We start from the raw sequence: 288358 nt of genomic DNA on the forward strand, positions 1-288358 counted from the left end.
GAGCTCAACCAATATAGTACAAATACATATTTTAAGTGTATAGAAAATGTATACATGCTTCCAGGTTTAACAGTTTAGTTCAACATAGATAAAATATGACAAGGGTGACTGGTACGAGGAATATGACATCTCTATATCTATATGCCAATATGAATACTGTATGTGATGCAACACTATAAAAACCTCACGTACTCACACTCTCAGAGCACTCAATCTGACTGTCTCAATTATCACTCGTCACACTCAATCATTCAACACTGTACAGTGCATGCTGCGGCGTGCAGCCCGATCCATATACAGCCATAAGGCCTATTGCGGCACGCAACTTGATCCACATATAGACATAAGGCTTGTTGCGACGTGCAACCCGATCTATATATAGCCATAAGGATTGTTGCGGCGTGCAACCCGATTCACAAATCTCACTCAGCATGGCTCTCAGGCCTTACTTAGTCATCAATCTCTCCAGTCTCTCGGGCTCACCACACTCATGCTAAGCAGCCCAAATTAATGATACATGATGTGACAATAATGATACAGAGACTGAGATATGAAATGCAATGATAAATGCGACTGAATACGTGACTGCAAATTAAGCAAATAATCTCAACAACAAACGAATGACCACTGTGGGTCTCAACAGGATAAACATATAGCCTAACATGATGTCTAATATGAATCGGTAGCTCAACTACTCTAACACATAAAGATCACATGAATGGCTACAAGATCTGATGACTACACAGTACAACAGAATCAACCAGATCACAAATTTCTATGGTGCACGCCCACACGCCCGTCACCTAGATATGTGTCACCTCAACACCAATCACATAATACGTAATTCAGCGATCCGTACCCTCAGAACCAATTTTAGTAGTGTTACTTACATCAAACCGTGCAAATCTCTACTCCAACAAACTTTTGCCTCGCAAATCGGCCGCCGAACACTTCGAATCTAGCCACAAACAATTCGATACAATCAACACAAGCTATAGGAATGAATTCCATATGAAAATGCTAAGTTCTTAATCAAAAGTCAAAAAGTCAACTCAAAAAGTCAACCCTAAGCCCGCATCTCGAAATCCAACAAAAGTTATAAAATACGAACACCCATTCAACCACGAGTCCAACAATATCAAATTTACCAAATTACGATACCAAATCGTCACTCAAATCATCAAATTTAACTCTCCAATCCCTAGCCCAAAACTCTTAAAATTCCATCTTAAAAACACATAAACTAGGTGGGAAATTCAACGGGTAATCAATGTTATTGAATAAAAATTCAACGGGCAAAGTACAAAATGATTAAAATTCTGGGAACCCTTCAATTTATATTCTGCCCAGTGCTTTCGCACCTACGGAATCGTTTCTGCGATAAAAATCCCGCTTCTGCGGAAATTCACTTGAGTCCACAAGGTTCCCACCAGCTCTCCAAGATCCGCACATGCAGAAGCGCTTCTGCGACCATCAGTCCGCTTCTACGAAGATAACTTCATTTCCTCATTCAACGCATCTGCGGAGCCTTGCTCGCATTTGCGGGCTCGCAGATGCGGAAGACCACTTGCGACACACCCCAGGCCTGCCCCAGCTCCTCTTATGCACCACATTCGCCACACCTTCAGCGTCGCAACTGCGGCTAATCCCTTCGCAGGTGCGATCACACTAGAAGGCAAACAATCTCAACAATGCTTCAAGTCCAACTTTCGCTCTGTTACCCATCCAGAATCCACCTGAGGCCCCTGGGATCTCAAAACAACATACCAAAAAGTCCTAAAACACGATACGAACTTAGTCGAGGCCTCAAATCACACCAAACAATATCAAAAACATGAATCACACCCCAATTCAAGCTTAATGAAAACTAATGAATTTTAACTTCTACAATCGATGCCGAAACCTATCAAATGAACTCTGATTGACCCCAAATTTTGTACACAAGTCATAAATGACACAACGGACCTATTCTAACTCCCAGAATCAAATTCCAAGCTCGGTAACAACAAAGTCAACTCTCGGTCAAATCTGTCAACACTCCAACTTCTAATTTTTCCAACTTTTGCCATTTCAAACCAAAATGACCTACGGACCTCCAAATCACTAGCCGGACACACTCCTAAGTCCAAAATCACCTTAAAGAGCTATCAGAATCGTTAAAACTCCATTCCGGAGCCATTTATACATAAGTCAACATCTGGTCAACTCTTTTAACTTAGGTTTCCAACCTTGGGACACTTTGTCCCAATCCATCCCGAAACATCCCCGAAACTAAACTAATATTCCTGGCAAGTCACATAATAATAATTGAGCATAGAATAAGCAGTAAATGAGAGAATGGGGCTACAACACACAACACAACCGACCGGGTCGTTACAGAGGTACCGCCTCGTAGTCTCATTTCACAATCAAAATCATAATATTTCCTTATATCACTGCGGGAGCCTTATATTTAGTTTTGAAAATAATTTTTTCGCAAATAGCTACTCTCATTTTATCCCACATTTTCACATTGCGTGACTTCAAGTAGTTCCCCAACTAGCAACACATGTATCAAGCCCACATTATCTCACCACATGTGTATCAACCTATATTCTTATACCACTGCATGCGTATCAATATCACAACTCGCACCTTAAGTGCTCAAATGCCACAACTTGCCAAAAGAATCAACAATATCAATATTTTCACAACAAATAGCCCATGGCTCAACCACAATGTGTACAAGAGTCTCAACAATAGCAACTCAAAGTGAATAGCTCAACAAGAACAATATTTTAATAATTTACAACTTTGCCTCCATGTGATCACGACTTTTACAACTTCAACACCAAAAATCAACAATAAGATATTCCAAGAATAACAACTTCAAGTAAGGTAACTCAACAGTTAAATATTTAACAAAGCAATGAGGAAAAAATAACTTCAACTAAGCATGTAAGGGAAAATAACAAGTAAGAGATGGGACGAGCATTTAATAATGTTAAATAAATCATGTAAGGATAAATTAATGATGAAAGACATAACATGTTATGACAATACGATTAAAGGCATGAAAAGAAGCTAAATAGTCTAAACCAGTCAATTACTACATATAGCCCGTGTACCCACTCGTCACCTTTCATACACGGCTTTCACGTACCACAATTAACACAAAGCAACACCACTCCTAAGGGGTAAGTCCCCCGCATAAAGTTAGGCAAGATACTTACCTCAAACACGCTAACTCAATCCACTAGTAAGCCTTTTCCATGATTATCCAACTCTGAACGGCTCGAATCTAGCCAAGATAACTTTACACTATAAATACAATCCATAGGATACTAAGTTGCAATCTTTAAAGAAAATAAAAAAGTCAACCTCGGCCTCGCATCTCGGAACTCGACCAATCTTACAAAATCCGAACACCCATTATGTCACGTCCCAAAATTCCCTCTAGACGTGACAGGCACCCAGCTAACGCTACCCGCTAGACGAACCAACTTATACCATACACTTAGCATTTATTCAAAACTCAACCAAAATAAATACAAGTTCCTAATATTTCATTAATTAAATGTGCATGATTAATGATCTAAGTTCGATAAATATATATGAATAATAATAACCAAAATGAAAGAAAAATACTTTAGCCCAAATCCCACACTAGACGATGGGCCATCTAACTCTGGATCATTGATCGAATAATTCTTTTCGTTCCATCTCAGTTTTCTTTAAATGTAAGCAATTACTTTTCCTAGTTTTCCTGCCCACTTGTTGCGTGCATACTTAGCTTACCTTAGTGCCCACATATATTGGAATTCCATATAACTCATGTGATCTTGAATATCACTCCTGATTTTACTTCCCGTTCATTAGCCACGGTAGGTGCCACTTTCTTATGGAGTGCATACAATGTTGTTTGTGAGACTGTTGTTATAAGACCATTTCCTCCTTAGGTTACTGAGCTTAGGTTGAATCCTTCTTCCTTACTTCCTCAGCTAGTCTTTCATTGTAGTATTTAGGGAGGATCCTCTAACTCTTGTAAAGTTGTGAGCTTATTACATTGTACACTCTACGAACCTTTTGATGTCTTTCCTTGCCTATAATTATCCGTTGTTACTTACTTCCACGCCCTTGTGCTTGCAGGGTTGTTCTGAACTGATATTTTGACTGTCTTCCAGTGGCACTCTCTTTTATTCCCGTAATACTCACATGGTACCTTTAACTACCCCAACTCCTATCTGAATATTTCTCAAGTATTACAATGACATTACTGCGAGACTGAATTCCCCATGTCACTATGTTTATCTTGCATGATCTGTTGATTTGTCTATATCCTCTTGTCTAGCCATAACTAGGCTATTCCTGAATCAACTACTAACTACACATTGGCTCATTTTCATATCTGTATTTTCGCGTAATCCCTCTTGGGTTATTTCCTTTATCTTAACTTACCTCTTGCACTGGCTCCTTATTTATCAATAACATCTTGGGTAGGAACCCTTACTTCCTTTCCTTGACGTCGTTCTTGCATAATGTTCTGGAGTCATAGCATATCTATAAGATTAGGGTAAGTGCAAGCTCATTCCTTTTTCATTTTTTATCGCATTCTTCCTTTACCATTTCATAATTACTAGAACCATTTAATTCTGATTTCATACCACATCAGTCTATATTCCCCCCTTTAGGGGAGTACTAAGAGTTGGAGCTACGACGATTTACCTATAGATGTTTTACCTCTTCATCTTTGGAGTCTTTTCACATCATTGATGACCCTTACTCGCCTTGCGGTAATCCTTCTGTACCAAGGATAACAAAATTCCTTACTCGCGAGGGTGACACTTAGTATAACTGGAACGTACAGTCCCTTAAGCTTAACTTTGCTTGCTTTAGGGAAGCGTCTTCCTAAATAACCATTCTCTGAATTTCTCATGAATCTTCTTTTGTTGTCCATTCTATTATCGCCGGAATGAAATCTGAAATTCTCATGATGCCGACCATTATCAAATCACCCAGTCCCTAATTCATGTTTAGTTTATTTGTTCACCAGCCCATACTGATTTCTATTATTTTGGGGTCTAACTTTTCCTTCTCTTAGTCGTGCTGGAGTCACGAACTTATTTCCCGAAATGAGGATATGACTTTATGGCCTATATTCTTTTGTTGTCTCAAGTCCTGTCACCTCTCGTCTTTTCCTTCACTTGACTATAGACTCTATAATACTGTCATCTTTTTGATCTACCGTTGTCATCCATGCATCACATCTTACTAATAATGCTTCATTAACTCTCTTCTTATTTCCCTCTAGCATCTATGTCTATCACTTTATTCTGAAAACTTGAACAAGATATTCTTTTGCTTTTAACTCCCCTTGCTCTTCGAATTGCCTAACATTGTCTCTTTACTAGAGACGGGAGCCACACTAAAGTAATATTTATCCTTTCCAGGATTCTAGTGCTTATCTTTGTAGTACTGATAACAACACGATAGGGGTCCAAGAATTACTAAAGAAAATCAAGAAACATGCGGAAGATAAAAGAAAATAAAGAAACAAAAAAAATAACGGAAAATTAAAGATAGATTGAATTCAAGAAAGAGTTTCTTGAATTCAAGAAGTCTATTCTTGAAGTTGAATCCTAACAACAACAATTAGCTAACAAAGAACTAATCGCCTTTGGTAGAGAATTAAAAACAAGAGATAGATTGTGAAACCCGACCCTTTAGATTAACAAGAACAACAATAAGCCTAAACTTATCACCTTTCTTGAATACCTAGAAGTGATCTAAGATTTTGAAAGAGTTTAATCTTACCACCTTAAGTTGAGTCTTGAAGGTTGAAGAATAAATCCAAGAGTAGCCACACACAAGAGTGCAAGAAAAATCTCATAATTTTTATTGATATTGTCTATAGTAATCTAAAATATAAAAACAAAGATGACACCCCTTTATATAGAGAGGGGGTCACGAAATTCCTACCTAAAAATAAAGAAATAAAGTCCTAAACTACTTTGGACAACAAGTCCAAATACCTTAGGAAAAGAAAAAATACTAGGAAACAAAAACCAAGTCAATCTTGGAAAGTAACTCCAACAATCTTAGGAAAGGGAAAACATAACATTAACTACCTAGTAAAACAATAAATCTAGTACCAAAACATATGGAAATAAGTTAAAACCAATCTTGGATAGAATCTTAAAAGTCCCAAACCAATCATGGATAGGATCTTGAAAATCTTGAAGGCAACTTGCAAGCAACTTGTACCCAACTTCTATCACGCCCATTTAGCCTTTCTTGGTCAGCAAGTAAGTCCTTTTTATGTTATAAAAACGTGGTTTCATGTAGGACTTATTGGGTTGCAAGTTTGGACACATTTTTAGGTGCCAAATAGGTCCAATAGTGGCCTGATTTGGACCTTCTTCAGAGGATGTCTCTTGAGATCTAATCCACCTTTTCTTGGACATGAATTTGGACCATAAAATAATTATAATACTTAGACAACTCATATCCTTTATCCTTGAGCTCTCCATCCCAATTAACAACTTCTTTATTTGCACTTGAAGTCTAATGACCTTGTTTTGCAACTCTGTAGCTTGACATCTTGTTAAAGGCCCTCTTTGAGATTCCAAAGCTTCATTCTTATCCTTGAATAGATTTGAGCTTCCTAGGATGCTATCAAGTACTCACTATTTTAGAGTGAACCATCTAGGTGTCTCACACGGAGATCTATTAGCACATTTGCAATATCCTTCGGAAATGTCAACTAACACAAACAACATTCACCATTTTGTGTTACCCTAACCCCAGCTAGATCTTGATATCCTGCCTTCTCTTATACTACTTCTATTAGGATAGGGCATAAATGAGATGGGTGTGGCCAATTGTACATACCTCTGTTATTGTTGAAGGTAACTCAAAAGGCTTATATTCCTCTGTGATAATCTTCATTAGCTGGGTAGCTCGTACCCTTTTTCGTCTTGCTTCTTTTACTTTTTGAAACTTGTGTCTACCTTCCGATTCTCTTATTCCTTTTTACTGTAAGAGTGGATAGACATTCTTGCCTTAGGGATCCTTATCAAGAATTTTACACATCTTAGTACACACATGATCTGCTGAATACCTTATATTTATCCATCATAAGCATGACGTAAAAATTGAGTTCCTCTGACTCAACTCTTCCACAACTATATCTCTTACCCACCGTCTTTCTGGATGTAGGCATCATCGTATTATGTATAAGATAGAGTTTAGGAAATTGAGTTCTTACAACTGAGCTCTACCACACGAACTAGAGTAAGAAAAAGAGTGAAAGTCCTAAATGTCCTGTAGCCTCCTGCTTATAAGTGTGGTGCACAACACACCCTTACACAATACTCTACTAGACATGGCTCGTAGACTCCCTAGGACAGAACTGCTCTGATACAACTTGTCACGACCCAAACTGATGGGCCGCGAGGGGCACCCGGTACTTTACTCAACCGAGTACCAACGTAATGTATCTTCCTTATTATAGCATCATAGGTAAGTGGGCCACAAGGGGCGTCATGAGATAATTAGAGAAAACACGAGGGAACACCCGACATAGAATGACCCAACCTGATATAGAAACTCATATTTGTGACAACCAATAAGGCCAATATGATCCATTATATACTTAACATATAGGCCGACAAGGCCATACCAGTATCCATAAATTTGACATATGTCTACAAGCCTCTAAGAGTACATACTTATCATAAAGGTCGGGACAGAGCCCCGCTTTACCAAACAATACACATCTAAATCATACTGACCAAACAAGCAACTTCGGAGCAAATGGAGCATACCAACATCTTCGCCGAGCTGATAGCCTACTTGGAGGACTCTCGACCTGCCTATCGGGACCTGCGGGCATGAAATGTAGTGTCCCCAGGCAAAAGGAATGTCAGTACAAATAATGTACCGAGTATGTAAGGAATGAAAATCAGTAAATAATAGACAATAGACATGAGAGAGACATGGAGTAAAAGACTCGACATGTATATCTGAATATCTCTGTGAATCATTTAATATTATAATGTCACGCATATGCATATAAATGTCATAGCATGCATGGGTATATGCGTTCATAACATCATCAAGCCTCTGAGGGCATCCCATCATATCATTTCGGCCACTGTGGGCAACATCATCAACGTATACCAGCTGATCAGGTAGTGGTGCGTATATAACGCCGTAACCTTTTCCCATATCTGGTAAAAACCTCATATTTATCCATCATAAGTATGATGCAAAATCGAGTTCCTCTGACTCAAGTCTTCCACAGCCGCATTCAATCCCTTACCAACCGTCTTTCTAGATGTAGGCATCGCCGTATTATGAATAAGATAGAGTTTAGGAAATTGAGTTCCTATAACTGAGCTCTACCATACGATCTAGAGTAAGAAGAAAGAGTGACAGTCCTAAATTCCCTGTAGCCTCCTGCTTATAAGTATGGTGCACAATACACCCATAAACAAGACTCTACTAGACACGGCTTGTAGACTCCCTAGGACGGAACTGCTCTGATACCACTTTTGTCACGACCCAAACCGATGGACCGGGATGGGCACCCGGTACCTTACTCAACCGAGTACCAACATAACATATCTTTCGTATCATTCTAACATAGGTAAATGAACCGAAGTAAAGCATGGGGGAATACAAACTTATACATATGACATATGGGCCTATAAGACCAAAATAACCACTCATACACTGAACATAAGCCGACAAGGCCATACAATCTTTTACGTGCATGACATCTGTCTACAAGCCTCTAAGAATATATAATTGTCATAAAGATCGGGACAGAGCCCCGCCATACCAAACAATACGCATCAAAATCATACTGACCAAACAAGCAACTCCGGAGCAAATAGAGTCCACCAACATCTTCGGCTAAGCTAATCGCCTACTTGGAGGACTCTCGACCTGTCTATCAAGACCTGTGAGAATGAAACACAGCGTCCCCAGGAAAAAGGGACGTCAGTACTAATAATGTACCGAGTATGTAAGGAATAAAAATCAGTAAATAATAGACATGAGAGAAACATGGAGTAAAAGACTCAACACGTATATCTGAATAGCTCTGTGAATCATTTAAATTATAATGTCATGCATATGCGTATAAAATGTCATACCATGCATGGGTATATATGTTCATAACATCATCAAGCCTCTGAGGGCATCCCATCATATCATCTCGGCCACTGTGGGCAAATCATCAACGTATACCAGCTGATCAGGTGGTGGTGCGTATATAATGCTGTAACTTTTTTCTATATCCCATATACATATAATATACATATATATGCGTATATAACGCCATCTGGTCATGGGTCAATGTACATGTATAAATGAATGAAATGCATATGAAATACGTCAATAAAATCTCTCTGAACGTAATAGGACCATTATGCCTTTGATTAAAGTCATGAAATAAACTTTATCAATCTACGTATTTTCTGAGACCCATGAACAGATGATAGAATAATATGACACATGGGGAATAAAGAACATAAGCATCTCTAGTATTTCTATGAATAGAGTCATTTATGGAAATTGTGCGTTTGCTCATTTCGTTTGTGTCGTATAGATCATGCCAAAAGAAAGAAGGGATAGCCTTAACATACCTGGACCGATTCTCTTGACAATTCCTCTAACACACGTCTTTTGCGACGAGCACGTAACGGCGGATCGAATTAGGGAAAAATTCATATGATATTCTTGAGAAAGATTGTACCGTACTCCCTTATAATTGCAAAACCCACATTGCTATAATATTAAATGGTCTTCATATGAAAGGTTTGAAGCAACTGTTACAACCCCATTACCCTTGCTGAAGACTTCTTTCCTAATGTAGTAGATGAGAGCAATTTGTTTTGGGTGAATTAGAAAGGTTGTCTTTCTACTTTAAGGTGTGGGCCCCACTAGGATGACTAGAAAGACCACCAATCTTTCTTAATGTGCCACCTTATCATAATGACTTAAGAGTCATTAATTTGGGGTGGTTGGCTGCCACGTGTGGGGGGGGGGGAGGTTAGGCTTATCAAGAATTATGATTAATTAACTAATCTTCCACCATCCAAATAATTAAGAATTATCTAAAATTACTTATAATACTATTCACTTTTAACATATTTTATACACCTTACTATCATGGTCATGTGGTACCTTGTATAGCACTAGTCCAAAAATACCGGGTATTTTAGCTCGGGCCGTATTTTATCCCAACAGGTCAAACTTTGACAAAAATTCATATTCTTTGATTTGCTTACCCTCTCACCTTCACGAATTTACTCATCACTTGTTTGAAATAGAATAATCCTTATAATCTCAAAATAATCTCATTCCCGAGCTTATATCAATTTAATTATGGCGTACTTCCACGTACGAAAACATGGGGTGTAACATTATAAGTGTGGTCGGTAACACACTGATAAGTGGAACTCTACTGACACAGCTCCATGACACCTTAGGACTCCTAAACCATGCTCTGATACCAAGTTTGTCACGCTCTAAAATCGAAGAGCGCGGCCGGCGCTCAACCGAGTAAATCCAGTCGAGCAAGCCTAATTTACATTAACCTCTCATCATTACTCATGCATCATTTACCATAACATAATAAGATCTTGACTTTCATATTAAATACATTTGGCTCAATGGCCCATATTTTCTTTAACGTGATGGTTACACAGCTCTATAAATAGCTGTAAATACTGTGAACATAAATACATAACATAACTCAAATCTTTGATTACATGACCCACAATGTACATGGAGCTTCTATGACAATAGATACCTATATACATAAAACGAACTAGACTCAAACACCCACTAGAACTGTAGCGGGCTCACCATAAGCTGAGTAGTGAAGAAGATCTCTATCAAAGATCCATAGTTTGTCATGCCCCAAAAACGACATCATTACTCATGCATGATTTACCATAACATAATAAGATCTTGACTTTCATATTAAATACATTTGGCTCAATGGCCCATATTTTCTTTCTCGTGATGGTTACACAACTCTATAAATAACTGTAAATACCGTAAACATAAATACATGACAAAACTCAAATCTTTGATTACATGACCCACAGTGTACATGGAGCTTCTATGACAATGGATACCTATATACATAAAACGAACTAGACTCAAACACCCACTAGAACTGTAGCGGGCTCACCATAAGTTGAGTAGTGAAGAAGATCCCTATCAAACATCCATAGCATCCTGTAGAATTATACCTGCATTCATTAAAAGATGCAGCACCCCCAGCAAAAGGGACATAAGTACATGTGGAATAGTACTCGTATGTAAGGCAGTCAAAACAACATATGAAATACGGTGAATCAAACAAGAGGCATTTAGTACATCAAGAAACTACAAAACATCCCATAGGATCACATTTCAAGTCTTATTATATTTGCATCATTCTAAACTTCTTTTAGGATCAACTGAGCCATATAAACTGTACGTGGAATACATATTAAATGTAACTGTAACAACATGTACAAACAAGGCCAATGAAAGTGGCACCTTCCTCTCTTATTTTACACATATATATTTCATAGACCGTTCTTAGTATTCACATATCATTTTATTCACCTATGCGTCTCATAGACCATTCACAGTGTTCGCTTACACAATACAAATACACATATTCAAGGGCTTGGAAATACGACAAGAATATGATGAATCATAGCAACAACAAATGGGCTTAGATAGCCATTAACATCAAGTAAATTTATTTAGAGCTTCCATTAACATTTATAGATATTCAGTCGGGGATAATCTATAACCACCTTCACACAAAGCAGCCCTGCCGCCTTACCCAACATAAGCGGGTAGAGGTGTATCACGATACCACAATCTCTACACAAAGCGGCCATACCGCGTTACCCCAATATATGCGGGTGGAGGTGTATCACAATACCACAATCCCAACACAAAGCGGCTCTACCGCCTCACCCTAATATATGCGGGTGGAGGTGTATCACAATACCACAATCCCAACACAAAGCGGCCTTACCGCCTCACCCCAATATATGCGGGTGGAAGTGTATCACAATACCACAATCCCAACACAAAGAGGACCTACCGCCTCACCCCTAATATATGCGGGTGGAGGTGTATCACAATACCACAATACCAACACAAAGCGGCCCTACCGCCTCACCCCAATATATGCGGGTGGAAGTTTATCACAATACCACAATCCCAACACAAAGCGGCCCTACCACCTCACCCCAATATATGCGGGTGGAGGTGTATCGGGTGGAGGTGTTTCACAATACCACAATCCCAACACAAAGCGGCCCTACAGCCTCACCCTAATGTATGCGGGTGGAAGTGTATCACAATACCACAATCCCAACACAAAGCTGCCCTACCGCCTCACCCCAATATATGCGGGTGGAGGTGTATCACAATACAACAATCCCAACACAAAGCGGCCCTATAGCCTCACCCTAATGTATGTGGGTAAAAGTGTATCACAATACCACAATCCCAACACAAAGCAGCCCTACCACCTCACCCCAATATATGTGGGTGGAGGTGTATCACAATACCATAATTCCAACATAAAGCAGCCCTACCGCCTCACCCCAATGTATGCGGGTGGAGGTATATCACAATACCACAATCCCAACACAAAGCCACCCTACCGTCTCACCCTAATATATGCGTGTGGAGGTGTAATCCCAATCACAATACCATATATAAACTCAAAGCGACATAGTTTGTCATTACGGTTAAGGTCGTAATTACTCATATCATTGGAATACTTCATGTTCATGCTCATCATGGAGAAACACAACTCATTACATTAGCACATGTATGGTAAATCAATTAGTCGATTTCAATGGCACATGGGCCCAATTCCTTTTCTTAAGGTTCATCATCATTTAACAAAGGACATCTCCCTTCCATCTCATTATTCACTCCCTTGACCTCTTGAGGTCATTATCTAGCTTCATGACTTTTGGGGACTTAACAATCGAAGTCATTTACATACATTATTTCAGAAGCATACAACAATAGTTGAAACCATTGGGACATACAACACTTCATAATTCTCACTTAGGCAACGACCACATTTCATGTTCATACTATCACTTACATGTACTTGCCACGGGTGATCAAGAACATTTAGAGCATTTAGGAACATCATAGTCTTTACTCACAAGAACGTAGGGGCTTATAACACATTGGAAACAAAAGTACAAATACATTCATCTCATAACCTTTCACACCATATATCACTTCATTAGTACTTTCAACTACGTACAACATCATTATTTCATTAGCTCCCTTGTCTATGCATATTATTCTTCATTCATGGCACTATGTCCGCATATCATATTCTACACTTTCATTCTTTACTTTCAAGGATTATCATCATAAGCATCATCATATATAATACTCTTGAAATACCTTTCCCCAAAAAGGCAGATACACAATTTCAACTCATGAATACGTAAGAACTCAAAACATATTGGAAATACCCACCAAGCATAGCATTAGTTAGAACAACCACATTTGGACATGACTTGAGTAAATAAGCTTTTGGATAATTCTATTTTCGGAGTCAATTTGGAATAGTTGAATCAAGGCTCATTTCATAACATTTCACACATCATTTCACTTCGTTGGCGCTATTGGCCATAAGTATAACTTTCATTCTCGGCACAGTGTTCACACTTTATATCCCCCACTCACTACTTCACAATTTATATCCTCAACTCACTACTTCACACTTTATATCCCCAACTCACTACTTTCACTTTCAAGCATCTATATAGATTACCGACAACAAGGAATCCCTAATCATGACTTTTAGTACACCTATGAGCAATTAAGAGTCTTATGCACATTGAGACTTCTTACACAATTTGGCATAATAGCCTTCACTTGAAACACTACTTGGAGTCATAACATTTTTACACCCAACTCATGCTTTGAACACATTTTGAACATATACCTTTCAACACAAAGCGTATTCGGATTTGTTGATTTATAAAGAATAACTCGGGACTTACAAGAACATCATGGAATTCAATTCTAGGAAAGAAGTTTAGCCAACATACATGGAATTCACCCCTTAATAATACTACGACGTTCCACCATACTAAACAACTTCAATCTACAACAATGCAACACAATTGCACCAAAATTAGCAAGATTTCTATACTTTAAGTCATTTAGACTTTTTATCAAATACTAGATGTGCAAATTTGACTACAAGGTTCTTTTGCAATGTTTCCTTCACTCCTGAGCCCAATCTTTACTTATTTTAGCTCAACAATCTTCCCAAAAACCTTATTGGTACAAGCATGTATTATTAATACTCTTACATCCAAAAATCATACTCCCAATCACCCATCTTTTACCCCCAAACTCAAAATTGAAGACTAGGGGTTTGACTCTTACCTCTTGAGTGAAGATCTTGTGAGATTTCCTTGTTGGATTTCAGGTCTTGAACAAGATCTTGATGAACAAAACACTTCATCTACTTCCTCTCTCTAGAACACTCTCACTTCTCTCTAAAATATCAGGTTTTTGCTTAAGAAATGACTTAACCCCTCTCTCTACCCGGCCTTGGGGTTATTTAATGGGTTACTACATGCACGACCGCGCACCTGGGCAAGTGGCCGCGCATCTGGCCGCGCACTTGAGGCAGAAACTCTCAAATATGCGCGGCCGCGCATCTAGGCACGCATATGACGCAGGTCCAGTAAAATGGCCATAACTTTCTGTATACATATCCAAATGACATACGGTTTGATGCGTTGGAAATTAGACTCAAAGGGCTTTAATTTGATAGGTTATACACCATATAACTCTTCATATGTTGAGAGTTATACTCGTTTTCAATTACGTCTTGTGCGAACTCACTTGAAACTTTATCCCATCATATAATTTTCAACTTGACTTAGCCTTGGGGCTCTTCTTAGATAATAAACCATTCTTAATGCACCTCATACATATATTATCATGATCAATTGATATCATTCATATAATAGTCCTTGTCTACACATAAAATAAGACAATTAGCGCACATCAACTTTCTTAATAGCGCTTAAGTACTTTGAAATTTTCTGGTGTGTTACACCTGTCCCGACCTTTATGACGTTTATGTACTCTTAGAGGCTTGTAGACAGATGTTATGTATATGGAGTGTACGGCCTTGTCGGCCTATGTTTTGAGTTTACAAATGATCATGTTAGCCTTATAGCCCGTATGTCACATGTATAAGTTTCTATATTATGTTGGATCATCCTATGTCTTGTATTCCATTATGTTTTATTCTGGTTATGTAACACCCCGGAAAATTTTGAAGTATTTCAGTGTAAAGCCCCATAAATTTAGCAAGTAAATTCAAGGTTTCGTGGTGCCGAAGTAGGCTTACGTGTTTGAGGATGGTATAAAATCTTCGCGGCGAGCTTGCGAGCCGTGGTTTGGACTTTTTGGGTTGAACAATGTACCGAAAAGTAAAAGAAAAATTGTTGGTGAAAAAACGCATTTCTGCGGTCCATTATGCGACCGCAGAACCACTCTGCGGGCCGCATAATGGCCGCAGAAGTGAGTAGGATAAGGGCCAGTCTGGGGGCAATTATGCGGCCGACTATGCGACCGCATAACTTCTATGCGGTGCTTTATGCGATCGCATAACATTGACATATTTTTGATCATTTGGGTCTGTAATTATGTGACCGATATGCAGTCCACATATCTATTATGCGGTCGCATATGCAACCGCAGAACCTGTTCCGGAGCTCTATTTTTGGGTTCTTACAACCCGACCCTACTTCGTTAAATACACGCAAAGGGTAATTTTTGAGCAAAAGTTCTGATGTTTTAGAGAGAAGGGAGAGTGTTTTAGAGAGAGAGGAAACCCTAGGCTAATTATTCATCAAGTCTTGCTCAAATCTTGGAAGATTAACAAGGAAAACCCACAAGTTCTTCATCTAAGAGGTAAGGTTCCATACCCTAGTTTTCAATTTCGAATTTGGGTAGAAGATGGTTGATTAGGAGTATAATTCATTGGTATGAGATTATTATTTATACATGCATGTACCAATAAGAATTGTGGAAAGATTGTTGAGCTGACATAAGTAAGGATTGGGTTGTGGAGTGAAGGAAATCTTGTAGAAGAACCTTGTGGTTAAATTTGCACACCTAGTGTTTGATAAAATGCTCAAATGAGCTGAGACCATGAATATCTTCCTAATTATGGTTAAATTTTGTTATGTCTCAAAATAGATCTGGATTGCTAAGAATTCCAGATCATTCTAGAGTTAAGGAAGCTCGATTGAGGTATGTTGGCTAAACTTTCTCTCTTGGAATTGAATTCCATAATGTTTCCGTAAGTTTTAAAGTATGGGTTGCGTATTAAAAGATTATGGCTTTGAGTCATGTTTCAATGAAAGATAGTATGCCAAATTATGTGAGAAAATCTCAATATTCTTAAGACTCTTAATTGCTCATATGTGTTCCTAAAGTCTTGATTTAGAAATGTCTTATTGTTGATAATCTATAAAGATGGTTGAAAGTGAAATAAGTTAATTGGGGATATAGAGTGTGGCCAACGTGCCAAGAATTTAAGTTATGATTGTGTCTAGTAGTGCAAATGATTTGAGAAGATGTGATAAAGAATATGAAATGAGCCTCGACTCAATTGTTTAAAAATGACTTCGAAGATAGAATTACTTAAAAGCTTTTGTACTCAATTCATGCCCATTAGTGGTTGCTTTAACTAATGCTTTACTTTATAAATATATCTAGTGTGATTCGAGTTCTATATACTCATGTGTTGAACTGGTACATTGTCATTGCTAGGGAAGAGCATTGTAAGAATAAACGGTGTATTGATTGTTTATGATTTTCATGTGTGTTTCTATTATTGGATGGTATGCCTCATTCTTTGGGAAGAAACCATTTGTGTTTGAAGTTTCCATTTCAAATGGATTTGAAGTATATGATTTCTAAAATATCCTATATGTTGATACCTGATGGTGATCTTTGAAATTGAAAGAGGTGGAAGTGTGGAATATGAAATACGCCCATCGTGCCAGGAATAAAGAATCTTGTGAATGGCCTAATGAGCCAAGGAAATATTGTCGTTGTGAATGACTGGGAATACTAATGAGAATTTATACAATGTAAAAGATGTTGAGGTGAGTACAATTGTATTTATGATATTTCTGTTTGCAAATCAAATCAAAAATGTTTTTGGGAGCATCATTAACAAAATCGAGGAAGGGTGGATCATAAGGCCTACTCCTGAAACTACACATGCCGGTGTAGGGGTGGATTGTGATTATTCTCCTTAGTTTGGGATGAAATTGGAACCTTTGGGAAATTGTGATATTATTCCCCTTAATTTGGATGAAACTGAAACCTTTGTGGATTGGAAAAGTCAACCCGCATGGCATATGTGGGAAGGCGGCCTAGCTGATCGGGTGGAGATCAGACGCCATATTGCGCATATGGTGGTACTACTCTTGGTAACAACTTTCTTTCGCATCATATGTCAAACCACATTGTTCGTGGGGAGATGGACTAGCCGATCGGGTGTGATCGGACTCCGTGCTAACAAAGACGGTGGTATATCGGTGCTAATGATCTCCCAACCAAAATTGTATATGAAGTTCGTATTTTGAAAATTATTATGTTTTAACTGAACATTTGGATATTGTTGATTATGACTTGCTGTTTCTATGTGTTTCCTTTTCTTATATGGGCATTCTATTTTGAAAGAGGACTTTTAGCTATGCATACTAGTGCTATTCGACAGTACTAACGTCCCTTTTGCCAGGGGCGCTGCATCTTTAATGGATGCAGGTGGTTCTACAGCAGGCAACATTGATCAGTGATAGCAGTTCACTCTTTTCAGCTGATTTGGTGAGCCCCACTTAATTTTGGGGTCATGTATCTTTTGTTTCTCATGTACTATATTTTGAGGTATAGCCGGGGCCTTGTTACTGGCATTTCCATATTACTCTTCTATTGTATTTAGAGGCTCCGTAGACAGGTTGTGGGTTGTGGTTGATGTTGGGAACTGAACTAGATATGTTGGTATTTGGAAATCATATTTTTTATTAATTCTATAAACTCGTAATATTTTAGAAACTATGAAGGAAGCTGCTAATGGGAATGAAAAAGGAAGTTGTTAATAAAATCTTTTTCAGTGAATGATTAATGGAGTACATCTCCTCTTTATTCATGGATGAGTTTGGGTAGAAGGAAATCTAATAGGCTTGCTCGGTCGGGTTCAGCTTGAAGATCTATTATAATACTTGCACCTCTGGTGCATACACAATATGGTGAGAGCTTCATACTGACTTCTTATAAGGCTGGTACTTTTCTGACTGGCTTTATCGTAGAGCCATTATATGGCTACTGTACTATCTCTTTTGTACCTCTGATATTAAGAGTGATTCTGCAATGTCCTCAATCACAATTTCTATAATTTTCTGGGTCTAGTAATCAGACTCCTGACTTACTTTGTTAATGTAACTCTTTAGTTTCCTCTTCCTTCTGATCAGCCTTTATGTAGGCGCAAGCTATCTTCCGATCTGCGGCTCATGGTATTACTTTAGCCTTTCGTGGACGCTATGGAAAACCATGATATAATCTTCTAATTACTCAATTCTTTGTCTATGAACTGGACCCAATTCCTTCTTTTACAACAAAGTTCTTCGTTTGGTATTTTGTCGAACTTATGACTATTGCTATATTTCGTTTCATAGCCTTGGTTATCTATGCTTATGGCTTTACTACATCTAGGTAAGTTATACTATACCATAACACTTACTTCGGTTTATTACTACCTAGGTCTGCTACCCAACTCCAGGTTACTCTCTCGTTGTTTATCCTATATGTATAAATCTAAATCCTTTAGTTCTTCCTCATTACTGTTCATCTTAAGAATGACGGCCTAATCTCATCTCATACTTTGTAACTTTTATCCATCCATTGTTGATTTACCTTAATGTTAATCCATAATCTACCACTGATAACTTGAAACTTCTTACATAATACATTGTCACTAAGGCTCACGTCTCATCGGGGAACATTTGAAGTGATTTGCCTGATCCACCCAAGGACGATACTATACTTCAATAACTGTATTTCATAGCATCCCAATGTGATTTTATAGGGGTATTCTAATCCCGTGAAATTCATGAAATCCCTTTTCTTTAGATCATTACTCAATCAAATGCCTAAACGTCATCCTCTTATCTATCACAATTACACCCTTATTTTACTACCAGGGCAGAATTCCATATCTTCTAACTACTACTAGTCTTAGACTCCTTTGCATTCATTAAGGCTATACTGAGCTTTCTATAACTTACGAAAACTATCAACTCTCTTGTTTTGATGGGCTTAATCTCGAGGCCTTACCTATTCTCGTCACCTTCTCACTCACCTTTTCATATCCTTACTCTTATCTACCTAAAACCTTGTTGCTCTATCATACTTTAGCTTGCGACCTACACATATCTATTTGTACTACTCGCAATCTTCCTTTAAATTGCTAGCACCATAGATTTCCTTTCGTGCCTTCTCATGTCACGCCCCAAAACCGAGGAGCGCCGAACCCGACCGAGCAAGCCTGTTAAATTTCATTCTACCCAAACTCATCCACGAATGGAGATGATGCATATTTTCCTTAATTAGAAAAAATGTGTTCATGCCAACAATACCAATTTATTTCCAATAGTTTCATCCTTTTTAAAGTCTCAAATGGAAAATTAATACAACCACAACATAATATATTTTGTCTTTCCCAGCACCAATACACAACCCACACTATGTCTACGGAGCCTCTATAGATGAGGAAGAGTGCAATGATCATGCCGGCAACAAGGCCCCGGCTATACCTCAAACCGAATACACAAAGTACAAAAGATGCATGACCTCGTAATGAAGTGGGGCTCACCAAGTCAGCTGGGAAGAAGGTGCACCGCTATCACTGATCAGTATCTCCTGCTGTGGAACCACCTGCATCAATTGAAAGATGTAGCGCCCCCGGCAAAATGGACGTTAGTACCGTCAAATAGCACTAGTATGTATAACTAAACACCCTCTCAATAGAATGACAAATAATACAAACAAGATTATCATAATATCAATGAAAGCCTTAATCAACATCAAACCTCAATCTAGGATCAAGACAGTGTTCAAATTAATTTTCATATCTCACATTGGGAGATTTTTAGTATCGATATACCATTGTCCACAATACCATTACCACCGTATTCTCAGTACGGAGTCCGATCACGACCCGATCGGCTAGGCTATCTCATTAGAGACATCAACTATAATTACTCTCAATATCAATACCACCGTCTTTAACACGGAGTCCGATCACGACCCGATCGGCTAGGCTATCTCCTTAGAGAATCAACCATAATTAGTATCAATACCAATACCACTGTAAATTTAGCACGGAGTCCGATCACGACCCGATCGGCTAGGCTGTCTTATTTGAAGACATCAACCAAAATCCCAATTTCAATTACAATTTCCAACACAATCACCACCATGTGTGTGGTATGGTGTCCGATCATGACCCGATCAGCTAGGTTGTCTTATTCGAGACATCAACCTTTTTATATCAATCATCGCATTTCATACTTCTTTTATATCTTTTCATCTCATTAGCACTAGTGGCCAAAATTATATAAATCATTCTTGGCACGTTGGCTGTATTTAGTATTTCATGCTCACCTTTTCAATTTCAAATATCATCATCATCATCAACAACAAATAAAATTCAAATCAAGGTGTATAGTACACATGTGAAAATTTAGAGTCTAAGGCACATAGAGATATTCCCCAAAATTTGGCATAATAGCCTTCGTTTGAACTTGACTTGAAGTCAAAACATTATTAATGCACAACCCATATTTTAACACATCCTCAATTGATAACATAGCATGAATAAAGCGTTTGAGATACTTGTCGAGTATATATCTTTCAACCCAATCTTACTCGGAATAGCCAATTTTATAATGAACTACTCGGGACTTACATAATTCACATGAATATCATGGGATCCAATTCTAAGAGAAGAGTTTAGCCAACATACCTCAATTGAGCTTCCTTAAACTCTAAAATGTTTCAAAATTCTTAGCAACTTCAATCTATTTTAGAAATATAATAAATTAAATTAAAATTAGGAAGATGATCATGGTTCAAGCTCATTTGAGCATTTTATCAAACACTAAGTGTGCACAAGGTTTCAAGGTCCTTTTATGGAGGATTCTATCATCCCACAACCCAATCTTTACCATGCTTAGTTCAATAATCTTCCTATACCCCTTGATATCACATGCATGTAAAATAATCAACTCTCATGCCCAAAAATTATCTTGCTAATTATCCATTTTCAGATGATTTTGAAATTAGGGTTTAGGGTGTAGAATCTTACCTCTAGGATGAAGACCTAGCGCGCTTGCCTTCTTAATCTTCCAAAAATTGAGCAAGAATTGAAGAACACCTTCTCACTCTAGGGAACTCTCTCTCACTCTAAAATGTCAGATTATATCTCAAAAATGGCCCAAAACATGTATTTAACGAAATAGAGTCAGGTTTTAAAAACCCAAAAATGAAGCTCCGGAATAGGTTCTGCGGTCGCATATGCGACCGCATAATGGATATGCAGACCGCATATCGGTCGCATAATTGCTGACAAAAAATGATCAAAAATCTGTCTGTGTATGCGGTCACTATGCAGTCCTCAAAACTATTATGCGGTCGCATAATACACTGCATAACAGTTATGCGGTCGCATAGTCGACCGCATAGCTGCTTCCAGAATGACCTTCTCCTGCTCACTTTTGTGGCCATTATGCGGCCCGCAGAGTGATTACGCGGTCGCATAATGGACCGCATAAACGTGCTTTTCTGCCAAATTTTTTCCTTTATATTCCGGTGCATTGTTCAACCCAAAAAGTTCTAGCCACGGCGAGCAAGCTTGCCGCGAAGAATTTCTACAATCCTCAAACACGTAAGCCTAGTCCAGCACCATGAAACATTATTTTCTTTGCAAAATTTTCCGGGCTTTACACTTAAGTACTTCGAAATTTTTTGGGGTGTTACATCTCAGTTGTCTTTAAATGTAAGCAATGACTTTTCCTAGTCGTTCTTCTACTTGTTGCATGAATACTTGACTTATCTTAGTGCCCACACATATTGGAATTCCATGCAACCCATATGATCTTGAATATCACCTTTTGATTTTTTTTCTTCCCGTTTATTAGCCACTATAGGTGCCACTTTCTTATGGAGTGCATACAATCTTGTTGTGAGACTGTTGTTACAAGACAATTTCTTCTTTATGTCACTATGCTTAAGTTGAAAGCCTTTTCCTTATTTCCTCAGCTAGTCTTTCTTTGTATTACTTAAGGAGACCTTCTGGCTCTTGTAAAGTTGCGAATTTATTATATTGTATACCCGAAGGAATTGGCGATGTTCTTACTCGCCTATAAATATCCTTAGTTACATACCTCCGTTCCCTTATGCTCGTAGGGTTACGTCTGAACTCAAATTTTAATTGTCTCCTTAGTGGCACTCTCTCTAATATTCGTAACACTTATACGGTACCTTTAATTACCCCAACTCCTATCTGAAAATTTTTCAACGATTGCGATCTCGTATAAAAGAGACTGAATTCCCTATGATGGGGCACTATGTTTATCTTGCATGATCTGCTGATTTGTCAATGACCTCTTGTCTAGCCATAACTAGACTCTTCCTGAATCAATTGCTAACTACTCGTTGGTCCATTCTCATATCTATATTCCACGTAATCTCTCTTGGGTTATATCTTTTTTCTTAACTTACCTCTCGTACTGGCTCCTTATTAATCAATAACATATCGGGGGAACCCTTACTACCTCTCTCCGGTGTCGTGCTTGCATAATGTTCTGGAATCGTAGCATGTCTGTAGGATTTGAATAAGTGCCATCTCGCTCCTTTCGCCTTTTTACCGCATTCTTACTTTACTATTCCATAGTTACCTCTTCATCTTTGGCATTTTTTTTTCTTTTCACATCTTCACTGACATCTTACTTGCCTTGCGGTAACCCTTCTATTCCAGAGATAATTGAATTTCTTACGCACAAGGGTGACATTGTGTAACTGGTACACTTAGTCCCTTAAGCTTAAATTCTCACGATGTTGACTATTCTGCTCACCATGCTTGCTTTAGGGAAGCAGCATCTTCCTGAATAACCTTTAAAGGTTATTATTTTGTTGTCGATTCTATTATTGTCGGAATGCGATCTCTGAAATTCTCACGATGTCGACTATTATCAAATCCTTCGGTCCCTAATTCATGTTCAGTTTATCTTGTTCACTAGCCCATACTGATTTATATTACTCCGGGGGTCTAACTTTTCCTTTTAGTAATCACGTTGGAGTCACCAACTCATTTCTCGAAATAGGTATGGCTTTATAGCTTATACAGTTTTATTGTCTCAAGGCTTGTTACAGAGTATTTCCTTCACTTGACTATAAATTCTGTCATTCTATCATATTTTAATTTACCGTTATCATCCATTTATCACTTCTTACTCATAATGCTTCATTTACTCTCTTCTTATTCTCCGACTAATATTTCTGTCTATCACTTTATTCTGAAACTTCAACAAAACGTTCTTTCATATTTAGCTCCCCTTGCTTCATCTCATTGGCTCTTTGGGACGCCTAACATTCTCCCATTTTTTTAGTGCTGAAGTCATACTAAGGTAATTATTTATCCCTTCTAGAATCCCACTACCTATTTTCTAAAATTTCTGAATATTCTAATATTCATATTTGACTGTACTATTCTAGAGTTCACTATCTGGGTGACTCACAAGGAGATCTATTACCACATTTGCACTATCTTCGGAAATGTTAGCTAATGATAACAATTCATCCACCATTTTCGGTGACTCTAACCCCAGTTGAATCCTGATATCCCATTCTTCTCTTAAACTATATTTGTTAGCTCCCATAGAGCATAACTGAGATGGGTGTGGCCAATTGTATATAACTCTGTTATTGTTGAAAGTAACTCAGAATTCTTGTATTTATTTGTCTGAATTGTAAATACTTATAATCTTCACTAACTGGGTATCTCGTACCCTTATTCACCTTATTCTACCTTCTGATTCTCTTATTGCTTTTTACCATATGGGTGGATAGATATTCTTGCCTTAGGGCTCCTCATCAAGATGTTTACACATCTTAGTACACACATGATCTGTTGAAGACCTCACATTTACTCATCATAAATGATAACGACTAGGTCGAGAATCCAAACTAGAGTAAGAGTTTGAAAAGTAAATGCGGAAGCAATAACAATAAGGAATTGAACAACTATAACTAAGGGGTAGAAAATAAAGGATATAGGAAAATTCAAGGAAAGAATTCCAAGAAAACAAGTTCTATAGCCTTGACAAGATCAAAGCAACAACGTCTTGATTTATTAAAGAAATCAAACGTCTTTACTTAAAAGTAAATCAAAATAATAGATTTGGATCTTGACCGCTTTACGAGTAACTTGAGACAATAATTAATAACTAGTATTAATCGCCTTCTAAGAATACGACAAAGGAATCAAAGATATCACAATAGAGAAGTAATCTTACCACCTTGAACTATGAATTAGTAAAGGTTGAAAGATAAATCTCAAAGCACAAGTAACAAAGATTCAAAAGAACTCTCAAAGTATGATATACTTAATTAATAAAGAAGTCTCAATGAATGAGAAGAACTACTTATTTATAGGAGTACTAAGGCATAAAAAGTCATTACAATTAGGTAGGGTGGTTGCTAAGGAGTAACAAAAGTCATCAAATTAGGTAGGGGCTGCTAAGGGGTAACAAAGTCATAAAAATTAGGTAGGAAGGTTGCTAAGAAATAAGAAAAGTCACAAAATTAGGTAGGGGTGGCCAAATCCCTTTGGGGCAGATTTGGCCTTAAAACTACTAGTTTGGGCCATTGGTTTGGACTCAAATTGGGCTCCATTTCAAACACCCCCATTTGGAACTCTTTTAAGCTCATTTTGGGCTCTTCTGGGTGCCCTTTTGCTAGATTTCAAGGGCCGAGTTCGGGACCCAATCTTCCTCCTCTTGGACTTCAATTTGGGCTACCAAATAATTATAAAACTTGTATAATTTATCTCCTTTTGTCTTGAGCTCGTCCTCCACAATTAAAAGCTTCTTTATTTGCACTTGAAGTCTAATGGCCTTGTTTTGCAACTCTTTTGCTTGACATATTGTTAAAGGCCATTTTTGAGATTCCAAAGCTTCATCCTTGTCCTTGAATAGAGTTGAGCTTCCTAGGATGCTATCATTCCCCTCTTCTTGAAGAAAATTCATCCTCGAATTTCGACCTTGGAAGAAAAAGAAAATACGCACTAGTAAATGGCATCCATTAATCTGAAAAAATAGTAGGAATAAAACAAAATAGTGACCATGTGTCCATTTAATCCAATTAATCCTAATAGGTGTAAATACACCCTTATAAAGTATATGGATATCATCATCCCAACAAAATTTATGCCTACCTAGATCAATACAATAAAGACCTCTCTTAGATGCACCATGCAATGGAACTTGTAATTCGATCTTGTCGGTAAGGTAGTCCATAGGTATACATGACAAAGAAATTATAAAAGATTGACCACACATCCATTTAATATAAGTATCTCTACCACATGTATCAAAGAAGATACTTTCATGATATAGCCAACTATCTACAATTACAAATCTCATGGATTCCTCTACATGAAAGAGTATTTGATCACAAGTGTTACAACAATCATGCATATCATCTTTACTAGTAACAAATACTTTTACAAGCTCACAATGAACATGACTTGAAGAATGACTCCCCATCACACAACAAAAATCACATTCTAGCAATTTATCACATAAAAACTCATTAGCCACTTGAATAAGAGAAGAAGAAATATTTAACTCATTCACAAGCCTCTTCTCATAAATTTCATGCCTCTTTCCACCAAGTTGGAATACATAATCATCTATGTCATACACAATTTCAAAAGGAAGCAAATTACTCTTGCACTTTAACTTAGATATTACAGTTAATGACTTGATGTGCATCAAAATATCATCATCCACAAAAATTATAAAGTCACCAACATAAGAAATAAGAGTATAATTCATTACCTCCAAAAATACCTTAGGTGTTCTAGAAAGACCAAGAATGCAAATAAACCAATTATACATACCATATTTGGACTTATTTACCAATGGAACATCAACACCTTGTATTCTTTTATGCAATGGCTACAACTTAGCAATGCTTTTAGGCAACTCCATGTCATTACCCTGTAAATAAGAATTTCAATAACAAAGAATTTAACCAAGCTTTTATCTTCCACCATCCAACAAGAATAGATATCGCCAAATTCATGTTGGAATCCAATTGGATCTTTTGCCACCATCTCCTGCGCCTCACCACCCCTTTCAAAAGGTATTTCAACACGTGGCTACACAAAATCACAAGAACTAAAACAAGAAAGAGTTAATGGGTTAGGAAGTAAAAAAACTTTTTTCTTGCTTACATTCTCTATGGCTTTTATCATAATACTAACGTTTTCCTCACCCTTAGCCTCCTTTCTCTCACTAAAGAGTTTTTCTTTGCTTTCACTCAATCCCTCTTGCTTTTCTCTCTCTACCTCACAGACTTTGTTTATCTCATTACCTTCTCTCTTTTCTTTTTTTTCAATATCACTCTTTACCTCACTTGACATCCCATTCTTTTCACTCAAGACAACCTCTCCTTTTTCCTCTCTTGGAAACATGCACTCCCTTACTCCTCTCATACTTTTCTCTCTCATATTTTTCCATATTCCCTTTATTAATCTTTTAATCTTCACAAATTTGTGAGGGAGTCAAAGGCCTTAGAATGAGTTTCTTCCCATTAATCTCAAAAGAGTATCTATTTTTTTTCAATACTATATGAAGCACTTCTATAGACATTCCACGACCTTCCCAACAAGATATGAAAACTATTCATCAGAATGACATCACACCAAATTACATTCGCATAACTTCCAATAGAGAATGGCAAGAACCCTCTTTTATCTACCTTTACTCCTTTCAACATGTAGAGTTCAATATGTTCAACACAAGGCAAGTTTAATTTCTCAACCATATAAGTGCTAATTAAGTTATAGCCAAATGCTTTGTCAATTCTAAGGGCATAAATTGCAGACATCACTTTGGCTCTGTTTTGAAAAATAACTTTACCATTGTCTTCCTTCCATTCGATATACTGTAAGTTTGACTTTTCAAGTTGTTGAGTCATAGCTCTCCTCCTTCCACTGTAATTACCTATTTGAGACATCTTGACATAGATTAAGGGAAATATGTATCTCTCAAATTTGGCTTTTTCCCTATAATGTTCTCACCTCTCTTTGCCTTTTTTTTTCCTCTCGAAATAACCTTTGAACAAAATACTTTGTAGATTTATAGTTAAACCCAACTCGTATGAAGTTCTTAGTAGTAAAATTCAGATTTTTGTGGAACAAATGAAAGAAGAACCAAATCCTAGAAATATTAGGTTCAGTTGAAACAAGGCACGAATAAATAGGAAAGAATTATATATTTAGATTAGAAAGAGTAAGAAAAATTGAATTTTTGTCTTATCTTTGAAATCTAGGATCCCCTCTTCTTGTTTCCTTTGATAGTTTTTGAAGATAAATTAGATACAAAAGATAGTTCCTGGAGAGCAATCAATTTTTTTTTAAACTAATTTTTGTTTTCTTTTAAACAATTTTTTTTTTTGCTCTTAGTATTCAAGAAATCCCCAGAATTATCAAGAACTAAACCTTGATAGAGAACCTCTCTGATACCACTTGATAACGACTAGCTCGGGAATCCAAACTAGAGTAGGAGTTTGAAAAGTAAATGCGGAAGCAATAACAATAAAGAATTGAACAACTAGAACTAAGGGGCAGAAAATAAAGGATGTGGGAAAATTCAAGGAAATAATTCCAAGAACTTCCAAGAACGCAAGTTCTATAGCCTTGACAAGATCAAAGCAACAACGTCTTGATTTATTGAAGAAATCAAACGCCTTTACTTAAAAGCAAATCAAAACAATAGATTCGGATCTTGACCACTTTACGAGTAACTTGAGACAACAATTAATAACTAGTATTAATCGCCTTCTAAGAATACGACAAAGGAATCAAAGATATCACAATAGAGAAGTAATCTTACTACCTTGAACTATGAACTAGTAAAGGTTAAAAGATAAATCTCAAAGCACAAGTTTAATTGACTAGTATGCAAACTCCAAAGAGAAGGAAATCACTAATACAAACTAGATAAAGCTTAAGTGAAAACCTCCACGAACAATGCGGTGGCTCATATTAGCAACAGAATCAACCTGAACGAATTCTTCAGCCACTAGCCATATCGTCCGCAATTGTATCTGCATAGAGATGCAGGTAATGAGTGAGTTATACGTAAATATAACACAGTAAGATTCTCGACCCGCCAGTATGAGTATCTCTTGAACAAGTGTTAGAAAATACAAACACACTGTATAAGAACGATATAATAAATATGATAATTATACAATAACTCAAATATATATGTATCAACAAAGTTAATAAGAATTAACCAACAAGAACAAACATATCTCAACTCACTACACACTAAGGACTTGTTATGACTGCAATAAAAGAAATTAACCAACACCACTATAAGTCCACAGCAGCACCACAAGGCCACAAATATGTAACAGAGCATACACAATGCTCATTGAAGCATACACAATGCCCAAAATATATCAAGAAGCATACACAATGCTCCGTTGTGGCTCACAGTCGTATCAATTCTAATATCATGGCTCACAGCCGTATCAAATCTAATATCATGGCTCACAGCCATATCAAATCCAACATTATGGATCACAACCGTATCAAATCCAACATCATGGCTTGCAGCCGTATCAAACCATCAAACAACTTATAAATTACTTTTCGTATTTTTTTATAAAATAATATATTTGCGGCTAGTGAAAGACCACCGAATCTGCCAAGCGCACCCTTGTCCCAACACATGGACCAGACCGACAAAACGTATTTTCAAAATGGATTTTGGAAAAGCAATCATCAAAGCTTAAAGTCTCAGTTAACTCGCTAACAACAAGTCCTCCAACATTGCTGCATCCAGAACACTAACCAAGTAGCCTCCAATAGCTTCAATGTTAGTTGTGTAATTTCACCTTAATAGCCTGAACTATTGAACCATGGCCTTCACTGCAACAGTCACCGAACACCTCCAAGACCCTTAATGAATCTTCTTTCTTTTTGAATGAATGAAACCCCAATGTATTAAACTTTATGTGACCCATCATCTCTAAGTACATTATTACAAGAATAATATATCATCTAATTTAATATTCCATCAACCTTTTGGTAAGAAAATTGCAGCATATGCTGTTGTATAGGGTGAAATATGATATGACATGTGGTCATCTAAAGGAAAGACACGTGGAACCCAAGACGGAGATGGCCGAAGACCGAACGCAGCCATTCCACTTATCACCGGAAGGGATAACATTCATAAAGGTGTATTAAATACTCTGCGTTCGGTAGAATTTAATAAGGAATATTCTGCAACATTAAGAGCGACGGCCCGTTACAGAGAGTTTGGCATATATGTTCACCGTTACATCTTTATCAATGACCCTCATAATTGACATTAAATGTCACGCCCCAAACCTAGGGAGGCATGGCTGGCACCCAGTGCCGTACTGGCCCGAGAGAACCAATTTGTAACTCATGATCGCACGATGAAAACTAGAACACACGTAGGTTGAGTTGACTGTACTCATTCCTTCAATAACTATCATGGGCCAACATGGCCACAACTCATAATGTATCAATGAACCTACGTGGGCAAACATTGTATCAATGAACCATTGTCCTTAAAACATGAATACATATGGGCCGTTAGGGCCTCTTACATATTGTACATTATGAACCTCTGTGTGTGTCTACAAAGCCTCTAAGATTATTCCACATCAAAACATGGTGGGGACAGGTACACGACATACCCATAAGTCTATAGCAAAACTCTGACACGATAACTTAGAGACTCGGCTACACTCTGAAAGAAGTGGAGTATTACCGATCCTTCGCTGAATGCTAACCTCATCTACTATGAGGGCTCGTCAAACTTATTATCTATACCTACAGGCATGAATGCAGTGTGCACAACAAAAGGATGTCAGTTCTGAGACCCCATGAACAGAAGATATAATAATAAGACACATGGGGAATCAACAACATAGGCACTCCTAGTTCTTCCAAGAATAGAAGCATATGTGAAAGTTGTGCGTTTTCTCGTTTCGTTTGTATCGTATGGATCATGCCAAAAGGAAGAAGGGATAACCTTAACATACCTGGTCTTAACCCACTGGCTCAAGAGCTCAACTTGTATTCGTGTGTATGTATAGATATGTCACCTAGTACATATACCAAAGGGTCATCATTTGGCTTTACTAAGAACCCCATATGCTGCCACCTTGGGAGGTCCATTAGGCTTATCCACAATTTCATAATAAGCTTGTTAATTTTCCACTAAACCAATAATTCACATAATTAATTCTGGCACACAATTCACTTAAATACTAATATACTTCATATACCTTACTATCATGGTCATGTGATATAGCACTATTCCATAAATACGAGGTATTATAGCTAGGACCGTATTTCATTCCAAAATGTCAAACTTCGGCGATACTCAATTTCTTCGATTCGTTTACACCCTGACCTTGATAACACTCACTTATTACTTGATATAAATATCATAAGCACTTATAACCTCAAAATAGTCTTGTCCTTGATCTTATGTCAATTATCTTACGACAAATCTAATGTTCAAAAGTACGGGATGTCAACTCTTAGATATTTACAAAAAAATTTGCCAAAGTCTCCTGTGTAAACTAAACTAAAACCCAACCTCTATATGAAGTCTGGACTATTCACAACCTTCTGCACTTGAGTATCTCATATCTTCTTCACCTTTACCTTACTTACCTTTCAAACTTACATTGTATCTTCTATCATTTTCATAATCTCCCTTCTACATTGGTAGAAATTACATCCAGGCCTTAAAGCTCTACTGTGATACTTGCATCTCTGGTGCATACAAAATCAGACGGAAGCTTCATACTGACTTCTTATGACTCAACTCTATGGCACGATCTAAAAACAAAAGAAGGGTAATATTTCCTAAATGCCCTATAGCCTCTCAATTATAAATGGGGAGGCATGGCTGGCACCCGGTGTCGTACTGGCCCGAGCGAACCACTCTGTAACTCATGATCGCACAACCAAAACTAGAACATACATAGGTTGAGTTAACTGAACTCATTCCTTCAATAACTATCATGGGCCAACATGGCCACAACTCATAATGTATAATTGTAAGTGGGCAAACGCAGTATCAATGAACCATCGTTCTTAAAACATGAATACATATGGGCCATCAGGGCCTCTTACATACTGTACATAATGAACATGTGTGTGTGTGTGTGTGTGTGTGTGTGTGTGTGTGTCTACAAAGCCTCTAAGATTATTCGACATCAAAACATGGTCGGGACAGGGACTCGGCCTACCCATAAGTCTATAGTAAAACTCTGACACGATGACTTATAGACTCGACTGCACTCCAAATGAAGTGGAGTCTTACCGATCCTTCACTGAATGCTAACCTCATCTTCTATGAGGGCTCATCCAACTGATTATCTGTACCTGCAGGCATGAATGCAGCATCCACAACAAAAGGACGGCAGTACATATAATGTACCGAGTATGTAAGGCATGTAAATCAGTGTATAAAGAACATGAAAGAAACATGGAATAAAGGACTAAACCTGTAAGTTTGGATAGCTCTATAAATCATGAAATATTTATAACGTCATGCATATGTGTATAATTGTCATATAATGCATAGGTCTATGCGTACATGACATCATCAAGCCTCTGAGGGCATCCCATTATATCATCTCAGCCTCTGTGGGCAAAATCATTAACGTATACCAACTGATCAGGTGGTGGTGCGTATATAATGCCGTAACCATTTCTCATACCCCATATACATATAATATACACGTATATAACGCCATCTGGTCATGAGTGAATGCATATATATAAATGAATGCAATGCATAATGAAGTAAGACAATAGGATCTCTCGAAATGTCATAAGATCGGTATGCCTTCGGATAAACTTTCTGAGACCCATGAATAGAAGATATAATAATAAGACACATGGGGAATCAACAACATATGCACTCATAGTGCTTCTAAGTATAGAGGCATTTATGAAAGTTACGCGTTTGCTCATTTCATTTGTATTATATGGATCATGCCAAAAGAAAGAAGGGATAACCTTAACATACCTGGTATTAACCCACTGGCTCAAGAGCTCAACTTGTATCGGCTAAAGGAAACCGACGTGAGTGTAATCATTATGTTCTTCGCATTCGCCTTAGTCATAGGACTTAGTATCTTTTTGTTGAGAAGAAGTGTAATTTACCCTCTAGAAAAAGTTGCTGCCCATATTTTCCTAAAGAAAATCTTCTCCACTTTAAGAAGTTAAGAAAATGTATATAGTGTCTCTATGTATATATAACACTAATGTGCAGCACCTTCTATATATATATATATATATATATATATATAGGAAGCCAACAAAGTAGTAAAATCTATCTTAAAATGGGCCTTTAACCACTTACACATGTTATTAATAGAATACCCAATTGATTAGTCATCCAATCCCATTTACACGTGTACATATATAGTACACCTATCTCTTATTATCATTTACACTTGTGTATGTATAGATATTCCACCTAGTACATAAGCCAAAGAGTCACCATTTGGTTTAATTAAGAACCCCATTTGCTGCCACGTTTGGAGGTCCATTAGGCTTATCCACAATTTCCTAATAATATTGTTAATTTCCCACAAAACCAATAATTCACATAATTAATTCTAGCACAAAAATCACTTAAATACTAATATACTTCATATACCTTACTATCATGGTCATGTGATATAGCATTATTCCATAAATACGAGGTATTATAGCTTGTACCGGATTTTATTCCAAAATGCCAAACTTTGGCGATACTCAATTTCTTCGATTCATTTACCCCTGACCTTGATAACACTTACTTATCACTTGATATAAATATCATAAGTACTTAACCTCAAAAATAGTCTTGTCCCTGAACTTATGTCAATTATCTTATGACAAATCTAACATTCAAAGTACGGGATGTAACATTAAAGGAGGGAACTATCCTAGGACCTCCTTCCCTAGACACAACTATAAACAGTGAGCCCAATTATCATTGTAGAGGACACGAATTTTCTGGCTAAACTTACACTACATTCTATACAAAGCTTAATACAATCTTACTTTTTCGCTTTTTGATCTCATCATTGCTGTGCCCGGAAACCTTATTCCCGGAACTGTCATCTCTGTTGTTTCATCTACAATTTAAGGCTAAGTATTGTGTATTTCTTCAATTATTGCATTATTTCATGATCAAATTAGTTCACTTGTCTAGAAACCACGTATAAATTCAACTGTACTGTTTTACCGGTAAATAGTTTGGCGCCTACCATGGGGCCTAGATAGTCGTGCAATTAACTTGATCCTTGCCTTTTTTACTAATGTGATTTGATTATTTTGTCATAGAAAAAATCACAAAAAATAGCAAATAACACTGTTAACAACACGCACAACCCTGTAATTCGAGGGGATCAGCCTTATTTCGAGGATTCAATCAGTGACATCCACAATGAGGGGAATGATGCCACGCTGGTGCATGATAGGCAGTACCCTTTATAGGTTTGGGAGACAATTGCCAATGATGCTGATGAGGAGCATGTCGTGGATGCGGTGAGGATCCTGCAAGAGCAACAAAAAATCATTCTAGACCATCTCACGCGGCAGGATAAGGTGATGACGGAGCTGAAGCAGGCACTATCGGGGGCTTTGAATAATGCCAATAGACGAGATCCAATTCCTCCCGGTGTTCCCGCAAATCAAACAACGCAGAGAGTCGACAACAACACTCCCAGAGGTGAAGTTGGCTCCGACGGGGCTGGGGGGAGCGGATCCGATCTCAACAATGAGAACGACCCGTTCAAGAATGAACTTTTACTATTTATTAGGGAAGAAAACGCCCGCATGGACCAAATCCCGGGCACGCCACCAGTATTGAAAAGCCCGGACTCAAAGAAGTATACTCAATTGTCGTACAAGCCGAGTACGCCACCAGAACCAATCACAAAGCGATTCAAAATGCCTGAAGTGCCGAAGTATGATGGGACTTCAAACCCATAGGAGCATATTACCACATACACAACAACGGTAAAAGGAAATGATTTAGGTCCTTGCGAAATTGAATCTGTGTTGCTAAAGAAATTCTAGGAAACTCTCACGAGGGGAGCTCTAACGTGGTATTCATTATTACCCAAGTATTCTATAGATTTCTTTGAGATGCTCATGGATTCTTTCATCAAGGCTCATGCTGGGGCCAGAAAGTACAAGACGGAAGGCCGACGTATTCAGGATCGCACAGGGAGACTCCGAATTATTACGAGAGTTCGTTACATGATTCTAGAAATAAATAATGTTGCTCCCGGTTGTCCCGGATGAATGGGCAGCTGAAGCATTCACCAAAAGATTGAATCCGAGAAGCTCAGACGCTTCCTGGAAGCTGAAGGAGAGCCTTCTTGATTTTCAAGCAACAACTTGGGTAGATGTCCATAACCGATACGAGTCAAAGATAAGGATCGAAGATGACCAGGTCGGTTATACATCATCCGCCAAAGGACGGGAGAAGAGTAGAGAAAAATTGAAGGATGACTACGACGCAGACAGACAGACTTCGAGGGGCCAATTTTTGCCTTACGAGCGGACCGAAGGCCGTGGCAGAAGCTTCCGAGATGCAAACAAGTCCACCATTGACAGAGGGACCGATCGTGGTCAAAACAATAGATCACTTCAGGATAAAGAGACGTCGGGGTCTTGAGATCCTTCTTACCCCAAGTTATCATAATATAACTTCAACGTCAGTATAGTTGAGTTGGTGTCAGCCATCAGAAACATTAAAGAGGCACGATTCCCGAGGCCTATGAGGTTTGATTCCAACTAGAGGGATATCAACTTATGGTGTGAATACCATGGGACGAACGGCCACCGAACATGGGACTGCCGACAACTCCAGGAAGAGGTAGCAACACTATTGAAGAATGGTCACCTCAGAGAATTCTTGAGTGACCGAGCTAAGAAAAATTATGGTCGCAACAGAGACAACGCCGAACCTTCGAAAGCAAGAGAAGAACCCCTACGCCAAATGATCAATATGATCTTTGGAGGGAATGAGATTAACGGGGTCACCTTTTTGGCAGCAAAAAAGATGAAAGTATCAATAACTCATAGTAAAGGACTCCGGGAATATTAAACGGATTGCTGTTACCAGACAACGATGCACTGGCAATTTCTTTAAATGCGTTAGATTTTAAGATTAAACATGTTTTAGTGGATCCAGGAAGTTTGGCTAATATCATACAATGGAGAGTATTGGAGCAAGCTAAACTCACCGGAAGCAGTATTCCGGCAACAATGCTCCTCGCTGGATTCAACCTTGCAAGCGTGACGACCAGAGGAGAGATTTTGCTGCTCACGAACGCTGAAGGAGTAATGAAAACAACTCTCTTTGATGTAGTAGATGGTTACATGTGATACAATATCATCCTAGGAAGGCCATGGTTACACGAGATGAAAGTTGTACCCTCAACATATCACCAATTGCTGAAGTTTCCAACGCCCGTAGGAATCAAGCAGATAAGAGGTGATCAACCGGCAACAAGGGAGATGAGTGCAATTCTGGTTTCTAGTAGCAAAGGGAAGGAGCACACGGCATAGCAATTACAGGAACTGGTACCTACTCCCGAGCTAGAAGAATTTAGCCCGGGATCAGAGTCGTCAGAACATTATCAAGTGCCGAGATATTTCCAAATTCCATTAGAGACTGACGCAACGAAGTCCACGAAGGAGGAAATGGAGAAAGTTGCATTGTTCGAAGATTTCCTAGAAAGCAAATTCCATTAGGGGATAGGACTGCACCCGGAGCTCAGGTCTGGTTTTAGTGAATTGCTTAAATTTAATGCCGATTATTTTGCATGGTCGCACGAGGATATGATAGGTATCTCGACGGAAGTAGTCGTGCACAAGCTGAGTTTGGATCCCAATGTACCTCCGGTAATACAAAAGAAATGCATTATTGCCGAGGCCAAGAATAAATTCGTCAAATTAGAGGTAACCCGCTTGCTTAATATCGGTTCGATCCGAGAGGTAAGATATCCGGACTAGGTAGCTAATGTAGTAGTAGTTCCTAAGAAGAACAATAAATTTCGCATGTGTGTAGACTATAAAGATCTTAATAAGGCGTGTCCGAAAGACTCTTTCCCACTACCAAATATTGATCAAATGATTGATGCCATGGCCGGGCACGAGTTAATGAGTTTCCTCGATGCTTATTCAGGGTACAACCAAATCAAGATAAACCCGAAAGATCAGGAAAAGACTTCGTTTATAATGATTATTGGTACATATTGTTACAATGTGATGCCCTTTCGGGTTGAAAAACGCCGGAGCCACTTATCAACGGCTCGTAAATAAGATGTTTGAAAAGCAAATAGGAAAAACTATGGAAGTTTATATAGACAATATGCTCGTTAAGTCTTTGAATGCAGGTGACCACCTTAAGTATTTGCAAGAAATATTCGACATCCTGAGGAAGCATAACATGAAACTTAATCCCGAGAAGTGTGCGTTCAGGGTTAGTTTTGGTAAGTTTCTAGGATTTTTTGTCTCACAAAGGGGAATTGAGGTAAACCCCGACAAAATCAAGGCCATAGAGGATATCCCGGATCAATTGTCGAATGTAAAGGAAGTAAAAGGCTCACAGGAAGATTAGCAACTTTGAGCAAGTTCATTTCCCGGTCGTCGGAAAAATGTCATCGCTTCTTCACACTGCTCCAAAAGAAAAATAATATTGAATGGACACCAGAGTGCCAGTAGGCTTTGAGGGACCTGAAGAAGTACTTATCAAACCCTCCATTGCTCTCAAAACCAAGAGAAGGTGAAATATTGCTAGTCTACCTTGCGGTTTCAGAAGTTGCGGTAAGTGCGATTTTAGTCCGGGAGGACGAAGGTACGTATTTTCCCAATTATTACGTTAGCAAAATTTTAACGGGAGTAGAAACTCACTACCCACATTTGAAAAAAACTAGCCTTAGCTCTCGTAGTCGCCGCTCGGAAGCTAAGGGCCTACTTGCAATGCCACCCGATAGCTGTGGTGACTACTTTACCTTTGCGGAACATCCTTCATAAGCCCGAGCTCTCAGGCAGATTGGCCAACTGGGCCATCAAAATTAGTGAGTTCGACATAAAATATAAACCAAGGACTGCAATTAAGTCGCAAGTCTTGGCTTACTTCGTGGCCGATTTCAGTCCGGGACTACTGCCTCTGGCAACCAAGGAGGCAGTAATGGTGTCGGAATCGACATTGGGTGTTTGGACCTTATTTACGGACGGAACTTCCAACGTAAAAGGGTTCGGACTCAGAATAGTCTTAATCACGCCTTCGGGGAAAACCTTAAGGCAAGCCATCAGAACGATCCATTTAACTAACAATGAAGCAGAGTATGAAGCTTTGATTGCAGGGCTCGAATTGGATTGGGAACTTGATTCCAAGGTTATTGAAATCAAATGTGACTTGCAGCTGGTGGTAAATCAGGTCTACGAGATCTTTGATACCAAAGAAGAACGTATGCAACAATACGTGGTAAAGGTCCAGTCTCTTTTGGCACGATTCCAGGAATGGTCAATTACTCAAATCCCGAGGGAGGATAAAGCATAAGTGGATGCATTAGCAAACTTAGGATCATCGAAAAAAATAAAGAGATCGGAGTCCGGGACGGTAGTGCAACTGATGAACTCAGTCCTGGATACGGATGGTTACTATGAGGTAAATTCGACTAGTATGATCTGGGACTGGAGAAATGAAATAGTTGACTAACTTGAGCATGGGAAGTTACCCGAAGATCCCCTTTCATAACGGGAGTTACGCGCCAAAGCTGCATGTTATAGCTTCAAGAGAGGCCAATTGTATAGAAAATCCTTTCAAGGCCCGCTGGCCCGGTGCTTAGGAGCGTCAGAAGCTAATTATGTCATGAGAGAAGTCCACAAAGGGATATGCGACAATCACTCGGACGCAGATTCTTTGGTGCTGAAGTTGGTACGAGCATGATATTACTAGCCTCGCATGGAACAAGATGCCAAATACTTCGTACGAAAATGTGATAAGTGCCAACGCTATGCGCCACTAGTATACCAACCGGCATAACCCTTACATTCGGTTCTGTTCCCATGACTGTTCATGAAATGGGGAATGGACATCATCGGACCGCTGCCATCGGCTCCCGGAAAGGTAAGGTTTCTTTTAATTCTGACTGACTATTTTTCTAAATGGATGGAAGAAGGTCCTTATCAGAAGATCGGAGAACGCGAAGTGGTCGATTTCCTGTGGGAAAATATAATTTGCAGGTTCGAAACACCGAAAGAGATAGCATGCAACAATGGGCAACAATTTATCGATGCAAAAGTTATAAAGTTCCTCAAAGATTTGAAGATAAAGAGGATCACATCTTCTCCTTATCATCCGAGTGCAAACGGTCAACTGGAGTCAACAAACAAAGTGATTATGTCACGACCCAAACCGCAGGGCCGTGATGGGCACCCGGTGCCTTACTCAACCGGATACCAACGTAACATATCTTTCTTATCATACCATTATGGGTAAATGGGCCAGAAGGGGCATCATAAGATAACCAGTATAAAACAAAAGGGAATACTCGACATAGGAAGACCCAATATGTAATACAAACTTATACATATGACATACGGGCCTATAAGACCAAAATGGTCACTCGTACACTAAACATAGGCCGACAAGGCCATACAATCTTTCATATACATGACATCTGTCTACAAGCCTCTAAGAGTACATAAATGTCATAAAGACCGGGACAGGGCCCCGCCATACTAATAAATACATGTCCAAAGCATACTGACCAAATAAGTAACTCTGGAGCAAGTGGAGTGTACCAACACCTTCCGCTGAGCTGATAGCCTACTAGGAGCACTCTCAACCTGTCTATTGGGACCTGCGGGCATGAAATGCAGCGTCCCCAGGCAAAAAGGGATGTCAGTACAAATAAAGTACCGAGTATGTAGGGCATAAAAAGGAGTATATAATAGACATGAAAGAAACATGGAGTAAAAGACTCAACCTGTAAGTCTGAATAGCTCTGTGAATCATGATACATTTATAATGTCATGCATATGTGTATAAATGTCATACCATGCATAGGTATATGCGTACATAACATCATCAAGCCTCTGAGGGCATCCTATCATATCATCTCGGCCACTGTGGGCGAAATCATCAACGTATACCAGCTGATCAGGTGGTGATGCATATATAACGCCATAACCTTTTCCCATATCCCATATACATATAATATGTGCGTATATAACGGCATCTGGTCATGGGTCAATGTACATGTATAACTGAATGTAATGCAGAAGAAGTAGGTCTATAAGATCTCTCGAAATGACATAAGATCAATATGCCTTCGGATAAACTTTATAAACTACGTATTTTTCTGAGACCCATGAACAGAAGATATAATAATAAGGCACATGGGGAATCAAGAACATAGGCACCCCTAGTACTTTTATGAATAGAGTCATTTATGAAAGTTGTGCATTTGCTCGTTTTGTTTGTATCATATGAGTCATGCCAAAAGAAAGAAGAAAAAGCCTTAACATACCTCAAGTCGTCAATGCAACTCGACAAAAGATTACGAAAACTAGAGCGCCAACCCTATAACAAAGAAATACTTGTACAACTTAGATGGCGCTAGTATATCACGTATCTCAAACGATAACTCGATTCTAAAATAAAACGGGCAGCATTTCTCCTGATTTTACTGCTCCCTCAAGCCTAATATAGGCGAGACAAAAACACAATACAACCCACAACTCAAAAACAACCTACTACAATTCGGGACCTTTAATCCAACAAAAAACCCCCAATATACCATAACACACCCAATCAACAAGTTATCAATTACCTTGAAATTTCAACGACGAGTGACCAGCCCACTACCCTAACATGTGCCATTTCTCCACGCCCTTTTATCCTTCCAAACTCCATAAATCAGCAGCACAATAGGCGAACACGAGTGGACTACAAAATAGTCCACTAAGAGTGAAATAAATCGAATTAGGAAACGAATTTATCTACCTTCCTTGATATTTAAAAGCTTTAATACAGAAATTAGGTGTTTTCCTAACCATGAAACACCTTCCAAAACTCAAACTACAAAGAAAAAGAGAGCCGGTATAATGATACTTACGTTGTAGGGATTGTTCTATTGTTATCGCTTCTTGATTTCTTGAAAGGGATGTTGATCTTTCTTGGAATTTCTTGGACCAGTTCTTGGAGAGCTTGATAGTATTTTGGTAAGTATTCTCTGTATTGTGACGAGATATAAGGGGATACAACCACTTATAAGCCCAACACCTCAATTCTCCAAGCAGGTGGGTAAGCTGCCTGCTTGGCAGCTTGAGCGGTGCAACTTCAGACACTTGTATCTCTCTACTCTGATATCGTATTGACAAACGGTTTTCAGAGTTAGAAACTAGACACATGAGACTTTAATTCCATATAAATATCTCCCTGTATCTATCAATATATTGGGAGAAAACGGCCTCGCAACCTGTCCTATAAACCTGCCAGTTTCTCCGATGTGCGGCGACGTGACTTGGCGACCCTACTTTAAAAATCTATATTTCTCTACCCCGATGTCGTATGAACAAATGGTTTGGACCATAGCAAAATATGTTCCAAGACCTTCATTTTTTATGAGTTATGTCAAAAAATTATATCATAAAGCTTACAAATGTAATTTCTCAAAACGGCTCGTTACAAGGCAATTCTTAACTCTATTTTTTCGTAAGTTAAATTCAATTTTTTCCAAACTTTATATTTTATGTCCAAACATCATCATATAATGACTTTACACTCATTTAAATCATGATTAACAAGTCTCATTAATCCTAACTTACTTAACACTTCGATAAACCTTCCTTAGCCTTGTAGAAGGATTTCATCTTTTTTGAGCTTACATCAATTGACTTATGATGTAATTTCACATACTAAAACATGGGGTGTAACATCATTCCACCCTTTGGAACATTCGTCCTCGAATGTTGACTGATGCGCTTATCATTCTGATAACCTATAGCTCTTACAAGCACTTTATTACTCTCCTTGCCATCTAGGCAACTGTTCTGTGAATAAATCCAAAGGCCAGAGCATTCCCCCCTTTAGGCCTCTTTCTCACACTACGACTTATGATCGGAATTCTTCCAATCACGTAATTGTTGTTCAGGCTGTACCGAGCTTTCTATAACTTACAGAAACTATTAGCTCTTTTGTTTTGATGGGCTTACTCCCGATGCCTTACCTATTCTTATCGCCTTCTCACCCACGTTTTCTTATCCTTACTCCTATCTACCTAACACCTTGTCACTCTACCATACTTTAGCTTGTGACCTACACATATCGATTTATACTACTCGCAATCTTCCATTAACTTGCTAGCACCATAGATTTCCTTTCGTGCCATCTCAGTTGCCTTTAAACATAAGCAATTACTTTTCCTGGCCATTTTGGCACTTGCTGCATGAATGCTTGGCTTATCTTAGTGCCCCCGAATACTAGAATTTCTTGTAACTCATATGATCTCAAATATCAATTTTGGTTTTTACTTCCCATTAATTAGCCATGATAGGTGCCACTTTGTTTTTATGGAGTGCATACAATATTGTAGTGAGACTGTTATTACAAGATCATTTCCTCTTTATTACACTGTGCTTAGGTTGAAGACTTCTTCCTTATTTCCTCAGCTAGTATTTCGTTGTATTTCTTAGGGGAGATCCTCTGACTCTTGTAAAGTTGTGAGCTTATTACATCGTGTACCCGACGGAATTTTTGATGTTCTTACTCACCTATAATTATCCTTAGTTACTTACCTCCAAACCATTGTGCTTGTAGGGTAGCTTCTAAACTGAAATTTAAACTGTCTCCCTGGTGGCACTCTCTTTTATTTCTGTAACACTTATACGGTGCCTTTATCTACCCCAACTCCTATCTGAATATTTCTCAAGGATCATGATGTCATATCTAGGAGACTGAATTCACTATGCTGGAGTTCACTACATTTATCTTGCATGATATGCTGATTTGCCTGTATCCTCTTGTCTAGCCCTAACTAGGCTTTTCCTGAGTCAACTACTAACTACTCGTTGGTCCATTCTCATATGTATCTTCCACGTAATCTCTCTTGGGATATGTCCTTTGTCTTAACATACCTCTTGCACTGGCTCCTAATGTATCAAGTGTCCATTCGCACTTATTTATCAACAACATCCTGGTCGGGAATTCTTAGTGCCTCTCCCGGGCATCATGCTTGCATAATGTTCTGGCCTCGCGATATATCTGTAGGATCTGAATAAATGCAACCTCATCCCTTTTGCCTTTTTATCACATTCTTCCTTTACCATTCCATAGTAACCTGAACAACTTAACTCCGACTTAATACCACATCACACCATATTCCCCCCTTTAGGGGAGTACTAAGATTTAGTGCTACGACGATCTACCTATAGATATTTTACCTCTTCATCTTTGGCGTCTTTTCACATCATCAATGAACCTTAATCGCCTTACGGTAACCCTTCTTTATCGGGGATAACTGAATTCCTTATGCACAAGGGTGACACCTAGTGTAACTGGAACACTTAGTCGTTCAAGGTTAACTCTACACACAGTGCTTGCTTTAGGGAAGCGTCTTCCTGAATGAACTTTAAAGGCCATTGTCGCGTCCCGTTTTCTCGTGAAAGCGGATTTCGACATGTGACAACTCTTTTAAATAGAGGATAGGTATTAAAAAATAAGAGTCGCCACCTAACGGGTTTTAAGGTGCGTTAGGGCACATATTATGCAAATGACTCTATTTGACTAGTCAACGTCACCAAAGATCGGGTAAGGGCTCTAATTACCTCAAATAGAAGGTGTTAGGCACTCTTCGAGGTCCACAACTGTGGGTCCCAGCCAAACTTAAGATTATGCGGATTACAATTAGGCTAAGTGATCAAATAAACAAAAGTGAATGTTAAGGACAAAGAATTTCATTACAACATGAATAGTACAGATCTTAGTACGAATATAGGGATACTAAGTGAAAATAACAAATACATAAAGAAAGGAGGGGGGTCCTAAGTTTTTTAGCCTAAATGATCACCCTGTGCAACATAAATAATACTTCGCAACTCCCTTGAGATAGAGAGTTACTCATATTATTCAGCGGGCACAAACTATCATATCATGCTACCCGATTACTATGTTAAAGTTGTTTACTTGGAGCGCACTAATTCAATTCTAAGTCGTGCTCTATGCGTGAACTACCCGTCCCATTCCTATGGTCCAGGAGGTATTGGAGCTCTACTAGGGTGGTTCTAGACCTTACTTAGGTGGCTCAAAAATGTCAAAACTAGGCGACATACAAAACACATATTGGACTTCAAATATAGGCAGTTAAGGGCTCAAGTTAGCCTCCACACTTAAGCAACAAATGCACACGAAACAGGTTTTCATGTTAAGCCATTTTAGAATTAAGAAACTTAAGCCCTATATACATGATTTCTATGCGATCTTGGATTCAAACGCGCATATATGACATTACTCCTTCTAGTGGCTTAGACGAGGAAGCAGTAAACCATTTGCTGTTAACGCTGGTTTTAGATACCAGTTTTAGAGAGGTGACATTGTCCTACAGACATGGTATCTAATAGTGGCATAGTTAAGCAAATGAAAATAATTCTGGGAACCCAGCCTTGACAAGGGGATAAACAATATTAAGTGAATGACAGTATCATATAGGCACGATCTCTAACAATTGACAATCGAACCTTGATTTTATAACACTTTACCTCTATGAGCAGGTTATCTAGGCAGAGCAATAACATTAACAATAGCTAATTGATTAGTCAAGGTCCTATAGGCATGATTTCTAGGTGAAAATAGAACATAAGCTAGTGAAATCCTATAGGCAGGGTATCTAATGAATATGCTATAATCATAAAAATCGAAAGAAAGTTCACTCGCATTTATTTCCTGTATGCTATCTAGTAGCACATAGCAATAGGATAAATAGAGGGTTTCATAAAGGCATGATTTTTACCTGTAAAAGTTAACTTGCATATACAACAAGTCGGATAACAAGTAAATCACATGAATCCTATGGGCATGTTTTCTACCCTTACATGCAACTATCAGAGTATATCCGTTCCCCAGTTTTACTATCACCCCAATTGTTCATTACAAAGTTATTACAGACCCAATGATAAACGTAACTATAAAATATTATACAAGTAATGACAGTAGGCCACAACGGGACCAAAAGGAAATACCCAGCATTGCCTGGTCCTTCAACAACTCTCACATAGCATACCCAGATTCCCAACAGGGAACTATATTCATCAGCACAACCCAAAAGCCATAGGAGAACTCAAGCCAAACCAAACAGCAATAGATTGACCAATATTACCCAGACATTGAATCACTTAAACCAACCAGTTTACATATTCAGTAGACAGTAGGAAGAAAAAGCTGAGTGTCAGAGATAGCTCAAGTCTCAGTAGTAAAGAGAGTGGCTAAAAGACCCCAAATCCTAGCGTGTCAGAGTTCACAAGGGTCTCAAATGGACCCCGAGCAGTGCTCACACTAGGTAGGACAGTAGTATGAGTCTTGGTGGCCTTGGCTATCAGCTGGCCAAGAATGATAGGTTCAACATAGCACAGGTAACAAATTAGAGGGAGTGGATAGTGGTGAAGGGACAGAAGTAGAGGAAATACACTTATAGTTTAGAAAGCATACATAGCAAAGTTGAAAACAAAAAACAGTTAATCAAAAAGGTCAAGAAGATTTAGAAGTAGGTGCAACACTTAGTAAAAATAACACATTGGTAGAATGCACATTGGAAGTTGGAGGAGAATCAAGTTCCCTGAGATTACAAGATCAACCAGATTATCATACTAAGGTGCATATTATCAAACAAGTCTAAGTGGGGCACTAACTTAAAAGGTTTAAAGCTTAAAGGTCCAAATTACGCTAAGGATTCATCACAGTATCATAAGACAACCATGTTAACTTATATCATAGAGCAGAAAAGTATCAAACATGGTATGGAAACACAAACTAAGATAACCATTCTAAAGGTTTCAAATAGTTACTAAGGATATAGGATAAAGCAAAATAGAGACATGTTGTGAGACATATCAACATGGAAGCAGATCATAGTTGATAGAAAAGGTCTAAACATAGATTAGAACACATTACATGTGCAAGTCTGTAATTACAGAGATTCAGAACAGAGTGGGAAAGCAAGCTCATGTCAAATAGCAAACGTAGGCATTAAGGTATTGGACATAGTAGACTGATGCACTTAAGAGGATTCAAACTTTTCAAATTAGGCATAAACATGTCTCAGAACTGGCAGCATTAGGTAAAATTAAATATTAAAAAGGTTCAAAACAAATGCAAAACTAATCAAAGTTTCGCACAAAATAGCCCAAAAACCCATTAAGCCATGAATTTCAGAGGTAAGAATGTGCGAATCATAAACACATAAGAACGAAATTGCAAAGCCAAGTGACTTACCCGTTAAACGGACAATAAGAAAGAACAAATTCCACAATGTTTCTGAGTATCAACAAAGAACAAGAGCCCAGAATTTTAATGCGTCAAAGTTCCCAAAGGCTTCAAAGGAACCCCGGGCAGTGCTCGCACCAAAATAAGGTTGAAAAATCGAATCTCGGTGGCCTCGGCTTTCAGCCGGCCCAGAATCAAGGTATAGAACAAGAGAACGAGAGAACAATAAAGTGATAGCTCTAATTTTTAGTGAAAATCTAGCGATTAAGGTCCCCTATCAAGGGGAATGGGGAGGGGTTTATTAGTTGTAGAAATCCAGCAAACAAACAAGATAATACTATAAATTTAACATAAATAAGGTAATAATATCAAGCAGAATCAGTAAAAGTCAGATTAGGGGAAAATTAGGTAAACCCTAGTTGACAGAAATCGGAGATTGGCCAGAGATCTTGGCTAATCGAACTCGTATAGCCTCGCCATGATGCATATGGACGAGATATCGTCCAGATTTTGAAGGGTGAAGCTAATCTCCCTTGATTCGGAGGTTTACAATTGACAAAATAGAGCAAGTACTTATGTAACACCATGGAGAAACACCAAGTAACAAAGGAACACTGATATGGTAAGTAAATAATAGGGGAATCCCATTATCAGTGGGATTAGGAGAGGGAATTAAGGAGAGGCGGCTAGGGGTTCTTCAGAAGAGTGAAGGGGAGATTGAGCGTTTAGGGGCGGCGGGTTGGTAGAAATGGTCTAGGGTTTTGGGTAAGGGGTAATATAAAGGAACGGGTAGGTTAATAATGGGTCGTTGATCATTTAAGATCAACGACCAAGATCATACGGGGAAGCAGGGCGGGTTATTAAGCGGATCGCGATCGGGTTTGCTACAAGGGTCGCCTGGTTTGGGCTTGGGGTTTATTGGGCTAAGGTGTTGGGTCATTTTGGTCCAAAAAATTGGTTTAAATCTGGGCTACTATTTAAATATGCAATATTTAATACAAATAATTTATAACAAATGATTAATAAAAAAATAAAAATATTATTTATGTACTAAAATGATTATAAATAATAATTTAGTGTTATAAAAATATAAAAATGCTATTTTGACACAAATAACATAAATAAAAGCAATTATGGATGAGTATAGGCTATTACTGCAAAATTATACAAATAACTTACAAAATGCTAATGTAATTATATATAATGAAGTAAAAATATTTAAATCATGTATAATAGGTGCAAAATAATAATTTTAGGTAACTAGGTCATCACAAAATATTTGATGGAGTAATTAATAATTATTAAAGTAATTTAAGTACAGGAAAATCAATTTAAAAGCTCTAACAATTATGGAAAATTATAGAAAATTCTCGTATAGATTTGTAAGCTAAATAATGATGCAAAAAATGATATTTAGAAAGTATATATATTATTTGAAAAAATATGAGGGCAAAATTGGGTATCAACAACTGCCCCTCTTTACCCGGGAATGATGAAAGAGTTGTCGGGTAAAGAAAATGATGACCAATTTTGGCCGAATTGAGTGAGGAATGATGTGATTTAAAAAACTGGGGGGTGACCCTAGTTTCTGAGTTGCCTACATATCCCTGGTGGTACGGGAATCAGGCCGTGTGTAGTTCTGGATCCAACGGTGAACGAAACCGATGGAGTTGCTATAGGAATGGTCGTATGTTTCGGAAAGGGTTCTTTTGGGTAGGATAGTATCAGATGAATTTATGCGGAGTCATGAATGTGAATTTGAAATATTAGGGATGTATCACCGAGCAAATATCTGAACGGTCATAAAGTAGGCGAGTAATTGATGGTGGTCGGTTATGTTTGAAATAATTGCAGGATGAGAACATTGTGAACGGAAACCGGAGCGAAGATCGCTCCTGTTTGAAGAACGGTTACTTCCTGGGTTACCTACAAAACTTAAAACACGGCGCATGCGAATATATATGGGTTATTGCGACAATTTAAACGTGATGCAAATTTCCTTTGGACCATGAAGGTTGTCTTTGGACGGTGAGGATGACGTCCTCAGACCATGATGTCCTGGGCCATCAAGTGTATGACAAGGGATTCGCAGGCCATGAAATGATGTCCTCGAGCCATGAGGATGGTGCCTCTAGACTATGCCGCCTTTGAATAATGATGTGCAATTTTGAGAGATCCTCTGGCCATGGAATGATGTCTCCCGGTTATGATGAGGATGATGCCTTCGGACTATGAAGCCTTTGGACAAAATGGCGTTGTTTCAGTCTTTGAAATGCACAGATAGGAAGATGAGACAAGACAAGGCTTAGTCTTGTATAAGATGAGGGAAGTGCTTAGCCCTAGGTGAACAGAGGATAGTGCGAGGTTTTAGATAGCGTAGTGGAGATAGTATTTAATCTTATGCAAGGAAAATGCAATGCTTAGCCTTATGCCAAAAATGGGGGACCAATGCTTAGTCTCGTGCGGGAAAAGGCAATACTTATAGTTTAGAAAGCAGACATAGCAAAGTTGAGAACACAGAACAATTAATCAAAAAGGTCAAGAAGATTTAGAAGCAGGTGCAACACTTAGCAAAAATAACACATTGGCAGGAAGCACATTGGGAGTTGGAGGAGAATCAAGTTCCCAACCAGATTATCATACTAAGGTGCATATTATCAAACAAGTCTAAGTGGGGCACTAACTTAAAAGGTTTAAAGCTTAAAGGTCCAAATTATGCTAAGGATTCATCACAGTATCACAAGACAGTCATGTTAACTTATATCATAGAGAAGAAAAGTATTAAACATGGTATGGAAACATAAACTAAGATAACCATTCTAAAGGTTTCAAACAGATACTAAGGATATAGGATTTAACAAAACAGAGACATGCTGTGAGACACATCAACAGGGGAGCTGATCATAATTGATAGAAAAGGTCTTAACATATATTTGAACACATTACATGTGCAAGTCTGTCCTTACAGAGATTCAGAACAGAGTGGGAAAGCAAGCTCATGTCAAATAGCAAACATAGGCATTCAGGTATTCACATAGTCGACTAATGCACTTAAGAGGGTTCAAATTATTCAAATTAGGCATAAACATGTCTCAAAACTGGCAGCATTAGGTAAAATTAAATACTAAAGAGGTTCAAAACTAATGCAAAACTAATCAAAGTTGCGCACAAAAGTAGCCCAAAAACACATTAAGCCATGAATTTCAGAGGTAAGAATGTGCGAATCATAAACACATAAGAACGAAATTACAAAGCCAAGTGACTTACCCGTTTAACGGACAATAAGAAAGAACAAATTCCACAATGTTTCTGAGTATCAACAAAGAACAAGAGCCCAGAATTTCAATGCGTCAAAGTTCCCAAAGGCTTCAAAGGAACCCCGGGCAGTGCTCGCACCAAGAAAAGGTTGAAAAGTCAAATCCCGGTGGCCTCGGCTTTCAACCGGCCCAGAATCAAGGTATAGAAGAAGAGAATGAGAGAACAATAAAGTGATAGCTCTAATTTTTAGTGAAAATCTAGCGATTAAGGTCCCCCCCCCCAGGGGAATGGGGAAGGGTTTATATAGTTGTAGAAATCCGGCAAACAAACAAGGCAATACTATAAAATTAACATAAATAAGGAAATAACATCAAACAGAATCAGTAAAAGTCACATTAGGGAACAATTAGGTAAACCCTAATTGACAGAAATCAGAGATTGGCCGGAGATCTTGGCTAATCGAACCCGTATAGCCTCGCTATGATGCATGTGTAGTTTTTGGATCCAACGGTGAGCGAAACCGATGGAGTTGCTATAAGAATGGTCGTATGCTTCGGAAAGGGTTCTTTTGGTTATGATAGTATCGGATAAATTTATGCGGAGTCATGAATTTGAATTTGAAATGTTACGGATGTACACCGAGAAAATATCTGAACGGTCATAGAGTAAAAGGCAAGTAATTGATGGTGGCCGGTTATGTTTGAAACAATTGCAGGATGTGAACGTTGTGAATGGAAACCGGACTGAAGATTGCTCCTGTTTGAAGAACGGTTACTTCCTGGGTTACCTACAAAACTTAAAACACGGCGCATGCGAATATATATGGGTTATTGCGACAATTTAAACGTGATGCAAATTTCCTTTGGACCATGAAGGTTGTCTTTGGACGGTGAGGATGACGTCCTCAGACCATGATGTCCTGGGCCATCAAGTGTATGACAAGGGATTCGCAGGCCATGAAATGATGTCCTCGAGCCATGAGGATGGTGCCTCTAGACTATGCCGCCTTTGAATAATGATGTGCAATTTTGAGAGATCCTCTGGCCATGGAATGATGTCTCCCGGTTATGATGAGGATGATGCCTTCGGACTATGAAGCCTTTGGACAAAATGGCGTTGTTTCAGTCTTTGAAATGCACAGATAGGAAGATGAGACAAGACAAGGCTTAGTCTTGTATAAGATGAGGGAAGTGCTTAGCCCTAGGTTAACAGAGGATAGTGCGAGGTTTTAGATAGTGTAGTGGAGATAGTATTTAATCTTATGCAAGGAAAATGCAATGCTTAGCCTTATGCCAAAAATGGGGGACCAATGCTTAGTCTCGTGCGGGAAAAGGCAATACTTATAGTTTAGAAAGCAGACATAGAAAAGTTGAGAACACAGAACAGTTAATCAAAAAGGTCAAGAAGATTTAGAAGCAGCTGCAACACTTAGCAAAAATAACACATTGGCAGGAAGCACATTGGGAGTTGGAGGAGAATCAAGTTCCCAACTAGATTATCATACTAAGGTGCATATTATCAAACAATTCTATGTTGGGCACTAACTTAAAATGTTTAAAGCTTAAAGGTCCAAATTATGCTAAGGATTCATCACAGTATCATAAGACAGTCATGTTAACTTATATCATAGAGCAGAAAAGTATTAAACATGGTATGGAAACACAAACTAAGATAACCATTCTAAAGGTTTCAAACAGATACTAAGGATATAGGATTAAACAAAACAGAGACATGCTGTGAGACACATCAACAGGGGAGCTGATCATAGTTGATAAAAAAGGTCTTAACATATATTAGAACACATTACATGTGCAAGTCTGTCATTACAGAGATTCAGAACAGAGTGGGAAAGCAAGCTCATGTCAAATAGCAAACGTAGGCATTCAAGTATTCACATAGTAGACTAATGCACTTAAGAGGGTTAAAATTATTCAAATTAGGCATAAACATGTCTCAAAGCTGGCAGCATTAGGTAAAATTAAATACTAAAGAGGTTCAAAACTAATGCAAAACTAATCAAAGTTGCGCACAAAAGTAGCCCAAAAACACATTAACCCATGAATTTCAGAGGTAAGAATGTGCAAATCATAAACACATAAGAACGAAATTACAAAGCCAAGTGACTTACCCGTTAAACGGACAATAAGAAAGAACAAATTCCACAATGTTTCTAAGTATCAACAAAGAACAAGAGCCCAGAATTTCAATGCATCAAAGTTCCCAAAAGCTTCAAAGGAACCCCAGACAGTGCTCGCACCAAAAAAAGGTTGAAAAGTCGAATCGCGGTGGCCTCGGCTTTCAGCCGGCCCAGAATCAAGGTATAGAACAAGAGAACGAGAGAACAATAAAGTGATAGCTCCAATTTTTAGTGAAAATCTAGCGATTAAGGTCCCCCTTCAAGGGGAATGGGGAAGGGTTTATATAGTTGTAGAAATCCGCAAACAAACAAGGCAATACTATAAAATTAACATAAATAAGGAAATAACATTAAGCAGAATCAGTAAAAGTCACATTAGGGAAAAATTAAGTAAACCCTAATTGACAGTAATCGGAGATTGGCTAGAGATCTTGGCTAATCGAACCCGTATAGCCTCGCCATGATGCATGTGTAGGTTTTGGATCCAACGGTGAGCGAAACCGATGGAGTTGCTATAAGAATGGTCGTATACTTCGGAAAGGGTTCTTTTGGTTAGGATAGTATCCGATAAATTTATGCGGAGTCATGAATTTGAATTTGAAATGTTACGGATGTACACCGAGAAAATATCTGAACGCTCATTGAGTAAAAGGCGAGTAATTGATGGTGGCCGATTATGTTTGAAACAATTGCAGGATGTGAACGCTGTGAATGGAAACCGGACTGAAGATTGCTCCTGTTTGAAGAACGGTTACTTCCTGGGTTACCTATAAAACTTAAAACACGGCGCAAGCGAATATATATGGGTTATTGCGACAATTTAAACGTGATGCAAATTTCCTTTGGACCATGAAGGTTGTCTTTGGACGGTGAGGATGACGTCCTCAGACCATGATGTCCTGGGCCATCAAGTGTATGACAAGGGATTCGCAGGCCATGAAATGATGTCCTCGGGCCATGAGGATGGTGCCTCTAGACTATGATGCCTTTGAATAATGATGTGCAATTTTGAGAGATCCTCTGGCCATGGAATGATGTCTCCCGATTATGATGAGGATGATGCCTTCGGACTATGACGCCTTTGGACAAAATGACGTTGTTTCAGTCTTTGAAATGCGTAGATAGGAAGATGAGACAAGACAAGGCTTAGTCTTGTATAAGATGAGGGAAGTGCTTAGTCCTAGGTTAACAGAGGATAGTGCGAGGTTTTAGATAGCGTAGTGGAGATAGTATTTAATCTTATGCAAGGAAAATGCAATGCTTAGCCTTATGCCAAAAATGGGGGACCAATGCTTAGTCTCGTGCGGGAAAAGGCAATACTTATAGTTTAGAAAGAAGACATAGAAAAGTTGAGAACACAGAACAGTTAATCAAAAAGGTCAAGAAGATTTAGAAGCAGGTGCAACACTTAGCAAAAATAACACATTGGCAGGAAGCACATTGGGAGTTGGAGGAGAATCAAGTTCCCAACCAGATTATCATACTAAGCTGCATATTATCAAACAAGTCTAAGTGGGGCACTAACTTAAAAGGTTTAAAGCTTAAAGGTCCAAATTATGCTAAGGATTCATCACAGTATCATAAGACAGTCATGTTAACTTATATCATAGAGCAGAAAAGTATTAAACATGGTATGGAAACACAAACTAAGATAACCATTCTAAAGGTTTCAAACAGATACTAAGGATATAGGATTAAACAAAACAGAGACATGCTGTGAGACACATCAACAGGGGAGCTGATCATAGTTGATAAAAAAGGTCTTAACATATATTAGAACACATTACATGTGCAAGTCTGTCATTACAGAGATTCAGAACAGAGTGGGAAAGCAAGCTCATGTCAAATAGCAAACGTAGGCATTCATGTATTCACATAGTAGACTAATGCACTTAAGAGGATTCAAGTTATTCAAATTAGGCATAAACATGTCTCAAAACTGGCAACATTAGGTAAAATTAAATACTAAAGAGGTTCAAAACTAATGCAAAACTAATCAAAGTTGCGCACAAAAGTAGCCCAGAAACACATTAAGCCATGAATTTCAGAGGTAAGAATGTGCGAATCATAAACACATAAGAACGAAATTACAAAGCCAATTGACTTACCCGTTAAACGGACAATAAGAAAGAACAAATTCCACAATGTTTCTGAGTATCAACAAAGAACAAGAGCCCAGAATTTTAATGCGTCAAAGTTCCCAAAGGCTTCAAAGGAACCCCGGGCAGTGCTCGCACCAAGAAAAGGTTGAAAAGTCGAATCCCGGTGGCCTCGGCTTTCAGCCGGCCCAGAATCAAGGTATAGAAGAAGAGAACGAGAGAACAATAAAGTGATAGCTCCAATTTTTAGTGAAAATCTAGCGATTAAGGTCCCCCCTCAAGGGGAATGGGGAAGGGCTTATATAGTTGTAGAAATCCGGCAAACAAACAAGGCAATACTATAAAATTAACATAAATAAGGAAATAACATCAAGCAGAATCAGTAAAAGTCACATTAGGGAAAAATTAGGTAAACCCTAATTGACAGAAATCGGAGATTGGCCGGAGATCTTGGCTAATCGAACCCGTATAGCCTTGCCATGATGCATGTGTAGTTTTTGGATCCAACGGTGAGCGAAACCGATGGAGTTGCTATAAGAATGGTCGTATGCTTCGGAAAGGGTTCTTTTGGTTAGGATAGTATCGGATAAATTTATGCGGAGTCATGAATTTGAATTTGAAATGTTACGGATGTACACCGAGAAAATATCTGAACGGTCATAGACTAAAAGGCGAGTAATTGATGGTGGCCGGTTATGTTTGAAACAATTGCAGGATGTGAACGTTGTGAACGAAAACCGGACTGAAGATTGCTCCTTTTTGAAGAACGGTTACTTCCTGGGTTCCCTACAAAACTTAAAACACGGCGCATGCGAATATATATGGATTATTGCGACAATTTAAACGTGATGCAAATTTCCTTTGGACCATGAAGGTTGTCTTTGGACGGTGAGGATGACGTCCTCAGACCATGATGTCCTGGGCCATCAAGTGTATGACAAGGGATTCGCAGGCCATGAAATGATGTCCTCGGGCCATGAGGATGGTGCCTCTAGACTATGACGCCTTTGAATAATGATGTGCAATTTTGAGAGATCCTCTGGCCATGGAATGATGTCTCCCGGTTATGATAAGGATGATGCCTTCGGACTATAACGCCTTTGGACAAAATGGCATTGTTTCAGTCTTTGAAATGCACGGATAGGGAGATGAGTCAAGACAAGGCTTAGTCTTGTATAAGATGAGGGAAGTGCTTAGCCCTAGGTGAACAGAGGATAGTGTGAGGTTTTAGATAGCGTAGTGGAGATAGTATTTAATCTTATGCAAGGAAAATGCAATGCTTAGCCTTATGCCAAAAATGGGGGACCAATGCTTAGTCTCGTGCGGGAAAAGGCAATACTTATAGTTTAGAAAGCAGACATAGCAAAGTTGAGAACACAGAACAGTTAATCAAAAAGGTCAAGAAGATTTAGAAGAAGGTGCAACACTTAGCAAAAATAACACATTGGCAGGAAGCACATTGGGAGTTGGAGGAGAATCAAGTTCCCAACCAGATTATCATACTAAGGTGCATATTATCAAACAAGTCTAAGTGGGGCACTAACTTAAAAGGTTTAAAGCTTAAAGGTCCAAATTATGCTAAGGATTCATCACAGTATCATAAGACAGTCATGTTAACTTATATCATAGAGCAGAAAAGTATTAAACATGGTATGGAAACACAAACTAAGATAACCATTCTAAAGGTTTCAAACAGATACGAAGGATATAGGATTAAACTAAACAGAGACATGCTGTGAGACACATAAACAAGGGAGCGGATCATAGTTGATAGAAAAGGTCTTAACATATATTAGAACACATTACATGTGCAAGTCTGTCATTACAGTGATTCAGAACAGAGTGGGAAAGCAAGCTCATGTCAAATAGCAAACGTAGGCATTCAGGTATTCACATAGTAGACTAATGCACTTAAGAGGGTTCAAATTATTCAAATTAGGCATAAACATGTCTCAAAAATGGCAGCATTAGATAAAATTATATACTAAAGAGGTTCAAAACTAATGCAAAACTAATCAAAGTTGCGCACAAAAGTAGCCCAAAAACACATTAAGCCATGAATTTCAGAGGTAAGAATGTGCGAATCATAAACACATATGAACAAAATTGCACAGCCAAGTGACTTACCCGCTAAACGGACAATAAGAAAGAACAAATTCCACAATGTTTCTTAGTATCAACAAAGAACAAGAGCCCAAAATTTCAATGCGTTAAAGTTCCCAAAGGCTTCAAAGGAACCCCGGGCAGTGCACGCACCAAGAAAAGGTTGAAAAGTCAAATTCCGGTGGCCTCGGCTTTCAGCCGGCCCAGAATCAAGGTATAGAATAAGAGAACGAGAGAACAAGAAAGTGATAGCTCCAATTTTTAGTGAAAATCTAGCGATTAAGGTCCCCCCTCAAGGGGAATGGGGAGGGGTTTATATAGTTGTAGAAATCCGGCAAACAAACAAGGCAATACTATAAAATTAACATAAATAAGGAAATAACATCAAGCAGAATCAGTAAAAGTCACATTAGGGAAAAATTAGGTAAACCCTAGTTGACAGAAATCAGAGATTGGCCGGAGATCTTGGCTAATCGAACCCGTATAGCCTCGCCATGATGCATGTGTAGTTTTTGGATCCAACGGTGAGCGAAACCGATGGAGTTCCTATAGGAATGGTCGTATGCTTCGGAAAGGGTTCTTTTGGTTAGGATAGTATCAGATAAATTTATGCGGAGTCATGAATTTGAATTTGAAATTTTACGGATGTATCACCGAGAAAATATCTGAACGGTCATAGAGTAAAAGGCGAGTAATTGATGGTGGCCGGTTATGTTTGAAACAATTGCAGGATGTGAACGTTGTGAATGGAAACCGGACTGAATATTGCTCCTGTTTGAAGAACGGTTACTTCCTGGGTTACCTACAAAACTTAAAACACGGCGCATGCTAATATATATGGGTTATTGCGACAATTTAAATGTGATGCAAATTCCTTTGGACCATGAAGGTTGTCTTTGGATGGTGAGGATGACGTCCTCAAACCATGATGTCCTGGGCCATGAAGTGTATGACAAGGGATTCACAGGCCATGAAATGATGTCCTCGGGCCGTGAGGATGGTGCCTCTAGACTATGACGCCTTTGAATAATGATGTGCAATTTTGAGAGATCCTCAGGCCATGGAATGATGTCTCTCGGTTATGAGGATGATGCCTTCGGACTATAACGCCTTTGAACAAAATAGCGTTGTTTCAGTCTATGAAATGCACAGATAGGATGCTTGGGCATATGCGAAGATGAGATAAGACAAGGCTTAGTCTTGTATAAGATGAGGGAAGTGCTTAGCCCTAGGTGAACAGAGGATAGTGTGAGGTTTTAGATAGCGTAATGGAGATAGTATTTAATCTTATGCAAGGAAAAGGCAATGCTTAGCCTTATGCCAAAAAGGGGGGACCAATGCTTAGCCTTATGCAATTGGGGAGACAGTGCTTAGCCTTATGCGAGAAGAGGAGACAATGCTTAGTCTCATGCAGGAAAGGCAATGCTTAGCCTTATGCGATTATGGAGGCAATGCTTAGCCTCATGCGAGAAGAGGAGACAAAGCTTAGTCTCATGCAGGAAAGAGGAGACAATGCTTAGTCTCATCCAGGAAAGGCAGTGTTTAGCCTTATGAAATTAGGTAGACAATGCTTAGCCTTATGCAAGAAAGGCGGTGCTTAGCCTTATGCAAGAAGAGGAGACAATGCTTAGTCTCATGGAGACAGTGTTTAGTCTCATGCGATTAGGGGAGACAATGCTTAGTCTCATGGAATGAGGGATGCAATGTTTAGCATCACGCAAAAAGAGGAGACAACGCTTAGTCTCATGCAGGAAAGGCAGTGCTTAGCCTCATGCAAGAAGAAGAGACAATGCTTAGTCTCATGTGAAGAAAGGCAATGCTTAGCCTCATGCAATTGGGGATGCAATGCTTAGCCTCAAGCAAGAAGAAGAGACAATGCTCAGTCTCATGCGAAGAAAGGCAATGCTTAGCCTTATACAATTAGGGAGGCAATGCTTAGCCTCATGCAAGAAGAGGAGGTAGAGCTTAACCTTATGCAAAGGATGAGAAGGCGGTGAGAAAGTAAAGTATTTCTTAGCTGGAGGTGTCTGCGCTAGGTAATTTGTCACCATGAAGGTAGTGACTTGATGTATCTGCGGATAATATTATTTTATCGTGCATGCATCCAAAGACAAATTGTGAATTTTGTGGGGGGGAGGTTGGTTCGTGCTTTTGTCTTCTTGCTCGGCCTTTGCTCCTGTCTTGGGATCCCATTTAAGTTACCCTGGGCAATATCTGGCTGTCATAGAAACAAAATTTTCGAAAAATATGCAATGTATTTGATAAATATAGTTATTTGAAATGTAGTAGTATGCGACATCAAATAATTTAGATGAACCGGTGACTGTGACATATTTTAGAGATATTGAAACCTCCTTGACTTATAATTTTGAGGGCCCCCCTCAAAATTCTACCCTAGTTTAAATGCATACTTCTAACAATAAAGTTGGCTGAACTTGCGATCTTGCCCCAGTTTCTGATCGTGGGAAAAATGAAGATTTTATTAAGATGTGACCGAACCCGCAGGGCTGCGTACGTATCCCCTCTTAAACGAGAATCAGGTCAAGCGTAGTTTAGTTACATCATGTGAAGACAAGTAAACAATCCTAAACATATTATCTCTTGACTACATCCGAGTTGATAGGTTTTGGCCAAATCTCTCCGTCCATTTCTGCAAGTATGAGTGTTCCTCATGTTAGTACTCAATGAACCATGTAGGGACCTTGCAAGTTGGGTGAGAACTTCCCCTTGGCTTCGTCCTGATATGGGAAGATCCTCTTTAGCACTAATTGCCTCGGTGTGAATTGTCTTGGTCTAACCTTTTTGTTGAAAGCTCTTGCCATTCTATTCTGGTAGATTTGACTGTGACATATGACATTCATTCTTTTTCCATCAATGAGAGCCAGTTGTTCATATCTTCTTTGTACCCATTCTGCGTCGCTGAGCTCAGCTTCTTGTATGATTCTTAGAGAAGGGATTTCTACTTCGGTAGGGATAACGGCTTCCGTACCTTAGACCAACAGGTAAGGAGTAGCCCCAGTTGATGTGCGTACCGTGGTACGATACCCGAGCAAAGCAAAGGGCAGCTTCTCGTGCCATTGTTTGTAATTGTCTACCATTTTCCCTAGTATTTTCTTGATGTTTTTGTTGGCGGCTTCTACAGCTCCATTCATCTGCGGCCTGTATGCTGTGGAGTTCTTATTTTTGATCTTGAAAGTTTCACACATGGCCTTCATTAAATCACTGTTGAGATTGGCGGCGTTGTCGGTGATGATTGACTCTGGTACTCCAAACCGACAAACAATGCGATCCCGAACAATATCTGCGACGACCTTCTTAGTTACAGCTTTGTAAGATGCGGCCTCAACCCACTTTGTGAAATAATCTATGGCCACTAGAATGAATCTATGCCCATTTGAAGCAGCGGGTTTAATTGGACCTATGACATCCATGCCCCAAGCGGAGAAAGGCCAGGGTGCACTTGTTACATTGAGTTCATTGGGTGGCACTCGTATCATAACAGCATGTATCTGGCACTGGTGACACTTCTGGACATACTTGATGCAGTCTGTTTCCATAGTCATCCAGAAATATCCCGCTCTTAGTATTTTCTTGGCTAAGACAAAGCCATTCATGTGCGGTCCGCAGGTTCCGGCATGTATTTCCTCAAGCAATCTGGATGCTTCCTTGGCGTCGACACACCGTAATAATCCCAGGTCTGGAGTTCTTCTGTACAAAATTTCTCCGCTTTGAAATAAATGGTTGGCTAACCTTTGAAGTGTGTGCTTTTGAGTATGAGTTGCATGTTCTGGATACTCTCCCTTTGCCAAGTATTCTTTGATGTCGTGGAACCAAAGATTCCCGTCACTTACTTCTTCAACATGAGCACAATAAGCCGGTTGTTTATGAATTCCTATTGGGATAGGATCGATGAAGTTCTTGTCTAGGTGTTGTATCATGGAAGACAAAGTGGCCAATGCATCTGCGAACTCATTTTGAATCCTCAGAACATGTTTAAACTCTATCTTCGGGAACCTCTTGATCAGCTCTTGTACACAGTACAGATATGGTAATATTTTGGTGTTCTTGGTAGCCCATTCTCCTAAAACCTGATGCACCAAAAGATCGGAATCTCCAATCACCAACAACTCCTGAACATTCATGTCAATGGGCAATCTGCGTCCCAAGATGCAAGCCTCATATTCTGCCATATTATTGGTACATGAAAACCCAAGTTTTGCAGATACCGGATAGTGTTGGCCAGTTTCTGATACTAAGACAGCTCCGATACCCACTCCTTTGAAGTTTGCAGCTCCGTCGAAGAACATTCTCCAACCATCATATTCTTCGGTGATATCTTCTCCTACTAATGATACCTCTTCGTCGGGAAAATACGTTTTCAATGGTTCGTATTCTCCATCCACAGGATTGTTTGCCAAATGATCTGCCAATGCTTGCCCTTTTACCGCCTTCTATGTCACATAGATGATGTCGAATTCACTCAGCAATATTTGCCATTTTGCTAACTTTCCCATAGGCATGAGTTTCTGGAAGATGTATTTCAGTGGATCTATCTTTGATATGAGATATGTGGTGTATGAACAGAAATAATGCCTCCGGTTAAAGCGCGGCAGGTGCTCTCCAGCAAAGAGTACCGGGCTTCGTAAGGTGTGAATTTCTTGCTCAAATAATATATTGCCTGCTCCTTTCTTCCAGTTTCATCATGTTGTCCCAAAACGCAACCAAAAGCTCCATCCAGTACAGACAAATAAAGCAGCAGTGGTCTTCTTAGCTCTGGCGGGACCAGAATGGGTAGTTTGGATAAATACCCCTTGATTTTGTCAGAGGCTTTCTGACATTCTTCAGTCCACCTGGTTGCACATCTTTCTTCAGCATTTTGAAGATCGGCTCACAGATCACGGTTGACTGTGCTATGAAACGGCTGACGTAGTTGAGATGCCCTAAGAAGCTCATCACATCTTTCTTATTCTTTGGCTATGGCAAGTCTTGGATAGCTTTGATCTTTGACGGGTCCTATTCAATCCCTCGACGAGTGACGATGAATCCTGGCAATTTTTCAGCAGGGACTCCGAAGGCACACTTTGTAGGATTCAATTTCAGATTGTACCTTTGAAGCTGATCAAAGAATTTCCTCAAGTCTGCTATATGATCTGTGCTTCTTCTGGATTTGATGATGATTTCATCCACGTACACCTCTATTTCCTTGTGTATCATGTCGTGGAAAATGGTTGTCATGGCTCTCATGTAAGTGGCTCTAGCAATCTTCAAACCAAACGGCATTATTTTATAGTAGTATATTCCCCATGGTGTGATAAAGGCTGTCTTTTCGGCATTCTCTTCATCCATCCAGATCTGATGATACCTCGCGAAGCAATCCACAAAGGACTGGAGTTCATGCTTGGCACAGTTGTCAATCAGTATGTGTATATTAGGCAATGGGAAATCATCTTTGGGACTCGCCCTGTTTAAATCTCGGTAATCAACACACACACTGACTTTCTCATCTTTATTCGGACCCGGCACAATGTTGGCCAACCAAGTCGGATATTCAACCACTCTGAGAACCTTGGCTATGATTTGCTTGGTGACCTCCACTTTTATCTTCAAACTCATATCTGGCTTGAATTTTCTGAGCTTCTGTTTTACCGGTGGACACATGGGATTGGTAGGTAGCTTGTGAGCCACTATGGATGTGCTCAAACCAGTCATATCATCGTAAGACCATGTAAAGATATATGCATACTCTTTTAGGAATTGGACATACTCTTCCTTCTCTGATGGCGATAGGTGAATGCTTATACGTGTTTCCTTGACCATTTCAAATTCCCCTAAGTTAACTGTCTCAGTCTCGTCTAAATTAGACTTAGGCTTGTTTTACAAGTTTTTCACTTCTCTGACAATTTCCTCAAGTATTATATCATCTTCCAGATCTTCTGAATCAATATACTTATGTTGCGTTGTCTCATTACATGTCACAGTCGTAGGTTTATCGGGATAGGTAATAATAATGTTGTAGAGAGAAAATGTAAAGAATAATAATAAATACTAAAAATAACAATGTGTTAAATAAATCTTGAAAACGTCAAACAAGTACGGCTCGATAACTCGAGCAATTATTTCAAAACAAAATACGTTTAAAACAAAATACTGAAAATGTCTTAGATGCTCATAAAATTGCTTTAAAAATAATTGATGCTAATTGCCAGGCTACACAGGAACTTGACGGGCCCGGGATGGTGCAGCAGTCCAATTCTTGAGAACAACTCCTTTTTCAACAGTCTGAATAGTAAGGTCTTCCTCCTCCTTCTCCTCAACTATCGCACTGCAATCCATGTCTTCTTCATCCAGAAACAACTTCTTTATGCCAGCTAAGGCTTCATCTTCCTCAGACTCCCATATCATGCCAGCTTGATAAAATGTCTGGTCCAAATGTGGTACCGGTTGTTCCAACGGATAATAAGGACCGCGCCATGGTGGAGACCAATCCTAGCACTCTTGCCAAGTATATTCGTACCCAAGTCCGAAAGTTGTACCATGATGCTTCGGCTGTATCGGTTTGGTGATCCCTTGAGGTTCTTGCCGAGACCCTTGCCAGGTTCATACCCTGTCCATAGCAGTATGCTTTCTATCTTGTTGCTCCACCATTTGTCCTTTTCAATTGTGTTTTTCTCAATGCGATGGTATGTTTCTCCACGTAACTTCTTCTTATTCTCGATGACCGAAACAGTCTGATTGGTATAAATCGGATTACTTCTGTCTCCGTGCATGATCACCTCCTGGTGGTTCCATTCAAACTTTAGGGCCTGATGTAGAGTAGAGCCCACTGCCCCAGCGGCATATATCCAGGGTCGACCCAACAATAGATTGTAGGTAGCAGATATGTCCAGCACTTGAAACTCAACATCTAACCAGGTTGGGCCCATCTGTAGGCTAAGGTTGATTTCTCCAATTGTGGCTCTTTGAGATCCATCAAATGCCTTTACATTCATGCTTCATGCTTGTATCTCGTGCAGGCCTTTACCCAATCTCTTCAAAGTGGTCAGTGGACATATATTGAGACTCGAACCCCCATCTATCAGGCCCCTGGCAATGAATTTATCTTCAATATGCACTGTGATAGGTAGTGCCCTGTTGTGACTTAGTCCTTCTGATGGCACCTCGTCTTCATGAAAGGTGATTTTGTGGCGTTCCAGTACCTGCCTAACCATGTTGGCCATTTCCTCACTAGTGATGTTGGTAGGTACATAGGCTTCACTCATCACCTTCATCAGGGCATTCCTGTGTGTCTCAGAGTTTTGTAGCAGTGACAAGATAGATATCTGAGCGGGAGTTTTGTTCAAATTGTCAACCACGGAGTATTCTATTGCTTGCACTTTTCTCCAAAGGTCGTCAGGGCCAGTCTCAATGACAGGCGGCTTAGATGCAGCTTCTTTGCTTGTTCCTCCTAAGTGCTCGGGTGTATAAACCCTACTAGTTATAGTCATGCCTTATGCTGCACCTGTTTCTTCTATTTTTGCTTTTCCTTTCCTTCTTACTTCCGCAACATAATCCTTTGCTTGTATGACTTTATTGTCAATTAATGTCTGAATCTTGTCCTTCAGAGTGTGACACTCATCAATGGTAAGACCCTTCGTGCCTGAGTGATATGCACATGTCTTGTTTGGGTTAATCCACTGAGAAGAGTTTTCCATAGCAACAGCGGGAATGGAATAACGTAACCGGCAGCCTTCAGTCTCTCGTATAGCTGGTCTATGGGTTCAGCAATCAGAGTGTATTGTCTAGGTGGTCTGCGGTCAAAATTTGGTCTTGGTTTTTGGTAATTTTGGCTGGCTGGTGGTGGTGAGTGGTAATATGTGGGTTGGGTGTTATAAGTGTGGTAGGTGGCAACGGGTTGTTGGTATCTGGGGGTGAAGGCTGGTATATGGGTGGAGGTGTTTGGTATGTGAGGGGAGACTTCGGACCTTGGGCTACCATTACTGTACCCACTTCTTTCTTCTTGGAGCTACCTCCTGACTGCAAAGCTTTATTTGTGGCCTGGAGTGCTTCGAAATTTGTCACCATTCCGCTCTTGATCCCTTCTTCTATTCTTTCTCCCAGCTTGATGATGTCAGAGAATTTATAGTTTTCAATAACCATCATCCTTTCGTAGTATTGCGGGTCTTGAGCTCTGACGAAGAACTTATTCATCTATTATTCTTCAAGTGCCGGCCTTACTTTCGCAGCTTCATATCTCCACCAAGTAGCATGCTCGCGAAAGGTTTCAGTTGGTTTCTTCTTGATATTTTGAATGTAGAAAATGTCTGGTGCATTTTCTGTGTTGAACCTGAATCGATCCATGAAATCTGACACCCTGCTTACCAAATTAACCCACTTCTTTGGGTTCTGACTGTTGTACCAAGACAAAGCATCTCGAGTGGGGCACCTCATGACCAGCTTCATACGAATTTGTTCATCTTTGCCAACCCCTACAAGTTTGTCACAGTATGTTCTTAGATGCACTTTCGGATCACCAGTTTCGTCGAACATTTTGAACTTTGGAGGTTTGTAACCCTCCGGCAGTTCTACATCTGGTTGAATGCACAAGTCCTCATAATTCAAACCCTTAATGACCTTACCACCTTCGACACTCTGAACTCTGCCAGTGAGCTTCTTGAGTTCTTCTGCCATGTTCTTGATGAGTAGGTCCTTCTCAGTGGATTCTGGTATATATAGGGTTTGTTGTGGGGTATGGGGTAAAGTTTCCACATATATGGGACTGCTTTGGTGGACTCCGAAAATCTGGGCATAATGGTGGTCGTTGGTTGAGTTTTGGGGATCAGGAGTAGGTTGCGGTGCAATCATAGGAGTGTGGTAAGTGGTAGTTTGTAGGTATTGAGTTGGATGGTGATGGTGTTGTGGAGGAGTAGGTACCGACGGAGGGTTGTGGTTCTAAGGAGCTGTGGTGTATTGATGTGGTGCGGGAGGATTCGACGGTGGATTTTTGTTCTGCATTTTTTGGGGTGGTGCCGGGTTTTGGGCATTTGGATTTTGTTGGTTGATATCAGAGACGTTTAGGGTGAGGGAAAGATTTGCCAAGTTTTGGACCTGCTCAAGTTCTCCTTGTAGCTTCAGGATTTTCTATTTTAGGCATAAGACCAATTCGTTCTGTGCCGGAATACTTCGGCCATCTGAAGTTTCAACGTTTTTTGCATTGTCCTTCCTGATACCACTTAAATCGTCAATCTTTCCTTTCCCTTTGCTTCTGCCTTTAGGATCACTTGGTGGAGAAGGAGGTGGAGGACCTCTGGATCTAGTGTGCATGTACCAACTTTGGGGAATGGGAATAATCAAAAGAAAGAAAAACAAAAGGTAACCAAGTCAGTAAGGATATTGGAAGAACGCTCGCAATATTAAATAAGTTTTACAAAATCACGTATTGAATTGTGTCCTAATTTGGGGGACCTCATTGTGCCCGAGGTAGGCCTAAGCGACACACAGACTCGGAGAAAATTGATGCCAATATTGCCTCATTTCATTAATGTGAAAATGAGCCAAACTTTTACTAAATCGACAATAATAATGAAGTTACTAATGGCGTTTAGCCTTATTACAATTGAAATCTAAACTAAGTTAGAAAATAGTAAAGAACATCATTTGCTAAATCTATTTGGTCCCTGAGGGACCTTCTCCATGCTTGGCTCTCTTGACTCCGTCAATCAGGTTCCCCAGGTCGCGCATATCCAACAATAGGTAAGCCTTTGCTAGATGCCCTCCTTCATTGCCATCCGTGTTCTGACAATCTGAAAGCCTCTTCCTCATCTTTCCCTCAAACTCCATCAACCCTTGCTCCAAATATTCCAATCTCTTGGTGGACTTAGTGGCGATTTCCTTCCATTCATTAATTTCCTATATGTCTACTTTATGTTGTTTGAGATGTCTAGCTTCAGACTCAAAAACCCTTTTGCGAAGCCTTCTATACTTGACCTGTGCCTCAACAACATCATCAATGATCCTATTTTCCAAATTGACCCCTGGCTTGACGTCTCCCGCTATATCATCTACCAACCATGATGGATAAAAATACACATGACCGGCATGGTACCTGTCTGGCTCGATAGTCTCTCTTTCTACAATGGCTTTCTAGTTCCACATATGTTGCGCCTTGAACTTGAAAGGAATGATGTCCCCTTTGAAATCTGCCTTGTACTGGACCATGTTGGAAACCCGAGGTATGACCTGTTTTCTTCCTGCTTGTCTCATTACCCTTATAGGAGCATAATGATAAATGCCTCACAACCCTATAAATACCAAATGAGTAGTATCCCTTGACCTGATGATGAACTCGCTGCTGGGAAACCACTCAAACATCCAATGTACCTTCTCGTCTGTCAGATTGATGAAGAAACGTACCCAACTTACAGCACCTCCGGGTTATGCAAACATATCTGGGATGAATGTCATTTTCTTTGGGTGATGGTAAGCTATGTAGTCATTCAACGGTCGTCACAGAAGCTCTTGGCAGTATTCTCCCCTCTAAAAGTGTTACAATATCCAGACATGCAATAATAGATTACAACTTTCAAAATGTCCGAACCCCTGCTTGTACCGATCTAGTGCGTGGTACAGTTCAGCTAGGATCATAGGGATGATGGTGTAGGTTTGCCCCTTGATGCCTTCCATTAAAGTTCCTGCAACCATAGCTAAACGAGTGTGAATCCTTCCCCCTTCCATTGGAAATATCAACAAATCCAAGAAGCAAATGATGAATACATAAACTCGACGGTGCGTCCAACCAAACGAGGTAATGGAAAGTTCCTCATGATGAAGATCATATGACTTACTGTGCACGTAACGCTCATGCAGGAATTCAAATGGGATGTATGACTTCTTCAAGCAAAGCAACTCATCATGTTTCTTGAAACCTAGCATTTTTAGAAAACCGCGAGGGGTGCGATTCTCTGGCACTAATAACCCTGGACTATCCCATGGCAGCTTAGCGAAGCCTCCTATTTCTTCTAAGAGAGGAGTCATTTCTATGTCACCAAAGCGGAAGATGGCCCTTTTCTCATCCCAGAACATGGTAGCGACCTCAATCAATGCCCTATTTGGCCGGATGTCTAGCAAGGACGGCAAATTACCAAGGACCCTTCTCACATGATTCTTGTCGCAAGGCACAAAATTTTTCCACCAATCAAGTAGCAGAGGTGGGATGTTTTGGACCATACCGAACCTGGTGTAAGGCCCCGTAAAATTTTACAAAAGAAAATAATGTTTCATGGTGCCAGACTAGGCTTACGTGTTTGAGGATTGTAGAAGTGAGGCATAATGGCCGCATAAGTGAGGCAGGAGAGGGCCAGTTTGGATGCAATTCTGCGGTCGACTATGCGACCGCATAACTGTTCTGCGGTTCATTATGCGACCGCAGAACGGGTCTGCAGGCCGCATAGTGACCGCAGACATAGACAGATGTTTGCCGTATTGGACACCGATTATGCGACCGATATGTAGTCCGCATATCGATTATGCGATCGCGTATGCGATCGCATACCTTGTTCCGGAGCTCCATTTTTGGGTTTTTAAAACCCGACCCTACTTCATTAAATACACTCTTTGGGCTATTTTTGAGCTATAATCTAACATTTTAGAGTGAGAGAGAGTGCCCTAGAATGAGAAAGTGTTCTTCAAAAATTGTTCTTCAATTTTTGCCCAAGTTTTGGAAGATTAAGAAGGGAAACTCACTAGGTCTTCATCCTAGAGGTAAGATTCTACACCCTAACCTCAATTTCGAATTTTGTCTAGAAATGAGTAATTATCAAGATAATTTTTGGGCATGAGAGTTGTTTATTTTACATACATGTGTTATCAAAGGGTGTAGGAAGATTGTTGAGCTACAAATGGTAAATATTGGGTTGTGGGATGATGGAATCCTCCATAAAAGGACCTTGAAACCTTAATGCACACCTAGTGTTTGATAAAATGCTCAAATGAGCTAGACCATAATCATCTTCCTAATTTTGATTCAATTTGTTATATTTCTATAATAGATTAAAGTTGCTAAGAATTCCGGAACATTTAAGAGTTTAAGGAAGCTCAATTGAGATATGCTGGCTAAACTCTTCTCTTAGAATTGGATCACACGATATTCATGTGAATTATGTAAGTCCCGAGTGGTTCATTATAAAATTGGTTATTCCGAGTAAGATTGGGTTGAAAGATATATGTTCAACAAGTATTCCAAATGCTTTATTTATGTTATGTTATCAATTGAAGATGCGTTAAAAATATGGGTTGTGCAATAGAAATGTTCGACTTCAAGTGAAATTCAAACGAAGGCTATTATGCCAAATTTTGTGAAGAATCTCTATGTGCCTTAGACTCTTAATTGCTCACATGTGTACTTCATGCCTTGATTTGAATTGTTGTTGCTGTTGTTGATGATGTTGATGTTAGAAAGGGAATAGGTGAGCATGAAATACTAAATATGGCCAACGTGTCAAGAATGATCTTATAAATTATGGCCATTAGTGCCAATGAAATGAAAAGATGTGAAAGTAATATGAAATGCGATGATTGATATAAAAAGGTTGATGTCTCGAATAAGAAAGCCTAGCTGGTCGGGTCGTGATCGGACACCATACCGCACACATGGTGGTCATTGTGCTGGAAATTGTAATTGAAATGGTAATTATGGTTGACGTCCTTAATGGATAGCCTAGACGATCGGGTCGTGATCGGACTCCGTGTTAAAGACGGTGGTATCGATATTGATAGTAATTGTGGTTGACGTCTCTAATGAGATAGCCTAGCCGATCGGGTCGTGATCGGACTCCGTGCTGAGAGTACGGTGGTATTGATATTCTGAATAATGGTATTGTGAATAATGGTATATCAATAATAAAAATCTTCCAATGTGAGATATGAAAATTAATTTGAACACTGTCTTGATCCTAAATTGAGGTTTGATGTTGATTAAGGCTTTCATTTATATTATAATATTCTTGTTTATATTATTTGTTCTATTGAGAGGGTGTTTAGTTATACATACTAGTGCTATTCGACGGTACTAATGTCCCTTTTTTCTGGGGGCGCATCATCTTAAAATGGATAAAGGTGGTTCCCTAGCAGGAGATATTGATCAGTGATAGTAGTATACCTTCTTCCCAGCTGACTTGGTGAGCCCCACTTCATCCCGGGTTCATGAATCTTTTGTACTTTGTGTATTCTGTTTGAGGTATACCCGGGGCCTTGTTGCCGGCATTATCATTGTAATCTTCCTTATATATAGAGGCTTCGTAGACACAGTGTGGGTTGTGTATTGGTGCTGGGAAAGACAAACTATATTATGTTGTGGTTGTATTACTTGTCCAATTTGAGACTTTAAAATGATGAAAACTATTGGTAATGAATTGGTCTTGTAGACCTGATCACCTTTTTGTCTAATTAATGAAAGTATGTATTATCTTCATTCGTGGATGAGTTTTGGTAGAAGAAAATCAAACAGGCTTTCTCGGTCAGGTTCACTCGGTTGAGCGCCGGTCGCGCTCCTCAATTTTGGGGCGTGACAAACTTGGTATCAGAGCCTAAGGTTTTAAAGTGTCCTAGGATGTCTCGGAGCCGTGTCTAGTAGAGTCCTTGTTATCAGTGTGTTGTCGACCACATCTATAATTAGGATGCTACATGGGCATTTAGGAATAATACCCTTCTTTCATGTTCTCGATCGTGCGATAAAGCTGATGGTAAGATTGTTCCTCCTTTAACTCGTGCTTTACTTTAACATTCAGTACATGGCACCTAAGAAGGCAAGAACTGGCCAAAGAGCCAATGTCACCCCAGGAGTGACAGTTGATCATATAATTGATGATGCGGGTGAGCACCCGAGGAGTGAGAATATTCCTCTAGTTACTACACTGCCGAACTCTACTACAATTGACCAGACCGCACCTATCCCTACACCTACTGAGGGTGCAACGGTACCTCCAACTGTTATACCAGTTCCACCTCCAGTTCCAGCTTCCGATTTTGGTGTTTCTGATGTTGATCTTATGGGAGCCATTCAGATGTTGGCTCAGATAGTGGCATCCCAAGCCTAGAGATCAAATGTTGTACCCACTTCTTCCAATCAGCCAGGGGATTCTACTAGTTCCAGGGTGAACAGGTTTCTCCAGTTGGATCCTCCAGTGTTCACAGGTACTAACCTAAAGGAGGATCCCTAGAACTTCATTGATGAGATGCACATGACTGTCCGAGTTATGTGTGCTACTATGACAAGGGCAGTGGAATTGGCCTCCTACCGCCTGAAAGAGGTGCCATATTTTTGGTTTGAACTTTGGGAGGAGTCTCGCGAAGAAGGGAGCCCTCCAGCGAGGTGGTGTGAGTTTGCCGATGCCTTCATTGATCATTTCTTGCCTGCCGAAACTAAGGCAGCCCGTGCTGCTGAGTTTGAGAACCTGAGACAAGGTAGCCCGAGTGTGTGGGATTACCATATGAGATTCGTGTACCTGTCTAAGTATCCTATTTACATGTTGCCCACTATGGAGGCTAGAATGCGCCGCTTTGTGCAGGGACTTAATCCCTTGGTAATTAATGAGGCTGCTACAATTGCCTTGAATTCTGATATGAACTATGGAAAAATGGTGGCATTCGCTCAAGCAATAGAGACTCACAAATTAAGGAACAGAATGGAGAGAGAGGGTAGCGATAAGGACCGGTTTGCGGGCAACTTTGGTGTTGGCAAGTCAACATTCAAGCGAGGGTCGTCAGGTCCGTCCCAATCCTTTGCTCAGTCTTCGACTAGTGCACCTCCATCAGGGCCTAGTCAGCAGTAGCAGTGGAGCCGTTTTAGGCCCAGTCAGGGCAACAGGGGCTCTTATTAGCAGGGTCTTCATGGTGGTAGATTCCAGTAGCAGAGGAGGCCCCCATGTCCTAGGTGTGAAAAGATGCACCTAGGAATATGCGACATGTACTTACCTATATGCTACGGATGCAGATTGAGGGGTCACATTCAGAGGGATTGCCGTTCATCCCGCTAGGGTGCGGGCAGGTGCGTGACACAGCCAGATATTTTTGTAGCTACTACATCTGCAGCACCACCTCCAGCTCGAGGCACTCCAACACCTGTAGGGCGTGGTGCAGCTAGGGGTGGAGCACAGAGTTCGGGAGGATCCAGCTGTTTCTATGCTATGTGATAGCATCCTAGAAAGCTCAACTCTATTCAAGGACAAGGATGAAGCTTTGGAATCTCAAAGATGGCCTTTAACAATATGTCAAGCTAAAGAGTTGCAAAATAAGGCCATTAGACTTCAAGTGCAAATAAAGAAGCTTTTAATTGTGGAGGACGAGCTCAAGACCAAAGGAGATAAATTATACAAGTTTTACAATTATTTGGTGGCCCAAATTGAAGTCCAAGAGGAGAAAGATTGAGTCCCGAACTTGGCCCTTGAAATCTAGCAAAAGGGCACCCAAAAGAGCCCAAAATGATCTTAAAAGAGGTCCAAATGGGGGTGTTTGAAATGGAGCCCAATTGGAGTCCAAACCAATGACCCAAACTAGTAGTTTTAAGGCCCAAATCTGCCTCAAAGGGATTTGGCCGCCCCCTACCTAATTTTGCGACTTTTCTTATTTCTTAGCAACCACCTTACCTAATTTTGATGACTTTGTTACCCCTTAGCAGCCCCCTACCTAATTGTAATGACTTTTTATGCCTTAGTACTCCTATAAATAAGGAGTTCTTCTCATTCATTGAGAAACTTCATTATTGATTAACTATATCATACTTTGAGAGTTCTTTTGAACCTTTGTTACTTATGCTTTGAGATTTATCTTTCAACCTTTACTAGTTCATAGTTCAAGGTAGTAAGATTACTTCTCTATTGTGATATGTTTGATTCTTTTATGGTATTCTTAGAAGGCAATTAATACTAGTTATTAATTGTTGTCTCAAGTTACTAGTAAAGCGGTCAAGATCCGAATCTATTATTTTGATTTGTTTTTAAGTAAAGGCATTTGATTTCTTCAATAAATCAAGATGTTGTTGCTTTGATCTTGTCAAGGCTATAGAACTTGCGTTCTTGGAATTCTTTCCTTGAATTTTCCCATATCCTTTATTTTTTGCCATTTAGTTCTAGTTTCTCAATTCCTTATTGTTATTGCTTCCGCATTTACTTTTCAAATTCTTACTCTAGTTTGGATTTCCGACCTTGTCGTTATCAAGTGGTATCAGAGCGGTTCTATCAAGGTTTCGTTCTTGATAATTCTGGGGATTTCTTGAATACTAAGAGCAAAAAAAAAACAAGTAAAAAAGAAAAAAAAAACGAAAATCAATTTAAAAAAAAAATTGCTTGCTCTCCAGGAACTTTCTTTTGTATCTAATTTGTTTCCAAAAACTATCAAAGGAAACAAGAAGAGGGGATCCCAGATTTCAAAGATAAGACAAAAATTTAATTTTTCTTACTCTTTCTAATCTAAATATATAATCATTTCCTTTTTGTTCGTGTCTTGTTTTAACCGAGCCGAATAGTTCTAGGATTTGGTTCTTCTTTTATTTGTTCCCCAAAAATCTATATTTTACTACTAAGAACTTTATATGAGTTGGGTTTAACCATAAATCTACAAAGTATTTTGTTCAAAGGTTATTTCGAGAGGAAAAAAAGGCAAGAGAGGTGAGAGCATTATAGGAAAAAAGCCAAATTTGAGAGATACATATTTTCCTTAATCTATGTCAAGATGTCTCAAACAGGTAGTTACAGTGGAAGGAGGAAAGCTATGACTCAACAACTTGAAAAGTCGAACTTACAGTATACCGAATGGAAGGAAGACAATGGTAAAGTTATTTTTCAAACAAGAGCTAAAGTGATGTCTGCAATTTATGCCCTTAGAATTGACAAACCATTTGGCTATAACTTAATTAGCACTTATATGGTTGAGAAATTGAACTTGCCTTGTGTTGAACATATTGAACCCTACATGTTGAAAGGGGTAAAAGTAGATAAAAGAGTGTTCTTGCCATTCTCTATTGGAAGGTATGGGGATGTGATTTGGTGTGATTTCATTCCGATGAATAGTTTTCATATCTTGTTGGGATGGCCATGGTATGTCTATAGAAGTGCTTCATATAGTATTGAAAAAAATAGATGCTCTTTTGAGATTAATGGGAAGAAACTCATTCTTGGGCCTTTGACTCCCTCACAAATTTGTGAAGATGAAAAAATTGTTAAAGAGAATATGAAAAAATATGAGAGAGAAAAGAATGAGAGGAGTAAGGGAGTGCATGTTGACATTCCAAGAGAGGAAAAAGGAGAGGTTGTCTTGAGTGAAAAGAGTGGGATGTCAAGTGAGGTAACGAGTGATATTGAAAGAAAAGAAAAGAGAGAAGGTAATGAGATGAACAAAGTCTGTGAGGTAGAGAGAGAAAAGCAAGAGGGATTGAGTGAAAGCAAAGAAAAACTCTTTAGTGAGAGAAAAGAGGCTAAGGGTGAGGAAAACGTTAGTCTTGTGATAAAAGCCAAAGAGAGTGTAAGCAAGAAAAAAGTTTCTTTACTTCCTCACCCATTAACTCTTTCTTATTTTAGTTCTTGTGATTTTGTGCAACCACGTGTTGAAATACCTTTTGAAAGGGGTGGTGAGGCGCAAGAGATGGTAGCAAAAGATCCAATTGGATTCCAACATGAATTTGGAGATATCTATTCTTGTTGGATGGTGGAAGATAAAAGCTTGGTTAAATTCTTTGTTATTGAACCTTTTGACTATTTTCATTCTTATTTACAGTGTTATGACATAGAGTTTCCTAAAAGCATTGCTAAGTTGGAGCCATTGCATAAAAGAATACAAGGTGATGATGTTCCATTGGTAAATAAGTCCAAGTATGGTATGTATAATTGGTTTATTTGCATTCTTTGCCTTTCTAGAACACCTAAGGTATTTTTGGAGGTAATGAATTATACTCTTATTTCTTATGTTAGTGACTTTATAATTTTTGTGGATGGTGATATTTTGATGCACATCAAGTCATTAACTGTAAGATCTAAGTTAAAGTGCAAGAGTAATTTGCTTCCTTTTGAAATTGTTTATGACATAGATGATTATGTATTCCAACTTGGTGGAAAGAGGCATGAAATTTATGAGAAGAGGCTTGTGAATGAGTTAAATATTTCTTCTTCTCTTATTCAAGTGGCTAATGAGTTTTCATGTGATAAATTGCTAGAATGTGATTTTTGTTGTGTGATGGGGAGTCATTCTTCAAGTCATGTTCAATGTGAGCTTGTAAAAGTATTTGTTACTAGTAAAGATGATATGCATGATTGTTGTAACACTTGTGATCAAATACTCTTTCATGTAGAGGAATCCATGAGATTTTTAATTGTAGATAGTTGGCTATATCATGAAAGTATCTTTTTTGATACATGTGGTAGAGATACTTATATTAAATGGATGTGTGGTCAATCTTTTATAATTTCTTTGTCATGTATACCTATGGACTACCTTACTGACAAGATCGAATTGCAAGTTCCATTGCATGGCGCATCTACGAGAGGTTTTTATTGTATTGATCTAGGTAGGCATAAATTTTGTTGGGATGATGATATCCATATGCTTTATTTACACCTATTAGGATTAATTGGGTTAAATGGACACATGGTCACTATCTTATTTTATTCCTACTAGTTTTTCAGATTAGTGGATGCCATTTACAAGGGCGTGTTTTTTTTTTCTTGCAAGGTCGAAATTCGAGGACGAATTTTCTTCAAGAAGAGGGGAATGATAGCATCCTAGGAAGCTCAACTCTATTCAAGGACAAGGATGAAGCTTTGGAATCTCAAAGATGGCCTTTAACAATATGTCAAGCTAAAGAGTTGCAAAATAAGGCCATTAGACTTCAAGTGCAAATAAAGAAGCTTTTAATTGTGGAGGACGAGCTCAAGACCAAAGGAGATAAATTATAAAAGTTTTACAATTATTTGGTGGCCCAAATTGAAGTCCAAGAGGAGGAAGATTGAGTCCCGAACTCGGCCCTTGAAATCTAGCAAAAGGGCACCCAAAAGAGCCCAAAATGATCTTAAAAGAGGTCCAAATGGGGGTGTTTGAAATGGAGCCCAATTGGAGTCCAAACCAATGACCCAAACTAGTAGTTTTAAGGCCCAAATCTACCCCAAAGGGATTTGGCCGCCCCCTACCTAATTTTGCGACTTTTCTTATTTCTTAGCAACCACCTTACCTAATTTTGATGACTTTGTTACCCCTTAGCAGCCCCCTACCTAATTGTAATGACTTTTTATGCCTTAGTACTCCTATAAATAAGGAGTTCTTCTCATTCATTGAGACACTTCATTATTGATTAACTATATCATACTTTGAGAGTTCTTTTGAACCTTTGTTACTTGTGCTTTGAGATTTATCTTTCAACCTTTACTAGTCCATAGTTCAAGGTAGTAAGATTACTTCTCTATTGTGATATGTTTGATTCCTTTGTGGTATTCTTAGAAGGCGATTAATACTAGTTATTAATTGTTGTCTCAAGTTACTAGTAAAGCGGTCAAGATCCGAATCTATTATTTTGATTTGCTTTTAAGTAAAGGCGTTTGATTTCTTCAATAAATCAAGATGTTGTTGCTTTGATCTTGTCAAGGCTATAGAACTTGCGTTCTTGGAATTCTTTCCTTGAATTTTCCCATATCCTTTATTTTCTGCCATTTAGTTCTAGTTTCTCAATTCCTTATTGTTATTGCTTCCGCATTTACTTTTCAAATTCTTACTCTAGTTTGGATTCCCGACCTTGTCGTTATCACTATGAGGGGTCGCCAGAATTCAGAGGCTTCTCCAGATGTTGACATAGGAATATTGACGGTCCAATCTCATGATGTATATGCTCTTATTGATCCCAGTTCCACTTTTTCATATGTCACACCTTATGTTGCTATGGAATTTGGGATAGAACCAGAATAGATTTATGAGTCGTTCTCTGTATCTACTCCGGTTGGTGAGTCTATTTTGGCCGTGCGAGTTTATAGGGATTGTGTTGTCACGTTGCATGGTCGGTACACCGCAACCGATCTTACTGAATTGAGAATGGTCGATTTTGATTTGATAATGGGGATGGATTGGCTTTATTCTTATTTTTCCAAGCTTGATTGCCGAACCATGACTATTAGGTTCGAATTTCCAAACGAGCCAGTTATTGAGTGGGAGGGTGATAATGTAGTTCCGAAGGGTAGGTTTATTTCCTACGTTAAACCCACAAAGATGATCAACAAGGGATGTATTTACCATTTGGTCCGGGTTACGGACATCTATGCTGAGGCACGTACGCTTGAGTTTGTGCCTGTTATGAATGAATTTTCGGGAGTCTTTCCGGATGAACTTCATGGGATCCACCAGATAGGGAGATTGATTTTGGGGTTGATGTGATGCCAGACACGCATCCTATATCTATTCCACCCTACAGAATGGCACCAGCAGAATTGAAGGAGCTAAAGGAACAATTAAGAGATTTGTTAGAAAAGTGTTTTATCCGGCCAAGTGTGTCGCCTTGAGGCACACCAGTCCTTTTTGTAAGAAAGAAAGATGGGTCACTGAGAATGTGTATTGACTATCGGCAGCTTAATAAGGTCACCGTCAAGAATAAGTACCAACTGCCAAGGATAGATGACTTGCTTGATCAATTGCAAGGTGATAGGTACTTCTCCAAGATTGATTTAAGATTCGGGTATCACCAATGGAAGATCAGGGAGCAGGATATTCCGAAAATAGCTTTTAGGACCCGGTATGGGCAGTTTAAGTTTCTAGTGATGTCTTTTGGGCTAACAAATGCCCCAGCAACCTTCATGGATCTTATGAATTGCATTTTCAAGCCATTCCTCGATTATTTTGTGATAGTGTTCATTGACGATATTCTTGTATATTCACGAAGTCGAGAAGACCATGCCGATCATATTAGGGTAGTTCTGCAAACCCTGTATCAGCACAAATTATATGCAATGTTTTTAAAATGTGAATTTTGGCTTGAATCTATCGTATTCTTGGGTCATGTTGTCTCTAGTGAGGGGATTAAGTTTGATCCTTAGAAAATTGCAGTTGTGAAGAATTGGCCGAGGCCTACATCTCCAACGGGGATTCGCAGTTTCTTAGGCTTAGTTGGATATTACAGAAAGTTTATGGAGGGGTTTTCTACACTTGCCTCTACATTGACTAAATTGACGCAGAAGGCAATTAAGTTCCAATGGTCAGATTCTTGTGAAAAGGGTTTTCAGGAGTTGAAAGCAAGATTGACTACGGCACCAGTGTTGACCCTACCAGAGGGTATAGATGGTTTTGTGGTATATTGTGATACTTCAAGAATCGGGCTTGGATGTATATTAATACAACATGGCAAGGTTATATCTTATGCTTCTAGGCAACTCAAGAATCATGAAAAGAACTATCAAACACCTGATTTAGAACTTGCAGTGGTGGCATTTGCATTGAACATTTGGCGTTATTATTTATATGGGGTCCATGTGGATATATTCACGGACCATAAGAGCCTTCAATATATTTTCAAACAGAAGGAATTGAATCTGAGGCAGAGAAGATGGCTTGAATTACTCAAGGATTATGACATTGATATTTTATACCATACGGGGAAGGCTAATATTGTGGCGGATGCTCTTAGCCGAAAATCAATGGGTAGTTTAGCACACTTGGAGGCATATCAAAGGCCATTGGACAAGGAAGTCCATCGATTGGCTAGTTTGGGAGTTCGTATTACGGACTCTAGTGAATGAGGGATGATTGTATAAAATAGGGCCGAATCATCACTTGTTGTGGAAGTGAAAGAGAAACAGTACAACGATCCATTTTTGGTGCAATTGAAAGAGGGGATTCATAAACATAAGACCATGGCCTTTTCTCTTGGCATGGATGATGGTACACTAAGGTACCAAGGGCGACTATGTGTTCCAAACATGGATGGTCTCCGTGAAAGAATTATGACTGAAGCTCACACTTCTATGTATTCTATGCACCCAGGTCTACGAAAATGTATCATGATCTGAAGGAAGTCTACTGGTGGAATAATATGACGAGGAATGTAGCGGAGTTTGTGGCGAAGTGTCCAAATTGTCAGCAAGTGAAGGCCGAACACCAATGGCCCGGCGGGTTGGCATAGAACATAGAAATTTGAATGTGGAAGGGGGAAATGATTAATATGGACTTTATGGTAGGATTACCTCGTACTCCGTGTAAGTTTGACTCGATTTAGGTGATTGTGGATCGACAAATGAAATCAGCACACTTCTTGCCGGTTAAGGCTACCGATACAGCGGAACAATATGCTCAGTTGTATATCAAAGAAATAGTCAGGTTGCATGGCACCCTAGTTTCCATCATTTCTGATCGGGCAGCACAATTCACTGCTAAGTTTTGGAGAAATTTCAGCAAGGTTTGGGAACTCAGGTGAATCTTAGTACAGCCTTTCACTCGTAGACTAACGGGCAGGCAAAGCGGACTATTCAAACGCTTGAGGATATGTTGCGTGCTTGTGTTCTACTTCAAAGGTAGCTGGGAAGATCATTTACCACTCATAGAATTTCCATACAACAATAGCTATCATGCTAGCATTCAAATGGCACCGTTCGAGGCTTTATATGGTAGGAGATGTAGATCTCCCATTGGGTGGTTCGAAATTGGGGAAGCAAAGTTGATAGGACCATACCTCGTGCATCAAGATATGGAAAAAGTTAAAATTATTAAGGAGCGGTTGAAGACTGCTCAGAGTCGTCAGAAATCCTATTCGGATGTTCGTCGTAGGGATTTGGAGTTCAAAGAAGGTGATTGGGTATTCGTGAAAGTTTCCCCCATGAAAGGCGTAATGCGATTCGGTAAGAAAGGGAAATTGAGTCTGAGGTATGTCGGACCATACAAAATCATTCATAGGATCGGTAAGGTAGTGTACAATCTTGAGCTACCAACTGAAATGTCATTAGTGCACCCGGTGTTTCATGTGTCTATGTTAAAGAAAGTAGTTGGAGACCCGACAGACATTGTTCCGGTTGAGACTATTAAGGTTAATCAAGAATTGACTTATGAAGAGATTCCAGTTTCTATTATTGATCGGCAAGTCCGAAAGTTGAGAAACAAAGAAATTGCATCGGCAAAACCAACAGATTGAAGAGGCTACTTGGGACACCGAGGAAGAAATGAAGAAAAAGTATGTATTTATGAGTTGTGCCTTAGGAAAATGCTAAGAGATACTTTCTATGAATTATGTATGATTTGTACATTTGATGTTAAGGGGGTTCCGTTCTGGCAATATAATTGCTTGTGAGGCCACAGTTGGTGTTGTTTTGTGTTATATTATGTTGTTGGATTATGTATATGTTTTAAGGATGTGTTTCTGGGGCTCTCTAACAGGTGGATGGGCCTAGTTACAAGGGAAACTCTGGCAGAGTTTTTGGAAATTTAGGGAGTTAGTCAAATTTGGGGCTGCTGGTGTGTGGTATGAAAAACTGAGTTGCATAAGATGCTAATAACAGATTTTGACCCTCATTCGAGGACGAATGATCCTAAGTGGGGGAGAATTTAAGGCCCCGTAAAATTTTATTAAAGAAAATAATGTTTCATGGTGCCGGACTAGGCTTACGTGTTTAAGGATTGTAGAAGTAAGGCATAATGGCCGCAGAAGTGAGGCAGGAGAGGGCCAGTTTGGATGCAATTTTGCGGTGGACTATGCGACCGCATAACTGTTCTGCGGGCCGCATAGTGACCGCAGACAGAGACAGATGTTTGCCAGTATTGGACACCGATTATGCGACCGATATGCGGTCCGCATATCGATTATGTGATCGCATATGCGATCGCATACTTTGTTCCGGAGCTCCATTTTTGGGCTTTTAAAACCCGACCCTACTTCGTTAAATACACTCTTTGGGCCATTTTTGAGCTATAATCTGACATTTTAGAGTGAGAGAGAGTACCCTAGAGTGAGAAGGTGTTCTTCATTAATTGTTCTTCAATTCTTGCCCAGGTTTTGGAAGATTAAGAAGGGAAACTCACTAGGTCTTCATCCTAGAGGTAAGATTCTACACCCTAACCCTCAATTTCGAATTTTGTCTAGAAATAAGTAATTAGCAATATAATTTTTGGGCGTGAGAGTTGTTTATTTTACATGCATATGTTATCAAAGGGTGTAGGATGATTGTTGAGCTTAAAATGGTAAAGATTAGGTTGTGGGATGATGGAATCCTCCATAAAAGGACCTTGAAACCTTAATGAACACCTAGTATTTGATAAAATGCTCAAATGAGTTAGAACCATAATCATCTTCCTAATTTTGATTCAATTTGTTATATTTCTACAATAGATTTAAGTTGCTAAGAATTCCGGAACATTTTAGAGTTTAAGGAAGCTCAATTGAGGTATGTTGGCTAAACTCTTCTCTTAGAATTGAATCCCACGATATTCATGTGAAGTATGTAAGTCCCGAATAGTTCATTATAAAATTGGCTATTCCGAGTAAGATTGGGTTGAAAGATATATGTTCAACAAGTATTTCAAATGCTTTATTTATGTTATGTTATCAATTGAAGATGTGTTAAAAATATGGGCTGTGCATTAGAAATGTTTGACTTCAAGTTAAATTCAAACGAAGGCTATTATGCCAAATTTTGTGAAGAATCTCTATGTGCCTTAAACACTTAATTGCTCACATGTGTACTACATGCCTTGATTTGAATTGTTGTTAATATTGATGATGTTGATGTTAGAAAGGGAAAAGATGAGCATGAAATAATAAATATGGCCAACATGCCAAGAATGATCTTATAAATTATGGCCATTAGTGCCAATGAAATGAAAATATGTGAAAGTAATATGAAATGCGAAGATTGATATAAAAAGGTTGATGTCTCAAATAAGACAGCCTAGCCGATCGGCTCGTGATCGGACACCATGCCACATACATGGTGGTGATTGTGCTGGAAATTATAATTGAAATGATAATTGTGGTCAATGTCCTTAATGGATAGCCTAGCCGATCGGGTCGTGATTGGACTCCGTGTTAAAGACGGTGGTATCAATATTGAGAGTAATTGTGGTTGATGTCTCTAATGAAATAGCCTAGCCGATTGGGTCATGATCGGACTCCGTGCTGAGAGTACAGTTGTATTGGTATTGTGAATAATGGTATTGTGAACAATGGTATATCGATACTAAAAATCTCCCAATGTGAGATATGAAAATTAATTTGAACACTGTCTTGATACTAAATTGAGGTTTGATGTTGATAAAGGCTTTCATTGTTATTATGATATTCTTGTTTGTATTATTTGTTCTATTAAATTTGTGTTTAGTTTTCATACTAGTACTATTCAACGGTACTAACGTCCCTTTTTTCGGGGGTGCTGCATCTTTAAATGGATGCAGGTGGTTCCACAGCAGGATATATTGATCAGTGATAGCAGTAAACCTTCTTCCCGACTGACTTGATGAGCCCCACTTCATCCCGGGGTCATGAATCTTTTGAGGTATAACCGGGTCCTTGTTGCCGGCATTATCATTGTACTCTTCCTTATCTATAGAGGCTCCGTAGACATAATGTGGGTTGTGTACTGGTGCTGGGAAAGACACACTATGTTATGTTGTGGTTGTATTACTTGTCCCATTTGAGACTTTAAAATGATGAAAACTATTGGTAATGAATTGATATTGTAGACATGATCACCTTTTTGTCTAATTAATGAAAGTATGTATTATCTTCATTCGTGGATGACTTTGTGTAGAAGGAAATCAAACAAGCTTGCTCGGTCGGGTTCACTCGGTTGAGCTTCGATCGCGCTCCTCGGATTTGGGGCATGACAAACTTGGTATCAGAGCCTAAGGTTTTAAAGTATCCTAGGATGTCTCGAAGCCGTTTCTAGTAGAGTCCTTATTATCGGTGTGTTGTCGACCACATCTATAATTAGGATGCTATATGGGCATTTAGGAATAATACCCTTCTTTCATGTTCTCGATCGTGCAATAAAGTTGATGGTAAGATTTTTCCTCCTTTAACTTGTGCTTTACTTTAACTTTCAGTACATGGCACCTAAGAAGAAGGCAAGAACTGGCCAAAGAGCCAATGTCACCCCTAGAGTGACAGTTGATCTTATAATTGATGATGCGGGTGAGCACCCGAGGAGTGAGAATATTCCTCCAGTTACTACACTGCCTGACTCAACTACAATTGATCAGACCGCACCTGTCCCTACACCTACTGAGGGTGCAACGATCCCTCCAACTGTTATACCAGTTCCACCTTCAGTTTCAGCTTCTGATTCTGGTGTTTCTGATGTTGATCTTAGGGGAGCCATACAAATGTTGACTCAGATAGTGGCATCCCAGGCCCAGAGATCAAATTTTGCACCCACTTCTTCCAGTCAGCTAGGGGATTCTACGAGTTCCAGGGTGAGCAGGTTTCTCCAGTTGGATCCTCGAGTGCTCACGGGTACTAACCTAAAGGAGGATCCCCAGGACTTCATTGATGAGATGCACAAGACTCTCCGAGTTATGCATGCTACTGAGACATAAGCAGTGGAATTACCCTCCAACCGCCTGAAAGAGGTGGCATATTTTTGGTTTGAACTTTGGGAGGAGTCCCGCGAAGAAGGGAGTCCTCCGGTGAGGTGGGGTGAGTTTGCCGATGCCTCATTGATCATTTCTTGAATGTCGAGACTAAGGCAGCCCGTGGTGCTGAGTTTGAGAACCTGAGACTAGGTAGCCTGAGTGTGTGGGATTACCATATGAGATTCGCGTACCTGTCTAAGTATGCTATTTACACGTTGCCCACTATGGAGGCTATAGTGCGCCGCTTTGTGCAGGGACTTAATCCCTTGGTAATTAATGAGGCTGCTACAACTGCCTTGAATTCTGATATGAACTATGAAAAAATGGTGGCATTCGCTCAAGCAACAGAGACTCACAAATTGAGGAACAGAATGGAGTGAGAGGGTAGCAATAATGCCCGGTCTACGGGTAACTTTGGTTGTTCTTCTGGTGGTGGCAAGTCAACATTCAAGGGAGGGTCGTCAGGTCCATCCCAATCCTTTGCCCAGTCTTCGGCTAGTGCACCACCATCAGGGCCTAGTCAGTAGCAGCAGTGGAGCCGTTTCAGGCCCAGTCAGGGCAACATGGGCTCCTATCAGCAGGGTCGTCATGGTGGTAGATTCCAACAGCAGAGGAGGCATGACACCTAGGTACTTCGTGCTTCATTTTTGTAAGTAAATAGAGTTAGCCATCTCCCCCTTAAAATTTGACCATTTACACAATAATGATCAATATATTGGCACATTTTCTCTAAGTAATGCACATAACATGGTAGTATCCATTGGGATTGTGGAAATCCCGTCGGACTTTGGACAAGGCTTATCTTAGCGGGCTATTACGTTAACAACGTCAAAACCCATACTAGGTTTAACATGATGCATGTACATTTGATGGTGGAGTAAGGTTTCTAGAATGGTCTAGACTGGTACTCTCAAGTGGACAACTCGAGAGGGAAAGGCACGGGACCGTCGACTGCACCGTTGATCGACTAGTCTACCGCAAATAAGCCTTTTCGATTTAAAAAAGGGTAATTTTGGAAGAGCGCGGACACTCATCAAGATCCGATATATTGATAATTGGCACGAGTGGAGTATGATGTGGAGTATGCTTTATGCAGAGATAATAAGATGTTGCCAAGTATTTGCATGGTAAATATGTAAAAGCGTTAAATATAGTATTAAGGTAAAACATGAAAGCCATAAAAGAAAGACAAGGGAAGAAGTTAGTTCGTGGAATATATGAGAATGTAATAAAGTAAGCAAGGGAGTAGGGACGGGAGAGGCATGATATAGCAGTCTTTAAACAAATGAAGAGCAGTTAGAGAAAATAAGGGCGTATAGGGAAAGGAATGTGCATGTTATAACAAATTTAAGCAAATAAAGGTGGAGAACGGAAGGGATGTGCATGTTATAATGGGTTTAAACAAGTAAAGGTGAACGGGAAAAGGATGTGCATGTAATAGCAAAATTTAACAAATAGAGATGGAAAAGGAATGTGCGTTTTATAACAAAGAAAACTAATCAACATAAGCCAAGTTCATTATGGTAAGAGCCTAAGTATCCCCAGCCGAGTCGCCAAGCTGTCACGCCCCGTTTTCTCGCGAAAGTGGATTTCGACATGTGATAACTCTTTTAAATGAAGGATAGGTATTAAAAGAGAAGAGTCGTCACCTAACGGTTTTTAAGGTGCGTTAGGGCACCTATTATGCAAATGACTCTATTTGACTAGTCAACGTCATCAAAGGGGCTAAAATTACCTCAAAGAGAAGGTGTTAGGCACTCTTCGAGGTCTACAACTGTGGGTCCTGGCCGAACTTAAGATTATGTGGATTACAATTAGGCTAAGTGATGAAATAAACAAAAGCGAATGTAAAGGTCATAGAATTTCATTACAACATGATTAGTACAGATCTTAGTATGAATATAGGGATACAACTATTTGGATCTAATAACATTATATAAAAGAGGGGGAGGGGGGGTCCTAAGTTTTTTATCCTAAAGGATCATCCCGTGCAACATAAATAATACTTCGCAACTCCCTTGAGATAGGGAGTTATTCATATTATTCAGCGGGCACAGACTATAATCTCCTGCTACCCGATTACTATGTTAAAGTTGTTTACCTGAAGCGCATTAATTCAATTCTAAGTCGTGCTCTATGCGTGCACTACCCGTCCCATTCCTATGGTCCAGGAAGCATTGGTCCTCTACTATGATGGTTATAGATCTTACTTAGGTGGCTCATAAATGTCAAAACTAGGCGACATACAAAACACTTATTGGACTTCAAATATGGGCAGTTAAGGGCTTAAGTTAGGCTCCACACTTAAGCAACAAATGCACGCAAAATAAGTTTTCATGTTAAGTCGTTTCAGAATTAAGAACCTTAAGCCCTATAGACATGATTTCTATGTGACCTTGGATTCAAACGCGCATATATGACATTACTGCTTTTAGTGGCTTAGATGAGGAAGCAGTAAACCATTTGCTATTAATGATGGTTTTAGATACCAGTTTTAGAGAGGTGACATTGTCCTACAGACATCGTATCTAATAGTGGCATAGTTAAGCAAATGAAAATAGTTCTAGGAAGCCAGCCTTGATAAGGAGATAAACAATATTAAGCGAATGACAGTATCCTATAGGCAAGATCTCTAACAATTGACAATCGAACCTTGATTTTATAACACCTTACCTTCATGAGCAGGTTATCTAGGCAGAGAAATAACAATAACAGTAGCTAATTGATTAGTCAAGGTCCTATAAGTATGATTTCTAGGTGAAAATAGAACATAAGCTAGTGAAATCCTATAGGCAGGGTATCTAATGAATATGCTGTAATCATACAAATCGAAAGAAAGTTCACTGGAATTTCATTCCTGTATGCTGTCTAGTAGCACATAGCAGTAGGATAAGTAGAGGGTTTAAACCCGTGCTTTGATGGTGGAAAAGTTATGTGAGTGTGTGAGTTTCCTAAAGGCATGATTTCTACCAGTAGAAGTTAACTCTATATAGCAAGTCGGATTACAAGTAAATCACATGAATCCTATGGGCATGTTTTCTACCCTTGCATGCAAATATCAGAGTATATCTGTTCCCCAGTTTTACTATTATCCCAATTGTTCATTACAGAGTTATTACAGACCCAATGATAAACGTAATTACAAAATATTATACAAGCAATGATAGTAGGCCACATCGGGCCCAAAAGGAAATATCCAGCATTGCCTGGGCCTTCAACAACTCTCACATAGCATACCCAGATTCCCAACAGGGAACTATATTCATCAGCACAACCCAGAAGCCATAGGAGAACTCTTGCCAAACCAAACATCCATAGATTGAATATTACCCAGACATTGAATCACTTAAACCAACCAGTTTACATATTCATTAGACAGTAGGAAGAAAGAGCCGAGTGTCAGAGATAGCTCAGGTCTCACTAGTAAAGAGAGTGGTTAAAAGATCCCAAATCCTAGTGTGTCAGAGTTCACAAGGGTCTCAAATGGACCCCGAGCTGTGCTCACACTAGGGAGGTCAGTAGTAAGAGTCTTGGTGGCCTTGGCTTTTAGCCGTCCAAGAATGATAGGTTCAGAATAGCACAGGTAACAAATGAGAGGGAGTGGACAGTGGTGAAGGGACAGAAGTTGAGGAAATACACTTATAGTTTAGAAAGCAGACATAGCAAAGTTGAGAACACAGAACAGTTAATCAAAAAGGTCAAGAAGATTTAGAAGCAGGTGCAACACTTAGGAAAAATAACACATTGGCAGAAAGCACATTGGGAGTTGGAGGAGAATCATGTTCCCTGAGATTACAAGATCAACCAGATTATCATACTAAGGTGCATATTATCAAATAAGTATAAGTGGGGCACTAACCTAAAAGGTTTAAAGCTTAAAGGTCCAAATTATGCTAAGGATTCATCACAATATCATAAGACAACCATGTTAAATTATATCATGAAGCAGAAAAGTATCAAACATGGTATGGAAACACAAACTAAGATAACCATTCTAATGGTTTCAAACAGTTTCTAAGGATATAGGATTAAGCAAAACAGAGGCATGCTTTGAGACACATCAACAGGGGAGAAGATCATAGTTGATAGAAAAGGTCTTAACATAGATTAGAACACATTACATGTGCAAGTCTGTCATTACAGAGATTCAAAACAGAGTAGGAAAGCAAGCTCATGTCAAATAGCAAATGTAGGCATTCAGGTATTGACATAGTAGACTAATGCACTTAAGAGGATTCAAATTATTCAAATTAGGTATAAACATGTCTCAGAACTTGCAGCATTAAGTAAAATTAATTACTAAAGAGGTTCAAAACAAATGCAAAACTAAACAAAGTTGCACACAAAAATAGCCCAAAAACACATTAAGCCATGAATTTCAGAGGTAAGAATGTGCGAATTATAAACACATAAGAACGAAATTGCAAAGCCAAGTGACTTACCCGTTAAACGGACAATAAAAGAGAACAAATCCCACAATGTTTCTGAGTATCAACAAAGAACAAGAGCCCAGAATTTCAATGTGTCAAAGTTCCCAAAGGCTTCAAAGGAACCCCGAGCAGTGCTCGCACCAAGAAAAGGTTGAAAAGTCAAATCTCAGCCAGCCAAGAATGAAGGTATAGAACAAGAGAACGAGAGAACAATAAAGTGATAGCTCCAATTTTTAGTGAAAATCTAGCGATTAAGGTCCCTCCTAAAGGGTAATAGAGAGGGGTTTATATAGTTGTAAAAATACGACAAACAAACAAGGCAATACTAAATAAGGAAATACTATAAAATTAACATAAATAAGGAAATAATATCATGCAGAATCAGTAAAAGTCAGATTAGGGAAACATTAGGTAAACCCTAGTTGACAGAAATCGGAGATTGGCCGGAGATCTTGGCTAATCGAACCCGTATAGCCTCACCATGATGCATATGGACGAGATATCGTCCAGATTTTGAAGGGTGAAGCTAATCTCCCTTTATTCAGAGGTTTACACTTGACAAAATAGAGCAAGTACTTATGTAACACCATGGAGAAACACCCAGTAACGAAGGAACACTGATATGGTAAGTAAATAATGGGGGAATCCCATTATCAGTGGGATTAGGAGAGGGAATTAAGGGGAGGCAGCTAGGGTTCTTCAGAAGAGTGAAGGGGAGATTGAGCGTTTAGGGGCGACAGGTTGGTAGAAATGGGCTAGGGTTTTAGGTAAGGGGTAATATAAAGGAACAGGTAGGTTAATTATGGGTCATTGATCATTTAAGATCAACGACCAAGATCAAACGGGGAAGCGGGGCGGGTTATTAAGCGGGTCACGACGGGGTTGGGTAAAAGGGTCGCCTGGTTTGGGCTTGGGGTTTATTGGGCTAAGGTGCTGGGCCATTTTGGTCCGAAAAATTGGTTTAAATCTGGGCTACTATTTAAATATGCAAAAGTTATTATAAATAATTTTTAAAAAATGATTAATAAATAAATAAAAATACTATTTATGCACTAAAATGATTATAAATAATAATTTAGCGTTAAAAAAATATAAAAATGCTATTTGGCACAAATAAAATAAATAAAAGCAATTACGGATGAGTATAGGCTATTACTGCAAAATTGTGCAAATAGCTTAAAAAATGCTAACGTAATTATATATAAAGAAGTAAAAATATTTGAAACATGTATTGTAGGTGCAAAATAATAATTTTAGGTAACTAGGTCATCACAAAATAATTTGAAGGAGTAATTAATAATTATTCAAGTAATTTAAGTACATGAAAATCAATTTAAAAGCTCAGAAAATTATGAAAAATTATAGAAACTGCTCCTATAGATTGGTAAGCTAAATAATGATGCAAAAAATGATGTTTTGAAAGTATATATATTATTTGAGAAAATATGAGGGCAAAATTGGGTATCAACAGCCATTCTTCTGTTGTTTATTCTATTATTGCTGGAACGCGATCTCTGAAATTCTCACGATGCCAATTATTATCAAACCCTTCGGCCCCTAATTCATGTTCAGCTTATCTTGTTCACTTACCCATGCTGATTTCTATTACTCAGGGGGTCTAACTTTTTCTTACGGTGATCACATTCCAGTCACCAACTCATTTCTCGAAGTGAGGGTATGACTTTATGGCTTATACAGTTTTATTGTCTCAACGCCTGTCACCTCTTATCTTTTTCTTCACTTGACTATAGACTCTGTCATGCCATATTTGGATTTACCGTTATCACTCATTTATCACCTCTTACTCATAATGCTTCAGTTACTCTCTTCTTATTCTCCGACTAATATTTTTGTCTATCACTTTATTCTGAAAACTTCAACAAAACGTTCTTTCACATTTAGCTCCTCTCACTGGCTCTTCGGGATGCCTAACATTCTCCTTTTTTTTACTAGGGGATGGAGTCATACTAAGGTAAATATTTATCCCTTTTAGGATGCCACTGTCTATCTTCTAAAATTTCTGAATATTCTAGTATTCATAGCTGAATGTACTATTCTAGAGTTCACCGTCTGGGTGTCTCACAAGGAGATCTATTACCACATGTGTGCTATCTTCGGAAATGCTAGCTAATGATAACAATCCATCCACAATTTTGGGTTACTCTAACCCCAGCTGGATCATGATATCCCATCCTTCTCTTAAACCATATCTGTTAGCTCTCATAGGGCATAATTGAGATTGGTGTGGCCAATTGTATATATCTCTGTTACTGTTGAAAGTAACTCAGAATCCTTATATTTCTCTGCCTGAATTATAATTACTGATAATCTGCACTAACTGGGTACCTCGTACCCGTCTTCACCTTGTTTCTTTTACTTGTTGCAACTTGTATCTTCCTTATGATACTCTTATTGCTTTTTACCATATGGGTGGATAGATATTCATGCCTTAGGGCTCCTTATCAAGAAGCTTACACTTCTTAGTACACACATGATCTGCTGAAGACCTCATCTCTTACCAACTGTCTTTGTGAATGTAGGTATCGTTGTATTACGAATAAAGTAGAATTTACGAGTTTGAATTCTTATAACTGAACTCTACCACACGATCTATAGTAAGAAGAAAGAGTGACGGTCCTAAATGCTCTGTAGCCTCCTGCTTATAAGTGTGATGCACAACACATAAACACGACTCTACTAGACATGGCATGTAGACTCCCTAGGACACAACCTGGCTCTGATACCACTTTTTTCACGACCTAAACCGCAGGGCCGCGACGGGCACCCGGTGCCTTACTCAACCGAGTACCAACATAACATATCTTTCTTATCATACCATTATGGGTAAATGGGCGAGAAGGGGCGTCATAACATAACCAGAATAAAACAAAAGGGAATACTCGACATAGGACGACCCAACATGTAATGCAAACTTATACATATGACATACGAGCCTATAAGACCAAAATGATCACTCGTACACTGAACATAGGCCGACAAGGCCATACAATCCTTCATATACATGACATTTGTCTACAAGCCTCTAAGAGTACATAAATATCATAAAGGCCGGGACAGGGCCCTGCCATACCACTAAATACATGTCCAAAGTATACTGACCAAATAAGTAACTCCGGAGCAAGTGGAGTATACCAACACCTTCCGCTGAGCTGATAGCTTACTAGGAGGACTCTCAACATGTCTATTGGGACCTGCGGGCATGAAACGCAACGTCCCCATGCAAAAAGGGACGTCAGTACAAATAACATACCGAGTATTTAAGGCATGAAAAGCAGTATATAATAGACATGAAAGAAATATGGGGTAAAAGACACAACCTGTAAATCTGAATAGCTCTGTGAATCATTAGACATTTATAATGTCATGCATATGTGTATAAATATCATACCATGCGTAGGTGTATGCGTACATAACATCATCAAGCCTCGGAGGGCATCCCATCATATCATCTCGGCCACTGTGGGCGAAATCTTCAATGTATACTAGCTGATCAGGTGGTGATGCATATATAACGACATAACCTTTCCCCATATCCCAATACATATAATATATGTGTATATAACGCCATCTGGTCATAGGTCAATGTACATGTATAAATGAATACAATGCATAAGAAGTACGTCTATAATATCTCTCGAAATGTCATAAGATCAATAAGCCTTCGGATAAACTTTATCAACTACGTATTTTTCTGAGACCCATAAACAGAAGATATAATAATAAGGCACATGGGGAATCAAGAGCATAGGCACCCCTAGTACTACTATGAGTAGAGTCATTTATGAAAGTTGTGCGTTTGCTCGTTTCGTTTGTATCATATGGGTCATGCCAAAAGAAAGAAGGAATAGCCTTAACATACCTCAAGTCATCAATGCAACTCGACAAAAGATTACGACAACTAGAGCGACAACCCTATAACAAAGAAATACATGTACAACTAAGACGGCGCTAGTACATCACGTATCTCAAACGATAACTCGATTCTAAAATAAAACGGGCAGCATTTCCCCTGATTTTACTTCTCCCTCAAGCCTACTATAGGTGAGACAAAAACACAATACAACCCACAACTCAAAAATAACCTACTACAATTCGAGACCTTTAATCCAACAAAAAACCCCAATATACCATAACACACTTAATCAACAAGTTATCAATTAGCTTGAAATTTTAACGACAAGCGACCAGCCCACTACCCTACAACATGTGCCATTTCTCCACGCCCTTTTATCCTTCCAAACTCCATAAATCAGCAGCACAATAGGCCAACACGACTGGACTACAAAACAGTCCACTAAAACTGAAATAAATCGACCTCACGGCTTCTGATCACCGTCCAGTGTGTTCTAACTATTAGGAAACGAATTTATCAACCTTCCTTGATATTTAAAAGCTTAAATACAGAAAGTAGGTGTTTTTGTTAACCATTAAGCACCTTCCAAAACTAAAACTACAAAGAAAAAGAGAGGCGGTATAATGATACTTACGTCGTAGGGATCATTCTAATGTTATCGCTTCTTGATTTCGTGAAAGGGATGTTGATCTTGCTTGGAATTTATTGAACCAGTTCTTGGAGAGCTTGAGAGTATATTGGTAAGTATTCTCTGTATTTTGATGATATATAAGGGGATAAGACCACCTATAAGCCCACCGCCTCAATTCTCCAAGCAGGTGGGTAAGCTGCCTGCTTGGCAGCTTGAGCAGTGCAACTTCGGACACTTGTATCTCTCTACTCCGATATCGTATTAACAAACGGTTTTGAGAGTTAGAAACTAGACACATGAGACTTTAATTCCAAATAAATATCTCCCTGTATCTCTCAATATATTGGGAGAAAACGGCCTCGCAACCTGGCCTATAAACCTGCCAGTTTCTACGAAGTGCGGCGACGTGACTTGGCGACCCTATTTTAAGAATCCATATTTCTGTACCCGATGTGGTATGAACGAATGGTTTGGACCATTGGAAACTAGGTTCCAAGACCTTCATTTTGGTATGAGCTATGTCCCAAAATTATATCATAAAGTTTACGAATGTAATTTCTCAAAACCGCTCGTTACAATGCAATTCTTAACTCGATATTTCCGTAAGTTAAATTTGATTTTTCCCAAACTTTATATTTTATATCCAAACATCATATATTGTCATATTATGACTTTACACTCATTTAAATTATGATTAACAAGTCTCATTCATCCTAACTTGCTTAACACTTCGATAAACCTTCCTTAGCCTTGTAGAAGGATTTTATCCTTTTTGAGCTTACATCAATTGACTTACGACATACTTTCACATACGAAAACATAGGGTGTAACAGATTATTCAAAACCTCAAGAAAATGTTGTAAGCAGCAAAAGGCAAATGGCCCGAAGAATTGCTCGGAGTTCTATGGGCCTACCGAACAACGGCCAAATCGAGCACAGGAGAAACTCCTTTTATACTTGTGTACGGTGTTGAAGCCCTAATCCCGGTGGAAGTGGGTGAACCCACTTTGAGATATTTTCGGGCAGATGAAGAATCGAACAACGAAGCAATGTTAATCAACTTAGAACTGCTCGAGGAATGCAGGGACTTGGTGCATGTAAGAATGGCAGCTCAAAAGCAGAGAATAGAGAGATATTATATTCGAAGAGCCAACCTCTGTTATTTCAAAGTAGGAGATTTGGTTATGAGGAAAGTAATCCAAAATACCCAGAAGCTCAATGCGGGGAAGCTAGGTCCAACATGGGAAGGTCCCTACCGGATTTCACCTATCATTGATAAAGGATCATACGAGTTGGAGAACCAGAATGGAGAAAAGTTGCCTAGCAACTGGAACGTGGCACACCTCAAAAGATATTATTGCTGATGAACATTATTCAAGCAAAAGTATGTGCTACACTATTTTTCCCTTCGTTCAGTTTTTGTCCCAACTGGGGTTTTCTAGCAAGATAGCAAGGCAAACAAACAAGCTTCCACTCGGGGATGGTTAGATAATCGTTGGTTCGATAGAGAATTCCCACTTGGAAGTTATGTTTGCTACCGAACAGAGATTACTCGACCGTTCACGAGCACAAATCTCTAGAATATTTTTAGATAGTCTTTTGCTCGATAGCATGGATTCCTAAGGGGAAGTAAGGTATGTTGCCGAGTTAAGGATTATCTAGTAATTCATTTGGTGGAATCTTTGAAAGCACAAGACTTCCAGTGTTTCGATTTGCCCTCTTTGCATTCGAACACTGGGGCGAATGATATGAGGATACGAGAACATTGACTGCTACGTCAACCGGGAAACAAAAATCTGGAAATAAAATGCATCATTGGGACCGGGAACTGCGGAGCCAACCCCGTAGAAATAAGTTGTACAAGATAGCCACATGTAATGGTAATTTCTTTTCAGTATAGCAAATGCTTATGTATTTTTTGAAAATAGAAGGAATAAAATAAAATCCTTTTTTTATCGTGTTTCTTGTTTGAACGATGAATTAACTTTGTCATTTGAAAGTTAACCGAGTACTTAAAATGTTAGTGCCATAATGAACATGAGATGTCCTCTTCAAAAGCACCGTAAACATAAGAGGGCACTCTCTTATGAAAACCCTCACATTAAAGGGTTGGTTTCAGAAGAATTTATGCCCGAAATCAAAATGCCTTTGAGGAAAAATGCACCCGAAGACGAACACGAAAGGACGCAAGAAGTAAACTTGCGCAAATACTTATGAAAACCCTCATGTTAACGGGTTGGTTTAGGAAGAAATTGTGCCCGGAATCAAAATGACTTCGAGGAAAAATGCACCCAAAGACATACACAAAAGGACGCAAAAAGTAAACTTGTGCAAATACTTATAGAAACCCTCACGTAAAAGGGATAATGCTCGGAACCAAAGTGCTTCGAGGAAAATGCATCTGAGACTACACGTAGTAAAGTGCGAATATAAAAACGTGCGCATAAATCTTAAGCAAATGCAAAGGTTAAAGACTCACATGGATATTCAAACGAAAGTAAGAATCAAATAATACTTGAGCAAAAATATGTCTTTATTTACAAGAATGTTCCAAAAAAGGTAAAAATGCAAAATGGGAAAAAGAAAATAAAAGCTAAACTACAGTGTCTCCGGAACCAGGAGGAAGAGGAGTGTCCGCATCCCAGGGAGAAGTAAGTGGGTCCACCGATGTCTCAACATTTTCACCAGTTTGGCCTTCGGCATCATCATCTTCTAATTCTTCTTCAGTTCCCGAAAACTTGGAACTAGAACTAGAAGGTCCACGTACATCAGACCTCAATGGGAGTCCACTTTTAGCAGCTAACTCAAGCCGCGTGCCTTAGCAATTTTGGCATCAAAATCAATGACACCAGCTTTTGCCTCTTCCAAGGTTTTTATCCTTATGTTGTAATGGCATGAGTTTTTTCAACAACGAGGGAAGCCTCTCGGCGCTTGAGTTCTTCTTTGAGTTGGGTTACCTCGGTAGAAAGGTTTTCCCGGGCGGACCTAGCAAATTTGAGGCTGACATCAAGGTCGCGGACAGTTGAACTAAAGAGCATATTATGCTCGATAGTTTTCATGTACTTCTCTTCTTGCTGGGCGTGTTTCGCCCCCATAGCAAAAAGCTCTTCAAATTTGGAGTTCAAGGCTGCCTCTAAGTTAATCACTCTTTCAGCAGAGGCAGCCTCTCGATTGGTTGCAGCAAGAACGACGTTTTGGACTTCAACCCATTTGACCTTGGCTTCGTCAAATCTAACCCTCAGCAGACAAACTTTTTTGGCTAAGAGTTACCACTTCTTGCTCACTTTGCCGCAAACGAGCTTCCAATACAACAACCTCAGTAGTTTTGGCTTCCAGTTCCGAAAGGCGAGCGATATGTTGCTCCTGCTCTGACAAAAGCTGATCCGCACAGAGGTAATCTCTTCCTTTTCATGAATCAACCTTTGAAGGCCGTCGAAAGCAAGAAAGTTGGCCTACAAAGTAAGAAGGGTAAAGTTCAGGATATGCTTACACCCAAAAATAGAAGAAGTAATAAAGGAATAAAGAAATGTACCGTTGCGGCGTTGTGCATGGCATTGTTCAACAATCACTCTCCCGAGAGTGCCTGAATCTTTTTCCAGTCTTTTTCTGAAGCCAAAGGCTTTAGATAATTAGCAAGCTCCACCGGCCAGGTTAGCAAGTTGCATCCGATAGAGACCAAAAGAGTAACGTTCCTCCTCCTTTGTGGATCTTCAGAAGGGGCAGCATAATTTTGCCCCAAATTCCCATAAACTGGCGACTGTGGAAGAGGAACACCTTCTTCATTGTCAAGTGCGGCCGGTGGAGGTGATGTAGCAATTGCTGGTGGAAGAGTGGATGAAGATGGAAGTGATGTAGCAGTTGCTGGTATTGGTGAAAATGGAGATGAAGCTGATAGAGTTGAAGAGTGAGAAGAAGCTGCATCAAATGCAGTGCTGGCAGTTGGATGCTCACCAACCAAAGACGACAAGAACCCGGTACTCAGCCCCATAGTACCGGGCACAACAATTGGGGCCCAAAAATGGGAGTTCACATTATCTACCAAATCAAACTCTCCCCAAAGTGTCGAGGCATCGTCCTCGATTGGTGTAACTCTCTTAAAAGGTCGAGCATCATGTTGAGAAAAAGGGTACCTAATAACAGCCCATGTACGAGGGTTAGCAGTAGGGAATTTCTCTTCAAAGTCCTTTGTGGTACTGAGTCTTCTTGGGATGATGGAACCTACCGTTGGAGGAGCAGAGTCCTCGGCTTTGTTCTTGTTATTTGAAGAACCGGCATGCTTGGAGGAAGAAGCCATCGAATAAGAAGAAGGAAAAAGTTTTTGTTTGAAGAGAATTAAAGCTGGGAAGAAGGTGTAGTGCTATCACTGATCAATATCTCCTGCCGTGGAACCACCTGCATACATTTAAAGATGCAGCACCCCCGGCAAAAGGGACATTAGTACTGTCGAATAGCACTAGTATGTATAACTAAACACCCTCTCAATAGAATGACAAATAATACAAACAAGATTATCATAAAATCAATGAAAGCCTTAATCAACATCAAACCTCAATTTAGGATGAAGACAGTGTTCAAATGAATTTCCATATCTCATATTGAGAGATTTTTAGTATCGATATACCACTGTCCACAATACCATTATTCACAATACCAGTACCACTGTACTCTCAGCACGGAGTCCGATCAGGACCCGATCAGCTAGGCTATCTCATTAGAGACATTAACCACAATTACTCTCAATATCAATACCACCGTCTTTAGCACGGAGTCCGATCACGACCCGATCGGCTAGGCTATCTCATTAAAGACACTAACCACAATTACACTCAATATTAATACCACCATCTTTAACACAGAGTCCGATCACGATCCGATCGGCTAGGCTATCCATTAGGGACATCGGCCACAATCACAATTTTAATTATAATTTCCAGCACAATCACCACCATGTGTGCGGCATGGTTTCCGATCACGACCTGACCTGTTACACCTCATATTTTTTTGTACGTGGAAGTACGCCATAAGTAAATTGATATAAGCTCGGAATGAGATGTTACATTCTGCATTTTCGTACGTTAAAGTTTCATCGTAAGCTAATCGACGTAAGTTCGGGAATGAGATTATTTTGAGATTATAAGCATTTTTCTATTTCAAACAAGTGATGAGTAAATTCCTGAAGGTGAGAGGGTAAGCAAATAAAAAAAATGAATTTTCGCCAAAGTTTGACATGTTGGGATATAATACGGTCCGAGCTAAAATACACGGTATTTATGGACTAGTGCCATACAAGGTACCCAATGACCATGATAGTAAGGTGTATAAGGTATGTGGTATTTGCGAGTAGTATTTTAAGTAATTTAGATTATTCTTAATTATATGGGTAATTTGCTAATTATTGGATTCGTGGGGGATTAATAATTTATTATGGAAATGGGGGAATTATTGGATAAGACTTGATGACAAACGTGGCAGCCCACTAATGCCCATATAATGACTCATTGTTCTTCATGAGTTGGTGGCATGTTAGGAGAAGTTTTGTATAAAATAATCCCCAATATATAAAGCTCCTCTAAATTACATTATGGAGATGTTTACTACAAAAGCAACAAATGGATTTATATGGCTTATGGCAACGTGAATTCTCTCCAGCAAACTTATATAAAAGAATGTCCAAGTCAAGCAACAAGAAGTGACAAAATTCGTACAGGATTAGATGATAGCAACATAAATCGCTTCAAGAATTTAGTACGAAGTTATATTGTGTAATAGCAACGGGATTTGCACGTTCTAATGGAGCACGGTATAATCTTTCTCAAGAATATCACACATATTTTCCCCTACTTCGATCCGTCGTTACGTGTTGTGCAATCGACGTGTATTAGAGGAATTGTCAAGAGAATCGGCTCAGGTATGTTAAGGTTATCCCTTCTTTCTTTTGGCATGATCTATGCGACACAAACGAAACGAGCAAATGCAGAATTTCCATAAATGACTCTATTCATAGAAATACTAGAGATGCTTATGTTCTTGATTCCCCATGTGTCATATTATTCTATCATCTGTTGATGGGTCTCAAAAAATACATAAATTGATAAAGTTTACTTTATGATATTAATCAGAGGCATAATGGTCTTATGACGTTCCGAGAGATTTTATTGGCGTACTTCTCATGCATTGTATTCATTTACATTGACTCATGACCAGATGGCATTATATACGTGTATATATGTATATTATATATATATGGGATGTGGAAAAAGGTTACTGCGTTATATACGCACCACCACCTGATCAACTGGTATACGTTGATGATTTGCCCACAGTGGCCGAAATAACATGATAGGATGCCCTCAAAGGCTTGATGATGTTATGAACGCATAAACCTATGCATGGTATGACATTTATACGCATATGCATGACATTATAAAAAAAATGAAATGATTCACAGAGCTATGCAGATGTACATGTCGAGTCTTTTACTCCGTGTTTCTCTCATGTCTATTATTTACTGATTTTCATTCCTTACATACTAGATACATTATTTGTACTGACGTCTCTTTTGCCTGGGGACGCTACGTTTCATGCCCACAAGTCTCGATAGACAGGTCGAGAGTCCTCCAAATAGGCGATCAGCTCAGCGAAATATGTTGTGCAATCCATTTGCTCCGGAGTTGCTTGTTTAATTAGTATGATTTAGATGTGTATTGTTTGGTATGGCGGGGCTCTGTCCTAACCTTTATGACAATTATGTATTCTTAGAGGCTTATAGACAGATGTCATGTACGTAAGAGATTGTATGGCCTTGTCGGCCTATGTTCAGTGGACGAGTAGTAATTTTGGTCTTATAGGCCCATATGTCTTATGTATAAGTTGGTACTACATGTTGTATTCTACCTATCTCACGGCAACCTCTCCAGCTCAGTCATCTATGATAGTATGATACGAAAAGATACGTTATGTTGGTACTTGGTTGAGTAAGGTACCGGGTGCCCGTCGCGGCCCATCGATTTGGGTCGTGACAAAAGTAGTATCAGAGCTATTCTGTCCTAGGGAGTCTACAAGCCGTGTCTTAGTAGAGTCTTGTTTATGGGTGTGTTGTACACCACACTTATTAGCAGGAGGCTACAGGGCATTTTATAATGTCACTCTTTCTTCTTACTCTAGATCGTGTGGTAGAGCTCAGTTGTAAGATTCAAACTCCTAAACTCTATCTTATTTATAATACAATGATACCTACGTCCAGAAAGACGGTTGGTAAGGTATTGAATGCAGCTATGGAAGAGTTGAGTCAGAGGAACTCGATTTTGCATCATGCTTATGCTGAGTAAATGTAAGGTCTCCAGCAGATCACATGTGTTCTAAGACGTGTGCGCTTCTGGAAAAAGGAGTCCTAAGGCTCATCTATCCACCCATATGTTAAAAAGTAACAAGAAATTCAGAAGGTAGATACAAGCTTCAGCAAGTAAAAGGTGCAAGGTGAGAAGGGTACGAGGTACCCAGTTAATGAAAATTATCAGTATTTACAATTCAGGCAGAAAAATATACGCATTTTGAGTTACCTTCAACAGTAATGGCCACACCCATCTCAGCTATGCCCTATGGAAACTAACAGATATGGTTTAAGAGAAGGACAGGATATCAGGATCCGGCTGGGGTTAGAGTAACCCAAAAGGATGGATGGATTGTTTGCGTCAGTTGACATTTTTGAAGGATATTGCCAATGTGCTAATAGATCTCCTTGTGAGACACCCAGATGGTGCACACTAAAATAGTACAACTAGATATGAGTAGTACAAAGATAGACACTGGAAATCCTGGAAGGGATAAATATTATCTTAGTGTGGCTCCCGTCCGTAGTAGATCGAGAATGTTAAGCAACCCGAAGAGCCAGCGGATGGAGCGAGGGGAGCAAAAATGTCTTGTTGAAAGTTTTCAGAACAAAGTGATAGACATAAATGTTAGCAAAAAATAAGAAGAGAGTTAATGTGATACATGGATGACAAAGGTAGGTAAAAAAAATGACTGTATTACAGAGTCTATAGTTAAGTGAAGGAAAAGACAAAAGGTAACGGGCCTTGAGACCACAAAAGAGTAAGGGCCATACAGTCATACCCTCATTTCAAGAAATAAGTTCGAGACTCCAACGTGATTACCAGAAGAAAAAGTTAGACCGTAGAATAATAAAAATCAGTATGGGCTGGTGAACAGATAAACTAAACGTGAGTTAAGGACTGAGTGATTGGATAATAGTTAGCATCATGAGAATTTCAGATTATGTTCCGGCGATAATAGAATGGACAACGGAAGAAGATTCATGAGAAATTCAGGAATGGTTATTCAAGAAGACACTTCCCTAAAGCAAGCAATATGAGCAAAGTTAAGCTTAAGGGGTTGTATGTGCCAGTTATACTAAGTGTCACCATCGTGAGTAAGGAATTTTGTTGTCCTTGCTACAGAAGGATTACCGCAAGGCGAGTAAGGGTCATCGATGATGTGAAAAGACGTTAAAGATGAAGAGATAAAACATCTATCGGTAGATCGTCCTGGCTCCAACTCTTAGTACTCCCATAAAGGAGGGATATGGAGTGATGTGGCATTAAGTCAGAATTAAGTGGTTCTAATAACTATGGAATAGTAAAGGAAGAATGCGATAAAAAAATGAGAAAGGAAGGAGATTGCACTTATCCAAATCCTATAGATAGGCCACAATTCCGAAACATTATGCAAGCACGACGTCAAGGAAAGGAAGTAAGGGTTCTGCTAGGGATGTTATAAGGAGCTAGTACGAGAGGTAAGTTAAGACAATGGAAATAACCCAAGAAAAATTATGCAGAATATTGAAATGAGAATGGGCTAACGAGTAGTTAGTAGTTGATTCATTAAGAGACTAGTTATGGCTAGACAAGAGGTTACAGACAAAGCAGCAGATCGTGCCAGATAAACATAGTAAAACCAAATATAGTAAATTCAGCCTTGCAGTTATGACATTGTAATACTTGAGATATATTCAGATAGGAGTTGAGGAAGTTAAAGGTACCGTATGAGTGTTACGAAAATAAAAGAGACTTCCACTAGGAGGACAGTCAAAATATCAGTTCAGAAGCAACCCTACAAGCACATGAGTGTGGAGGTAAATAACTAAGGATAAATGTAGGTGAGTACGAACATCAAAAATTCTATCGGGAACATGATGTAATGAGCTCGCAACTTTACAAGAGTCAGAGGATCCTCCCTAAATACTACAATGAAAGACTAGCTGAGGAAGTAAGGAAGAAGGCTTCAACCTAAGCTCAATGACCTAAGGAGGAAATGGTCTTAGAACAACAGTCTAACAACAACATTGTATGCACTCCATAAGAAAATGGAACCTACCATAGCTAATGAACGGGAAGTAAAATCAGAAGTAATATTCAAGATCATATGAGTTGTATGGAATTCCAATATATGTGGGCACTAAGGTAAGCTAGTATGCATGCAACAAGGGGGCAGAAAAACCAGGAAAAGTAATTGCTTACATTTAAAGAAAGCTGAGAAGGAACGAAAAGAATTATTCGATTAATGACCTAGGGTACGTTATGAACGCACTTAAGAGTTCGGAGTTTTATACATGCAGCATATATGTTGACAATCATATAGACGTAGAAGACTCTGGTATACGTTAAAAGAAAGAATTGAGCCCAGGGTATAGACAAAGGATTGAATTGTTAGAAGATTGAATCATGAATATTCCATAGCGTCCATGAAGGGCTAAAGTAATAACTAATACCATGAGCTGCAGATCGGAAGATAGCTTAAGCCTACATAAAGGTTGATCAGAGAAAAGAGGAAACTAAAGAGTTACATCAACTAAGTAAATCAGGAATTTGATTATTGGATACAGGAAATTATGGACACCGTGATTGAGAACATTGCAGAATCACTCTTAATATTAGAGGTACAAGAGAGATAGTACAACAACCATATTCTATAACGGCTCTACAAGAAAGCCAGTTAGAAGAGTATAGCCTCATAAGAAGTCAGTATGAAGCTCTCGCCGGATTGTGCATGCACCATAGGTGCAAGTATTATAATAAAGCTTCAAGTTAAGGATGTAAATTATACCTGTGTTGAAGGAAGGTTATGAAAGAGATAGAAGAATGTGAGGCGATATTTTAAGGTAAGGTAAAGGTGAACAACGTACAAGATACTCAAATGCAGAAGTTTGTAAACAGTCCATACTTCGGATAGAAGGCTAGAAGCGTGGGGATTTAATATCCAGGAATAATAGCGGCATCGTCAGTAGCATATCTTCTAGCCTATGGTTTCTAGGTACCGAGAGATCTAGTCAAGAGAGTAAACAATAGTTAGAGACGATGTGATGTCTCGCTTAATGCTCCAGAATACCATAAGGAAATTTATGGTGCAAGAAAGTTGAAGGAAGAATGCGAATAGTATAAATAGATATGTATAGGTCGCAAGCTAAAGAATAGTAAAGCGACAAAGTTTTATGACAGGAGTAAGGATGATAAAGGGCGAGTGAGAAAGTGACGAGAATGGATAAGTCCTCGGGATTAAGCCCATGAAAACAAGAGAGCTAATGGTCTCTCTAAGTTATAGAAAGTTCAGTATAGCCTGAATGAACTCAAAGGGATCTAAGACTAATAGCATCTAGAAGAAATGGAATGCTGCCCCGGTAGTGGAATGAGGATGTGATTGTGATAGATAAAGGATGACGTTTGGTCTTTCGATTGAGTAATGACTTGAAGAGGATTTCATGAATTGTACGGGATTAAAATACCCATGTAAGGTGAGTCATACTGGGATGCTACAAAATACGGTTATGGAAGTATATTATCGCCCCTAGGTGGATCAATCTAATTACTCCAGATGTCCCCGATGAGACGTGAGCCCTAGCAGCAGTGTTACATAAAAGATCAAGTTATCAGTGGTAGATCATAGATCCACATTAAGGTGAATCAACAATAGATGGATAAAAGTTCAACAGTGTGAGATGAGATCAGGCCGTCATACTTAAGATGAATAGTAATGAGGAAGCATTAAAGGACTTAGATTTATATATATGGGATAAGCAACGAGAGTAACTTGGAGTTTGGTAGCAGACCTCAGTAACAATAAATTGAGGCAAGATTTATGGTATATTATGACCTACTTAAATGCAGTAAAGGCATGTGGATAGATAACCGGGCCAATGAAATAAGATATAGCGATATTCGTAAGACCGACAAAGTATCAAGCGAAGAACTTCAGTATACCTATAGATGCCCAGAGGGACATCTTGTCAAGCTCTGTATATGTTTACAAAGTGAGGCCTAGAGATGGGCTAAAAGCTCGAGGAAAAAAGAGATAAGAGTTGCATAGGTGCACTTACAAGGTCAGAATCGTACAGGCTGCATGATAGAAGGTAGCAACAGTTACGAGATTGGAAGGATTCCGACCATAAGTCGTGGTGTGAGAAAGAGGCCTAAAGGGGGGAAGGCCCTGGCCTTTGGAATTATTCATAGAACAGTTGCCTAGATGGCAAGGACAGTACTAAAGTATTCGGAAGACATAAGTCATGAAAATGATAAGTGCATCAGTCAGTATTCGAGGACGAATGATCCAAAGGGGGAATGATGTTACACCCCATGTTTTTTTATATGTGGAAGTACGCCATAAGTAAATTGATATAAGCTCGGAAATGAGATGTTACATTCTGCATTTTTGTACCTTAAAGTTTTGTCGTAAGCTAATCGACGTAAGTTCGGGAATGAGATTATTTTGAGATTATAAGCATTATGATATTTCAAACAAGTGATGAGTAAATTCGTGAAGGTGAGAAGGTAAGCAAATCAAAGAAAATGAATTTTCGTCAAAGTTTGACATCTTGGGATAAAATACGGTCCGAGCTAAAATACCTGGTATTTATGGACTAGTGCCATACAAGGTACCACATGACCATGATAGTAAGGTGTATAAGGTATGTGGTATTTGCGAGTAGTATTTTAAGTAATTTGAGATTATTATTAATAATATGGGTAATTGGTTAATTATTAGATTCGTGGGGGATTAATAATTTATTATGGAAATGGGGGAATTATTGGATAAGACATGATGACAAACGTGGCAGCCCACTAATGCCCATATAATGACTCATTGGTCTTCATGAGTTGGTGGCATGTTAGGAGAAGTTTTGTATAAAATAATCCCAAATATATAAAGCTCCTCTAAATTACATTATGGATATGTTTACTACAAAAGCAACAAATGGATTTATAATCCTTATGGCAACGTGAATTCTCTCCAGCAAACTTATATAAAAGAATGTCCAAGTCAAGAAACAAGAAGCCACAAAATTTGTACAGGATTAGATGATAGCAACTTAATTCGCTTCAAGAATTTAGTACGAAGTTATACTGTATAATAGCAACGGGATTTGCAAGTTCTAATGGAGCACGGTATAATCTTTCTCAAGAATATCACACGGATTTTTTCCTACTTCGATCCGCCGTTACGTGTTGTGCAATCGACGTGTATTAGACAGATTGTCAAGAGAATCGGCTCAGGTATGTTAAGGCTATCCCTTCTTTCTTTTGGCATGATCTATACGACACAAACAAAACGAGCAAATGCAGAATTTCCATAAATGACTCTATTCATAGATATACTAGAGATTCTTATGTTCTTGATTCCCCTTGTGTCATATTATTCTATCATATGTTCATATGTCTCATAAAATACATAAATTGATAAAGTTTATTTCATGATATTAATCAGAGGCATAATGGTCTTATGACGTTTTGAGAGATTTTATTAACGTACTTCTCATGCATTGCATTACATTGACCTATGACCAGATGACATTATATACGCGTATATATGTATATTATATGTATATTATATGTATATGGGATATGGAAAAAGATTACGGCGATATATACGCACCACCATCTGATCAGCTGGTATACGTTGATGATTTGCCCACAATGGCCGAAATAATATGATGGGATTCCCTCAGAGACTTGATGATGTTATGAACGCATAAACCTATGCATGGTATGACATTTATATGCATATGCATGACATTATAAAAAAAATGATTCACAGAGCTGTGCAGACGTACATGTCGTGTCTTTTACTCCGTGTTTCTCTCATGTCTAGTATTTACTGATTTTCATTCCTTACATACTCGGTACATTATTTGTACTAACGTCCCTTTTGCCTGGGGATGCTGCGTTTCATGCCCACAGGTCTCGATAGATAGGTCAAGAGTCCTCCAAATAAGCGATCAGCTCAGCGGAATATGTTGGTGCACTCCACTTGCTCCGGAGTTGCTTGTTTGGTCAGTATGATTTAGATGTGTATTGTTTGGTATGGCGGGGCTCTGTCCCGACCTTTATGACAATTATGTATTCTTAGAGGCTTGTAGACAAATGTCATGTACGTAAAAGATTGTATGGCCTTGTCGGCCTATGTTCAGTGTACGAGTGGTTATTTTGGTCTTATAGGCCCATATGTCTTATGTATAAGTTGGTATTACATGTTGTATTCTACCTATCTCACGGCAGCCTCTCCGGCTCAGTTATCTATGATAATATGATAAAAAAAAGATACGTTATGTTGGTACTCGGTTGAGTAAGGTACCGGGTGCCCATCGCGGCCCATCGGTTTGGGTCGTGACACGACATGCTAGGCTGTCTTATTCGAGACATCAACCTTTTTATATTAATCATCGCATTTCATATTACTTTCACATCTTTTCATTTCATTGGCACTAATGGCCATAATTATAAGATCATACTTGGCACGTTGGCCATATTTAGTACTTCATGCTCACCTTTTCAACTTCAATTATCATCATCATCTTGAACAAAAAATACAATTCAAATCAAGGTGTGTAGTACACATGTGAGCAATTTAGAGTCTAAGGCACATAGAGATATTTCACAAACTTTGGCATAATAGCCTTCGTTTGAACTAGACTTAAAGTCGAAACATTATTAATGCACAGCCCATATTTTAACACATCCTCAATTGGTAACACAACATGAATAAAGCATTTGGAATACTTAATGACCATATATCTTTCAACCAAATCTTACTCGGAATAGCCAATTTTATAATGGACCACTCGGGACTTACATAATTTACATGAATATCATGGGATTCAATTCTAAGAGAAGATTTTATCCAACATACCTTGTCCGAGCTTTCATTAAGTTACTACAATGCCCCAACACTTCTAGCAATAACAATCTATAGGAAGATAGTGAAAATCGGTTAATAATTAGAAGGATTTCCATGATGTAACTCTCTTAGGAATTTTGCCAAACACCTAACATGCAAAATAGACCACAAGGCTCTACAATGGAGATCCTTTCATCCCTCAACCAATTTCAACAAGAAACTACCCAAAATGGTTTATTAACCCCACATACTACAACTTTGTGTCACATGCATGGCCTATTTCCAACCCCACAATATATTTGAACTCATAACCTCTTGTATGAAAGCTTAGAAGTAGGACTTACCCGGATGAAGGATAATCTAGTGATTGACTTCCTTGATTCTTGAAGATTGGTGCAAGATTGGATGATTGGGAGGTTAGGTTTTCTCCTTCTCTCTCTAAAATGCTCTCATCTCTCTCTAGACTCACCAAAAAATCATCCCAAATAAAGCCCCAAATGCTATATATTAAAATGGGGTCTCGGGTTGAAAAAATGCCAAATTTTGCACAGTCACGTCGCATGGGGTGCCGCGGGGAGCGGCGCGGTAGTGAAAAATGTGCCTATAAACGAAATTTTGAAGTGTTATGGAAATCCCCACAGGGGGCGCCGCGGTAGTGACACATTCTACCAGCTTTTGGTAATTTGGTCATAACTTGTTGTAGGAGTGTCCAAATGACGAACGGTTTGAAGCGTTAGAAACTAGACTCGAAGATGTTTCATTTGATAGGTTGCTAATCATATAACTCCTTATATATATGTAGATATGATTATTCAAAAATTTGGTCTTGTGCGTACTCATTTGCAACTTTAGTCTATCATGTAATTTTCCAACATGACTTAGACTTAGGCCTCTCCTTAGACCCCACATCACTTATAATATGTCTCGTACACTTATTATCTTATCCAATTGATATCCATAATATTAATAGCCCTCATCGGCATACAAAGGAATATAACTAGCACACATCAACTTTCTTAATAGCGCTTAAGTACTTCGAAATTTTCCGGGGTGCTACATTCTCGACCACTCAGGATCATTTGTCCTTGAATGAGAAGTAGAGTCGACCCAATGCTGATAATAACTTAACTATTTTCTTACACACCTCAATCTCCCAAATTTTTGACTATCTCTCGAATTTTCCAGAAATTTCGGCAGTGTTTCCCTTGTAAAAACTTATACATAATCCAATGACGTAACATAACATAAAAACAACACCAACCATGGCCTCATAAACAACATATAACTAGAAAGGAACACCTTTAACATCAACTATACAAGTGATACACAATTCATAGGCGACAATTTCCTAGAAAGATTACATAGCTATTCAAACAAATAAGGATACTTCTTCTTCATCTCTTCCTCGGCCTCCCAAGTAGCTTCTTCAACTTGTTGATTTCGCCACATCACTTTTACGGAGGCAATTTCTTTGTTTCTCAATTTTCGGATTTGCTTATCCAGAATGGCATCTAGAATTTCTTCATAGGTCAGTTCTTCATTAACCTCAATAGTCTCAACTGGCACAATAAGTGACAGATCTCTGATTGCCTTCTTCAACATAGACACATGAAATATCGGGTGCACTAATGACATCTTAGGTGGTAGCTCAAGCTTGTACGCCAACTCACTGATTCTCTGAATGATTTTGTACGGTCCGACATACCTCGGACTCAATTTCCCTTTCTTACCAAATCGCAATACACCTTTCATGGGGGAAACTTTCAAGAATACCTAATCATATTCTTTGAACTCCAGATCCCTACGACGAACATCCGAATAGGATTTCTGACGACTCTGAGCAGTCTTCAACTGCTCCTTACTGATTTTAACTTTTTCCATAGCTTGATGCACGAGGTCTTGCCCTATCAACTCTACTTCACTAATTTCTAACCACCCAATGGGAGATCTATATCTCCTACCATATAAAGCCTCGAACGGTGCCATCTGAATGCTAGCATGATAGCTATTGTTGTATGCAAATTCTATTAGTGGTAAATGATTATCCCATCCACCTTTGAAGTCTAGAACACAAGCGCACAACATATCCTCAAGCGTTTGAATAGTCCACTTTGCTTGCCCGTCAGTCTGCGTGTGAAAGGCTGTACTAAGATTCACCTGAATACCCAAACCTTGCTGAATTTCTTCCAAAAATTAGTAGTGAATTGTGCTCCCCGATCAGAAATGATGGAAACTGGGGTACCATGTAACCTGACTATTTCTTTGATATACAACTGAGCATACTGCTTCGCTGTGTCGGTAGACATAAGCGGCAAAAAGTGTGCTGATTTCGTGAGTAGATCCACAATCACCCAAATTGAGTCAAACTTGCGCGGAGTGCACGGTAATCCTATCACAAAGTCCATATTAATCATTTCCCATTTCCACATTGGAATTTCGATGTTTTGTGCCAACCCACCGGGCCTTTGGTGTTCAGCCTTCACTTGCTGACAATTCAGACATCTTTCCACAAAGTCCGCCACATTCCTCTTCATATCATTCCACCAATAGACTTCCTTAAGATCATGATACATTTTTGTAGAACCTGGGTGCACGAAATACCTAGAAGTGTGAGCTTCAGTCAAAATTCTTTCACGGAGACCATCCATATTTGGAACACATAGTTACCCTTGGTACCTTAGTGTACCATCATCCATGACAAGAGAAAAGGCCATGGTCTTATGTTTATGAATCCCCTCTTTCAATTACGCCAACAATAGATCGTCGTATTGTTTCTCTTTGACTTTCACAACAAGCGATGATTCAACCTTATTTTGCACAATTACCCCTCCTTCACTAGAGTCTGCAAGACGAACTCCTAAACTAGCCAATCGATGAACTTCTTTGGCCAATGGCCTTTGATATACCTCCAAGTGTGCTAAGCTACCCATAGATTTAAGGCTAAGAGCATCCGCCACAACATTAGCCTTCCCCAGATGGTATAAAATATCAATGTCATAATCCTTGAACAATTCAGGCCATCTTCTCTGCCTCAGATTCAATTCTTTCTATTTGAAAATATATTGAAGACTCTTGTGGTCCGTAAATACATCCACATGGACCCTATACAATTAATGACGCCAAATTTTTAATGCAAATACCACTATCGCCAGTTCTAAGTCATGTGTTAGGTAGTTCTTTTCATGATTTTTGAGTTGCCTAGAAGCATAAATGATCATCTTGCCACATTGCATCATTAGTGGAACATCTATATCACATTTCTCTTTCATATGACCTCCTAGGAATTGAGTTCTACAAAAATTTCCTTGATGCGATTACATTTTATTAGTACTTACAGCTTGTATTTCCCAAATTTCTCAACAAAAGAAATTACTAGGTTAGTTGACCATCTGTTTCAAATGAATAACATCTACTAGCTTGCGCGCACACCCTAATAACATCAACCTGCATGGCATTGCCTCAATATGTGAAGTAACATCGTGCTCAGACCTTTCTTAGCCACCCTCTTTCCTTATTATAAGTCTTGTAGGATTTTAAGAAACCACTTTACTTCCCTTGTGAACATTCTCACGATTCCTCTTTACTGCTAAACACTTCCCAAAACACATATCGACATCCTTCATATATATTAAATAAAACACAATCATTGGCCCGAACAGGCCCTTTTCTGAAACTTGAGATCCTTCTAAATTCTTCAAACACGAATTCTTGTTTTCCTTATAAGTGTAGGACTTAGTCCATCTGATTCCATCCTCGATGAGTAACTCACCTTATTCCCAGTATTGTAGTCACCAATAGTGTTTCCTGGTATTGTAGCCTAAGAGCTATCATGTTAAACATGTTTGGTTCGTAACAAGTGTTCATCCTCTCTCAATCTGTTTCAAACATTTCCCCTTTGGTCTAGACAATATCTTGGTACTATATTTCCTTTGTGACTGGAGCATTCACTCCCATCCCATTTTGCCCTTAATTCATAGTTGACAATCTTATTGTGCCACACACTTGTTTGCCTCCCATGAACTCGTAGTATCATTGTGCATGGTTTGTTGAGTTTATCACACCACCACTTCATTACCAGTAGTCTCACTTTCCAATGTACTATGTAGACATGAACTCCCTCTAAATCGTTTAGTTGGTATTCAGTGTCACTCAAGTCGGTTGCATTACAGTTTATCCTTTATATCTTCTATTAACACTTGTGCTCTAGGCGAGTCCACCATTCTGATACAAACTATTTTGAGATAACCATGGCCATCTAAATTTGTAGATTTTTCTTCCAATTCTTCTCGCCTCATTCTTCCTAGTTAGTGAATACTCATGTGTTCTTCCATACGTTACGTGGTCGTTTCCCTTAGTTGGGAATTCATCCTGCTCGCCTCTCGACACTTGTTGGGATATCCGTGGGAAAGTGTGTTCATCCGTGTATCACTTAACACTTCTTTGCTTGTAAGATTCTTAAGAGACTCTCCATCAAGTCCCGATGCACTCTTGGGTTATTATAACATCACGCTTATCTCTCCTACTCATTTTGTCTTTCTTAAAGCCTTGGAATTTTAGCTAAATCGCAAATCCGTGATTAACTCATTCTAAGAACTCGCAAGCCTTTCACATTTGATCTGTAGCACTTCCGTGGGTTCCATTGTCCTTGACTCTCTAACAAGTACAAAACCTTTTTGCAAACCCTACTCTTAGTTTCTAGTATCGTTGACCCTATCATGTATATTATCACGTACGAAGAATTTTCATTTCTTTACCTTCCACATTATTTTCGTACTAGTGGTTTATCATTTGCATATCCTCTCAAAAAATCACGTTACCCCTTACCACTTTTCTAGAATACACATGTCTTCAACAAAATATCTAACCATCATAGTTACACGGCCTTACTCTCGTTTTATTGAACTTAAGTAGCCTCATCATGGCCCTTCCCTCCCCACTTGGGGTGAATGTTTCACATTTCGACACAAGTCTTGAATTTAGCAATTTGAGGGACACATGTTTCACATCTCTAGTCCTCCTGTATATGATTGACTATTAGGGAGATTTAAGTCCCCATGGTATTAATCTCATAAGTCCTCTACTCTTATTTAGCCACATAGGCTTGGGATCCAAATCCCTCGTGTTAATATCCTTTTAGGAGTGTAACACCACTTCACACATTCCTGGGATTTTTATAATATTCATAGTGCTAGGGTCTTCTCATTGTGGGTTCACTTAACTCTCCTTTCATAACTTCTTGTCTCCCGTGAGAGACCTACACATTTATCATTACTCTCCAGGCCATGCCTTTTATATATCACGTGCCTATGTAACAAATTTACATCTTTGAATCATACACATGATTCCCATACTATCCACATGTACTAGTTAAGCTTAGGTCTCATTTATCACGTCAATGCCCCTTTGGAGGTGGGTAATCACTTATAGCACTCTTCTCATATAAAGTATGCTCATGGTACTATATACTTGTCTCATATGGCCATACCATTCAGTCAACATGATATATGTGCCATCTGTTTAATATTCAGACCTTTACCTATTCAACATGTCACATGACAACATTACTTGGAATAAACCAAAAGAGCATTTAAATTTACCTTGAATCTCAACGCACGAGTTAGAGGAAGAACAGTTCCACAATAAGCTTCATCGCACGATTTAGAATATCAAAGAAGGGTATCATTCCTAAATGTCCAAGTAGCCACAACTTATAGATGTGGTCGACAACACACCGGCTCTCTACCGAGTGAACCCGACCGAGCAAGCTTGTTAGATTTCCTTCTACCCAAACTAATCCATGAATGAAGATAATACATATTTTTATTAATTAGACAAAAACATGATCATGTCTACAATAACAATTCATTACCAATTGTTTACATCATTTTTCTTAAAGTCTCAAGTGGGACAAGTAATACAACCACAACATAACATAGTTTGTCTTTCCCAGCACCAATACACAACCCACACTATGTCTATGGAGACTCTATAGATAAAGAAGAGTACAATGATAATGCCGGAAACAAGGCCCCAGCTATACCTCAAACAGAATACACAAAGTACAAAAGATTAATGACCCCAGGATGAAGTGGGGCTCACCAAGTCAGCTGGGAAGAAGGTGTATTGCTATCACTTATCAATATCTCCTGCTGTGGAACCACCTGCATCCATTTAAAGATGCAGCGCCCCCGTAAAAAGGACGTTAGTACTGTCGAATAGCACTAGTATGTATAACTAAACACCCTCTCAATAGAATGACAAATAATACAAACAAGATTATCATAATATCAATGAAAGCCTTAATCAACATCAAACCTCAATTTAGGATCAAGACAGTGTTCAAATTAATTTCCATATCTCACATTGGTAGATTTTTGGTATAGATATACCATTGTCCACAATAACATTATTCACAATAACAGTACCACCGTACTCTCAGCACGGAGTCCGATCATGACCTGATCGGCTAGGCTATCTCATTAGAGACATTAACCATAATTACTCTCAATATCAATACCACCGTCTTTTAACACGAAGTCCGATCATAACCCGATTGGCTAGGCTATCTCATTAGAGACATTAACCATAATTACTCTTAATATAAATACCACCATCTTTAACACGGAGTCCGATCACGACCCGATCGATTGGGCTATCCATTAGGGACATCGGCCACAATCACAATTGCAATTACAATTTCCAGCACAATCACCACCATGTGTGCGGCATGGTGTCCGATCACGACCCGACCGGCTAGGCTGTCTTATTTGAGTCATCAACCTTTTTATATCAATCATCGCATTTAATATTACTTTCATATCTTTTCATTTCATTGGCACTAATGGCCATAATTATAAGATTATTCTTGGCAAGTTGGCCATATTTAGTACTTTATGCTCACCTTTTCAATTTTATTTATCGTCATCATCTTCAACAATAAATACAATTCAAATCAAGGTGTGTAGTACACATGTGAGCAATTTAGAGTCTAAGGCGCATAGAGATATTTCACAAAATTTAGCATAATAGCCTTTGTTTGAACTTGACTTAAAGTCAAAACATTATTAATGCACAACCCATATTTTAACATATCCTTAATTGGTAACACAACATGAATAAAGCATTTGGGATAATTGTTGAACATATATCTTTCAACCCAATCTTACTCGGAATAGCCAATTTTATAATGGACCACTCGGGACTTACATAATTTACATGAATATCGTGGGATTCAATTCTAAGATAAGATTTTATCCAACATACCTTGTCCGAGCATTTATTAAGTTACTAGAATGCCCCAACACTTCTAGCAATAACAGTCTATAGGAAGATAGTCAAAATCAGTAAATAATTAGAAGGATTTCCATGATATCTCTTACGAATTTTGTCAAACACCTAACATGTGAAATAGACCACAAGGCTCTACAATGGAGATCCATTCATCCCTCAACCAATTTCAACAAGAAACTACTCAAAATTGTTCATTAACCCCACATACTACAACTTTGTGTAACATGCATGGCCTATTTCCAACCCCACAATATATTTGAACTCATAACTTCTTGTATGAAAGCTTAGAAGTAGGACTTACCCGGATGAAAGTTAATCTAGTGATTGACTTCCTTGATTCTTGAAGATTGGCACAAGATTGGATGATTGGGAGATTAGGTTTTCTCCTTCTCTCTCTAAAATGCTCTCATCTATCTCTAGACTCACCAGAAAATCATCCCAAATAAAGCCCTAAAGGCTATTTATTAAAATGGGGTCGGTTGTAAAAACCCCGAAATTTGCACAGCCGTGCCGCATGGAGCACGGCAGGGCGCGGCGCGGTAGTGAAAAATGTGCCTAGAAACGAAATTTTGAAGTGTTCTGGAAATCCCCACAGGCGCGCCGCATGGGGCACCGCGGTAGTGACACATTCTGCCAGCTTTTGGTAATTTGGTCATAACTTCTTGTAGGAAGTTCCAAATGACGAACGGTTTGAAGCGTTAGAAACTAGATTTGACGATATTTCATTTGATAGTTTGTTCATCACATAAATTCTGATATATATGTAGATATGATTATCCAAAATTTTGTCTTGTGCGTACTCATTTGCAACTTTAGTCTATCATGTAATTTTCCAACATGATTTAGACTTAGGCCTCTCCTTACACCCCACATCACTTATAATATGTCTCGTACACTTACTATCTTATCCAATTGATATCTATCATATTAATATCCATCGTCGGCATACAAAGTAATATAACTAACACACATCAACTTTCTTAATAGCGCTTATGATAACGACAAGGTCGGGAATCCAAACAAGAGTAAGAATTTGAAAAGTAAATGCGGAAGCAATAACAATAAGGAATTGAATAACTAGAACTAAAGGGCAAAAAATAAAGGATATGGGAAAATTCAAGGAAAGAATTCCAAGAACTTCCAAGAACGCAAGTTCTATAGCCTTGACAAGATCAAATCAACAACGTCTTGATTTATTGAAGAAATCAAACACCTTTACTTAAAAGCAAATCAAAACAATAGATTCGGATCTTGACCGCTTTACGAGTAACTTGAGACAATAATTAATAACTAGTATTAATCGCCTTCTAAGAATACCACAAAGAAATCAAAGATATCACAATAGAGAAGTAATCTTACTACCTTGAACTATGAACTAGTAAAGGTTGAAAGATAAATCTCAAAGCACAAGTAACAAAGGTTCAAAAGCACTCTCAAAGTATGATATACTTAATCAATCATGAAGTCTCTCAATGAATGAGAAGAACTCCTTATTTATAGGAGTACTAAGGCACAAAAAGTCCTTAAAATTAGGTAGGGTGGTTGTTAAGGCATAAAAAGTCATTACAATTAGGTAGGGTGATTGCTAAGGAGTAAGAAAAGTCATTGCAATTAGGTGGGGGGCGGCCAAATCCCTTTGGGGCAGATTTGGACCTTAAAACTACTAGTTTGGGCCATTGATTTGGACTCCAATTGGGCTCCCTTTGAAACACCCCCTTTTGGACATCTTTTAAGCTCATTTTGAGCCTCTTTGGTGGACTTCAAGGGCTGATTTGGTGGCCCAATATTCCTCCTCTTGGACTTCAATTTGGATCACCAAATAATTGTAAAACTTGGATAATTCATCTACTTTGGGCTTGAGCTCTTCCTCTACAATTAAAAGCTTCTTTATTTGCCATTGAAGTCCAGCAACCTTAGAGTGCAACTCTTTAGCTTGAGATCTTGTAAATGGCCTTGGAGCTTCCAAAACTCTATCCTTGTCCTTGATGCTATCAGCTTAAGTACTTCGAAATTTTCTGGGGTGCTACACTGGGATGATCATTTGCCACTCATAGAGTTTGCTTATAACAACAGCTTTCGTGCTAGTATTCAGATGGCACCATTTGAGGCATTATATGATAGGAGATATAGATCTTCCATTGGGTGGTTCGAGATTGGGGAAACAGAGTTGATAGGGCCAGACCTTGTACATCAGGCTATGGAAAAAGTTAAGATTATAAAGGAGCGGTTGAAAACTGCTCATAGTCATCAAAAATCCTATTCGGATGTTCGTCGCAGAGACATAGAGTTCAAAGAAGATGATTGGGTATTCTTGAAGGTTCCCCCCATGAAGGGTATTATGCGGTTTGGGCAAAGGGGAAATTGAGTCCGAGGTATGTCGGGCCGTACAAAATCATTCAGAGAATTGGTCAGGTTGCGTACAAGCTTGAGCTACCACAAGAAATGTCATTAGTCCACCCGGTATTCCATGTGTCTATGTTGAAGAAGGTAGTTGGAGATCTGTCAGCTATTGTGCCGGTTGAGACCATTGAGGTTATTTAAGAATTGTCATATGAAGAAATTCCAGTTGCCATTCTAGATAGGCAAGTCTGAAAATTGAGGAATAAAGAAATTGCCTCCGTGAAAGTATTATGGCGAAACTAGCAGGTTGAAGAGGCCACGTGGGAGGCCGAGGAAGAAATGAAGAAGAAGTATCCTTACTTGTTTGAATAGCTGTGTAATCCTTTCTTTTTAGGAACTTGTCGCCTATGAATTTAGTATCACTTATTCAGTTAATGTAAAGGTGTTCCTTTTGATTATGTGTTGCTTATGAGGCCACAGTTGGTACTGTTATGAGTTTGTTACGACGTTGAGTTGTTCATATGTTTGTAAGATGTGTTTATGGGGCTCTCTGGCAGGTGGATAGGCCTAGTTACAAAGGGAACTCCTGCGAAATTTTTGAAAATTTAGGGAGTTAGTTAAATTTGGGGTTGCTGGTGTAGGGTATGATAAGTGAGTTGCACAAGGTGCTTATAATGGACCAAGATCCACATTCGAGGACGAATGATCTTAAGTGGGGGAGGATGTAAGGCCCCATAAAAATTTTCCTAAAAACCCGATTTCCATGATGCCAAAGTAGGCGTAGAGGTTATAATTGTAGAAATTCTTTGCGGCGAGCTTTTTTGGATTGAACAACGCGTTGGAAAGTTGAAGGAAAACGTTGGGAAGAAGTACGCATTTCTGCGGCCCATGCTGCGGCCGCAGAAACCACTCTGCGGACCGCAGACTGGTCGTAGAGTGGGGAAGATTTCTCGGGCATTTTTGATGCCCAATTTCGCGGCCATTATGCGACCGCATAACTATTTCGTGAGCCGCATTCTTTTCGCATATCCTGCCTTGGGATTTTTTGGAGGGAGGTTCTGCGGTGCACTATGCGATCGCAGAACAGGTCTACGGGCCGCCGCATAGTGATCGCAGACCAGGTCAATTTTTTTCCATATTTAGCACCCAGTTTTGCGGTCATTTTGCGGACCGCATAACCATTATGCGGTCGCATATGCGACCGCAGAACCCGTTCCGGAGCTTCATTTTTGGGGTTTTTAAACCCGACCCAATTCCGTTAAAACACACCCCATAGACTATTTTGAGCACATTTCTAATATTTTAGAGTGAGAGGGAGAGTTCTTAGAGTGGGGGAGCAATCTTTAACCATTACCCATCAATTGTTTCTCAATCATTGAGGATTAACAAAGAAAGTCTTCACCCTAAAGGTAAGAATCTATGTCCTAGATCTCAATTTCAAAATCTTGTAAAAATGGTGTAATTAGAGAGGCAATTATTGGGTATGGGGGAGTTGTTGTCTTGCATGCATGTATCCTTGAAGTATGTGGGAAGATTGTGAGCTAAAAATATTAAAGAGTGGGTTGGGAAATGATGGAATCTTCCACAAAAGAGCCTTAGAACCTTAATGCACACCTAGTGTTTGATAAAATGCTCAAATGAGCTAAAACCATGATCATCTTCCTAATTTTTTGTTCAACTTGTTATATTTCTAAAATAGATTGAAGTTGCTAAGAATTCCGGATCATTTTAGAGTTTGAGAATCTCAATTGAGGTATGTTGGCAAAACCCCCTTCTTCTTAGAATCGAATGCCACAGTGTTCATGTAATTGGAGTAAGTCCTTAATCATTATTGAATTGGCTATTCCTAATGTGGTTGTGTTTAAGGATGTTTGTTCAATGTTTATTCTAAATACTTCATCATGTCATCTTGCCATTTTAGAATATGTTCAAAAATGTGGAATATGTATTAGGAATGTTAAAACTTCATGTCAAGACCGAAATAAAGATTGTTATGCCAAATTGTATGAAAGGCCTCTATGTGCCTAAGATTTTCTAAATTGCTCATATGTGAATTAATGTCTTGAATGGGAAGCCCTATTAATGTTGATAATGATAATGATATTTGAACATGGGAAAGGGAACTGGAACTATGAAATACGACCAAGTTCCAAGAATGACTTTGTAATTGTTAAGAAGTACGGTGTGAGATGATTGACTGAAGAAGGTAATGTCTCAAATGAGATGGCCTAGCCGATCGGGCCGAGATCCGACTCCGTGTAAGAACACTGTGGTATTGTGGATGAAATTGTGGTAATGTCTCAAATGAGATAGCCTAGTTGATCGGGCCGTGATCGGACGCCATGATGCACACATGGTGGTACTATGCTGGAAATCATAATGAAATTGTGGTAATGTCTCAAATGAGACGACTTAGCCAATCGGGTCGAGACCGGACTCCGTGTAAGAATACGGAAGTATTGTGAATTGTGGAATATCGGTACTAAAGATCACCCAACCTAATAATATGGAAATTGACTTGAAAACGTATATGATACTTAACTTGTTGTTTAAATATTGAATTCTTGACTGTTCCTCTTGTATTATTATTCATTCTATTGAGTTGGTGTTTAGCTTTACATATTAGTGCTATTCGACGGTACTAACGTCCCCTTTGACGAGGGTGCTGCATCTTTAAATGGATGCAGGAGGTTACATAGCAGACAGTGTTGATCACAGATAGTGCTGCATCCTCTTCTCAGCAGACTCGGTGAGCCCCATTTTACTCCGGGGTCATGTATTGTACCTTTTGTTTATATTGTGGTCACTTTTGAGGTATAGCCGGGGCCTTGTTGCCGGCACCATCTTGACTCTCTTTTGTATCTTTAGAGGCTTCGTAGACGCTATGTGGGTTGTACATGGGTACTAGAAAGGTCAAACGGATTATGTTGTATTTTGGATTTTTGTTCCACTAAATTATAAAATGTATGCCTTTTTGAAACTTAACATGAAGTAGCAAAATGAAATGGTTTGGTAATGTCTATACATATGGTCCTTCTACTGGTTAGCTAATAAAAATATGCCTTCTCTTATCATGGGTGAGTTAGGCAGAAAGTATCTAACAGGCTTGCTCGACTGGGTTCACTAGGTTGAGCGCCGGTCGTGCCTCCCGAGGTTGGGGCGCGACAAACTTGCATGCATGGTCAGCTTTGGTTTTTGAGTTATCCGGAATTGATCTTGAAGGAGGACTCCCACTTGAGAAGCATGAAGTTGAAAGAGCTGATCATGTTTGACTTTTGAGTATTTGACCTCGGATCAGAGTTTTGATGGTTCCAGTATGTCTGGATGGTGATTTTAGACTCGGACGTATGCCCGGATTTGCATTTGGATGTTTCTAGAAGGTTTTCGCACCATTTGGTGGAAGTTGGCAATTTAAAGGTTTAGAATTTTCCTAAGTTTTACCATGGTTTGGCTTTAAGGCTATCGGGTTCGGATTTTCGTTTCGGGACTTAGAATAGGTTTGTTTTGTCATTTGGAAATTGACTGCAAATTTGGTGTCATTTGGAGTTGATTTGATGTGGTTCAGACGCGTGGTTGCAATTCTAGAAGTTCTTGAAGTTCATTGTGATTTTCATGTGTTTTGGCGTCCAACTCTTGATTCTTGAGGTTATTTTGGTGTTTTGATCGTGCGAACAAGTTCGTGTTATGTTTTTAGACTTGTGTGAATATTTAGTTTGGAGCCTTGAGGGCCCGGGTGGGTTTCAGATTAGTTTCGGAGTGCTTTGTTAAGAATTAAGTGTGCTGGTACTGGTGCCATGGCAATTGCGATGAGCAGGTCGCAAATGCGACAATTGCATTTGCGAGTATTTTCTCGCTTTTGCAAACCTGGGGCTGGGGAAGGGACCTCGCATTTGCGAGGACTTGTTTTACATTTGCGAACACAGGGGCTCGCTTTTGCGAGATACTAGTCGCTTTTACGACGAGCTGCTGGGTGAGACTTCTTCGCATTTGTTGAGTTTTGTGTTGCAAATGCAACTTTAGTAGGTCTGGCTTGGGTCGCTTTTGCGATCCTTTCTCAGCAATTGCGAGGGTCTCATTTTGGGCACCCCAGGTCGTAAATGCGACATCTGCAGCCTGTTTATAGTTGAGTATTTCGAAACTTAGCTTCATTTTATCATATTTTGAACCCTAGACTCGGTGGAAGGCGATTTTGTGGAGTGATTTTCATACCAAACTATTGGGTAAGTGATTTTAATCAATTTTTAATTAAATTTCATGATTATATGTTAGATTTAACATCAAATTCATGAGAATCTAAGGAAAAATTTGGAGATTTTTTTCAAAGTTTTGAAAAATGAAAATTTGGGATTTAGGAGTAGAATTGGACTCGGATTTTGGAAACAAAACACATATATGGACTCGTGGGGCTATGGGTAGTCAAGACCTATCCTTGGACTCAGGTTTTGACCGAGCTAGCCCGGGGTTGACTTTTGTTGACTTTTTGAAAATTGTATAAAGATCATAGCTTTGTTAATTGAAATTATTTTCTCTTGTATTGTTTGATGTATTTAAGTCGTCTTTGGCTAGATTGAGCCGAGTGGAGGAGAATTTGTAAAAGGAAAAGCTAATTTGAGTATTGATTTGGCCAAATTGAGGTATGTATCTTGTCTAACTTTGTGTGGGGGAACTACCCTTTAGGATTTGGGTTAATTGTGCTATTCTTGTTATGTGAAAGCCGTGTACGCAAGATGACGAGTGGGTACACGGCCTATATGTGGTATTTGACCGGTTTAGATTATCTAGACTCTTTTCATACCATTAATCGAACTGTCATAACATATGATATCTCTCATTTTTAATCTACTCTTACATGCTCTATTTGACGTTGTTAGCACTTGTTCTACCTCTTACCTATTATTTTGCTCCTATATGCTTTAATTTTCCAAACTGATGCCATTTTGCTGTCAAGAGAACTGTTGCAAAATTGGTGCAAAACTTATGAGAAACTGGTATGAAAGGCTGGTGCAAAACTGGGGTACTTTTAGAACCAAATACGCAAGAAGCTGCAAAACAATTTGGGCAGTAAAACGACTGCTGACTTTCTGAAATTTTTGGCAGACTGAACTGCCTTTGGAATTCAATTTCCCAGCTGGAATCCTTCAAAAATTTCTGCACGTGTTTTTCAAGCTTGAACTACACCGGTTCGATCCTAACTCGACTCTGAATCACAACTCTACAACAAAAAGAAACTAGGAGAAAATTTGCAGCAGAATAGGAGCACAACTTCAACTCAGAACACCGAAACTAAACTAAAACTTGAACCAAACTTCTCAAAACTCAGCCTCGGAGTCACCTTCGGAAATTTTACTTTGTACTGTTTATTTCTATTCCGGAACAATTGTATTTAGAGATTTTTCTAGAAAATTCAGTAGAGCTTATGACTTGTACTACCGGTTTTGGGGCCGTTGTCTTAATTAGATATTTCGGTTTCATGCTTAATAGTCATTTGGTTAAAATCTGTTATCAAATCAGTAAGTGTTAGGCTTCTCTAGTCTTAGATACTAGATGCCATCACAATATCCTACGGAGAGAAATTGGGGTTGTGACAACATGCCCAAATTCTTTCATTTAAAACCGTTATGTCATCAACAACTCAACAAGGTATGAGATAGTACCTCCACGTAGTAAATTCATCTTCAAAATCAATTCACCAAGTAACCACGGGAGCACATATTGATACATTGAAGTAATATAACGGTTCACGTAGGATGCATGACTCACACAAAACACAACAACAAGTACAATACACATAATCCATTGCGACGCGCAACCTGATCTCACCGTACACACACAATCCTCCCTTATTTCACCATATAAATGTTAAGAATCACATATAAAATCCGTTGTGGTGCGCAACTCGATCCCAATATCAAATCCTCCCTTATTTCACCATATCACATAATCCTCCCTTATTCCACCCGTTGCGGCGTGCAACCTAATCCCGCCCTATTATTATTTATCAATATCATAATCCTCCTTTATACCACCCATTGCGATGTGCAAGCCGATCCACAAGCAATAATTATATGTACAAGAATTTCTACAATCATAGGGTATGAGTACACCGCAATAAAGGAACCACATAATAATCAGAGGAATGCAACAATTATTACAAGACAATAGGATAAGCGAAGCACGTGACAACTAAGGTGTGCAATTACAACATTTAAGGCAAGTAGCAAATACGTACGGAGTCACGGAAGGGACGAATAATTCAATATTTCCACAACAAATATCCCATGGCTCAACCACAATATGTACAAGAATTTCAACAATAACAAAATGAATGGGAATACTCAACAAGAAAAGGTAACAAGACAATAAGGAAGGCAAATTATCTTTTCTTTCTTGTATTGGCATTTGGCACCGACTGTAGTAGACTCTGTTTCTAGATTGGTTGTTATATGCTAGTGACTTAGTGAAACCCCGATGTCGGGCTATTTTTCTGCACTTATGTTTTAATTAGGTTTTACCCCGTTTTATGAGAAACTCCGGTTATTTTAAATGTCTTAATTCATTTCTGTTAAATTTTGAAAGTGTTTTGGAAAGGTCGGCTTGCCTAGTATCACGATAGGTGCCATCACGACGGGTTAGGTTTTGGGTCGTGACAAAGGTGCAGAAGTATAGTATGAGCACAACCGACCCCATGTACTCAGTAAGTATCCTGACTAACCTCGATGAAGTAGTCTCACTATATATAACCTATACAACTCAAAACATATATGTGTACCCAACAACAATCTCAAAGTCTAAACATAAAATACAGGTACCACTAAACAGTGCACATAGAGAAGATGTGTGCCAGTCTCTTAATAGTTGAGCATATAAAAAACTTATGCTTTTGATATCAGATATCACCTCAACAATTGCATACAGAGGAGATATACAAATATATTATTCTATTTTAATAACTCATCATATGGAGAAGATATGCATCTAACATCATTAAATCCTCAAAGCTTGCATATAAAGAAGATATGCGTAAAATATTAAACAATATTCCCACAATTTCATATAGAAACGATATGCGTGAAATACCAAATAATTCTTCAACATGTGCATATAGAGAAGATATGCCTGAAGTATCAATTAATATTTCAACAGTTGCATATAGGGAAGATATACATGATTAATCAAGTCAAATCACACTGATTAACATATAGAGAACATTTGTACCATGTCTCATCTCATCAAGTAAGGTAGCATATAAAGAAGATATTCATAAAATCATTTATGCATTCCGGTGCTAGTATATAGAGAAGACATTCAGTAAAATCATGTATACATCCAAGGAATTTGCAAATAGAGAAGAGATGCAAAGTCCAACCAAGGATCACTTTTCTATAACCACGTGAACCAGAAACCCGTCGGTTTCTCAAAACCTGCGTGTACACCATCATGAGAGAAATATGAGAGGGTGACCCTAGGGGGATGGATCCTTATCCATATATTTTATGGATAACTCACGTGCCAACAATAACAACCGCACGAACATCTCACATGCCATAATCATTATACTGCACGGACAACTCACGTTCCAAATAACTCATCTCGTACAGGCCTCTCATGTGCTGCAGAGGATAAGATGCTAAGGTGTATGCATGTGCAAGTGTACAACTACAACTTGAATCAGGCGGATACGCTATACAACAACAAACATCATGCTCAACAGGAAATCAACCCCTATATATGATCTCTAGCATAATTCACTGAGCTCACATAGTCATACAAACTTATAAAACATGATAGCATGAAGCACATTATTCAAATCAAGGCATAGTACCGCCTAAACACTACTTCGGTCATTAATCATACATAACACCCATATATATGCTCATCAACTTGCATATACGTTGCTTACACACGTTTTAATGAGACAAACAAAGTCATATCCTAAGGGTTATTCCCTCAACAAGATTAGGACAGATACTTACCTCAGACAAGCCGAATCAATACTCTAAAAATGCCTTCCTACGCGAATCGACCTTCGAACGATTCAAATCTAGCCAAAAATAACTCAATGACATCAAACAAAGCCATAGGAAACAATCCCAAATAATGAAGCTTCAATCTTTATACAAATACACAAAATCAACCGAAAAGTTAACCTAGGCCTACATCCCGGAATCCGACAAAACTCACAAATCCTGAACACCCATTCCAATACGAGTCAAAATATACAAGTTTCATCCAAAACCAACTCCAAATAGGGGTTGAAATCTCTATTTTTCACTTTAATTTTTTTTCCCAAAACCCCCAAAATTCATTTTCTTATCTTTCAAGCCAAAACCCTCTTTTCTTCTTTAACATTCCTTGATTTAGAGAAAAAATCATTGATGGATTTATGTTATAATCATAAATTCATGTTAGGTTTATTTACCCCAGTGAAGTAGATGAAAACTCCCTAAAAATCGCCTCTTCCCGAGCTCCAAAACTTTGTGAGAAAAAGTAACTAAATCCTGAAATAAGTAAATAAAATGCGCCAGATATCCCTGCCTGAATAAGATGCTAGATAATCTCAAAATTCACGTTTGATAAGCGCAACATAATCCTTGGGAGATTACACCCGAGATAGCCCTTTGAATCACCCAATTTGGCCTTAAAATGAGGGAGATATAATGTTTTAAAGTTTTAAAGAAAATCTGAAAATTTCAAGGACATAACTGGTACTTTTAGAATTATTGCATCAGAAAATCAAAAATCGTAAAATCTTTATTTTAGCACCCAAAACTTATTCGGAACCTCCCGTATACAAATCATATATGCATTTCAATCATAAAATACACTACAAATCTTCTCGCGAACTCAAAACACTGAAAAGTTATCGTCTTGACCCGATATTGACCGTGGTCAAACTCCAAATCCTTAACTTAACTAGTCTCTTAACTAGTGATCCAAAACACACCCGAGCCCCTTGGGACCACTTTCAATCATACCAAAAAGTATCCAAAGGCTCAAAACACCCATGGAAACATCACCACAAAGAATCGAAGATCAAATCGAATAGAATTTATCTTAAGTTGTTAAATCTTCATTCTTTCGAAAGAGTGTCTGAATCACACTTACACATTTCGGATTACTTCCAAACTTTGCACACAAGTTCAATTCAACTATATAGACCTATACAAAGTCTCGGAATACCAATTGGATTCCAATAACATCTACGTCAACTCTTGGTCAAACTTATGAACTCTTAAGTTCTTTAAATTACCAACGTTCGACAAATAGTGTCGAAATTTACTAGGAACTTCCAAAACTAAATTCGAATATACGTACAAGTCCAAAATTATTATACGAACCTATCAGAACTATCAAAACCCAATTCCGTATCCATTTACCCAAAAGTTAAACCTCTGTTAACTCTTTCAACTTAAAACTTCCAAATCGAGAGTCATTCTTCCAAATCAATCCTGAACCATTCAAAAACCAAAACTGACCATACACGCAGTCATAATACATCATATGAAGCTATTCAAAGTCTTAAAGAACTGAATGGAATGCTAAATCTTAAAATGACTGGTCGGGTTGTTACAAATATCCGTTAAGCACATCTCGGGCCTCCGTTAGTACCAATGTCCAAATATGTACAAGAAGTACAGAAGTGTAGTATGAGTACAACCGATTCAATATACTCAGTAAGTATCTAGCCTAACCTCGACGAGGTAGTAACGAGGCTAAGACAAGACACCTCTATATAAACCTGTGCAGTAAAGTAACGAGAAATAACAAGATGATAAATAAATATTAAGTAAAATGATACGATAACAACATGTGAGAGAGTTAACGAGTACATAAGTAAAGAGATATAAAACGAGAAAATAAGGAAGGGGCTACTAGGTAAACCACCGCTCATACGTGTACAACAATTCGGAATAAATCTTTCAAAGATGATTACGAAGCCCCAAGGCCAAATCCTCTGTCAGAACAGCAAAATAAAGAACAATAATACCAACAAACGACACGACATCACCCTTCGTGCTTTTACTCTCATCCTCACAATATAATATAATAGCTAGCACGGAAACACTCTTCATGCATATTGTCACCTTCTCTCAAGCACCGCAACACCCTTCGTGCAATGATATTGATATATGAAGAAAGCGCAGAAACACCCTTCATGCAGATTCACTCTCCCTCACAAGCAGATAAATACCCTTCGTGCATTTCACTCTTCCTCACCAAGCATCACATATAACACAGAACCAAGCAAGGTGGGAAGCATAATCCACGTCAAGGATAACATCTGAACATAACTCGTCATATGTGAATTTACCAATACCTTGGCACCAATAACCAAATCAATAATTCAATATTCTCAACGCCCAATATCTCAATAAGCTCAACATAGATAAATACAAGGGATAAGAGAAATCAAAGAGTTTCACAATGTATCTCGAGCACGAAAAGGAATAACACATAAAGTAACATGGCACAAATAAAGCTATCACTACATGCATACCTAACCCTTAGAAAATGCATACACACTCGCCACTTTGCATATACGACGCCCCCAACACATAAATCATGTAGCAAGGAGACTCAATTTGTAACGACCCGACCGAATATTTTGTATATAGTAGCCATGTTCCCCTATTTATTGATTCTTTTATGCATGTTCACGGTTATGTGACTTACCGGAGTGGTTGATTTGGTTTCGGGGAAGTTTCGGAGTGAATTGGGTCACTTAGTCCCAAGGTTAGAAGCTAAAGTTGAAAGAGTTTACCGTAGTTTGACTTTTGTGTAGACGACTCCGGAATGGGGTTTTTATGCTACCAATATCTTTGTATGGCGATTTTGGACTTTGGAGTATGTCCGGATATTGACTTGGAGGTCCGTAGGTTAGTTTGAGGCTTTTTGGCGAAAGTTAAAAAGTTGAAGGTTTTGGAAGGTTAAGAGGTTTGACCGAGAGTTGACTTTGTTGATACCGGGTTCAGATTTTGGTTCCGGGAGTTTGAATAGGTTTGTTGTGTTTGGGACTAGTGTGCAAAATTTAAGGTCATTCAGAGTTGATTTGATATGGTTTGGCATTGGTTTTAGAAGTTGGAAGTTTATTACTTTCATTAGGCTTGAATTGGAGAGTGATTTGTGATTTTGATGTTGTTTGATGTGATTTGAGGCTTTGACTATGTTGGTTTTATTTTTATGACCTGTTGGTTTGTTCGGACGGGTTCAGGGGCTTCGGGTATGATTCAGATCAAGTTCGGTTTCATTTTGGACTTGGTAGGACCGCTGAATTCTGTGCAACTGGTTTCCTTATCCGCAATCGCCAAGAGAGGATAGTGATTGCGATCGCATAGGGTTATTTGGTGGCTGGTTGAAATTGTACTTCACGTTCGCGAGTTCAGGGACATGTTCACAAAGGTTGAGGTAGGTTATTCATCGCGAATGCGAGATAGGTGACGCATTCGCGTAGAAGGGAGGTAAGGCTCAGGGTGGCAGGCGTTTGTTCTTCGCGGTAGCGAGACCTGGTCCCCAATCGCGAAGCTTTAGGATATTTGACAATCGCATTCGCGACTAGGTTGTCGCGTTCACATAAGAGGTTTTGTCAGCTGGTATGATTTGTGATTCGCGAATGCGAGGCATTTTTCCCGTTCGTGAAGAGGAACAACTAGGCAACATGTTTAAAATCCCATTTCGAGGGTTAGAGTTATTATATCATATTTTGAGTTGTAGAGCTCGGTTTTGGACGATTTTGGAGGGGATTTTCACGTCATGGATCGGGGTAAGTGTTTTTGACTCAGATTTGTTAATTTATCATGATTCCATCCTTGCTTTTATCATTTATTTTGTGATTTGAAGTAGAGAAATTGGGGATTTTGTAGAAACTTTTCAAAAATAAAAAATAAAGATTTGAAGGCCGATTTGAGGTCAAAATTGGATGATTTTGGTATGGTTGGACTTGTAATCAAATGGGTGTTCAAAATTTGTAAATTTGTCGGGTTTCAAGGTGCGAGCCCGGGGTTGAATGTTTGAGTTGACTTTTGATAAAGATCGAAACTTTATTGTTTGAAGTTCTTTCCTACTGCATTATTTGTTGATATTGAGCTGTTTGTGACTAGATTCGAGTCGTTTGGAGGTCGATACACATGGGAAGGGCTTGTTGGAGTATTGATTTGCGCATTTTGAGTTAAGTAACACATATAAAGTTGGATTTGAGGGTATTTAACCCTATGAACTACATTATGTGAAATATATTGGGGTGACGTACGCGCTAGGTGACGGGCGTGTGTGCGTGCACCGGTGTGTTCATGGTTTAGGGAGGCCTTTAGGTTATTACCGAGTTGATTTTTCTATCATATCTTGCTATCCCCTCATTTCCCCCCACTTGTTTGATAATTTGAACTGTGATTCATGTTAGACATCATGTCTAGGCTAAGTGCTATTTGTTGGAGACTTGATAGGGCTATTCTTGCTGTCTTAGAGCTATATGCTTTATTTGTACACATGTTCTCAGTCATGATACTATATCCGTGTATGATATCTCTGTCTCAGTATTTCTTATTTGATTCCTCACTTGTTGTTGATCCCTCTTATGTGTAACATTGTTAAACCGAGCATTTTGAGATGTGATTATCTGAGACATGAGCGGTAAATGACTGAGTTTGGGCCATAGAGCCGGTTTGGTATTGTTTTTTAGGTGACGCGTATGCCAGGCTCATATTGGGCTATGTGTTATTATTTTGGGGCGACTGCACCAGGCCTCACTGCTGGGCTAAATGATTATGAAATGCTCTTGGGCAGGATCCTCCCTTCGGGGGTTCATGGGATCAGTTCTTACCGCTTGCAAAGTTTTCCTACAACAACAGCTACCAATCGAGTATTCAGATGGATCCTTATGAGGCCTTATATGGGAGGCGATGTTGTTCTCTAGTTGGTTGGTTTGAGCCGGGAGAGGCTAGGTTGTTGGGTACTGATTTGTTTGGGGATGCCTTGGTGAAAGTCAAGTTGATTTAGGATTGGCTTCGTACAACACAGTCTAGGCAGAAGAGTTACGCTGACCGGAAGGTTCGTGATGTTGGCATACATGATGGGTGAGAAGGTGTTGCTTCGAGTTTTTCCCATGAAGGGTATGATGAGGTTCGGGAAGAAGGGTAAGTCGATCTCTCGATATATTGGTCCCGTTGAGGTACTTAGGAGAGTTGGCCTACAAGCTTGCATTGCCACCTAGTCTATCGGGTGTTCACCCAACGTTTCATGTTTCTATGATCCGAAAGTATTATGGTGATCTGTCACATATTTTGGACTTCAGCACGGTCCAGTTATATGAGAATTTGACTTATGATGTGGAGCCGGTGGCCATTTTGGACCGGCAGGTTCGGAAGCTGAGGTCAAAGAATATAGCATCAGTGAAGGTCCAATGGAGAGGTCAGCCAGTCGAGGAGGCTACTTCGGAGACCGAGCGGGAGATACGGAGCAGATATCGACACCTATTTGAGACTCCAAGTATGATTCTAGACCCATTCGAGGATGAACGTTTGTTTAAGAGGGAGAGAATGTAACAACCCGGCCGATCATTTTGTGTATTGTAGCCCCGTTCCCCTATTTATTGCTTCTTCTATGCTCGTTTGTTGCTATATGACTTGCCGGGGTGGTTGGTTTGGTTTCGGGAAAGTTTTAGAGTGAATTGAAAGAGTTAGCCAGAGTTTGACTTTTGTGTAGGAGACTCCAAAATGGGATTTTGATGGTTCCAATAGCTTCGTAAGGTGATTTTGGACTTAGGCATATGTTCAGATATTGATTTAGCGTTCCGTAGGTTGGTTTGAGGCTTTTTGGCAAAAGTTAGAAAATTAAAGGTTTGGAAGGTTGAGAGGATTGACCGAGAGTTAACTTTGTTGATACAGGGTTTAAATTTTGATTCCGGGAGTTGTAATAGGTCCATTGTGTTATTTGGGACTAGTGTGCAAAATTTGAGGTCATTTGGAGTGGATTTGATATGGTTCGACATTGGTTTTAGAAGTTGGAAGTTCATTAGTTTCATTAGGCTTGAATTGGAGTGCGATTTGTGATTTTGATGTTATTTGATGTGATTTGAGACTTCGACTAAGTTCGTGTTGTGTTTTAGGACCTGTTGGTATGTTCGGACGGGGTCCCGGATCAAGTTCGGTTTCATTTTGGACATGGTAGGACTGCTAAATTCTATGCATCTGGTTTCCTTATCTGCGATCGCGAAGAGAGGATTCCAATCGTGTAGGGTTATTTGTTGGCTGGTGTAAATTGTTCTTAGAGTTCGTGAATTCAGGGACGTGTTCGCGAAGGTTGAGGCAGGTTGAGGAAGGTAGAGTTCGCGAACTCAGGGTGGCAGACGTTTGTTCTTCGCGGTCGCGAGACTTGGACCGCGATCGCGAAGCTGTAGGATGTTTGACCATCGCGTTCGCGACTACGCTGTCACATTCGCGTAAGAGGTTTTGTCAGCTGATATGATTTATGCTTCACGCATTTTGAGGTAAGTAACACATCTAAAGTTGGATTTGAGGGTATTTAACCGTATGAACTACGTAATGTGTATATATTGGGATGACGTACGTGCTAGGCGACGAGCGTGTGTGCATGCACCAGTGTGTTCATTGTTTAAAGAGGCCTTTAGGCTATCATTTCTTGCTATGCCCGCATTTTCCCCTACTTGTTTGATCATTTGAACTGTGATTAATGTTAGACACATCATGTCTAGGCTAAGTGCTATTTGTTGGAGACTTGATAGGGCTATTCTTACTATCTCAGAGCTATATGCTTTATTTGTACATATGTTCTCAATCATGATTCTATATCCGTATATGATATCTTTGTCTCGGTATTTCTTATTTGATTCCTCACATGTGGTTGATCCCTCTTTTGTGTAACACTGTTAAACTGAGCATTTTGAGATGTGTTTATCTGAGACATGAACGATAAATAACCGAGTTTGAGCCATAGAGCTGGTTTGGTATTGATTTTGAGGTGACGCATATGCCATGCTCATATTGGGCTAAGTGTTATTATTTTGGAGCGACTGCACCAGGCCTCACTACTGGGATAAATAGTTATGACTAGCCCTTGGGCAGGATCTGTCCCTCCAGAGTCTGACATGCCAGCTGTGGGTGCAGGCACAATATTTTATATTCGTGCTTGATGATGGGCAGTTACACCAGGCACCCGTACGGTGCTAAAGTATAAATATTTTTTATGGATCCACTGTGATACTGTTGATTGACATGTATATTTGACATGTAGGCATAAAGATATACTTTTCTCATGCTAACTAATAATTGACCTACTTTATCTGTGTTGAGCTTTAACTGTTATAATTGAAAGCATGTCTAAATTTCAAAAATGTGAACAAGATGAACATGATATCACTGAGTTATTGTTTCTACGGTTTATCCTTTATATTCTGATTTGTTACCGTTGTTGGTATTGGCATTTGACTTTTGTTCCAAGCTCGTCACTGCTTTCAGCTCAAGATTAGTGTTGTTACTTATTGAGTACATGAGGTCGGTTGTACTCATATTACACTGTGCACTTTGTGTGCAGATCCAGGTATTTCCAGTCGAGGTGATTTCCAGACTTGAGTTGTTGCCATCTTTTGGGAGACTATGAGGTAGCTGCCATATCGTCCGCAGTCCTTGAAGTTCTCTTTCTGTTATCTCTATCTTTACTGTTCTTTTGTTCAGCTGCATAAAAATGGAGCTAGTACCCAAAATGACCTACCGTATTATTACGCGAGACATAAAAAAGACATGGCAAAAGACAGGGCAAAGCTGCAAATAAGTTGGAGAAAAAGGTGGTAGACCAGGTTCATCACAAAAATTCTTACTTCAAATAATGACTTTATGTATCCTTCAGCTCTAACATAAAAAAGTAGGGCCAAACTACAAATAATTTAGAGAAGAAGGTGGTAGACAAGATTTATGACAAATGTTGTAGTTCAAAGAATGCTTCCATCGACCCTCTACCTTAAAGAATAAAAAACAATATTAAGCTATAAATCCCCCGCCAGTAGATAGTGATTGGGGTGTTCAGTTAAGAAGTTCTCAGATGGCCAAGAGGAATTAAAGAAAGAAGCAGAGTCGTTGAAGAAGAAATATAAGAATGAATTAGGGGATTTAAAGAAGTATCTTGGGAATAAACATGTGCAGGTGTTCAATGCCATTGGTTCAACTAGAAAAGAAATTCAGAAATATACTAGTATACCTTTTTGGTTGTTTTTCTATTTCTTGCCAATATTGAAGTTAATAAGTCTTTTTTAATAATTTTAACTAGCGCTATCATGATAAAGATGTCAAAAAAGAGCAAGATGTTGATGGTGATCCTAAACAAGATATACTGGATGACAACAAAGAGAAAGAAGGTAACTGCAATATACTTATATATAATATTTTAGCCTATTTGTGGTTTCATGTGAGATGTATTTTTTCATGTGAGATGTATTTTTTTTACTTGTTCTATAATACAAATATTTTAAAAATGATTTAGTGTTTGACTCTGGTGAGGATGCTTGCGATACTAATGAAAATAATGGGAAGCATAATAAAATAGATGTGGTTTTAGAAAAGAGCAAGGAAGGGACTTATGGTATTTAAAAATATAGTTTTATAACGAATATTTTTTATTCTTATCTTTCTGAGAGCTTGATGTATTTATGCAGCACTTGGGTTAATTAAAGTTATAGTTGACAAAATAATTGTAGAAAATATGGATGATGATTAGTATTCACAAATTACCTGGAGGCTCATAAATTAACGTGTGAGCTTGGTAAACAATCAATAGATAAAGATCTTGCAGCATGTCAGATGCCTAAACAATCAAGTGTTGAAGAGGTACCAAGTGATGTGATGCCTAAACAATCAACAACTGAAAGGTTTCTAGAATACGAGGTTGAGATGAGCTATTCTGAGATAGAGTCTCAGATTCATAAACTAACTTTTGAGGAGGAAAAATAGCCAACATGTGAAGGTGCTCTAAGTTCTATGCCAACTCGCTCCAAACCTGAAGATATTAGAACATTTTCTATGCCCATTCAGTCAACAATTGAAGAGGTTCCAGCTTATGAGGTTTCAAATAATTCGAATCCTGAAGATGCTACAAGAATGATAAAACCTGCTAAAGTACCTCGCATTATCGTGAAAGGGGATCACACTTTAAAAGCTCAATTACATGACAAGTTCCTCTATTAGTTACATGAGTTTTTTTCAATTTATTGAAAGAGAGTTAATTACGACTTGCAAATAATGTTATAATTTTTATTATGGTTATTTGTATTTACATATTTTAGAATAGTTTCGACCAATTGAATTATGTATTTTGAAATCTCAGGAGGAAGGTGTACAGAGAGAAGGACGATAAGCTCGACCCACCTTTTGATCTTGGAGTTTCATGCATAGCTGAGAGGACATTGTTTTTCGAACTACACTATGATGGTATAGGATTTAATGACATGGTATGTTAACAATTACTACATAGTAATCTTAGTATGCTATTCTGCAGTATAACATATCATATATTTTTAACAGTAAATTTTTTATTATGAATATTGAATTTTATTTAGTTTATCGATGAGTACCAGCTGAGCAATACTTTTTATCCAGCACATCGATGTGATACAACCTTAGAAAGAAGCCTAAATATAAAAATGTGAGGATGACAAGCACTGGCCATTTTTTGAACAACAAAATTCAGAAGTTATTTAAAAAATTAAGTTCAAAGAGTGCAAAAGTAAGACAGAAAATTCATGACTTAACAAAGAAACTAAAAGAGTATTGATGAGCTAAATATTACTTGATACTAGCAGGTCTTTTTGATGTTAGTTGATGCTAAATTAGTAGATATTTTACTCGGATAATGCTCATTCGTGTTGCTATTTGATGTAGGTGAAGACGAGCTCGATGTGAGAAGTAAATCAAAGGGGGAACAGATTGAGTGGTGCGCCACTATGTGCCGCTGAAGATGGAATGCGCAATAGTGTTCAAGGGAGGCGAACCATTGGAGCTCAGCGCAAAGTGGTTTCAGGTGTGCGAAACGCACGAGACGCCTGTTAGGATTTTAAGTGAGAGACTATTTTGGAATTTTCCCTGTCACAACCCCTAACCTATATACTTAGCTTGTCTCAAACTAGGGATCTGAGGAAGTGTTGAGCAACTTTAGGAGAGAAGAACACGAAGAAACAACAAGTGATTGGAGAACTCAACCTAAGTCAATTCAATATGAAAGTTTGGTTGATATTTTGGTTGTAATATCTTCTTGCTTTTTGAATAGGGAAATGGGTAAAATTTGCCTCTCTACTATAAGAAAAGGATCAAGTTTACCTTTCCTTATATTATATGTCTAAAACTACCCCTAACATTATATATGTAGATCAAATATACCCCTCCTTTAGAGCTGCCCAAGATGGTCACCCAATCCCACGTGACACCAGCATCTCCTCTCCCTCCACCATCATCGCTACCATCTGTCTTGTTACTCCCTAAATCTATGTCTAACAACTTTCTTAATTTTCCTTATATAGTTGTCGAAATATATTGGTAATGAAATAACGGGGCGAAAACATCTCTCGACAACTTAATTGAGAAACTATTAGAATAATAATTTCCAAAGTCAGTAATTAAGAAGTCCAAAGTGGACAAACTATTGTGTAAGTTAGGAAATTAAAAACTGGGATGAAAGTAATAACAGTTAAATAAGATATTTTTATAACAACCCGACCAGTTATTTTATGTATTTTAGTCCCGTTCTCCTATTTGATGTTTTCCGTATGTGTATTTATTATTATGTGACTTGCGGGGATGGTTAGAATTGGTTTCAGGAAGGTTTTAGAGTGAATTGAGATACTTAGTCTCATTTTGGAAGTTTAAGTTGTAAGAGTTGACCATGATTTGACTTTTGTGTAAATGACCTTAGATTTGTATTTTGATGGTTCCAATAGTTTTCTATTATGGTTTTGGACTTAGGCGTATGTATGGATTTGGATTTGGAGCTTCCTAGGTTGATTTGGCTCTAAATATCGAATGTTAACAATTTAAATGTTTGAAAAGTTCATAAGTTTGACCGGAGGTTGACTTTGATGCTATCAAATTCGAATTTTGGTTCCAGAAGGTGGAATATGTTTGTTTTGTCATTTGAAACTTGTGTGCAAAGTTTGGGTTTACTCTGGATTGGTTAGGCTTTAATCGTATGCTTGGTTTGAAGTTTGAAGTTTATGAACTTAAAAGAGTGATATGAATCAACAATTCGTGGTTTTGAAGTTAATTTCAGTGTTTTTATCCTTTGGATAGGTTTGGGGAAAGTATTAGGACTTGGTGGTGTGATTGGATGGGGTCTAGGGGCCTCAGGTGTATTTTCGGGGTGGTTTTGGATCTTTTCCATGAGTTTTGGACATCAGATTTTTGCTGGTGTCTGGTGTTCTTCGTGTTTGAGGGAGGGGGGGGGAGTGCATCACATTCACGATGAAGGAAATTTAGAGGTGGGAGTTCTTGCTCTTCACGTTCGCGAAGAGGGAAGCTGAGTTGGGTATGTGGATTAGGATTCATCTCCCTAAGGTCATCCTCTCATATTTCTCTCTTGGTTGTATACATAGTATGAGGAGAACTGATCAGTGTTAAGGTTTTTGCATATTTTCTCTATTTGCATTTACCTTGGGTGTATACATGTTTTATCACATATCTTCTTTATATGCCACCTTTTGGGAATGTATACATGCCTCTTTACACATATCTTCTCTATATGCTATTTGACTAGAAGGTGAAGGCGCGATACATATCTTCTATATATGTTAACCTGTGAATATTGATTTGATCCTTAATGGATACCTTCTCTATATACTGAGTTGTTAATGAATACGTGATAACATCCTAGGAAGCTCAAATCTATTTAAGGACAAGAATGAAGCTTTGGAATCTCAAAGAGGGCCTTTAACAAGATGTCAAACTAAAGAGTTGCAAAACAAGGTCATTAGACTTCAAGTATAAATAAAGAAGTTGTTAATTGGGATGGAGAGCTCAAGGATAAAGGATATGAGTTGTCTAGATATTATAATTATTTTATGGTCCAAATTCATGTCCAAGAAGAGGTGGATTAGATCCCAAGAGACATCCTCTGAAGAAGGTCCAAATTAGGCCACTATTGGACCTATTTGGCACCTAAAAATGTGTCCAAACTTGAAGCCCAATAAGTCCTACATGAAGCCACATTTTTATAACATAAAAAGAATTTACTTTCTGCCCAAGAAAGGTTCAATAGGCGTGATAGAAGTTGGGTATAAGTTGGTGCCAAGTTGCTTGCAAGTTGCCTTCAAGATTTCCAAGATTTTCAAGATCCTATCCATGATTGGTTTGGGACTTTCAAGATTCTATCCTAGATTGGTTTTAACTTATTTCCATATATTGTGGTACTAGATTTATTGCTTTCCTGTGTAGTTAAGGTTATGTTTTTCTTTTCCTAAGATTATTGGAGTTACTTTTCAAGATTGAATTGGTTTTTGTTTCCTAGTATTTTTCCTTTTCTAAGGTATTTGGACTTGTCCAAAGTAGTTTAGGACTTTATTTCTTATTTTTAGGTAGGAATTTCGTGACCCCCTCTCTATATAAAGGGGTATCTTGTTTGCTTTTAGACTTAGACTATTATCAATAAAAATTGTGAGATTTTTCTTACACTCTTGTGTGTGGCTACTCTTGGATTTATTCTTCAACCTTCAAGGTTAAACTTAAGGTGGTAAGATTAAACTCTTTCGAAATCTTAGATCACTTCCTGTTATTCAAGAAAGGTGATAAGTTTAGGCTTATTGTTGTTCTTATTATTCTAAAGGATCCGGTTTCACAATCTATCTCTTGTTTTTAATTCTCTACCAAAGGCGATTAGTTCTTTATTAGCTAATTATTGTTGTTAGAATTCAACTTCAAGAATAGACTTCTTGAATTCAATCCATCTTTAATTTTCCGTCATTTTTTTGTTTCTTTATTTTTTTTAGCTTCCGCACATTTTTTGATTTTCTTTAGTAATTCTTGGACCCCTATCGTGTTGTTATCAAGCGAAAATCAGCCCAAAGAAAAGCATTATGGCTCATTATTATTTTTAGAATTCAAGTGTTTTTTGGTTTCCATGTCAAGAAAGGAAACAAGGAGAGGGGATCCTAGATCTTGAAAATTAAGGTAACTTCTTTCCTTATTCTTGTGGGTTTTGAGTTTCCTAAATTCTTTCCCTTTTTTTTTCTACTAACCAATTCCTATTCTTCCTATGTTTGGTCCTTCACTTTTCTTTTATTTTTCTAACTCCACATTCTTATCACTAAGGGTTGTGACCAGTAAGGTTTATTAATAAATCTAAAGATTAACGACCAAAAGTTGCTTTGAGTAGAAAAAAGGCAAGAGAGACGAGAACATTAGAGGAAAAAGTCAAATTTGATAGATACATAATTCTTCTAATCTTTGTTCAAGATATTTCAAACAGGTAGTTATAGTGAAAGGAGGCGAGCTATGACTCAACAACTTGAAAAGTCGAACTTACAGTATATCGAATGGAAGGAAGACAATGGTAATATTATTTTTCAAACAAGAGCTAAAGTGATGTTTGCGATTTGTGCCCTTATAATTGACAAAGAGTTTGGCTATAACTCAATTAGCACTTATATGGTTGAAAAATTGAACTTGCCTTGTGTTAAGCATATTGAACCCTACATATTGAGAGGAGTAAAGGTAGATAAAAGAGTGTTATTACTATTCTATATTGAAAGGTATGGGGATGATATCTGGTGTGATGTGATTCCCATGAATAATTATCATATCTTGTTGGGAAAGCCATGGTATGCCTATAAAAGAGCTTCATATAACATGAAAAAAAGTAGATACTCTTTTGAGGTTAACGGGAAGAAACTATTCTTGGACATTTGACTCCCTCACAAATTTATGAAGAAAAAAAGGACTGTTAAAGAGAATATGAAAAAATATAAGAGAGAAAAGAATGAGAGGAGTAAGGGAGTGCATGTTGACATCCCAACAGAGGAAAAAGGAGAAGTTGTATTGAGTGAAGAGAATGGGATGTCAATTGAGAAAAAGAGTGAGCTTGAGGGAAAAGAAAAGAGAGAAGGCAATGAGATAAGAAAAGTCTTTGAGGTAGAGAGAGAAAAATAAGAGGGTTTGAGTAAAGAAGAAGAAAAAAACTTTAGTGAGAGAAAAGAGGCTAAGGGTGAGGAAAAAGTTAGTCTTGTGATAAAAGCCAAAGAGAGTGTAAGCAAGAAAATATTTTCTTTACTTCCTAACCTATTAAATATTTCTTGTTTTAGTTCTTGTGATTTTATGCAGACATATGTAGAAAGACCTTTTAAAAGGGGAGGTGAGGCACATAAGATGGTAGCAAAGGATCCAATCGGATTCCAACATAAATTTAGCGAAATCAATTCTTGTTAGATGGTGGAAGATAAAAACTTGGTCAATTTCTTTGTTGTTGAATCTTTTGACTATTTTGATCCTTATTTACAAGTTTATAACATGGAGTTTCCTAAAGGCATTGCTAAGGTAGAGCCATTGCATAAAAGAAAAAAAATGTGATGTTGTTCCATTACTAAATAAGTCCAAGTATGGCATGTATAATTGGTTCATTCACATTCTTGGCCTTTCTAGAACACCTAAGGTATTTTGGAGGTAATGAACTATACTCTTATTTCTTATGTTGGTGGCTTTATAATTTTTGTGGATGATGATATTTTGATGCATATCAAGTCATTAACTATAATATCTAAGTTAAAGTGTAAGAGTAATTTGCTTTCTTTTGAAATTGAGTATGACATAGATGATTATGCATTCTAACTTGGTGGAAAGAGGCATGAAATTTATGAGAAGAGGTTTGCTAATGAGTAAAATGTTCTTTCTTCTCTTATTCAAGTGTCTAATGAGTTTTCATGTGATAAATTGCTAGAATGTGAGTTTTGTTGTTTAATGGGAAGTCATTCCTCTAGTCATGTTGATTGTGAGCCTGTAAAAGTGTTTGTTACTAGTAAAGAGGATATGCATGATTATTGTGAGGTTAGTGATCAAATACTCTTTCATGAACCTATCTATGGCTCTTTCTATGACAGTTTAAGCAATTATGTAGAATCCATTGATGTTGCGAATATTATTGGGGAAAGTTATAATCATGAACTTGAATATATTGAAATTTGTATTTTGGAATTTATGGGTTCTTCTGACCTTTCTGAGAATTTATGTGCTTCTTTGAATAACATACATAGAGAAGAATCCATGGGATTTATAATTGATACGTGGCTATATCATAAGAGTGTCTTATTTGTTACATGTGGCAGAGATACTTGTATTAAATGGATGCATGACTAATATTTTGTAATTTCTTTGGCATGCACATGTTTGGACTACCTTATTGACAAGATCGCATTGCAAATTTCATTACATAGTGCATCTAAGAGAGGTTTTTATTGGACAACTCTAAGTAGGAATAAATTTTATTGGGATGATGATGTCCATATACTTTATAAAGGAGTATTTACACCTATTAGGCTTAATTGGGTTAAGTGGACACATGGTCACTATCTTGTTTTATTCCTACTATTTTTTTAGATTAGTGGATGCCATTTACTAGTGCGTGACTTCTTTTTCTTGCAAGGTAAAAATTCGAGGATGATTTTTCTTTAAGAAGAGGGGAATGATAGTATCCTAGGAAGCTCAAATCTATTCAAGGACAAGAATGAAGATTTGGAATCTCAAAGAGGGCCTTTAACAAGATGCCAAGCTAAAGAGTTGCAAAATAAGGTCATTAGACTTCAAGTGCAAATAAAGAAGTTGTTAATTGGGATGGAGAGCTCAAGGATAAAGGATATGAGTTGTCTAGGTATTATAATTATTTTATGGTCCAAATTCATGTCCACAAGAAGAGGTGGATTAGATCCCAAGAGACATCCTCTGAAGAAGGTCCAAATCAAGCCACTATTGGACCTATTTGGCACCTAAAAATGTGTCCAAACTTGCAACCCAATAAATCCTACATGAAGCCACGTTTTTATAACATAAAAAGGACTTACTTCCTGCCCAAGAAAGGTTTAATAGGCGTGATAGAAGTTGGGTACAAGTTGGTGCCAAATTGCTTGCAAGTTGCCTTCAAGATTTTCAATATTTCCAAGATCCTTTCCATGATTGGTTTGGGACTTTAAAGATTCTATCCTAAATTGGTTTTAACTTATTTCCATATATTTTGGTACTAGATTTATTGTTTTCCTAGGTAGTTAAGGTTATGTTTTCCTTTTCCTAAGATTGTAGGAGTTACTTTCCAAGATTGGCTTGGTTTTTGTTTCCTAGTATTTTTTCTTTTCCTAAGGTATTTGGACTTGTTGTCCAAAATAGTTTAGGACTTTATTTCCTTGTTTTTAGGTAGGGATTTTGTGACCCCCTCTCTATATAAAGGGGTATCTTGTTTGCTTTTAGACATAGACTATTATCAATAAACATTGTGAGATTTTTCTTGCACTCTTTGTGTGTGGCTACTTTTGGATTTATTCTTCAACCTTCAAGACTCAACTTAAGGTGGTAATATTAAACTCTTTCGAAATCTTAGATCACTTCTAGGTATTGAAGAAAGGTGATAAGTTTAGGCTTATTGTTGTTCTTGTTATTCTAAAGGATCGGGTGCACAATCTATCTCTTGTTTTTAATTATCTACCAAAGGCGATTAGTTCTTTGTTAGCTAATTGTTGTTGTTAGGATTCAACCTCAAGAATAGACTTCTTGAATTCAAGAAACTCTTTCTTGAATTCAATCTATCTGTAACGACCCGGCCGGTTGTTTTGAGAGTTATAGCCCCAATCCCCTATTAACTGCTTCCCCCATATCTATTTTTGCTATTGTGACTTACCGAGAGGTTTCGTTTTGGTTTATGGAGTATTTTGGGACACTTTGTCCCTAAATAGAGGTTTAAACCTTAGGATTTGGACTGTAGTCGGAACTATATGAAGACAACTCCGGAATGGAGTTTTGTTGGTTCCGTTAGGTGATTTTGGACTTAGGGGCATGTCTGGATAGTGTTTTGGAGGTCTGTAGCTCATTTAGGCTTGAAATGGCGAAAGTCAAAGTTTTAGAGATTTGGACCGGTAGTGGAATTTTGATACCAGGGTCAGATTCTAATTCCAAAAGTTGGAGTAGGTCCGTAGGGTAGAATATGACCTGTGTACAAAATATGGGGTCAATCGAATGTGGTTTGGTTGGTTTCGGCATCTGTTGTCGAATTTGTAAGTTTCAAGTTGTTTATGTTTGAATAGGAGGATGATAAGTGATTTTAGCATTGTTTGATGTGGTTTGAGGGCTCGACTAAGTCCGTATGGTATTTTAGGCTGGTTGGTATGTTTGGTTGAGGTCCCGGGGGCCTCGGGTGTGTTTCGAATGCTTAACGGATTGAGTTTGGGACTTATGCAATTGCTGAAGCTGCTGCACCTGGTGTAATCGCACATGCGCACTTTGGGACGCAGGTACAGTGCCGCAGAAGTGGCCATGGAGCCGTAGAAGCGGTTTAGGCCCTGTCTAGCTTGGGTCACAGGTGCAGCGATAATCCGCAGAAGCGGATACGCAGAAGCGGAAGAGGAGCGCAGGTGCGGGACCGCAGATGCAGCCCTTGTTTGCAGATGCGGACCCAGTTCCCCTTAAGTGATTTTTGCATCTGCGATGGTATTTTCGCATGTGCGGTATCGTAGATACGGTGAACGCTCGCAGATGTGAGATATCTGGCAGAAAATGGGCTAAGTGCGAGGGTTTGATTTCCTTCTTTATTTTTGGACTTGAGAGCTCGGGATTTGTCGATTTTTCGAGGGATTTTCAGAGGAAGCTTTGGAGTAATGATTCCTAACTTGATTTTGGTTATATCCCACTAATCTATCATTAATTTTATCATTTGAATTTCGGATTTGGGTTGAAAATTGGGGGAAAATGGGAAGAAGTTCCTCAACTAAGATTATGGGTTTTGATTGGGATTTTGACATCGGATTTGGATAATTTTTCTACGAGTGAACTCGTGAGTGAATGAGTGAACATATTTGGTGACATTTACTCGATTCCGAGACATGGGCCTGGGGAGGCTTTTTAGGGCGATTTTTTAATTTCTTGCTTTAGCTTTGATTTCAGTAGCTAGATTAGTTCCTTGTAGTTATATTTATGATATGTAATTGATTTTGGCTAGATTTGGGCCATTCGGAGTCGGATTTTCGTGGAAAGAACATCGTTACGGATTGATTGAGCTTGGTTTGAGGTAAGTGGCTTGCCTAACCTTGTGTGGGAGAAATCCCCTTAGGATTAGGTACTGATTTTACTATGTGAGCGCCGTGTATGCGAGGTGACGAGTTCGTACACCTCGTAGTTATATTTATGATATGTAATTGATTTTGGCTAGATTTGGGCCATTCGGAGTCGGATTTTCATGGAAAGAGCATTGTTACGGATTGATTGAGCTTGGTTTGAGGTAAGTGGCTTGCCTAACCTTGTGTGGGAGAAATCCCCTTAGGATTAGGTACTGATTTTACTATGTGAGCGCCGTGTACGTGAGGTGACGAGTGCGTACACCTCGTAGTTATATTTATGATATGTAATTGATTTTGGCTAGATTTGGGCCATTCAGAGTCGGATTTTCGTGGAAAGAGCATTGTTAGATTAGTTCCTTGTAGTTATATTTGTGATATGTAATTGATTTTGGCTAGATTTGGGCCATTCGGAGTCGGATTTTTGTGGAAAGAGCATTGTTACGGATTGATTGAGCTTGGTTTGAGGTAAGTGGCTTACCTAACCTTGTGTGGGAGATATCCCCTTAGGATTAGGTACTATTTTACTATGTGAGCACTGTGTACGCGAGGTGACGAGTGCGTACACGGGCTATTTGTTGATAAATCTGATTTTTACTGAGAAATTCCCTGTTTCCACCTTAATTGAATATACTAGCATGTGTAGTTACCCTATTAGCTTAGAATAACATGTCTACGTGCCTTATTTGCTTAATTGAACTCTTTGCTGCATGCCTATTGAATTCCTACTTCTTTCCCGACTTGTCCTTAGTCTAGACTGTATATTCTCTTGCTGTACTTGTCGTTTATAATTGATTGCACTGTGTATTTACTTTGGAACTACGGGACAGTATCCCGGGAGATCCCCCTGCATATTTACTTTTGGGACCACGGGACGGTATTTTGAGAGATCCGCCCGCACATTTACTTTGAGACTATGAGGCGGTACCTCGGGAGTTCTCTATGCATATTTACTTTTGGGACTACGAGACGGTATCTCGGGAGATCCCCTGTCGCTTAATTCCGTGCACTATTATGTTACTTCATTGTGCTTAACTTTGTCGAACTTTAGTCTCATATTATACTGCTTATTCTCTTGTTTTTATTATTATATACCAGTGGGCCTGACCTGACCTCGTCACTATTCCACCGAGATTAGGCTCGGCACTTACTGGGTACCGCTTTGTGTACTCACGCCCTTTCCTGCACATGTTTTTCGTGTGCAGATCCAGGTTCCTTTTACCAGCCTACTCCTTAGTTGCAGTCGCTGCTATTTTCGGAGAACTTCAAGGTACATCTGCCCGCCCCGCAGATCCTCAGAGTCCCCCCTCTATCCCCCCCTATGTTGATTCTTCTCTTACTTCTATAGACACTGATGTATAAACCAGTTAGAACTTCGTAGAAGCTTGTGACTTACGGTGTTCCGGGTCTTGGGAGTGTTATGTATATTTCGAGAGTTGATAATAGTATATGCCGAGCGGCATCTCAATTGCTTATTAAAATATCTGTTAATGTTAGTTGTTAAGTTTTCATGTTTTTCGTTTTATTTTTGCAAGTGTTAGGCTTACCTAGTCGTAGAGACTAGGTGCCGTCACGACGATTCATGGAGGGAGAATTTAGGTCGTGAAAAGTTGGTATGAGAGCTTGGTATCACAAGCCGGTTTATTAGAGTCTCGCAAATCGGTACAGAGACGTCTGTACTTATCTTCGGGGGGCTATGGAACTGTTAGGAACAATCATACTTCTTTTGATTCCTTGTCGTGCGAGTTATTGGCATCAAATTCTAAAAATTTTCTATTCTATTCTTTCTTACAGATGGTGAGGACCCGTACCGGAGGATCTGATGACCAGGCACTCGTGCCCCCTGCTAGAGCCGCCAGAGGCCGGGGCCGGGGCCGGTGTAGAGTACGGCCACGCGGTGTAGCCAAAGCACCCGCACGAGCTGCGACACAGGAGCCCCCAGCAGTTCCAGCTGGAGGGCAGGCACCGGAGATTCCTATTACTGCACCAGCCCTCCAGGAGACTCTAGCCCAGTTCATGATCATGTTCAGCACCTTAGCTCAGGCTGGATTGATTCCATTAGCTCCCGCCACATCTCAGGCTGTGGGAGGGCCACAGACTCCCACAGCCCGCACTCCTGAGCAGAGGGTCCATGTTGATCAGGCCCCAGAGTTCATTCTTATGCAGCCGGTAGCCCCGGTTCAGCATGAGACTAGGACAGTCGCTTCTGAGGCGGAGCAGCTCAGACTTGAGAGGTACAAGAAGTACCATCACCTACCTTCAGCGGATTGGTTACATATGATGCTCAGGGTTTTCTGGAGAAGTGTCATCGTATTCTCCGTACTATGGGCGTAGCGTAGACGAGTGGGGTTTCTTTTACCACCTTCCAGCTTAGAGGAGCAACCTATCAGTAGTGGCGTGCTTATGAGATGAGTAGTCCGGATGAGGTAGCTTTACTTACATGGACTCAGTTCTCGGACATGTTTTTGAGAGAGTATGTCCCTCAGAGCCTCAGAGACTCATGGCACGCGGAGTTTGAGCAGCTGCGCCAGGGTGCTATGCTTGTGTCAGAGTATGCAGTCCGCTTCGGTGATTTGGCCCGACATGCACCGGCCTTGGTTGCCACAGTTTGAGAGAGGGTTCGTCGGTTTATTGAGGGACTCCACCCCAGTATCAGGATTAGTATGGTCAGGGAGCTGGATATGGATATTCCTTACCAGCAGGTTGTGAGTATTGCTAAGAGATTGGAGGGCATGTTTGCCCGGGATCGAGAGGAGAGAGAGGCCAAGAGGTCTCGAGAGACTGATTCTTATTCTGGAGCTCGTGCCCTAGTAGCTCACCATGGTAGGGGTCATGTGAGTCACCCCATTCATTCAGCTCTTCCAGCCGCCAGTGGTGTTCTAGCCCCTTCTATAGGAGCCTTATTATGCACCGCCAGTATCTAGTGTGCCTCCTGCTCGGGGTATTTTTAGCGGCCAGTCCAGAAGACCTGGCCCGAGTCAGTCATAACAGCCACGCCCTCCATGGGGTTGTTTTGAGTGTGGCGACACCCGCTATATGGTGAGGGATTGTCCCAGACATAGGAGGGTTGCACCTCCACAGACTTCTCAGCCACCATGTGCTCCACTAGGTTCTCAGGCTATTATTCCAGCACCATCTACTGCCCCACCTGCTTATCTAGCTCGAGGTGGAGGTCGGGGAGGTTGAGGTCGCCCTAGAGGGGGAGGCCAGGCTAGGTTTTATGCTCTTCCGGCTCGTACAGAGGCAGTTTCTTCCGACTCTGTCATTACAGGTATTGTTCCAGTCTGTCATAGAGATATGTCGGTATTATTTGACCCAGGCTCTACGTATTAATATGTGTCCTCTTATTTTGCCCCACATTTGGGCGTATCTCGAGATTCTTTGTGTTCCCCTGTTTATGTTTCCACTGCTGTGGGAGATTCTCTCGTTGTGGACCGTGTGTATCGGTCGTGTTTGATTGCTCTTAGTGGTTTTGAGACCAGAGCAGATTTATTATTGCTCAGCATGGTAGACTTTGATGTTATTTTAGGCATGGACTGGTTGTCGCCCCATTATGCTATTCTTGATTGTCACGCTAAGACCATGACGCTGGCTATGCCAGGCTTACCGCGATTAGAGTGGAGAGGTACCTTAGAGTATACTCCCAGCAGAGTCATTTCATTCCTTAAAGCTCAACGAATGGTTGAAAAGGGGTGTGACGCGTATCTAGCTTATGTGAGAGATGTCACTATTGATACCCCTACAGATGAGTCAGTTCCAATAGTGAGGGACTATCCAGATGTGTTTCCAGCTGATCTTCTGGGCATGCCGCCCGACAGAGATATTGATTTTGGCATTTATTTGTTGCCGGGCACTCAGCCCATCTCTATTCCTCCATATCGTATGGCTCCTCCTGAATTGAAAGCGTTAAAGGAGCAGTTACATGAGTTGCTTGATAAGGGCTTCATTCGGCCTAGTGTGTCACCTTGGGGTGCTCTTGTCTTGTTTATGAAGAAAAAGGATGGTTCTATGCGTTTGTATATTGATTATCGCCAGCTGAACAAAGTTACAGTGAAGAACAGGTATCCATTGCCTCATATTGATGACTTATTTGATCAGTTACAGGGTGCCAGAATATTCTCCAAGATTGACTTACGTTCAGGCTATCATCAGTTAAAGATTCGGGAGTCAAATATCCCGAAGACTACTTTCAGAACTCGGTATGGTCACTATGAGTTTCTTGTTATGTCTTTTGGGCTGACCAATGCCCCAGCAGCCTTTATGCATTTGCTGCACAGTGTGTTCCAGCCTTATCTTGACTCCTTCATCATTGTGTTTATTGACGACATTCTGGTGTACACTCGGACTCGGGAGGATCACGAGCAACACCTGAGGACCATGCTTCAGACTTTGAGGGAAAAGAAGTTGTATGCAAAATTTTCTAAGTGTGAGTTTTGGCTAGACTCAGTGGCATTCTTGGGCCATGTAGTATCGAGTGATGGGATCAAGGTGGATCCGAAGAAGGTGGAAGCAGTGCAGAGTTGGCCTAGACCATCATAGGCTACAGAGAACCATAGTTTTCTTGGGTTGGCGGGGTATTACCGTCGTTTTGTTGAGGGATACTCATCAATTGCAGCACCTATGACCAGGCTGACCCAGAAGGGTGCTCCGTTCAGGTGGACAGAGGAGCGTGAGGAGAGCTTTCAGAAGCTCAAGATGGCTTTGACTACAGCCCCAGTATTAGTATTGCCTACAGGTTTGGGGTCTTACACTGTATATTATGATGCATCGCGGATTGGTCTTGGCGCGGTGTTGATGCAGGATGGTAGGGTGATTGCCTACGCATCCAGATAGCTGAAGGTGTATGAGAAGAACTATCATGTCCGCGGCCTTGAGTTAGCAGCTATTGTTCATGCCCTGAAGATTTGGTGACACTATTTGTACGGTGTTCCTTGTGAGATTTACACCGATCATCAGAGTTTGCAGCATCTATTCAAGCAAAAGGATCTTAACTTGCGTTAGTGGAGGTGGTTGGAGCTACTTAAGGACTGTGATATCACCATTTTGTACCACCCGGGGAAGGCCAATATGGTGGCTGATGCTTTGAGTCATTGGGCGGAGTGTTTATGGAGTTTAGCATATCTTCCAGTAACAAAGAGACCCTTAGCATTGGATGCTCAGGCCTTAGCCAGTCAGTTTGTGAGATTGGATATTTCTAAGCCGAGTCGAGTGTTGGCCTATGTGGTCTCTCGGTCTTCTCTTTATAATCGCATCAGGGAGCGTCAGTATGATGACCCCCACCTGCTTGTCCTTAAGGACACAATTTAGCACGGTGATGCTAAGGAGGTCATTATTGGGGATGATGGCATATTGAGGATGCAGGGCAGGCTATGTGTGCCTAAGGTAGATGGTTTGCGTGAGTTAATTCTTCAGGAGGCTCATAGCTCGCGGTACTCTATTCATCCAGGTGCCGCGAAGATGTATCAGGATTTGAGGCAGCATTACTGGTGGAGGAGAATGAAGAAGGACATAGTGGAGTATGTGGCTCGGTGCCTAAATTGCCAGCAGGTGAAGTATGAGCATCAGCGGCCGAGTGGGTTGCTTCAGAAGTTAGAGATTCCGTAGTGGAAATGGGAGCGGATCACTATGGATTTTGTTGTTGGACTCCCACAGACTCAGCGGAGGTTTGATGCGGTTTGGGTGATTATGGATAGGCTAATCAAGTCAGCTCTTTTCATTCCTGTGATGACTACTTATTCTTTCGAGCAGCTGGCTCGAATTTACATCCGCGAGATCGTCAGGCTTCATGGCGTACCAGTATCTATCATCTCTGATCGGGGTACGTAGTTTACATCACAGTTCTGGAGGGCTGTACAGCAGGAGCTGGGTACTCGAGTTGAGTTGAGCACAACATTTCACCCTCAGACGGACGGACAGTCCGAGCGCACTATTCAGATACTAGAGGATACGCTCCGCGCTTGTGTGATAAATTTTAGGGGTGCTTGGGATCAGTTCTTTCCACTTGCGGAGTTTGCCTACAACAATAGTTATCAGTCGAGCATTCAGATGGCACCGTATGAGGCTCTGTATGGTTGGCGGTATCGGTCTCCGGTGGGTTGGTTCGAGCCGGGTGAGGCTAGATTATTAGGTACAGACTTGGTCCAGGATGCCCTGGATAAGGTGAAGGTGATTCAGGATCGACTTCGCACAGCCCAGTATAGACAGAAGAGTTATGCGGACCAGAGGGTTCGCGATGTAGCATTCTTGGTTGGAGAGCAGGTTTTTCTTCGGGTATCGCCTATGAAGGGTGTTATGAGGTTCGTAAAGAAGGGCAAGCTGAGCCCAAGGTACATTGGTCCTTTTGAGGTGTTGAGGCGGGTTGGGGAGGTTGCTTATGAGATTGCCTTACCTCCCAGCCAAGCAGGAGTCCATCCGGTATTCCATGTATCTATGCTCCGGAAGTATCACGGCGATCCGGCTCATTTATTGGATTTCAGCTCAGTCTAGTTGGACAAGGATCTATCTTACGTTGAGGAGCCAGTGGCTATTTTGGGCATGCAGGTTCGAAAGCTGAGGTCAAAGAACATTGCTTCCATGAATGTTCAGTGGAGGGGTCAGCTGGTTGAGGATGCAACTTGGGAGACCGAGCATGTTATGCGCAGCCGTTATCCTCATCTTTTCACCACTTCCGGTATGTCTTTATGCTCGTTCGAGGACGAACGATTATTTTAAGAGGGGAAGAATATAACGACCCGACCAGTCATTTTGAGAGTTATAGCCCCGATCCCCTATTAACTGCTTCTCCCATATCTATTTCTACTATTGTGACTTGCCGGGAGGTTTCGTTTTGGTTTATGGAGTGTTTTGGGACACTTAGTCCCTAAATGGAGGTTTATGCCTTAGGATTTGGACCGTAGTTGGAACTGTGTGAAGAAGACTCCGGAATGGAGTTTTGTCGGTTTCGTTAGCTCCGTTAGGTTATTTTGGACTTAGAGATTTTTCCGGATAGTGTTTTGGAGGTCTGTAGCTCATTTAGGCTTGAAATAGCGAAAGTCAAAGTTTTAGAGATTTGGACCGGTAGTGGTATTTTGATACCAGGGTCAGATTCCGATTCCGGAAGTTGGCGTAGGTCCGTAGGATTGAATATGACCTGTGTGCAAAATTTGGGGTCAATCGGACGTGGTTTGGTTGGTTTCGGCATCGGTTGTCGAATTTGGAAGTTTCAAGTTCTTTAAGTTTGAATCGGAGAATGATAAGTGATTTTAGCATTATTTGATGTGGTTTGAGGTCTCGACTAAGTCCGTATGTTGTTTTAGGACTAGTTGGTATGTTCGGTTGAGGTCTCGGGGGCCTCGGGTGTGTTTCGAATGCTTAACGGATTGAGTTTGGGACTTATGCAATTGCTAAAGCTGCTGCACCTAGTGTAATCACACCTGCGCACTTTGGGCCGCAGGTGTAGTGCCACAGAAGCGGCCATGGAGCCGCAGAAGCGGTTTAGGCCCTTTCAAGCTTGGGCCGCAGGTGCAGCGATAATCCGCAGAAGCAGACACACAGAAGCGGAAGAGGAACGCAGGTGCGGGCCCTCAGATGCGGCGCTTGTTCGCAGATGCGGACCCAGTTCCCCTTAAGTGATTTTCGCACCTGTGATGGTATTTCCGTAGGTGCGGTACTGCAGATGTAGTGAAGGCTCGCAGAAGCGAGATCTCTGGCAGAAAAAGGGCTAAGTGCGAGGGTTTGATTTCATTCTTCATTTTTGGACTTGAGACCTCGGGATTTGGCGATCTTTTGAGGGATTTTGAGAAGAAGCTTTAGGGTAATGATTCCTAACTTGATTTTGGTTATATCCCACTAATCTATCATTAACTTCATCATTTAAATTTCGGATTTGGGTTGAAAATTGGGGAAAAATGAGAAGAAGTTCCTTAACTAAGATTTTAGGTTTTGATTAGGATTTGGACATCGGATTTGGATAATTTTGGTACGAGTGAACTCGTGAGTGAATGGATGTTCATATTTGGTGACTTTTACTCGATTCCGAGACGTGGGCCCGGGGAGGTGTTTTAGGGTGATTTTCTAATTTCTTGCTTTAGCTTTGATTTCAGTAGCTAGATTAGTTCCTTGTAGTTATATTTATGATATGTAATTGATTTTGACTAGATTTGGGCTATTCGGAGTTGGATTTTCGTGGAAAGAGCATTGTTACGGATTGATTGAGCTTCGTTTGAGGTAAGTTGCTTGCCTAACCTTGTGTGGGGGAAATCCCCTTAGAATTTGGTACTGATTTTACTATGTGAGCGTCGTGTACGCGAGGTGACGAGTGCGTACACGGGCTATTTCTTGAAAAACCTGATTTTTACTGAGAAATTCTCTGTTTCCACCTTAACTGAATATACTAGCATGCGTAGTTACCCTGTTAGCTTAGAACTCTTTGCAGCATGCCTATTGAATTCCTGCTTCTTTCCCGACTTGTCCTTAGTCTAGACTGTATATTCTCTTGTTATACTTGTCGTTTGTAATTGATTGCGCTGTGTATTTACTTTGGGACTATGGGACGGTATCCCGGGAGATCCCCCTACATATTTACTTTTGGGACTACGGGACGGTATTCCGGGAGATCCCCTTGCACATTTACTTTGAGACTGCGAGGCGGTACCTCGGGAGTTCTCCCTGCATATTTACTTTTGGGATTACGAGACGGTATCTCAGGAGATCCCTTGTGGCTTAATTTCGTGCACAGTTATGTTATTTCACTGTGCTTTCCTTTGTTGAACTTTAGTCTTTTATTATACTGCTTATTCTCCTGTTTTTATTATTATATACCAGTGGGCCTGACCTGACCTCGTCACTACTCACCCGATGTTTGGCTCGGCACTTACTGGGTACCGCTGTGGTGTACTCACGCCCTTTCCTGCACATGTTTTTGGTGTGCAGATCAAGGTTCCTTTTACCAGCCTCGTCCTTAGTTGCAGTCGCTGCTATTTTCGGAGAACTTTAAGGTACATCTGCCCGCGCCGTAGATCCTCGGAGTCCCCCCTCTATCCCCACTATGTTGATTCTTCTCTTATTTCTATAGACACTGATGTATAAATAAGTTAGAACTTTGTAGAAGCTTGTAACTTACGGTGTTCCGGGTCTTGGGAGTGTTATAAATATTTCGAGAGTTGACAATTGTATATGCCGAGCGTCATCTCAATTGCTTATTAAAATATCTGTTACTGTTAGTTGTTAAATTTTCATGTATTTCATTCCATTTTCGGAAGTGTTAGGCTCACCTAGTCGTAGAGACTAGGTGCCGTCACGACGATTCATGGAGGGAGAATTTGGGTCGTGACACTATCTTTAATTTTCCGTCGATTTTTTGTTTCTTTATTTTTTTTTAGCTTCCGCACGTTTCTTGATTTTCTTTAGTAATTCTTGGACCCCTATCGTGTTGTTATCAAGCCAAAATCAGCCCAAAGAAAAGCATTATGGCTTATTATTATTTTTAGAATTCAAGTGTTATTTGGTTTCTATGTCAAGAAAGGAAACAAGAAGAGGGGATCCTAGTTCTTGAAGATTAAGGTAACTTCTTTCCTTATTCTTGTGGGTTTTGGGTTTCCTAAATTCTTTCCTTTTCTACTAACCAATTCCTATTCTTCCTATGTTTGGTCCTTCACTTTCCTTTTCTTTTTCTAACTCCACATTCTTATCACTAAGGGTTGTGACTAGTAAGGTTTATTAATAAATCTAAAGATTAACGACCAAGAGTTGCTTTGAGTGGAAAAAGGCAAGAGAGGCGAGAACATTAGAGGAAAAAGCCAAATTTGAGAGATACATAATTCTTCTAATCTTTGTTCAAGATGTTTCAAACAGGTAGTTATAGTGAAAGGAGGCGAGCTATGACTCAACAACTTGAAAAGTCGAACTTACAATATACCGAATGGAAGGAAGACACAATGGTAAAATTATTTTTCAAACAAGATCTAAAGTGATGTCTGTGATTTGTGCCCTTAGAATTGACAAAGAGTTTGGATATAACTCAATTAGCACTTATATGGTTGAAAAATTAAACTTGCCTTGTGTTGAGCATATTGAACCCTTCATGTTGAGAGGAGTAAAGGTAGATAAAAGAGTGTTATTACTATTATGTATTGGAAGGTATGAGGATACGATCTGGTGTGATGTGATTCCCATGAATAATTATCATATCTTGTTGGGAAAGCCATGGTATGCCTATAGAAGAGCTTCATATAACATGAAAAAAATAGATACTCTTTTGAGGTTAACGGGAAGAAACTTATTCTTGGACCTTTGACTCCCTCACAAATTTATGAAGATGAAAAGACTGTTAAAGAGAATATGAAAAAATATGAGAGAGAGAAGAATGAGAGGAGTAAGGGAGTGCATGTTGACATCCCAAGGGAGGAAAAAGGAGAGGTTGTACTGAGTGAAGAGAGTGAGATGTCAGGGGGAAAACAGTAAGCTTGAGAGGAAAGAAAAGAGAGAAGGCCATGAGATAGAAAAAAGCTGTGAGGTAGAGAAACAAGAGGGTTTGAATGAAGAAAAAGAAGAAAACCTTGGTGAGAGAGAAGTTAAGGGTGAAGATAAAGTTAGTCTTGTGATAAAAGCCAAAGAGAATGTATGCAAGAAAAATATTTCTTTACTTTCTAACCCACTAAATCATTCATGTTTTAGTTCTTGTTAAAGGCCAATATTTTGTAATTTTTTTGGCATGCACATGTTTGGACTACCTTATTTGTAAGATCGCATTGCAAATTTCATTACATAGTGCATCTAAAAGAGTTTTTATTGGACAAATCTAAGTAAGCATAAATTTTATTGTGATGATGATGTTCATATGCTTTATAATGGCGTATATATACCTATAAGGCTTAATTGGGTCAAGTGGACACATGGTCACTATCTTGTTTTATTCCTACCATTTCTTAAGATTATTGGATGCCATTTACTAGTGCATGTCTTCTTTTTCTTGCAAGGTCGAAATTCGAGGATGGCTTTTCTTCAAGAAGAGGGGAATGGTAGCATCCTAGGAAGATCAACTCTATTCAAGGATTAGGATGAAGCTTGAGAATCTCAAAGAGGGCCTTTAACAAGATCTCAAGCTAAAAGGTTGCAAAACAAGATCATTGGATTTCAGGAGCGAATAAAGAAATTATTAGTTGGGAGGAAGAGCTCAAGGATAAAGGATATGAGTTGTCTAGGTGTTATAATTATTTTATGGTCCATATTCTCTATTGGAAGGTATGAGGATGCGATCTAGTGTGATGTGATTCCCATGAATAATTATCATATCTTATTGGGAAAGCCATGGTATACCTATAGAAGAGCTTCATATAACATGGAAAAAAATAGATACTCTTTTGAGGTTAACGGGAAGAAACTTATTCTTGGACCTTTGACTCCCTCACAAATTTATGAAGATGAAAAGACTGTTAAAGAGAATATGAAAAAATATGAGAGAGAAAAGAATGAGAGGAGTAAGGGAGTGCATATTGACATCCCAAGGGAGGAAAAAGGAGAGGTTGTGCTGAGTGAAGAGAGTGAGATGTCAATGAGGAAAAGAGTAAGCCTGAGAGGAAAGAAAAGAGAGAAGTTCATGAGATAGAAAAAAGCTGTGAGGTAGAGAAACAAGAGGGTTTGAGTGAAGAAAAAGAAGAAAACCTTGGTGAGATAGAATAGGATAAGGGTGAGGAGAAAGTTAGTCTTGTGATAAAAGCAAAAGAAAGTGTATGCAAGAAAAATATTTCTTTACTTTCTAACCCACTAAATCATTCTTGTTTTAGTTCTTGTGATTTTGTGCAGCCAAGTGTTGAAAGGCCTTTTGAAAGGGGAAATTATAGACAATATCAATAAAAATTGTGAGATTTTTCTTGCACTCTTGTGTGTGGCTACTCTTGAATTTATTCTTCTACATTCAAGACTCAACTTAAGGTGGTAAGATTAAATCCTTTGCAAAATCTTAGATCACTTTTAGGTATTCAAGAAAGGTGATAAGTTTAGGCTTATTGTTGTTCTTGTTATTCTAAATGGTCGGGTTTCACAATATGTCTCTTATTTTTAAGTTTATACTAAAGGAGATTAGTTCTTCGTTAGCTAATTATTGTTGTTAGGATTCAACATCAAGAATAGAATTCTTGAATTCAAGAAAGAGTTTCTTGAATTCAATTTATCTTTAATTTCTATCTTCTTTTTTTGTTTTTGTTTTCTTTTAGCTTCCGCGTATTTCTTGATTTTTTCTTATTTTTCTTTACTAATTCTTGAATCTTCTATCGTGTTGTTATCAAGTGGTATCAGAGCATAGGCTAATCAAGATTTCAATCTTGATAATCTTGGGAGGTTCTTAGGCAAAACAAAATGAAAAAAATAAAACCAAAAATAAAACATAAATCAGCCCAAAGAAAAGCATTATGGCTCATTATTATTTTTAGAATTCAAGAGTTATTTGGTTTCCATGTCAAGAAAGGAAATAAGAAGAGGGGATCCTAGTTCTAGAAGATTAAGGTAACTTCTTTCCTTATTCTTGTGGGTTTTGGGTTTCCTTAATTCTTTCCCTTTTTTTCTACTAACCAGTTCCTATTCTTCCTTTATTGTTCCTTCATTTTTCTTTTCTTTTTCTAACTCCATATTCTTATCACTAAGGGTTGTGACTAGTAATATTTTTTAATAAATTTAAAGATTAACGACCAAGAGTTGCTTTGAGTGGAAAAAGGCAAGAGCTAAAGTAATGTCTGCGATTTGTGCACTTAGAATTGACAAAGCGTTTGGCTATAACTCAATTTGCACTTATATGGTTGAAAAATTAAACTTGCCTTGTGTTGAGCATAATGAACCATTCAAGTTGGGAGGAGTAAAGGTAGATAAAACAGTGTTATTACTATACTCTATTGGAAGGTGTGAGGATGCGATCTGGTGTGATGTGATTCCCATGAATAATTATCATATCTTGTTGGGAAAGCCATGGTATGTTATAGAAGAGCTTCATATAATATGAAAAAAAAATAGATACTCTTTTGAGGTTAACGGAAAGAAACTTATTCTTGGACCTTTGACTCCATCACAAATTTATGAAGATGAAAAGACTGTTAAAGAGAATATGGAAAAATATGAGAGAGAAAAGAATGAGAGGAGTAAGGGAGTGCATGTTGAAATACCAAGGGAGAAAAAAAGGAGAGGTTGTGCTGAGTGAAAAGAGTGAGATGTCAAGGGGGAAAGAGTATGCTTGAGAGGAAAGAAAAGAGAGAAGTTCATGAGATAGAAAAAAGCTGTGAGGTAGACAAATAAGAGGGTTTGAGTGAAGAAAAAGAAGAAAACCTTGGTGAGAGAGAAGAGGATAAGGGTGAGGAGAAAGTTAGTCTTGTGATAAAAGCCAAAAAGAGTGTATGCAATAAAAATATTTCTTTACTTTCTAACCCACTAAATTATTCTTGTTTTAGTTATTCTGATTTTGTGCAACCAAGTGTTGAAAGATCTTTTGAAAGGGGAGATTATAAACAATATCAATAAAAATTATGAGAGTTTTCTTGCACTCTTGTGTGTGGCTATTCTTGAATTTATTCTTCAACCTTCAAGACTCAACTTAAGGTGGTAAGATTAAAATCTTTTCGAAATCTTAGATCATTTCTAGGTATTCAAGAAAGGTGATAAGTTTAGGCTTATTGTTATTCTTGTTATTCTAAAGGGTCGGGTTTCACAATCTATCTCTTGTTTTTAAGTCTTTACCAAAGGCGATTAGTTCTTCGTTAGCTAATTGTTGTTGTTAGGATTCAACATCAAGAATAGAATTCTTGAATTCAAGAAAGAGTTTCTTGAATTTAATTTATCTTTAATTTCTGTCTTCTTTTTTTGTTTTTATTTTCTTTTAGCTTCCGCGTATTTCTTGATTATTTTTGTTTTTCTTTACTAATTCTTGAATCCCCTACCGTGCTGTTATCAATACGAGACTTGGTTCACCTTTACTTGATGTGATATGATAAGACATGATGTGACATGACTTTCCTTTTATTTTGATCACATATGTTTCTCTCATTTTACATTTATGTTCTACTAAAAAAGAGGACCACATATTTAGTTTACACATTTTTCTTTTATATTTTTATTATTTAAATTTTTTCTAAATAAGAGGGCAAAACCCTCAAAATATAACTCTCATTTCTCATTCTTACACCCTCACAGTCGCACGCCCCAAAAAATCTCTCATTCTCTCTTCTTTGAGAGACATAGCCAGCTCCAGTCCCCTGTTAGGCCGCCGCCGCCTTCTCCGGCAAGCTGGCTGGCCGGTGGCCATGGCTACATTCCTACAACCCTCTATGTCCTCTCCAATAGCCATGAACGATAAGAAACAGAGAAGTATAGATCTGACCGGAGAAAGAATAAAATCCAGCGACCACCACTGTTTGGAGTAGCGAGCCCAGCGACCTCCCCTCTCTAATACTCTCTTCTTTTCCCTTTTCTCACCATTTTCTCCATGGTCATGCTGCCGCCGGAGGTGATGCCAGGCCTGGAGGCGACCTCCCATATTCGACGCGACCATCTACACCCCCCCCCCCCTCAATGCTTCGCCGCCAACAGTTTGGGGACAGCCATGGCTGAGCATCATCAACGAACCCATTTTTTTATTATTTTTATTGTATTGTTCTCACTTTGTTCTTTCTTTTACAAGAAAACAGATCTAAAAAGAAACTTGAATCTAGGCTGAAAACCCTTAGACTCCACTGGAAATGGCATTTTCCGACGGACCCCTCTTCTTCTCCGTCCTTTTGTTTTGTTTATTTGTGTACTTTTATATGTAAAATTACATAAAAAATGATGTTTGCTGGTTATACTATGGCAGATCTAGCCGGATCTAAATTTTCCGGTGGCCCTGAGTATTTCTCCGGCAAGCCTTCTCGTTTCTGTTTATCACCATCTCAGGTGATAGTTCGTTTGGTATAGTGTTGTGCTGCTATCTTGAGTTTGGAACTAATTTGACTTGATTTTCTTGGTTGTTGTACGCGACTGGAAATTGCTGCTATGTTTCTCTGTCATAGAATCTTGAACTATTTGTTTGTTTCTGTTTATCACCATTCCAGGAGCTCTTTTATTTGTATTGCTGCTCTAAAAAACTCTTATGAGTTTCGTTGACTTTGTTACTAATTGTTGCTGAAATTTTGGGTGAGACGGGATCCCCAATTGGTTGCTTATCTATCCTCATTATTGCTCGTTCCGTCTTGATTTTGTAATAGCTGCTTCTGCTATGGGGTTCATGCTTGTGTCCTTATTATGATTTCGACCATTTTGTTAGATTACTAATGTATACACAAATTGTTTCTGTTGGTTTCTTTGATGATTGTACAGATCTGACACACTGAAAAGGAACATGCCGATGAGAATATAATTTTAGAGGCCTTGTGATGATTTTTGACTGATAAAGGACAAGATACTACACTGTCCCTCGGATCCGGAACTAAATATATTTATGAGGCGATGACAAAAGCCAAAGAAAAATAAAAGACGAGAATGTGAATATTCGTGCTTCGGAAGACAGCACGGTTGGCCGCCGGAGTTACAACCAAGTCGGTGTTCGCATTCTAATGTCTTATTGCTATACAGCATACACCGTCCGAGCCTCCAAAAATATTTTTAAAATCATTTTCAAAAAATAATTTTTTAAAACATTTTCTAAAATAATTTTCCAAAAAAATATTTCAAATCATATTCAAAAGGAAGAAACAATTTTCTAAAATATTTTTAAATAAAAAATCATTTCAAAAAAAAAACTTTAATAACTTATTTCTACATCATATTAGCTTACTAACATTTCTTCTTTGTCTGCGAGGTACTTTACTCGGAAGTTGCTTTTCTAAGATGATGCTCGGGTTGGCTTGATATTCTCGTCAAAATATTTGCATTGTACTTCCCATTTTTGGATGTATCCAACGTAAAATATAGTAAAGTAGTAGATAGATGTGTTTGCTTGCTTGCTTTGATATTACCTATTTGCTAAACGCTTAGGAATTGCATCTAGTTAATAATCAGATTAACTCATAATGTTGTATGTTAAGCGAATTCACAAAGTTTTGTTTCACGAACTAAAAGCCAACCCGTCGTGATGGCACCTAACCCAACCCGCTAGGTTAGACAAATAAAAATAAAATACAATATAGTGATAATGATAAGAGTCAAAAATAAAATAGCTGAATTTTTATACAACTTCTTAAGGACTGATAGTACAAGTCATGAGCCCTAAGACTTAGATTTTTACAAAACTGAATTAAAATAATTACAACATTCGTTTGAAATGTAAATGAACAGAATCTGAATCTAAAGCTACCAAGGACAAGTGATAGCCATAACTGGAACGTAGGTATAGCTTCAATGCCAACTCCCGCCATACACAACAACATCAACTCCAAGATCTGCACGCAAGGTGCAGAAGCATAGTATGAGTACAACCGACCCTATGTACTCAATAAGTATCCTAACTAACTTCGGCGAAGTAAAAGAAGCAAGAACTATAGATGATACTCACTAACACCTATGCAGTTCAGAATTTCAACAAGTATAGAATAGATATATGATCAAATCAGGAAATCTCAGGTAAAACATATTTGATACTCACAATTCTTTGTTTTAAAATATTCTGCTCAGTCAACAATCTAGCATATAAGGAAGATATGCAAGTAAATCAGGTAAACAGTCAAGGAAATTGCAAGTAAAGATGAAATGCCATAACCAAATATCAGTTCGTTGTGGCGCACAACCCGATCTAAATATAGTAACCAACTCTCCCAAAGCTCACATCAACCAGAAACCTATCGGTTTTTCACTATCTGCGTGTACACCATCAAGAGATAAATATGAGAGGGTGACCCTAGGGGAATGGATCCATATCCACACGCTGCATGGACAACTCACGTGTTGCACGGACAACTCATGTGCTGCACGAATAACTCACGTGCTATAATATCAATATCTGAATCCGCACGGACAACTCACGTGTTGCACGGATAACTTATGTGCTAATACTATATATATCTGGATCCGCACAAACAACTCATATGCTGCACGGAAAACTCACATGCTAATGATACCAATCCGCCCGGCGTGGTCACACGCACAATATCATAATGCTCCTAGACTGGTATAATAATATGCTAAAGTGTAGGCATGTGCAATGTGTGCTATCATAACTCAAAACGGTAATTTATCACAGAAATAGTAATTACCAAGTTTATTCAGGGAATTAGCCTCTTCATAACATCAAGTATAGCTCAAATAGTTCACAACAATGGTACAAATATGAGAAACATTATATCTTTAAGCTTAACAGTCAACTCAAGGCATATCATAACCTAAGCACTACTCCGAGCATGAATAAATACCCCGGCTCTCACACATGGGTTCAACCCCCACACATATGCGCACCCATAGCATGTAGCTATCACAAATAATTCAGGCAACTAGTGCCTCAACCAAGTTTGGATAAGATACTTACCTCAAACAAGCCAAATCTAATACCGAGCAAGCCAAATAATACTCTAGAAATGCCATCCAGCGCGTACTGACCTCTGAACGGCTCGAAACTAGCCAAAAGCAACTCAAGAACATCAAATAATGCCAAAGGAACAAACCCAATCGATAAAGGTTGAATCTTTAAATCAAAACCCAAACAACAATAACAACATACCTAGTATTATCCCACATCATGGGGTCTGGATTAAATCAAAGCCCAAAGTCAACTAAATAGTCAAACCCGGGGCTGCATCTCGGAACCCAAAAAAATACACTAAATCTGACAACTCATTCAATTGCGAGTTCAACCATACTAATTTCATCCACTTACGACTCGGAATCGATGTTCAAAACTCAATAATTTACTTTAGAAATTTTTTTGATAACCCCCCCCCCCCCCCCAATTCTCTAATAAAAATATAGATTAATTCAAAAATGAACTTCTATGATCATATTAAAATACAAAAATGTAGTTAGATACTGACCCCCATGAAAAGATGAGAAGAACGCCGCAAAAATCACCTCAATCGGAGCTCTAAGACTCAAGATATGCTCAAACAATCAAATAATGCAGTCTGATTTTTTTTAAACACGGGAATTTTCGCTTTTGCGACAAAAACTCCGCACCTGCGCATTTTCAGCTGTCATTTCCGCTTTTGCAGACTATTTTTCGCACCCTGCGGACCCAACTTCGCATCTGCGAAGCACTAACACCAGCTCTCTTCTCCGGCATTAAAATGAGCATAACTCCCTCATACGATGTCCAAATTCAACGATTCATTTTGTTATAGCTCCGTAATTATGATACAGATCTAATGCTTCAATCAAAACAGAAATTGGAGCTCATTTGCTTAATGTGGTACCATTTATGCTTGAAGAAACGACGTCGAAACATAAAAAACGAGCGCAACACAACCCAAACCTATTCGAAACTCACCTGACCCCTTCGGACGTCCGAACATACCAACAAGTCCCATATCATAACACGGACTTACTTGAGACTTCAAATCACGTATAAAAATATCAAAACCATGAATCGCACCTTACGAACTTAATGAACTTTTAAACTTTTAACTTCCTAAATTTGTTCCGAACTATATATTAAATCAACTCGGAATGACCTCAAATTTTGCACACAAGTCCCAACTGACATAACGAAACTATTCCAATTTCGGGAACCATAATCTGAACCCGATATCATCAAAGTCAACTCCTGATTAAACTTATGAACATTCCAAACCTTCAAATTTCCAACTTTCGCCAAATAGTGCCGAAACCTTCTAGAAATATCCAAATGCAAATCCGGGCAGATGACCAAGTCCAAAATCACCATCCGGACCTAAAAGAACCATCAAAACTCCGTTCCGAGGTCAAATACTCAAAAGTCAAACTTGGTCAACTTTTCCAATTTAAATCTTCAAACATGAAATTCATTCTTCCAAACTAATTCCGAATCACCCGAAAATCGAAACCGACGATGCACACAAGTCATAATACATCATACAGAGCTACACATGGTCTCAAACCACCGAGCAAAGTATAAATTGTCAAAACGACCAGTAGGGTCGTTAAATTCCCCCCCACTTAAATATACGTTCGACCTCGAACGTGCTCAAAGTCGTTTCAAAGCCATCAAATCGCTGTGTAACCTTACTATGCACATACCCGGGGGTGTTCCCACGTCACCCTACTCTATATAAGTCTGACATCATAACCTAACTGAAGATCCTCACTTCATCCTTCGCCCATAAACCTTGGCGCCCAATTTCCAACATCTAGAATTCCTTACAAGACCTGAATCTCGTATCTACACCCTGTGTAAGTCTGAACAAGATGTACCAACCAATAACCATAACCCAAGCTAAAATCACATGATATACCACATAACCCGCATGCTCGTAGCAAATTTTTTCGATCACAGTAGCTATTCAAAACAAACCTGATACCGGTAATAAACCTCATATCGAGTGAAACCTCGTTCAAAACCTTCGTACAATTCCGATGATGAAAGAAACACGCAGAAACTCATAACCACTCATCAAATCAAAAAGTCATGGAGCTCCCTCTCATCCGACAAGAACCAAAGCCAAACCCTAGGCTGACTTCCGATATTATTCTTCCAAACATACCGTAATCAAAATCGATAGCAATCACTTCAGGCCCAAAGACTTCATCTCATCAAATTCAAGCTACTCTACTGACATGCCACACCAATACCACATAGAGCCACAAATTGTGCAATGCGTGCACCAATAAGCAGTAATTCAAATGTATTCAAACATGGAAAATGACTCAAATGATAGAACCGTCCCGCAAGTTAAACAGATACCACCACAGGCGCAATGCTATGAACCCATCACACATAGTAGAATCAAGACACGCAAATCTAGCACAAAGGATCATATCCCAACATAACCTAGCTAAAATACGTGACCCCATTCAAACACCGGTCCATATGAAATATCTCAAGCCACAATGCTCAAAATCAACAACCATGCGCAATTCGACATCAAGTACACGAAGTGCATGACTATAACCACGGAGAAGCAAATAACACAATATACCACAGCCTGGAATGACCATAACCAAGGCAATTAACCATTCAATACCCCAATAACTATTTCGCTCGAATTCTGCTACAAGGCTCAAATAGAACCACATCGGTGTGCATATAACCAACAAATCAGAACCCCTCGTAGCATAGACCAGTAACATATAGAACATATCAAATACGAATAAAATTAATTCTAACTGAATGGCACATCCCTCAAAATAGAAGTACGGAGTCAATAAATTCGACCCGGTGTGGAATACATATCCTCCCCGGGCCTACCAATGGGCCCTCAAATCGACTCTGGTCATCCGTAAATGGATTAATAGTCCTCCAAAGTCCTCAATGATCTAACCATAACACGTATCACCATCTAGCTAACTTTGGCCACATCTTCACAGTCCGCAACCCCGAAACAATCTGCTTTTAAGAACATCTAGTCTCCAAATCTATAGAATACATGAATCACCATAACTGATCCCAACTCCATCACTCGAATGACTAACACATCTCTGATACATAATCACCCCACGAGAAATACTTCTATAATTCTTCCATGCCTTATAGAAAAATTTGAACATCAGCAATCGATCAACCAGGCGAGTATCGCAATACCAATAAAGCATCCATAAATCAAAACACAGTGTGCCTTCTGAAATGCGCACCCTTCTCAGACAATATCAAGTAGTAATAACATTCATCTAGTCATCTGAAACCATCCATGTTGTCTAAGTATTCATGACCTTCCCTTCAAAACTAAACCGTGACCTTGCACATGCAAATCTCAACCCCACACAACACACTACATCTATCATGCCATCATATGAAAAGCACGAGAATCTCATAATCAACTTTGAGTCACCAACAGAATACATACCCGATCAGTCAAAAACCTTCCATTTGATCCCATCCAGGAGAAAATCACAATACGCAACATGCTCCTCACACCGGTAGGAAATATCCATCTCAAACTGTGGTAGAAACCATCAAGAACTCTGCGAAACCCATTTGCACATAACCAAGCCATCAGAACTGAATCTCTCTAACTCAACCAAACTACGCAGGTCGCCAAACCCAAGAGTATTTCCACAAAACACCTGTAGAGACTCACTACATTATAAGTACCCAAAGAACCGATTATATTCAATACCATGCTGATCCAACCTACTACCAAGTTATCCTATTTCTCCGAGATCCTTCCGAATTACCCTCAAGTTGACACTTCTCCTTACCAAAACACCACGATCCTTACCCAAAGATCAGTACAAGAGATCCTAACATAAAACCATACCGCCCTAAGGCCATAAGCCGTTATATTCCCTCTTAAGCACCCACAAAAGTACCACAACCGAGACACCCACTTTGAAGAGACCTTTTATAAATTTAAAATTGTCCCTTTTACCTTTCTTATACTTAAATGTAGAATCCATAGTCATACAGAGATACCGAAAGTCACGGCACCATCCAATGCAAATCTCAGATCTTAGCCATATACAAATCTGCAAAATCCTCAAATGCTACATATGAATCTTAATCTCTTTAGAACTTCCTCGAGAGTCATACACTCTGCTCAAATCTCAATTGCACCGCCCAAACGGGCCGAACGACCTATGCCCCATTAGCACAACAACACCCAAAGAAGTAACCCTGCCTTAATGCAACCGAGCAAATTCCTACTCTGTGCGCACTACATCCTTCACGAATAACAACTCAATCATTCCATGATTCCCATATACCCATAAAGTATAATAAACCATGCATCTAGAAATTTCCTTGCTTAAGTCATCCTCAAAGCCAACATCTACAAGATAACCAATCCACAAGTATGCTTCAGACCGAAACCAAAACAACACGTAACCATGCAACCAAATCGTCAATAGCAGACTCACCCACATAGCTCAAAGCCATAGAATAAAACATCTGATAACTCACCATACCCATAATCTATTACTGCCATAATCTCGTAGTGAGTTTCAACTAAATTCTTCATAAACTCATGCAACACAAACCATAAAATACCTCAAATCATCTGCTAAGCTCGGAGTCATCCTCGTGACAGTCAGGTCAACTTTCTCAACCAATCCAAACTCAAATCGCAACACATACAACCGACTGGTAGAAAAGAAATCCTCTGTATAACATCATAAGGATCATACATTCATGGATTACCCCGCAGGTGATAACCCACCTACTTAGCCTCAAACTGACATCTCTCTATACCCTTTCACAGCCACAATTACTATGCAATCATTTAATCTTCCCGAGTCTTAACTCATCTACAAGACATGCGAATCTACTTTGTTCCATAAATAAATGACATAAAAATTCCCTCAACATGATCATAACTCGAGACTGTACAACACATCAATACAGAATTCAAGCATCCAATAGTCTTTCCACATCCCAAGAAAAATCTTCCCATCGTATCAAAAACCATCTGATCGCTTACAACAATCATGTCATACTCATCACATAGCCATCCAACTGCTCACTGAGCCATAAATTCCACTCATAGGGATACTATCGGACATATGAGTCCAAAAGCACATGCTCACACAATTGAACTACCGAGCCTAAGCTGCGGTCTAAACCTGGCCTCAAGTCCTCCAGACTGGCCCATCGCCGAAACACATAAAACACATCTCGCACCTCATCCATAGAATCACAAGCCATCAATGTACAGTTGATACCGAGCGCTCCCATACGCATACAAGTGAGTGGAAGGAATTCAAAGAGATACGCTTCAAGCTGAATAATTGACGCACGATAAGGAAAGAAAGATGGGAAGTTTATCCTAGATGCCCTGTAGCCTCTCAAAGATAGGTATGGACGTCATCACACCGATCCGCAAGACTTTACTAGACATTTTCTCATGACTCGTAGAACCTATGAATCTAAAGCTCTGATACTAACTTGTCACGACCCAAAATCCAACCCGTTGTGATGGCACCTAACCCAACTCGTTAGGTAAGCCAAATAACAACAAAATACTATATAGTGATAAGAGTCAAAAATAAAAATGATTGAATTTTTATACAACTTTCCAAGGACTGGCAGTACAAGTCATAAGCCACTAAGACTTAGATTTTTACAAAACTGAATTGAAATAATTACAACATCAGTTTGATGATACTCACTAACACCGGTGCAATTCATAATTTCAGACTTAGACTTAGATTTATTTCAATTCAGTTTTGAAATCTAAAGCTTCTAAGAACAAGTGGTAGCCATAACTGGAACGCAGGTACATCTTCAATGCCATCTCCCGCCGTACACAACAACATCAACTCCAAGATCTGCGCGCAAGGTGCGGAAGCATAGTATGAGTACAACCGGCCCCATGTACTCAATAAATATCCTAACTAACCTCGTCGAGGTAAAAAAAGCAAGAACTATAGATGATACTCACTAACACCGGTGCAATTCATAATTTCAACAAGTATAGAATAGATATATGATCAAATCGGGAAATCTCAGGTAAAACCACTTTGATACTCACAATTCTTTATTTTAAAATATTCTGCTCAGTTAAGACTCCATCATATAAGGAAGATATGTAAGTAAATCAGGTAAACAATCAAGGAAACTGCAAGTAAAGATGAAATGTCATAACCAAATATCAGTACGTTGCGGCGCGCAACCCGATTCAAATATAGTAACCAGCTTTCCCAAAGCTCACATCAACCAGAAACCCGTCGGTTTCTCACAATCCGCGTGTACACCATCAAGAGAGAAATATGAGAGGGTGACCCTAGGGGGATGGATCTGTATCCACACGCTGCACGGACAACTCACGTGCTGCACAGACAACTCACGTGCTAATAATATCAACCGCACGGACAACTCACGTGTTGCACTGACAACTCGCGTGCTATAATATCAATATCTGGATCAGCATGGACAATGCACGTGCTACACAGACAACTCATGTTCTAATAATATCTATATCTGGATCCGCACGGACAACTCACGTGCTGCACGGACAACTCACGTGCTGCACGGATAACTCACATGCTAATAATACCAATCTGCCCGGCGTGATCACATGCACAATATCATAATCCGCCCGGCATAGGCATAGGCATAACAACACAATCCGCCCAGCGTGGTCACAGGCACCCAGTCCAATTCATATCACACAGAAGCAAGTATACAAGAACACATGTAAATGATGGATAAATATCAGATTTCATGCTCCTGGACTGGTATAATAACATGCTAAAGTGTAGGCATGTGCAATGTGTGTTATCATAGCTCAAATCGGTAATTTATCACAAAAATAGTAATTACTAAGTTTATTCAGGGAATTAGCCTCTTCGTAACCTCAAGTATGGCTCAAATAGTTCACAACAATGGTACAAATATGAGAAACATTATATCTTTAAGCTTAACAGTCAACTCTAGGCATATCATAACCTAAGCACTACTCCGAGCATAAATAAATACCCCGGTACTCGCACATGGGTTCAAACCCCACACATATACACACCCATAGCACATAGCTATCATAAATAATTCAAGCAACTAGTGCCTCAACCAATTTTAGATAAGATACTTACCTCAAACAAGCCAAATCTAATACCGAGCAAGCCAAACAATACTCTAGAAATGCCATCCCGTGCGAAACGACCTCTGAACGGCTCGAAACTAGCCAAAAGCAACTCAAGAACATCAAATAATGCCAAAGGAACAAACCCAATCGATAAAGGCTGAATCTTTAAACAAAAGCCTAAAGTCAACCAAAAAGTCAATCCCATGCTCGCACCTCTGAACCCAACAAAACTCAATAAATTCGACAGCGCATTCAATTACGAGTCCAACCATACTAATTTCATCAAATTCTGACTCCGAATCGATGCTCAAAACTCGATTATTCACTTTAGAAAAGTTTTTGATAAAAAACCCCCCAATTCTCCAATAAAAATATGGATTAATTCAAATATGAACCTCTGTGATCATATTAAAATACAAAAATTTTAGTTAGATACTGACCCCCATGAAAAGACGAGAAGAACGCCGTGAAAATCACCTCAATCGGGGCTCTAGAACTCAAGATATGCTCAAAATACCAAAAGAACACAGTCTGATTTTATTTTATACACAGGGATTTTCGCTTTTGCGACAAAAACTCCGCACCTGCACATTTCCAGCTGTCATATTTGCTTTTGTGGACCACATTTCGCAGCGGACCTAACTTCGCATATGCGAAGCACTAGCACCAGCTCTCTTCTCCGACATTAAAATGAGCATAACTCCCTCATACGATGTCCAAATTCGACGATTCTTTTTGCTATGGTTCCATAATTTCGATACGGATCTAATGCTTCAATCAAAACAGAAATTGGAGCTCATTTGATTAAAGTTGTACCATTTATGCTTGAAAAAACAACGTTGAAACATAAAAAACGAGCGCAACACAACCCAAACCTATTCGAAACTCACCCGAGCCCCACGGGACCCCGTACGAACATACCCAAAAGTCTCATATCATAACACAGATGTATTCGAGGTCTCAAATCACGCATAAAAATATCAAAACCATGAATCGCATCTCAAATCGAACTTAATGAACTTTTGAACTTTCAACTTCCAAAACTCGTGCCGAACCATATCAAATCAACTCGGAATGACCTCAAATATTGCACAAAAGTCCCAAATGACATAACGAAGCTATTCCAATTCCCAGAACCATAATCTGAACCCGATATCATTAAAGTCAACTCCCGGTCAAACTTATGAATATTCCAAACCTTCAAATTTCCAAATTTCGTCAAATATTGCCGAAATCTTTTAGAAATATCCAAATGCAAATTCGGGCATATGCCCAAGTCCAAAATTACCATCCAGACCTAACAAAACCATCAAAACTCCGATCCGAGGTCAAATACTCAAAAGTCAAGCTTGGTCAACGCTTCCAACTTAAAGCTTCAAACACAAAATTCATTCTTCCAAACTAATTTCGAATCACCCGAAAACCGAAACCGTCGATGCACAAAAGTCATAATACATCATACGGAGCTACTCATGCTCTCAAATTACCGAGCAAAGTGTAAAATGCTTAAATAACCGATCGGGTCGTTACATTTTGCATGTATGATAGGTTGTTGAATACATTCATAATGTGATTTGTGATTGATATATATCCAACTAGTTAAATTAGACATACACATAAAATAAGAAAAAAATTATTTCATCTTTCATGAAAAGTAAATAGATAATGTCATAATTGTACTATCATGCATCTCAAAATAATTTATTTACAAGTCATCCTTGATTATTTCATTTCGAGTGGGCATGGTTGTAAAATATAGCTCGATTGTCGTATTTTTGACATTTAGATCTTGTGCTCATTTAGGCTTGACCCGAATGATTTGGTTTTTGATTATTTACTATTATTAGTTTTTCTATAAAAATGTTTTCCTTTATGTATGATACATTTCATATACAATAATCATTCTTTATTCATTAAACCAATTCTTTCAGTTCATTCATTAGACACTAAGATTATTTAGGGATAGTCCTTTGAGGGTAGCTCTTCTCTACTCTTGGCAAATTATTTCGGATTGAGCTTTCTTTTAGTCATTCACTCAAAATAGTTAACCTTTGTACGTAAATTAAATTCTTTCAAAGTGTATTCTTTAGATAGTACTCATTTGGCCAATTTACAAATATTTTAATCATCATTACATATTCTCTTATACTTTCATTGCTTTAGCAAATTCTTATACTTATCCATTCATTTTAAAATAAAACTCTTTCATATTTTATTTATTAAGTTAAAAGTGCGAGATATAGTGTTCGTACATACTTTAACCTTTTCTTATATTGTTTATTACCTTTTATTAAATTTTATATTTTAGTCAAATGCATGCATTATTCCCATCTTACTTAACTTATTCTTTTGAAGTATTAAATTGTATTCTTCATACCTTGTGAACCAATCTTAAAAAATGAGAGTCATTTTATATATTTTATTATTTACTTTCTACTACGCATGTGTATAAATATAAATATGTTTTTATTATTCTTTGCCATAATTAATTCTCTTTTAGTTAATCTATTTTCATAATTTTTTTGTGAGTATTGAATTCACTCTCTTTTACCTCATTCATTACATAAAAGCTATTCAAAGATAATTCTTTTTCTCACTTTTGATTAATAATTTTTAGACAAGTTTTCTTTCAATAGTTGATCTTGATCTAAACTAAACTCTTTCAAGATTATTCTTTTAATTCAAAGTCATTTGGTTAATTTTGTAAATACTTTACTTGTTGATACACTCTTTCATATTTTGCTTAGTCATTAAAAATCTAACTTTTCATGTACTTTCTTTATTCACACCCTTGCATATATTCTGTTGCACATAAATATTACTATTTTACCATGTGATTTTCACCTTCAAAAGTTCTTCACTCCAAATCATGTTGACAATCTTTTATAAATATTAAATTTATCGGTCTTTACCTAATCCCTCATTTATTTGACTGAGTCCACCGGAACCACATTTTGTGAGGATGACTAACACCTTCCCCTCGAGATAATTTGAATCCTTACCTAGAATCTCAATGGTTTCGCACACCATAATTTAGTGTACATTATTTAGTATAGTATAGGTATTCTAGTATATCATAAATACTAGGTGGCGACTCTAAATAATAATTAACCTTGTAGAGTACTATAAGTTGTACATTATTTTATCTTGCAAAATAGGGTGTAACAACATGGCGACTCTGCTGGGGATACTTCAAGTTCTAACCACAACGGATTTGATCAATTATTTGAGGGATTACAGGTTCTCCGATACTCCAATTTCTATTCTTTCTATCACATTTTTCAAGTCATATATTCTCTGCTTCATGTTGCATTCTCTTTGTTTCAAGCTGTATATTCCTTGCTTTAAGTTGTATATTCTTTGCTTCAAGTTGTATATTTATCGTCGCATACTTCAAGTAGTCTATTCTTTGTCATGTGCTTCAAGTGGTATAATCTTTCTCAAACGCTTCAAGCGGCATATCCTTTGTCTTGTTCATGTTGTATGTACTTCCCACATGTCTATGTTGTATATAATGTTACATACTTGTGTTGTATGTTCTTTGCCACATGCTTATGGCACTGCCTTATTAAACTATCATCACTTTTCTATCGACTCTTGGTCGTGCACAATCATACACAAGTCACGCGAGGATTGTCTTTTCATCCCTCCGAACCTTCTTTCAAAAATCTCTAGCATACGAGGTTAACTACGTACCTTCTCGCAGTTGGCCTAAACTCATGCTCGAGTCTAGGTAAATCTACTCTAGAATCCCTAGGTCACTGTACACACAATCTTGCAGCTTACTTTAGCTGGATTAATCCTTGCATATCATTTACTTGCTACATATTCTTTGTATATTCTTTGCCTGCCATTGTTATGTATCCTTTATTTGTTATATGTACATTCTATTTGTTATCCACTATAGGTTCTCTTCGTCTAACTAAACTCTGGTTGACTTGTGTTGAACCTTGACATTTTAAATATACATGCCCATTCCGGTCTTTATGACCATCCCCATAACCATATCATCATCCAGATTCTACCATCCTTCTCAAAGATACGTCAATCCAGCTTGGTGCATCTTCCACTGATTTGACATATCCTTCTCAATCATACCTCACACTTTCAATGACTTCCATCATTTAAGATAGATGCATGCACTATGCTACTATCTATCTCGTATTCGACAGTTACCAGTCTCAAACCACCTAATGATTCTCATTCATAATTATATTCCATCACAACGAACAATCATTCATTCGTCACAACCATACAAATCTCATAAGTCCAGTAGTTGGCCGAACTAAGTTTTGACCTGATTCTTGCCCTAGCAAGATACGTAGGCAACCCTACATAAGGGTTCGGTCTCCCCACTATTTCAAATTAATTTTCTCAGTACTGAAAACTGGGGAAGTTCTTTGGAACAGTGTGATGATGCTCTCAACCCAGAAATCTCTGAGATCGTCACCAAATTTCACCAAAAATCCAAACATCAAAATACGATACCAACCTTACTCTGACCTTTACTCGACTTAAATCCCAACATATGGGATACAAGTCATGTCCTCAAACACCTGGCTATGGAGTCACGGTGATCACTCCCACTTTCCAAATTCAGAGATTTGATACAAGTCAACCCGCTTTTGTTGCAGAGGCAGGCTGTTAGTCAGCTTTCGAGGAGTGTCATGCTCGCACGATTCATACAGATAAGGAAGGACAAGAAAAGCCTCGAGTCAACACAAAACGATTCGCCTCCCTGAAATCTAAGAACGTTTCTTTGGATGCAGAAAGGACATCATCTCCGGAACTATCATGGAATGCCGACATCGCGTTACCGATCACAATCTAATACACCACTGGCTGCACGGCCTAACTCTACACCCTCTCAATTCTGTAATATTGTTCTAGAGGGACTCTAACATTTTTTCCTCTAAGTTTTGCAGGTACATTATCCCGGACACTTCACGGGAGATAACATCTGGTCTCGGACTTGGTGGAACATCAGTCAGATAGTCATGGGAGTAGTAGTTTTACAATAAACTCCATCATTTCTCATGATTTCGCTGCTCTCACCACTTTCTATATTCAGATCAGAACATCATTCTCGATTATCAACCGAGGATGATCATTAAATGGTTCATGTGGACAGCCGAAAGGTGCATCATCCTGGGACTACACAGGAAATAGCATCTGACATCGGGCATTGTGGAACATCAACCAAACAAGCAGGAGAGAGTTAGTTATAATTCTTAATTCCATCATTTTATGATGGCACTACTCTCACAATATTTCTGTATCTTGATCAGATTATCGTCCCCGGCTTATTTAGCTGGGGACGATAACCAAAAGGTTCCTATGGACAGCTGGAAGGTCGCAGCAAAACATCCCTACAGTCAATTGGAAGACAACCACAACAACTGTCTCGCAAACTGTTAGTGGGCACCGAAGCAACAGTTTGAAGGAGCAACTGGGGCATATCTTCTGGATGAGCCACTCTTCAATGCCAGGATACCACACCCAATCATGGGTACAACTAGGCATCACTCCGAGTTTGTCTATACCCTTGCATTTCGTACATATCTCTGATGCCATTAATATTTTTAGCTGCAATTCTTTGAAATAAGAGAGTAAAAGAGGTGTTGAAAACCATACATCTCATACTTTCACCCTTTATGAACTACGCGTACCTCAAGATACGTAAGCAACCTATAATAGGTCCGATTTTCCTCGTCCTTAGTTGGGCGAGTCAGTCAAGTCTGGCCACTTGGGTCACAGTTGACCGATGATCTTTGTAAAAAGATCATTTCCAAAAAGTCAAAAAAATAAACATATATATCTTCCTCTGTTGCTTAAACAGAAGTCTCCCCATGAGACATCAACATCAAAATCCAAAAATTATCCTCTTTCCTTGAGGAAATTCAAAATCCAAAACATCTTCCTCATACTCTCCACCTTTCCCGAACTACGCCTAGCCTGATTCACGTTTCGTCAAGATACGTAGGCAACTTTCAGGTTCGGTCACATTTTTCAAAAAATAAAAAAATCAATCAAGGACCCTTCTTGGGTTCGATCTCATCTTTCAAAAAATAAAAAAAATACTCCCATTATGCTGAGATTTTTCAATTTCTGTCACTCCCATTGCGTGGAAATTTTACATTTCAGCCACTCCCATCATGTGAAGATTTTTAATTCTGTCACTCCCATTACGTGGAGATTTTACTTTCCTGTTTATGCTCTGATATCACATCGGAATGGTACACAACCTTTCAAAGCTCCGATATCGCATCGTAACGGTGCACAGCCCATCAAATTTTATATTCATGTCAATGCTCCGGCATTGCATCGGAACGGTACACATCTCGTCAAAGCTTTGATATCGCATAGGAATGGTACACAGCCAGTCAAATTTTACATTTCTGTCAATGCTCTGATATCGCATCGGAACGATATATAGCCCGTAAAAGCTCCGGTATCGCATCAGAATGGTACACTGCCCGTCAAAGCTCCGATATCGCATCAGAACGGTACACAACCTGTCAAATTTTACATTCCTATTAATACTCCAATATCGCATCGGAACAATACATAGCCCGTCAAAGCTCTGATATCGTATCGGAATGGTACACAAACCGTCAAAGCTCTGATATCGCATCGGAACAGTACAGAGCCCGTCAAAGCTCCGATATCGCATTGGAACAGTACACTGCCCGTCAAATTCTATATTCCTATTAATGCTCCGATATCGCATTCGAACGGTACACAGCCCGTCAAAGCTCTGATATCTTATCGGAACGGTACACAACCCGTCAAATTTTACATACCTGTCAATGCTCCGATATCACCTAAGAACAGTACACAACCCGTCAAAGCTTCGATATCGCATCGGAACGGTACACTGCCCGTCAAATTTTACATTCCTGTCAATGCTCCAAATCTCTTCGAAACGGTACATAACCCGTCAAAGCTCCGATATTACATTGGAATGGTACACAACCCATCAAATTTACATTCCTGTCAATGCTCCGATATCGCATCGGAACAGTGTATAGCCCATCAAAGTTTCGAATCACATCGGAACGGTACACGGCCCGTCAAATTTTATATTCTTGTCAATGCTCCGATATCGCATCAGAACGACACACAGCCCGTCATTTTACTTTCCTGTCCATGCTCCGATATCACTTTGGAATGGTACATAGCCCGTCATTTAACTTTCTTATCGATGCTTCGATATCACTTCGGAATAGTAACTACGAAGCCCGTCTAACATTCAATGCTCCAATATCACTTCGGAACGGTAACAAAGCCCGTCCAACCTTCTGTGCTCCAATATCGCTTCAGAACTGTAACCACAAAGCCCGTTTTACATTCAATTCTCTTTAACAAAACAAAAAAAAAATTCTCTTATTCAAAATTCAAAAAATAAAATGAAATAAAAATCTAAAAATATTTTCTTTCTACCCTTCCTTAACTACGCTTGACTTGATTCTCATTTCAGCGAGATACGTAGGCAACCTTCGGGTTCGGTCTCATATTTAAAAAAAACAAAATTCAAAAAATATCAATAACAATAAAAAAAATCAAGCGAGGACCTCTCTTGCGTTTGATTCTATTTATCAGGAAAAAATATTATTAAGTCAAAATCCAAGTAAATGAAGAAATGCAAGATGTGTCAGAACTATGGCAAGCAGGAACATGGAATGAGCATCTCATTGATCAAAGTGTACCTGAAGACATTGTAGCACACATCAAACTAAATGTCCACTATGAGGGCACTGAGGGATTATGGGACACTCCACTATGGATGCCAACAACGTCAGAAAAGTTTACTGTTAGTAGTGCTTGGCAAATCCTTAGACCTCGAACAACTCTATTCCAGAGTACAAAAACATGTGGATTAAAGGATTGCCATTTAAGATATCATTTTTCTTGTGGAGGTTATGGAGACATAAACTACCTATAGATGACCTATGGAGAAGGCAAGGATATATATACATGTATCAAAATGCCGGTGCTGCCAAAGGCCACAGGAGGAGACCTTTGAACACATATTCCTAACTAGTCCTACTGCATACAGAGTTTGGAAGACTTTCTTGGGGGCAACAGGGATTACAGTATCAATGGTGCAAGTGAAACAAGGGCTTGGTGGAATGCTAAGTGTTGTCCAAGATTAAAACTTTTATTTCAAGCTGCACCAGCAATCATCACATGGTAATTATGGAAGAAGAGAAATAATGGCAATAACGGGGGATCGGTATCTACTAATAGGGTCATTCATGAAGTTAACAAGACTCTTCACTTCTTGGTAAGATTTAGGTACTCATGGCTATCAAATATACCTGTGTTATGGACTGATATGATCCAGTTCTTTGAAGAATATAAACCAATTCTGATCACTGGAAAAGTCACATGGCAAGTGCCTCATGAAGGGTGGTATAAATGTAACACTGATGGTGCATCAAAGAGGAATCCTGGACATAGTTCACTTGGTTTTTGTGTGAGAGATGATGCGGGTGATTTCATTTTTGCAAGAGCAGCGGACATAGGGTTAACTACCAATGTTATAACAGAGGCAAAGGCAATAATAACGGGACTGGAATACTGTGTTAAAAGCAGTCTCCAACCTCTCATATTGGAGACTGATTCATTGCTTTTAAAGAAGGTGATTGAGGGGCAATGGGATCCACCATGGTGCATAGGGACAAAAGTGCAGAAGATGAAGGGAATAAAGAATCATTACAATGTGGTCTTCCAACATGTGTTCAGAGAGGGCAATACGGTTGCAGATTTTATAGCTAACATTGTGTTCCCTTTTGCATGTACTACACAATTTAACAACTTCTGTGAATTACCTAGGGCCGGAAGAAGACTGATCAACATGGACAAATATCAAATTCCAAATCAAAGAGTTAGGATAGCCAAAAGAAAACCACCTGACTGATGGAAAACAATCTTAACAAAATGACAAATGCTTCAACAAGTGGATTTACTTTCTGTTGCTGTATTTTACTACGACATCTACCAGTGGTATTAGCATGTTATCATGCTAATTCTGGTGGTGTCCTTGTGAGATATGTAACAGATCTGATAAGCAAATGGTTAACCTATTGTCATTCAAGATCATCATGTTCTATGGGATCCGGCTGTTTAACTACATCATTACATAGGATTAATTTACCAGGAGATGTTACAGCACTCTTCAGTGGTATTGGCATGTCTAATTCACAATTCTGGAAGTGTAATGACAGATCATGCATTTGGGGCTGCAACATGGGTTTCGCTTGGAATTCTGGGAAGCAAATGGAGTTGATCTACAACATGGAAATGACTGGATACAACTCAATAACATCGAATGTCCTAAATAACATATGCACTACACGCTGTTGTATCAGTTCCTATTGGTATTATCAATGAGCGATGATTATTCTGGGAATGGTATTTCAACAGATAGGAATGTGCTGGACAATTGCTTATCCATCAAGTAATACACTAATTGTGCAAACATGTTCTGGTGTATATTTTTAGCTGCAGAACCTGGTTTCAATTTAATAGGCTTCTGATGATGCAGAATTTTAAAATATTCTTCTTCCTGAGCCTTACACAATTCAGCAGCTTCTACGCTACAGATTTAACGACACTCTCATTGTTGTGGTGTGGCAAAATTGTATTTAATCATGCCTTCTACTTTACAGAGCAAAATTTGGCGCCTGGTGAGAGATTTGTTGGTGCTACTTCGGAGTTTTTGCAAGAGGTGTGTAGATACATATGGTACAATGACAACAAGAGATCTTTTAAGTCTGGAATAAATAGTATAATACTACGCAACATTACGCATGTAATACGTAGACTTCATATTGTCTTTATTTGCTATTCTTGTAAGACTGTGACCGATTTGGGAATTTATAATATTATATTCAGGTACTAGGCAACATGCCTAGTACAATATTTTCTTAAAAAAAAACAATTCAAAAAGGGGAACAATCCTCGGGTTTTGTCACGACCCAAAACCCGTAATATGTCGCGATGACACCTAACGCCGCCGTTAGGCAAGCCCACAAGTGAATCTCCAATTTATTTATCCTTTTTTAACTTTTAAAACAGAAGTTTCCTTTTTAAAAAGAACGAAACAAGTAAGATCTCATGCAACCGTACATGCTCTTTTCTAAAAAAAAAAAATACCAGCTTGAGAAATACATCAACCGTAGTGATAGTAATGATAAGCACTACAGTACATAAATGCTAGAAGCTCCCAAAATCCGGTGCCACAAGTGCATGAGCAATCTAGAGAAAAAATAAAACTAATACAACTACTGTCTGAAGGGTAATAAACAAAAATAATAAACAAGGTAGAGGGAGACTCCGGTGCTGCAAATCAAAGCAAGGCAAGCAGCTCACCACTAAATCTCCGTAGAAGTGCGGCTACGCGCCCCGTGTGACCACTGGTAGTACCTGTCTCACTGCCTACACATTCAGTGCAGAAGCGTAGCGTGAGTATGTAAAACAACGCGTACCCAATAAGTATCTAGTCTAACCTCGAAGAAGTAGTGACGAGGGGTCGACTTGACACTTACTAGTGGTCAAACAGTAATAGAAATACATAAAGTAGACATGGATAATGTACAACAAGTGGCAACGAAACAAATAAAAGAAATTACAGTAATTCCCCACATGAGTCTATATCAAATCGCTACACATGCCATAACCGACCTTGAAGGCGCTGACTCAACAGTTACGCACCCAAATCCAGTCTCAAGTATTAAGCACGAAGCTGCTGAGGCGAACGGCCCAATCCCATAGGAATAGTGGTACTCAATACTGGTGAGGCGAACGGCCCGATCCCATAAGAATAGTATTACCATACTGCCGATGTGAACGACCTGATCTCATAGAGTAATTTAATACACTGCCGAGGCAAACAGCCTCTTCCCACACTATTGGAAAATTCACCTATGGCTATCGCATGGAAAACCGTTGCAACAGATAGGTAAACCATTGCCATAGAGGTATTGCAACAGTTCAGCGCCTGTTCCACAAGCTCGCGTGCCTATAGAGCTTAAGGAACAGTTTTTGGAGCGGTTCAGATAACCGTTGCTATAGTATAGTCTATCATAACGATTTTCCCTTTTCCTGTTGGAATGATTATTCTTATCAACTGCAACGGTTGAATTCCGTTACCATAACATTTAATGCAACTGTAAATAACCGTTACTATATCTATTAAATCGTTACGGCTATTATAGAAATGGCAACGATTTCTTTAAGATATTGCAACGGTTGAACTACCTATTGTAATAGAGATTATTTTGGAACAGTTTGCAGGTCCTATGGCAACGGTTCTGTTAGCTATTGTAACAGTTTAATTGAATTGAAAATATTGCCCTTGTTGTAAATAAAGATTTACATATATATACAATAAACTTTAATACACTAAAATTTATATAAATGACAAAATGAAACTATTCATAATCCAAATTTTTCAACAAGCTAATAAATCCATAGAAGTGATGAAATGTTACCAAGTACATACATTTGATATTTCAAGAGTTAAAAGTTTTAAAATGTTGATAACAAACATTCCTAGAAACCGCCACATACATCTATATCAATTCAAAATTCTCTTAAGTAGGTCTAGATCTTCATCACTGCCTCTGTCTTTCATATTTTCATCTACTCCACCTACAAAAGAGTATAAATAAAGTCATTATCCCTTCAAGAGAATCCGATCTAAAAATCCTCTTAGTCCAAAAAACCAAGGGTAAAAAAGAAGTATAAAATTCTGCATTAAACCCCAAAATTGGATGGCAAAATATTGGTTTATCCCATAATATATGGACAAAGATATTCTGGAGATCAAGGCATCAGCAACACATAAAAAGATACTCCTAAGAATACAAAATTCCAAAAAACAGTTCACAAAAAGTACAAAAAGACACACGTACTCTACCACACGCCAATTAATGAGGCAAATAACTAAATCAACTTAACAAGTAATTTAGAACTTAACTTAATAGATCAACGAAGAGGAAAGATAGTAAAGATTACATGTTTCATTAGGAAAGAACCAAGAATCTCCTAGAGACATATTCAGAACCCATCTCTTGACTGTTCAACGCTACTTGTTAGATTCTAAACAACAACATATATAGCTAAAAAGTCTGTGCATTGTCTCTTCTCCTCTATGATTAACCTTTTATAATCAAAGTGTAGTTTAAAGTTTTGATCTTGGACCTTTCTTCAAACACAACTATAGAAATCAGCTTCCTAAAGCTGTTGTAAAATGCAGCAAAACAGCTATAAAAATCACCCTAAAATACAGCAAAACAGATGCAAATATCGCCCAAAAATACAGCAAAAGAACTATAGAAATCAGCTTCCTAAAGCTGCTACAAAATACAGTAAAACAGCTGCAAAAATCACCCAAATATGCAGCAAAACAGCTATAGAAATCAGCTTCCTAAAGCTGCTGTAAAATGCAGCAAAACAGCTACAAAAATCACCCAAAAATGTAGCAAAACAGCTATAGAAATCAGCTTCCTAAAGCTGCTGCAAAATACAGCAAAACAGCTGAAAAAATCACCCAAAAATGTAGCAAAACAGCTATAGAAATCAGCTTCCTAAAGCTGCTGCAAAATGCAGCAAAACAGCTGCAAAAATCACCCAAAAATGCAGCAAAACAGCTATAGAAATTAGCTTCCTAAAGCTGCTGCAAAATGCAGCAAAACAGTTGCAAAAATCACCCAAATATGCAGTAAAATAGCTATAGAAATCAGCTTCCTAAAGCTGCTGCAAAATACAACAAAACAGCTGCAAAAATCACCCAAAAATGCAGCAAAACAGATGCAAATATTGCCCAAATATGCAGCAAAACAGCTATAGAAATCACCTTCTCAAAGCTTCTGTAAAATTCAGCAATTCTCCTTCCGAAACCAACCCAAAAATACGGCAAAACCCAGCAGAAAAGCCAGCTGAAAACCAGCGTGAACCCCATCTCCAATCGACCCCGAAACAACTCCAAAACTCAGCCAAAACTCCCTTAAAATGACTTCACAAACAACCCCTCTTTCTCCACTATAAATATCTCTTAAAACTAGTAAAACATTGCCAGAAAGAGAGAGAGCAAAAGAGCGCACAGTGGTAGAGAAGCAACATAAAAAAAGAGGAGAAGAAGAGGAAAGAGAAGACGTGTAACATTTTGTACGGACTAACATTGATTGTTACTACCAGCAGATGGATGATTGATTGGTTGAATAGCAGGTTGTTGTGCAGAAGAAGCTTCTCCAGGTGCACGAGCACTGAATATTAGCATGTCAGGATCAAGTCTCAAATCGGGGTTGAGACATTGAAGTCGTGTAATGACGTTCATCATAATATCTTGTTCCATAGCTTCCTTTTCTGCATTGAACTTTTCCAGCATTATTTGTTGCATCCTCTCTTCCATTTTCTCCATTTTTTTAAGATAGTCTTGTTAACTCCTCGTCCATACCATCTTACCCGACCTGGGTGCTCAGGTCCCATGACTGATGCAAACGCGTCAACTAAATCACCGTCATCTTCACTTTCTTGAGTTGATTGTATTCTCTCCATTTCAGCCTACAAACCAAATGTAAGAAAAAAGAGTTTAAGTAAATAAAATTAAGTCAATAATTAAGAATAAATAAATAATCACGACAAACTTTAAATTAGAAATTTCTTACAATTTTACTAATTGTATTCTCATAAGAGCCTTTGTATACTCGATCGAGGTTTTTTTTTTTTTTTTTTTGTAGCCACAAAGATTTCCTTACTTGATAAATTATCCGAAGTATCAGCCATTTCCTTTTTTTTTTTCTTAGTCACATGAAAACTGGTATAAGAATCTTTTCATGCAAAGTTAGCAAGTTCATATTTTAAGAAAAATAAGAGAAAAAATCAAGCCTCGATGATTAGATCAAAACTTGTTTTGCCAGCAGTGTGTGGATGCTTCAACTTTTTTCGATTCTCGATATTGGTTTCGGACGTTTTCTGCAAATAAACAAGCAATTAGTGTCAGCTATTATTTTTGGAAAGCTTTAAACAGCATATTTTTCTAATAGATTTCAATATCTCTGAAATATTGATTCATGGTTGATATTGGACAACTAATCAGCCAATTGTTCAGGAAGTTTGTGGTGTTTCCATTCTTTTTAGAGTGTAATCCGAGGTCCACATACGTATAATCCAAATGAATTTAAGCTTTATCACTGTAATTAACACATTCTTATGTAACTTTACCAATCACAATATAAAAATTTTAATAAAATCTAAGCAGAAACTTTCAGCAGACATTCATAGTGAATAAAATCGATGCAGAAACTTTCTATCACTTGAGTGTGGCTTCTTATGGCTTGGATGGTTATGATTGTCTCGGACGTGTGGCATGCATTTATGAGAAATCTCACACATGAGAAAATTAGGCTCATTTATGAAGTTCTATCTTATTACTTATGTATATTTTCTTATGCATATATAGGTCATGTACAGTGCTTACATGCACAGGAAGAGGACAAGCAACCATGAAGCATGTTAAAATGTCAAAGTCACTTGAAGATTCTTGTGGTAAAGGTACTTAAACCACGTGGAATGTTTGTGGTTCAAGCAGTATCTTGTGCTCTAAGGTGTGGGCGAGTAATTGTGAATATATGTTTCTGTGAGATACATTGATGGTGGAAGTAGCACTATAGCCAATGACTTCTTCTTTGATATATCAGGAAAGGTGTTGAGGTTAATATCTGGGGTCTAAACCACTGTGCTAAAGTCTGGACTGCAAAATCTGTGAGTTTCACCATCATTCTCTTTTAGCATTTTTGGGTGCAACAAAATATTGACTGCTCTTAGGTATACTTCACAAGAATTTTGACGTGTTGCGTTTTTATTCCAGCCTGCAAAAAACAGCCTCGATGTATTCACCCCAACTTGTTACATCTGCAACTTTCTTGTGCAAAGATGATTTTACTTTCTTGTGCATCTGAAGTTCCTTTGGTTTACTTCTCTTGGACATTATTCTTGTCTTTATGATAAATTAACTCATCAAACCAGAAATAACATTTACCCCTCACGTTATGATTCAAATATCTAGACATTCAAGCACCTTAACTTGAACAGTTCTTTATGCTATCACTTTTTTATTAAAGAAGCATCTTTCTGGTTCAACCTCCATCAAACAGATGCTAAAGTTGCACAGAATAAATTATCATGCTTAATTAGCAATAGTGAACATGGGCCTTAATTCACATTTTATAAAAGAAGCATATTTATTAATCTATAGTCTAAAGATTATAGCCAACTGCCAGCGATATTTGAGTGTCAGCTTGACTTTTTCCTTCTAATTTTTTAAAGTGAGACTCCGGAACAAAGTTGGCAAAAGTTGGATGTAATTACCTTGGCGGGATCGGAGTTTCAATATTCAAGAAGATCTTTTAAGGGATCGGAGTTTCAATATTCAAGAAGATCTTTTAAGTGAGACGCCGGAACATCTATCGGCCTATTCTCCATTCGAAGCTCGTCATTCTCATAGGCTTCAAAGTGCTTTTTCTTCAACTAACTTTTATACTTTCTCCAAGCAGTACAAATTGAATAAAAAATCCATTGCTTTGCCTCTTCAGAAATGTCATATTTTTCCTACAAATTTAGTACAAATAGGTTAGTATAAGAAAATGTGAAATATCATCCACGCTTATTGAACATTAGGAACTTCAAACTTGACATATTTTCAAATATCATTTTTTGTATCTAGTTTCCTCCAATCAAATACATTAAGAGGACAAAAGGTCCCATTCCTTCCCAATGTGCCGAGGAAGCTACCCAACTCTTTTACAACTTCATCAGTAGGACCAATAGGTTGATTTAACTCATTTAGCACGATTATTTTATGGTCCTTCCTTCCGTGAACACTTTGCATTTGAGTAGGGCCTCTTTTTCTTTTTTGGCGTGGAAGGGCCTGCACTAATACAAAACAAGGATAATCACCAATCACTACTGTTAGTTAATTTTATGCTTAAAATTTATATATACTTGCATGGTTCCTCAGATTGTTCAATTACTTCATGATTGGTAGAATCTTCAGATGGTTCATGCACAGCTTGTGATGTAGGAGTGATGGAATCCATTGGCACTTGCCGCACTTGTTCTTGTACTCCTTGTGTTGTAGAAGAGGTAGAAATCAATGACACTTGCCGCACGTTTTCTTGCAATTGAGATCTTTTTGCATGAAAGTTTCTTTCAGATTTGGGAAAACTCTAAAGGATTAGCACGCCGCCTCCGGTGCGGCCGATTATGGAGGAGTTGTTGAGCCTGGAGGAGTTGTTGATCCTGGAGGAGATTGTCGATCGTCTCCTCGTAATTTTCGAAAGCATAGAGGTGTTGAGCCTGGAGGAGAATGTTAAAGATCTAGTATGACTTGTACGCTAAAATTAGGGATTTACATATTTGATATTTTATTAGATATAAAAATTAAAAAATAAAAATAAAAAATTAAATTGTGGGCCCCTTTTATTTTAGCGGGTAGAAAATTTGGGTGAAAAATAAGGAGGGAACTAATGACTATCGCAATAGCAAAAACAATTTATCCAACTATTACCATAGATAGATTTATTGCTACGGTTATACAAAACGTTGCCATATATAACTCTATTGGAACGATTTTAAAACTATTGCAACGGTTCGGTTGCTAAGTGTCCCGGTAGTTCCAATAATTATTTGTAACGGTTAAAACCGTAACAATACACCATCTATAGCAACAGTTACTGATTCGTGGCAATAAAAAATGTTGCCATAGCTCCAATTTCTAGTAGTTCCATAAGAGTAAAGAAAGTTACCTCGCTCGCAGAAGTACATGCGAGTCGAGAAGATACAGAACCATAGTTCATCAAATATTTCCTAATTTTTTCAAAATAAGAGGCTAAATCAGTATTTTTACTCTAATCCTCAATCTCAGTCAAAATCAAGGAAATCAATACACGGGACGAAATATCATCACCTTGTGCGTACATAGCTCCCCACAACAAGTAGCACACAATAATTAATACACCTAAGAGGATAAATTCTCTCTTACAAGGTTAGACAAGAGACTTACCTCACTTTTCTGTCCACTAACAGGCTCTTTAACCTCACTAAAACTCCCCAAACTAAGCCGAGCAATCCGAAGCTAATAAAAAGTCGTATAAACTAATCGATAAGTGTTCAAAAGTTCATAATTTAACTACTAGAGTAATTACCCAACCCAATTTGGAAGGTTCCTAAAATTCACCTCCGGGCCCACATGCCCGGATTCTAAAAAATTTCGTAAATAAATATCACCCATAACCTCATGAATACAAATATATAATTTCTACTCAATTTCATAATCATTTTCATGGTCTAATCCTATTTTTATCAATACCTAAGCTTTTCAACAAACTCCTAAAATTTCCATATTTTTACATGTTAAAATCTATCCATAATATATGTATTTAACTTACATTAAGTAGGACTCACTCACCTTATAATGCTTGATGAAACACCCCCCTCCAAGAAGCTCCAAATTCGGCCAACACAATGAGAAATGAGAAAAATAAGCCTAAGTCCCGACTTTAAAATGTTTTCTCGCCTAGTGATTCCTTCTTCGTGATCGCGATAGGGAACTCGCAATCGCAAAGGCAAAATGCTAAGCCCAAGAAAAATGTCCTTCGCGAACGCGAGACTCGCCTCGTGAAAGCGAAGGCTTAGTTGACTTACCCATTGTGAACGCGACGCCCTCAACGCGAACGCAAAGGCCATTGACTAACCCCCTCCCCAGCTGGCCTTACACTTCGTGAACGTGAAGTACTGAACGCAAAAGCGAAGGCCAGTGGTCCAGAGCATCACGAACGTTGTTCCCCTCTCACGAACGTGTAGGAAAAAATCGCACCCAGGCTCATTCCTTCTTCGCGAGTGCGACTCCTTCTCCGCGTTTGCGAAGAAGGAATCCAGAACATCAATTTCTGCAGTTTTTGACTTAGCTCCGGGCGGTCCGAAACACACCCAAGCCATCCGGGACCCCGTCCAATTTCACAAACAAGTACATAAATATAATACGGACCCGCTTGAAACCTCGGAACACATAGAAAAATATCAAAACCAAGAATCGCATCCCAAAACCAAATCAATCAACTTATGAACTTCAAACTTCTTCAACTAGCTCTGAATGCGTCGAATCATACACAGACAACTTGGAATGACGCCAAATTTTGCTTACAAGTCATAGATCACAATACGGATCTATTTCCAGGCTCGAAATCCCAAACAGACCTCGATTACACAAAAGTATACCTCAAACCAAATTTAAAGAACTTGAAAACCTTTAATGAGCCAACTTTCAACATTAAGCGCTGAAATGCTCCCGGGTATCCCAAAACTCAATCCGAAGATACGCCCAAGTCCAAAATCATCATACGAACTTATTGGAACCATCAAATCCTGGTTCAGAGGTTGTTTACTCAAAATGTTGACTCAAGTTAAACCTGGTCATCTTAGGCCACTATTAAGGAATTTAGTGTTTCGATTTTAGCCCGAACCCTTCCAAACCCGAACCAACCATCCCCGCAAGTCATAAAACAATAAAAGCGCATACGAGAAGTCTTAATTAGGGGAACGGGGATCTAAAAAGCAAAGAGACCGGTCAGGTCGTTACATTCTCCATCTCTTAAACAAATGTTCATCCTCGAACGGGTCTAGAATCATACCTGGAGTGTTGAATAGGTGTGGATATCTGCTCCACATGTCTTCCTCAGCCTCCTAAGTCACCGCCTCGACTGGTTGACCCCTCCACTGGACCTTTACCGCAGAAATCTTCTTGGACCTCAACTAGCAAACCTGCCTGTCAACAATGGCAACTGGCTCCTTCTCATAACCCAAACTCTCATCTAGCTGGGAGCATAGATACATGGAAGACCGTATGAACTCTTGATAGACTGGGAAGTAAAGCAAGCTCATAAGCAACCTCCCCAACTCGCCTCAACACCTCAAATAGGCCGATAAACCTCGGACTTAGCTTGCCCTTCTTTCCGAACCTCATTATACCCTTCATCCACGAGACATTCAAGAGAACCTTCTCGCTACCATAAATGATAAATCACGTGCCTTCTGATCCGCGTAACTCTTCTGCCTGGACTGTGGCATGCGAAGTCACTCCTGAATTAACTTTACCTTCTCCAAGGCATCCTTCACTAAATCCGTGCCATATAACCTATCCTCGCCAGGCTCAAACCATCCGATGGGCGAACGACAGTGCCGACCATATAAAACCTCAAATGGAGCCATCTCGATGCTGGACTGATAACTGTCGTTATAAACAAACTCGGCCAAGGGCAAGAATCTATCCCACTGCCCTCCGAAGTCAATAACACATCTTCTGAGCATATCCTCTAGAATCTGAACTGTCCGCTCTGACTGCCCGACGGTCTGTGGATGAAACACTGTACTAAGCTCTACTCGGGTACCCAACTCGCTCTGTACTACTCTCCATTAATGCGAAGTGAATTGAGGGCCTCTATCTGAAATGATAGAAATAGGCACACCATGCAACCGGACAATCTCCTGAATGTAAATCTAGGCCAACCTCTCTGAAGAGTAAGTAGTCACCACCGGAATAAAGTGTGCTGACTTGGTCATCCTATCGACAATGACCCAAACGGCATCAAAATTCCTCAATGTCCGCAGTAACCCAACTTCAAAGTCCATAGTGATGGGCTCCCACTTCTACTCCGGTATAGACATCTGCTGGAGTAGGCCACTTGGCCTCTAGTGCTCATACTTAACCTGCTGGCAATTTAGAGATCTCGCTACATAGTCAACTATGTCCTTCTTTATCCGTCGCCACCAATAATGCCGACTAAGGTCACGATACATCTTCGTAGCACCTAGATGAATAGAATACCGAGATCTGTGTGCCTCCTCTAGATTCTTCTCCCTCAAGCCATCAACATTAGGAACACATAGGCGACCCTGGAGTCTCAGAACACTATCCTTACCGATAGTAACCTCCTTGGCACCACCCTGTAGTACCATCTCTCTAAGAACCAGCAAGTGCAGATCATCGTATTGACGAGCCTTGATCCGCTTAAGTAAAAAGGACTGAGCCACGACACATGCAAGAACTCGAATGGGCTCTGAAATATCCAACCTCACAAGTCTGTTAGCTAAGGACTGAATGTCCAAAGCCAATGGCATCTCCTCTGCTAAAATGAATTCCAAACAACCCATACTCTCGGCCTTTTTGCTCAAGGCATCCGCAACCACATTCGCCTTGCCCGGGTGGTAAAGGATAGTAATATCATAGTCCTTCAGTAACTCAAGCCACCTGCATTGCCTCAAATTTAGGTCCCTCTGCTTAAACAAATGCTGCAAACTGCGGTGATCGGTGTAAACCTGACAGTACACCGTATAAAGATAATGCCTCAAGATCTTGAGAGCATGAACTATCGCGGCCAACTCCAAATCATGTACTGGGAAATTCTTCTCGTCAGCGTCGCAATACATGTTATACATCCCTGAACCGGAGGGAAACACGAATACCAGTGTTGTAGTCAAAACGGTCTTGAGCTTCTGAAAAATCGCCTTACAATCATCGGACCATCTGAACGGAGAACTCTTCTGGGTCAATCTAGTCAAAGGTGCTGCAATAGACGAGAAACCCTCCACGAACCGACGATAATAACCTACTAACCCCAAGAAACTCCTTATCTCAATCGCTATGGTAGGATGAGGCCAACCCTGGACTGCCTCGATCTTCCTGGGGTCCACCATAATACCCTCATATAGTACAACATGCCCCAAGAAAGACGTGGAATCCAACCAGAACTCACACTTGGAGAACTTATCATATAGCATTTCTTCCCGCAAGGTCTGAAGCACTAGTATCAAATGTTGCTCGTGCCCCCATACTGCGCAAGTATATCAATATGTCATTAATGAAGACAATGACAAATGAGTCGAGATGCATCCTAAACACCTGATCCATCAAATCCATAAATGTCGCCGGGCCATTAGTCAAGCCGAAGGACATCACTAAAAACTCATAGTGCCATATTTGGTCTGGAAAGCCGTCTTCGGAACATCCGAAGCACGAATCTTCAGCTGATGTTACCCAGACCTCAAGTCGATCTTAGAGAACACCCTGACACCCTGTAATTGGTCAAACAAGTCATCAATCCGCGATAATGGGTCCTTATTCTTTATGGTGACTTTGTTCAACTGGCAGTAATCAATGCACATCCGCGTACTCCCATCCTTCTTTTTCACAAATAACATTGGTGCGTCCTAAGGCGACACACTGGGTCTAATGAACCCCTTCTCAAGCAACTCTTGAAGCTGCTCTTTTAACTCCCTCAGCTCCTTGGGAGCCATACGATAAGGCGAAGTAGAAATAGGCGGGTTACCTGGCACCAAATCAATGCCGAAATTGATATCCTGATCTGGCGGCATACCTGGTAGATCAGCAGGAAATACATCGAAAAACTCTCATACCACCGGCACTGAATCTAACGCGGGAGTCTATGCAGTAGTATCTCGAACAAAGGCCAAATAGACCAAACAACCCTTCTCGACCATATGTCGAGCCTTCAAGAAAGAAATAACCCAGCTGGAAGTACTAACAGACGACCCCTCCACTCTAATCTAGGCAACTCAGGCATCAACAATGTGACACTCTTGGCATAGTAATCAAGGATGGCATGGTACGGAGACAATCGGTCCATGCCTAGGATAACCTCAAAATCATCTATATCGAGCAGTAGAATATCCGCTCTGGTCTCATAACCACAGAAAGTCACCACACAGGATTGGTAGACCCGATCCACAACAACAGAATCACCCACTAGCATGGACACATATACAGGAACGCCCAGGGACTCGCGAGATACATCCAGATAAGGAACAAATAGAGAAGAAAAATAGGAATAAGTAGATCCAGTATCAAATAATACCGATGCATCCCTACGTCAGATAGAAATAGTACTTGTGATCACTGCATGGGAGGCGACTACCTCTGGCCTGGCGGGAAAAGCATAGAATCTAGCTGGAGCGCCACCTGACTAGCCTCTACCTCCAGGGAGACCCCTAAAAACATGCCCTCAGCCTCAGGCCGGGCGGGCGGGCGGTGTGGTAGCTGGTGCGGTAATCATGGTCCGATGGTCCTGCTGCTTGGCCTTGCCCCGAAATCTGGAACAAAACCTCTTCATCTGGCCAAACTCCCCGCACTCAAAACAACCCCTCGGAGCATTAGACTGTTGACCTGAAGTCTGACCCTGATGGTCTGAATACCCACTAGAGGAATCCTAAATAGCTGGCAGACGTAAGTACTCTCTACAATAGCACTGAAGTAGGGTCGTGCTAGAGCACTCCGAGCAGGCGGTGGTGCCGACTGCATGGGCCTGCTAGACTGGCCCCTCATAAACTTACCTCTGCCCCCAGGTAGGGCGCCACTGAATCCACCAAACTACCAGGGCCGCTTGTCCCTCGGTGCAAACTCTTCGCTCCGGTTGCGGATACGCTCGATCCTCCGATATATATCCACAACCTGCTGAAAGGGAGTCCCCATCTCTGCCTCACGGGCCATAGAAACCTAAATATTAGGGTGCAGACCTGCAATGAACCTCCCCACCCTCTATGTGTCTGTGGGGAGTATAATAGCTGCATGGCGAGACAAGTCAGTGAATCTCGCCTCATAGTCAATCACATATATATGACCATGACGGAGTCGCTCAAACTGACCCCGAAGCTCCTCTATCTCCGAAGGTGGTATGTACTTCTCTAAGAACAGATGTGCAAACCGATCCAAAGTTAAGGGAGGTGAACCTAGTAGCCTGCTAAAGAGGTAAGCTTTCCACCATCTGCAGGCCTTTCCCTCAAGATGAAAGGTGGTGAAGTCCACCCTGTTGGACTCCAATATCCCCATGTTACATAGCCTATCCTTGCATCGTCGGTCAATGAAATCCTGCGGGTTCTCTGACCGCTCGCCCCCAAAGTTAGGGGGATGAAGCCTAGTCCATCTGTCCAACCACTTCTGCTAATCAACGGTCACGATTGGTATAGACTTTGGCATAACCGCTGCAACTGACTGGGCCACACCCGTAGGTAGTGCACCTGGGGTCTGATAAACGGCAGCAACATGCCCTGGACCCTGAGTGGTAGGGGTATGTGCTCCCCCTCCCACCTGAGATATGGCTGAGTCTGCTAGAAATAAACCAGTCGGCGTCATAGAGTCCATGAACCACAGCATACGACCCATAACCTCTTGAAATCCTGGTGCAATCATGAAATCTGTCGGGGCAGGCTCAGCTGCAGGCGCCTCATCCTTCTCCTCAATAATAGGATCCACCACTAGATCCACTGGTGGTACACTGTGAGCAACTCTAGGACGCCCTCGTCCTCTGATAAGAGCTGGAGCCCTCCCCCAGCCTCTGCCTCGACCTCTAGCAATGGGGGGAGCAACCCCCTACCGCCTGGTACATCTGCCGCGTGCGTTCTCACCATCTGTGAGAGATTAATAGAAAGATACTTAGCACAATATCAACTGTACGATAGGAGATAAAGAAAGATAGGTTTCCTAACACCCTGTAGCCTCTCGAAGATGAGTACGTATGTCTCCCCACCGACCCATAAGACTCTACTAGGCATGCTCATGACTCGTGAGACCTATGTGAACCTAAAGATCTGATACCAAGCTGTCACGACCCAAAACCCGTAATAGGTCACGATGGCACCTAACACCGTCATTAGGCAAGCCCACAAGTGAACCTCAAATTTAGTTATCCCTTTTTAACTTTTAAAACAAAATTTTCCTTTTTAAAAGAATGAAACAAGCAAGATCTCATGCAACCGTACATACTCTTTTCTCAAAAGAATACCAGCATGAGAAATACATCAACCATAGTGATAGTAATGATAAGCACTACAGTGCATAAATGCTAGAAGCCCCCAAAACCCGGTGCTGCAAGTGCATAAGCAAGGTAGAGAATATACAAAACTAATACAACTACTGTCTGAAGGGTAATAAACAGAAATAATAAACAAGGTAGAGGGAGACTCAGGTGCTGCAGATTGAAGCAAGGCAAGCGGCTCACCACTAAGTCTCCGTAGAAGTACGGCTATCGCCCGTGTGATCACTGGTAGTACTTGTCTGAGTACCTGCACATTCAATGCAGAAGTGTAGCGTGAGTACGTAAAACAACGCGTACCCAGTAAGTATCTAGTCTAACCTCAAAGAAGTGGCGACGAGGAGTTGACTTGACACTTACTAGTGGTCAAACAGTAATAGAAATACATAAATTAAACATGGAAAATGTACAAAAAAGTGGCAACGAAACAAATAAAAGAAATTATAGTAATTCCCCAAATGAGTCCATATCAAATCACTATACATGTCATAACCGGGCTTGAAGGTGCTAACTCAACTGTTACCCACCCAAATCCAGTCTCAAGTATTAATCAAGAAGTTGCAGAGGCGAACGACCCGATCCCATAGGAATAGTGGTACTCAGTACTGCCGAAGCGAACGACCCGATCCCTTAAGAATAGTGTTACCATACTACAGAGGCGAACGACCCAATCCCATAAGAGTAATTTAATACACTGCCGAGGCGAACAAACCAATCCCATAAGAGTAGAGAAATTTACCTCGCTCGTGGAAGTACATGCGAGTCGAGAAGATACAGAACCATAGTTCATCACATATTTCCCAGTTTTTCCAAAATAAGAGGCCAAATCAGTATCTTTATTCTAATCCTCAATCTCAGTCATAATCAAGGAAATAAATACACATGATAGATAAAAATAGCACAATTAAGGCATAATGTGAATCTAAGTCTACCCGGACATAACATGAATATAACTACGTACGGACTCTCGTCACCTCGTGCGTACGTAGCTCCTCATAACAAGTAGCACACAACAATTAATACACCTAAGGGGATAAATTCCCTCTTACAAGGTCATGCAAGAGACTTACCTCACTTTCCAGTCAACTAACCGGCTCTTTAACCTCACTCGAACTCCCCAAATGAAGCCAAGCAATGCGAAGCTAATCAAAAGTCGTATAAACTAATCAATAAGTGCTCAAAATTTCATAATTTAACCACTAGAGTAATTACCCAACCCAATTTGAAAGGTTCCTAAAATTCACCCCTAGGCCCACGCTCCCGGATTCAGTAAACTTTCGTAAATAAATATCACTCATAACCTCACGAATACAAACATATAATTTTTACTCAATTCCATAATCATTTTCGTGGTCTAATCCCATTTTTATCAAAACATAGGGTTTTCAACAAACTCCTAAAATTTCCTCATTTTTACATGTTAAAATCTACCCATAATCTATGTATTTAACTTACATTAAGTAGGAATCACTCACCTTATAGTGCTTAATGAAAACCCCCCTCCAAGAAGCTCCAAAGTCGGCCAACACAATGAGAAATGAGAATAATAAGCCTAAGTCCCGACATTAAAATTTTCTGCCTAGTGATTCCTTCTTCGCGATCGCGATAGGGCACCCGCGATCGCGAAATGCCAAGCCCAGGAAAAATGCCCTTTGCGAATGTGAGACCAACCTAGCGAACGCGAAGGCTTGGCGGACCTACCCATCGCGAACGTGACGGCCTCAACATGAACGCGAAGGCCATCGACTGACCCCCTCCCCAGCTAGCATCACACTTCGCGAACGTGAAGGCCAGTGGCCCAGAGCATCACAAATGCGGTCCCCCTCTCGTGAACGCGTAAGGCAAAATGCCACCCAGCCCCATTCCTTCTTCGCGAACGCGACTCCTTCTCCGCGTTTACGAAGAAGGAAACTAGAACAGCAATTTCTACAGTTTTTGACTTAGCTCCGGGCGGTCAGAAACATACCCAAGCTACCCGGTACCCCGTCCAATTGCACAAACACGTCCATAAACATAATACGGGCCTGCTCGAAACATTGGAACACATAAAAAAAATCGAAACCAAGAATCGCACCCCAAACCAAATCAATCAACTTATGAACTTCAAACTTCTTCAACTAGCTCTGAAACGTCGAATCATATTTAGGCAACTCGGAATGACGCCAAATTTTATGTACAAGCAAACTATCACCATACGGATCTATTCCAAGTCTTGGAGTCCCAAACGGCCCTTGATTACACCAAAGTCTGCTTCAAACCAAATTTAAAGAACTTGAAAACCTTCAATGCGCCAACTTTCAACATTAAGCGCTGAAACGCTCCCGGGTCACCCGAAACTCAATTCGAAGACACGCCTAAGTCAAAAATCATCATACGAACCTGTTGGAACCATCAATTCTAGTTCCGAGGTCATTTAATCAAAATGTTGACTCAAGTCAAACTTGGCCATCTTAGGCAACTATTAAGGATATCAGTGTTCCGATTTCAACCCAAACCCTTCCAAACCCGAACCAACCATCCCCGCAAGTCATAAAAGAGTAAAAGCACATACGAAAAGTCTTTATTAGGGGAACGTGGATCTAAAAAGCAAAATGCCAGTCTGGTCGTTACAAGTTTTGTCCCGTATATCAAAAAGAAATTATCAAAATATTGACTTGGTTAGTACCAACATAGTTAGGAGTGTGCATGGGAAAGAACATGTTAATTTGTATGATGGAGAGGGTCATCTTCATGGTAAACCATAGATTCCTATGGTAACTCTTAATTATACCTTAGTGACTCTGGAAAAAATCTCATTTTTACAATCAGGGTAAGAACAAAGCCAACCTCATCGTTTCATGTGCATTATGTGGTGAGCCAAGATTGAAATTCATTGCAGTGCATTGTAGATCAAGAACTTGGCCCGAATCTCTGTTGAGGCAAAATCCTGAGTAACGGTTGGTTTAGGAAAGCATTATAGGCCTTCTTTGTCCCGTTTTGAGCCTTTCGAGCCCATCAAATGACATTAATCCCTAGCATTCCCCCTTTGAGCCTTAAGCCTTTTCTTGGACAATCAAATCTTAGCCCATACCCTTTCCTGTGCTAAATGCACTACCCCTCTCTTGGCCTAACCTTCTTGCGCGCACTGAAAACATGTAACTTCGGACGAAGACCAAAATGAAGGCGACAAACATGAAAAGGTGAAAGATGAAAATTCCAAGGCAATCAAACACATGACTTCAAGAATAGAAGGAGGAAACTCCACAAATTCAAAAGGAGGATCTAACGAGAAGTAGAAAACTTTCGCAAATTCGGAGGAAACAAAAGAAAAACAGGAAAAAAAAGGAGAAAAAGAGGAAAACTCCACATTAAAGAGGAGAAAACTCCACAAATTCAAAGAAGGGAAACCCCAACAAAAGAAGGGAAAACTACCTCAACAGAAAAAGAAAGGAGAAAACCTCCAAGAAACGGAATGACTTCAAGAAAAGAAGGAGGAAACTCCGCAAATTCAAAAGGAGGATCTAACGAGAAGGAGAAAACTTCTACAAATTTGGAGGAAACAAAAGAAAAAAAAGAGAAAAAAAAGGGGAAAACTCCACAAATGCAAAGAGGGAAAACCCCAACAAAAGAAGGGAAAACTACCTCAAAAGAAAATGAAAGGAGAAAACTTCCAAAAAAAGGAAGAAGAATCTCCTACAAGCTCAAAAGAAGTCGAAGCAAACAAAGGGACTTCGAGCCAAACAAGATCCCGAAGCATGGTTTGAACGCCGAAGACACGGATACAGTGCAATGCTCAAGGAGCGATTAGTCATTTTCGTCCCAAATGAATACTACCCATCCCCAAGCTTACATTACAAGCCAATAGAAAAGCCCTACATGATCCTATTCCAAATGTTCTCACATTAGTAGATACCCACATAAAAGTCAAGCATATGGTATCTCAATCGCATGCATTGAATATCTTTCTAAGCGTGAGTGTACTTCTCAAAATGTCCTTAAAAAAACATAAATACTTCATAAATGTGTGAAAATTAGAACTTTCTTGTGGGGAGGGAACTTGAAGCATGAGTTACTCGGAATTTAAAACCTTTGTTTGAAGCAACCAAAAAATCTTGTCGATACTTAGGTATACTTGAGATACCACTTGAAGCTATAGGAATTACCCATAAGCCAATCTCAGTTTGCTGGAAAGTATATGGTGGAGATTCTTATGCACAAAACTATTTCTTGGAACCAACCAAAGTCAAGATAAAAATATGATCGATCAATAAAATCGCAGTCTTTCTTTACAATGTTCTCTACAAAAAAGCTACAAAATAACAAAAAATACAGAAAACAAAAAGAATCAAGTTTTGTTGACAGTAGAGTTAGGTTTTGTCGTAACAGAACTACGTCTGATCTGACTTCCCACAGGGGGATACGTAGGCAACCCACGTAGGGTCCGGTCCCATTCTTGTAATAGAAAATCAAAAATATCATTTATATACGTTCGAAACTATGCCGCGACTTGATTTTCTTTGGTAGGAATGCATAGGCAATCCACATCGGATTCAGTCATCTTTTGCAATCAAACTAAATTTTGGCTTGATTCCATTCGGATACGTAGGCACTCTAAGTTAGACTCGGCATATCATTCAAAAATTCTATCATTTTGCATCAATTGCAATTGAAGGCCTGATTCCATTTGGATACGTAGGTTGCCCGAGTCATTAATAACAGAACCCTCTTCATCAATCTTCTCACATAGAAAAAAAAATAGCTTCTTGTATATATATATATATATATATATATATATATAATAGCTTCTTAATTTTCAGGCGCTCTCCTAAACAATGGGCATTTCATTTCAAAGCCAAATTTCCAGGCGCCCTCCTGAACAATGGGAATTTTATTTCAAGTTCAAATTTTACAGGTACCCACCTTCTAATATGAGTATCTTAGATTTAAACGCACTGATATCGCTTCGGACCGGTACATAGCCCGAATTTCTTTTTACCTTCAAGTGCTCCGATATCGCTTTGGACTGGTACACAACCGAGATTTTCTTCAATAATCCAAGTGCTCCGATCACTTCGGACAGGTACACAGCCCAGATTTCCTTCAAAAATCCAAAATGCTCAGATATCGCTTCTGACCGATATCTAGCCTGGATCTCTTTCGAATTAGATTTCCAACATGGGACCCTATTTTATTCAACAATCACATATCCATCTTCGCAAGCCAAACATAATCATAGTCCACACATCGTCAACTTTGCTGATCAAAGACGCGACACAATGTGGAATTATCTTCTATCAATAAACTGTGGAAGATTTTGAGGACGAACGTCGAGCTTTCCAATAGAATCAATAACATGTCCCCAAGAATCATTCATACGTCCCATTGACATGGGATGGTCAAAATAAAACACCCAGTGTCATCACAGCTTGACGCTGGGGCAACTTTCAAAATCAAAACAAAATTAAATCACCTCATCGCTTTCTTGAACTACAATCGGCCTGATTCTCATTATATCCGAGATATGTAGGAAAACTCAACACAAAGCCCGGCCGCATCCACTTCAAAGTCCATTCAATCAATCCATCCAATATCCACATCCACGTCCCAGTGTTATCAAAGTCCAACATTGCGGTAATCTTGGAAGCAATGTCGAGATCACACAAACCTTTTCGTCCTCGAACAATTGTCTTCCACTGCATGAGGCTACAATTCATAAGTAGCACTCAAATGCATTTCAGAACTACACGCGACCTGATTCTTGTGTAACCCGAGAAATGTAGGCAACTCAGATACTAGAGTTCGGTCACAATCTTCAATACCTCCTCATTTCCCACTCTGTTATGTCGGGTCAAATTGAGTATGATGTCAATTTCTTTACTCGGAGACTCTTACATCATCTTCGGTCAAAGAGGGGCAGTTGTTGTTACTCAATTTTGATCCTCCGTATTTAAAAATTAACTTCAGCACACTTCCTAGTAAAAATGACAAAAATGTAGTTTTTTGCACATTATATAGCTTTAATGCAATTTACTGATAATTATTCATATTTTTACAAGATATGGGAATTTTTATCATTTTATTGCAAATAGTTAAATACTACCATTTTTGTAATTCTAAATTTTAAGCAATTTATTGACTTGTCATATTTTTCAAATATTGGGATATTCTATCAATTTATTATCTTTTCAAAAAATAAATAATAATTACTACAATATTATTATAGTAGTCGACATTTAATAAATACTACGCGTAATAATTTTGTTAAATAATTATTTTCTAATTTATAGCACAATCTAGACTTTTCTTTTGTTTTGACCACATATTTTCTATCATTTTACATTTATCTTTTACTAAAAAAGAGGACCACATATTTAGTTTACACATTTTTATTTTATATTTTTATTAGTTAAATTTTGTCTAAATAAGAGGGCAAAACCCTAAAACTCTAACTCTCCCCTCTCATTCTTACACCCTCTCAATCGCACACCCCAAAAAATCTCTCGTTCTCTCTTCTTTGAGAGACATAGCCAGCTCCAGTCCCCTCTTAGGCCGCCACATCCTTCTCCGGCGAGCTGGCTGGCTGATGGCCATGCCCACGTTCCCACAACCCTCTATCTCCTCTCCAATAGCAATAAACGGCAAGCAACAGAGAAGTGCAGATCTGGCCGGAGAAAGAACAAACTCTGGCAACCACCACTGGTTGGAGTAGCGAGCCCAACGACCTCCCCTCTCTCATACTCTGTTCTTCTCCCTTTTCTCACCCTTTGCACCACGGTCACGCCGCCGCCGGAGGTGATGACCGGCCTGGTGGCAACCTCCCATATTCGGCTCGACCATCTGTCATGACCCATAATCCAACTAGTCGTGATGGAACCTAACCCAACCCGTTACGTAAGCCAACTAACAATGAGCCAGTTCAAATGATATTTATTAAGAGAAGGAATGATTATACAACTAAACTATTATACAAAGAATTCCCAAGGACTGGTAGTACAAATCATGAGCTTCTAAGATATGGAGTTTACAAAGCAGGTTTGAAATAAAATACACCATCTGTTTGAAATATACATGAACAGATCTGTAATACTAAAGCTACCAAGATCAAGACGTAGCTATGACTGGAATGCAGGTACATCTTCAGATCCAGCTCCCGCTGTACATAGCTACATCAGCATCCGACATCTGCACGCAAGGTGTAGAAGTGTAGTATGAGTACAACCGACTCCATGTACTCAATAAGTAACAAACCTAACCTTAGGGTGAAAGTAGTGACGAGCTGAAACAAAGGTCAGCGTATAACACCAATAACCAGCAACAATTGTCGTGACGGCACCTAGTGTCTACGGCTAGGTAAGCCTAACACTTTGCGGAAATGAAACAAAAGCATGAACATTAACTACTAACAGTAACAAATATCTAATAAGCAACTAATTGCCACTCGGCATATACCATTATCACCTCTGAAAAAGTACAAAAAGCATTCCCAAAACCCGGAAACCCGCAAGTCACAAGCTGCTAAGAAGTCTTAACTGTTCTATACATCTTTTCTACAGATAGAGGAAAAATGTACATAGGGGGATAGAGGGGGACTCCGAGGATCTGCGGGCTCGAGCATATGTACCTTGAAGTCTCCAACAAAGCAGCAACTGCAACTAGTGATGAGGCTGGTAAGATAAACCTAGATCTGCACACGAAAAATATGTGCAGTAAAGGACGTGAGTACACCATAACGGTACCCAGTAAGTGCCAAGTCTAACCTCGGTCGAGTAGCGACGAGATCAGGTCAGGGACCTACTAGTATAAATATAATGAAATAAGACAAAATGAAATATCACAGTAAAAATAAATACGAAAATCTAACAGGACTAGAATCAATGAAAGTCAACAGCTCAGAACACAGTGATAACAACAGGGGATCTCCCGAGATACCATCTCGTAGTCCCAAACATAAATGTTCAGGGGGAATCTCCTAGAAAATTATTTCGTAGTCCCAAAGTAAATATGCAGTACAGGGAGATCTCCCGGAATACCATTCTGTAGTCCCAAAGTAAATATGCAGTGGAACGAATCGAAATAACAGTTACAACAAGAAATCTTACAGTTTAGACTAAGTTCAAGTCAAGGAAAACAGGAGATTTCACTAAACATGCTGCACAGAGTTCAAATAGGCAATTAAACAAGTAGGCATGCTATTCTAGCCTAAACATGATAGTTACATATGCTAGTGTGTTTCAAATAAGGAGAAAGCAAGTTATGACTTAGTTAAAAATGGAGTTTTACAACAAATAGCACGTGTTCGTACTCGTCCCCTCACGTACACGGCGCTCACATATCAAACAGTAGCAAATCCTAAGGGGAATTCCCCCACGCAAGGTTAGGCAAGCCACTTACCTCGAACCAAGCTCAATCAATCAGTCACAATGCCTTTCCCACAAATATCCGGCTCCGAGTGGCCCAAATCTAGAAAAAATCAATTACATAACATAAATATAGCTACAAGAAATTAATCTAGCTAACGAAATCAAAGCTACAACAAGAAATTAGAAAAACGCCCAAAAAGTCTCCCCGGGCCCACGTCTCGAAATTGGGTAAAAGTCACAAAATACAATCACTCATTCACTCACGAGTCTAACCATACCAAATTCACTCAAATTCGATACCAAAATCTCGATCAAAACCCCAAAATTTGGTCTAAGAACTTTTCTCAATTTTTCCAATTTTTCACCCCAAATCCGAAATTAAATGATAAAATTAATGATAGATTAGTGGGTTATAACCATAAACGAGTTAGGAATCATTACCCAATGATATGAACTCAAAACCCTCATTTTTGAACTTTAAATTCTGGCAAGGTATGCCCTACTTCGCGAACGCGGTCAAAGCCTCGCGTTCGCGAAGCACAAGCTGCTTCAGACCAAAAATATTCTCATCGTGAACGCGATGCACTGGTCGCGAACGCGAAGCTCAACTAGCCTGACCCAACGTGAATGCGGGACACTCATCGCAAACGCGCAGGCTAACACGCCTGGAACCCATCTGACCGTTGACTCTACGCGAACGCGGGAACGACATCGCGAACATGAAGAACAACTCAGCTGCCTTTCCCAGATGCTCTATGCGATCGCGAGACCTCTCTCGCAAACGCGATGAATGATTGTCTGCAACAAAAACACCAGAAATTTGCTATCTTTCAAGTCCAAAAACTAGTCCGTTAAGCACCCGAAACTCACCCGAAGCCCCCGGAACCTCAACCAAACATACTAACCAATCTTAAAATACCATACAAACTTAGTCGAGCCCTCAAATCACATCAAACAACGCTTAAATCACGAATCACCCTCCAATTCAAACTTAGAGAACTTGAAACTTCAAAAATTCTACACCCGATGCCGAAACCTATCAAACCACATCTGATTGACCCCAAATTGTGCACACAAGTCATAATCAACACTACGGACCTACTCCAACTTCCGGAATCGGACTCCGACCCCGAGATCAAAATTTTCACTACCGGTCCAAAATTCTAAAAATTCGACTTTCACCAATTCAAGCCTAAATAAGCTACGGACCTCCAAAACACAATCTGGACACACCCCTAAGTCCAAAATCACCTAACAGAGCTAACAGAACAAACATAAGTCCATTTCGGAGTCATCTTCACACAGTTCTAACTACGGTGCCAATCCTAAGGCTTAAACCTCCATTTAGGGACTAAGTGTCCCAAACACTTCCAAAAACCAAAATGAAACATACCGGCAAGTCACAATAGCAGAAAAAGATACGGGGGAAGCAATTAAATAGGGGATCGGAGCTATAACTCTCAAGATGACCGGCCGGGTCGTCACAGGGTCAGGGTCCAACTCCAATAACCAGCAACAATTCATAACAATATAATAAAGATGGTACAAGAAATAACTTAGCTGGTTCACAGTTACGGATATTAGGCATGCTTTTCAAGTATAACAATAGACCCCAGATCTTTCACCGAAAACCTCAAAAATATATGAATAAGTTTGAAAACTGTGATTTTCCAAAAAACCTTTCAACAATAAATCAGATGTTTCATATTCAGATAGAAAGAGGAGAATACATATCTATTCATACATGTCAATATACAGGTGAAATCATGAATGTCACCAATACCGGTTAGCATGAGGAAATGCATCTATATGCATGTATCTCGAGTACGTATGTCAAATGCAATGCATCTCAATGATAAACTCATGTACTCACACTCTCAGAGTACTAAATCTCACTATCTCGTATTCTCTCTCACCATGCTCAATACTCAGCACGCTTCCATCATGAATCAATAATACCTGCTGCGGTGTGCAGACCGATTCACATATAGCCATAAGGCATGTTGCGGCGTGCAACCCGATCCACATATAGCCATAAGGCATGATGCGGCATGCAAACTGATGCACAAATCTCACTCATAACACGGCTCTCATGCCCCAACTTAGTCATCAATCTCTAGTCTCTAGCTTGTTGCGGCGTGCAACCCGATCCACATATATATAGCCATAAGGCTTGTTGCGACGTCGCAACGAGCCTTATGGCTATATGTATATGGATCAGGTTGCACGCCGCAACAAGCCTTATAGCTATATATATGTGGATCGGGTTGCACGCCGCAACAAGCCTTATGGCTATATATATGTAAATGGATCGGATTGCACGCCGCAACAAACCTTATGGCTATATATATGTGTGGATCGGGTTGCACGCCGCAACAAGCCTTATGGCTATATATATATATATATATATATATATATACACACACACAGCAAAGTACTCAAGCGCCAACTCAGTCACCAATCTCTCCAGCCTCTCGAGCTCACAACGCTCATACTAAGCAGCACTAATTGATGATATGAGATGTGACAATATACAATAATAGTGACTGAGATATGATATGAAATGATTAATGCGACTGAGTACATAACTGCAAATTAACCAAATAACTCAACAACGAAAAACGACCATTGTGGGTCCCAATAGTGCTAGCATATAGCTTAAATATGATTTCTAGCATAAATTACAGCTCAAGTGCTCTAACACATAGTGTACAGTAAAAATGTTCAGATAAGATGGCTACACAGTTCCATGGAATCGACTAAATCACAATTCATACGGTGCACACCCACACGCCCGTCACCTAGCATGCACGTCACATCAACATCAATCACATAACACGTAATTCAGGGTTTTATACCCTCAACACCAAGTTTAGAAGTGTTACTTACCTCGAACAAGCCAAATTCAATACCGAGCAAGCCAAGCAATGCTCCAAAAATGCTCTTCCCCTCGTACCGACCTCTGAACGGCTCGAAACTAGCCAAAAGCAACTCAAATATATCAAATAATGCCAAAGAAAACAAACCCATTTGATAAAGGTCGAATCTTTAATCAAAAGCCCAAAATCAACCCAAAAGTCCAACCCGGGACCGCACCTCAGAACTCGATGAAACTTATAATATCCGGCAACCCATTCAATTACGAGTCCAACCATACTAGTTTTACCTAAATCCAACTCTGAATCGATGTTCAAAACTCAAAAACTCACTCTATAAAACATTAGGCTAAAACCCCCAATTTATCTTTAAAAATTCATAATCCAATTACTAAAAACGAAGATAGAATCACGAAATATAATCAAAACTGAATTAAGAACATTTACCCCAATTCGTGTGGTGAAATTCCCCTCCTTGATCGCCCAACCGGGCTTCAAAATCCCAAAATGAGTAAAAAGTCGAACCCACGAACATGAAGGATCTGTCCAGGTCTCATCGCACCTGCAACAACAGGCTCCACTCCTGCGCAATCGTAGGTGCGAACCAGCTTCATGCACCCGCGCTGCCTCACGCTTCTGTGCCCATTTTCCCCACATTTGCGAAGTCGCAGATGCGACTCAAATTCCGCACATGCGATGGCTCAAAGCCCAGTCCTCTTTCGCTTATGCGATGACACTGCCGCTTTTGCGGCTCTGCACCTGTGCCCAAAGCTCCGCAGGTGCGGTCACACCAGAACCTCAGCTAAACCAGCCTCATCCAAAATTTCAAAAATAATCTGAACCTCGTCCAAAACTCACTCGACCCCTTGGGACCCCGTCTGAATATACCAACATGATCCATAACATAACACGAAACTACTCGAGGTCTCAAGTCACACATAACAATATCGAAATGATTAATCGCACCTCAAATCAATCTTAAATGAACTTTCAACTTTCAACTTCCAAACTTACGTCGAAACATATCAAATCAACCCAGAATGAACTCAAATTTTGTACACAAGTCCCAAATGACATAACGAAGCTATTCCAATTCCCGGAATCACAATCTGAATCCGATTTCCACAAGGTCAACTCTCGGTAAAATTTATGAACTTTCCAATCCTTCAAATTTCCAATTTTCGCCAATTAGTGCCGAATTCTTCTAGAAATATCCAAATGCAAATACCGGCATGTGCCCAAGTCCAAAATCGCCATCCAGACCTAACAGAACCATCAAAACTCCGTTCCGGGGTCAAATTCACCAAAATCAAACTTGGTCAACTCTTCCAACTTAATGCTTCAACGATGAAATTCATTCTTCCAAATCAAACTCCGGATCACCTGAAAACCAAAACCGACGATACACACCAGTCATAATATATCATACGGAGCTACTCATATCCCCAAACTACCGAGCGAAATGCAAATGCTCAAAACGACCGATCGGGTCGTTACACCATCTATCCCCCACTTCAATGCTTCGCCGGCAATAGTTCGGTAGCCATGGCTGAGCACCATCGACAAACCCATTGTTTCATTATTTTTATTGTATTGTTTTCACTTTATTCTTTCTTTTATTGGAAAACAGACCTAAAAGAAACTTGAATCTTGGCTGAAAACCCTTAAACCCAGCCGGAAATGGCATTTTTCGGCAGAACCCTTTTTTCTCCGTCCTTTTGTTTTGTTTTGTTTATTTGTGTACTTTAATATGTAAAACTAAATTAAAAAAATGGTGTTTGCTGGTTGGACCATGGCAGATCTAGCCGGATCTAATTTTTTCCACTGACCTTGAGTATTTCTCTGGCAAGCATTTCTCGTTTCTGTTTATCACCATCTCAAGTGATAATTCGTTTGGTATAGTATTGTGCTGCTATCTTGAGTTTGGAACTGATTAGACTTGATTTTCTCGGCTATAGTCGGCGACTAGAAATTGCTGCTATATTTCTCTGTCATGGAATCTCTAACTTTATGTTTGTTGCATTTTATCACCATTCCAGGAGCTTTTTTGTTTGTATTGCTGCTCTAAAACTTTTTATGAGTTTCGTTGACTTTGTTACTAATTGTTGCTGAAATTTGGGTGAGACGAGATCCCCAGTTGGTCGCTTATCCATCCTCACTGCTGCTTGTTCCATCTTGATTTTGCATAGCTGCTTATGCTATGGGGTTCCTGCCCGTGTCGACTTAATTATGCTTTCGACCATTTTTTGGACTACTAATGTATACAAATTATTTCTCTATTTGTTTCTTTGATGATTGTACAGATTTGACATATTGAAAAGGAACATGCCGATGAGAATAAAATTTTTGAGGTCTTGTGATGATTTTTGATTGATAAAGGACAAGATACTATACCGTCCCTCGGATCCACAACAAATATATTTATGAGGCGATGACTGAAGCCAAAGAAAAATAAAAGACGAGAATGTGAATATCCCTGCTTCAGAAGGCAACACGGTTGGCCATCGGAGTTGCAACCCAGTCGGTGTTCGCATTCTAATGTCTTATTGCTATACGCATACACCATCCGAGCCTCCAAAAATATGTTGAAATCATTTTCAAAAAATAATTTTTTAAAAACATTTTCTAAAATAATTTTCCAAAAAAACATTTTAAATCATTTTCAAAAGGAAGAAATAATTTTCTAAAACATTTTTAAATTAAAAAATATTTCAGAAAAAAAAAATAACTTTAGTAACTTATTTCTACATCATACTAGCTTACTAACATTTTCTTCTTTGTCTGCGAGGTACTTAAATCGGAAGTTGCTTTCCGAAGATGATGCTCAGGTTGGCTTGATATCCCTTCCAAAATTTCCGCTTCGTTATTATACTATCATGCATCTCAAAATAATCTATTTACAAGTCATCCTTGACTATTTCACTTCGAGTGGGCATGCTTGTAAAATATAGTTGGATCGTCATATTTTTGATATATATATCTTGTGATCATTTAGGCTTGACCCGAATGATTTGGTCTTTGATTATTTACTATGCTGATTATTACAAAAATTTAGTTATTTAACTAGAAGTAATTAAACAACAACATAGTTGGGGTGCAGATGAAATATGAATGAATTCAAGTAAGGAAAACCGATGACAACTCAATCAATCAAATCATTCCTAATGCACGTATTTCAACAAGGATTACCCTAGATACCACTCCTTGTAATCTCAAATCATAAGTCACAACTTCCAAACCTTACACACCTGGCACCTTGTGCCCACATTTCTCAAAATTACTTTCGCACGGCAAAATCCACGTGCTACCATGTACATAGTATCCTTGTCAAATGCTAATAAAAATGTTTGAGGGATCTATTTATTTACAATAAAGTATAATTATAGTTTTTGAATCAAGTAGGAAATAAATGAGAAAATGAGTTTATTTTAGAAAGCTGAAGGTTTGGAAGGTTGAGAGGTTTGACCTGGAGTTGACTTTATTGATATCGGGTTTAGATTTTGATTTCGGGAGTTGGATTAGCTCCGTTATGTCATTTGAGACTTGTATGCAAAATTTGACGTCATTCCGAGTTGATATGAGACGTTTCGGCACGAGTTTTGGAAGTTGGAAGATTCAAAGTTCATTAAGTTCGATTTGAGGTGCGATTCATGATTTTGATGTTATTAGGTGTACTTTGAGGCCCCGAGCAGGTCCGTATTATATTTTGGGACTTATTGTTATGTTCGGACGTGGTCCCGAGGGGCTCGAGTGAGTTTCGGACCTGGTTCAGATCATTTTTGGTCATGAGGGCACGTCTAGTTCTGGTGCGTCGCACCTGCACATTTTTGGAGTGTAGGTGCGTGACCGCTTCTGCGTGAGTTTGGTCGCTTCTGTAACGATGGTGCATGCCCTGTTGATTAGCTTCTGCGGATGGGCGATCGTAGGTGCGAGGTTGCATCTGCGGAAGATGGATCGCAGATACGTGTTTGTGACTCAGCTCGACTGTCCGCTTCTGCGGTGTGTTGGTTGCTTCTGCAAAATCGTAGATGCGTTTGTGTTCTTGCAGGTGCAAAATTGGGGCTGCTAAGTGAAGGCCGCAGGTGCGAGTGAATCTCTAGAAAAATCGAGAGCGCATATGCACAATTTTGTACGCAAATGCGGAAATGGCTGGGCACAATGTTTAAGTGTCGAGGGTTTGATATATTTTATCATATTTGGAGTTGTAGACCTTGGATTTGAGCGATGTTTTAGGGGTTCTTCACGTGTTGGTTTGGGGTAAGTGTTCTTTACCGGGAATTGATTATATTTCATAATTCCATAATTGTTTTTATCATTAAATTAATGATCTAAATGGGAGAAAATGAGAAAAATTATGAATTTTATCGGGTTGAATTTGTAAATATTTTCATAATTTTATTTACTAAATTGACCCTTACGTGTCTTATTTGGAGTTGATCGATTCATGTTCTACCCTTGTTGCCAATAAACTCTTATGTGCCTTAATTGAATTTGTCGCCTCTTTTATTACCATGCTGTTTTTTCCGTAATTGCTTAACTTTAATTGAAGTTGTTGATGTCTTTTCCGTAATTGCTTAACCTTACTTGAAGTTATTGATGTCTTTTTCGTAATTTCTTAATCTTAATTGAAGTTATTGATGTCTTTTCCGTAATTGCTTAACCTTATTTGAAGTTATTGATGTCTTTTCCGTAATTGCTCAACCTTAATTGAAGTTATTGATGTCTTTTCCGTAAATGCTTAAACTTAATTGAAATTATTATTATCTCTTCCATAATTGCTTAACCTTAACTGATGTTTTGTTATCCCTTTCATTGTTGACTTATCCTTATTGGGAATCATTGATTCATGCTATCTCTCTTATCGTCGAGTTGCACTTATGTGGAATCATTGTTACACACTATCTCTCCCCTTGTTGAGCTATTCTTGTTGAAAACATTATTACCTATAGTGTCTTTCATTGTAAGCCCGTTCTTCCGTTTGTTTGTGTTATGTAGTTCTTGTGTTGATTTACTTATCGTACTCTCGTGTAATTGTTGTTGTTGTTATTGTACTCAGTGTTGTTGTGCCGAGGGCTATGCGTGGTTGTTGTATTGAAATTGTTTTGAGGAAAGGTTGTGGCATATGGGCACATGTGGTGAAAGACCTTATATTGTGTTGTTATGTTTTTGGTACACGTGGTATTGTTGAGAGGATTGTCGGGGTGTTCACATGCGAGTTGTCCGCGCTATTACTATTATTGATATTTGCACATGCGGCATGACAAGATGAGCTATATATGTGGGTTTTCGCATGTGGCGAGACAAGGTGGGAATTTTATTATGCGCGTGCGGCAAGACAAGGCAGGCATTTACTTTATTGTTGCACACATGGCGAGACAAGGTGGGCTATGTCGGGGATGACTTGTGATGGCCTGTGGGCATTGTTATTGATAATATTTGTGTAGTGGTGTGCCTAACTTGTGTGCGTTATGCATTTTACGTCTTGTTGTGTTGTTTCCTATGTGCCATTCATTGTCTCTACTCTTACATGTTGACTTGAGTTGTGATAGAACACTTGCACAAGTATACACGTAATTAATCACCCATATGGGTTTGAGAAGATGGACCCTGATGTTTATTGATCATTTACATATATTCTCGTATACTTGTCTTCTATGTGAGAGCCGTACTATTGGCACGTGAGTTATCCATGCGGTTATGAGTTATTGTTATTACTGGCACGTGAGTTGTCCGTGCAGCTATGAGATATTGTCACTCCCTTAGCATGTGAATTGTTCGTGTAGATATGAGGTATTAATGATATTGGAACATGAGTTGTCCGTGCGTTTGAAATTTGTAATGCGGGCACAAGATGCCAAGTGATTTGGGTTCATGATTTGGGACCCGTGATTTGTGATTATGAGGTTTGGTACCTCAGGGAAATTCTTGAATAAATCTTGTGTGAAAGCGTTTGTTATTATTGAGTTGTTTCTTGCTTTCCTTTGTTTGGTTTCACCGGACGTAAACTGTGTTCAGCTTACTCTACGGAGTATCAAGACTAACCTCGGTGGAGTAGTGACGAGGAACAGTCAAGACACCCACTGTTTGTTCCCTGTTGCTAATCATTGTCTCTAGTTTCCTATTGTGAGTATTGTTTTGTAATCTCTACCATGCTTAGCTTTATAATGATATTGTTCCATGTTAGTTCCACATTCATACTTGTATAGGTTATTAGGTCCAGTGGGTGTCTTGGCTGTCCCTCGTCACTACTTCACCGAGGTTAGTCTTGATACTTACTGGCTACCGCCGTGGTGTACTGATGATACACTTTTTCATATTTTTGTGCAGATCCAGGTACCCCGGAGTTTGTTTATCATTAGTTAGTTGATCGGGCATTGGTGGGGAGACTCAAGGTATAACTTTTGTTGCGATCGCAAGAAAGGAGAAACAAGGACTACGAACGCCAACAGCTACCTCGTAAGTCTCCGATAATCAGCCCGCGCACGAACTCGGCGACTGCCAGAACCGTACACACCTGGATTTGCACATGAAGTGCAGGGTGTAGCATGAGTACAACCAACTCAGCAAGTAACAGAATTAAATAAGGAACTGAGAAGCAGTGAAGAGCTAGACAAATGCAGTTCATTTCAGTAATTTCAGCTAAAAAATAGGCATGCTTTCAATCCAGTGTCTTAAATCAAAACATTTCGAGCTCAGGTACAACAATATAAGCCCTCCAGAAAATTTCACAACAACAAAAATTAGCAACGAAGTGCAACAACAAATAAGAGCAAGTATAGCCTCACAGGGGCTACTGTCACTCATCTATCTCAATAGCTCAATCACTCGGCTCTCGGCCTCAATACCCGCAATCAAAGGTACATGCGCTCACTAGGGGTACAGACTCCGGAGGGGCTCCTACAGCCCAAGCACCACATTGCTGCGGCGTGCAGTCCGACCCAATACTTCTGTGGCGTGCAGCCCGATCCATATATTGCTGCGGCGTATAGCCCAACCATATATTGCGGCGGCGTGCAGCCCGATCCGATATATGGCCCGGAGGCTTGCGGCGTACAACCCGATCCAACATTGCTGCGGCGTGCAGCCCGATCCAATATATCTCACATAGCTCTCAACCCGGCACTCAGGCCCTATCTCAGTCACTAACCTCTCCAGCCCCTTGGACTCACAGAATATCATAATAATTTTCCCAAATAGAGAATACAACAAGTATCAACAAGAAATGAGAGGGAATGGAGACAGCAACTAGCAGTCAATTCAACAAGTATTCGATCGTTGCAGGTCCCAACAGTGATATCATATGACCTAAGCATGGCTTCTGACATGAAAGGCAGTCAATTGCTCAAGACAAAGAAAAATAAGTAATAACAATGTCTATTCGACTTTACAGTCTCACAGTGCACGCTCACACGCCCGTCACCTAGCATGTGCGCCACCTCCAAATATTCACATCATACAAATTCTTGGGATTTCATACCCTCAAAACTAGATTTAAGACTGTTACTTACCTCAATCCGAGCAAAATCCTACACCGCGATGCCTTTGCCTCTCAAATAGGCCTCCAAATGTCCCGAATCTAGCCACAAGTAATACAACACAATCAATAAAGGCTAAAAGGATCAATTCCACAAGAAAACTACTAAATTAGAGCCAAAATCCGAAATCGACTCAAACCCACCCCCTCCCCCCCGGCCCACGTCTCGAAATATGACAAAAGTCACAAAATCCGAAAGCCCATTCACTCACGAGTCTAACCATAACAAATTTATCAAAATCTGACCTCATTTGCCCCTCCAAAACACCAAAGTTCACTCTCCAATTCCCAAGCCGTAAATCCCCAAATTTCCAATTCCAATCCCTAATTAAATGATGAACAAAGCCATAGGTTCACGGAAATTAGACCAATATGGGTTAGAAACACTTACCCCACTGTCCTCCTTAAAACCTTCAAAAACTCGCCTCTCTCCTGAGCTCCCCAAGTCCAAAATTGAAAATGGAAGACAAAACCTCGAGCTGGGGTTTTCTGCCCAATTAAAACCGCACATGCGGTCCTAGTTCCGCACCTACGGAACCGCATCTGTGAACCGGCCTCCGCTTCTATGGAAATTCATTAAAAGCCTGACTACGCTCCTGCGATCGCTTGACCGCATCTGCGGTCATCGCAGATGCGGGACCCAAGCCGCACCTGCGATCCATCTAAGCATCTACACCTCCCAAACCGCTTCTGCGACCACCGCAGATGCGGGATTTCCATCGCACATGCGGTCTAAGCCCAAGTCTCCCTTAGCCGCACTTGCGGCTCTTTCTTCACTCCTGTGGCCTCGCACCTGCGGTTCCCACTCCGCAGGTGCGGAAAACACCAGTAGCAGCAGCTTCAGCTGCATTTCTCCAACTCCAAACCTTCCGTTAACCACCCGGAATCACCCTGAGGTCCTCGGGACCTCGACCAAATATACCAACACGTCCCATAACATCATACAAACTTAGTCGAAACTTTAAATCACTCAAAACAACATCAAAACACCAAATTACCTTCGGATTCAAGCCTAAGAAATTCTAAACTTTCAAATTCCGCAAATGATGCTGAAACCTATCAAACCACGTCCGAATGATCTCAAATTTTACACACACATCAAAAATAACACCACGAACCTACTCCAACTTCCAGAAATTCATTCCGACCCCGATATCAAATTTTCCACTGCGGACCAAAATTGGCAAACTTTTAATTTTTGACAATTCAAGTCTAATTCTACTACGGACCTCCAAATTACATTCCAAATGCGCTCCTAAGTCCAAAATCACCTAACATAGCTAACAGAACCATCAAAATTCAAATCCGAGATCGTTTACATATAAGTCAACATCTGGTTGACTTATCCAACTTAAGCTTCTAATAAAAAGACTAAGTGTCTCAATTCACTCTGAAACCACTCAGGACCCGAACCAACTAACCTGACATATCATAATATAGCTGAAGAACACAAAAGAAAGCAAAAGTGGGAGAAGCAGGGCTATAACTCTCGAAATGACCGGTCGGGTCGTTACAACCATGCGTGTAGATTTTAGAGCCGAGTCATTGTGGATGATGGAAGTTGGCACTGAAGGTGCACCTGCATTCTGTTTACGACTACCACTTGTTCTTGGTAGTTTAGGATTTTTACTTTTGTTCATATATATTCCAAACAGATGTTGTATTTATTTTTGTACTAGCTTTGAATCTCTAAATCTTAGTGGCTTATGACTTGTACTACCAATCCTCGAGATGTTATAGATTTTAGCTATTTCACTCTTTTTATTATTGATCTATCACTTGTGTTACATTATTCTATATTTGGCTTACCTAGCATATTGGGGTTAGCTGCCATCATGACTAGGTGAATTTTGGATCGTGACAAGTTGGTATCAGAGCTTTAGGTTCATAGGTTCTATGAGTCATGAGCAAGTATCTAGTAGAGTATCACGGATCGGTATGATTACATCCATACTTATCTTCGAGAGGTTACAGGAAATCTAAGAAATTTCCCATCTTTCTTTCCTTATCGTGTGACTTATTTTAGCTTGAAGCCTATATTATCGATTTCTTTCCATTCACTCGTATGTGATATTGAGCACTCAGTATCAGCTGTGCATTGATGGCTTGTGATGTCATGTATGAGGTGCGAGATATGTTTTCTATGTTGTGGAGGTAGGCTAGTCTAGAAGACTTGGGGCCAGGTTCAAACTGTAGCTTGGGCACGATAGTTTCAGTTGTGTGAGTATGTGAATTTGGGCTTATATGTACGATAGTGTCCCTAGAAATGGGATTGATGGCTCAGTGAGTTGCGAGATAGCTATATGATGAGTATTATGTGAATGAGGACTATGCTTAGATGGTTAGGATGCGACAAGAAGAATTTGCTTGGGATGAAAAGGGCTATGGATGCTTGATTTCTCTCTTGATGTGTTGTACAATCTCGAGTTATGAGTGTGTTGAGGGATCTTTCAGTTGTTCATTTATGGAACGAAGTAGATTCTTATGTCTTGTTGACGAGTTTAGACTCTGGTAGATTAAGTGATTGCATAGTGGTTGCGACCATGATAGGGTCATAGAGAGATATTAGTTTGAGGCTGAGTAGGTGGGTTATCTCCTGCGGGATGGTTTGAGCTTGTGTGATCCTTATGATGTTTCTATGAAGAAATGTTTTTCTACCTAGTGGGATGTATGTATTACAATTTGAATTCGGATCGCTGGAGGAAGTTCGCACGACTGTCACAAGGTGAATATTTGCCTGGCAGATGATTTGAGGTGTTTTATAACTAGTGCTACATGAGATTATGAAGAATCCAACTGAATAACAGTTTGAGATCATGGCAGTTATAAAGGAAGAGTACTGCGGGTTACCGGATGATGTGTCCTATGGCTTCGAACCAAGTGGGGAATCCACTATTGATGATCAGATTGCATTATCATGTGTTACGTTAGTTTTGGACTGAAGCATACTTGTGGATCAATTATGACTTGGAAGGGATGACTTTGAGGATGGTTCGAGCAAGGGATTTGTTGGTTTTAGAGTGTACTATACCTTACAGGTATATAGAGATCATGGGATGATCAGGTTTGATATTCGTTGGGGATGTAGTGTGAAACGAAAAGGAACTGCTTGGGTGCTTCTTTTGGATATTCGTGTGCAGGTGGAACACAGGTTGTTCGATGCATATTGGTTGTGTATCGAAGATTGGAGTAGAGTGGATGACTATCGAGAAGGTTCTGAGTTCAAGATTCATATGAGATATTTAAGGATTTTTGGATTTGTATATGGCTAGGACTTGAGAACTGAATTGAATGGTGGTGAGACTTGCGGTAATTCTATATTATTATTGACTCTACATGGCAGTATTAGAGAGATGAAAGAAACAACTTTGGATTCATAGAAGGTCTCTTCAGATCAAGCCCGAGGTTAATGTCTTCTACGGGTATATGAGGTTTGTTGTGTGTAGCGATGTTCTCCTAGATTAAATTAAGTGGAAGGTTTTTTGTTTGATGGAGTGTTTATCCCACTTGTGATTCTGGGTTGATGATGAGATTCTCTTATTTTTTGTATTGTAGCATAGTAGGTGGAGTGAACGTGAGGCATTGGGATTGTATGAACAAGGTTGCAGTTCAGTTTCAGATGAAAGGTCATGAGTTTTAGACAACATAGGAGATTTTAGATATTTAAGAGGATGCTAGTACTATCTTGTATCGCCTGAAAAGGGTGGATGATTTGGAAGGCATGTTTTGTTTTGATATGCGGATGCTTGACTAGTATTACATCAATCGTCTGGTTGTTGCTACAGATGTTCAGGTTTTTGCTATGCGGCGCGGAAGATTTATGGGAGTATTCCTCATGTGATTGTGTATGAGTGATGTGTCAGTAATTTGAGTGGGAGAGTTAGAGATCAAATATAGATATTCGTGTATTCTTGAGGTTTAGAGACTGGATGTTCTCACAGGCAAATTGTTCCTTGGTTGCGGACTGTAGAAGTGTGTTAAAAGTTGGATGGTTGATTGTATGTGTTATAGATTGGGTCACTGTGAACTTTTGGAAGGTTACTTTCCTATTTTGGGATGATCGGAATTGTTTTGGGTGCTCATTGGTAGGCCTAATAAGAATATGCATTTTATATCTAATCGGGCTTGCTTACTCTAGCGCAACATTTACTATGGGTGTATCAACGGGCAAAATGGATGTTATTCATGCCCTAGTCTATTCATGTGTTTCCTCTTATGCTACAATGAGTTGAGAGACTACTTGACTATTCACACGCATAATGTGGCTCTAGTTAGGCCTTGTGGCAAGATTTGAGCAAGATTGCTCTTAGGGTGTTGAATTGTTTATTGCGCCTTGGTTATGGTTTTTCTGTCTGTGGTATATTGTGCTATCTGTTTGTCCAGGTTATGGTCATGCCCTTCGCGTTTTTGCTGTTGATATGCATATGGTTGTTGATTGTGAGCAGCATGGCTCGAGATGTTCCATGTGGACCGGTGTTTGGATTGGGTCATGCATCGCGGTGCAGTTATGTTAGGATATGATATTTTATGCTTATTTCGTGTGTTTTGTTTATCCTTTGTGTGATGGGTTCATAGCATTACGCTTTGTGGTGGTATCTATTGAGCTTGCAGGGTAGTTCTCTTATTTGTTTCTCTTTCCATCTTTGGTTATATTTGAGTTATTGCTTGTTAGGTGCAGATTGTGTCATATGTGGTTGTAGGTGTCATTGTGTGTGGCATGTCGCTCGGGGCAGCTAGTACTGAGTAAGATAAGGTTATTGGACCTGGATATAGAGCAATCAGATTTGGATATGGTATGTTTAGAAGAATAAAATCATTAGTCAGCTCAGAATTTGGCAACCGTCCTTGTTGGGCGAGAGAGCTCCACAACTTATTGATTTGGTGGTGGTTAAGAGTTTCTACATATTTCTTTTATCATTTGCAGTGTTTTGGAGGTTTGAAACAAGTTTCTATTTGATATGAGGTATATTACTGGTATTGTATTTGGTAATGAGCAGCTATTGTGGTCGGAAGTTATTACTATGAATACATGAGTTATGTGGTACATCGTGTGGGTACATCCTGGGAATATAGTTATGGCTTGACGCAGCTTGTTGAGACTTGTACAGGGTGTATATGCGAGAATCGGATCTTATAAGGAATTTTGGATGTTGGGATTTAGTCCTAATGGGCTAAGGTTGAAGAAAGTATCTTTAGTCGGGGTTGTGCCAATAGACTTAGATGGATTGTGGAGGCATGGGATTAATCATGGGTATGTGTATGGTGAGTTTATACAGTGATTTGATGACTTTGGAATGACTTTTAGCATGTTCAAGGACGAACATATATTTAAGTGGGGGAGAATGTAATGACTCGACCAGTCGTTTTGAGCTTAAGAGTTCCATTCTGTGGTTTGATACTTTGAGTAGCTTCATATAATGTATTATAACTTGCATGTATGGTTAGTTTTTGTTTTCGAGTGGTTCGGGATTGATTTGGAAGAATGACTCATGATTTGGAAGCTTTAAGTTGGAAGAGTTAACCAAGGCTTGACTTTTGGGTAAACGAACTCGCAATCGAGTTTTGATGGTTTCGATAAGTTCGTATGATGATTTTTGACTTGTACATATGTTCAGATTTTGTTTTGGAGATTCCTAGAAGAATTTGACACTATTTGTCGAAAGTTGGCAATTTGAAGAACTTAAGAGTTCGTAAGTTTGACCAAGAGTTGACTTTGATGTTATTGGACACCGGTTGGTGTTCCGAGACTTTGGATAGTTCTATATAGTTGAATTAAGCTTGTGTACAATGTTTGGAAGTAATCTGAAGTGTTTAAGTGTGATTCAGACACTGTTTTGAAAGAATAAAGATTTAAGAACTTAAGAGAAATTCTATTTGGTTTGAGCCTCGATTCTTTGTGGTGATGTTCCTGTGGGTGTTTTGAGCCTTTGAATAAGTTTGGATAATGTATTTTTACATGTTGGTATGATTGGATGTGGCCTCGAGGGGCTCGAGTGTGTTTTGGATCCTTGGTTGAGAGACTAGTTAAGTTAAGGATTTTGATCTTGACCACGGTCAATATCAGGTTAAGACGATCTCTTATCTATGTTTTGAGTGCGCGAGAAGGTTTGTAGCATGTTTTATGATTGAAATGCATGTATGGTTTGTATCTGGGAGGTTCCGAATGAGTTTTGGGTGCTAAAACGAACATTTTGTGATTGCTGATTTTCTGTTGCAATAATTCCGAAAATACCAGTTATGTCCCTAAAATTTTCAAACTTCCTTTAAACTTCAAAACATCATATATTCCTCATTTTAAGGCCAAATCGAGTGATTCAAAAGGCTACCTTGGTGTATCTCGCAAGGATTATGCTGGGCTTATCAAATATGAGTTGCGTGATCATCTAGAATCTCATTCAGGCAGAGACAGTTGCTACTTTTTTTTACTTATTTCGGGATTTAGTTACTTTTTCTCAAAACGTTCTGGAGCTCGGAAAGAGGCAATATTTTAGGGAGTTTTCATCTACTTCCTTGAGGTAAGCAAACCTAACTTGAATTTATGATTATAATATGAATCTATCATTGAATTTGGCTCTAAATAAAGGAATCATAATGAATAAAAGAGGGTTTTGGCTTGAAAGATAAGCAAGTGTATTTTGGGAGTTTTGACAAAACTTTTTTAAAGTAAAAAATGGAGATATGAACCTCGATTTAGAGTTTGCTTTGGATAAAACTTGTATATTTGGACTCGGAATGGATGTTCGAATTTGTGAGTTTTGTCGGATTACGGGGTGCGGGGTCGGGTTGACTTTATGTATTTGTATAAAAATTGAAGCTTTATTGTTCGAGGTTGTTTTCTATGGCTTTTTTAATGTTATTGAGTTGTTTTCGGCTAGATTCGAGCCGTTCGAAGATCGATTTGCATGGGAAGCCATTTTTAGAGTATTGGTTTGGCTTGTTTGAGGGAAGTATCTTACCTAATCTTGTTGAGGGAATAACCCTTAAGATATGACTTTGTTTATCTAAATGAAATGGGTGTAAACAACATATATGCAAGGTGACGAGCGTATATACAAGTGCTATGTATGATTCATGACCGGAGTAGTGTTTAGGCAGTACTATGCCTTGATTTGAATATTGTACTTCATGCTATCATGTTGAATATGTTTGTATGACTACGTGAGCTCCGTGAATTATGATAGAGATCATTTGTAGGGGTTGATTTCCTATTGAGCATGATATTTGTTGTGGTATGGCGTATCCTCCTGATTCAAGTTGTAGTTGTACACTTGCACATGCATACACCTTAGCATGTTATCTTCTTTAGTCCATGAGTATATGATTTGATATCCGTTGTTCGTATACATGTATTCTTGTATATGCCTTCCTTTCGTGTGATGGACTGGATTGGCAGCATGTAAGTGGTCCGTACGGCATGAGTTATTTGGCACATGAGTTGTCTGTGCAGTATTATGATTATGGCACGTGAGATGTCCGTGTGGTTGTTATTATTGGCACATGAGTAGTCTGTGCAGCATGTGAGTTATCCGTGCAGCATGTGGATAAGGATTCATCCCCCTAGGGTCACCCTCTCTTGTTTCTCTCTTGACGGCGTAACATAGGTTGTGAGAAACCGACGGGTTTCTTATTGACGTGGTTATGGAAAAGTGATCCTTGGTTGGACTTTGCATCTCTTCTCTATTTGTAAACTCCTTGAATGTATACATGAGTTTACTGCATATCTTCTCTATATCCTAGCGCTGGAATGTATACATACCTTTATTCATATATTCTCTATATGCACTTGTTGAAGGATTATTTGGTATTTCATGCATATCTTCTCTATATGCAACTGTGAAAGTATTATTTTATATTTTACGCATATCTTCTCTATATGCAAGCTTTGAGGATTTAATGATGTTAGACACATATCTTCTCCATATGCTAAGTTGTTAAAATGGAACAGTACATGTGCATATCTCCTCTATATGTAGTTGTTGAGGTGTTATCTTATATAAAAAGCATAAGTTCTTTATATGTTGAACTATTAAGAGACTGGCACATATCTTCTCTATGTGCACCGCTTGGTGGTACCTATATTTCATGTTTAGACTTCGATACTGCTGCTGGGTACACGTATTTGAGCAATACAGGTTATATATATATCGAGTATCTCTGACCCGAGACCTCGTCACTACTTCACCGAGATTAGTCAAGATACTTACTGAGTACATGGGGTCGGTTGTACTCATACTATACTTCTGCACCTTGTGTGTAGATTTTGGAGCTGAGCTGTTGTGGATGATGGAAGTTGGCAAAGATGTACCTGCGTTCTGGTTATGGCTACTGTCGCGCCCCATTTTCTCGCGAAAGAGGGTTTCGACATGTGAAAAACTCTTTTAAATAGTGTTAAAAGAGAAGAGTCGCCACCTAACAATTTTTAAGAAGCATTAACATACCTATTTACATATAACTCTGACTTAACTAGTCTGTGCCACCAAAGATCGTGTTAGGGCTCCAATTACCTCGAAAAGAAGGTGTTAGGCACTCTTCGAGGTCCATAACTGTGGTTCCCGGCCGAATTTAAGCTATGTGGTAATATTGACTTATTAACTAATTATCCTAAATGGGCATGCAAGTTAATTCATTATTAAGCTAAGGGAATAAACGGCCAAAGCAAGTGATTAATTATTACAAGTGGAACGGAATGATCATATATAGTCCAACTACTAATAAGTAACTAATTTGAAGAAGTATTAAGAAAGTAATGCAAAGAGAATAATTTGAAAGAATATACTCCATTCATTGATTAATATTAATTGTACAACCTTTGGCTACAAAGATGTTCAACCTACTTAAACAAATCTATATACTAATCACTAAAACATACTTCATCCTTTAGGATAAATATTTTAGCCTAAAGGATCACCCCATGAAACATAAATAATATTTCGTAACCTTTAAGTGCAATGGTTGCTCATATTATCCAGCGAGAACAGACTATCATCTCCAGTTATCCGATTACTATCTTTAAGTTGTTTACCTAAAACGCACTAATTCAATTCAAAGTCGTGCCCGTAAATGTGCCTACCCATCCCATGCCTATTGTCCAGGTGGTGTTGGACAACTATATGGGTGGTTCTAGACTCATCCTAGGCTGCTCAAAATTAAAAGACTAGGCACCAGATAATTTAAACAAATAGGACTACACAAAGGCACAGTTAGCATAGAAGGGGCTCATGTTACCTTCACAAGTAGACTCACATGTGTGTCAAGTAATTACTAACTAAACGGGTTGTAAATAAGTGACAGAATCAAAGGCAAATTTTCCTATGAACATGCTTTCTATTTGTGAGATTAGGCTGGACAGTTTATGAATTAATCCGTATTATCAAATTACTTGATTTGGACCTAAAACACGATCTTTATGGGGAAAGTGTAAGCGGCCAGTTATGAACTAATTCAGCCCATAGATATGATTTATACATGGATATCATAGCAAAGACAGATCTCATTGTTAAGTCTTATAGGCAGGATCTCTAGGTGATTCAAATCTTAGACCATTTTAAGTGGTACAACAGTTAAGTAATAAGAGTTATTTCTTACAATCCTATATGCATGGCTTCTAGGTGTTAGGAGCATAGTTCTTAAAGCCTGGTAGTGCGAACAATTGAGTTATTTAATAAAAGTCATATAGGCATGATGCTAAATGTGAAATCCTAATATATGATTTCTAAGTGTAGTGGTAGATAATCAAGCAGATTATCACTGAATAAATCTTATAGGCATGATCTCTAAATTACATAGGCACTATTTGGTTACCATTATTTAGGATCCTAAACTCATGATTTTTAAGCGAGACAGGAAAAATAAAATGTCCTATGGGCATGATATCTATTAACAAGTAATAACGCAGAAGCAAAGCATAGTTGACAAGTAGCAGGCAAGGATTATTTGACCCTATAGGTATGTTGTCTACCCAGTTTTATGAGAATTAAAATATCTCAGGCCCCTCTTTTAACTATTGTCCCCATTATCGTTATTACGGACCCAAACAAGAAATTACAAGCGCAATAGGAAAACTAAAAAATAGCGTCCATAGGCCCAAAGATGTAGTAACAAGATACATGGTAAACCCGGGTACATTTGGGCCTTCAGAATCTCCCAAAACACAAATGAGGCCCATAAATTGCACCACAATTCAGCAGCAGTGAAAAGAAGCCCAATCCAAGGTATTACTCGACTGATTTTGGAGGCAGCTCTTACCAAGCCATATGCTTACGAATTAAGGAAACTAGGTGGATTGGACATATTTTCCTAGAAGCAGACCTTCTATGTGTTTGTGCTAGAGCATATTATAACAAATACCTAATCAATATAGTGCAAAGAAGAAATATTTCATGCCAAATGACACAAGTAATGGATCAAAACATGTATGTTATTCCCTATTATGCTTGTTATTGGTTTAAACAAGACACTAAACATATTGAATCAAACTGGCCTAAACGAGTAGCTAAAGGTCCATAAACAGGTTCATTGCCAAAACAAAAGGAGGAAGTAGAACTCAAGAAGTCTGAATACACACACTAATGTCTCCAATTTCAGGTTCTACTAATGATTTAAAAACAATAGAGCAACATTTAACAAATCATGGAAAAGAACACAAGTGAGGTCTCTTATCAAGTAACATGAGTCCACAGTCTATACTCTATCAATTTCAATTGCTTCGTAGGCGTAATGTCATGGCAGAACAGACTCCAAAGGGTCAAACTAAATAAGAATTCGAATAATAATCCTACTTACTCGATTATTTAAGTCTAATTACACAGACAACATCACACAGTCATGGTTTAACAAAACATCAACAATAACACTTCCATGAGAATGAGATAGTATCAAGAAATCCCCTATAGGCATGCTTTCATTATGAAATCAAGACCTTGCACATAATTTACAAAGACATTCATGGTAGAAAATATTAAATCATAAGAATAGAGATTAAAGAGACTAACCAGACAGAGCAGTAACAAAAGCAAGAAACAGAGATTGAAAGAACCCCAAATCGTATCTCCAGGACCTTGAATTCCAACAAGTCAGAGTTCACAAGGATCTCTTAGGATCCCGAGCAGTGCTTATGCCGGAAAAGGTCTATAGAATCAATATCCGATGGCCTTGATTTTCAGCTAGCCATAAAATCAAAAAAATCAGTAGAACAAGTAGAACCAAGAGCACACAGAACATAGAACAATATGTGCGAGTTATGAGTGTGAGAGTATGAGTGACCTAGGTCTGCCTCTAGGGGAGAAAGTGAGGGGTTTATATAGTATCAATAGCAGATGAACAAATAAGAAAAGAATCAAACCGATGAAAACCTAATCGGAGCCTAATTTAGGGCAGATCGCACACAAGACCCCAATAATGAAGAAATCGTCGGAGACATTCCAAAACAGGAAGATATTCTCTCTTCCCATATGTAGAGAGCCAGGATCGTAGCCAAATCCCTAAGGTCGTGACTGTGCCTACCCGATTTAAGAGAATCACACTTGCCATAGATGGATTGGTAACGTAAGTTACCATAGCTGAGTGAGTAAGAGAAAAATAAGGTAAGTGAGAGCGCGTATTAACGCGTATAAGAAAAGGGGTGAAGGGAGATCTTCAAGGTCGGGTAGGGTTTAGTTTGAGAGAAAGGGGAGCGTGTGAGGGCGGATGTGAGCGTGTGACGGCGGCTGTGAGCTGGTGAAATGGGATTAGGGTTTGGGGCCTAATGAGATAAAAGAGGGGGACGGGGTAAGATTAACGGCTGGGATTAAAGGAGACGATGGGTCAGATGTAGCGGATATAGGCCGGGTTAGCAGGTCGTTTGAATTGCGCTCAGGGAATTAAGCCTGGTCATTTTGGATCACATTTGGTCCGAATTTTAACCCTATATTGGGCCACAATTAAAACACATAAAAATTAATTTTAAAAAATTATAAAACGGCTAAAAAAATGATAAAAATTCTATTTATGAAATTAACATTTTTAAAATAGTGTATTATAATTTTAAAAAATATAAAAATACTATTTTGACCTTAATAATATAAAAATATAATTATTGTAAAAATATAGGCTATTATTGCAAATAATATGTAAATGGTATAAAAATGCAAGTGCAATTATATGAAATGATATAAAATGTCATGAAATATGTATATAATATTATAAAAAAATATAAATCGCTCATAAATACTAAATATATTATTTATCACTTATAAATGCTAGAAAACATATTTATAATATGGATGAAATTATTTTTTTGTATATCTTCATGATAATAATTAAGAAAAATTCCATGAAGGTAACAAATTAATTTTTAAAGCACGTGATGGAGTAATAATGCAGGAAATATCCTAATAAAAATATATTATAAAATATACCAAATCACAAAGGCTAAGTGAAAAAATATTGAGGGCAAAATTGGGTACTAATAATTGCCCCTCTTTACTTGGGAATGACGAAAGAATTATCGGGTAAAGAAATCGAGATGATAATCAATTTTGTCCAAATAGATGAGAATTAGATATGAGATGTTCAAAGTATGTGTTACACCCCATATTTTTGTACGTGAAAGTACGCCATAAATAAATTGATGAAAGCTCGGAAATAAGATGTTCATTCGGTATTTTTGTACGTTAAAGTTTCGTCGTAAGCTAATCGACGTAAGTTCAGGAATGAGATTATAAGCATTATGCTATTTCAAACAAGTGATAAGTAAATTCGTGAAGGTGAGAGGGTAAGCGAATCGAAGAAAATGAGTTCCGTCGGAGTTTGACAATTTGGGGATAAAATACGATCCAAGCTATAATACCCCGTATTCATGGACTAGTTCCATATAAGGTACCACATGACCATGATAGTAAGGTGTATAAAGTGTGTTAAAAGCGAGTAGTATTTTAAGTAATTTGAGATAATTCCTAATTATATGGATTATTGGTTAGTGAAAAATTAACAAGTTATTTAAGAATTTGTGGATAAGCTTAATAAAGCCAAAAATGTGGCAGCAAGGCCTTGAGTCATTGTGACTCTTTGGTCTTGATAGTTAGGTGGCATTTGTAGGGCAATTTTGGATTAAATAAACCCCAAAAGTGAGGCCCACAAATCTTAAAGGTAAGGGATTTCATATATCTTGTAAGAGAGTCACTTACGGGTGAAAGTCTAAACAATATTTCATATGACTCTTTTACAAAGTGAGATAGATTAACGTGACTTTGCTTCAGCAACTCATTCAAAATGATAGCAAAGTGATTTGCTTGAGAAATGTTTGTATCTCATCTACATAGCAACGTGATTTTCTTGAACAAAATTCAAACGAGATTTCTTAATGAAATAGCAAAGAGAGGTATCATACAAAGAGAGATATCATTCTGGTAACGCAATTGCTTCAACATTTCATACGTAATTATACTGCGTAATAGCAACGGGATTTTACGATTCTAAGGGAGTACGGTGCAATCCTTCTCAAGAATATCATACGGATTTTTTCCTACTTCGATCCACCGTTACGTGTTGTCGCTATTGACGTGTGTTAGAGGGATTGTCAAGAGAATTGGCTCAAGTATGTTAAGGCTATCCCTTCTTTCTTTTGGCATGATCAATACGATACAAACGAAACGAGTAAACGTATAACTTTCATAAATGACTCTATTCATAGAAGTACTAGAGGTGTCTATATTCTTGATTCCCCATATGAATTATTATTATATCTTCTGTTCATTGGTCTCAGAAAAATACGTAGTTGATAAAGTTTATCCGAAAGGAATATTGATCTTATGACATTTCGAGAAATCTTATTAACGTAATTCTTATGCATTTCATGTATTTATACATGTACATTGACCCATGACCAGATGGCGTTATATACGCGTATATTATATATATATGGGATATAGGAAAAGGTTACGGCGTTATATACGCACCACCACCTGATCAGCTGGTATACGTTGATGATTTGCCCACTATGGCCGAGATGATATGATGGGATGCCCTCAGAGGCTTGATGATGTTATGAACGCATATACCTAAGCATGGTATGACATTTATACGCATATGCATGATATTGTAAATATTAATGATTCACAGAGTTGTTCAGACTTACATGTTGAGTCTTTTACTCCATGTTTCTCTCATGACTATTATTTCCTGATTTTCATTCCTTACATACTCGGTACATTATTTGTACTGACGTTCCTTTTGCCTGGGGACGCTGCGTTTCATGCCCGCAGGTCCCGATAGACAGGTCGAGAGTCCTCCATGTAGTCTATCAGCTCAGCGGAAGATATTAGTGCGCTCCATTTGCTCCGGAGTTGCTTGTTTGGTCAGTATGATTTGGACGTGTATTATTTGGTATGACGGGGCCCTGTCATGAGATAAGTATGCTTGTAGACAAATGTCATATATACGGATACTTGTATGGCCTTGTCGGCCTATGGTTTAAGTATATAATGGATCACATTGACCTTATAGGCCCGTATGTCACAGGTATGAGTTTCTATATCAGGTTGGGTCATTCTATGTCGGGTATTCCCTTATGTTTACTCGGTTTATCTCATGACGCCCCTTCTGGCCCACTTACCTATGATGATGTAATAAGAAAGATATGTTACGTTGGTACTCGGTTGAGTCAGGTACCGGGTGCCCGTCACGGCCCATTGGTTTGGGTCATGACAAAAGTGGTATCAGAGTAGTTCTGTCCTAGGGAGTCTACAAGTCGTGTCTAGTAGAGTCTTGTTTATGGGTGTGTTGTACACCACACTTATAAGCAGGAGGCTACAGGGCATTTAGGACTGTTACTCTTTCTTCTTACTCTAGATCGTGTGGTAGAGGTCAGTTGTAAGAACTCAATTTCCTAAACTCTATCTTATTCATAATACGGCGATGCCTACATCCAGAAAGACGGTTGGTAAGAGATATATCTATGGAAGAGTTGAGTCAGAGGAACTCAATTTTTGCATCATGTTTATGATGGATAAATATGAGGTATTCAGCAGATCGTGTGTGTACTAAGATGTGTAACTTCTTGATAAGGATCCCTAAGGCAAGAATGTCTATTCACTCTTACGGTAAAAAGGAATAAGAGAATCGGAAGGCAGATACAAGTTTCAGCAAGTAAAAGAAGCAAGATGAAAAAAGGGTACGAGCTACCCAGCTAATGAAGACTATCGCAGAGGAATATAAGCCTTTTGAGTTACCTTCAACAATAATAGAGGTATGTACAATTGGCCACACCCATTTCATGTATGCCCTATGGGGGCTAACAGAAGTATTATAAGAGAAGCCAGGATATCAGGATCTAGCTGGGGTTAGGGTAACCAAAAATGGTGGATGGATTGTTAGCGTTAGCTGAGATTTGCAAAGGATATTGAAAATGTGCTAATAGATCTCCTTGTGAGATGCCCAGATGGTGCACTCTAAAATAGTACAACTTGATATTAGTACTAAAAAGATAGGCACTAGAAGCCTGGAAGGGATAAATATTATCTTAGTGTGACTCCCGTCCCTAGTAGAGCGAGAATGTTTGGCAACCCGAAGAGCAACTGGATGGAGTAAAGGGGAGCTAAAAGCAAAAGAATGTCTTGTTCGAGTTTTCAGAATAAAGTAATAGACATAAATGTTAGCGAGAAATAAGAAGAGAGTTAATGAAGCATTATGAGTAAGATGTGATACATGGATGACAACGATAGATAAAAAAGATGACAGTATTACAGAGTCTATAGTAAAGTGAAGGAAAGGACGAGAAGTGACAGGCCTTGAGACAACAAAAGAGTATAGGCCATAAAGTCATATCCTTTTTTCGAGAAATAAGTTCGTGACTCCAATGCGACTGCCAGAAGGAAAAGTTAGACCCCAGAATAATAGAAATCAGTATGGGCTGGTGAACAAGATAAACTGAACATGAACTAGGGACTGAGTGATTTGATAATAGTCGGCATCATGAGAATTTCAGATTTTGTTCTGGCGATAATAGAATGGACAATAGAAGAAGATTCATGAGAAATTCAGAGAATGGTCATTTAGGAAGACACTTCCCTAAATCAAGAAATATGAGCAAAGTTAAGTTTAAGGGACTGTATGTGCCAGTTATACTAAGTGTCACCCTCGCGAGTAAGGAAATTTGTTATCTTTGGTACAGAAATATTATCGTGGGGCGAGTAAGGGTCATCGATGATGTGACAGACGCCAAAGATGAAGAGGTAAAATATTCATACGTAGATCATCGTAGCACTAGATGTTAGTACTCCCCAAAAAGGCAGAATATAGAGTGATGTGGTTTTAGTAACTATGGAATGGTAAAGGAAGAATGCAATAAAAATGAGAAAGGGATGAGATTACACTTACTCAAATTCTACTGATATGCTACGATTCCAAAACATTATGCAAAAACGATGTCAAGGAGAGGAAGTAAGGGTTCCTTCCCGAGATATTATTGATAGATAAGGAGCATGTGCAGGACATAAGTTAACACAAAGGAAATGACCCAAGAAAGATTACGCGGAATATTGATATGAGAATGGGCCAACAAGTAGTTGGTAATTGATTCAGGAAAAGCCTAGTTATGGCTAGACAGGAGGTTCAAACGAATCAGCAGATCGTGCAAGATAGGAGTTGGGGAAGTTAAAGATACCGTATGAGCGTAATGGAAATAAAAGAAATCCCCATTGGGAAGACAGTGAAAACTTCAGTTCAAAAGCAACCGTACGAGCTCATGAGTGTAGAGGTAAGTAACTACGAATAATGATAGGCGAGGAAGAGCATCAAAAATTCCGACGAGTGTACAATGTAATAAGCTCACAACTTTACAAAAGTCAGAGGGTCTTCCCTAAGTGCTACAACGAAAGACTAGCTAAGGAAATAAGGAAGAAGGCTTCAACCTAAGCGTAGTAACTTGAAGAAGGAATGGTCATGTAAAACAGTCTCACTACAACATTGTATGCACTCTATGAGAAAGTGGCACCTACCGGGGCTAATGAACGGGAAGAAGTAAAATCAAGAGTAATATTCGAGATCATATGAGTTGTACAAACATTCTGGCATGTGTGGGAACTAAGATAAGGTAAGTATGCACGCAATAAGGGGGGGTAGAAAGACCAGGGAAAGTAATTGCTTACATTTAAAGAAAGTTGAGAAGGAACGCAAGGAATTATTCGATCAATGATCTAGAGTTAGTTACGTTATGAACGCTCTTAAGGTTTCAGAGTATTATCCGTGCAACATATATGTGACAATCATACAACTGTAGAAGACTCCGGTACAAGTAAAAGAAAGAATTGAGTCCAGGTCATAGACAAAGGATTGAATTGTTAGATGATGGTATCATGGATATTCCATAGCGCCCATGAAAGGCTAAAGTAATAACTAATACCATGAGCCGCAGATCGGAAGATAGCTTAAGCCTACATAAAGGCTGATTAGAAGGAAGAGGAAACTAAAGAGTTACATCAACGAAGTAAATCAGGAGTCTGATTATTGGACCCAGAAAATTATAGACATCATGATTGAGAACATTGCAGAATCACTCTTAATATCAGAGGTACAAGAGAGATAGTACAGTAGCCATATTTTATAATGTCCCTACGATAAAGCATGTTAGGAGAGTACCAGCCTTATAAGAAGTCAGTATGAAGCTTCCACCGGATTATGTATGCACCAAAGGTGCAAGTGTTATAACAGAGCTTCAAGTGGTGGATGTGAATTATACCTGTGTAGAAGGGAGGTCATGAAATAAATAGAAGATGTGATGCGAGATTTTAAGATAAGTAAGGTAAAGGTGGACAACGTACGAGATACTCAAATACAGAAGGTTGTGAATAGTCCCTACTTTGGATAGAAGGCTAGAAGTGCGGGGATTCAATATCCAAGAATGATAGTGGCATCGTCAGTAGCATGTCTTCCAGCCTATGGTTTCTAGGTATCGATAAGCCTGATTAAGAGAGTAAAGAAGAGTTAGAGATGATGTGATTCTCGCTTAATGTTCCAGAATGACATACGAAAATCTGTGATACAAGCAAGTTGAAAGGTTGCGAGTAATATAAATAAATAGGTGTAGGTCGCAAGCTAAAGTATGGTAGAGCGACAAGGTTTTAGGAAGACAGGAGTAAGGATAAGAAAAGGCGAGTGAGAAGGTGACGAAAATGGATAAGTCCTCGGGATTAAGCCCAAGAAAATAAGAAGAGCTGATGGTTTCTCTAAGTTATAGAAAACTCAGTATATCCTGAATAAACTCAAAGGAGTCTAAGACTAGTAGCATTTAGAAGAGGTCGAATGCCGCCCTGGTAGTAGAATGAGGGTGTGATTGTGATAGATAAAGGATGACGTTTGGGCCTTTAATTGAGTAATGACTTGAAGAGGATTTCATGAATTGTACGAGATTAAAATACCCACGTAAAGTGAATCACATTGGGATGCTATGAAATACGATTATGGATATATGGTATCGCCCCCAGGTGGATCAGGAAAACAACTTCAAATGTTCCTCGATGCAGCGTGAGCCCTAGTGATTACGTAAGAGATTTCAAGTTATCAGTGGTAGATTGTAGATCAATATTGAGGTGAATCAACAATGGATGGATAAAAGTTACAAAGTATGAGATGAGATTAGACCGTCATTCTTAAGATGAACAGTAATGAGGAAGAATTAAAGGACTTAGATTTATACATATAGGATAAGAAATAAGAGCAACCTGGAGTTTGGTAGTGACCTCAGTAACGATAAACCAAAGAAAGAGTTATGGTATATTATGGCCTACTTAGATGTAGTAAAGATAATGACGCCCAGGGGGTAGCTTGTCATAATTCTATATATGTTCCCAAAGTGCGGCCTAGAGATTGGCTAAAAGCTAGAGGAACAAGGAGAGAAGAGTCGCATACCCGCATTTACAAGGTCAGAGTCGTACATGCTGCATGATAGAAGGTAGCAACAGTTATGAGATTGGAAGTATTCCGACCACAAGCCGTAGTGTGAGAAAGAGCCCTAAAGGGGGGAATGCCTTGGCCTTTGGATTTACTCACAAAACAATTGCCTAAATAGCAAGGAGAGTATAAAGGTATTCACAAGAGCTATAAGTTATGATAATGATAAGTGCCTCGGTCAACATTCGAGGACGAATGTTCCAAAGGGGGGAATGATGTTACACCCCATATTCTTATACGTGAAAGTACGTCATAAATAAATTGATGAAAGCTCGGAAATAAGATGTTACATTCTTCATTTTTGTACGTTAAAGTTTCGTCGTAAGCTAATCGACGTAAGTTCGGGAATGAGATTATTTTGAGATTATAAGCATTATGCTATTTCAAATAAGTGATAAGTAAATTTATGAAGGTGAGAGGGTAAGCGAATTAAAGAAAATGAGTTCCGTCAGAGTTTGACAATTTGGGGATAAAATACTATCCAAGCTATAATACCCCATATTCAAGGACTAGTACCATACAGTGTACCACATGACCATGATAGTAAGGTGTATAAAGTGTGTTAAAAGCAAGTAGTATTTAAAGTAATTTGAGATAATTCTTAATTATATGGATTATTGATTAGTGGGAGATTAACAAGTTAATTAAGGATTTATGGATAAGCTTAATTAAGTTATTGGATAAGCTTAATAAAGCCAAAAACGTGGCAGCAAGGCCTTGAGTCATTGTGACTCTTTGGTCTTGATAGTTAGGTGGCATGTGTAGGGCAATTTTGGATTAAATAAACCCCAAAAGTGGGCCCCACAAATCTTAAAGGTAAGGGATTTCATATATCTTGTAAGAGAGTCCCTTACAGGTGAAAGTCTAAACAATATTTCATATGACTCTTTTACAAAGTGAGATAGATTAACGTGACTTTGCTTCAGCAACTCATTCAAAATGATAGCAAAGTGATTTGCTTGAGAAATGCTTGTATCTTATCTACATAGCAACGTGATTTTCTTGAACAAAATTCATACAAGATTTCTTAATGAAATAGCAAAGAGAGGTTTCATGCAAAGAGAAATATCATTCTGGTAACGCAATTGCTTCAACATTTCATACGAAATTATACTGCGTAATAGAAACGGGATTTTATGATTTTAAGGGAGTACGGTGCAATCCTTCTTAAGAATATCATACGGATTTTTCCCTACTTCGATCCGCCGTTACGTGTTGTCATAATTGACGTGTGTTAGAGGGATTGTCAAGAGAATCGGCCCAGGTATGTTAAGGCTATCCCTTTTTCTTTTGGCATGATCAATAAGATACAAACGAAACGAGTAAACGCACAACTTTCATAAATGACTCTATTCATAGAAGTACTAGGGGTGTCTATATTCTTGATTCCCCATGTGAATTATTATTATATCTTCTGTTCATGGGTCTCAGAAAAATACGTAGTTAATAAAGTTTATCCGAAAGGCATATTGATTTTATGACATTCCGAGAAATCTTATTAACGTAATTCTTATGCATTTCATGCATTTATACATGTACATTGACCCATGACCAGATGGCGTTATATACGCGTATATTATATGTATGTGGGATATGGGAAAAGATTACGGCATTATATATGCACCACCACCAGATCAGCTGGTATACATTGATGATTTGCCCAGAGTGGCCGAGATGATGTGATGGGATGCCCTTAGAGGCTTGATAATGTTATGAACGCATATACCTAAGCATGGTATGACATTTATATGCATATGCATGATATTGTAAATATTAATGATTCACAGAGTTCTTCAGACTTACATGTTGAGTCTTTTACTCCATGTTTCTCTCATGTCTATTATTTACTGATTTTCATTCCTTACATACTCGTTACATTATTTGTACCGACGTCCCTTTTGCCCGGGGACACTGCGTTTCATGCCCGCAGGTCCCGATAGACAGGTCGAGAGTCCTCCAAGTAGTCTATCAGCTCAGCGAAAGATGTTGGTGCGCTTCATTTGCTCCGGAGTTGCTTGTTTGGTTAGTATGATTTGGACGTGTATTGTTTGGTATGGCGGGGCACTGTCCTGACCTTTATGATAAGTATGTACTCTTAGAGGCTTGTGGACAGATTTCATGTATACGGATACTTGTATGGCCTTGTCGTCCTATGTTTTAAGTATATAATAGATCACATCGGCCTTATAGGACCGTATGTCACAGGTATGAGTTTCTATATCAGGTTGGGTCATTCTATGTCGGTTATTCCCTCATGTTTACTCTGTTTATATCATGAATCCCCTTCTAAACCACTTATCTATGATGATGTAATAAGAAATATACATTACGTTGGTACTCAGTTGAGTAAGGTACCGGGTGCCCGTCACGGCCCATCGGTTTGGGTCGTGACAGTATAGGGGGCAGACCCTGGTTTTACGGGAATCAGGTCGCCTGTAGTTTTGGATCCAAAGGCGAATGAGGCCTATGAAGTCATTGTAAAAACACTGTAATACTTTAGAGAGTAGAGATGCCAATAATGTGGAATCGATCGTTACGGATGCGTAGGGAAATGTGATTGGGGAACGGTTGCGCAAAAGGAAATGCTCGATTATCGGTTGGCGGTTACTTGGAGATACTAAAGGAATGTGAACGTTGAACAAAAATCATAGCGAGAATTGCTCCCATTTGAAGAACAGTTACCTTCCATGTTACCTGCAAAGCTTAAAATACAATAAATACTGAAAATCCATGCATAAATAATATTTATAATGTCATTGCCGCAAGTGCGAGAATTTAAACATGATGCAAATTCCCTTCGGACCATGGAAGTTTTCCTCGGACGAAGAGAATGATGTCTTTAGACAAAATTAATCCCGAACCAATAAAAAACCAAAAGCAACACTATCTCAAGTCACAATACACCATATGAATCCACTTGAAGTCATAAATCACAGAATAAAATGCTAGAACGCAAAATGACCGATCGGATCGTTATATCCAATTGGTTGTTTTGAGCCTTGGGAGGCTAGATTATAAGGCACCGATCTAGTTCGAGATGCTTTGGAGAATGTAAAGTTGATTCAGGAGAGGCTTAACACCGCACCCTCCAAGCAGAAGAGTTATGCACATAGAAAGGCTCATGATGCGGCATTTATTGTGGGCGAGAAGGTTCTACTCTGAGTTTCGCCTATGAAGGGTGTGATGAGGTTCGTGAAGAAGGGCAAGTTGAGTCCTCGGCTTATTGGTTTATTTGAGGTCTTGTCGAGAGTTGGTGAGGTTTTTACAGGCTTGCTTTGCCACCTAGCTTGTCGGGAATTCATCTGATGTTCCATGTTTCCATGCTTTGGATGTACTACGAGGATCCGTCACATATGTTGGATTTCAGTTTGGTGCAGTTGGACAAGGATTTGACTTATGATGAGGAGCCAGTATCGGAGTAGATTTGCAAAGTAGATATCCTCACATTTTTGGTATTTCAGGTTTGACTCTAAACTCGTTCAAGGGTGAAAGTTTGTCTAAGAGGGGGAGAATATAATGACCTGCCCAGTCATTTTGTGTATTTTAGCCCCATTCCCTATTTGATGTTTCCCGATGTGAATTTGATGTTTGGTGATTTACGGGGATGATTGGGATTGATTTCGGGAAGGTTATGGAGTAAATTGAGACACGTAGTCTCATTTTGGAAGCTTAAGTTGTAAGATTAGATTAAGGTTTGACTTTTATGTAAACGACCTCAGATTCATATTTTGATGGTTCCAATAGGTTTGTATTGTGATTTTGGACTTAGGCATATGTCCAGATTTAGATTTGCAGGTTCCTAGGTGGATTTGGCTTTAATTGTTGAAAGTTGGAAATTTGAAGATTTGAAAAGTTCATAAATTTTACCGTGGGTTGACTTTGATGATATGAGAATCAGATTTTGGTTCTGGTAGTTGGAATAGGTTTGTTTTGTCAACGTGAACTTATGTACAAAGTTTGGGTTCATTCCGAGTTGGTTAGGCTTAGATCAGACGCTTGGTTTGAAGTTGGATGTTTATGAACTTAAGAGTTTGATCTTGATCGATGATTCTTGCTTTTGATTTTAATTTCGGTGTTTTGAACCTCTAAACAATTTTGGGTGAAGTATTAGGATTTTGTTGGTATGATCAAACCTTGATAAAATCTTCCAACTTAAAGTTTTCATATTGAGATTCACTTTATCAAATTAATCCCGAACTGCTCAAAAATCAAAAGCAACACTATCTCAAGTCATAATACACCATATGAAGCCACTAGAAGTCTTAAATCACTTAACAAAATGCTAGAACTCAAAATGACCGACCGGGTTGTTATATCCAATTGGTTGTTTTGAGCCTGGGGAGGCTAGATTATTAGGCACCGATCTGTTTCGAGATGCTTTGGAGAATGTGAAGTTGATTCAGGAGAGGCTTCACACCGCACCCTCCAGGCAAAAGAGTTATGCAGATAGAAAGGCTCATGATGCGGCATTTATAGTGGGCAAGAAGGTTCTACTCTGAGTTTCGCGTATGAAGGGCGTGATGAGGTTCGTGAAGAAGGGCAAGTTGAGTCCTCGGCTTATTGGTCTATTTGAGGTTTTGTCGAGAGTTGGTGAGGTTTTTACAAGCTTACTTTTCCACCCAGCTTGTCGGGAGTTCATATGATGTTTCGTGTTTCCATGCTTTAGATGTACTATGAGGATCCGTCACATATGTTGGATTTCACTATGGTGCAGTTGGATAAGGATTTGACTTATGATGAGGATCCGGTATCAGAGTAGATATCCTCACGTTTTTGGTATTTCAAGTATGACTCTAAACTCGTTCGAGGGTGAACGTTTGTCTAAGAGGGGGAGAATATAAAGACCCTCCCGATCATTTTATGTATTTTAGACCCATTCCCTATTTGATGTTTCCCGATGTGAATGTGATGTTTGGTGATTTACAGGGATAAGTGGGATTGATTTCGGGAAGGTTAGGAATGAATTGAGACACGTAGTCTTATTTTGGAAGCTTAAGTTGTAAGAGTTGTCGAAGGTTTGACTTTTGTATAAACTACCTCAGATTCATGTTTTGATGGTTCTAATAGGCTTGTATGATGATTTTGGACTTAGGCGTATGTCCAGATTTAGATTTGTAGGTTCCTAGGTGGATTTGGCTCTAATTGTTGAAAGTTTGAAATTTGAAGATTTGGAAAGTTCATAAGTTTTACCGTGGGTTGACTTTGATAATATCAGATTAGGATTTTGGTTCTGGTAGTTGGTATAAGTTTGTTTTGTCATTTGGAACTTGTGTGCAAAGTTTGGGTTCATTCCGAGTTGGTTAGGCTTGAATCAGATGCTTGGTTTGAAGTTGGATGTTTATGAACTTAAGATTTTGATCTTGATCGATGATTCTTGGTTTTGATGTTAATTTCAGTGTTTTGAGCCTTTGAATAGCTTTGGGTGAAGTATTAGGACTTTGTTGGTATGATTGTGTAGGACGGGACTCTGTTGTATTTCGGATGAGTTCCGGACCACTTTGAGTTTGGTTACCAGTCAGGTTCTGGTGTTTTCCCACCTGCGAAGTTTGGAGCGTAGGTGCGAGTCCACATATGCAGACAAGTGAGGGAAAAAATTAATTTGGGGGGACAGGGAGTCCACAGGTGAGGAGTTTTTGGCACAGAAGCGATCACGCACCTGTGAGGCTATTCCACAGATGCGGCTCCGTAGAAGCGAGATTTTGCTTCGCAGAAGTGGAGGATCGGGGATGTTAGTGATCTCCCATATGCGAGCATATTGCCGCAGAAGCGGAGTCACAAAAGAGGCATATGTGTCCGTAAAAGTGGAATCACTCGGCAGTGTTATTTTAATTGAGGGTATGGCCTCTTTTATCATATTTTTAGATTGGGAGCTCGGATTGGGATGATTTTTGAGTAAATTTTTGCCCACTTGGATTGGGTAAGTGTTCTTAACTTGTATTGATTATTATTCGTGATTGAATTATTGATTTTGGCTTTTGGTTGATAAAATATATGGGAGGAGGTTGGGGTTTTGTAAGAAATTTTGGAGAATGTATATTTGAGATTTAAATCCCGATTTGGAGTAGATTTTGGATGAAAATTGTATATTTGGACTCATATTGGAATGGGTGTTCGGAATTTGTGAGTTTTTTCAGTTTCTGATGTGTGGGCCTGGGTTGACTTTGTGTATTTGTGTAAAGATTGAAGATTTATCGTTTGGGATTGTTTTCTTTGAATTTGTTGATGTTATTGAGTTGTTTTTGGCTAGATTCGAGCTGTTCGAAGGTCAATTCGCATGGGAAGGAGTTTTTGGAGTAGTGTTTGGCTTGTTTGAGGTAAGTATCTTGCCTAAACTTGATTGAGGTACTATTTGCCTGAGTTATTTATGTTGGCTACGTGTTATGGGTGGCGTACATGGGAGGGGTTGAGCCTATGTGTGTGCACCAGGTTTTATTCATATTCGGGGTAGTATTTAGGCTATATTATGTCTTGATTTGAATATTTGTGATTCTACTATGTTTATTTACATGTTGTACGACTATGAAACTTCGTGGATCATGTTAGAGATTATGTGTAGGTTAATCTCATGTTCAAACATGATAACCGCTATTTTGAGGCGTATCCTGTTACGCCCCATGTTTTCGTAAGTAAAAGTACGCCATAAGTAAATTGATATAAACTCGGAAATGAGATGTTACATCCCGCATTTTTATATGTTAAGGTTTCGTCGTAAGTTAATCGACGTAAGTTCGGGGATGAGATTATAAGCATTATGCTATTTCAAACAAGTGATGAGTAAATTCGTGAAGGTGAGAGGGCAAGCAAATCGAAGAAAATGAATTTCGTCGAAGTTTGACATTTTGAGATAAAATACGGTCCAAGCTACAATACCCCGTATTTATGGACTAGTGCCATATAAGGTACCACATGACCATGATAGTAAGGTATATAAAGTATGTTGAAAGTGAGTAGTATTTTAAGTAATTTGAGATAATTCTTAATTATGTGGGTAATTGGTTAATTATTGGGTAATGGGATATTACCTAATTAATTAAGCATAATTTGGATAAGGTTAAATGCTCCCAATGTGGAAGCATGTGTAAAGCTTTCATCAAGCCTAACGTGACTAAGTATTTTATTTGGCTAGGTGGCACCTTGAAATTAACTCTTGGCTAAGCCATAAAAGGCTCTCAAATTGACAAATTATGGAAAGAGCAATGTGAGTGCTTATATTAAAAATGGTAGGCAACTTAGTAACGTGACATTCTGCTTCAACAAGAATTCAAGCAAAAATTTCTTAAGCATCTTGGCAACATAATTCACTTCAAGAAAGGTCATGAAAGATTTTGATCAAATTCATTTAAGAAAGATATCATACGGATCTGCTATGGCAAATTGCTTCAACAAAATTCATACGAGACTACGTAATGTAATAGCAACGGGATTTGCAATTCTAAGAGAGTACATTACAATTTTTCTCAAGAACATCATACAAGATTTTTCCCTACTTCGATCTGTCGTTACGTGTTTTCGCAAAAGACATGTGTTATAGGGATCGTTAAGAGGATCGGTCCAGGTATGCTAAAGCTATCCCTTCTTTCTTTTTGGCATGATCTATACGACACGAACGAAACGAGCAGATGCACAACTTCCATAAATGACTCTATTCATAGATATACTAGGGGTGTCTATATTCTTGATCCCCCATGTGAATTATTATTATATCTTCTCTTCATGGGTCTCAGAAAAATACGTATTTGATAAAGTTTATCCGACAGGCATATTATTTTTATGATATTCCGAGAAATCTTATTAACGTATTTCTTATGCATTTCATGCATTTATACATGTATATTGACCCATGACCAGATGGCATTTTATACGCGTATATATATATATATATATGTATATGGGATATGGAAAAAGGTTACGACGTTATATACGCACCACCACCTGATCAGCTGGTATACGTTGACGATTTTGCCCACAGTTGCCGAGATGATATGATGGGATGCCCTCAGAGGCTTGATGATGTTATGACATATACCTAAGCATGGTATGATATTTCTACGCATATGCATGACATTGTAAGTATTAATGATTCACATAGTTATTCAGACATACATGTCGAGTCTTTTACTCCATATTTTTCTTATGTCTATTGTTTACTGATTTTTAATCCTTACATACTCGGTACATTATTTGTACTGACATCCCCTTTGCCTGGGGACGCTGCGTTTCATGCCCGCAGGTCCTGATAGACAGGTCGAGAGTCCTCCAAGTAGGCTATTAGCTCAACGGAAGAAGTTGGTGCGCTCCATTTGCTTCGGAGTTGCTTGTTTGGTCAATATGATTTAGAGTGTATTGTTTGGTATGGCAGGGCTCTGTCCTGACCTTTATGACAATTATGTATTCTTAGAGGCTTGTAGACAAATGTCATGTACGTAAAAGATTGTATGGCCTTGTCGGCCTATGTTCAGTGTACGAGTGGTTATTTTGGTCTTATAGGTCCGTATTTCAAATGTATAAGTGTATAAGTTTTTATATTAGATTGGGCTGTCTTATATTGATTATTCCCTTATATTTATTCTGGTTAGCCCATGACGACCCGTTTGGCCCATTTGCCAATGAAAGTACGATAAGAAGGATATGTAATGTTGGTACTCGGTTGAGTAAGGCACCGGGTGCCCGTCGCGGCCCATCGGTTTGGGTCGTGACAAAAGTGGTATCAGAGTAGGTCTGTCCTAGGGAGTCTACAAGTCGTGTCTAGTAGAGTCTTGTTTATGGGTGTGTTGTGCACCACACTTATAAGCAGGAGGCTACAGGGCATTTAGGACTGTCACTCTTTCTTCTTACTCTAGATCGTGTGGTAGAGCTCAGTTGTAAGAACTCAATTTCCTAAACTCTATCTTATTTATAATATGATGATGCCTACATCTAGAAAGACGGTTGGTAAGAGATTGCAGGTGGTTGTGATAGAGTTGAGTCAGAGGAACTCGATTTTGCATGATCCTTATGATGAGTGAATGTAAGGTCTTCAGTAGATCATGTGTGTACTAAGACGTGTAAACTTCTTGATAAGGATCCCTAAGGCAAGAATGTCTATCCACTCATACAGTAAAAAGGAATAAGTGAATCGGAAGGTAGACACAAGTTTCAGCAAGTAAAAGAAGCAAGATGAAAAAGGGTACGAGCTACCCAGCTAATGAAGGTTAGCACAGAGGAATATAAGCCTTTTGAGTTACCTTCAACAATAACAGAGGTATGTACAATTGGACATACCCATCTCACTTATCCCCTATGGGGGCTAACATAAATAGTATAAGAGAAGCCAGGATATCAGGATCTAGCTGGGGTTAGGGTAACCCAAAATGGTGGATGGATTGTTAGCATTAGCTAACATTTCCGAAGGATATTGCAAATGTGCTAATAGATCTCCTTGTGAGACGCCCAAATGGTTTACTCTAAAATATTACAACTAGATATGAGTACTACAAAGATAGGCACTGGAAGCCTGGAAAGGATAAATATTATCTTAATGTGACTCCTGTCCCTAGTAGAGCGAGAATGTTAAGCAACCCGAAGAGCCACTGGATGGAGTAAAGGGGAGCTAAAAGCAAAAGAATGTCTTGTTCAAGTTTTCAGAATAAAGTAATAGACATAAATGTTAGCGAGAAATAAGAAGAGAGTTAATGAAGCATTATGAGTAAGATGTGATACATGGATGACAACGATAGATAAAAAAGATGACAGTATTACAGAGTCTATAGTAAAGTGAAGGAAAGGATGAGAGGTGACATGCCTTGAGATAACAAAAGAGTATAGGCCATAAAGTCATATCCTCATTTCGAGAAATAAGTTCGTGACTCCAACGTGATTACCAAAAGGAAAAATTAGACCCCAAAATAATAAGAAATCAACACGGACTGATGAACAAGATAAACTAAACATGAACTAGGGACTGAGTGATTGGATAATAGTCGGCATCATGAGAATTTCAGATTTCGTTCCGGCGATAATAGAATGGACAACAGAAGAAGATTCATGAGAAATTCAGAGAATGGTCATTCAGGAAGACGCTTCCCTAAAGCAAGCAATGTGAGAAAAGTTAAGCTTAAGGGACTGTGCCAGTTATACTAATTGTCACCCTCGCGAGTAAGGAATTTTGTTATCCTTGGTACCTAAGTATTACCGCAAGGCGAGTAAGGGTCATCGATGATGTGAAAAGACTCTAAAGATGAAGAGGTAAAACATCTATAGGTAAATCGTCGTAGCTCTAACTCTTAGTACTCCCCTAAAGGGGGAATATGAAGTGATGTGGCATAAAATCAGAATTAAGTGGTTCTAGTAACTATGGAATGGTAAAGGAAGAATGCGACAAAAATGAAAAAGGGATGAGATTGCACTTATTCAAAGCCTACAGATAGGCTACGATTCTAGAACATTATGCAAACAAGACGTCAAGGAAAGGAAGTAAGGATTCCTGCCCGAGACGTTATTGGTAAATAAGGAGCCAATGCAAAAGGTAAGTTAAGACAAAGAAAATAACCCAAGAAAGATTACGCGGAACATTGACATGAGAATGGGCCAACGAGTAGTTGGTAGTTGATTCAGGAAGAGCCTAGTTATGGCTAGATAGGAAGTTACAGACGATTCAACAGATCGTGCAAGATAAACATAGTAAAACCCAACATAGTGAATTCGGCCTCGCAGTAATGTCATTGTAATACTTGAGAAATATTCAGATAGGAGTTGGGGTAGTTAAAGGTACCATATGAGTATTACATGAATAAAAGAGAGTGTTATGGGAAGATATTCAAAACTTCAGTTCAGGAGCAACCGTACAAGCACATAAGTGTGGAGGTAAGTAACTAAGGAATTTATAGGTGAGTACGAACATCAAGAATTCCATAGAGTATACGATGTAATAAGCTCGTAACTTGACTAGGTCCAGAAGGTATCCCTAAGTACTACAACAAAAGATTTGCTAAGCAAATAAGGAAGAAGCCTTCAACCTAAGCTCAGTGACCTAAAGAGGGGATGGTCTTATAACAATAGTCTCACAATGACATTGTATGTACTCCATAAGAAAGTGGCACCTACCGTGGCTAACAAACGGGAAGTAAAATCAGAAGTGATATTCAAGATCATATGAGTGGTATGGAATTCCAACATGCATGGGAACTAAGATAAGCTAAGTATGCACGCAACAAGGGGGCAGAAAGACAAGGAAAAGTATTGTCTTGCGTTTAAAGAAATCTGAGAAGGAACGAAAAGAATTATTCGATTAATGATCCAGAGTTAGTTACGTTATGAACGCACTTAAGAGTTCAGAGTATTATTCATGCAGCATATATGTTGACAATCATATAGCTGTAGAAGACTCTGGTATAAGTTAAAAGAAAGAATTGAGTCCAGGTCATAGACAAGGGATTGAATTGTTAGATGATGGTATCACGGATATTCCATAGCGGCTATGAAAGATTAAAGTAATAACTAATACCAGAAGCCGCAGATCGGAAGATAGCTTAAGCCTACACAAAGGATGATCAGAAGGAAGAGGAAACTAAAGAGTTATATCAACGAAGCAAATCAGGAGTCTGATTATTGGACCCAGAAAATTTTAGACATCATAATTGAGAACATTGCAGAATCACCCTTAATATCAGAGGTGCAAGTGTTATGATAGAGCTTCAAGTTGTGGATGTGAATTATACCTATGTGGAAGGGAGGTCATAAAAAAGATAGAAGATGTGAGGCGGGATTTTAAGGTAAGTAAGGCAAAGGTGAACAACGTACGGGATACTCAAATGCAGAAGGTTGCGAATAATCCATACTGCAAATAGAAGGTTAGAAGCACTGGGATTCAGTATCCAGGAATGGTAGCGGGGTCGTCAGTGACATATCTTCCAGCCTATGGTTTCTAGGTATCGAGAGAGAGTAAAGAAGAGTTAGAGACGATGTGATGTCTCGCTTGATGTCCCAGAATAACATAAGGAAATTTTTATGATGCAAGCAAGTTGAAGGAAGATTTCAAGTAGTATAAGAGCGACAAGGTTTTTGGAAGACAGGAGTAAGGATAAGAAAAGGTGAGTGAGAAGGTGACGAGAATGGATAAGTTCTTGGGATTAAGTCCATGAAAACAAGAGAGCTGATGGGTTCTTTAAGTTATAAAAAGCTTAGTATAACCTGAATGAACTTAAAGGAGTCTAAGACTAATAACATACAGAAGAGATGGAATGCTACCCTAGTAGTAGAATGAGGGTGTAATTGTGAAAGATAAAGGATGATGTTTGGGTAATGATTTCATGAATTGTATAGGATTAAAATACCCATGTAAGGTAAATCACATTGGGATGCTATTGTCACGCCCCAAACTCGGAGAGCGCGGCCGGCGCTCAACCGAGAGAACCCGGCCGAGCAAGCCTCTTAGATTTTTTTCTACCCAAACTCATCCATCAATAAAGAGGAGATGTACTCCATTAATCAACACTGAAAAGATTTCATTAATAACTTCCATTTCATTCCCATCAGCAACTTCATTTATAAATTCCAAAATATTACGAGTTTATAGAATTAATGAAAAACCTAATTTCTAAGTACCAACATTTCTAGTTCAATTCCCAACATCAACCATAACTCACAATCTGTCTACGGAGCCTCTAAGTACAATAGAAGAGTAATATGGAAATACCGGCAACAAGGCCCCGGCTATACCTCAAAATACAGTACATGAGAAACAAAAGATACATGACCCCGAAATGAAGTGGGGCTCACCAAATCAGCTGAAAAGAGTGTACTGCTATCACTGATCAATGTCGCCTGCTGTAGAACCACCTGCATCCATTAAAGATGCAGCACCCCCGGCAAAAGGGACGTTAGTACTGTCGAATAGCACTAGTATGTATAGCTAAAAATCCTCTTTCAAAATAGAATGCCCATATAAGAAAAGGCAACACATAGAAACAGAAAGTCACAATCAACAATATCCAAATGTCTAGTTAAAATATAATAATTTTCAAAATACAAACTTCATACATAATTTTTGTTGGGAGATCATTAGCACCGATATACCACCGTCTTTGTTAGCACGGAGTCTGATCACGCCCGATCGGCTAGGCCATCTCCCCACGGATAATGTGGTTTGACAGGTGATGCGAAAGAAAGTTGTTACCAAGAGTAGTACCACCATGTGCGCAACATGGCATCTGATCTCCACCCGATCAGCTAGGCCAGAAGAGTTGCATAGGTGCACTTACAAGGTCAGAGTCGTACAAGATGCATGATTGAAGGTAGCAACAGTTACGAGATTGGAAGGATTCCGACCACAAGTCGTGGTGTGAGAAAGAGGCCTAAAGGGGGAAATGCCTTGGCATTTGGATTTATTTACAAAACAGTTGCCTAGATGGCAAGGAGAGTACTAAAGTATTCACAAGGGCTATAGGTTATGATAAAGATAAGTGCATCAGTCAGCATTCGAAGACGAATGTTCCAAGGGGGGATGATGTTACACCCCATATTTTCGTACGTAAAAGTACGCCATAAGCAAATTGATATAAGCTCGGAAATGAGATGTTACATCCCGGATTTTTATAAGTTAAAGTTTCGTCGTAAGTTAATCGACGTAAGTTCGGGGACGAGATTATTTTGAGATTATAAGCATTATGCTATTTCAAATAAGTGATGAGTAAATTCGTGAAGGTGAGAGGGCAAGCAAATCGAAGAAAATGAATTTCGTCGAAGTTTGACATTTTGAGATAAAATACGGTCCAAGCTACAATACCCCATATTTATGGACTAGTGCCATACAAGGTACCACACGACCATGATAGTAAGGTATATAAAGTGTGTTGAAAGTGAGTAGTATTTTAAGTAATTTGAGATAATTCATAATTATGTGGGTAATTGATTAATTATTGGGTAATGGGATATTACCTAATTAATTAAGCATAATTTGGATAAGGTTAAATGCTCCCAACGTGGTAGCATGTGTAAAGCTTTCATCAAGCCTAAGGTGACTAAGTATTTTATTTGGCTAGGTGGCACCTTGAAAGGAACTCTTGGCTAAGCCATAAAAGGCTCTCAAATTCACAAATTATGGAAAGAGCAACGTGAGTGCTTATATTAAAAATGGTAGGAAACTTAGTAACATGATATTCTGCTTCAACAAGAATTCAAGCAAAAATTCCTTATGCATCTTGGCAACGTAATTCACTTCAAGAAAGGTCATGAAAGATTTTGATTAAATTCATTTAAGAAAGATATCATACGGATCTGCTATGGCAAATTGCTTCAACAAAATTCATACGAGACTATGTAATGTAATAGCAATGGGATTTGCAATTTTAAGAGAGTACGGTATAATTTTTCTCAAGAACATCATACGGATTTTTTCCTACTTCGATCTGTCGTTACGTGTTTTCGCAAAAGACATGTGTTAGAGGGATCGTCAAGAGGATCGGTCCAGGTATGTTAAGGCTATCCCTTCTTTCTTTTTGGCATGATCTATACGACACGAACGAAACGAGCAAATGGACAACTTCCATAAATGACTCTATTCATAGATATACTAGGGGTGTCTATATTCTTGATTCCCCATGTGAATTATTATTATATCTTCTGTTCATGGGTCTCACAAAAATATGTATTTGATAAAGTTTATCCGACAGACATATTATTTTTATGATATTCCGAAAAATCTTATTAACGTATTTCTTATGCATTTCATGTATTTATACATGTATATTGGCCCATGACCAGATGGTGTTATATATGCGTATATATATGTATATGGGAAATGGAAAAAGGTTACGGCGTTTTATACGCACTACCACCTGGTCAGTCACTGTGGGCAAATTGTCAACGTATACTAGCTGATCTGGTGGTGGTGCGTATATAACGTCGTAACCTTTTCCCATATCCCATATATATTTAATATACGCGTATATAATGCCATCTGGTCATGGGCCAATGTACATGTATAAATGCATGAAATGCATAAGAATTTCGTTAATAAAATTTCTCGAAATATCATAAAATTTATTTGCCTTTAGGATAAACTTTATCAAATACGTATTTTTCTGAGACCCATGAAAAGAAGATATAATAATAATTCACATGGGGAATCAATAACATAGACACCCCTAGTATATCTATGAATAGAGTCATTTATGGAAGTTGTCCATTTGCTCGTTTCGTTCGTGTCGTATAGATCATGCCAAAAAGAAATAAGGGATAGCCTTAACATACCTAAGCCGATTCTCTTGATAATCCTTCCAACACACATCTTTTGCGACAAATCACGTAACGGCAGATCGAAGTAGGGAAATAATCCGTATGATATTCTTGAGAAGGATTGCACCGTACTCCCTTAGAATTGCAAAATCCCATTGCTATTACGTAGTATAACTTCGTATGAAATCTCACATTTTTAAATTCTTGAAGATCCATAAAAGCTCACGCTACTGAATTCTTGAAAGCTCACGTTATTGATTTATGAAAGCTCACGTTATTGAAAGATGAAAGCTCACGTTGCTCATGAAGTTATCTTGCTGAAGCCTTTTTTTTGGTTATAATACACCTTCATTTTTGAATTGGAGAATGAATCTTAGTCTTGGTGGTGTGGCCCCACCTTTCAAGGCTTGTGTCATATTTATTCCTTAAAATGTGCCACCTTTCACTCTTTATTAAGAGTCATTTAGGTGGGAAGGGGGTGCTGCCACGTTTTTGGGGGGTTAAGTTCTCCAAAATCTTTGATTATCCAAAGATTTTAATTAATCTCCCACTAAAAATTATTAATTATCCAATTATTCACATAATTTTCTAATTAATTAGGTAATATCCCATTACCCAATAATTAAGAATTATCTCAACTTACTTAAAATACTACTCACTTTTAACATACATTGTACACCTTACTATCATGGCCATGTGGTACCTTGTATGGTACTAGTCTACAAATATCGGGTATTTTAGCTCAGACCGTATTTTATCCCACACCAACAACCTTCAACGAAACTCATTTTCTTTGATTCGTTTACCCTCTTACTTTCACGAATTTACTTATCACGTGTTTGAAATAGCATAATGCTTAAAATCTCAAAATAATTTCATTCCCGAACTTATGTCGATTAACTTATGACGAAACTTTAACGTACGAAAATACGGGATGTATGTCTCATTTCTGAGCTTTTATCAATTTACTTATGGCGTACTTTCACGTACGAAAACATGGGCTATAACATCATTCTCCCCTTTGGAACATTCATCCTCGAATGTTGATTGGTGCACTAATAGCTCTTACGAATGGTTTTAATATTGTCCTTGCCATCTAGGCAACTGTTCTGTGAATAAATCCAATGGCCAAGGCATTCCCCCATTTAGGTCTCTTTCTCACACCATGACTTGTGGTCGGAATCCTTTCAATCTCGTAACTGTTGCTACCTTCGGTCATGCAGCCTGTACGACACTGACCTTGTAAGTGTGCCTATGCGACACTTCTTTCCTTTTTCCTTGGGCTTTTAGCCAATCTCTAGGCCTCACTTTGTAAACATATAAAGAGCTTGATAAGGTATCCCTATGGGCATCTATAGGTATACTGAAGTTCTTCGCTCGGTACTTTGTCGAACTTACGAATATTGCTACATCTCAATTTATCGTTACTGAGGTCTGCTACCAAACTCCAGGTTATGTTTCGTTGCTTTATCCCATATGTATAAATCTATGTCCTTTAATGCTTCCTCATTACTATTCATCTTAAGAATGACGGCCTAATATCACCTCATATTTTGTGACTTTTGTCCATCCATTGTTGATTCACCTTAATGTAAATCTGCAATCTACTAGTGATAACTTGAAACCTCTTACGTAATACATTGTCACCCGGGCTTACGTTGCATCGAGGAATATTTGAAGTAATTTTCCTGATCTATTTAGCGGTGATACTGTACTTCAATAATCGTATTTTATAGCATCCCAACGTGATTCACTTTACATGGGTATTTTAATCCCGTACAATTCATGAAATCCTCTTCAAGTCATTACTCAATTGAAGGCCCAAACGTCATCCTTTGTCTATCACAATTACACCCTTATTCTACTACCAGGCAGCATTCCATCTCTTCTAAATGCTATTAGACTTAGATTCCTTTGAGTTCATTCAGGCTACACTGAACTTTCTATAACTTAGAGAAACCATTAGCTCTCTTGTTTACATGGGCTTAATCCAGAGGACTTATCCATTCTCGTCACCTTCTCACTCACCCTTTCTATCCTTACTCCTGTCATAAAACCTTGTCGCTTTACTATACTTTAGCTTATGACCTATACATATCTATTTATACTATTCACAACCTTCCTTCAACTTGCTTGCACCATAGATTTCCTTATGTCATTTTGGAACATCAAGCGAGACATCACATCGTCTCCAACTCTTCTTTATTCTTTTAAATAGACCTCTTGATACATAGAAACCATAGGCCAGAAAATATGCCACTGACGATGCTGTTATCATTCATGGATACTGAGTCTCAGCGTTTCTGGCCTTCTATCTGAAGTATGGACTATTCACAACCTTCTACATTTGAGTATCTCGTACGTTGTTCACCTTTACCTTACTTACCTTAAAATTTCGCCTTACATCTTCTATCTCTTTTATGACCTCCCTTCCACATAGGTATAATTCACATCTACAATTTGAAGCTCTATTATAACACTTGCACCTCTGGTGCATATACAATCTGGTGGGAGCTTCATACTGACTTCTTATGAGGCTGGTGCTCTTCTAATTGGCTTTATCGTAGAGCCATTATAGAATATGGTTGTTGTACTATCTCTCTTGTACCTATGATATTTAGAGTAATTCTGCTATGTTCTCAATCATGATGTCTATAATTTTTTGGGTCTAATAATCGGACTCCTGATTTACTTAGTTGATGTAACTCTTTAGTTTCCTCTTCCCTCTGACTAACCTTTATGTAGGCTTAAGCTATCTTCCGATCTGCGGCTCCTGGTATTAGTTATTACTTTAGTCTTTCATAGCCGCTATAGAATATCCGTGATACCATCATCTAACAATTCAATCCCTTGTCTATGACCGGGACTCAATTCTTTCTTTTAACTTATACCAGAGTCTTCTACAGCTGTATGATTGTCAACATATATACTGCATGGATAATACTCTAAAATTTAAAATGCATTCATAACGTAACTCACTCTGGATCACTAATCGAATAATTCTTTTCGTTCCTTCTCAGCTTTGTTGAAATGTAAGCTATTACTTTTCCTGGTCTTTCTGCCTCCTTGTTGCATGCCGGAGTTTTCGTGCAACTCATATGATCTCGAATATTACTTTTGGTTTTACTCCCTGTTCATTAGCCACGATAGGTGTCACTTTCTTATAGAGTGCTTACAATGTTGTTGTGAGACTGTTGTTATAAGACCATTTCCTCTTTCGGTCATTGTGCTTAGGTTGAAACCTTCTTCCTTATTTTCTCAAGTAGTCTTTCATTGTATTACTTAGGGAGGATCCTATGATTCTTGTAAAGCTGTGAGCTTATCACATCATATACCCGATGGAATTTTTGATGTCCTTCCTCACCTATAATTACCTATAGTTACTTACCTCCACGCCCTTGTGCTTGTAGGGTTGCTTCTAAACTGATATTTTGACTGTCTTCCTTGTGGGACTCTCTTTTATTTCCGTAACACTCATATGGTACCTTTACTATCCCAACTCCTATCTGAATTTTTTTTTTATTTTCAACGATTGCGATCTCGTATCTGCGTGACTGAATTCCCTATGCTGGGGATCAATACATTTATCTTGCATGATCTGTTGATTTATTTGTACCCTCTTGTCTAGCCATAACTAGACTCTTCCTGAATCAACTGCTAATTACTCGTTGGTCCATTCTCATATCTATATTCCATATAATCTTCTTGGGTTATCTCTTTTATCTTAACTTACGTCTCGCACATGCTCCTTATCTATCAATAACATCTCGGGCAGGAACCCTTACTTCCTCTCTTTGACGTCGTGTTTGCATAATGTTCTAGAATCGTAGCATATCTGTAGGCTTTGGATAATTGCAATTTCATCCCTTTTTCATTTTTTTTATTGCATTCTTCCTTTACCATTCCATAATTGCTAGAACCACTTAATTCTAACTCAATGACACATCATTCCATATTCTCCCCCTTTATTGGAGTATTAAGATTTAGTACTACGACGATCTTCCTATAGATGTTTTACCTTTTTATCCTTGGTGTCTTTTCACATCATCGCCGACTGCTTACTTACCTTACAGAAATCCTTCTGTATCAAGGATAACAAAATTCCTTACTCACGAGGGTGACACCTAGTATAACTGGCACACACAGACCCTTAAGCTTAACTTTACTCACATTGCTTGCTTTAGGGAAGCGCCTTCCTGAATGACCTGTAAAGGTTATTCTTCTGTCGTCCATTCTATTATCGCCAGAATACAATATGAAATTCTCATGATGCCGACTATTATCAGATCACTCAGTCTCTAATTCATGTTTAGTTTATCTTGTTCACTAGCCCATATTGATTTCTATTACTCTGGGGTCTAACTTTTCCTTTTGGTAATCACGTTGGAGTCACAAACTTATTTCTCGAAATGAGGATATGACTTTATGGCCTATACTATTTTGTTGTCTCAAGGCATGTCTCATCTCGTCTTCCTTTACTTGACTATAGACTCTGTAATACTGTCATTTACCGTTGTCATCCATGTATCACATCTTACTCATAATGCTTCATTAATTATCTTCTTATTTCCCTGCTAGCATTTCTGTTTATCACTTTATTCTGAAAATTTCAACAGAACACTCTTTTGCTTTTAGCTCTCCTTGTTCCATCCACTAGCTCTTCGGGTTGCCTAACATTCTCTCTCTACTAGGAACGGGAGCCACACTAAGATAATATTTATCCCTTCCAGGCTTCCTGTGCCTATCTTTGTAGTACTCATATTTAGCTGTACTATTTTAGAGTGCACCATCTGGGCGTCTCACAAGGAGATCTATTAGCACATTTGCAATATCCTTCGGAAATGTCAGCTACCCCTAACAATCCATCCACCATTTTGGGTTACCCTAACCCCAGCTAGATCTTGATATCCTGCCTTCTCTTATACTACTTCTGCTAGCTCCCATAGGGCATAACTGAGATCGATGTGGCCAATTGTACATACCTCTGTTATTGTTGAAGGTAACTCAAAAGGCTTATATTCCTCAGCCAGAATTGTAAATACTGATAATCTTCATTAGCTGGGTACCTCGTACCTTTTTTCACCTTGCTTCTTTTACTTGTTGAAACTTATATCTACCTCCTGAATCTCTCATTGCTTTTCACCATATGGGTAGATATTCTTACCTTAAGGCTCCTTATCAAGAAGCTTACACACATGTTTTGCTGAATACTTCACATTTACTCATCATAAGGATCATGCAAAATTAAGTTCCTCTGACTCAACTCTTCCACAACTATATCTCTTACCAATCGACTTTCTGGATGTAGGCATCATCGTATTATGAATAAGATAGGGTTTAGGAAATTGAGTTCTTATAACTGAGCTCTACCACACGATCTAGAGTAAGAAAAAAGAGTGACAGTCCTAAATGCCCTATAGCCTCCTGCTTATAAGTATAGTGCACAACACACCCATAAACAAGACTCTACTAGACACCGCTTGTAGACTTTCTAGGATAGAACTGCTCTGATACCACTTTTGTCACGACCCAAACCGATAGGCCGTGACGGGCACCCGGTACCTTACTCAACCTAGTACCAACATAACATATCTTTTTTTATCATACTATCATAGATAACTAAGCTGGAGAGGCTGCCGTGAGATAAGTAGAATACAACATGAAATATCAACTTATGCATAAGACATATGGGCCTATAAGACCAAAATAACCACTCGTACACTGAACATAGGCCGACAAGGCCATACAATCTTTTACGTACATGACATCTGTCTACAAGCCTATAAGAATACATAATTGTCATAAAGGTCGGGACAGAGCCCCGCCATACCAAACAATACACGTCTAAATCATACTGAACAAACAAGCAACTCTGAAGCAATGGAGCGCACCAACATATTCTGCTGAGCTGGTAGCCTACTTGGAGGACTCTCGACCTGTCTATCGGGACCTACGGGCATGAAACGCAGCATCCCCAGGCAAAAGGGATGCCAGTACAAATAATGTACCGAGTATGTAAGGAATGAAAATCAGTGAACAATAGACATGAGAAAAACATGGAGTAAAAGACTCGACATGTATGTCTGAATAACTATGTGAATCATTAATACTTACAATGTCATGCATATGTGTAGAAATATCATACCATGCTTAGGTATATGCGTTCATAACATCATCAACCCTCTGAGGGCATCCCATCATATCATCTCGGCCACTATGGGCAAATCGTCAACGTATACCAGCTGATCATGTGGTGGTGCGTATATAACGCCGTAACCTTTTCCCATATCCCATATACATATAATATATGCGTACATAATGCCATCTAGTCATGGGTCAATGTACATGTATAAATGCATGAAATGCATAAGAATTTCGTTAATAAAATTTCTTGGATTGTCATAAAATCAATATGCCTTTCGGATAAACTTTATCAAATACGTATTTTTCTGAGACCCATGAACAGAAGATATAATAATAATTCACATGGGGAATCAATAACATAGACACCCCTAATACTTCTATGAATAGAGTCATTTATGAAAATTGTGCGTTTACTCGTTTCGTTTGTTTCGTATGGATCATGCCAAAAATAAAGAAGGGATAGCCTTCACATACCTGAGCCGATTCTCTTGACAATCCTTCCAACACACGTCTTTTGCGACAATTCTCTTTTGCCTGGGGACACTACGTTTCATGCCCGCAGGTCCTGATAGACAGGTCGAGAGTGCTCCAAGTAGGCCATCAGCCCAGCGGAAGATGTTGGTGCACTTCATTTGCTTCAGAGTTGCTTGTTTGGTCAGTATAATTTAGATGTGTATTGTTTGGTATGGTGGGGCTCTATCCCAACCTTTATGACAATTATGTATTTTTAGAGGCTTGTAGACATATGTCATGTATGTAAAAGATTTTACGGCCTTGTCGGCCTATGTTCAGTGTAACTTTGGCCTTATAGGCCCGTATGTCAAATGTATAAGTGTATAAGTTTTTATATCAGATTGGGTCGTCTTATATTGAGTATTTTCTTATGTTTATTCTGGTTAGCCCATGACGGCCCGTTTGGCCCATTTGCCAATGAAATACGATAAGAAGGATATGTAACGTTGGTACTCGGTTGAGTAAGGCACCGGGTGTCCGTTGCGGCCCATCGGTTTGGGTCGTGACATATCCGCCTAATCTAAGCTGTAATTGTACACTTTGCACATGCATACAATTTAACATATCATTTTATCAGTCCAAGAGTACTTGATTCGATGTTTATTAACTGTATACATGTAGTTTTGTATATGCTTTCTATGTTCTAGACTGGTTTGACAACACGTGAGTTGTCTGTGCGGGTTGAGTTGATTGTGGTACATGATTTTTCGTGCGGTTGTTATGGCACGTGAGTTGTCCGTGCAGTGTGTGGATAAGGATCCATCCCCCTAGGTCCTTCCTCTCATGTTTCTTCTTGTTGACGTACACGCACTCGTGGAAAGCTAAGCAGCGTTGGGTTTTTGTATATCTTCTCTATATGCAAATTCCTTGGGTTTATACATGATTTTACTGCATATCTTCCTATATGCTGGTTCCGTACTTGTATACATGCCTCTTTATGCATATCTTTCCTATATGTTGCTTTCGTGGACATATGTACTACTACCTTTCGTGGCTGGAAGATGACATAGCTGGGGATGTCAAATCGGGTATCAAGATAAAGGGAAAGATCATAGATGAAGAGGCTGAAGCTCAAGTGAAATACAAAAGGTTGCGCAAGAGGGTCTTTGAATCCGAAGCTAAGCACATGAAGAAACACAAGACAAACATGGAAGCTATAAGAGAATGGAGATAAATAGCAAACAAAGCAATAGAAAGGTTGGAGTATTTGGAGCAGGGATTGATGGAGTTAAAGGGGAAAATGAGGAAGAGACTCTGGGACTACCAGGGTATGGGATATGATGAAGGTGGAAAACCAGCAATGGCCTACCTTTTGATTGACATGGAAATTTCCCTTTAATAGTTTATAGTTAGATTTCATTTTAGAATTGATGTAATAAGGCCTTGCGCCACTAGTGACTCCGTTTCATTATTTCATTTTAGTAATATAATGGTTTGATTTATTTTGCATTAATGGGATGAAACAATGTAGGCACAAATTTCTCCAAGTTGTCGCTTAGGCCTACCTCGGGCACAACGACGTCAATTAGGACGCGAACTATTGAATGCTTTATATGCTATTTGTTTAAATACCGCAAGACTCTTTTATTTTTACCTTACTGACTTGACTGCCTTTTGTTTTTCTTTCTTATGATTATTCCCATTCCCAAAAGTTGACTCGTGCACTCTGGCAACATCAACGTACCATACAAGATCTAGAGGTCCTCTGCCTCATCCCCCTTCTAGCAACATAAAAAAAAGGTAAAGAGAAGATGGATAACGTGAGTGGAAATAGGAAAGACAATGCTCATTTGGCAAAGAATGTGGAAATCTCAGATGGGAGAAGCATGGAGAAGCACACTGGGGCAGAACGAGCTGATTCTGTGTTTAGAACAAAAGATTCTAGAATTACAAGGTAAGTTAGAGCAGGTATGTAACCTCGCTAACCTGTCCCTCACCTTAAACGTCCTCGATATCAAACACCAAAATACCAATACTCAAAATCTGTGACAACCCCAGAATCCACAACCTCAAGCTCCAGAAAATCCCCATACCACTCAATAGTACCACAACCTCACACTCCCACAAAACCTGAACCCTCCACCAAGATCCACAACAGCACCATCACAACGCAACTCAATACTCACAAACCGCCACCTACCCCTCTCCTCAAAATGCACCACAACCTACCCATGATACATCCCAAGCATCCATTAATGATCATCAATTTCCCCAAATCCTTGGCACCCACCAAATCAACCTCATATACATGGAAGCCCCGCCATACACACCATAACAAACCCTATACACACCCCAACCCACTAAAAAGGACCTGCTTATTAATAACATGGCCGAGGAGTTGAAGAAATTATCTAGAAGAGTTCAAAGTGTCGAAGGAGGAAAGGGTATTGAAGGCTTGAACTATGAAGACTTGTGCATTCAACCCAATGTAGAACTGCCCGAGGGTTACTGACCTCCAAAACTCGAGATGTTTGATGGCACTGGTGATCCCAAAGCATACTTGAGAACTTATTGCGACAAGCTCGTAGGTGTGGGTAAAAACGAGCAAATCCGCATAAAGCTGTTTATGCGAAGTCTCACAAGAGATGCCTTGTCATGGTATATCAGTCAAATCTCGAAGAGTGGTCTAGCTGGGTGAGTATGGCATCCAATTTTTTGGACAGGTTTAGATTCAATACAGAAAATGCTCTAGATGTGTTGTACATCCAGAACATCAAGAAGAAACTCACAGAAACCTTTCGTGAGTATGCTAAGGTAAGGCTACCACTAGAGGAAGAACAGATGAATAAGTTCTTCATATGAGCTCAAGACCCGCAGTACTATAAAAGGTTGATGGTCATAAAAAACCACAAATTCTCTGACATCATTAAGCTAGGGTAAAGAATTGAAGAAGGTATCAAGAGTGGCATGGTCACCAATTTTGAAACTCTGCAGGCCACTAATAAGGCTTTACTGTCTGGAGGTATCTTAAAGAAGAAGGAAGTGGGTGCCGTGATGGTAGCCCATGGGCCAAAATCTCCCCTCACCTATCAAACACCCCCATCAGTATATCATCCCTCACCCCCAAAATACCATTATCCTGTTACCACCTACCATACCTACAATACCCACCCATCATACTATCACTCACCGTTACCTACCCGACAGAACTACCCTAAACCCCGAGCCAACTTTGACCGCAGACCTCCCAGGCAATACACCCCTCTCGTTGAACTAATAGCCCAATTGTATGAGAGGCTGAAAGCTGCCAGTTACATCACCCCTATCCCCGCAACTACAATCGAAAACTCAGCTCAGTGGATCAACCCCAACAAAACTTGTGCCTATTACTCTGGCATGAAAGGGCACACCATTGAGGAATGTCGCATGTTGAAGGATAAGATTCAAACACTGATTGATACTAAAGTAATATAGTTGAAAGAGTCTGCACCCAATGTTCGCAATAACCCCATTCCCGACCACAGGGGTAAGGGAGTAAACATGATTGAGACTAATGAGGAATGGGACCAGGAAGGGTCTATTGGTCTTATTCGGGAAGGAGACACCGATGTGGTATCTGCCTGTAATGCCCTCACCAGTTGTGGTACAGGACAATACACCTTTTGAAGGCGAAGTAGCTATACCTAGGCCACCGTTCACTGTGATAGTAGCTCCATCACCGACTTACCGATCTAATGTTGTTCCATGGGACTATGTGGCTGAAGGAAGAAGAAAAGTAAAGGCCAAGGTGGAAGAAGCGGGCGTCGCTCAAGGGATGATTAGAACAGGAAAAGTGCATACATAGGAGAATCTTGCTCACGTAGGGTCAAGTAAGGAAACTGCACTGAAACCACCTGCTATGGAAACATGTACTGATGATTTATGGAGGAAAGTACAAGCTAAGGAATATTCTGTTGTTGATCAGTTGAACAAAACCCAGCCCAAATATCTATTCTATCGCTGCTACAAAATTCAGATGCACACAAGAATGCCTTGATAAAGGTGTTGAGTGATGCTTATGTACCTGTTGGCATGACTAGTGGAGAGATGGAAAATATGGTGGGAGAAACACTGGAAATACATGAAATCACTTTCCATGAAGATGAGTTGCCACCGGAAGCTTTGAGTCACAACCAGGAACTGCATATTACTATGCAATATGAAAACAAGATCATCGCTCGGTCTTGATCGATGGAGGTTCGAGTCTGAATATCTGCCCTCTGACCACATTGATGAGGTTGGGTATAGGTATACCTAAAATATGGCTGGGGAGCATGAGCGTGAAAGCATTTGATGGATCACAAAGAGCTACAATTGGAGAAATCCATTTGAGTTTGAAGATAGGTCCAACTGTGTTTGATGTTGAGTTTCAGGTATTAGACATCTCTTCCACTTACAACCTGCTGCTAGGACGACCATGGATACATATGGCCGAGGCATTTTCATCCACTCTGTATCAGGCTGTGAAATTCAAGTGGAATCACCAGGAGGTGGTCATTCATGGAGATGACAACAATCCTATTTATACCAAACTAGACTGTACCAGTAGTTGAAAGCAAGAGGAAGCTAGGAGGAGAGATATTCCACAACATTGAACATGTAATCACAGTTGAGTAGGGCTGATGGTGGAGTGAAAAAGTGTTGAGCATGTTACTTTGGCTAGGGTACGAGCTTGGCCAAGGTTTCGACCCTAAGATTCAAGGGATAACAAAACTGATATGACCAAAGAGCCAGAAAATACTACCTTTGGTCTTGGGTATGAATACACCATTCATGAACATCAGAACTGGACGGCTCCATGGAATGATTTCTACTATCCATTGCCTATACCCATACCATCATTGTACCAGAAATTTTACAAGGCCGATGTGATTTGAGGTTCTGAAGAAGATGAGATCCTAGCTGGTATAAAAAGTTTGTTCCTAACTGAAGAAGACATGGATTGAAATGTGATTTTGGGAGAGGAGGCGGAGGATCTCACCATTCAGATGGCAGGAGATGGAGATGTTCTAGGGAATTGGACTGCTACACCGTCCCGGGCTTGTCGAGCACCTGGGTAGCTTTGACAGACTAGTATGATTTTTTTTTTCTAGCATTTAAGACATTCAGTATTATTATTTTGAAAAGAATACTCGAGACATCGAGTCATGTTTACTTTGACATTTATGTTTTAAATTAATGCATTATTTCTCTTCATTTATTTCTGTTATTATCTTTGCGTTCTTTTCAACATAAGTATTTTCTATCATGTTGAATCTACAACTGTGACATGTAATGAGACAACACAACACAATGAGAGTGATTCAGAGGAATGGGAGAATGATATAATACCTAAGGAAATCGTCCGATAAGTAGAGGATTTTGAGAACAAACCCAAGTTGAACTTAGAGGAAATTGAAGCGGTTAATTTGGGGGATTCCGAAATAGTCAAAGAGACCCGCATTAATATCCACCTAACACTATCAGACAAAGAAAAATACATCAAACTTTTGAAAGAATATGAAGACATCTTTTCCTGATCCTATGACAACATGACAGGGTTAAGCATATCCATAGTAGCCCACAAGCTACCTACCAACCCAATGTGTCCACCAGTGAAGCAGAAACTCAGGAAATTCGAGCCAGATATGCGTTTGAAGATAAAAGAGGAGGTTACCAAGCATATCAATGCCAAGGTCCTTCGAGTGGTCGAGTATCCGACCTAGTTAGCCAATATCCTACCCGCACCAAAGAAAGATGGGAAGGTCAGGGTATGCGTTGACAATAAAGATCTAAACTAAGCAAGTCCCAAGGATGATTTTGTGCTGCCAAATGTACATATCTTGATTGACAACTGCGCCAAGCATGAGCTCCAGTCATTTGTCGATTGTTTCGCTGGATACCACCGGATCTAGATGGATGAAAGAGACACAAAGAAAATAACCTTCATCAGGCCGTGGGGTGTGTACTGCTATAAGATGATGACGTTTGGTTTAAAGAATGCTGGAGCTACTTACATGAGGGCCATGACTACACTTTTTCATGATATGATACATAAAGAGATTGAGGTTTATTTGGATGATGCCATCATCAAACCCAAGAAGAGCTTAAATCACATAGCAGATCTGAGAAAGTTCTTCGACCTCCTATGGAGATACAACCTAAAGCTGAACCCCGCAAAATGCACCTTTGGGGTCCCTGCTAGGAAGCTACTAGGTTTCATTGTCATTCGCTGAGGGACTAAGCTGGATCCATCAAAGATCAAAGCCATCCAAGATTTGCCGTTAACTAAGAACAAAAAAGATGTGATGAGCTTCTTGGACTGTCTTAACTACATCAGCCATTTCATAGCTCAATCGGCAGTAATGTGTGAACCAATCTTTAAGATGTTAAGGATGGATGCTGTAATAAGTTGGACTATGGAATGTCAAAATGCTTTCGATAAAATCAAGGAGTACCTATCCAAGCCTCCTGTGCTGATCCCGCCGGAGCCCGGGAGACCTCTATTGCTATACTTATCCATGTTGGACGGAGCATTTGGACGTGTCTTGGGACAACATGACAAGACCGAAAGGAAAGAGCAAGCCATATACTATTTGAGTAAGCATTTCACACCCTATGAAGCTCAGTACTCTTTATTGGAGCGTACTTGCTGCGCGCAGACATGGATAGCCCAAACACTGAGGCACTATTTCTGCGCATACACCACATACCTCATATGAAGAATGGATCCCCTAAAATATAATTTTTAGAAACCTATGCCTACTGGCATGTTGGCAAAGTGGCAGATACTTTTGAGTGAGTTCGACATCGTTTATGTGACATAGAAGGTAGTCAACGGGCAAGCATTGGCCAATCACCTGGCAGAAAACCCTGTGGGTGGAGAGTACAAACCATTGAAGACATATTTTCCCGATGAGGAGGTATCTTTAATATGGGAAGATATCACCGAAGCTTATGATTATTGGGGAATGTTCTTTGACAGAGCCACAAAGTTCAAGGGAGTAGGCATCGGAGCTGTTCTGGTATCGAAAATCGGCCAACACTATCTGGCATTTGCCAAGCTCAGATTCACATACACTAACAATATGGCAGAATATGAGGCTTGCATTTTTGGGCTTAGGTTGGCCATTGACATGAACATCCAAGAAATATTGGTAATCGGAGATTCAGACCTGTTGATACATCAGGTACTCGGAGAATGTGCCACCAAGAATACCAAAATACTACCATACTTGCATTGTGTAGATGAAGAGATTCACAAAGATAGAATTCAAGCATGTTCCCCTGATTTAGAACGAGTTCACAGACTCATTGGCCACCTTGTTTTCCATGATGCAACATCCAGATAAGAATTATATTAACCCCATCCCAATAGAGATCTGTAAGCAGCCTGCCTACTGTGCCCATGTTGAAGAAGAATTTGATGGGAATCCATGGTTTCACGATATCAAGGAGTATCTGGAAAAGGGAAATTATCGAAAAGTTCTACACACACTCAAAAGCGCACATTACGGAGATTGGCAAACCATTTCTTTTGGAGTGGAGGAATTCTATACCGAAGGAATCCTGATATCGGATTGTTAAGATGTGTGGATGCCAAAGAAGCATCCAAACTGCTTGAAGAAATACATGCCGGGACGTGTGGATCCCATATGAACGGGTTTGTTCTAGTCAAGAAGATATTAAGGGAGGGATACTTATGGATGACTATGGAGACTGACTGCATCAAGTATGTGCAAAAATATTACCAGTGTCAGGTATATGCTGACATGATACGGGTTCCACCCAATGAACTAAATGTGACAAGCTCGCCTCTGCCTTTTGTCGCTTGGGCATGGATGTCATCGGCCCAATCGAGCCTGCTGCCTCCAATGAATACGGGTTCATCCTGATAGCCATTGATTACTTCACCAAATGGGTCGAAGCTGCCTCCTACAAAGCCGTGACAAAGAAGGTCATAGCAGATTTTGTTCGAGATCATATTGTCTGCCGATTCGGGGGTACCTAAGTCAACTATCACTGACAATGTCACCAACCTAAACAGTGATCTGATGCAAGCCATGTGCGAAACATTTAAGAGCAAGCATCGCAATTCCACTATATACAAACCACAGATGAGTGGAGCTGTAGAAGCCACCAACAAGAATACTAAGAAAATACTAAGGAAGATGGTCGACAACTACAAACAGTGGCATGAGAAGTTACCATTTTCTTTGCTTGGATACCGCACCACAATTCGAACATCAACCGGGGTAACTCCCTATCTATTAGTTTATGGTATTGAAGCTATTATACTTGCCGAGGTAGGAATTCCTTCCATGCAGATCATACAAAAAGCTGAGCTTAGTGATGGAAAATGGGTATAGAGTCGATATGATCAATTGGCTCTCATCAACGAGAAAAGAATGAATGCAGTGTGTCACAGCTAACTTTACCCAAATAGAATGGCAAGGTATTTCAATAAGGTTAGACCAAGACAGTTCACACTGGGGAAACTGGTTCTGAAGCGAATCTTCCCTCATTAGGATGAGGCAAAGGGTATCTCACCAAACTAGCAAGGTCTTTACATAGTTCATCGAGTGCTGATAGGAGGAGCACTCATACTAGCAGAAATGGATGTAGAGATATGGCCAAAACCTATCAATTCGGACTCCGTCAAAAGATATTATGTCTAAGACTGTATTTAGACTTTCTTCTTAATGTAACATGAACTACGCTTGACCTGAGTTGCGTTTAAGAGAGGATACATAGGCAGCCCTATGGGTTTGGTCACCCTCCATGATCGAGAATTGGGGGAAAATTTGAATTTCGTCAGATCCAAGAGTCACTAGAAGATTATTATTCGGAAACATATCAAAGTTGATCCATCAGAACTGGGGCAAAATTTGAATTTGGAGAGGTTCCTTACAATCCTACATAGGACACAGACGTTGCAATGCCTCAAAATGTCTCACAGTCTATGATTCAACAAATCTATCTATTTTATGCATTATCATGCTTTATGACCGAGCAATTACAAAATTCATATTTTCAAAACTCAAATTTTTGTAATAGCCAAATGCTATCCAGGCTAGCTCAAAGTGTCACGCCCCAAAACCGATGAGCGCGACCGGCGCTCAATCGAGTGAACCCGACCGAGCAAGCCTGTTAGATTCCTTCTACCCAAATTCATTCGTGAATAAAGAGGAGATGTACGCCATTAATCAAATACTGAAGTGATTTCATTAACCGCATCCATTTCATTCCCATTAACAGCATCATTCAATATTTCCAAAATGGTACGAGTTTATAGATTTAATGAAAAGCATGTTGCCAATACCAACAGTTCTAATCCAATTCCCAACATCAAATACCACCCATAACCTGTCTACGGAGCCTCTAAGTACAACTGAAGAGTAATATGGAAATGCTGGCAACAAGGCCCAGGCTATACCTCAACCACGAGTACATGAGAAACAAAAGATACATGACCCCGAAATGAAGTGGGGCTCACCAAATCAGCTGAAAGGAGTGTACTGCTATCACTGATCAATGCCACCTGCTGTAGAACCACCTGCATCCATTAAAGATGCAGCGCCCCCGACAAAAGGGACGTTAGTACTGTCGAATAGCACTAGTATGTATAGCTAGAAACCCTCTATCAAAATAGAATGCCCCTATGATCTATACGTGGAACACATAATATAATGTAATTGAAACAACCTGTACAAACAAGGACAACAAAAGAGGCACCTATTGTCTGCATTAATAATGTGTCTCATTAGACCGTCCTTAGTGTTCACATATCATATTATACACTTATGCGTTTATTCATAAGTGTTTATTCATACCGTACATCTATACCTCTTATACACAATGCACCTATGTGTTTCATAGACCGTCCACAGGATTTCATATCACAATGGATTTCATAACACAATGTACCTATGCGTTCATAGACCGTCCACAGGATTTCATATCGTAATGTACCTCTGCGTTCATAGACCGTCCACAGGATTTCATAACACAATGTACTTTATAACACAATGTACCTATGCGTTTCATAGACCGTCCATAGGGTTTCATAACACAATATACCTATGCGATTCATAGATTGTCCATAGGGTTTCATAACATAATATACCTATGCGTTTCATAGACCGTCCATAGGGTTTCATAACACAATGTACCTATGCGTTTCATAACACATTGGAAACAAAAGTACAAATACGTATATCTCATAACCTTTCACACCACATATCACCTAATCCGTACTTTCAACCACTTACAACATTATTATTTCATTGGCTCTCTTGGCCATACACATGATTCTCTATTCATGGCGCAATGGTCGTATTTCATATTCCACACTTTCATTTTTTCCCTTTCATAGATCATCATCATAATTATCAATAAGTAAAATATTTCAAAAATCACAACTTTAAATTCATTAGTAATGAAGGCTTTAAACACAATCGATTTCTTTCCAATAAATGGAGTAAAATGATTGGCAATCGAAGTACAAGTTAAAATCATATACAATTTCCACTCATGAATATGTAAGAACACAAAACACATTGAAAATTACTTACAAAGCATAGCATTAGCTAAAACAGCCACATATGGGCATCACTTGAGTTCATAAACTTTTAGCCGATTATATTGTCGAAGTCAATTTTAGAATAGTTGAGTCAAAGCTCATTTCATAATCTTTCTTACATTATTTCATTTCATTGGCACCATTGGTCACAAGTATAACTTTCACTATTGGCATGTTGGCCATTCTTTATATTCCCAATTTACTGATTTCACTTTCAACCATCTTTATAGGTTATCAACAATAAGACATTCCCAATAAAGACTTTAGGTGCACATATGATCAATTAAGAGTCTTAAGAATATTGAGATTTTCTCACACAGGTTGGCATACTAGCTTTCATTTGAAATACGATTCAAGCCACCACATTTTAATATGCAACCCATACTTTGAAACTCACGGAAACATTATGGAATTCAATTCCAAGAGAGAAAGTTTAGCCAACATACCTCAATTGAGCTTTCCTTAAATTACTACAACGTTCCGGAAATTCTAGCAATCCCAATCTATTTGAGACATAACAAAATTGAAACATAATTAGGAAGATATTCATGGTCTCAGCTCATTTGAGCATTTTATCAAACACTAAGTGTGGATTAAGGTTCAAGGTCCTTTTATGGAGGATTCCATCATCCTACAACACAATCTTTACCATTTTTAGCTCAACAATCTTTCTACACCCTTTGATAACACATGCATAAAAAATAAACAATCCTCTTGCCCAGAAATTATCTTGCTTATTACCCATTTCTAGACAAAATTCAAAATTGAGGGTTAGGGTGTAGAATCTTACCTCTAGGATGAAGACCTAGTGAGTTTCCCTCCTTAATCTTCCAAAACTTGAGCAAGAATTGAAGAATCAATTATCGAGGAACACCTTCTCACTCTAGGGCACTCTTTCGCACTCTAAAATATCAGATTATACCTCAAAAATGACCCAAAGTATGTATTTAACGAAATAGGGTCGGGTTTTAAAAACCCAAAAATCAAGCTCCGGAACAGGTTCTGCGGTCGCATGGTTATGCGGACCGCATATCGATCGCATAATTGGTGTCCAAAATGACAAAATATCTGCCTGAGTCTGCGGTCACTACGCGGTCTGCATAACTGTTCTGCGATCGCATAGTACACCGTATAACAGTTATGCGGCCGTATAGTCGACCGCATAATTGCTTCCAACTGACCCAATCAACTGCCTCACTCTACGGCCATTATGAGATCCGCAGAGTGATTCTGCGGTCGCATAATGGACCGCAGAAATGCACTTTTCCGCCAAATATTTTTCTTTACTTTTCCGTGCATTGTTCAACCCAAAAGGTCCGAGCCGCTACAATCCTCAAACACGTAATCCTAGTCCGGCACCATGAAACATTATTTTCTTTGCAAATTTTACCGGGCTTTACACTTAAGTTCTTCAAAATTTTCCGGGGTGTTACACAAAGCACAGAAGTATCAACCTCAGAAAGAAAGTCTGAAGCAAGGATGAATGAAGGAATCAAAAGCACGAACCAACCTTCCCCCCGACTTATAATTTTTCTTTGAATGTAGGAATAATGGACACAACATTATCAAGAGTATCCGCAAAGGATATATAATGAGAATGTTGTCTTCACATAGATAGATGATACCAAACCTGAATGTGTCGAGCAAAGAATTGCTTTCCTTTCTCGCATTTGCTTGAGGCTAAGCTCTGCCTCCATCATTACAATGCTAAACATTGCCTGCTACATTAGGGTCATGCACGGCCCTCCTATTTGCATAGGGCTAAGCAGTTCCCTCATTACTTGCACAAGGGTAAGAATTGTCCTCCACTACTTGCATGAGGCTAAGCTCTGCCTCCATCATTACATAAGGCTAAGCATCGCCTTTCACTGCATAGGGATAAGCACTGCCCTCACTACCTGCATTAGGGTCAAGCATGACCCTTCTATTTACATAGGGCTAAGCACTTCCCTCATGCTTGCATGAGGCTAAGCTCTGTCTCTATCATTGCATAAGGCTAAGCATTGCCTTCCTCTGCATAAGGGCTAAGAACTACCCTCATCACCTGTATAGGACTAAGCACTGCCCTCATTACCTATATAGAGCTAAGCACTGCCCTCATACTTGCATGAGGCTAAGCTCTACCTCTATCATTGCATAAGGCTAAGCATTGCCTTAATTTGTGTAGGGCTAAGCACTGCCTTCATTATCTACATTAGGGTCAAGCATGACCCTTCTACTTGCATAGGACTAAGCACTGTCCTCATTACCTGCATAGGGCTAAGCACCGCTCTCATACTCGCATGAGGTTAAGCTTTGCCTTCCCCATTATTTCATATGACTAAGCCCTGCCTCCGTCATCTGCATATGGCTAAGCACTGCCTATCTTCTTCGTCAAACAGTCAAGTATCACCACATCCTTGATATTTCATGGGCTGCAATATCGTCACATTATCTAAGTCGTCATTGAATCTCAATGTGGAAACTTTAAGTTTGAAGATTTGATCAAGGTTTGACCATACCAACAAAGTCCTAATACTTCACCCAAAACTGTTCAAAGGCTCAAAACACTGAAATTAACATCAAAACCAAGAATCATTGATCAAGATCAATCTCTTAAGTTCATAAACTTCCAACTTCAAACAAGCGTCTGATTCAAGCCTAACCAACTCGGAATGAACCCAAACTTTGCACACAAGTTCCAAATGACAAAACAAACCTATTCCTACTACCAGAACCAAAATCCGAGTCTGATATCATAATATTCAACCCACGGTAAAACTTATGAATGTTCCAAATCTTAAAATTTCAAACTTTCAACAATTAGAACCAAATCCACCTAGGAACCTGCAAATCTAAATCTGGACATACACCTAAGTCAAAAATTACCATACAAAACTATTGGAACCATCAAAACATGAATCTGAGGTAGTTTATACAAAAGTCAAATCTTGGACAACTCTTACAACTTAAGCTTCCAAAATAAGACCACGTGTCTCAATTCATTCCATAACCTTCCCGAAATCAATCCCAATCATCCCCGTAAATCACCAAACATCAAATTCACTTCGGGAAACATCAAATAGGGAATGGGGCTAAAATACACAAAATGACAGGGCAGGTCGTTATATTCTCCCCCTCTTAGACAAACTTTCACCCTCGAACGAGTTTAGAGTCATACCTGAAATACCAAAAATGTGAGGATATCTACTTTGCATATCTACTCTGATACTGGCTCCTTATCATAAGTCAAATCCTTGTCCAACTGCACCAAACTGAAATCCAATATATGTGACGGATCCTCGTAGTACAATAAATTCAACTCTCCAAACTTCTAATTTTTTAACTTTCGCTATTTCAAGCCAAAATCACCTACGAATCTCTAAATCAATATCCGAACACACTCCTAAGTCCAAAATCACCATACAGAGCTATCGGAACCATCAAAACTTCATTCCGAAGTCGTTTACACATAAGACAACATTCGGTCAACTCTTTTAACTTAAGCTTCTAACCTTGGGACTACGTGTCCCAATTCATTCTGAAATATCTCTGGAACCGAACCAACTACTCCGGAAAGTCACATTCAAAATGACCGGTCGGTTCGTTATATGAGCATTACCTATTTCCTCTATCGAACAATCAATATCGCCACATATTTGCATTTCATGGGCTGAAATATCACAAAATTATCCAAGGGCGTCATAGTTCGAAGGCACCATTTTCATGGACTGAGGACACCATTCCATGGCCTAAAGATCTCAAAACTGCATATCATTATTCAAAGGCATCATAGCCCACAGGCACCATCTCCATAGCCCGAGGGGACCATTTCATAGCCTACAAATCCCTTTATCATACGCTTCATGGCCCAGGACGTCATGGTCTAAGGACATCATCCTCATCGTCAGAAGACAATTCTCATGGTCCAAAGGAAATTTGCATCATATGTAATTTTCCGCAATGATTATATATATGTTTTCGCATGTGTTGTATTCCTAAGCTTTGCAAGTAACTCGGAAGGTAATCGTCCTCCAAACAGGAGAAATCCTCGCTCTGATTTTCGTTCAGACGTTCACAATCCAAGTAACTGCCAAACGGCAATTGATTTCTTCCTTTCCCATAACTGCCATCAATCACATTGCCCCGTGCATCCGTAACGGTCAATTTTGCATTATTGCCATGCATACTCTTCGCCCGCAATATCAACTATTCATAACACTATCCTATCCGAAGAAAACCATTCTTTGAAGCACGCAATATTTTCATAACGACTCCATCGGTCTCATCCGTTGTTGGATCTAGAGCTACACGTGGCCTGATTCCCATAAAACGAGGGATATATAGGCAACTCAAGAATCTGCGTTCGACCCCCATATTTTCAAACACCTCACACCCACATTCTCACTTATTCGGATAAAATTGATTATCATCTCGATTTCTTTACTCCGATAATTCAATCATCATTCCCTGGTAAAGACGGGCAGCTGTTGATACTCAATTTTGCCCTCATGTTTTCCACTTAGCCCATATATTTTATAATTTGTTCCTATATATTTTTAAATATTATTTACAGAATTTTTTCTTGCATTACTATCCCCATGACATGTTTTAATAACAATCTTTCATACTTCGTCAAATTATTATTACGAAAGTTTCATGCAAATAACGTCATTTTATATTTTTAAGCTTTTAAATTGATTTTGGAATTTTAATTGATATTCATTAATTGCTCCTTAAAATTATTTTTGAGTAATTAATTATTTAAGTCGACATGCATATTTTATAGTATTTTACTTCATTTTTATATAATTATATTTGTATTTTTATATCATTTGTATATCATTTGCAACAATAGTCAATAGTTTTCAATAATTGTCTTTATTATGCTATTTAGGTCTTTTACAATTATAGTCTAACATTTTGAAAGTACTAATTTTCAAAACAGTAGTTTTTTATCATTTTATAATTATTTTTAATTTATTGTTAAATTAATTTTCGTGTTTTAAATCCTGGCCCAATATATAGCCAAAAACCGGACCAAAGTGGCCCAATCCTTGACCTGTCTGTATACCCAACCAAACGACCCCTTATTGAACCCGGTCGGGACCCATTTTCTCGACCCGGCGCCTTCCTTTAATCCTGGTCATTTATCTCAAATGATCAACAGTCCATAATAAACCCCTCACTCTTCTTATATCCCTATACCCCAAACCCTAGAGACTATTTCCCCAGTCTCTGCCGCCCTTACACGCTCTTGTCTCTCACAAAACTAAACCCTAGCCATCTCACCTTCGAATCTTCTCCAAATCCGACCAGATCATGGAACTTTTCCATGATTTACCTGTCCTATGTGTGTTACCTCGTCATTACTTGCATAACTGTGGTGTTACTAAGTACTTGCCCAATTTTGGCAAGTACCACTTCTATGAATCGAGCAGAATCGACTTCAATCTTCAAGATTCAAATGATAATCCTTCTGTATACATTCACAACAAGGTCATATGGGTTCGATTCAGTTAAATCTTTGGCTACTTTTGACTTTCTGTCAAACTAGGGTTCATCCGACTTTTACCATATTCCGATTTGGAATGGGTTTTGCATGTGATTCTTTCTTTATGATGTGTTGTAATTGATATTTTTTCTTTCCTGCACTAAGTGAATCAAACATAATACAAACCCCTCCCTAATCCCCCTAAAGAGACCTGAATCACTGCTCTTTTTCACTCACATATTCTGTTGCGCTCTAGTTTTCTCTAAAATTATTCATTGACTTCCTTCGATGCAAGCACTACTCGGATCTTATTCGAAGCTCTTGTGAACTCTGAAGCACCGAATTTGGGGGTTCTCACTGCTTTCTCTCGACTAGTGCTAATTAAGCCGTTGCTGAAGCTTATCTTTACTCATGTATTTGCTCGTTTAATTTGCAACTGGCTAGTGTTCTTGACTCTTGCAATTCTATTCCCTTTCCATGTGTGTGTTCTGTATACCAATATTATTTGAACTTTTGTGAACAAGCATGATTTTATTCCCCTATGATTTGAACTCTAATAATGTGCTATCGTTGTATGCGTTACAACAAACGTATTCATCCTAATGCTATTCTATAGTTCCATGTTCTCTAGTACCAAATCTGTTTAAGTCAAGGATTTTAGAGTAGTAGTTTTGTAATGACCCGACCGATCATTTTGTGTATTTGCTCACCGTTTTCCCTTTTGATCCTTCAAACATGTGTATTTGTAGTTTTATGACTTGTGGGGTTGGTTAGTTTCGTACAGGGAAGGTTTCGGGTTGATTTGGATCCTTTGGTTCTTGGCTTAGAAGTTTAAGTTAGAAATATTAATCAAAGTTTGACTTTTGTGTAAACGACCCCGAAATGGTATTTTGATAGCTCTGATAGGTTCATATAGTGATTTTGGACTTGGGTGCATGCCCGGAATCGAATTCGGAGGTCCGTAGGTTGATTCGTGTTGTTTTGCTGAAAGTTGGCAATTTGAGGTTTAGAAGATTTCCCAAGTTTGACCGTAGGTTGACTTTTGGCTATCGGGTTCAAAATTTAGTTTTGGGACTTGGAATAGGTTTGTTATGCTATTTAGATGTTGTCTGCAAAATTTGGTGTCATTTGGAGTTGATTTGATAGGATTCGGACGCTTGGTTGCAATTCTAGAGGTTCTTGAACTTTTCTTTGAAATTCATGTGTTTTGATGTCCGATTCGTAGTTCTAGATTTATTTTTGTGTTTTGATCACGCAAGCGAGTTCGTATGATATTTTTAGACTTTTGTGAATATTTGGTTTGGAGCCCCGAGGGCTCGGATGAGTTTCGGACGTGTTTCGAAAAGGTTTGGATTGAAAACAGGTTGTTGGTGTGCTGGTGTCTCTAAAGTCGCAATTGCAAGCACCAGTGTCACGCCCCAACTTGGGGAGGCGTGGTTGGCACCCGGTGTCGTACTAGCCCGAGCGAACCCCTCTGTAACTTATTTGTTTTTCTTCTGTAACTATCATAGGCCAACATGGCTACAACTAATAATATATAACTATAAGTGGGCAAACATTGTATCAATGAACCATCGTTCTTAAAACATGAGTACATATGGGCCGTCAAGGCCTCTAACATACTGTACAAAATAAATCTCTGTATACAAAGCCTCTAAGATTATGCGACATCAAATGGGACAGGGTACCGGCCTACCCATAGTCTTTAGTAAAACTCTGATACGATGACTCATAGACTTGGCTGCACTCTGAATGAGGTGGAGTCTTACTGATCCTTCGCTGAGTGCCAATATCGTCTACTCTGAGGGCTCGTCAAACTGTTTGTCTATACCTGCAGGCATGAATGCAGCGTCCCGAACAAAAGGACGTCAGTACGAATAATGTACTGAGTATGTAAGGCATAACTAAAACATAACAATAAGTCAACATTAATTAAAGACATATAAGAATCAACCCAAATCTCTGAAGTACCACCGTATATGCATACTTATTATACTCATATACATTCAATGCTTCTCTTTGAGACTATTATCCATATCTTATGATGCATGACTGCCCAACCGGCCGTAGCGCGGTGGTAAATACATGACTGTCCGACCGATCGTAACTCGGTGGTAAATGTGTAACTGCCCAACCGGTCGTAGCTCGGTGGTAAATGCATGACTGCCCGACCGACCATAGCTCGGTGGTAAATGAATATGCATGACTGCCCAACCGGTGGTAAATAATAATACATAACTGCCCAACCGGTGGTAACTGCCCGACCAGCCGTAGCACAGTGGTAAATGCATGAAGATGCATGTATCACTATATTAAAAATATTAACATCTCTATCATATACATCAATAGGGACTTAGGAACATACTTAGACATGCTTGAATATCACTTTATAGGAATGAATAACGTAGATATCCTTAACTGCTAAGAGTAGAACCACTTATGGAATAGCATTACGTTTACGTATCGTTACTTGGATCATGCCAAAAGGAAAGAAGGGATAGCCCTAACATACTGAGCTGATTCCCTTGAGAAAGCTTGCACCGTGGTCCCTTAGAATCGCAAAATCTCACGTTGCTTACGATGCTATGAAATCAAGTGCTCCATCGTGGGTTATTTTGGTGTTGTAGTAGGAAAATGTTATGTATTCTCTTAATACATTCTAACGTGTATTTGTAATAGAAAGAACATTATGAAATTAATCACCTGAACATCTAAAGACCAAATGAAGCAAAAGACCAAATGAAGCAAAATGCAAATCTTCTAAGTATGTCTTTACACGTAAATGAAGAATGTAGTGTGTTGTGTTTATCACTTTAGTTGCCACCTTTCAAGTTAATTCATGAGTCACTTAATTTGAAGGGTGGGCTGCCATGTAGTGAAATTTAATTCTTATCCAATAATTCCCTAATTAGTTAGGTAATATCCCATTACCCAATAATTAACCAATTACCCACATAATTAAAAATTAGATCAAATTACTTAAAATACTACACACTTTTAACACACCTAATATACCTTACTATCATGGTCATGTGGAACCTTGTATGGGACTAGTCCATAAATACCGGGTATTATGGCTTGAATCGTATTTTATCTCAAAATAAAAACCTTCAACGAAACTCATTTTCTTTGATTCGTCTACCCTCGAACCTTCACGGCACTTACTTATCACTTTTTTTGACATATCATAAAGACTTATAACCTCGAAAATAGTCTTGTCCTCATCCTAAAGTGCTACTATTAAAATATTAATAAATTATGGTACCATATAAAATCAATGCATACAGTATTATTTCATTAAAATATCCGTATTAAAATATATATATATTCTCAACTTCTAATTTTCCTAGTCTCATATAAAGAGTACAAATTTTCGTACGCTTAATTCTTAAAATGGTAAAAAGATAACCTTCTTTTCTTGTAAAAAAATAATTTCTATCTTCACAATAAAGAAAATCTCGTAAACTTTCTCATATTATGTGTATAATTTAAAGCATGTTCGAAAGTAGTAATATTAATAACTATATAAAATCATATTTTTCAAACTTTTTTTGAAAAAAATGTTCCATTCAAAATACCATATCTAATGTATATAACGGTATCAAGGTTGTTAAACTTACGGAGTCTTATAATAACATAGTCACAAATCTTCTATAATCTCATGAATGGTCTTAATCCCTTCAAGCTCATATGGATTACTATGACTCATCCTAATATTAAAGTACGAGATATAATATCCCTCCCCCCTTTTAAAACATTCATCCTCGAATGTTAACTCTTAGAGATTTAAAAGAATTTCCCTAGGGTCTCCTCTGTAAACTAAACTAAAACCTAAACTATATCTGAAGTCTCGACTATTCACAACCTTTTGTACTTGAGTATCTCGTATATTCTTCACCTTGACCTTACTTACCTTTCAATCTCGCATCATATCTTCTGTTTCTTTCATAACCTTCCCTCCACATAGGTGAAAATTATGCCTTAAAGCTCCACTGTGATACCTGCACCTCTGGTGCATACAAAATATGGCGAAAGCTTCATACTGAATTCTTACGACTTAGCTCTATCGCACGATCTGGAAATAAAAGAAGGGTAACATTTCCTAAATTTCCTATAGCCTCTCAATTATAAATATGGCACGCAACATACCCACAATTGAGACTCTACTAGGAACGGCTTTGTAGACTTCCTAGGACACGACCTTGCTCTGATACCACTTTGTCATGCCCGAACCTAGGGAGGCATGGCTGTCACCCGGTGCCGTACTAGCCCGAGCGAACCCCTCTGTAACTTATTTATTTTTCTTCTGTAATAATCATGGGCCAACATGGCCTCAACTCATAATGTATAACTATAAGTGGGCAAATATTGTATCAATGAACCGTCGTTCTTAAAACATGAGTATATATGGGCCGTCAAGGCCTCTGACATACTGTACAAAATGAACCTCTGTCTATAAAGCCTCTAAGATTATGTGATATCAAATGGGACAGGGTACCGGCCTACCCATAGTCTGTAGCAAAACTCTGACACGATGACTCATAGACTCGGCTGCACCACGAATGAGGTGGAGTCTTACCTATCCTTCGTTGAGTGCCAATATCGTCTACTATGAGGGCTCGTCAAACTGTTTATCTATACTTGCAGGCATGAATGCAACGTCCCCAACAAAATGATGTCAGTACGAATAATGTACTGAGTATGTAAGGCATAACTGAAACATAACGATAAGTCAACATTAATTAAAGACATATAAGAATCAACCTGAATCTCTGAAGTGCCACCGTATATGCATACTTATTAAACTCATATACATTCAATGCTTCTCTTTGAGACTATTATCCATATCTTATGATGCATGACTTGTCAACTGATCAGTGGTAACTGCCCGACCGATCGTAGCGCGGTGGTAAATGCATGACTGCCCGACCGGCCGTAGCTCGGTGGTAAATATGTAACTGCCCAACCGACTGTAGCTCGGTGGTAAATACATGACTGCCCGACCTGCCGTAGCTCGGTGGTAAATGAATATGCATGACTGCCCAACCAGTGGTGAATCATGATACATAACTGCCCAACCGGTGGTAACTGCCCGACCGACCGTAGCACGGTGGTAAATGCATGAAGATGCATGTATCACTATATTAAATATATTAACATCTCTATCATATACGTTAATAGGGACTTAGGAACATACTTAGACATGCTTGAATGTCACTTTATAGGAATGAATAACGTAGATATCCTTAACTGCTACGAATAGAACGACTTATGGAATAGCATTACGTTTATGTATCATTACTTGGATCATGCCAAAAGGAAAGAAGGGATAGCCCTAACATACCTGAGCTGATTCTCTTGAGAAAGATTGCACTGTGCTCCCTTAGAATCGTAAAATCTCACGTTGCTTAAGATGCTATGAAATCAAGTGCTCCATCATGGGTTATTTTGGTGTTGTAGTAGGAAAATGTTATGTATTCTCTTAATACATTCTAACGTGTGTTTGTAATAGAAAGAACATTATGAAATTAATCACGTGAACATCTAAAGACCAAATGAAGCAAAATGCAAATCTTCTAAGTATGTCTTTACACGTAAATGAAGAATGTAGTGTGTTATGTTTATCACTTTAGTTGCCACCTTTCAAGTTGATTCATGAGTCACTTAATTTGAAGGATGGGCTACCACGTAGTGAAATTTAATTCTTATCCAATGATTCCCTAATTAATTAGGTAATATCCCATTACTCACATAATTAAAAATTATCTTAAATTAGTTAAAATACTACCCACTTTTAACACACCTTATACACCTTACTATCATGGTCATGTGGTATCTTGTATGGGACTAGTCCATAAATACAGGGTATTATGGCTTGAACCGTATTTTATCTCAAAATGACAACCTTCAGCGAAGCTCATTTTCTTTGATTCGTCTATCCTCGAATCTTCACGACACTTACTTATCACTTTTTTTGACATATCATAAAGACTTATAACTTCGAAAATAGTCTTGTCCTCATCTTAAAGTACTACTATTAAAATATTAATAAATTATGGTACCATATAAAATCAATGCATACAGTATTATTTCATTAAAATATCCGTATAAAAATATATATATTTTCTCAACTTCTAATTTTCCTAATCTCATATAAAGAGTACAAATTTTCGTACGCTTAATTCTTAAAATGGTAAAAAGATAATCTTTTTTTCTTGTGAAAAAATAATTTATATCTTCACAATAAAGAAAATCTCATAAGCTTTCTCATATTATGTGTATAATTTAAAGCATATTCGAAAGTAGTAATATTAATAACTATATAAAATCATATTTTTCAAACTTTATTTTTTTTAACAAAAATGTTCCATTCAAAATACTATATCAAATATATATAACGATATCAAGGTTGTTAAACTTACGGGGTCTTACAATAACATAGTCACAAATCCTCTATAATCTCATGAATGGTTTTAATCCCTTCATACTCATATGGATTACTACGACTCATCCTAATATTAAAGTACGGGATGTAACAATCAGCCTCGCAATTGCGAAGTGAGCAATGGAGGGTCACGTATCGTAATTGCGATGCCTCACTCGCAATTGCGAACATAGGCAGATTTGGGTAGGATCGCAATTGCGACTTAATTTGTCGCATTTGCGATGGGAACAGGGTTCGAAATTGTGAACCCAATATCGTATTTGTGAAGTTCCCTTAGGCTGTTAGTAGCCGCATTTGCAAGAATTTCTTCGCAATTGCGAACCATGTGTCGCAATTGGGACATCTGCAATTGAATATAAGGGCTGGAAAGTCGGGATTAAGTCTTATTTTTCATATTTTATAACCCTAGACTCGGTAGGAGATAATTTTAAGACGAGATTTTCATCTACAAATATTGAGTAAGTGATTCTAATCAATTTCAAACTATATTTCATGATTATATCTTATATTTAACATCAAATTTACGAGAATCAAAGAGCAAGTTTGGGGATTCTTGTCAAAGTTTTGAAAAATGATGATTTGAGTTTTTCGAGTCGATTTGGACTTGGATTTGAAAACAAAATACATATATGGACTCGAGAGGTTATGGGTAGATATCTACCCTTGGACCCGGATTTTGACCGGACGGGCCGGAGGTTGACTTTTGCTGACTTTTTAAAAAATGTGTAAAGATCATATCTTTATCTATTGTAACTGGTTTCTCTTGTATTGTTTGATGATATTAAGTCATTTTTGGTTAGATTTGAGCTGTGTGGAGGCGAATTTTAGGGGAAAAGCTATTTTCGAGAGTTGATTTGGCCTAGTTGAGGTAAGTATCTTGTCTAACTTTGTGGGAAAAAACTACCCCTTTGGATTTGGGTTGTGTGTGTTAATTTTACTATGTGGAAGACGTGTACACAAGGTGACGAGTGTATACACAGTCTATATGTGGTATTTTGACTGGTTTAGACTTTTAGACTTCTTCCATGCATTTAATTGAATTTGTTACATGTTACATTTTTCATTGTTAAATTTCCTCTCACATGCTCTAATTGACGATGTTAGCATTTGTTCTATCCTTTGTTGTTGTAGTTGCTCTCATATACTTTAGTTGAAGTTGCTACCTCTCTTATTGTATTCTTACTCCTTTATTGTTAAATTACTCTTACTTAAAGTTGTTATTTCATGGAATATCTTCTTGTTGGGTTATTGATGTTGAAGATGTGAAAGCCATTATCACATTGAGGTTGAAGTTGTTAATTATTGAGATATCTTTCCTCGTTGAGTATTCCTCATTCATTTTGTTGTTATTGAGATTCTTGTACACAATGTGATTGAGCCATGGTCTATATATAGTGGTAACATTGGTATAGTTGATTTTGGCAAGTGTTGTGGCATATAGGCACATGTGGTGTGAGTTGATTATTGTATTGTGATATTGATACGCATACAGTGGTATAAGGATAAGGGTTGATACGCATGCGCTAAGATAAGGTGGGATTTATATGCGTGTTACAAGTAAGGGAATTACTTGAAGCCACTCGGTGAGATAAGGAGGCTAAAACGTGTGTAGCTATTTTGGAAAAATATATTTTTTTAAATAAATGCAAGGCTCACACGATGATATAAGGAAAGAATGTGATTGAAATTGTGAAATATGAATATGAGGCGTGGTACCTTAGTTGTGATTCTTGTTGTACATTCCATGCTAAAAGAGGCTTGTTGGTTGAATAGTTCATGTTGTTTTCTTCATTGTCTTACCTGTAATTGTCCGGGTTTGACTACTTGTTGTTTCGTCATGTGTTTACTACTTGTTGCCTTTACTTCTGTTGTTAGCTTACATTATTGAACTGCTTATCTGACATTTACTTCCTCGCTTTCCATTATTAGACTATATTATATTCAGTTCAGTCTTCTTATCCTAGTAGGTGTCTTGACCTAGCCTCATCACTACTCTACCGAGGTTAGGCTTGATATTTACTAGGTACCATTGTGGTCTCATACTACGCTTTTGCATATTTTTGTGCAGATCCAGGTACGTCTGCTCGTGCAGGGCGATAGGATTATTCAACTATTTTCGGAGACTTCAAGGTATACATGCCCGACGCTAGTAGGCCTTAGAGTCACCTTTAGCCATTATCTTATTACTGTTTATCCTCTATTCAGACAGTGGTGTATTATAAATTTTTGTACATTCTGCAGAGCTTATGACTCAATTTCACCGGGTTTGGGAGTATTGTAGTTGTGACTCAATATTGAGATTATTATGAGACTTATCAGTTTATATCATGTTTCCAGTCTTTATTTATGTCATATTCTCTTATTTGTTAGGCTTACCTAGTCTTAGAGACTAGGTTCCATCACGACATCCTAAGGTGGGAGATTGGGGTCGTGACAAGTTTGTCCTCATATGTGTATTTGATTCGAATTATTCCTGACCTCTTAGGTCTTGCCCAGTATTTTAAAAGGTATGGGCATAAGGTGAGGTATTTTACATATGCCTCAGCGAGGCGTAAGCCTCGAGGCACGGGGTGTAAGCCCCATGGGTATTCAATTTTTAATATTTTATAAAATAATATAATTACAGTAAATATTTATAAACAGATAAAATTGTATAAAAATTAAAAAAAAACTATAAATGTGTGTGTGTGTATATATATATATATATATATATATATATATATATATATATGTGTGTGTGTGTGTGTGTGTGTGTGTGTGTGTGTGTGTGTGTGTGTGTGTGTGTGTGTGTGTGTGTGTGTGTGTGTGTGTGTGTGTGTGTGTGTGTGTGTAACTTGATTCAAAAAGAATAAAGATTTCTACATTGAGGAACAAAAAGGATCCTAGCAAAAAACTCGTCAAAACAATCTATTATACGCTACTTACAAGCACAAGTAGCTTGAGTCGAAAAGAATAAAAATTTCTACATGGAGGAACAAAAAGGATGACTAACCTATAATTTGAACTTTGAACTTGCTGCTATGAAGGAGAATGAAGTTCTCTTTGTATTTGTAAAAAAAATTGAATATTCATTGCTTTTGGGAGATATTAGCAGACTAGCGGACAAGATAAAAAATTGAAAAAGTCTATAAATTAGGGCATCAATCAATAAAAATGGTCTTGACTTTTACATTTAATACATTTTAGTTCCTTTTTAAAGCTTTTGAGTAATTACAAGCTGATTTTTGAGAATTTGGGTACTATATGAAGGATTTATTCAACAAATTTTGTTCTAATTTGAAAAAGTCTCTAGGCCTCACGCCTCACTACAAAAACGCGCATCAAACGTCCGGGCGTACGCCCTGAATTACTGGGCGTATGCCCCGAATTACTGGACGTACGTCTCTTAAGACTTTCTCCCCACACCATCACCTCACGGCATTTTTTGTGTGCCTCGCCCTAGGGCTCACCCCGAAAACGCCTTTTAAAACACTGGTCTTGCATGATCTGTCATGCTTGAATTTTTTCTATCTGTTATGAGTTCATATCCATGCCTTGTTTTGGATTTTGAGACCTTTTTGCTTATATTGATATTTGCCTAGGACCTCGAATATGCTAAGTCTCTCATGTTTGAAGCTAGGTGAATACTTGCTAACTATTTTGAAACATGACTACCAATTTGTTTGCTCTAAATTTTCATAATGGGAAATTCTATTTGACTACATAGACTAGTTGTGACCATGACTTCCATGTTAAGCCATCTGTGTATAAACTGCTACATGCTAGTTTTCTTAGAATTAGTTCATGACCATGCCTGCCCTGAACCTTCATGCTTAGTTCCTTTCTTGTAAAAGACTCTTGTTTGTCAGACTCTTTACAATTAAGTCCTGATTATCCTAGGAAGTCCATCCTTGAGATACTATCAATTTAAACCTGTTTGCTAACTTGGGAAGTTACTGTATGATTATTTAGAAATTTTTGGTCTTCTCTATATGCAATTGTTGATATGTTATCTTATATCAAATGCATATCTTTTTTATATGTTGAACTGTTAAGAGACTTGCGCACATCCTCTCTATGTGCACTATTTGATTGTACCTATATTTCATATTATTTGATACTGTTGTTGGGTACACGTATATATTTTTGAGTTGTACATGATATATATAGTGAGTATCCTTGTCCTGAGACCTCGTCACTACTTCACCAAGGTTAGTCAGGATATTTATTAAGTACATGGGGTCGGTTGTACTCATACTACGCTTCTGCACCTGCCGAGATGCTATGAATGACGGAGGCTAGCATTGAAGATGTACTTGCATTCCGGATATTGCGACCACTTATTCTTGGTAGCTCAGGATTGAACTTCTTTTTATGTATATTCGAACAAATATTGTATGCATTCTTTGTACCAGCTTTGTAAATCTAAATCTTAGCGGTTCATGACTTGTACTACCAATCCTTGGGATGTTGTATGGAATTCAGCTATTTTATTCCTTGTTAATAATGATCTTTCACTTAAGTTACATTATTCTATGTTTGGCTTACCAAGCATGTTGGGGTTAGGTGTCATCACAACTAGATGGATTTTGGGTCATGATACCGGAGAACGACATCGCCTCCCTTATAGGGCCTCATATGGAGCCATCTCGATACTAGACTGGTAGCTGTTATTATATGCAAACTCCGCTAACAGTAAAATTGATCCCATCGGCCTCCAAAATCAATAATACAGGCCCTCAATATATCCTTCAAGATCCGAATGGTCCGCTTGGACTACCCATCTGTCTGAGGATGAAATAGTGTACTCAACTTAACCTGCACGCCCAAGTCGACCTAAACAGCCCTCCAGAAATGCAATATAAACTGAGTGCCACGATCCGGGATGATAGAAACAGGTACACCATGCAAGCGAACAATCTCCCAGATGTAGATCTTAGCCAACTGCTCTGAAGTGTAGGAAGTCACGATCGGAGTGAAATGCGATGATTTGGTCAACCGATCAACAATGACCCAAATGGCATCAAACTTCCTCAAAGTCCGTGGCAACCCTACCACGAAGTCCATAATGATACGCTCTCATTTCTACTCCGGTTTATCAATCTTCTGAAGCAAACCTCCCGGTCTCTAATGCTCATACTTAACCTGCTGACTATTCAAACATTGTGCAACATACCCAATAATGTCCTTCTCCATCCTTCTCTACCAATATACTACTTCAAATCAGGATATATCTTTGTAGCACTTAGGTGAATGAAATACCGTGAACTATGAGCATGCTCAAGAATCAACTCTCTCAAGCCATTCACATTAGGAACACAGATCTGACCCTGAAGGTTCAATACCCCATAATCACCAATAACCACCTCCTTAGCATCATTATGCTGCACTGTGTCCTTAAGGACAAGAAAGTGGGGATCATCATACTAATGCGTCTTAATGCACTCAAACAAGGACGGCCGAGATACAACACAACCAAGAACTCTGCTTGGGTCTGAAATATCAAATCTCACCAACATATTGGCCAACGCCTGAACATCCCTAGCTAACAACCTCTCACCAACTATATAAAATAAAAGATCGACTTTATAGTAGAAAGACTATATAAATAAAAAAAAAAGAGAACAATAAAAAGCAATGAAAATCATAAAAATGAAGAAATGAATGGTAGAAACTAAAAAAAATAGAAAAGTTAAATTAATGACGAATAATTTAAAAGATATAAATTTTTGATAAGGATATTTTTATCTTAAAAAATAACTTTTTGCTTCTACTTTTTGGAAGAAGCTAGAATTTGTAGCTTGAAAATCTGTTTCTGCTGGTACTCAAAATCATTTCTCTGTCTTGGCAAAATATCTTAAATTTTTTTAAAAAGTACTTTTTTGATTAAAAAAATATATTTTTGGACTCAACAATTGATAAATACGGTGCCAATTTAAATGGACTTCTAAATTATAAATCGCAATTGACATAAGCACCACTTATAAATCAAATGCGACATATTTTACCAAATGAAGGCATACTTGGCAACAAAAAATTCGAAGCGTTATAACACAAAAACTTTTAGAACAGCTGCGCAATCTAACTGCCAACCAAACTCAGAATGGTCTGGAACTCATTTGAAACATCCGAGTCTCCCTCCCCCCTCCCCCGGGACCCCCTACAATCATACCAATAAGTCCTAATACTTCCCCCAAACCTATTCAAAGACTCAAAACACTGGAATTAACATCAAAACTAAAAATCATCGATCAAGATCAATCTCTTAAGTTCATAAACTTTCAACTTCAAACCAAGCGTCTAATTCAATCCTAACCAACCCGGAATGAACCCAAACTATGCACACAAGTCCTAAATGAAAAAACGAACCTATTCCAACTTTCGAAATTAAAATCTGTGTCTGATATTATCAAAGTCAACTCCCGATCAAACTTATGAACTTTCCAAACCTTCAAATTTTCAACTTTTGATAATTAGAGCCAAATCCATCTCGGAACCTCCAAATCCAAATCCGATACGCCTAAGTTCAAAATCACCATACAACTATATTGAAACCATCAAAATACGAATCCGGGATCGTTTACACAAAAGTCAACCTTAGTCAACTCTTATAACTTAAGCTTCCAAAATGAGACTCAATTCATTGCATAACCTTCCCGAAACTAATTCCAACCATCCCCGAAAATCACCAGACATCAAATGCACATACGAGGAACATCAAATAAGGGAACCGGGTTAAAATACACAAAACGATCGGCCTGGTCATTATAAATTGAATTTTTTTGTTGGGCCATACTTCATATCATATCTTGCTATTTAATCTTTAGCATATTTTTTTGAATTCGGCACCTAAGTCGCAATGTAAATGAGACTAAGAGCCTGTCTGGCCAAGTTGCCAAAACTACTTATTTTGAAAAGTACTTTTGTTCAAAAGTACTTCTCGAAAAAAGTATTTTCTGGACAATAGTAATTTGTGTTTGGCCAATTTATTTTACAACTTATTTTTGCTATATTTTATAAGCAAATTATATTTGGCCAATCTTTCCAAAAAATAATTTTGAGAATTAAATTACGAACAAGGACAATAAATGTTCAATTTATAATTAGTACTATTTGAAAGAGAATTGAATTTATAAAACATAAAGTAAGGATATACATTAAAGATTTTAATCAATATAAATTATTGTTATCGAAAGAAATAATATTGGGTATATAGATGATTCAAACATATCAATATACATCGTTCAGTATAAATTATAAATCTACTTCATAAATCCTATATAAAATAAAAGATCTACTTTATAGTAGAAATACTATATAAAAAAAAGAGAACAATAAAAAGCAATGAAAATCAGAAAAATGAAGAAATGAATTGTAGAAACTAAAAAAATAGAAAAGTTAAATTTCTGACGAATAATTTAAAAGATATAAATTTTTGATAAGGATATTTTTATCTTAAAAAATAACTTTTTGCTTCTACTTTTTGGAAGAAGCTAGAATTTGTAGCTTGAAAATCTGTTTCTGCTGGTACTCAAAATCACTTCTCTGTCTTGGCAAAATATCTTAAATTTTTTTAAAAAGTACGTTTTTGACTAAAAAAAATATATTCTTAGACTCAACAATTGATAAATACGATGCCAATTTAAATGGACTTCTAAATTATAAATCGCAATTGACATAAGCACCACTTATAAATCAAATGCGACATATTTTACCAAATGAAGGCGTACTTGGCAACAAAAAATTCGAAGCGTTATAACACAAAAACTTTTAGAACAGCTGCGCAATCTAACTGCCAACCAAACTCAGAATGGTCTGGAACTCATTTGAAACATCCGAGTCTCCCTCCCCCCTCCCCCGGGACCCCCTACAATCATACCAATAAGTCCTAATACTTCCCCCAAACCTATTCAAAGACTCAAAACACTGGAATTAACATCAAAACTAAAAATCATCGATCAAGATCAATCTCTTAAGTTCATAAACTTCCAACTTCAAACCAAGCGTCTGATTCAATCCTAACCAACCCGGAATGAACCCAAACTATGCACACAAGTCCTAAATGAAAAAAATGAACCTATTCCAACTTTCGAAATCAAAATCTGTGTCTGATATTATCAAAGTCAACTCCCGATCAAACTTATGAACTTTTCAAACTTTCAAATTTCCAACTTTTGATAATTAGAGCCAAATCCACCTCGGAACCTCCAAATCCAAATCCGATACGCCTAAGTTCAAAATCACCATACAACTATATTGAAACCATCAAAATACGAATCCGGGATCGTTTACACAAAAGTCAACCTTAGTCAACTCTTATAACTTAAGCTTCCAAAATGAGACTCAATTCATTGCATAACTTTCCCGAAACTAATTCCAACAATCCCCGAAAATCACCAGACATCAAATGCACATACGAGGAACAACAAATAAGGGAACCGGGTTAAAATACACAAAACGATCGGCCTGGTCATTATAAATTGAATTTTTTTGTTGGGCCATACTTCATATCATATCTTGCTATTTAATCTTTAGCATATTTTTTTGAATTCGGCACCTAAGTCGCAATGTAAATGAGACTAAGAGCCTGTCTGGCCAAGTTGCCAAAACTACTTATTTTGAAAAGTACTTTTGTTCAAAAGTACTTCTCGAAAAAAGTATTTTCTGGACAATAGTAATTTGTGTTTGGCCAATTTATTTTACAACTTGTTTTTGCTATATTTTATAAGCAAATTATATTTGGCCAATCTTTTCAAAAAATAATTTTGAGAATTAAATTACGAACAAGGACAATAAATGTTCAATTTATAATTAGTACTATTTGAAAGAGAATTGAATTTATAAAACATAAAGTAAGGATATACATTAAAGATTTTAATCAATATAAATTATTGTTATTGAAAGAAATAATATGGGGTATATAGATGATTCAAACATATCAATATACATCGTTCAGTATAAATTATAAATCTACTTCATAAATCCTATATAAAATAAAAGATCTACTTTATAGTAGAAAGACTATATAAAAAAAAGAGAACAATAAAAAGCAATGAAAATCAGAAAAATGAAGAAATGAATGGTAGAAACTAAAAAAATAGAAAAGTTAAATTTCTGACGAATAATTTAAAAGATATAAATTTTTGATAAGGATATTTTTATCTTAAAAAATAACTTTTTGCTTCTACTTTTTGGAACAAGCTAGAATTTGTAGCTTAAAAATGTGTTTCTGCTGGTACTCAAAATCACTTCTCTGTCTTGGCAAAATATCTTAAATTTTTTTAAAAAGTACTTTTTTGATTAAAAAAATATATTTTTGGACTCAACAATTGATAAATACGATGCCAATTTAAATGGACTTCTAAATTATAAATCGCAATTGACATAAGCACCACTTATAAATCAAATGCGACATATTTTACCAAATGAAGGCGTACTTGGCAACAAAAAATTCGAAGCGTTATAACACAAAAACTTTTAGAACAGCTGCGCAATCTAACTGCCAACCAAACTCAGAATGGTCTGGAACTCATTTGAAACATCCGAGTTTCCCTCCCCCTCCCCCGGGACCCCGTACAATCATACCAATAAGTCCTAATACTTACCCCAAACCTATTCAAAGACTCAAAACACTGGAATTAATATCAAAACTAAAAATCGTCGATCAAGATCAATCTCTTAAGTTCTTAAACTTCCAACTTCAAACCAAGCGTCTGATTTAATCCTAACCAACCCGGAATGAACCCAAACGTTGCACATAAGTCCTAAATGAAAAAACGAACCTATTCCAACTTTCGAAATCAAAATCTGTGTCTGATATTATCAAAGTCAACTCCCGATCAAACTTATGAACTTTCCAAACATTCAAATTTCCAACTTTTGATAATTAGAGCCAAATCCACCTCGGAACCTCCAAATCCAAATCCGATACGCCTAAGTCCAAAATCACCATACAACTATATTGAAACCATCAAAATACGAATCCGGGATCGTTTACACAAAAGTCAACCTTAGTCAACTCTTATAACTTAAGCTTCCAAAATGAGACTCAATTCATTGCATAACCTTCCCGAAACTAATTCCAACCATCCCCGAAAATCACCAGACATCAAATGCACATACGAGGAACATCAAATAAGGGAACCGGGTTAAAATACACAAAACGATCGGCCTGGTCATTATTAATTGAATTTTTTTTGTTGGGCCATACTTTATATCATATCTTGCTATTTAATCTTTAGCATATTTTTTTGAATTCGGCACCTAAGTCGCAATGTAAATGAGACTAAGAGCCTGTCTAGCCAAGTTGCCAAAACTACTTATTTTGAAAAGTACTTTTGTTCAAAAGTACTTCTCGAAAAAAGTATTTTTTGGACAATAGTAATTTGTGTTTGGCCAATTTATTTTACAACTTGTTTTTGTTATATTTTATTAGCAAATTATATTTGGCCAATCTTTCCAAAAAATAATTTTGAGAATTAAATTACGAACAAGGACAATAAATGTTCAATTTATAATTAGTACTATTTGAAAGAGAATTGAATTTATAAAACATAAAGTAAGGATATACATTAAAGATTTTAATCAATATAAATTATTGTTATCGAAAGAAATAATATTGGGTATATAGATGATTCAAACATATCAATATACATCGTTCAGTATAAATTATAAATCTACTTCATAAATCCTATATAAAATAAAAGATCTACTTTATAGTAGAAAGACTATATAAAAAAAAAGAGAACAATAAAAAGCAATGAAAATCAGAAAAATGAAGAAATGAATGGTAGAAACTAAAAAAATAGAAAAGTTAAATTTCTGACGAATAATTTAAAAGATATAAATTTTTGATAAGGATATTTTTATCTTAAAAAAATAACTTTTTGCTTCTACTTTTTGGAAGAAGCTAGAATTTGTAGCTTAAAAATGTGTTTCTGCTGGTACTCAAAATCACTTCTCTGTCTTGGCAAAATATCTTAAATTTTTTTAAAAAGTACTTTTTTGATTAAAAAAATATATTTTTGGACTCAACAATTGATAAATACGATGCCAATTTAAATGGACTTCTAAATTATAAATCGCAATTGACATAAGCACCACATATAAATCAAATGCGACATATTTTACCAAATGAAGGCGTACTTGGCAACAAAAAATTCGAAGCGTTATAACACAAAAACTTTTAGAATAGCTGTGCAATCTAACTGCCAACCAAACTCAGAATGGTCTGGAACTCATTTGAAACATCCGAGTCTCCCTCCCCCTCCCCCGGGACCCCCTACAATCATATCAATAAGTCCTAATACTTCCCCCAAACCTATTCAAAGACTCAAAACACTGGAATTAACATCAAAACTAAAAATCGTTGATCAAGATCAATCTCTTAAGTTCATAAACTTCCAACTTCAAACCAAGCGTCTGATTCAATCCTAACCAACCCGGAATGAACCCAAACTATGCACACAAGTCCTAAATGAAAAAACGAACCTATTCCAACTTTCGAAATCAAAATCTGTGTCTGATATTATCAAAGTCAACTCCCGATCAAACTTATGAACTTTCCAAACATTCAAATTTCCAACTTTTGATAATTAGAGCCAAATCCACCTCGGAACCTCCAAATCCAAATCCGATACACCTAAGTCCAAAATCACCATACAACTATATTGAAACCATCAAAATACGAATCCGGGATCGTTTACACAAAAGTCAACCTTAGTCAACTCTTATAACTTAAGCTTCCAAAATGAGACTCAATTCATTGCATAACCTTCCCGTAACTAATTCCAACCATCCCCGAAAATCACCAGACATCAAATGCACCTACGAGGAACATCAAATAAGGGAACCGGGTTAAAATATACAAAACGATCGGCCTGGTCATTATAAATTAAATTTTTTTGCTGGGCCATACTTTATATCATATCTTGCTATTTAATCTTTAGCATATTTTTTTGAATTCGGCACCTAAGTCGCAATGTAAATGAGACTAAGAGCCTGTCTGGCCAAGTTGCCAAAACTACTTATTTTGAAAAGTACTTTTGTTCAAAAGTATTTCTCGAAAAAAGTATTTTCTGGACAATAGTAATTTGTGTTTGGCCAATTTATTTTACAACTTGTTTTTGCTATATTTTATAAGCAAATTATATTTGGCCAATCTTTCCAAAAAATAATTTTGAGAATTAAATTACGAACAAGGACAATAAATGTTCAATTTATAATTAGTACTATTTGAAAGAGAATTGAATTTATAAAACATAAAGTAAGGATATACATTAAAGATTTTAATCAATATAAATTATTGTTATCGAAAGAAATAATATTGGGTATATAGATGATTCAAACATATCAATATACATCGTTCAGTATAAATTATAAATCTACTTCATAAATCCTATATAAAATAAAAGATCTACTTTATAGTAGAAAGACTATATAAAAAAAGAGAACAATAAAAAGCAATGAAAATCAGAAAAATGAAGAAATGAATGGTAGAAACTAAAAAAATAGAAAAGTTAAATTTCTGACGAATAATTTAAAAGATATAAATTTTTTATAAGGATATTTTTATCTTAAAAAAATAACTTTTTGCTTCTACTTTTTGGAAGAAGCTAGAATTTGTAGCTTAAAAATCTGTTTCTGCTGGTACTCAAAATCACTTCTCTGTCTTGGCAAAATATCTTAAATTTTTTTAAAAAGTACTTTTTTAATTAAAAAAATATATTTTTGGACTCAACAATTGATAAATACGATGCCAATTTAAATGGACTTCTAAATTATAAATCGCAATTGACATAAGCACCACTTATAAATCAAATGCGACATATTTTACCAAATGAAGGCGTACTTGGCAACAAAAAATTCGAAGCGTTATAACACAAAAACTTTTAGAACAGCTACGCAATCTAACTGCCAACCAAACTCAGAATGGTCTGGAACTCATTTGAAACATCCGAGTCTCCCTCCCCCCTCCTCCGGGACCCCGTACAATCATAGCAATAAGTCCTAATACTTCCCCCAAACCTATTCAAAGACTCAAAACACTGGAATTAACATCAAAACTAAAAATCGTCGATCAAGATCAATCTCTTAAGTTCATAAACTTCCAACTTTAAACCAAGCGTCTGATTTAATCCTAACCAACCCGGAATGAACCCAAACGTTGCACACAAGTCCTAAATGAAAAAACGAACCTATTCCAACTTTCGAAATCAAAATCTGTGTCTGATATTATCAAAGTCAACTCCCGATCAAACTTATGAACTTTCCAAACATTCAAATTTCCAACTTTTGATAATTAGAGCCAAATCCACCTCGGAACCTCCAAATCCAAATCCGATACGCCTAAGTCCAAAATCACCATACAACTATATTGAAACCATCAAAATACGAATCCGGGATCGTTTACACAAAAGTCAACCTTAGTCAACTCTTATAACTTAAGCTTCCAAAATGAGACTCAATTCATTGCATAACCTTCCCGAAACTAATTCCAACCATCCCCGAAAATCACCAGACATCAAATGCACATACGAGGAACATCAAATAAGGGAACCGGGTTAAAATACACAAAACGATCGGCCTGGTCATTATAAATTGAATTTTTTTGTTGGGCCATACTTTATATCATATCTTGCTATTTAATCTTTAGCATATTTTTTTGAATTCGGCACCTAAGTCGCAATGTAAATGAGACTAAGAGCCTGTCTGGCCAAGTTGCCAAAACTACTTATTTTGAAAAGTACTTTTGTTCAAAAGTACTTCTCAAAAAAAGTATTTTCTGGACAATAGTAATTTGTGTTTGGCCAATTTATTTTACAACTTGTTTTTGCTATATTTTATAAGCAAATTATATTTGGCCAATCTTTCCAAAAAATAATTTTGAGAATTAAATTACGAACAAGGACAATAAATGTTCAATTTATAATTAGTACTATTTGAAAGAGAATTGAATTTATAAAACATAAAGTAAGGATATACATTAAAGATTTTAATCAATATAAATTATTGTTATCGAAAGAAATAATATTGGGTATATAGATGATTCAAACATATCAATATACATCGTTCAGTATAAATTATAAATCTACTTCATAAATCCTATATAAAATAAAAGATCTACTTTATAGTAGAAAGACTATATAAAAAAAAAAAGAGAACAATAATAAGCAATGAAAATCAGAAAAATGAAGAAATGAATGGTAGAAACTAAAAAAATAGAAAAGTTAAATTTCTGACGAATAATTTAAAAGATATAAATTTTTGATAAGGATATTTTTATCTTAAAAAAATAACTTTTTGCTTCTACTTTTTGGAAGAAGCTAGAATTTGTAGCTTAAAAATCTGTTTCTGCTGGTACTCAAAATCACTTCTCTGTCTTGGCAAAATATCTTAAATTTTTTTAAAAAGTACGTTTTTGACTAAAAAAATATATTCTTAGACTTAACAATTGATAAATACGATGCCAATTTAAATGGACTTCTAAATTATAAATCGCAATTGACATAAGCACCACTTATAAATCAAATGCGACATATTTTACCAAATGAAGGCGTACTTGGCAACAAAAAATTCGAAGCGTTATAACACAAAAACTTTTAGAACAGCTGCAGAATCTAACTGCCAACCAAACTCAGAATGGTCTGGAACTCATTTGAAACATCCGAGTCTCCCTCCCCCTCCCCCGGGACCCCGTACAATCATACCAATAAGTCCTAATACTTCCCCCAAACCTATTCAAAGACTCAAAACACTGGAATTAACATCAAAACTAAAAATCGTCGATCAAGATCAATCTTTTAAGTTCATAAACCTCCAACTTCAAACCAAGCGTCTGATTCAATCCTAACCAACCCGGAATGAACCCAAACTATGCACACAAGTCCTAAATAAAAAAACGAACCTATTCCAACTTTCGAAATCAAAATCTGTGTCTGATATTATCAAAGTCAACTCCCGATCAAACTTATGAACTTTCCAAACATTCAGATTTCCAACTTTTGATAATTAGAGCCAAATCCACCTCGGAACCTCCAAATCCAAATCCGATACGCCTAAGTCCAAAATCACCATACAACTATATTGAAACCATCAAAATACGAATCCGGGATCGTTTACACAAAAGTCAACCTTAGTCAACTCTTATAACTTAAGCTTCCAAAATGAGACTCAATTCATTGCATAACCTTCCCGAAACTAATTCCAACCATCCCCGAAAATCACCAGACATCAAATGCACATACGAAGAACATCAAATAAGGGAACCGGGTTAAAATACACAAAACGATCGGCCTGGTCATTATAAATTAAATTTTTTTGTTGGGCCATACTTTATATCATATCTTGCTATTTAATCTTTAGCATATTTTTTTGAATTCGGCACCTAAGTCGCAATGTAAATGAGACTAAGAGCCTGTCTGGCCAAGTTGCCAAAACTACTTATTTTGAAAAGTACTTTTGTTCAAAAGTACTTCTCGAAAAAAGTATTTTCTGGACAATAGTAATTTGTGTTTGGCCAATTTATTTTACAACTTGTTTTTGCTATATTTTATAAGCAAATTATATTTGGCCAATCTTTTCAAAAAATAATTTTGAGAATTAAATTACGAACAAGGACAATAAATGTTCAATTTATAATTAGTACTATTTGAAAGAGAATTGAATTTATAAAACATAAAGTAAGGGTATACATTAAAGATTTTAATCAATATAAATTATTGTTATCGAAAGAAATAATATTGGGTATATAGATGATTCAAACATATCAATATACATCGTTCAGTATAAATTATAAATCTACTTCATAAATCCTATATAAAATAAAAGATCTACTTTATAGTAGAAAGACTATATAAAAAAAGAGAACAATAAAAAGCAATGAAAATCAGAAAAATGAAGAAATGAATGGTAGAAACTAAAAAAATAGAAAAGTTAAATTTCTGACGAATAATTTAAAAGATATAAATTTTTGATAAGGATATTTTTATCTTAAAAAAATAACTTTTTGCTTCTACTTTTTGGAAGAAGCTAGAATTTGTAGCTTAAAAATCTGTTTCTGCTGGTACTCAAAATCACTTCTCTGTCTTGGCAAAATATCTTAAATTTTTTTAAAAAGTACTTTTTTGATTAAAAAAATATATTTTTGGACTCAACAATTGATAAATACGATGCCAATTTAAATGGAATTCTAAATTATAAATCGCAATTGACATAAGCACCACTTATAAATCAAATGCGACATATTTTACCAAATGAAGGCGTACTTGGCAACAAAAAAATCGAAGCGTTATAACACAAAAACTTTTAGAACAGCTGCGCAATCTAACTGCCAACCAAACTCAGAATGGTCTGGAACTCATTTGAAACATCCGAGTCTCCCTCCCCCTCCCCCGGGACCCCGTACAATCATACCAATAAGTCCTAATACTTCCCCCAAACCTATTCAAAGACTCAAAATACTGGAATTAACTTCAAAACTAAAAATCGTCGATCAAGATCAATCTCTTAAGTTCATAAACTTCCAACTTCAAACCAAGCGTCTGATTCAATCCTAACCAACCCGGAATGAACCCAAACTATGCACACAAGTCCTAAATGAAAAAACGAACCTATTCCAACTTTCGAAATCAAAATTTGTGTCTGATATTATCAAAGTCAACTCCCGATCAAACTTATGAACTTTCCAAACCTTCAAATTTTTAACTTTTGATAATTAGAGCCAAATCCACCTCGGAACCTCCAAATCCAAATCCGATACGCCTAAGTCCAAAATAACCATACAACTATATTGAAACCATCAAAATACGAATCCGGAATCGT

At 38.7% G+C, this 288358-nt stretch overlaps 2 long non-coding RNA genes across 2 annotated transcripts; one reads left to right on the forward strand and one right to left on the reverse strand.

The window, feature by feature from the left end:
* The first annotated feature begins 155241 nt into the window (after positions 1–155241).
* On the forward strand, positions 155242–157096 carry LOC142170702 (uncharacterized). The gene is made up of 2 exons (XR_012700088.1): positions 155242–155983; positions 156407–157096. It is a non-coding gene; the product is annotated as an uncharacterized LOC142170702 (long non-coding RNA).
* Positions 157097–196858: 39762 nt separating this feature from the next.
* LOC142170703 (uncharacterized) lies at positions 196859–203227 on the reverse strand. Its single transcript, XR_012700089.1, has 4 exons — positions 201220–203227; positions 200786–200873; positions 197928–197996; positions 196859–197220 (listed from the first exon to the last, which is right to left on the reverse strand). It is a non-coding gene; the product is annotated as an uncharacterized LOC142170703 (long non-coding RNA).
* Between the last annotated feature and the right edge of the window lie 85131 nt (positions 203228–288358).

The sequence above is a fragment of the Nicotiana tabacum genome, chromosome 2, assembly GCF_000715075.1.
Source record: "Nicotiana tabacum cultivar K326 chromosome 2, ASM71507v2, whole genome shotgun sequence".
NCBI classification, from domain to species: domain Eukaryota; kingdom Viridiplantae; phylum Streptophyta; class Magnoliopsida; order Solanales; family Solanaceae; genus Nicotiana; species Nicotiana tabacum.